General features: G+C 41.7%; 2 protein-coding genes across 3 annotated transcripts; one reads left to right on the top strand and one right to left on the bottom strand.

Annotated features, from left to right (window-relative positions):
• The first annotated feature begins 1,680 nt into the window (after window positions 1–1,680).
• Window positions 1,681–79,175, top strand: commd10 (COMM domain containing 10). Its single transcript, XM_049579680.1, has 7 exons — window positions 1,681–1,803; window positions 3,412–3,502; window positions 4,239–4,349; window positions 5,977–6,132; window positions 12,097–12,207; window positions 78,173–78,232; window positions 78,604–79,175. The coding sequence occupies exons 1-7, from the start codon at window positions 1,775–1,777 to the stop codon at window positions 78,640–78,642; spliced, it is 597 nt and encodes a 198-aa protein (XP_049435637.1). The 5' UTR covers window positions 1,681–1,774; the 3' UTR covers window positions 78,643–79,175.
• A 69,527-nt stretch (window positions 79,176–148,702) lies between these two features.
• Window positions 148,703–280,622, bottom strand: sema6a (sema domain, transmembrane domain (TM), and cytoplasmic domain, (semaphorin) 6A). 2 transcript variants are annotated; one of them, XM_049578184.1, is made up of 19 exons: window positions 280,251–280,622; window positions 223,812–223,977; window positions 222,772–222,889; window positions 206,623–206,683; window positions 205,219–205,281; window positions 204,474–204,575; window positions 195,970–196,060; window positions 193,688–193,807; window positions 193,088–193,176; window positions 189,280–189,497; window positions 185,851–185,982; window positions 183,898–184,053; window positions 180,542–180,715; window positions 178,720–178,860; window positions 178,511–178,588; window positions 171,785–171,843; window positions 170,926–170,946; window positions 166,742–166,903; window positions 148,703–150,950 (listed from the first exon to the last, which is right to left on the bottom strand). In XM_049578184.1, the coding sequence occupies exons 2-19, from the start codon at window positions 223,909–223,911 to the stop codon at window positions 149,791–149,793; spliced, it is 3,045 nt and encodes a 1,014-aa protein (XP_049434141.1). In that variant the 5' UTR covers window positions 223,912–223,977; window positions 280,251–280,622; the 3' UTR covers window positions 148,703–149,790. The 2 variants fall into 2 exon arrangements, with proteins under 2 accessions (XP_049434141.1, XP_049434142.1); XM_049578185.1 differs by lacking the exon at window positions 166,742–166,903.
• Window positions 280,623–288,358: the final 7,736 nt, after the last annotated feature.

Raw genomic sequence — 288,358 nt, 5'->3', positions numbered from 1 at the left:
TTCTAAGATGTAACTGATGAATGTATTAATGTTTAATAAGTCATTCACTAATGCTTTATAGATCAGTTATAAGCAGTTAACATGAACACATTTTGGGTTGTGAAAACTCCTTGCAAGTTGTCTCACCATCTGCACATATTTCCAGAAAAGGTATGTAGATAATCCGTTTGTTAACACCCAGTGTGGAGGAAACTACCTTGACAGCATAGCTTTGCAAGCTATCACTGAGAGAAGATGAGCAACAGCAAAGCCACCTTAGGGAGAAATGTAGTTTTAATCAAAGCTACCTAGAAAAAGTAGTTCAAACTTGTTTTGCAAAAGATGATCAAATTTACAATGTACTTTTTTTGTACTATAATAACAAAATGTACAAAAAGTCACATGCAAGCAACAGAATAAATAGATTAATTAAAAAAATCTATTGTGTTCACTACAAAAATCGGCTACTTTTTTTGCTGATCATACATAAGCCAAAAAATAAAATACTCGACTATTTGTGGGAAAAATACAGGAAATGTCAGGGGTGGGTTTGTGTACAACGTACAGTGTCTTTTGTGTCTGGTGACCTGGCACAACCACCCCTGGTGGACAATAAAGATCTATTCTAGTATAGTCTGGTCTAGTCTAGTTTAGTCATCAGTAAGACATCTGCCATCCAGAAAGAGTCCAGGAGGGAGGAATGCACTAGGCAGGGTTACTCAGTTAGTCAGGTAACTTCTAAAATAACATGCAGAAATTTAATAAATATTCATTCATTCATTCATCTTCTAACCGCTTCATCCTCTTGAGGGTCGCGGGGGGGCTGGAGCCTATCCCAGCTACATCGGGCGAGAGGCAGGGTACACCCTGGACAGGTCGCCAGACTACCGCAGGGCTGACACATAGAGACAAACAACCATTCACACTTAATAAATATTAATGTTAATAAAAAGTATAAACCGATTCTTAGAACTAATTCTGGTCCAAGGGGGTTCAATGACAGTAAATAAGCACTGATATAACATAAATACAAAATGAATTCCTTTACATTTATACCCTCACATTGTTTGTGCTTTCAGTTATATACAGAAAAAGAGTTTAAAAAAAGTAACTATAAAAGTATAAATGTATTTGAACTACCAGCAAACCAATGCAAAATGCAGTTGAACTAGTAGTTGAATTACATGTAGACCGAGTTCACACTGTTAACACTTTATAAACACTTTATTAATGACTGCAGGTGGCTTATTGATCACTTATTAGAAAATGAGAAACTAATGAGCCTTTAGTATTACATTACTAACACATATAACTCAATTATCACCATGAAAGAAAGCAGGAACACTTGACAAATGGGATTTTAATAACCTGGCAGATTATCCAACTGAATACCTTTCAAATCATGCAGAACAGTAATTATGCTTCTTCTGTTGCGCATTTCTTGCCAGCTCTGTTTGTCCAACGCGTATTCCGTAGTGACGCTTGTAACAGACACTTTCGTTATGCGCAGCTTTTACGCACGTTACGCTGTAACGAATCCAGTTGTTGCTGATACAAAAATATTTTCGACACTGTTGGGTTACAATGCAACCGTGACACACGTTTATGCTTTTATTTTCAATTCTTTGAGTGAGAAATATTTCTGTAGCCTCTTCTTCACTGCGTATTATTGCGCAGCTTTGACTGTCACGTGAGTCGTCTCGTGACATCAGGAAGTAGGAATGACAACAGAGTGAGGATGCTGCAGTTGCTTTGACACTCTTCATTTTTCATTTGCAGAAAGCAGCAGATAACAATGACTTCTTTTATAAAAGAAACACAGAGGTGGGCAGCTTTTATTTATTAAATTCAGAGGCAAATAAATCCTTCCGATAGATAACGTTCAGCTACCTGTAGCCAAAATCCGAGACACGAAGTTATCGATATTGTGATTTGGTGCATAAATTTACATCAGCAGAGACAGTACACTAGCTTAGGGATGACTCATCTTACTGCTATCGCCATAATCTTTATTTTTGTCAGATTTTCGTGATGTTTGAGGGGTAAATATTTATGTACAGTAGCTGCCTAATTTACATTTCCTCTAATACATCCATTCACAATGTATTATATGTTAGCTAGCATTATGGTAGATAGCAGTGAAGTAGCTATACTGAAGTAATGTCAAACTTTGAAATATAGGCAGTCAAATTGAGCATTGTCTTCTCGAAAGACTTTGTGCAATAGGCTACATTTCAGAAGGAAATCAAGCTGAAGTCAAGTCTCAAATAGTTTAATTACAAGTTATTTTGAGAGACTGTTTTATACTTGTGTTCCCAGTTCATTGTGACTGTGATGTATTGTTTTAGGTTTAAAGTAGGCAGCAGAATTTGGCAACCACACCCCCTATAATATAATAATACACATGCAATGTGATTATAACTTTGTATATGTGATTGTAAAGGTGTCAAATGTACAAACAGGAATCACAAACTGGGGTTAAAGGTCACAATTATTCTGCATGAGAGCTTTTGTGGACGTAGCAGTTTTTATGCTTGATTAAAGCAAATAATATTATAAGGAAATTAGTCAAGAGTGTATGGCATTGCAAGAAAAGGTAAGATAGGGAAATTATGTATATATTGAGAAACAAATGTCTAAATTGTTAAACCAGTATCATTATATACGATGCACAAACTGGGCTCAAAATCCCCCATCCTTGAGAACTGGTTGACATACATCAGTGTTTGTAGCTCCAACTGGACTTTTGTAAAATTTCAAATGCTCCTTTTTGATTGTGTATATAAGCTCTGAGATATCACTACTGTAGTTTTTAATGCACATGATTACAGCTAGTGAAATAGCTGTGTATACACTATATTTACTCTGCAGTAGCTAATATGTCTGCACATGCAAAATACCCTTACACTCACATTTATCAATCAATCAATCAAACTTTATTTATATAGCGCCTTTCATACATCAAAAATGCAACCCCAAAGCGTTTTACAAACTAAAAACATACAAAAAAAAAAAAAATACTACAAATATTGAAAACCCACCCCTCCCACCCCCACATAACAGAACAGGGGAGGAACTGTGGGTCGCCACACGAGCAGCGCCCCGTTTATGTACACAAAACCTTATTTTAGGCCGTTGTGGACTTTTCACACTTGCACTCATGCTCTTATTTACCATCTGGATATTGCAATAGATGCAAAACATTATTGTCTGCTGATGGTGTGTGTTGTCACTGCTACGTGTTTATAGTCTATGTGTGTTTATTGTTAATGTATAGAGGTACCTCTGAAATTCGCTGACAGCCAGTGTGACATGCCTTTCATGTATGACATCATACTTGCGCAGCAAACTCTGATTCTGTGTCTTAACTAAAAGATCTGAGTGCTTTCTACACTGCTGTCATTAACGCTCACATCTGTTCCTCCCAAACAGCATAAAAGAAGCGGTGACTTTCATCAATGCGATTGATGTGAACAAGTTCTCCAGGCTGATCTCACGCATCATACAAAAGCTTCATCTGAAGGTACAGAGACTGCACAGTGTTATCCGTGCCAAAGACAAGAGGCTTTCGAGGCTTTTGCTGTAAAGCTGTAGTGCCAGAGAGAGCAGTGCATGCATAATGACTTACTGGAGCATCAGTCACACTCGGCTGTAATGAATGCACACACATGCCTGGCCCTGTTGATCATGCTGGTTTTTCACAAGACTTAGCAGGCTGTCAGAGGGTGTCAGTCATTTCTTCAGAGAACAATTTGTCTGCTTAGTTCAGTCTTTTTATTTGCTAAGAGAAAGTAATACCATACACATTAGTTTAATAATAATATACAATGTAATAGACATTTTGACATCTCATAGCATGAGAAGCACAGGTGTAACTAATAACATTAATAATGAATCCCTGCATGATTGCTCTCTAACAGGGTTTCCTAATACAGTTAATTATAATGGATCCATTGTGAATGCCATTAGTTTAATCTGTGCTTTTGCTGCTCTGACAAGCCAAAATGTCTGCTGTCACTCACACCAGGTAAAACCATATCTCTACTGTCGTTGTCCAAATGTCAGATTAAATTCAATTTGAATGGTTGCACATACGTTTGCTGGCCTCTGACACCCACATTATATATTATGAAGCTGTTTCACACTTTTAATTTGAGAAGTTGTTGGTTCTCAAGCAGAAAGCACCTTTTCATTTATGTTTCAGTTTTTAAAAATGATTACTTGAGGATCTTTTCAGCAAATTATGTTTTTACACACAGGGAGAGCGGACATTCAGTGAAGAGGAAGAAGAAAAACTTCAGGCTGCTCTTTCACTGGATAAACAGGCTCTCAGTCTAGTACTGGAAACGGCTGCCTTCATACTAGAGCAGGTGAGGGGTGGTCATCTGACAGTTGTTGAATTATTGTAGGGATTTTACCTGACATGTCTTTCTCAAGTGCTGACACATACGCAGCTGTGCAGATATGTCTACCTACCCAAGACTACCTGATGTGAAACATGGTGTGAAACTCTTTGTTCTTTTAGTATATTCAATATTTTTAAGCTGTCAGCATTACTGGTGTTCCTAACAACTAATTTTCCTCACATTTAAAAGGAAGTTTAAACTTAGACTAGCCAACTAGTCTAGAAATAAGAAAACACTCTGAAAACAGTCACAATTTAGCACATTCTAATCCATAAGTTTAAACATGGTCATGAAAAATATTGCGTATTCTGTAAGAGCCATTCGAATTAATTAATTAATCATCAATCACATTTTTCAATGACGAAAATTGTAATTTAAATACAGCTGAAATGTGTGGTGCTTTGCACTGTGCATTATAAGCAACTCAATAAAGAAAAATAAAATAACATTTATTGAAAACATTTTTTGGGGGAAATTCTTTAGGAAACAGTATTTTCACTGGGTGAATGCAAGTGCATAAAGTAATAATAATTGAAGTAATAAGTATTTATGGTACCAAGAGTAATGTTTAATTGGATAGTCGACTAATCATGCACATCCCAAGTCAACACTAGGTATTATTAGATGTGATGGAGGAGGCCAAGTAAATGGTAAATGGACCTGCACTTGTATAGCACCTTTCTAGTCATCCGACCACTCAAAGCGCTTTTTACACCACAAGTCACATTCACACATGCATTCATACACTGGTGGCCGAGGCTACCATACAAGGTGCCACCTGCTACTCAGTTTTTAACACAGTCACACACCAATTGAACAGCCATCGGGAGCAATTTGGGGTTCAGTATCTTGCTCAAGGATACTTAACATGCAAGCTGGAGGTGCCGAGGATCGAACTGCTGATCTTTCGATTGGTTTACCTTTACCTCTGAGCCACAGCCGGTATGAAGATTTCCATTGCTTTGGATATAAGAAAGAAGAAACATGATGACTCTCACCTGCTAAAATATTTAATTTTGGTGCAGACAGAGACATTTCCATCCATTTTATATTTACCTCCTGGGGTTTGTTTACATTATACAGAAGCATTTACAGAAAAATGACTTGAAAAACAAAAACAAAATAGAGACAAAAAATGAAAATGTAGCAGATGATCCAGCAAAGTGACTATTACTATGTATAGTGAATGTGCAGGTGCTTCCAAGAGACCATTTATATGTGCATTGCTTATGAAAAGAGACAGATTACCACAGTTGATCATATCTCTGGTTGAAATTGTATACTTTGTTCAAGCGCATATATTCAGTAAGTCAATATGTGGAGAAATCTGATGAGAGCTTCACTATATAGATGGGAAGGAAGATAGAAATGGTCATACTGTCTGTAGTGTTTGTGTTAGTGTGGATCACATTGTAATTCCATTTCTCCACCAGGGGTCACTGTTGTATTGTGAATTATTGTGTTTTAGCAATATTGAGTGTTTGGGGTACATGGGGCTGTATATAGTGATCAGTTTCACCTGTAAAACATGGTTAATGGTAGCATTTATTATACAGTTACTTCCCTAACACGCATCTTCTCTTCTCTGTAGGCAGTGTATCATAATGTAAAGCCGGCCTCTCTGCAGCAGCAGCTGGAGGCAGTCAATGTAAACCCAGACAAGGCTGAGGTGTTCTCACAAACCTGGGCAACAGCTGGACCTGAGCTGGTGGAGAAACTAAAGCACAGTACCTTTGCCCCAAAGAAGGTAAGGCTAATAAAATAAAGGGCTAACAATGAATAAAGCAGATTTTTTGGTTCTGTTTTGCAGCTCTAACTCTGAACATTGCCTAAACCTAAAGCTGATCATGTTTCCAAAGTGTAAGATTAATCCTCTCCCAGACACTGTGTAATTATAGCCTACTTTTTTCACCGCTTCATCCCTTTGAACTGAGCACTGTTTAGTGAGACATTATAGTCTCTTGATACTAAATTGAGAATCAACATCCGACTATCCATATTAAGACTGACCTGCTTTCGTGTGAATTCATTCCAGCTGTTTGGATTATAAAGGGTTCGTTTGCAGCTCACGCAAGTTGTCACATAGATTTTAAAAACTTGTTCCTCTCTATAACTTGATTAAGCGCTGACACTTCAAACAGCATCCCTCACAAAGTCAAGGGAATTAAGATCTAACAGAGTAAATAAGCAGCATGTACGCATCAGTCACATTATGCTGCTGCCGAACATGAAGACATCTCACCTGCCTGGGTCTCATGAGTCATCTGTCTCTCCCCCATGAATTTGTTGCAGCCAGCAGGAAGCTGCGACAGCCATTGATCTTTCAAGACGACCTCTGTTACAGCTTTGACTTTCTACCTTTTGTGTATATGTTTTCTCACCCGCTTTTCCTATTGAACAGAATGCAGGGTGTTGTGTTTACTCACTTCTGAGACTTTGAGTTAGATGTTTCTGTCTTTTATAGGATTCGTCATTAAAGTAAACGCGCTAATTGGCACCTCATCGTTCTTTCCTCATAATAGCTGAGTATGACATGTCGTAAAATTCTCACCTGCTGTCGCAATAGTAACACTATCAATTAAAAACTGGTCAAACTAGGGGTGAACTGTGGTTTCATAATGCACACATAAAAGCAAGATTTACAAAAGTGTATTACACTTTGTGGGTAATTTATGGTCTTTATAAATGTATTTGCCAATCCACAAATAAACACCAAGCATTCTGAATAAATGCAAAGCAATTTTTCAGTTAAATACGCTTCATTGTGATTGCACAGAATACAAGTACTGAGATAACAAGATGCAGATTAACGTCTAAACAGAAGCGCAAAAAGTAAAGACTGCAGAGTAATGCACATATGCATGGTAGTAATATAACAATAATAATAATACACTTTATCTGTATAGCACCTTTCATACAAGGAATACAGAACAAAGTGCTTTACAAAAGGGAATTACATGCACCAAGTGCTTCTCATGAAATATATATATAAAAACATAAAACAGGCCAACAAGGCAGTTCACTATAAAAGGACGTTTAAATACACTTAGATACAAAAAAGATGGAAAAAGAAGTACATAGAAAGGAATCATAGCTTAATATCAGCAATATCTTATAATCTTAAAACCATTAATCATAAGTAAAAGTAAAATAAATAACATTTTAATAGAATTGCAGCAGTTAGAAAGCGTTTCAGGCCTGTTGAAGGAAAGTCAGAGCCAGTTAAAGGCTACAGTGGAGTATGTCTTTAGCTTTCCTATTAAAATATGTAAGTAGCTGTCTTCCCTGATATCTATAGTGTTCCATAGCTTTGGGGCTGCATCCGCAGTTTTCTTTCAGATGTTGTTGGAAACCTTCAGTAAACCAGCAGCAGATGATCGCAGTGTTCTAGAAGGGAAATAGTTAACAAGGGAGTTAGCAATGTAGCTTGGTCCGAGCCCACTGAGGGCTTTGTATACAAGGAGGAGGACCTTGAGAAATAAAACAAAAAAAAAATAAACACTAACAGTATGAACAGTTTGTAATGAATAAGCTAAGAGCAAATGTCAATACTCTGCTTATCAATTTCCAAATTCAAGTTCATCACTCTAATAACGATTCCTTTTGAAACTAAATGTATAGAAATATTTAAAGGTTTCCTTTAGTGCATGGATCACCTGACACGTATGGATAAGTTACATTTATGTGTGGCGTTTGAGACTCTTCACAGTCTCTGATCCACACATGCATGTTGTGTTAGAGTTCTGGTGGCAGACGTGGATGTCCGTCTTCGATGCACACGGATGTGTCATCAGCACTGAGACTAACTTCTCCCCACAGGAGCACTGCTCATTTGAATTTCTGTATTTGACTGGAATTAACAGGATGTCCCAGTTAGTCTTCATGTGTGTGATTGCCAGTTGTCTGATTGATTAGCCCAGTCACTGTTTTAATCAACGCTGCTGTTTACAGAGATTTGTCTTTGTTTGCAGTGATGATTCCTTTGATTGCCTGCTTTTCCTTTTAAAATGAGCAAATTCCTATTTGGATTGTGCCACAAAACACATCTACGAAGTACAATTAAAAAGACAGTTTATCCTCAAATCAAAACCTAAACTGTTTTCTTCTTACCTGTAGTGCTATTTATCAATCTAGATTGTTTTTGATGTGAGTTGCTGAGTGTTGATATCTCCATTCTCTCTTTTATAATGGAACTCGATGGCACTCGGGTTGTGGTGCTCAAAGCGTCAAAAAAAACCCAGTGGAAAATTTCAACAGTAGTGTCTCTTTCTGTTGAACTATACTTGCCAGCTGTATCACTGCATCTGCGTCTTCTCATTGGTGCTAGGTGAGCTAGCAGCAGATGCACGCTTCCTTCTGCCCGGGTGTAGTTCAGCAGAAAGAAAATGGTTCCTACATGAAACTGCTCACAGCAAGGTCTGTGGATTATCCTCAGTAACTAGGTCATGATTTCTGGAAAGAGACATTGCTGCTGAGTTTTGTAAATGTACTTTTGCAGCGCTTTGAGCACCACCAGCCGAGTGCCATCTAGTTCCGTTGTGTTAAAGAGGAGGCAGACATATCTACGGCTGATATCTCCAACACTCTGCAACTAACACCAAAACAATCCAGACTGAGAAATAGCACAAAAGCTAAGAGGAAAAATATGCTTATTTGATTTGTGGTGAACTGCTCCTTTAACATATGTAAGCATACTATTCGTTTTTATGAGTAGTTATTTATGTAGGCATTTATGTATTACATGATATTAACATACAGTATATGTATTTATTTTAATGAATTCATTTTGATTCATTTCCTTAAACTGATTTGTTTGCGTACACCAAATGTAAAATAAGTACAACATTACAGAGTTGTGGTGTTTATTCATGCTAATGAGGACGCCGTTCCAGTGGTGAATAATGAGGCCCAGCCCTTCCCCACCTCACACCTGTCGTCTGATGTCGCGGAAGCATCCAGACCCAATAAGTCACACATGGTTTATTATTATGGCCTCTCTCTGCATCATAAAACACTTAACTGCCCTGCCTTGACTCAGTGCTGCTAATCCATCACGCTGCTACAGCTGACTGAGACCGAGTGTTACTCTGACAACCTGCAGCTCAGAAACAAGGCAACTTAAACTTTGAGGAGATTAAGCAAACTTCTGCGGATGTAAATCTTAATGTCTGTGATAATTACCATATTCATGAGTGTGATAATACAATGGCTTTTTTAATGATGTTGGCTGTGGGTCATCTGGTCAGTACATGGTCAGCAAACAGGCCATAAATAACTTGTGCACACTCTATTTCAAACTAAAGAATCTCTTTACTTTTCTTGAGTGGGTTTGCAGTCTCATCTCCATAAAATAGGGACATAAAAGTAAGAAAGTCTCAACTTTTTACAAATGAGCAACAATGTCTGCTATCTGATTAATCAGTTAGTCCATCGAAAGAAAAATAATCCGCAACTATTACAATAATGGATTTATTGTTTCAACACTATCAAACATTTTATTCCAGGTTGTCCAATGTGAGAATTTTCTGCTTTTCTTCATCTTATATAACAGTGAATTGAGCATTTTTGGGTTTCTGACAGTTGATGACATCAAGGATGATGTGATGTTTTACAGACTAGCTGACAGTTATTTTCATAATCAAGTAATCTGCTGATTGTTTTCACAATTAATAGATAAATCATCCATCCATCCATCCATCCATTTTCTAACCGCTTATCCTCTTGAGGGTCATGGGGGGGCTGGAGCCTATCCCAGCTGACATTGGGTGAGAGGCGGGGTACACTCTGGACAGGTTGCCAGACTATCACAGGGCTGACACATAGAGACAGACAACCATTCACACCTACGGACAATTTCGAGTCATCAATTAACCTGCAAGTCTTTGGACTGTGGGAGGAAGCTGGGGTACCCGGAGAAAACCCACACTGATACGGGGAGAACATGCAAACTCCACACAGAAGGGCCTCCCCCACCCTGGGATTGAACCAGGAACCCTCTTGCTGTGAGGCAACAGTGCTAACCACCACACAACCATGCCGCCCAGATAAATCATTTATTCTATAAAATGTCAAATAATTCTGAAAAATGCTCATCACAACTTCCCAGAATCCCAAAATGACATCTTAAATTGGCTTCTTTTGTCCAGCCAGTCGCCCAAAACCCAAAGACTCTTTATCTACTATCATAACTGTCAAAGAAAAGCAGCATTCTCACATTTAAGAAGCTCAAACCAGCAAATGTTTTTGCTTAAAAAATGATGAAAGAATGATTATTTGATTATTAAAATAGTGGCGATTAATTTTATTTCAATTGACTAATTGATTAATTGACTATTCATTGCAATTCTGTCATAGACCAAACAATCGATTAATCGCAAAAATGATCAGTGGATTATATGATAGTGAAACTATAGGTAAGATGCAGCCAAAGAATAAAAACAATATAGTGTCACTAGCTTATGGAAGAAAAGGACATAAAGTTAAAATTATGTTTAACAGTTAGATTGGGAGTGTTTTGTATTTGCACATTTTAATTTATGATAGTTACACTATGATTAACTTGATTAATATAGCACAAATTGATGTCAAATAGTAAGAACATAGTGAGGAAAAGGGACTAATAAAATATAATCAGTATACTCATAGATATACACTGCGAAAATTCGGCTTCCACTGTTATTTTTCTCAGGAAAGTGCCACCTTAAAGTTTTTTGTGAAGTCTTTAAAAATGTGTCTAAGGCATTTATTAAATGGAAGCTCCGAGGCTTTATTACAACTACATCAATATAATTATAATAATACTAATCTTTATTATCCACACACAGGTTGGTTATAGCACAGCATAGTAGAATCCCATTACGTTCAGTAATTAACACACCATGCACAGCACAAGCAGCAGTAAATTTAGCGAATTTAGTGAAGCATTGGCATTTGGTATGAAAACAGTTTTTGTAAATGTTCTCGCCTGCTGCAGCGGCGGCTCTATAACATCTTCCTGAGGGCAGGTTTATAAATTCTTTAAAAACCTGATAAACAGGATCAGACATAATTTGTCTGGCCTTTTGTTTCACCTGCGCTTTGTGTAAACATCCCAGTAGTTTCTGCTCTGTCGTAATAATTTTACTGGCAATGTTTGTAATTCTGGACAGTTTTTATTTTGTTCTTAGCCCCCAGGTGCCCACGCTATGTACACATATTAAAAGTTAAAACACTGTCAACAAGATGTCTTTGAACAGTCTCTAAAATGTTCTTTCTTATATCGTATCAATGCAGTTTCCTGATTCGACACATTACTTTTTCAAAATGTATTCTGTGTTGGCCGTAAAAGTACAATCAAAAAAGTTCAACAGGCTGATAATCAGTCAAAACAGGTGGAAAATAATGACGTGCATTGTGGTGACTCACAATAACCAGCTCATATTAAAGGTATATGGTACAGGATTGTTGATTCCAGCTGCTTATGGTCTGGCACCTGGTTGCTACCTTTTTATAAAGCCCCGACCTCACCTGAGCACTGTGAGGATACACACCCATAAACATCCTGAGCACAGAAAATAAGAAACTACAGGCAGAGGGCAGAGTCTCTGCAGATAAACACTCTGCCACACACTGAGAGTGGGTCGTAAGACTGAGAGGGGTTATTTCTATATGAGTCTATACATTCCTGCATAGTATATTCTAAAGAAAGACTGTCTCTGTTTGTATGTTGCAGCTGGAGTATGTTGGCTGGCAGTTAAACCTGCAGATGGCCCAGTCCAGCCAAGCCAGACTGAAGTCCCCCAGTGCTGTCCTCCAACTGGGACTTCACAATGAAGGCTCTGAGGTGTGAAAACACACACACACACACACCTACACACACATATACAGTGTATGCACATACAGTGTACTCGCCTGTCATTATTGTTCTTGCTCTGCTTTTCTTACCATTCACACAAACTACTTAAAAACCCTTCTTATCCACCCTAATCAGAGACCCGTTCTGTGTTTATGCCAAATGAGAAGCATCTCCAATCTGTCCCTCTTTCTTCGCTAATAGATGGTAATCCCACTGGTGTGTGTCCTGACCCAGAGGTAGACGTACATCTGGCTCCAGAGTAACTGTAGTGTAAAGACCAGAGATCAGGGAGCTTGTTATCTGAAACCTCCAGGGTGTCTTTGTTCTCTTGAGAGACTTTCTTTGTAGCTGGAATTGGACAGTGTGTGCATTTATTGAAGGGCTGCATTATAACTGAACTGTATCCATTTGTGCACAGTATCCAGGCTTGTTTACCATATGTGTGAGATGTCTGCCTTATTGAGGTCATTAGGGATGATTATGTTTTCCTTATTTATATTCTTGATACTTAATCTATGCATATATATTAGTGTCAGTTTAAAACAAAGCATTGCATTAAGGAATGTGGTGCTGCATCCTAATGTGGCCTTGCCCTAAATATTTGCATGTATAAAGGAAAACACTGAGGAACATGATACAAATAAGGTTCTGACTTTAGATTTTCCTCTGTAGTGCTTCCCTGTTCCCATTCATTTGTATTCAGTAGAGATTGTTTGGATCCCAATTAGCTAATGCTATGTAGTTACTCTAATAGCCAAGACCTCATGAGCCTCCCTCCCTCATTTCTTTCTTTCCCTCTGAGAGAAGGATCGCTCTGTTGCGGTAGCAAAAGCAGTGAAAACTCAATAGACTGTTTCTTTTTCACATTAAATGATTTCCAGCCTTTGAAGTTTGCGATTTGATGGAAATCTTTTATCTCGACTTAATGTTTTGATTCTTCTAACAGCCTCACATATGCCCACATACTCGGTGCGATAAGATTAATCAAGTGCTGTTGATGCTCTGACAAGCATTTGGAATATATTTTGTTGATGCTGCTCAGATGGGACTGCTGTTTGATGGCACGGATACTGGAAATCTTAGTTATGACTGGTTTCTTTTAGAGCAGATTTGGTCTCAAAATGGTGGGACTGATTATCCCCCCAGCCTGGATAGTGTTGTTCCAGCTGACTAGTCAAGTGTCTTTCTTGCACGCTGCTTTGTATTCAGTCCCTAGAGAATGCCGGCTCAGCCTAAACGTGGAATTAGGCATGACATATTCAAATTGCTGCAGTCTTAAACGAGGGCCTATAGGCGTGAGCTAGAAAAAATATATGTTCTTCTTTATCTTTGTGAATGCGACAGCAGTTTGAATTTTTTTTGTTTTGGACTATTTTCTGCTGTGTTTTCCCTAGGCTAGCAGAAGCATTAATTTATTTAAATCCACTTACACAATTCCCCTTGTGGGAGGAGATAGCTGGGGGGCTGAAAGAAGGCTGGTTAAAAGTGTAGACGGATCAACTTCACTGAATGTTACTGTGGTGCACGTCCTCCTGTGAGCTGCAGGGGGCACTGTTGCCTCACAGGTTGGACCACGTCCCTCAGGGGCAGTAAAGTATCTGAGAGATGGAAAGGATACCTCGTTTAACTTTGTATTAAGGCAGTTTGAGTGTGCACAATATTTTTATTTTTATTTTTTTTTTTTTTTAGATTTCCATCAGTGTTTTCAGATTAGAGTTTCCTGACAGTAAGTTTGTTTTCTTCCAAACTCTCTGAGAATTGCACAGTGCAACTTCTGGAATGTCAAAACACTGCGATGACTGAGAAGTAAATTAGTTGCGAATAAAAGTGAAATGCAGCTGCAAGTGTCACACTAATTACAAGGCAGTTTTATAACATCCACGCTGCTAACTGCAAAAGAGAGGGGAAGACGAAACCAAATGCAAACAGGAGAAATTAGAGGATTAAAGGTGACCGGGGTCAGGGGAGGGGAGGAGGGGTGATATAGGCAAGAGAGAGAGGAGGCGAAAACGCATACAAACGCACATACAGTAGGGAGTAAAATAATGAAGATAAAATAGATAAAGGAAAGAAAATGAAAGAGAAGGAGAGAAAGGCGAGGGTGGCCGTCTGTATATTATTGATTGCCTGGAACCCAAGTGGAGAGTCAGAGACTCTCCCATCTGACTAGCCTCCTGCTTCATTAACACTCTCCCCGAGGAGGAGGAGGAGGAGGAGGAGGAGGAGGATGACTGCCAGAGAGCTTCACATCTCCGTCACCCAACAATATGTGACATACAGTATATCTACAGTACAGTGGAGGAGATGTTAGATGACATGTTTGGACTTCTTTTTAGGATATTTATTCACTGAAATATTTACTGTCTGGGGGATTTCTTTCATAACATCCCCTCCCTCTGCCTCCACAGTGTGTGGACCAACAGCGTATATTGAAATTATAAATCACTGTTGCTGCTGTTGTGCGGCAGTCAGTGTAGCACATCACCCAGGGGAGCTGCCGTTTCCCTTAACTGAATTTGTATCGGCTTCAGTGGAAAGTTACCTATATGAAAACCGTACTGAAGAAGCATTTCAGTGCACAGGCAAATTCTCACACCTACCCTTCAATCTTGCAAAACTCATAGTATATCCTGGAAAGGATGGATGGAAATGGCCTCTTTCATTGTCGGTATGATGTGGGACCTGTTGCATAGCTTGTTTGTTATCCCAAAGGAGAAGCAGCTGAGACAGAAAAGGACTTAAGTGATCTGCTGTCAGAAGGGGGAAAAAAAGTTAGAAAAGAAACAGGATCAGAGCGCGGGATAGAAGGAAGAAGACGAGGATGCAGGGGAAGGTGACAGGAAGGACGATGAGTAGAGGAAAGAGGATGAGGAAAACAAGAGGATGACAGTGGGAGAGGATGAAGGGAAGGATTGCGAGGCGACAGCAGAGATGAAACATGAAGCAAAGTTGTGTAAATTTCCTTCGCGATTCATTGTGCTCATGTGAAGTGTGGATTAAGGGCTGTATAGCGGTGGTAATAATAGTAGTGTATATGGGATGTCTCTTTACCTCAGGCAGCTACAGCTGTTGTTATTAATGGTGTGCAGATTTCCCCATTCATCAACCCACATCAAAAAACCCCCAGCAAGAATCTGTGTTTTAAAAAGGTTTCTGCTAAGCACGCTATCCAAACTGTAGATAACCAGATTTAGTTTTTTTCCAACTGCGCGGACCAAGAAAACAGAAGTACAAAATCTGCCCATTTTAATTCTGAGTGTGTTCTCTGCAGAGGTTTGGTCTTTGTGGGATAAAGCTGTGCTTGAACAGAAGCAGGTAAAAACACCAGTGGCTTTCTGCCTGCTACCTGGTACTTGTGAGCCGTCCTCTCTCAGCTGCCGGAGTGTGTCACACATACACACCTCCTTTAGACAAAATTTGAAGTTGTTGTGTAGTTAATCCCTCACTTTATATCTGTGCTGCTGCTTATGCTCTCTGGCTGAGGTAAAAGAGACCTCAGAATATGACGCAGGAGGATTACGCAAGAGATAAAAACTGAGGCAAAATTATCGGTTTTGTAGGTTCAGATGTTTTCTGCTGCGGTAAAAATCGCCAAGAAACACATACACCACAATTCCCTGCAGTGGGATTGAACCAACCTGAGTGGTGAAAGTTTAAGTCGTCCCAACTCTTACATATTTCTGATTAAGCTACACAGTGAGCAAGGCAACATTCTGGGATGAATAAGCAATGCAGTGAATGTGCATTTAAGACACTCATTATGTTTTTATGATCAGCTTTTTATTGAACGTTATAAAATACAGAAGATATGGAGAACAAGTAGGCAAATAGTAGCTAAAATAATAAAAGGGACATTTTGAATGAAACATTAAATATATGATCGAGCTAAGCATAAGCACCATTAGTCATATCTCAAAAAAATTGGCCACAGAATCAGCAGCGAAGCATTAATAATACATTCAGTTGCACCATTAATGTGTGCAAGCTCCAGGTATAGTGTATGACAGGCAGAAAAGAACAAATTTAATGTCTGATGGAGAGAGCACGAGGAGGCTTTTAATAAGTGAATATCATATTCTTAGTCGTACTTGAAGCAGCTAGCACAGTCTGGCATTGTTGTTTTAAATTGCTGCGTAGCATTGGCAAATCAAGACAGAGATACGGATGTGGGTGCTGTCATGAAGAGCTACTTTGTTCTAGAAATATGCAACAGACGGGTATCTTGTATCACGTAGAGGAAGGTACCGGGGGCTATATTTTGATACGCTGCAAAAGGAGTCATCAACCTGTTTTGTTTGTAAATGACACGTAGAAGCATACCTATAACCAGGTTTTTTTTTAGTGCTTGTCGGGTGTAGTCTCGGATTTGGAGCCCATTATTATGAGCATGTATGTTGGTCTGCAATTTATATATGATAAGAAGAATTGTCACAAGCTGTTAGTATGTCCTTGTCTAATATCAGACAAAATTGTCAACTCATTAGGTACACTCCGTTTCCATCTTCAGTTTGACATTGCCTCCACTGTAATTGATTTCCAAGAGGGAGGGGGATTCGATTTTTACTAACTAATCACTAGGGAGGTTAAATGATCTATGTTGTTGGGTAATATTGAGAAGATGTCAATATGGAGCAGCCTCGATAGCAGCATTTATCTCGTCTACAGTGCTCGCAATTGTTGTTATTATGCCTCATTGGTTTCGGCGCACAGCTTGACCAATGCTTGACAACAGTTTGACAACAGAGTTAGTTTGGCCTGTGGCTCAGATAGGCTTTGTTAGCCTATTCTAACCAGGTCTTGCAAGGTCTAGACCCAGGCAAATTATGTCACAAAAACTGCAATAAATAGGACCTTATTCATCTAAAAAAACAGGTTTACAAACATGGATGAAGCAAATGAAACTTTTTGGAAAATGTTGTTGTTTTTTGGTATTATAGTATAAGCATGAAGGGGAGAGAAGGGATGACATACAGCAAAGGGCCAGAGGCTGAAATTGAACCCATGGACACTGCGGCAAGGACATTGCCTTTGTATATATGGGATGCCTACTCTACCCACTAAGCCACCAGGTGCCCCAAAATGTTTCTTTATCAACAAGTACCAATACAAACAGTACAGCAGTATAATAGGATCCTTAAAAATGAATGCCTTAAAGTATCTTGAAGGACACATGCTGCAGCACTATGCTGTCCATCTCAGCCAAGAACAGAGAAGTGTCTGGCTGAGTCCTTCCCAAGTCATGTTGAGCTGTGAGTACCTTAATCAAAGTGATTAATGTGAGGAGCTTTTGGAGGCTTGAAGAGGCAGAGCTATGAAGTATTTAAAAAAAAGCAAACATGCCCCAAAAAATAAGGTGCAGAAAAACGTTTCTGTTCTTCTCTTTTAACTTGTTGACTATCTGGAACCCTTCACGTTCTGTAGCATATGCTGTATATAAAAGGCCGATGAGCTGGAGGCACCCGGAGCGTATGGTGAACCAGAGCTTCTCTGTTTTTTCCTTTTGTGTTCCTCTGTCATTTTAGTCCTCTATTTTCCACAGTATCCATCTTCTTTTTTATTTATAAACATGCAAGTAGACACTGATGCCTATTTGATGAGCCTGAGAGTTGAAACCCGTTGCCAGTCATAGTGTCTCTCTCTCCTCTCAGTGTCTCTGTCCTGTGGCATTAGAATAAACCACTGCTCCCTCGACCAGCAGGGTAGAGTAGGGTGACATTTATAATACAGAACATCCACTTGCAAGGCAGCCGTCGCCGATTTCAATATTTATTGTGGACACGCTAGGCCGCAAAGGCATGGGGTAGGAGCTAGTGAGCTAATGTAGCTTCCACATGCTGGCTCAGACTTCAAAGGATATGTTCAGCTGGTATCTTCAGACAGACTTGATGAGAATTGATAAAGCAAAGCTCTTTTGAGTTCCAAACCGCAAAAGGGAAAAATGAACTAAATGCAGCTTCAAGACAAAATCCCAAACAGATTTTTCTTGGCCCTCGAACATTCAATCAAAATTTGTGAGCAAGGACAGCTTTCTCCCTGAGCGTGAGTCCCCAATTTACTTGATAGGACGCAAAAGTTGATAGCTGATAATGAACTTGGGAATGACTTTGTAGACTTTTTTGGCATTTTGATTAAAATAATAACACCCAAAAAGTTGTTTCATTTCCAGTCGTCTAGTACTTGTACTCATCCCAAATGTGAGGATTCACTGTTTCTGCCTGTTGTGTATCCTTTCAAATTGAATATGTTGGGTTTTAAGCCAGGCCTACGTGTATGATTTGAGCCTGTTTTAGGAATGTTGTTTAATTTGAACTCCCACTGTATGAGTAAATTGTCTGCGATGTAAAACCAAAGCTCATAATTTATCTGCTCACACTGTAGGGTCCGATTATCAAACCACGACCTGAGTGATCAGACTGCATGTCTAAAATAGATAGTAAAACAGTCCGTCAGCCCCTGCAGACCTTTCTGGCTATTGACAATTGTCAATAAAGATTAATTTGAAAACTCTGGGGAAAATAGAAGTTTGTTGTCTAGTGAATGTACGCTTCACAATAATGTAGAGACAGAGGTCCTGAAAAGAGCTTAAAAGTCTATTCCTCAGTCAGTCAGTCAGTCCAACTTTAAATTCCCCCTTTCTTGGTCTTTCTCTTTAGTGCTCGCTCTGTCACACACACACAAATTAGCAAGTTAGCAGCACCAATATACTAGCTGGGTCAACATTCTTTGATTAATTGAATGAGAAAAAAGGCACTGACCTTGGGGAATCAACCTGTGGCTCTGCTTCAAGTGTGTGAGAACCTGACGATGGCCGATGCAAATATATGACATGTTACAAAAATTATCCAAATGTCCAACGGCCAGTCCCAAACAGCTGATTGGGCCATGATCGGGCCACTGTATAGTGCATGGCAAACGACGGTCAATGAAGCTGAAATTTGGCCAATTTTGCCAATTTAAAATGAGTTTTGAGGCTCAAAAATCGATCAGAAGCAGGCTCAAATTGTCGCTTTAGTCTGTCAGCTAGACAAAAATGCAATTTAAAGACCTTATTTTGGGCATATTACACAGTTTCTCACATTTTGTGGGCTAATTGATTTATTTATTGTTAAAAAAATTGTCAAAAGGTTAGTTGCAGCCTTTTGGCCGAGATAAATAGGACCCGTCTGCTGAAGCATGCCACAGCAGAGCGCATCTACTGCCACACTGACCACAGAAGCAACACTTGCACTGCTCAACATTATTTTTACATGACTGGTCTATTTAATTTTTCTCCATGCACAGTTCCGCGGCCACACGATAAAAACTACACGCAACTATGTAAAAAAATTAGCACAGTCAGTTTCAAAATGATAAGGATGAATACCTCATTGTATCAGAGGCAATGCAAAGCAGCAGAGCAACCCTGTGTGTGTTTTTACATTTCATATTAAAATAAATCAGTCAAATCAGTGTATCCTGTTGTTAAAATGATTGGGTTAATTCATTAAGTACAAGTTAATTTAGCACACACTTCCAAACCGTGCATAAACAATTGCATTATCACTTGGCAAAACTCAATACACATAAAGTGAAGCTGGCAGCAACCAGACGCTATAAAGACGGAGTCTGTGTAGCAGGTAAAAAGCCCCACTCTGCTTATGCAAGGCCTTGCACCTGTGCCCCGTGTATTTTGGCTAATGCAACCCTTTACATGGAGGTCAGAGGTCAAGGTCAGCTTCAGCACCTCTGAGCTCATAAAGATGCAGTGTTTGGTCCACTTTCAGGCAATGATTTTTGACTCTGAGACTTCCGGTCAATGTCTGGTCTGCCTTTTTCACCGTATCTACTTTTTCAATAAAAATGAAATTAAAAAGTAAACTTTCCTGCATCCTTACTGCGCACAGTTCTTTGTTAAATGCCACATTGTACAAACAAATCAATATATTGAAACACAAAACTGTAGTTTGTCAACTATCCGTTTCTTGTAGCCTCCTGAAAGAAGAGAGTGTTTTATTCTCCCGCTGTTCTTGATGGATATGATGCCAAAGCAGTAACTCAGAATGCTTTGAGTCAAATGTGGGACTTGAATAATAGCTCCAGCTGTATCTATCTGTTTCAGATTTCTCATAGGAGCAGTGTCTGTAAGCATCACAGAAACCCTGCTGTTAATTGTGCTCATTCATACACAAGCGCTTCGAATTGTCAGAAAGATCATATTTCTGCCAGATCAGAGTCTATCGGCTCCTCTGACTCTTATACATTATTCTACCTCAACGCGGCTTCTTTCGCAGCATCTTCCTTTCCTATTGATCCCAAAAATAAATGTCATATCATAACGCAACTCTTCCTTTCTTTCCTTTTATTTGTGACTTATTCATGAGTGAATCTTCCGTTCGTTGTTTGAAATTTTTGTGTCAAGTTGTCCCCAGCTAGCTCCAAATTATAAGCCAACTTATTCTAGTTTGTGGGAACCTGCTTGTTTTTGTTATCAAAGCATCAGACATGAAAGACTTTTCTTCTTGTGATTCTAATTTATTTTTCTCTGTTCTGGCTTACAGCACCAGTGCTGTAATCACGGAGGAACGGAAGCTCTTTGTTTGAGAGCGCACACACTTGTATGGAAACACACAGGCATGTACACACTCGCGCACACAGATTGAGCCCTCCCAGTGAAGGCTGTGACTTTATTTATTAACACTGTGTGATGAGGAATGCAATTAAACATCCTATTTTGACTTCTGCGGGGAGGTGCTGTGATCAGAGGCTCCCCGAACATCCCTCTCTGCCTCACGTGTCTTCGTCAAACTGGCATTGCGAGCAGAAGGCCAAACTTTGAACACAACTCAAAGCTCCCCTGACGTAAAGCCCGGTTCCTGCCTCCCACGTGCTCGTCATGTCAACCCAACAAACAACAAACCCGGAGTTGATCCAACCTTTTCATTGATCATCCGAGGGATTACATGGCCCAATCAATATATTGGAGAGCTCTCATGTAAATGCTACCACGTTCAAATCCTTCGCACCAAGCCACCCACCAGCCAGGAGGGACAAAGGCAGCTTTGTCTCAATCTCTACTTGCCTTGCTCTACATGTCCCCAGATGCTTTGTTGCTTTGTGTGCACATCTTTTTAAGGGTCTCCCTTTCTCTTTCCATCTCCCTCTGTCTCTTTCTCCATCTCTCTCCCTCGCCCTCCCCCTTTCCCACTGGTGATTTGTTTTTCTCCTGTGGGATTTGGGATCCCATTCATTGAGAGCGCATTGTTCGGCTCTTATCCATTCCAGAGGATGGGCCCCGAGAGGCAGAATGGGTGACTGTGGGTGCTCTCCCTGCTCCCTCTCTCCCCCCCTACTCCTCGCCACTGGGCTCCTTGCTCCTTGCCATACGATGATGTCATGGCTTTTATTTTCTCCGGGGGTACCCATTGATTCTCTCTCCCTATTACACACTCTCTATATCTCCCTCTTCCAACCCCCTTCCCCACAACTCCCCTAACCTCCACTCCTGTTTTCCTCAGCCAGTCCCTTTCTCAGATTCTTTTGCCTGTCTAAAGGCGCCTGGGGGATTTGGGGATGTTTGGATGTTGTTTAGCACACCCACGGTACATGCTTGACACCCAGATAGGGAAGCCATCAACCCCGCAAATCCAACTGCAACTCCCATTTAAATCTCATTGATTTAACATCCCTCTTTTATTCTCACATCTCCCACTCCTGTGATCAGCTTTTATTTCTCTCTGGTTATTCAGCCTGTTTTGTTTCGTACCCCGTTTGTGAAGTAATCATTAATCCCCTGATAATGCGGTGCAATTTTGCCATAGCCGTAAGCGATGTTAAAAGAGTGCTTAAGACTGAGATTTTTAGATGTGCATGCATGTGTGTTTTCTTCTTTCTTTCTTTCTTCATTTTGGTTTTTTGTTGGAGTTTATTTTAGAGAGGCTGCTCTGCCTCTTGGCTGAACTATGCTGGGGTGAGAAATCTATTTCAGTTTAAACAAGACGCACTGATTGCAGAAGCACAGAGCCAAATCACATCCATTCATTTCAGTGAAAGTTGGCTGATAGGCATACACAGGGTAAAAATGCAGTTTTTCTTTTGAATTGAAATGCCAAATATTTGTAATAATGCTGAATGTTATTACATCAGGAACAGGTATCTATTCATGTGGTTTCGATTATTATAGCATTCTTTTGTTTTCTGAATTGTGCTGCATTTCATGTTGACAACAGTTGTCTTTGTGTGCTCTCATCGCGCTGTGACAGGATATAATGGCAATGAAAGGATATGAGCTTTAGGCTTCTTCCCTTCCTTGAAATAATGATTATAATGAGTGGGTTGGTGCCTGGCACTGTTGTCATCCGCCATGCAATGATAGGGCACAGAGTGCTTCCTCCGCCTGCATCAACAAATTGTCACCAGTGTCTTACTGAACACCCTACCTCTTTGATGTTACGCTGGTGTTTGACTGTTTACTGAGAGGAAAAGTACTGCTTTAGAAAAATAGTCTTGAGGTTCAGAGTGGCATGTGTTTGGTGCACTGGCCACATGGTTGTAGGGCTGGGCATCACTTCAAAGCTTTCAATAGTAATGCGGACACCTGAGTTTAAGCACTAATACCTTTCAATATGTTACAGTGTCTTCTAATATCTTATGGCAGTTTCAGTCCTCAGTGAACAGGAAGCATTCAGGCACAGAACTGAGTATCGGGCACCTGAGTTTGGCAGCACTCGTAGGGCTAGGTGATATGGAGAATGTCAAATATAACAATATTTTTGATAAAATACCTCAATGTCATTATTGTGAATTGTTGTAAATAATCATCATTAATGTGGATATAATGACTATGTGGGTGAAGGCAAAACTACAACAATCTGGTAAGTTCAGATAATTACATCACTTTACTGTAATGCAGCCTGTAACACACAACAACGCAACACTTAGGCCCGTGTCCACCAAAGCTTTTTTTCTAAGCTGAAAACTTAGGAAATGCCCAGTGGGGAGCATTTGCGAGCGCTTTGAAGGCACAGGGTTTTTCAGCTGAGACGCTTTGGCTGCATCTGGTTGCTATGATATGGAATATCCGCGGAGGTAAATATGTTGGCACAAGGTAGAGTGCTTGCTCTGGATGAGAGAGAGCTGAAGCACATTTGGAGAGAGGATGGACCTGCTGGTGTATTTGGGTTCATGAGAGGAAACTTACACAAGTACATGTACAGTATATTAACACATTTGTCCTCCTTGGTTTTGTTGTTCAGCACTAGGGCTGCCACGATTAGTTGACTAATCGATGACTAATCGACTATTAAAATAATCGGTGACTATTTTAGTAGTTGACTAATCGGTTTGAGTCATTTTTCATAGAAAAGTACTATAAAAGTACCCCAAAATACTCTTACTACAGCTTCTTACGTTCAGATATTGGCAGCTTTACACACTCTCCTGTAACAGTGAACTAAAACCCTTTGGCGTGAGTATGAAACAAGACATTAGATGATGTAATTTTGATGTTTGGGCGAGACAGACCGGTATTTTTCAACATTTTAACACATTTTTCGATGAAATGATTAGTCGACTAATCGAAGAAATAATCGACAGATTAGTCGACAATGAAAATAATCATTAGTGGCAGCCCTATTCAGCACTTGTGCATTCAAGTTGTGACAGCTTGTCCCGTCCTTCCTCCATTGTTCTGAATGGCTAGGTAAAAAGTGATAGTGATGAGCACAGCGCTTTACCCAAAGTCGCTGTGCTCAGAAAACAAATTCCAAATGGGAGTGCTTAGCGCAGAACAGACGCTCGGCACCTCATCACACTGCTGCCATTTGTAGCGAAGCTTAAATATATGGCGCTTCTATTGCAAAGAATGGCCTCAGGTAAAAAAAAAAAATAAACGCTTTGGTGGACACTGCCACTGCCACACTAATATGACAATATCCAAAATTTAAGACGCTGGGAATTAGAGTTAGAATTAGATCTTAGAACGTAAAGCTATATATAGTCACATATCACAGTATTAATACAGTATAGATATATTGCTCAGCCCTAAGTGATACTGAGACCTTTCAATATGTTTGTTACACATGTGAAAGTGAAGAAAAAAGTCTCGAAGCTTAAAAATACAATTCTGGTTGCAGCTATGAGTGTAAAATGAGACTTAGCCGCCAAATATTGTACTTGTGTGTACACAGCTGAAATGTGTGTTGAGATTTGTGAGGAATATAAACATAACTTTTAACAAACCACTTTTTTTTAATTTAATGAAAGGAATCAAACTTAAGACGAGCAGCTGTACAAGAACCTTAAGTCTTGAAAATGTGTAAAGTTATGATTCAAATCAATATCTGATAAAAGTAAATGAGATGACAAATTAGACCAGATGACTTCATCTCAGTTTTCCAACCACACTGCTCAGTAAACTGACTTTTTATTTTGGCGTGAAGAGAAAAGCACAGCAAAGAAATGGAAAACATCATTGTCTGTTATCATAACTACAGTGTTTGTTGATGACACCATATTTATGTCTGGCTTTGTGTTTTCAGTTAGCGATGAAATGTTTTCGCTTTATTGGAGGGGCAGCTGACGTCTCCTGAGAGCCGTACTGTAAACTCTCCCAACTCTCCCTCTTTATCTCTCTTTCTCACACACACATTTTAGTCCTCCCCCCCTCTCTCCTTGTGTATGGGAGCGACAGTGTCTACATACCATGGGGGCACAGGCTGGCTGCCTTGGCAATCTCCAAGCTCTGCCACATAGCGGATAAAAACAGGCCTTACAGTTGTGAATAGCAACCGTTACTCGTCTTGTGCGAGCACTCCTGCTCTCTTTTACACACACGCACATAGATACAAACCCACACACAGCTCGGTTGCCCATGACCCCCACTCCAACCTTGTGCCAGCCTAATACATTAAAATGCATACTGTTTCAAAATGGAGCCCTGGGCTGAAGGGGTTGAGTGCCACTTATCCTAGAACCTGGCACACTGGTGGTTAGTCGAGGCTCACACTAAAAGATGTTGGCTAGCTGCGGTTCTTATTTAAGCCACCCCACACACATTTAGAAGATTAAGGTTTGACACAGCTCTTTTTTTCAAAGGCTTCCACGTCGTAGTAAGCAGATTCAGAGGTAAATGTGACGTTTGAGGAAGAAAGTTGAGCTTTGATTTGTAAAACTTGTTCATCACTAATATAGGCCAGAATGCGAAATAGGCGTCTCCAGTATTAGTTCACATCATGCAACGCTGAGTTTAATACTACGCCAATACAGCTCTCCTGTGGCGGCTGTTCTTCAGTTAGAACATCATTTCCCAGCTCTGTTGGATAATAGACAGAGTTTATGAGCTTGGCACCAGAGGCTTGTACATGACATGGCACCTTTCCTCTTTCTCCATATCAGGCGACGGTAACTAGCTGCCACCACCATAATCATCTTGTTATGGCTCACACACGGCTTGTGTTCCTTGGCTTGTTTATCTTGGCGCTGGAGCTGTTGAGTGTCTCCGTTCTCTCTGGCTCTGCAGCGTCAAGCTTCCTGATTTAGAGGCTCTTAAACATGAAGATTTATTTTGGGTTCATAAGAGACCCGGGGATGAATTTTAGAAAATGTTTGATAATGTTAGATCAGTAAATAGGTGAAAATGGGGCTAGTTTTTCACTGCAGCGCACTGCAGCTCTTTTTGATTGATAAAAGGTGATAAACTGGTAAAACAAAACACTTACTGGCGACTCATAAGTGTGGCTATTCATCTTTGTCTCTCCAGGGCGGATAAATGGGATAAGACTGGCCTCATTTTAACTGAATTTGTCAACTTAACCTTCTGTTACCTATGCCTCTTTCTTTAATAATTCATTCAGGGTGTCTGCAGGTCCTTAAAAAGTCTTAAAGGGATTGTTCAGATCTGTTGAAGTGGGGTTGTATGGGGTACTTATTCACAGACAGTGCATTACATACAGCAGTCGGCACGCCCCCAGTTTGGAGAAGCAGGCTGGAGTCTGACATGGAAGCCAAGTAATCCACTGCTATGAAGGGGTCAGCAACAAAACGTATTTTAGCCACCTAAAAAAGGTCCCTCCCAAAAAAATCAATACCAGTGTACACTATATTTAGAATATTTTCACTACTTTACCGTAATGTCAGACAGTGATTTATAACTGGAAGATGTAGCGGTTATGTCAGTCTCTCAAAGCCAGACTCCATTAAGAAAACCAGTGATTTAACATTGCTGAACACAGGAGCTGCTGGTCTATCGCTGCCTCCAACGGTTGGTTCGGATTCACCGCAAGTCACACAATAACACAAACAAACTTACACAAGACCTACACCTACCAAGACCTACTATGACCTACAAATCAGACTTCAGTTACAACATACTCATGTCACATCCAGAAATGTTCCGATGACACGGCCATTGTTGTGTGTGGAGGGTGGACATGATGAGGAGTACAGGGGCCTGATCGACAGCTTTGTTCGGTGGAATAAGGAAAACAAGCTGCAGCTCAGTGTGGCTTAAACAAAGGAGATGGTGGTGGACTATAGGAGGAATAAGTCCCCATCTTCTCCAGTCCACATAAATGGGAGCGACATGGAGATTGTGGACAGATACAAGTATCTGGGTGTTGTACTGGACAGCAGATTGGAGTGGTCAGCAAACACAGAGGCTGTCTACAAAAAGGGCCTGAGCCGGCTGTACCTCTTGAGGAGGCTGAGGTCTTCTCATGTAGGCAGTAAAATGCTCAACGTTTTAACAATCGGTTGTGGCTAGCACTCTGTTCTTTGCTGGAGTGTGTTGGGGGTACAGGTTTAAAGAAGAAAGATGGAAATAGACTGAATAAAATAATAAAGAAGGCCCAGTCTGTTGTTGGTCTGAATCTGTGCACTGTGGAGGAGGTGGTGTCTGACAGAGTACTGTCAAAATTTCACAAGATTATGGACAATGCCACCCATCCCCTCCATAAAACACTGGACTCATACAAAAGCACATTCAGCAGCAGATTCATTCTGTCCCGCTGCTCAAAGGACTGCTACAAAAAATCTTTTTTACTTTACTATTTTAATCGTACTGATGTTGATTTTTTTTTTTTTTGGTGGGATTTTTTTAAGTTGGTTAAAATACGTTTTGTTGCTAATCTCCATCCACAGCAGTACATTGCTTAGCTTAGACAAAGATGAAAAGGTTAGTCATATTTATGAGTTAGCAGTTTATTACCTTTTATCAGCTATAAAGAGCTGATACCACCTTACTTAAAAAATCCGAACTCTCTTTAAAATGTCTTATTACCAGCTCAGTGGCCTAGTAAGAGTGTTCGCCCCGTGGATTCGATCCCCGGCCGGGTCATACCAAAGACTATAAAAATGGGACCCATTGCCTCCCTGCTTGGCACTCAGCATCAGGGGCTGGAACTGGGGGGTTAGATCACCACATGATTCCCGAGCGCGGCACCACTGTTGCTCACCGCTCCCTCGGGGGATGGGTCAGAACAAATTTCACACACTCAAGTGTGTGACAGTCAGTGGAACTTTAATCTTTAATCTTTAAATTCAGTTTTATAAATATTAGGTCTGAGAAGTCATTAGTCTTAGATTTTAATTTTTAAGGTCTTCATTGCCACAAACATATTTTCATTTATCCATCTTAATTTCTTCTTGTCAGAATGACTCAAGCTCTTCCGCGTTCAGATTTCTGATGTTACAAATCTTTAAACCTTAAACTGTCTTTTTACTTTATACTTGCACTTACCCGTTTGCAAAATGTAGCTGAAACTAACTCATTCTTATAACCATATTTCTACATAAAACCTACCTCTGCAGGAGACCACTTATATAACACTTACATTTTTACTTGTCTGCAATGCTTGAATAAGATAAAGATGATTTTTCCCCAAATCACTCTTAAATTTAGTTAAAAATATCTTGAAAATGTCATAAAAAGCATAATATTTCAGCATCTTATACCTGTAGATGACATGTTATTAGATTATTATTATTATATATCTACTCAAGTACATGTGCTGATGGCAGAGGAACATTTTTAAGATATTAAACATTTTTTAATGTTTCAGTGAAGACAGCAAGCTTTTAGAAAACGACTAGAATACGTTAGCCAGTATGCCAAAAACCTGCTTTACATGTTTAGAGAATTTTCAGATGTATCCTCATGGTGTGGGCATGGCCTAAATTCAAGAGTTAAAAGGCTTGAGGGTTGAGCTGAAAGTCTTGTAAACAGTAAGCCTTGGATAAATAGTCCGCAGAGGCAGAGCTCCCTCTGCCCACGGATAAACTGCCAGCTCGAGTCATTCCAATTCAGGGTTCGGCAGTTTTTAGGTGCTTAATACGATTTGTCTCCTTTCAGTGTTTGCACCCTCCATCTAGGAAGTGTGGGAGGTGTGAACAAACAATGTGAAAGCACCGGGCTATTTCCAGGCACTTTTTTTTCCTTAGTCAGGTGCCATTTAAATAGAATATACTGTACACGTCGCTTTTAAACCTCTATTTTCCTCTGCCTCTCCCTCTGTAATTCAGTGATTTTCTTGTTCTTCCTGTGCCTTCTTTATGTCTTTGCTGAGGAGATTCTCTCTTGGACTGTGGCTCTCTTTATACTTCATCTCCTGTCTAATGTCTCTGATTCTGACTTTCCTCACTGCTTCCAACAGCTTGATTATTGTTGAGTATCTAGATATCCCTGTAGTGAGCCATCCTGGCGGCCCAGTGGCTCTCTGGATTCATATCGTGTAACCACAACAACAACCCCAGTTTGGGTCTGGCAGGAGACCGTTGTCACATGTTGCCATAGGCGCTGAGGACACTGCAAGCCTTTATTGTTATGTGACTGTATATACTGTATATATATATATAGAGAGAGAGAGAAGCACAAACAGAAGTAGTTGTGTTTACATTCTGAGAAACAGAAAGCGTTCTTGTAAACAGAACAGCAACAATGGCAGCAGATATTGATTCAGCACTGTAAATAGCTTTCTGTATGAGGAACAACAGCTTAAACATTTCTCTATTGTCATTGCAAAAAAACATGATGGTGGTGGTTGGTGGGGGAGGATGTCTGAGACCACATAGCAGGTTGGCAAATGGGCAAATCATGGTTTACAGTCATTGCAGATACAGCACAATACATTTATTGTACATGTAAGCTGTCGGGCCTCTATTGTGAAGATACAGCCATGGCTATGGTTTGATGCTGAATCATTTGCAAGATTAAAGGGTCACTTTGCTTTTTTCCACATGGTCCCACCTGGACCTTTTTTCCCATGTTTTGTGTCCAAGCAACTAATGGGAACAACAGTTCTTGAAATTGCTCCAGTTTTGAGCGAGAGGGCTGCAGCTGCGAAACAGACAGACAGTCACTTGGGGCATTTGACATTTTACGTCCACCAAAAGTGCTTGTTTTTGCCACTGACAGGCTGAGATTTTTATTATAAGGGGTCTGACAACATCATGGAAAGGATCCTTATGGAGATAGACCTTTTTGTTAAAGAATAAGATCTTTTTTGTTTAACAAGAAACAGCCCCGAATTCACTACAGACACCCACTAGGCTTCACTTAGATGAACTAATCTTTTCATCGATAAACAAATTTCATTCAGAGTCGACAGAAACAAAACTCACAAAAGCCATCTTGGTTTGTCTTTTAAATGCTCCAACAGTCACCGGTCTGGTTTCTTTGAAATAAACCCTTAATTCATGTAGTTAAATGTGAAAGTATTCCAGCTATATACACACTTAAATTGAGTCTTATGGGGCTGTTTCTGGTTAAACAAAATGATCTCACATTTTAACATAAAGGTCAAACACTTATAATAATAATCTGAGCCTGTCAGTGGTAAAAACAAGAACTTCTAGTGGAAGTAAATTGACAGTGCACAAATGCCCCTAGTGGTTTCAGGCTGCAGTGGTTCCCCTTTAATTCTCTTTCTACTGAACACATTGACATGTCATCACCTGTGCACTATAACACTCCCAACTTTTCCCATACTCCCCTGCCTTCTGCTGCATGTCCTCTGATTGTTGCTCAGCGTTTGGGTTGAAAGGACTGAATGAGAGGAGGAACACACTGTGTGTGCAGTTAGTTAGGTAGGAAAGCTATTTTTGGCTGCCGTAAAGGATGAGTCACAGTGACATATGAATAGATAAGAAATGATCCTTCCATCACTTACAAAAGGCCACTTTTCCCACTCCATCATTGCCACATCCATACCATTTCTTTGTGTCATTATCTTGCCATCTCTGCAATTGCTCATCTTTCTTTTTTTTCCAAAATGCAACATACCTCTTTTCACTGTCTCTCTCCAATCTTTTTTTTTTTTTTTTTTTATACACCTTAATGAACACCTCCTCCTCACCCCCCATCTGCCTGGCTCATTTGTCTTTGTGATAATTGGAGCAAGCATCACATTGATAGCTAAAGCCCATGACAATTTTTGTGTTTATCGCACCACATATGTCACCTACTATTAACAGTATGTAGCGTTTTAATTACAGCACATGCAGGTTCCATCGGTAATAGAGGTACTGAAACTGAGGCTCACAGGAGCAGATGTAAGGTGGTCCCCTGTGGAACCATCATAACATCTCAATGCACTGAATAAATACTGTAGAAGCAACAGCGCGTCCCCTTGGCGTTATCAAGTATATGATATGTGATAGTCTGTCAAATGCTGCTGAAACTGACACATGATGTCGACATTAAGAGCAGCAGCTGTATTCTGAAGAAAATGTGAGAATTAGGGGTGCATTTTTTTTCAAAGTGCACTGGTATTTTTTTCTAGCGAAGACCTGTGTGTCGTGGTGATAATTACCTGGGAATATTCGAAGCTTCGACAGGACCCAGGGAGGTAATAAATCACATTCAGATATATACACTAATCAACCACCTGAATCCTACCTGGCTTTGGTAGGACTTAGCACCGTCGCATGTGTGTGAGACAAAGAGATGAAGAGGGTGAAGAGGAGGTGGACTATTACACACAATGTTTCTGTAAGTTATTTATAACCATCCTCAATTCATCTCACCTGCACAGCCAATTTAATTGCTTGAAGTGAAGGTTGATTACTGCCCTGAGAGCACTGGCCTCGTTCGTATCTGACACTTGCCACCTCCTATCAGTGTCCTCCACAAGTTTACTGGTGAATGAAATAAAGCATTGGGATACTGACGTTGATTACCAGGGCAATGATTGTAGCTTTGAAGCTTCAGTTTAATTAATTGATTGGTTTTTCAATGAACTGACTACATTTTTATTGCATAAAATGTCTGAAAGGAGTGAAAATACCATCACGTTTTTTTTAGAGCCAAAGATGACTTCAAAGTTGTCAAACTGATTTTTTTGTCAGTCCAAAAGTGCCCAAAAATATTAAATTTACATTGATATTAAATGGAGAAAAGCAGTGAATCTTCACATTTGTGATAAGAAATGAAATTACTTAAGCCAAAAACTATTCAAACCGTCACAAACAGTCTTTCTAGTGGGTCGGGAGGGATGAATGCCAACTAGCAAGGTTTATTGCTACACCAAAGTAACATTATGCATTGTCTAAAACAGTGTACAGCCCACTTACCTGGGCTGCAACCCAAATCAGTCAGACTGCTCCTTAATTCAGCAGTATGCAGTGCATTTTGTTCTCCTGTGCTAAACTTAGGACAAAGAGCAGCCCTGAGGGTTGGGGGACATTTTCCTACTTTTGGTCCTTTGCCAATCACATGCCTGAATATTGCATGATTGTCATCCTAGTGAGTGTGGGGTGATTACAGGTGTCTATCACAACAAAAGAAAATGAAAATGGGACGGTGTTGAAAGAGCCTTTGTTTCAGCTCAGACAGCACACTGAGTCATATTCGAACCTGTTTACATGTCTGCCTGTCTGTTTCCTGATAATGTGGGTCAGAGAAAATCCAACAGGGCGGAGAGAAAAAAGAGACAGAGAGAAAATAGTATCCCTTATTCCACGTGTGGCTGTCAGCCTGCCAGCCTGTCAGTCTGTGTGCTCTCTCCTACTATCACAGTCTGTAATATCTCTTATTAGCTCCAGGTCCTAGCTATCCAGCTATATTTTGTTTGCAGCTTTAGCAACCGTGTCGGTTCCCCTGTAGCCTGTCTGATGGGAGCTGAACACTCTGGTCTTTGTTTAGAGCCCATGCTATGAATTATAGATATAGGAAGGAGCTCCGATATGTCACTTTCTTAGGCTTGGCAGAACACACACACTAGAGAATGCTAGACACAATGCAGACAAAACACACACACACACACACACACACAAACTTGCATACAGGAAAGTATATATTTTGATGTAAACTGAGCCAAATCACGTACGTGGAAGCAGACAAATACACCGAAACACGCACACACACATCAGGTGGCATCCTGGGGAACTATTCTTTTTTATTTGAGGGCTTTTCAGAGTCGCCCACAGCGCTCCAAATACATGCACACCTGGATATGTACTCTGGCTTTGGTTGCCTTTACTGCAGCTGTCAGATTCAAATTCACTATAAGGACACCTACACCCACACCCACACACACACTCGGCTGTTACTGACTCACCTGCAGACTCAGAACAAGAACAGACACACTTGCAGTATAATAATCATATTGTCACATCAGCCTATAGGGATGAGCATGTGCTATCTTGTTTTCCAGTGTTCCTCATCTTTCTTTTTTTTTCATCTTCACAATAGAGAGAGCTCAAACACATCCTCAGCAGTCGATTTTCACACATATTCTCACAAACTGGGATAGGGCCCATGGTAAGCTTTGGTGTCTGCTGAGATGTTAATTGGTCACTGTTCATTCTGTTTCTCTGCTGCTGTACTACTTCACTGCCTTGACTTGTGTGTGGGTGTCTACCTGTGTGTGTGTGTGTGTGTGTGTGTGTGTGAGTTGCTTTGGAGTTATACAGTGCATATTTTTGTAGTTTTGCCCAACATTGCTCTCACCAAGTTAATTACTGAGATCTGGGAATGTGGCAACATCACTAAGATAAATTAGACAAGGCAAGAAGAATGAGCCATCACATAATCAGACGTTTTGAACAACCCCCAGGGTAGCTGACCATATTTGCATGAGACAAGAAAACTAATTGTTTTGCAGCTAACAGTTATTTATTTTCTTCAGTAATTTGTCTGTTAATATCAATTTCCAACCATCAGAATAAATGTTGGCATTGGATAAATAAAATCTGTTCATTGTTATATAGCAGATATGCTGAAACTTTGTGTTTTAACAATGCTGTGGTTAACGTGTGGTTATGGTTATGGTTTGGAAATGATCATCTTTTGGCTAAAATGTTGGTGACACAGTTGCAACTGGAAATGCCACAGTGATTCGCTAAAGAGCAACTGGTCTTGTTGTTGTTTGGTCTTGCACAGTGATCTGCACTTAGGCCGCCATCTTGCCTTTTGGTTTGTTCTCACTCTGCCTGATCGACTAACTGCTCGTATTTCTTTGCTCCACCAGACTGTATTGAAGCAACGTCTCTGTGTTCTCAGCGTGCACAGTGTTATCATAACTGGCCAAATCTACAAAAATAAGATCCATGTTGTAATAAAGTGGAATTTCCCTTTAAGAAGGATCGTCATTCAGTTCATTCCTGCACGTCAGACCTTGCGTTAAACAGTCTATATTTGGGAACAAGAGGAACACACTCCTCCAAAGCCTGAACTGGGTGAACTTAGACTCAACTTCATGATGTCACCAGGTGTCTAATCTGGAGCTTCTCCAAAGATAATAATTTAGGGGAGGAAGATAAATGTGTCTGGAAAAGCACCCTAGGGCATTTTCTGGGAGTACATGTTTTAGTTGAAACTGCCAAAACCACTAGGTATGAAATCTCAAACAAAGCAGCTGTGAGTCCATAATAGGAAGCTCAATCCTGAGAGCCACCCCGGGCCTCCACAGCTCTGACAAGTCCAACTCTTTCTTAATCTCTCTTCTTAATTTGGCATCTGGCTGTTGTGCATGATCACAAATATTTATTGGAGCATGGTAGAGCAACGGAATAACAGATACATTCTTAGATTTAATGATGTTCTCTTTAATGTCCGCACAAATTGAGTAATGGTAAGTGTTGCTTACTGTGGCAGCGGTAATATTCTAAGGCCATTAGCCGGCCGTGATCTGCTGCTGCACTGCGACTGTTTTCTAAATGATATAGGAGGAGCGTGGGGAGAACGGAGGAGTAAGCACTTTTGTTATCATCTCCTTGTCAGATCCTCACAACCACAGCCCTCTATTACACTGCTAATAATAGAGGCAGGCTTTATCGCTCAGAGCACTATCACAGTAGTAAAGAGAGGGAGAATGAAAGAGAGGCTGCCGTGCGATATTGACAAAACTCATATTGTGATTCTTTTTTTTTTTTCTGTCCTCTGGAATATTGTGAAGAAGAAAGGAAACAGACAGGCAGGTAGAGAAAGATGTTGTTGTTGAAAGTCCAAAAGCAAGTTGTTATGAATGTTTGATTGGCACCCTAAAGAGGAAACATAGCCGGGGATAAAAGAGAGTGTGTGTCTTGAGTTTGTGTGTGTACAGTCTTTGTAGTGTGTAGCTGAACATGTGTGGGTGGAGCCAGATTCTCTCCTGGTTTGAGCTGCATCCAGTAGTGTCAGTGTGGTAGAGATGGAGTCCCATCAAACAAGGAAAAAAAAAAGAGTTCAGATTGGAGCAGATAGCTTTGCTGCATCAAGCCCCCCCCCGTATCAAAGCCAGACTCGATATCTGGTGTAGCCTTGATGGCAAGGCATGGCAGATAGGCAGAGATTAGCTGGGTGGCGATGAAAAAATGTGTTTGGTCAAAACAAAGCTTGGGGGATGAGAGATGGCTGCAGATGCATGCATGGAAGGAAGGAAAAGCTCCATGTTTGTTGTGGTTTCAGTTCTTTTCTTCAGACGTTAGCTGACATCTTGATGTGAAAGAGGCTGAGCAGGAGGCTGTTTGTTTAGCTATGTCAGGAGTTCTTGAAGTTTGGCCTATTTGTGGAGCTGGAAAAGTCATTTTGAGGCGACTGAGAGCTCAGTAACATATTTCCTTTTTGTTTTGTTTTAGGCTTTGTGTCAAACGTTTGCGTGATTTAAATTTAACATTTAAGCTTCCAAGTCCATTATGTGTTTGACATTTATTTTTTCATGCACAACAAAGTTTAACAAGAATTTATGAGCCTATTTTTAATGGTTAGGATTATGCAGTGATGTTTCCTTGGGTTATTCTACAACTTTGATCACTAGCATGAGCCTTTTTCTGTATTGTTTGGAGCAAAAACTCCCACAGAAGTTGTATCAGTGTTTGTACTTCTGCACTGTCAGAACTGTTCTGCAGAGTCTGTGCAGAGGCAAGATATGAAGTCTTTGAACATGCACACACACACACACACACACACACACAGACACACTCAGGCTCGCACATAAAATCTGTCTGTCTCTTTCTGAAACACATACACATGCAATCACACACTGTCCATCTCCTTTTTCCTTTCCCAGACACACACACACTGATGCAGGCCCTTTTGGTCATATATTCTCTTTGCAGTGTCAGTGTGTGTGCGCTGGCTGACTTGTGTTTGAATGCACTTGAATACACTGTGTATGTATGAGTGTGTGTGTGTGGCTGCGGGAAAAGCATAAGTGTGCATACATGATCACCTAAAAGTGCTCCTCTACAGAATATGTCTTTGCATACATGTCTGGGTTCTCGTCCGTGTGTTTCAGAAAGTTTTGCTTGTCAGCTATAAATAATAAAGAGAGCTGAATCCGAAATTGAAATCAATCAAACTGTCAGTCGCCTTTTTGATAGTTTGGTTTTTTAAAACACTGAAAACCAATTAGGTGGGTCAGAGGCCTGGGGAGCACGACAGAAAAGAACCCAGTGCCACCGTTCTGTCATCAGCAGCTTCAATCAACACTCAGGGACGGCAAACACGCTCTTTATTTCTCAAACGCACGCCTTCGCACATGAAAGAGATTTAGGCACACATTCAGGACTTCCAGCGGCATTGAACAGTTTAGTTATCAGGGTGGGTATCTGTAGCTGTGTTTTCATTTGGCTGTCAAGTGAATTGTATGGAAGTGTTTGAAATGTCACAAAAAGAAAAATGTAAATTGGATTTCAATCAGCCTGGTTTAGTCATTTAAGTAAATGTCCCAGTGGAACTTGGTGTGGCTGTGCATGAAAAAAAAAACCCATTCAAAAATGTTTGATATAGTGCTGCTTTGTTTACTTGTGTCTGCTGCTGAAAACAAAGAAATACATGCATTCGATACACTAATGCACAATTGATTTCACGATGGGCGCTCGTACCACCACCACAGCTGAGATTTCTTTCATGTAGTCGGATATTGTATTTTTCTGGGCCACCCTTTGCTGCAATATGTCAGGATATCAAGAGCTGATTTCGACGTTCATGCAGTGACGCTGAGCTGTTTATGAAGCCTATCATGTCACATCATTGTGTGACAGTAAGACATAATCTTATTCAACAAATTGTATGAAAACACTTTGGTAAAGCTGATTGTGTGTCTGAGTGCATTCACTCAGTGCCACAAAAAGTGATTGTGACAAAGAATCTTGGACAACAGACAACAGATTTATGGAGAAATCTTATTTGCTTTAACAAGGAAATGATTCCCACACTTGTAATTCTGCAGTTACTTCAATCAGATTTTAGCTATTGTATTGTAGAGCTGCAACAATTTATCTATTAGTTGTCAGCTATTAAATTAATTGCCAACTAATTTAATAATTGATTAATTGGTTTGAGTAATTTTGAAGAAAAAAAAATCTGATTCCAGATTGTTTATTGATTTATTATATATTTTTTTCAAACTATGTTAAACCTCCCTCTGTCTTACCAGTGCCCAGATCTCCCTGCTCATCTCTCAGCTCAAATCCACCAGATTACATGTTTCACGTAATTGAGCGGGCTCAAGTGCTACTGCTCGAACTAAAGAGTGTACATCTGCATTTACGTTTGCCCGCCACCATGGAAACAAAGAGTACAGAAGCGGATCAAGAGAGACCTCCCCCCTCTTATACTCAGACCAAACTCAGATCAAATGGTAAAACTAGGCAGCGTTGATCAAATATAAACTAAGATTCTGTTACTGTATTGCCTTTTCCCTGCCTAAAATGTCTTCAGAAACATATTTTAGTGCACTGTTTGTCTGCGATGCAAGGGTTTGTGAACAGGAAGTGAGCACCATAGTTTCCTGTATTGTATGAATATCTTTGGGTTGTGAACAAAACAAGACGTCAACTTAGACATATTTTTTTTCCATTTTCTGACATTTTATAGACCAAACAGATAATTGATTGATCGAGAAAATAACTGACAGATTAATCCACAATGAAAATAATAAGTTGCAGCCGCACTGTACAGCCACAGAGTAGTTGTAGTGAGGTGATTATAAGAGATGAAGAGTCATCTGCCTGAAGCTTTTCCTACACTGGACCCTGAACTCCTGCGAGAAACGTGAGCTCACATTTTGCATTCAAAATAACAAAATCTTTCATCTTTGCATGTGATAAGTGACTACCATGAGGACAGGTGTTGGAATCTTGATGTTAAAACCTGCACTGTGTTAACTTCTGTCACATAAGTCATCTTTGAGGTGCGTGGGGTGAAAGCCCAGCAGGTTGCATGATAAGCACCATCTTCCAGACAAAACCGTCGAACCAGCTACGCTCTGAGCTGCTGAGATAGCAGTGGCCTTTCTCCTCTTTCCTCAAGCTTTGTCAGTTTGACCATTCAGCCAGCCAAATGTGCCAACCTCATCAAGGTGCTCAGCTTTGCCCTTTTCAATAATTCATCCCCAAATTTGCAGGGAGGAGTCGAGGTTTGTCTAACAGCTTGCCGTACAAGGGAGTGCTTCTTCTAATTGGAGTGACATGCAGTCCCTATCGGTCAGCGCTAAATGTCATTAGAGTAGCGGCCAAATACCATGTGCTGTTTGAGACTAAGTCACAGATTGGAAGTGGCGGTAAACTGTGACCAACCTGACAGGGATGAATATGATTACAAGTGCAGCACTCACGTACACTCACTGCCAGACACACTTTATAAACATGAGCCATTCACTCGTGCTCATTCATACAAATATAGTGTAAGCCTGTGAGCATGCATTTCTAAATGTTCTCTCTCTCTTTTTTATTTTTTACCCATTTTCTCTCTTTCTCTCACATATTACTTTTGTGAGTTTGTTTATTCACACACACACACACACACACACACGAAACCACACAAATCCAAATGAACCGGAGCATTTTGAGCCCTCTGCTGCCTTCTTTATCCCCAGCTCTAACTAATGCAACACTTTAATAGCCACTGGTATTCTCTTGGAGCTAATTAGAGATTATACAGACGTGCACACCCATAGACACGTGCACAAAATGCACACGTACATACATGCAAACTGCACCCATGGTGCCGTGGAGAGGTATAATTACAAAGTCTAATTCCTGTATCGTTTTACATTATTTATGAAGTACTGTTGCGAGTGTCACACTGACCTTCCTCTAATGATGCTTCGCACACACATACAGGCACTCACACGCACTCCCGTGTCGTACACGCGTCAGGTGCATGCATGCAATCACACGAATACACAAGCACGCAGCTGTAGTCCCGTCATCCCCCCCCCAGTGATCTGAATTTATTCCCACGTTTTAAAACCAACTTTAAAAACCTTCCAAGTTGCTCCCAGCTGTGACTTGGTGGCGGTTCAACAGCTTGAAGGTTGCATTCATTTTCAGTTTGAATAATGTGATGTCGAGAGCCAAGTAAAACTGACACTGTCACATTAAAGACAACCAACTTATTGTTTTCGGAAGGATGGTCGCCGGTGGCACTGCTCATTAGCATTAGCATTGTACGTTTGATGTGAATGGTAAAGGACCTTCATTTAAGATTTCTGACAGTGCTGACGAGGCATTCAGCTCTATGTTTGATTTACCACCAGTGTAGGTAGATTCAATACAAATGGCTGCATCCTGACTGTTCAAGATTGCCAATGGCGGAGATTATGCACTACAGTGTGACATTTTTTCTTAAATCTATCTATTCTCCTACACAAACGGTTTTGTTCGCACCATTTGTTACTATGCAATAGCACAGAGGGAACAATGCTGAAGATGACAGCTTGTCAGATAGGCCAGAACATGCCAGTGGTGGTGGGTGTAGAGAAATAATCCTCATTGTTCCAAGTCTAGTACAAGTGTCGGAACCCACTTGTTTATGTAGGCGTCCTCTGCCGCGATGTTTCAGAGGCTTTGGCCCCATCATACACATATCTAAGTGTGTGTCCACAACAAAGTAGCAACACAAACTCTTTCTTGAACACATACATACGTGACATCAGTGCACACCTTTTCACACAAACATCCTCCTGGACTATTGTAAGCAAACGCATCCTGCAGGTGATTTCCTTCCCATCCTGTCGCGTATGTCATGACAGCTGGACTCAGTGTAAAACAGCTGGGATTTAACTTTGCCCACAGCTGTGAGGGAAAATCCACAGAAAACAAAGGTTAACAGAGGTAAATGTCACACACTCCAACTCACCGCGGCAATATTTTTCTCATTTTGGGTACAGTGGGTATTTCTTCATTTCTGTCTGAGGAGTAATCCCAAAGATATAAAGTCTGTGCTATTTCATATTACCAGTTTGAACATGATATGTATGGTGTAAAATAAGCATGTGGAGAAGACTCATGAGGTGGTGGATCATGCAGGATGGATGAAGAGCAAAAGCAAGACAAATAGAGATGGAAAAGTGTGAAAGCCTTTTTAAATTTTCACCCTGTATGTTCTTTTGCACAACATTTTTTGGAACCGATCTTTTTTCCTCTTGCATTTGCATTAATTTTCTTTGGGTGCGCTATTTTTAGGGCTGCTCCCTCAAAGTCGAAGATTCGATTTATCAGTCGACTGAGAATCCTTCAAGTTGAGCTGTCTTTTTTTTCTAGTCTGTATGCAGCGTACCTTTGGAGATAATTTGGTTCCAAGATTTAGCTGTAGAGTGAATGCTCCTCTCTTTCACACTGCTCTGCTCTCCAGTAAAGGCAGCTGCGGACCCAGACCCGGGGTGAGTCTGAGAGAGACGGAGGCAGCTACACGGAGGAGAGAGGCTTTGCCCAGTCAGGCTCTGCGATGACGTTATTTTCTGCCTTCTGCTTAGAAGTGATGAATTTACAGCACACAGCAACTTAACATGATATAGTCTCTGGCTTTTGTTTGATACCAAGTATTGTCAAAAAATGTAGTTGCATATTTGTAATCCGTCATTAGCTTAGTTAGTATTCATTAGCTTGGAGGGCTAACTTGGCTTGTGTACTTCAGCCCTGAGCGTTAACCAAACCCGGTTCAAATACTTTAATATTTGTATGGAACAGCAAAATCCAATTTGATTGACATAACTCTGAGTTGGGTACAGCTCTAGCTATTTTCCTCCTGTCCTAAGATGATAGATTTCGAGAATACTCCTGCTGTTGCCCTTGACCAAGGAAGTGAGGCTGGTCACTTGTTGCTGCGCTGCAAGTGCCTGCTGCTTCTAATCAGTCGGGATGGGTCAAATGAAGAAGACGAATTTCCCCAAGGGAAAGTGGAATATATCTAAACATCACTTAAAGCCTTACGGAGTCTCTAATGATCTCACACATCTTACAAATGTTAACTTGGATTAAAACCCTCGTATATTAAGAGATATTAGTGACAAACTCTCTCAGCCAGGAATCTTTCACGTCAGTAAGATATGAATCGATGACTCTGGCTGATCTTTCTGGCATGCATGTACATTTTTAGATGCCTTCTGCTAAACGAGGCTCATTTGGTGTAATTTTAATATGCGGTAATGTGTTTCTCCGTCATGCTACAGCACACACACCTTTTCCTCCTTCCAACTTACACGCCCTCCACAGACACACAAACACAAACAAACTTCTATACAGTTTTGCAAGGATATTTTCTCCTCAAAGCACGTCTGAAGTTATTTCAGTGTTTGTATGTGTGCATGTGACTCCTGGGTTGCCAATTAAAACAGTAGGGGATGATTCAGATTTTTTGTCTGCTAATCACACCTGCAACGCTTGAGAGAACAATGGACAAAGGCTTAAGCAGCCTGCATGTCTTTTCATGTCGCGTCTGTCTTGATTTGTCTCTCCCTCTCCCAATCCTGTCACACACCTTACATAAATTTGATTTGCAGGAATGTCTTTCCGACATATTTTTCTCTTGCCTCGTGACGTGACTTATTGCACATTCTAGGTTAACCGCTCTACAACAATAAACACGGTCTCAATTTGTCAATGAGTAGTCTTGTCTAAGAGCGATAAACATGACAGTTGGCCGAGAAGTGACAGGAGCGAAGCGTGGGAAACGAATAGCTGATTGATGCTTCTGAAACAGTTGGTGATAGAGAGAAATATTATGATTGTTTCTGTGACCGTGAAAAACAAAAGCACATTTAGCGAGATTGTTTTTGTTTTTTTTAAAAAGAGAATAGCGGAAAGCCAACCTTAACGCTATCATCATTTATGCCTTAAATTCACTTTGGCAATAATGCACTTCATATGCATTGCCTCTCACTGACTGGATAGGATTTAGATGTGTTCAGCATCTTATTTGAATAAGCTGTCAGCTTGTTGTAAGCTTCACCCAGCCTCTATTTACTGGTCTGGTTCCTCTTGACAGTTTTCATAAAGCATTTTTACAATTATGTCCATTAAGCACAATTTTTCTTTGCGCCGAAGCCCCGTAGGAAAATGACTCTGGTCTAAACCAGACTGTTGTTTGGGGTTGATAAACCTGTGTGTGTGTGCGTGTATGTGTGTGCATTTATTTCCATTTGTATATGTGTGAATGTGCTTGCTTGAGTATGCATGTCAGCCTCATTGTGACTGCCACAGGGCTGATAGCAGAGAGTGGGGTTGACAGTAGCTTCTCCTCAGCCTTGCCTGTAGACCTGGGAAGCCTCGATAAGACACCCAGGCTCTGAAGCCTCTAAAAAGACACATCGGTGTGGAGAGCAGAATGAAGAGATAGGGTAGTGAGAAGCAGGACGAAGAAGGCAAGAAGAAGAACGGAGGAATGTGGGGTAGGGATGGTGAGGATGTGAAAAAAATCCTCCTCTGCCTTTTGGCAGTGGCTCCCAATGAAGTTTTCTCTCTCTGCCATTACGTCAAAAATCCCCACAATCCTTTTAGTCACAGCAGGGATGGGAGAAGCCCTCAAAGGGAGACAGTTACCCGCATACACACATACACACACCACCTTTTTTAAGGTCTCATCTTTGTCACCAATGGTTTGAAACTTCGTTAATTCTATCTGAAGGAATATTTCAGTCTTGCCGGTGGCTGTGTTGCTCATACAGTTTTAAAACTCTCAAAGTTATCTTGAATATCCCAAATTAGGTGTCTGTAGCTGTTGGGCTGAGGCACTGGTTCACATACCTGTAACATGGGCTGGAGTTTATTATTAACACAGGCACTACCATGTGTATTAAAGTTAGATGGCGCCTCACCTTGCCCCCACAGGTAAATGGCGAAGTTCAGCTTGGAATTGCATTTTCAGTGAGGCACTTAAGTCGACAGAAGTCATCCATTTTTGAGAGAAACAGCACGCAACCTCGATTTGAAACATCGGAAAACCTTTCACAGCCCTTTCCAAAGTTTGCGGGATGATGAGCTTCCTTCAGCAGAAAGCATTTTGACCCGAGATAGTGAAAGAGTGGCTTAAAAACAACTCCACTGTTTCAGGAGGCTCAGCAGAGGCTACGCTTCTACTGTCTCTCACATCTCGGAGGCTATCACGACTTGAGTGTGGAGACAGGAAGGGTCAAAGGTGGCGATGATGTGTGCCTGTTGGTGGGTGTGTTAGTATGAGTATGTGCATGTGTGAGCATGCAGGTGTGTGTAGCGCTTGTGCGAAGTGAGTGTGGATGTAGCATGAGATGGATGGGCGAGCAGTGGTGTGTTTTGTATGTCAGTGTATGTGTGCTTTCAGGTTAGAAAAACATGGGTTGATGGATGGATGAAGCAGCTGGGGCAGGGGGAGAGGCAGTAAAGGGGTTGACAATGAAGACGAGAGACAGTGGGTATGTTTTGATTTGGTCATGAAAGACTACAGGATAGCTGTGGAATCTGGATGACACCTGAAGCTTCTTTTCCACCTTTTTTTTCTCTCTTTGCTTGGGCTTCGTTTACTTTTTCACACTTCAAGGATAAAGTACAATCAAAGCTTTCATATCAGTTTTTTTCCCCCTCTGAGATGTTGAAAGAGAGAGAAAAAGAATCTAGGCTACTGCATTGGGATGAGTTGGGTCTGTGATGTTATTTTGCAGGGGTTGGATTTTATTTCAGGAATGCTTTATAGCATCCAGATATTATGTCTGTTGCTGTGAGAAAAATGTGACTTCTGTTCTTAATGTGAGCCAGACTGAATTATGAATTAATGTTTACTCTAAAACTCATGAAGATGGTTGAATTCATTAACACATCATCTAATAAGAATATTATGTTTCCAGTATTGATTTATATCAATATCTTGAGCTAGGAAACAGAAGTTGACAAAACAATCTCATCACAAGATGGATTTCTGCTCTGGAACTTTCAGTTCAATCGCATGATCTTCCTCAGCGAATGTCTTGAAAGAGATTTAAAGTTCAGCTCTGAGCCCTTGAAGGACTTCTCGTCCATGTTGGTTAAAAGTTAAAAGTGATTTCTTTAAATTCCACAATAACTGCATTAAATTCATCTACGGAGGAGGATTTTGTGATACAATCGAAAAAAACAAATACAGCTACTTAGTGGTCCCTGTAGTGAGAGTGTTTTGTCCATCACGTCGATATTTAATGTGGTTCCACTGCGATGCATTACATCAGACAAAACTTTAGACATTTAAAACAAAAACTTCAATATTTCCATTACTTTTAAATTATGTCTGCTCACAAACAATCATTAGGACAACTGAATTATGATTGCATAATAATGCTATTTGACTGAAAGTCAATCAATTCTGATTCTGACTGGAATTGTCTCCCAGCCTTAAATTACTTTCTTGCCAAGAGTTAGAAGAAGAGATTGATACCACTAATGTGTCTTTATGTTAATTATAAAGCAAGAGCTGGAAGGCAAATTAGCTTAGCCTTGCCTAAAAACTTGCAGATGAGACAGTTTGTCTGGCTCAGTCAAGAGTAAAAGAAAAACCTGCTTCTCAGCAGCTCTAAAGATCACCAATTGACATTTTATATCTCGTTTGTTTGATTCATATACAAACAGGAGGGTAAAAATGACAGTTTGTGCTTTTATGTGGTGTTATGTGCTATAGCTCAAATCACAATGTTTATTTACATAACTTTCGAGTGGGAAAATCCTTGTGTCACGTACATTAAAATCTAACGGCACTGAGCAGATGCTGCCTCTATTAGTTTTTAACCACCTAAAAAAACAGTATCAGTTTAAGTGTACACTATATTTAGAATATTTTCACCACCTAACTTTCTGTCAGATAATCAGGCCCCCTAGTGTAGTGGTTAGAACATTTGTCTACCATGCGGAGGGTCCAATCCTGCTGGGGTCGACGTCAGCATAGGCATATGGTCACAAGAGGTTCCCACTGCCAAATCAAACGGGATCAGATTCCTTAAGGAGGCTTCAAGATAAGAGAGTAACTCCGGAATCTGAGCCAAGTCCTCAACAAGGGCGTTGTAGACGGGAGCTTCTAGACATAAAGAGCGAGGAGACTGTCCGTCAGATAATCCTTTCTGATGAATAACTAAAGCTGTTACACTGAAGCCACCAGACTCCACTGACAAAAACGGTCATTTTACGAAGCAGAACACTGAGTTGCTGGTCCACTGCAGTGTCAGTTGTTTAGTGTGTGAGGTAAAGCAGAGCAAATGTTAAAATGTAGCGTACATTTACACTGATATTGATGTTTTTAAGTGGCTAAAATATGTTTTTGCTGCAGCTCTGTCCACAGCAGCACACCGTTTACCTTCCGTGGCGGTAGATTTTCATCTGCAAGCACGATGAAGCTCTTGAGTTTTTGATTTTTCACATGTGTTTGAGTACCCTTTCTTGCGAACTGCAGGTGAACTCATTGTGTAATGTTATGTTATTATTAAAGTAGCTAAACACTAACATCAGCATGCTAACAAGCAGATGTTTTACAGGCATGTTATGTGTGTACCAAATGTCATGGCACGCCATCCAAATAATTTTTGAGATATTTCTGACCGACATCTTTGGAGTCACGCCACAAACATGGCTAACAAAAAGCCCAAATCCATATGTACCTGTAACAAAGCTCAATGATATTGTCATATGTCACCCATCTGTTATGGTGCCTCTAACACCATACGTCATATAATGTTTCCCAAGTCGCACAACAGGCAGCAGACTCATGACAAAAGTTATTCACCTCTGGAGAAGTATTTATGACTTAGTGACACTTAAGGTCTGCCTTGGTCGCTGTCTGCTGTTATCTTGTCATCACAACCACATTGCATTGTGGGATATTTATGCTGCTGTAGTGTCCAGTGTTTGTATACTGTAACATAGACATACTAAAAAATCTCACATACTGTGTTAGCATACTAAATATCATGTTATTGTTCAATTTTGTTCACATTTGTATTTCCCCAAATGTTTAACTGTTCCTTTAATATGACTCAACTAGGTTACAAGTCAGTGTGATTCCTTTCTTTCACTTCAGTTTACAGCTTGGTGGCTGACTCTGACACCTGAGATATACCACAGGCTAATAAGAGGTGATTGTTTAACATGTGACTGAGCCTCACAGCACAGGTTGAGCTCATTATGTTGTAATTCAGTGTTCCCATTTCCAGCAATGCTCCTGTCTGTACGGTTCATGTATTATTTAATCCTATCTGCAGCCATACTGACACACTGCACAGGTATTTAAGGGAGAAGAAAGCAGCACTATACAAGAGCAGTATTTAATTAATTCAGTCCAAGTGTGAGTAGAAAATGTTACACATAGTGAAAGGCTTATCAGTGTCAAGTCAGCACACTCGTCTAGTTGGTTGTAGTTGGAAAGTTTAGTATGTTGCACATCAATCACAGGGTGTAACACAGTGTTTATGTGTCAGTTTTGGTGTCTGAGTAGTCATTTAATTTAAGTGAACTCAGAAATCTGGTTAAACAAACAATTCTCTCCACAAATCTAATTGAAATGTTACCAAATCATTCAGAATACTAAATGAGAAGACTGTGAGTGATTTTTGTTTTTAGTACCAAAACCAACATTTGAAATTTCAGCCCAGTTGCTAGAAGAAAATGTGGCATTATACATTTCTGCAAACCATGTAAATGTTAAATTTGTATGTTTCATAGGTATCATATCAACATTTAAAAAGTGACTTAATTCTGATTGCATGTATATGAGCTGATATCATCTGGACGACACCTAGTCGGGACAGCTGCTAAGCTGCAGACCACTGCATGGTGTCTCCAGCCATGACTGTGCCACCAAAAACAGATGTTGTAAGCCAAAACATGATCTTTTCCGAACTTTAACCGAGTAGTTTTGTGCCAAAACATAACCACATATTGACCAATGTGTTGTTGAAACGTAAGAGATGTACAAATGTTACATATCTGTGGTTTGCAGAAATGCACAGTGCCAGCCTTTTTTTCTAGGAATTCATTTCAACATTGAAAAATAGGAGGAAATTGCATTGATAATAACCCTGAGGAGCATATAGTTTGATCTCCAGCAGAGAACAGAACAATTTTATCATTTTATACTTCAAAATACTGGAAGTAACCTGTTACATTAGTGGGTTAGATCTTTGATAGTCATTGAACATGGTGCAGTTCCCAAGGCTAGTTATAAGGCCCACTTGGAGGAAACTTGATAGTGACAAGGTGTGTTGTAGCCTGTAGACGTTCAGCGAGAAGAGAGGACTCTAGCACAGATCTCAGGCCAGTTAAGCTGTAAACGCACCTCTCCGCTTTTATCTCATGTTTGACCTTTCCTCTTCGTTTAGGCTGAAGTAAAACCCGTGTCGAGGGATACATTTCTGCAGGAAAAAACTGCAGTATAGTGACTCCAAAGATGTTCTGGTGTAAAATGACTCTCCTGTAAGGTTAATGTAGCTTCAGTCAGCTTGAGTTCACAGAGGTTTGACACATATTCTTTTCTTTATAGAATGAAGCACAGCTCATTAGCCTAGAGCTCATTGTTCAGTCTGAGTGCCTCCTGGCCAAAGTCAGCTCAGAGTGTGTCGGTAATAATAACCCCGCCAACCTTTAGATAATCAGCTTTCCCCCAAGAGTCCAGGAAAGAGAAAGACAAGGTGTCAGTAGCATACCGAAGGAAAAAGGGACACTGGATTGGATGACTAGGTGGGAACCTATATTATTTAGTGCCAGCAGGGGAGCACAGATGAGACAAAGGAAGTGAATATGTAGGTTTCCCACGGTTTCAGTGGCCAGCTGTTTTAATAATTAGATCCAAGCAAAGGTCAGTGGTTAATTTTTTTTTGTTACAGTTTGCATCATTCAGGATACAGGTATAAGTAGAAGAGTTAAACCCCCCTAATATTAATGGGACAGAGCAAGATGGCAGGTCTCTCCCCAATTAAACATCTCAGAAAGGTTAAAATATTTAGTTAAGTGAGGGTCAGACACATTTAGACAGAGGTGTGTAAAAGTCACAAGACAAAGTTAGAGGTTAGAAAAGTTCACTTCTCCCTTATGCTGGTGTCCTATTGCAGGTAGCTTTCCTAATTAGACACTTCTTCAAGTTAAGTTTTGCTTTTTCCAGTGAGAGTCTGAATATTTCTGCCGTCTTATGACAGGTAGTTTCACTAATTAGGCCCAGTAAATCTAAAGGTTAAAACACTTAAGTGGAATTTCTGACTTAAAGATTAGGACATGCAGAGGTGAAGGGCAGGCTGACTGTACAGGAATTTGTTGCACACAGTGTCCACAGGCATTTGGAGAATTAGCTCGAGAATCCCTAATCGCAGTGTTTCCTCAGAGGCTTTGTTTGACCACTTTGGGCTTTTTTTTTTCCTTCTTTTTTTTTTAACTCATTCGCTGCTGTCAGAAGGACTAATTAATCTCCTCTGCAGAACTTGCTTCTTGATCTTTGACTTTTAAATCTGAACGGATGGAGAGGGGCTGCAGCTACCACAGTATAGCAAGCATGTTTTTCCAAGTTAAATTAACAAATCACCATCTAAAGTGCATTTTTAGTGTAGTTAAAGGAGCTTATTATAAATAAACTTTTGGATTTGTAGCTTGACCTGCTCTGCCAGCAGGTTGACTTCTTTAGAAGCCAGTTCATCGTTCGTCACACTGTCCAACTGGGTCTCCTTACCCTTTAGCATCAGGCTAATTAGGAGGAGGGAAGTCTGGCTTTGTTGATGCGGGTGGCACAGGGACTTATGGTATTAGTAAAAAAAAAAAAAAAAAGGACCAATAAAGGCGGGGCGACAACTCTCATTCTCTTTTAACTAATATAATGAAGCCCAGTCAGACGCCTCTCTGAGAAGCAAGGGGCAGTGGGAATGTAGGAGAGTGACAGAGGTGGTGAAAGCAGAGAGAATGAAAGAGAGATTGACAAAGATTTAAAGAAATATAGACAGACGGAGAGGTAACGAGACGCTGTCTAACACATTCATGGTCAGAGTTGTTCAGGATGCCTTAATAGCAAATTTTATACCGTACATCGATTTTTATCTTTCCCCAAATTGAGTCCATCTTTTCCCCACCACTTATCTTTAACTCTGGTCTTTGCCTGCCTTTTAGACTGTGAAATGGAGAGTGGTAATTTCCCCCGCTTCTCTCTGTATGTTAATGAAGCGCTAATCTGTTCCTGAGCGAGTGCCTTAATGAGGGCGACGTGGCCCTCGCTCAGCCGGCTAGCTCCCGTTAAGCTACCATTATGGAAATAGCTTGGTACCGCGTGTCGTCCTGGGACCGGACTGAAATGTATGCCTTATTTCCACTTTTAAAGCTTTCTTCTCCCTCCTTAACAAGGCTGGGTGTTCCTCTGAGGGAGCGAGCAGTAGATAAACAAACATGGTAATGACGAGCACGGGGAGAGGCTTCACACACTTTGAGGTCTGGTCGTTTTCAGATGCTGGATGTTGGTCGGGCTAAATAGGCCACACAGGACAGATTGTTGGAGATAGAGAGCTAAGGATCAAACCTCTGCTCTCTCTCAGATATACACCCAAGTCAGCTGCTTCATTATTTATCAACATGATTGTGTTCATATTGTATTTTGCTCTCAGGTGCTGCTTTATGCATCTCTAAGTCTCCGACTGAGTTAAATATGTACACTGAGAAATTGAATTAGCAGGGATTATTGGCATTCCTTTACACCAAATGAGTGCATTCCATTGATCATGTCACATCCTCCTATCCATAACGCCTGCTGATGACGATAACACTGGGCTGGAATCAGAGAAACACCCTAACCAGATTAAAAGTAGGAACAGATGCTGCTCGGAGCTGAACACGTTTTCAAAGACTTGTATCAAAGGATATTATGGCTTTATTCATTTTGCATGTATCTAGGCCAGCCCAGCCCCTGCCACTCCCACAGACCACATATGAAGGGTTGGTGTGGTGGGTGACTATGAAATGGATTAACTTCTCTCGCTTGCTTCACTCTCAAAATTGCTCATCTCTAGGCTTCTCTCTTTGTCCCCCCTCTCCCTCAATTTGTTCTCTTGTTTCTTTCCCCGTCCTCCTCCTCGCTCCCTCTTTGTCTTGTTTTCCAGGATTTAATGTTGTGTGCTATATTCATAAACTCTAGTTTGTCATTTGTGAGTCACTTTGTTGAGTAAATGTGGAAAACAGGGGGTCAGGTGTAGGGCTGTCGCGGTGATGGAATTTCCCCTGCAGTGATTAAAGGTGGCTCAGCAGTGCAATGTGGAGTAGTGCCGTCAATTTTTGTCGGTTTTGCAAATTACTTCATTTATCCTGATTTTAGTGCTTTGGAAATAAGCTTTATTATTAGGCTATTAGTAAGTGTGTTGCTTTTTAACATCATACATCAGTGTGCTGTCCAGATGGAAGGCAGGTAACTGGAAGCAAAGACTACCAACAGCTGTTCTAATCGATCAAACTGGGAAAAAACAAAGGCCACTTTATATCCCGAAAATAGTGGGATGTAAAGGGGAAAAGTAAAATGAATGCACAAATAAAACTCTCGGAGAAATAGCCACAGATGTGGATCAAAAAACTCTGTCTCCAGTCTGGAGAAGTGGAGTCAACTTAAAGCACTGTGTGAAACATGCCTCGAGTTGGATGCCGTTACAATGTGCTGTGACAACTTCTTGTTCTCAGCCACAACCCACATTTTTAACGCCGTTTCACCAGACCTCTGGGAGCAGTTAACAAAGTAGATCGAGAATAGTAGTTAAAGTTAGCTAACATTAGCGAGTAGCATTAGCCTGACAGCGGTGCATGCATGTACAGAGTTGAAGTATAACAGTTACTCACTTGTCCAAAAACAAGATAGCAGCCATTTCAGTCATGGACCCAACTGCACACTAAATAGTTATTGTCCACCAGACTCTTGTGTGCTTTTATCAGCTTGCCATTTAATGTTAGTGACATTAGGAGGTGTGAAGTGCAAGGACATTTGTAACGACTATCGTGTCCACACCCTGCAAAACGGTCAAGTTGTGGGAAAAATCGCTTTTCTTCTCCAATCCAACATGAGTTTCAGTTTCATTCAATACTAGCTGTCTGCAGGGTTATCCAACCTTTTATGTGTTTACTTTGTACAATATTCTTTATCACTTCCTGCCGCCCATCTGAGTTTGCGCATCTTAATAGTCACGTTATTGCAAACAAGCTATGAGGGGCAAGACTTTTTTCCAGCTGAGACACTTTGGATGTGTCTGTTTACTGTAATACGAAATATCTGCGGAAGTAAAAATGTCGGCACAAGGTAGAACACCTACTTGCGCTAGATGAAGGGAAGATTGATGCACGTAGGGAGAAAGGATGGATCTGCCAGTCTGTGTGGGTTCGGTATTAATTTCACCTCCATTGTTGTTGTTGTTGTTCAGCGATGTGACATTTGGACTCTGTAGCATTCTCCTCTGTGAGTGGGTAAAAAGTGACACTGATGAGCTGCTGCAGCTTTTCGATCAATGTTGAACATTTTCGAACTCTTGGGGACCAGAAAAAGTGACAAATGTGTAGCACTCAGCGCAGAATAGATGCTCAGCACCTTGTAACACTGCTTGCATATACTGTATATATATATAGTGCATAGTGTAGATATGCAGCGCTCCCATGAAAAAACAAACAAACAGACAAAATCAAAACATGGATGTAGTGGTTGTGGTGATTGCTTGCCATCTCCTGCTTTTGGCTTTTCAGTAGCGCGGTATTGCAATATTGCAGTTATCGCAACAGCCCTAGTCAGATCCTGACAAGCTCTTCTACAGTTGTCTTCCTTACCTTCCACAGACACTACCTGATGCTGAAAGATGAGATTATGCTCATGTTAAGCTGGCATTGAGCTGACTTTCTTATCTATAGCAACTTCCCATCAACGTACAGCTTTCTTTGAATCCTGTAGTCATAAGCACCACAGTAATAAAACAGCATGAATGAGTGAAACACACTTTGCAGGAGCTTAAAAAGTGCAAGTTTTTTTTTTTTTTTTTTTGGAAGAAACAAGTGAGAGTGAAGTGAAAATGTGTGAGTGGGAGGTTTGGAGGGAAGTTGGAGAGAGGTGTATGAAGAAAAAGAAAAAAAATCTTGCACTTTGCTGCTCATATTACATAAATTCACCACAGGGGCTGAAACCTTAGGATTCCTCTTAAGATGATGAAAAGATGTCTGAGCCTTGTCTCAGATGAGTCTTTAAGGGTGTGCTCGGATTTAAAGACTCTCTGGAGGCTTTTGTTACAAGTTTTCAAGTTCATACATCAATGAAATAGTCATGAACCACACCAGTTTTTCAGATTAAGATTGTCAAGCTTAGGTGGTCGGGGGACTGGTTTGATGTAGGCAAAGCTTAATGGCTCACACGGCTTCCTTACTCCTGCCTCATGTGGAGAAGTATAATCACAAATCCAAAAAGCCCCCCTGCATCTATTTCCTTTTATTATGAGTAGTTATCAGTCATGCATCATGCACTGAGCTTCAAAAGGTGAATTTTGTTTCAGTATATTATATGTGTCAGGAACAAAATGTGCTGCAGCAGAAACTGCTGAATGAAGATGTATTATATATACAGTGGTTTGGGACGTTTTTGATGTCAAACATCAATAAGTATTTCTGAGTCCTCTAAGACATGAAGAAAGTGCCCCAGATTCACTTATTAAAAATTTACAAACTGTTTTGTACATGGCATGGTGTGTGTCAGTCTCTTCCTGCTGCCGTTGGCTCAGCTTTGGGCAGTGCTGGCTGGATATGTAATGTAACCTGGCTGATACACTGAGCTGGATATAAGAACAGTTATTAGCTGAGAAAATGACCGAGGAAACACTCTGCCAACCTAAACTGACATAGTGTTGTTTTTGAAAGGTAAAATGCTCATGACAGGAAGCTTGAATGATTGATTTCTGTCATAATACTCAGGCACCATAAGTACTGTATTGACATGAAGCCATGGCAATGCATCACATCAACCAGAGAAGCACTTATTCCTCTTATATTGGTTTAGGCTTATAGACTGTAAGGCCACGAAGAAACCAGCAACCACAGCATATGGCAGATGACGCATTGCAGACGTGCCGAGTCGACTGGAGGGCTGATCAGAACCAGACTCTGTTTCTATTTGACACTGACCACAGTAGGGAGAGAGGAGGATAGAGGGGTTGAGGAGCTGTCATATTTCCCCCGGGAAGAGAGGGAGAGATTCCCATGTGGTTGAATAATAATGTGGTTCTACCTCACTGGAGAGAAGTTCGAGGGAGCGCGGCGCAGAGAGGGAGGAGAAGAATTGGTCATAGAACATTTGTCATAGAAGTTCACAAGTGTCACTGGCACCACAAAAAGCACTCCAGTGCCTTTAACCCCATAAAATATGGTGGTGTGCGTGCATGCATGTTTTTGTGCTCCATGCTTTCATGAAAGTGTTTTTCATTAAAGTTCGGGCTGCTAAGCAGCGAGAGGCTAGCATGAAGGATGTGGCGATGGTGCGGTAGTCCCAGTCATCGTCAGTTAGCTCACAGAGGCCACTGACAAGCACAGATGTTACCATGCTGCCTCTGAAGCACCACAGATGCATGCACCCAGCAAGATGTGAACCATATTCATCCCAAATTGCAGCTTGACACTCACCCTGAAAAACAGTATATTTAAAAGTGTGGAAGCAACAAGAATGAGTTTTCTACTGACTGTGGTGGTTTGTTTAGTCTGCCTTTATATGAAGACCAGTGGAAACCCATAGTCTTGTCACAAGCTAACAAATGTCTCTTTAAGCTTGTATTTATCTTGGTGTCAAATCCACATACCCACAAGCTACAGCTTAGACGCATTTAAGGAAATGCTAAGTCAATTTAGTGGTAGCTTTTCTTTCAGTTGAAGTCAGTACACAAAAGTCTGCAAGATTCAGTGATTATCTGCCTTGATAAGATTTCTCACAGGAGCCAGTGTTATAGATGGCAGCTTCTGTGTTTAAATAATGATTAATCTAGTTTACTTCTTTATGTTAGAAGTGTTTAATCACCCAAACAATTTGAACCTTAAAACGTACGCATTTGTGGGGCGTTTATTCATTCAGGAATTGTCTTTAATTAGGTATGATGAGTATTATCATTGGGCTAGTAACAGGGAAGAATCCAAGGCTATGTAGCTCCACAGGTTTGGTGGGACGTTCATGACGATTGTGACGTTCACATAATGTAGTAAACGAGCTAAGTTAGCCCTCTGAGCTATTTCGTGCTAACTATGCTAATGACACATCAGAAATGTGCAACTTTTTCTTGCTGATAATAGATATCAAATTATATAAATTAGAAATCATTTTGAGTAGCTGTGAGCTGTACAGTTAAATCACCAATTTTAGGCAAAAGGCAGAAGATAACGTTATCTAGGAGCCTGATTGGGTCTGTCTTCCTCGGGGCAGCTGCTTCCATCTCATTCAGATGGAGTCTGGGTCTGCAGCTGCCTATAGTGAAGAGCAACATGAATGTGAGGAGCACTCACTGTGCAGCTGAATCTGGGAACTGAAACATCCCCAGAAGTACACCACACACAGACTGACAAGTAGAAATAAATAAATACATAAGTAACTGACTGCTAGACTTGCAGTCGTCTCAGGGGTCTCTGACTGATGAAACGTATCTTCAACTTTCAGGGGCCTAATTTGAGTAGTAAGTCTTTATTTTTGTGAATAGTTTTCTCGTCATGAATTCTCTTTGGCGCTTTATTTCTTGTAACTCTCGTTCTTTCTGATTTGTAATCACAAATCACTGAATGTGTTCTCCATTACTGTTTTCACAGTATGACTTTGCTTCCAGTAACAACTTCAAAGGCCAACTGCTGTTTTCAACTTTTACTGGAAGTGTGTGTAGTTTGCAGCAAAGCTGTGCGCTCAATACATAGTGAGGGCAGAGGAGAACATACTTGACAAAGGCTATGTGTTTTAAGACTAAACTACTGCCGTTGGCTGACAGAGGATTTGAAAGAGAAAAGAGAAAGACGGGGAGAGAATAAAAAAGACAGAGACCTTGGATGTACTTGGGTTAAAAATAAGACAAAAGAAGAACGTCTACAACATCCTGCGCAAATCAAACAAACTATTAAAAGTGTAGTGTGTGCACATATTTAAAGGAATTATAGCACATAACACTCAAAACTAAATTAGAATACCTAATGACTAACTGTAGCTCAGAAGCCTCTCTGGGATATTTACTCATTGTCTATGTTCTTTCAGCACAGAGCTATCAATGCATGTTTAAGAATGAAAGAAAGAAAGCCAAGCTGGATAAAATAAGCAGCACAGAATATTTTATTCAGAGAACAGCAAGTGGAATTCAAATGTTTATTTCTGTAAAGTCCCCGAGTGGTGGCCTTGGCTATTATTTATGAATTAGCTGCTAAAAATGTCCAAAAATCCCATTTTGATGCTGTAGGAGGGCTGTCGAAGTGGAACAGCTGAACTTGCATTAAAGTGCATTTAATTTAGAAAAAACTGCGGAGTGATAAAAGTGATAGTTTTACAGTAATGCGTCTGATTGCAACCAAGTTTGCTCAACTGGCAGCAAAATGCATCAAGTTAAATGATTACAACCCAGAGAAGTCTTACATGTCTCAGCTTACAGAAGAGTGGGTATGTGAGTTATTAAGTCTCAGTAATTTAGTTTTTTGGTTAAGTAAGTTAGGAAGTGAGTTAATCAGATAGTTAGATGTAGGCCTCTGCTTCTCATAAATAAGGCTGCAAATGCAGTGTGTGTATGTGTGTGTGTGTGTGTGTGCATGTGTTTGTGTGCAGGCATGTCTGTAGTGAGACTGGATTTGTATCTGCATCCGTGCTTCAGTGTGCTTCTGTCATTCTAGTTCAGTGAGTGGCCCACTGGGTGCAGACAATCCCAGGCTTTGTGTTTATGTCCTGCTGCCATGCTGCGTACTGTACTGAATGGGCTCTGGGGAGCGAGGCGTGTGAAAATCCCACCCTTGCCCACCTAGAGACTGTCAACTCAGTGTGTGTATGTGAGTGTGTTTGAGAAAGACAGTCACACAGAGAGAAAAAGAGTGCTTGTATGTGTGTGTTGTGGTGTATTCATGTGTGGAGGGTGGGAAGTGGTGGGTGAAAGAGGACACTCCACACAGAAACAACCGCTCTCTGTGTTGGACAGTACAGAAGATTCTTTATTATTCTATTATTTCATTAACCAGGGAACCTAATGACCTGACGAATGACCCCCAGCAGAGGTCACTTTGTTCTCTCACACTCAGCACCCCTGTCGCTGAATGTCTGTCGACCTCCTCCTCTTTCATGCTTTATGATCTGTAAATGCCTTGAGACCATTTTAACAACAGACACTGTGACATGTTTAGGTGTATAACATCAATGACGGCTGCATTATAGGTTTATCAGTGTAGGGCTGCTTTAATGGACTGGAGCCATTATTTGTGATCAGTGTTTTGCTATAACAAGTCGAAATATGTGAAAGAGGTCTGTTTTAAATACATTTTTCTAATTTGTATTAATTATATATGTTTTAATTTTTGTAGTATTTACTTCTTTAAAATATCATTTCTATCTCTGTTATTTTGTATATTGTTTTTTAAGACATTTGTATTGATTGCTATCGATTATCTGAATGAAACCTTTATTGCACATGCACGAACATTACCAGTAAGTACATTAACAGTTATTTTCACATATTTATACCAGGTTGAAGTCGAGTGGAAGTCTACAAAGTTATTACAGAGACGGTTCAGAAACAAGTCAGCGCACTCAGGAGTAATTTCCTGTATCTGTGTAACTTGGCTTTAACCACTGCCCTGCCTCTTTACGAGACCTTTGGCAGTTCGTGATGATATCACTCCAATAGGAGAAGTCATCATTAGCACAGATTATGATTCACTGAACTAAATATTGGACCCATTTTTCAAAAGCCACATATCTCCCGAACATTCTGACACTGGAATGATATTGTTCAGACGGACAAATCAGGTGAATTTAACTTTGTTCAAGACCCGTCTCTGTCTTAGCAACACACTCTCTCTAGATCTGGCAAAACAAGTGCTATGATCTTCACTCGGATAATATCATAACTAGCAGATGAACAGGCGTGTCAAAATAAGGAACAAACATTAACATTTGTACTGTATTAAGTGTTGTATTGTTTTGAATCTGCTTTCATCTATCCACACGATGTTTGCAACACTTGAAACCAAGGATTGGGGAAGCTTGGGAGAGATGACCACACCCACTTAAGAGACAGGAAGTCTATACCATTTCATACCATATGTGCAGCTTGTAGTACATTATCTTTTGTTACAGTGAATCTTTGCCTATATCAGTGGTAACTGAGTAAAATGTCCTGCCCTAACAGTTGCAACATCACTAACAGCAGCATGAGGAGGCTATCAATCAAGCTCAAGATTACAACACTCATGTATTATGTGGCATGCAAACTAGTCGTGAGAGTCTGTGAAGTGCTGTGCATTGATCATGGAAACATTTTCGAACCTTAAGATGTGACTCTGAGGGGAGACTTTTGCAAGGCACATTACCAAAGTTACCTCTGTAAAAATTGCCCAGGTGCTGATATTAGAGAAGTCCTTCCCTGTTTCGGGTAAGAAAACATGACAGTTGAGCGTCATGTTTTCTTAAACAGTCTCTCGCCTTGTCTTGCGTGCCAGATGCCACAAACATTGCAGCTCTGTTAATAACAGTTCTGTCTTAAGTCAACATGGAATTTTTCCAGAGTGCCGGCTTATGTATGAAAGGCAAAAATTAATTCTCCCTGTCTTCCTGTCTCCTCCCAGTGATTAATAACTGAATGGATCCCACACATGTGGAGCATCAGCGTCAATATGTGTCACTTGTGTTGTACTGAGTTTTGCTGCATAGCATGTGATGACTCAAGAGGCGGATGTGGGAGCAGTTCGCTCTGGTGGAAGCCTAGTTATGTTCCCATTGTCTCCAACCACAACACAGGATGTGGTGGATTCTAATTGCGGAGGTGGATGGACAATACGCGCACACAAACAAATAATGAACGAGCACAAACACTCAAACTCCACAGACAGGACACAGGTGACTTCATCCATGAGAGAAAAAACCAACAGGCAAAATAGCCATTGTCCTATTTAGCCCACCGCCGAGAATGTTATTTGTTTAGCCCTGGTAGCTACCTGCTGCTGCTCATAAATGTCAAGCCTCATCATTTGTTGAATGAGAGTTTGCAGCACAATTTGACTGTGCAGGGTGTCCCAGTGTGTTTAATGCCTTGAATAAAGGTGCTGTGTGTTTATTAAGCAAGTTTGTTATGTCTCTGTTATTCACAACACGCTTATTGTCTTCTGCCTTTGTCACAGCACCTATTTAGCACAGTGGGTAGCGTTCCCATTTCAGCGAAAGTTTACTGTTAATTTAAAAATGTTCCTCAACAGAGCTTTTTTTAAGTAGCTCAACTATTAGGGAGATATATTTAAACCCTCTCTTCTCTCTCCCTCTGTCTCCCTCTCTTCCTCCATCCATCCCTCCATCTGTCTACCGTATCTGTTTAGGTGTTTGTTTGTGTTTGTGGCCTATCCTCTCCGAGCATGTAGACATATGCCCTGTTCCTCCTCTAATTGGTTCTCTGTATTCATGTGGGGATGCTGAGAGAGGCAGGGAAACTGCAGGCAAAGCTGACTCTTAATAAATGTCAGTCCACAGCCGGGCTACGGATGGACAGCTCACTGATGGGCTGTTTATAACAAGGCGTCACTTAATGCAAGGGGAGACAGGAGCTGAGGCGAAGTTACAGAGATAAAGAAAAGGAATAAATCAAGAGAGGTTGATGCCTCTTGCCAACAAGAGATGGAGATGAGATGAGAGGGGGACAGGGAAAGACATAGACACGCTGATTGTGACATAGCACTGTGTGTGTGACAGAAGGGAGGTCATAGGCAGGCAGCAATTAATATCTGTGTGTGTGTGTGTGTGTGTGTGTGTGTGTGTGTGTACGTGTCTGTGTCTAGATAGCAATAAATTCACAATAATAGGCTGTCCATCATCTGAGTCACTTGTATCAGAATAACATCACGTTGCAATTGAGAGTACATAAAAACTAGTTAGCAAGGAACAGTGCAGAGGGTAAAATAGTTAGCTAACAGTGATGGATAAACAGTGTCAATCATGGACATATAAGGAGACCTGGATACAACATTGGTGGTGAGGTAACATTCATTTCTATGAAAGTTGCTCTGTGACACAAGAAACCAAAATGGTCAAACTGCTGCCTGTAAAATTACCCGCATGACCGGCACTGCTTCCACACTGTGCGGCCCATTGAGCAGGCACACTGGAGACTTAAGCCGGCCAAGCTGGTTACTTCTGTTTTAGTGCTTTGTTATCTTGAATGGGGATAAAATGGCTGAATCCTGTGGCTCTTTTAGACTTTCCAAATGTTATCAGACCAAGTAGATTAAATCCTGATCGTAAAAGGAGTAATTTCACAGGAATGGGATACTCAAATAATGTTATCCACTGATTTAAAGTTACAATGTGTAATTTACGTGGTTGTTTATTAGCAAATATCAACTATTGCTTTCATAAATATATATTTACTAAAGTGTAATGCAATTCACATACAAATGGAAGCTTTCTCATAGGCTTAGAATGATTTCTCTATATATACACAGGCAGGGCGCAGTGTGCTGGAGGCTGCCTTCTTGCATCGCCGTATTTGAATACAGTGGCTGAAAGGGATATACGCGCTTCGCCTTTCGCGTTTACCTACAACTGGAAATGGTTAAGGTGAAGATCAATCCGGGGCGCTTCTGCGTGAACCTGCTTTGTACTTTTATGATTCTGTCGCACTTTAAATGGAGGACCACACATATGTTTTGCCCCGTAAGAGGGAAACCACGCCACCAAATAAAAGAAAAAGATCAGATAAGCGAGGACGGGACAAAACGCGAGGGAATATCGGCGTTGCTTATTCCAGATGGAAAGAACTCCTGAAGGAGAATGATTTCACAAGGGATGTGGAGGTTGCCTACTTTCTGCTAGACAGGTAATTCAGTCTGATATTTTAACCACTTTTCCCTCTCGTCTAAGTTCGAGTGGCGGCTGCGTTTACTTGCTAACATTATCCTAGCCTTGGCTAACGTTATCCCAGAGCTACAGCTAAATGGTTAGCCTAGCCTACAGCCTAATCTGTTGATTCCTCTCGCTCTGCTGCGAAGGCTGCCGCCCTCTCCTCCTCCTCTTCCCTATGGGTAGCTGAGACACACCTCTTTGCCTGGCCGTTCCTGCACCGCCTCTAACATTACCCCCTTGCCCCCTTCCTCTCCCTGGTCTTCCTCCTCTCCCTCTCCCTCCTCTCCCTGTGTCCTGTGGAAGAACACTCTGGAAACGCATATATTATAATCGTACCAACCTATATTTGCCGCACTGTGCCGTGACTACCACATAAAACGTGTTATTTTAGCATTACTGTGCTAATGTTTGCTTGTGTTACCAAAACAATTAGAAATAAAACACTCCTAACATATATCTCACAGATAACCTATATCTCACTGGTAAGCTATAACATATCGTAACATGGTATAGATTCCTAAATAAATATTCACCTCGTCGCTAGATAGGCTTCTCCTGAAAAACTCGAAAAAGTCTGCTGTCTGCGCAAGGCTTTTTGTTCTACAAAGCCACCGTCACTTACCCGAGAGGAGGGGTGAGTGAGTGAGCGCGAGTGAGCGCTGCAATCTAGAATTGGCTGCTGATGTCACTGTTACTCACCATGTTTACACACTGAGGCTTTAAAGATAAAAGTAAGTCAATGGGAAAATCTTTTGGGGCTGCAGGGCATCACGTGACATATCCAGCAGTTGTAATTCCACTGGTTGCAAAGCCCACTTGCAAAGTGCCGTTCTGCAACGTTCTAAAAACCTGCCGGTTCACACCAATGCAGCTAGATGAGACAGTGTATCATTTCTATGCAACAACTATCTGTACTTCCGTTTTGATTTCCAGATTTTCAGGCTTGTTTTGTGGCTGAATATAATTTGTAACCTCCTAAAATATGAATGAGAAAAGTGATAGTGAGATACTGGCTACAGTTGCATTTGTAGTAGTGATGAAATGGCGAGAGACATAAACAAAACAAGCATCAGATGGACTGTATTTATAATAAATACGCCAAAATAATATGACTAACCAGCTCCAATTAATCAGTCAATGAGAATGTGTGTGTGGGAACATACACCGAGCAGCAGCTGCGACTCACTGTCTGACACCGGCACACCATGAGGACGGAAACAGAGGGCTTGGCGGGCATGATTGGCTGTTGAAACAGGTGATGTGCTTTACGTTCTAACACCAGCCGCCGGCAATTTGAGCAGCTGAGTTGCAGGTGACACCATCAGCCTGGGGTCGAGCTCAGACGGCCAGTTCACTGCTGCAACTTTTCTCTGCAACGTTCTAACATGATTTTGTCTCGTCGAGAATCTTTGGTCTGAACTGGACTCAAATGTGTATGCACACACAACACCTACAGATGTGTGTGTGTGTGATTATTGTTTGTGTTGTTGGTTGTGTGAGCCTTTGTTGCATGCTTGTGCATACACATGCCGATGATTGTACAGTACATATGCAGCGTTTTGTGTGTGTCCCGGTGTGTTTTCAGGAACTCATCCTGTCAGGCCTGGAACCTGCTGCCTCCTCTCACCCCCTGTCTCCACACTTAACAAAGCAAAAGCCCGGTTTGTTTATTGTTTTGCCTGCCTTGTTTTTCTTTTGATTGTTGTCAAAGTTCCCACTCTCTCCCTTTGGGTAGCAGCATACACTCCACTCCTCTATGCTATTATTTACTCCCTGTGGTTTTCAGAGTTTAGATAGAATGAGAGCGTTATCAAACGGCACAAACAAAGTTAAGAGGGATAAAATATTTAGACTGATGGAAAGTACGAGGCCTGTTTATCCCCAAGTGTTTTCTCCAAAACATAGAAATTAGGAAGACTGAGTGACATGTTGGCCCTTTCACATGTATTTTGCAGGCCCCTGACTGTACAGGAAGGGTTTTCCATCATGTCATGTCTTGACAGAGGTTTGGAAAATAACTTCACTTCTTCTCTTCTCTTCTCTTCTCTTCTCTTCTCTTCTCTTCTCTTCTCTTCTCTTCTCTTCTCTTCTCTTCTCTTCTCTCTTCGTCATATATTTGGGAGAATGGGGATGTGTCTGTGTGTGTTTGTGTGGGCCTGCATGTGTGCGTGCATATCTGCTTGTGCTCATTTCTGTTATAAATACCAGAGGTGATTGACAGTTTCCAGTGTTTGGGTTTGACAGCTCTTATTTGTTGTAGTCGACAGGCTTTTTAGTGAATGGCTGACGTTTTGAGGTTCCGTGTCTGTCACTGTGCGATGGCTACAGGGCACTGCTGTGGATGTGGATACCAGTTCACGGTGCCTCCCTTTCAGCATCAATGCACAGTGCATATGTGGCTTCTACAGGCTGTGTTTTTCTCAACAGCTCCGGGCTGAAGGGTCATGGGAAGATTAAACATGGTTGTTTTCTGAACTATTGATTTTTTTGTCGTTGTTGTTGACTGGCACATTACAGTTTTGTGTAAAGCTGCTGGCTGCTGAATAATTCCAAGAAACTGACACATAAAAGGAACTGATATATTGTGGACTGGTATAGTTGATTGAAAGAATATCTAAAGCCTTGTTCACTGAGCTTAGGGCGCATGTTATTGTTCAGTGGTACATTTTATCATCCAAATGTTACACGCCTAAAACATCAATTGTAAACACTGGCTCTCTGAACAAAAATCAAGGGTTTGAGACTCTCCATAATGCTAATCATATCTGGGATAACCACCATGAAGGAGGCAGAGGAAAGTAGTTTCTTCGCTGCCTGGAGCTTCCACAGTCAACAAAGAGTCCCATTTTGGAGTAAGAGTCACTCTCTCTTGATTGGAAATCTCTGGCTGCTGCTACTTCTCTCTCCACCTTCACTTACAGTTTAATGCTGCAAGTTGAGTCCTGTTTTCTGGAGGGTTGCAAAGCAGTCTGGGAATTGACAAAACAGTCTCACCCTAAGCCCCATTTAGTTTTTATATTGCTTTTTATTGGATCTTTTTAGTTTGCTAGGTAGGTTGTCATGTAAATGTAGATTTTCATTTTTCCAATTTCATTTCTTCTACAGTATGATTGGGTTGATTGGACCTTCATGTAAGATTGTTTGGTCACTTGTACCAAATTGTAGGAAATCACAAGTAATATAGATGAAATCAAGAAATAATTTTCCTTTATTTCTGTGCTTAAGGGTGCTTTCAGACCTAGAGTTGTCTTGCTTTGGTCCTAATCAGGGATTAATTTTGTCACAAAGTTGTATAATTGCCTAGAGTTGGTTCGTGTTCTCATGGCAGCATTTACAAGAGGACCAGATCAAATACCTTGTGTGAGAAAGCTGCTCTTGATTGGTCAGAATTTCCATGCGGGAAAAATCCAGGAAGTAAACAAAACGTTGAAGAAGAGTACACTTGCAAGATAAATGTGACACTTTCTAATGTCACAATGGAGGGACAACTACGCAGGTTGATTTAAGCGCTGCTCATTGTGGACTATATTGCTGTCATTGTTCATTTTAGTCAAACCATACAGTTTGAAAACGAGGCGCAGCTCCGACTAGAAAACAATGTTTTGATGCATTGGATGTGCTGAATGTGCATATTAAGGCAGTACAGGAGGAGGTGCACATTAATAATCCTCCAGGACTGTAACATGCTCATGTTTAACCCAAACAATGTGTCATGTGACTGCAGTTGGTTCAGATTGAGGTCGGAACACGTTCTCACCACAAACAAACCACACCAGAGTTTATTTGTAACTAGACTGAGACCACCTCTACAAGAAGGTCTCACTCCGGTTGTTTTGGTGCGCACCTGAGTGTGATTGCTGTGTTCACACCTGCCCAAACGAACTGCACATAGGGGGCAAACGACCTTGAGTTCAATTTAATCGAACCAAACAGGGCCGGTGTGAAATCAGCCGTCTCAGTTTGCTCAGTGGCATACAGAAGTTTATACATACTCATTTTTTTCACCAAGATAATCTTCACAAATGAATACCACTTTTATGATTTTTTTAAGCATAAATGCAATTGCCAGAAGTTAAAAACTAACCTTACACCATGGTCACGTGACTTCATTATCACCACCTCAATGAATTTTATGATGTATTTCATGTTATAGAACAGTGTAACAGCCAGTGAACCAGGTGAGAGTGGACTCAGTCGCACAACTCTGGAAACAGTTCAGGTAAAATAACAGTCTTCGCTGGTCAAAATGTAGGTTCTGTACACAGAAGGTCTATCAGTGAAGGCAAACAAATCAAATAGGGATGAGGCAGAGGCAATTAACAGGCTAAATAAAAAACAAAACAAAGAGAAGGACACAGGGAAACAAAAGGCTGGAACACTGGACACACAAGGAGCTCAGGCAAACTGGCACTGAGAGAAAACAAGACACACTAAATACTCTGGTGAGGGGAAGGATAAGGATACACAGGTGAGGCTAATCAGGGCGGGACAGACAATCAGACACAGGTGAAGTCATCAAAAGGGAGAGAAAACACACAGGGGCAGGAAATGGCGTGAACTGAAACGAGAGGAGATGTGAGTTTCAAATTAAAACAGGAAACAACATGTATGAATGAAATAAAAAAAAAAACATAGCCTAAGAAACTTGAGCCGTGACAGAACAAAATGTGAAAGTCTCCAAATTTGTGTAAACCACAGACCTTATTTCAGACCTTTAACCAAAAAGCTATCAAAAAACCCACTGTGCAAAAATGCAGATTGTTACTGAGTTGTAGGACTCATTCCTGAAGCACTCTGCAGCAAACCGTAAGTGCACATTCACTGGAAGCGCTGGTTTTAAGAATGAGGCTCCTTTAATAACTGCATTTACTTAACTATTATAAAAAAAAATTGTTATAATCAGCAGTAAAAGTGTACAACTTTGGGGGATGTTGCGTGAATAACTGTGAAAGTAAGCTATGTTTTGTAAGATAAACCTCCTCCAGTAGTTTTGCTGTGTTCAGAGTGAAAGTTTTAAAAGAAATACAAAGCTTACATGCATGCAAATTAATCACAGTTTATACTAAAGTCCAGTCCAAATGCTAATAATCTGTACTGTGTATATGTACACACTTATAACAGCTAACTGGCTAAGGGAAAACTCAGCAGCATGCCTGAGTTTGAGAAATGCTGCTTCTAATAGATTATGTCATTTTGAGTGTTTTGGGGGTCAATAGTCACCAAACTATAATTGCCTTGTTATGCCACCCTCTTCTTGTTTGTAAAACGTAGGTGGAGAACATATTAGATGTATGCTATATTGCATTTAATTTGATTAGTGTGCCATAATGTGTAGAAAGCTATTAATTAAACCCAACACAATGCCTAGCCCAATTTAGTTTCTGTTATTCTCCTCAGATAACCCTTTAAACTGTCTCCAGTTCCCCCTCTGTGTTCCTCCTCCTCCTCCTCCACCACAGTGACTCAGGTGGCTACACACTAGACAAACCCCCAGCAGTGTTGACGAGGTACAGACAGATGGACAGAAACACTCACAACATAAAAGAGGAGGCAGCGCACCTGTAGCGCTGACGCAAACTCCAAAAATCTTTATTGAGACATTAAAAGACTGTGTTTTGACAGCACAGCTGCCTTCTTCAGACTATCCGATTTTACCGACAGACAGCTATGCAGCTGAACAAATGACAAATGCATGCATCCTCGAGCATACCAAACATACTCTTAATATACAAGAGAAGTGTGCTCACATTTCCTTAATGTCTCAGGTAGTTCTTTTTACAGCAAAGCTACAGATGTGTGGTTTCTCATCGTTGTTTGCTCAAAGGGACAGTTTACCCCAGGATCATAAATTCATATTTTTCCTCTTGCCTGTAGTTTAATATATCAGTCTAGATTGTCTTGGTGTGAGCTGCCAAATGTTGGCGATGTTGGCCATAGAGATGTCTGCCTTCTCTCTAATATAAGGGTAGTACATGTGCTGTAACGGACTGTTTTGTTCAGGGGAATGAAAATATGGAATGGCTTGCATTACACATGGAAGAGGTAAAATTGTTTTTTAAAGCCCCTCTCCAAACAGGACATGTTTTGTTACATCATATCTGAGTATATGATCATTAATGAGAAACTGTCTTGGTCATTTTATGTTTTTCAGTCTCTGTATGTGCTGTTTTTAGTAGTACTGCACTTTTTTAAAGCTCTATCAAATATTTTACTGACTTTTTAGATGCAGTGTGGGTAGTTTTACTGTTGATTTCTTGTTTGCCTGTTTTCTTTGTGTTTTTGCTCCCTTTTGCCTTGAATTTTAATTACGTATTTGTTTTATATAATGATGTAATGTTTACTTGTGTGGACCCCAGGAAGAGTAGTTGCTACCTTTGTTGTTACTAATGAGGATCCAAATAACAGAAGAAAATATGGCGCTCGGCATATGGTACTAAAAGCACACAAAAAAAATACATTTAAAAAGCTCACAGCAGTGTCTCTTTCCAGAAATCATGGCCCGATTACTCAGGATAATCCACGAGCCTCCCGTCCGTCTGTGCGGTGATGTAGTTGGCGGGTGTAGTTTGGTGGAAACAAAATAGTTCCTATATGAAACTGCTCAACAACAAACAAACAAGCTCTGTGGATCATCTTGAGTAACCAGGGCATGATTTCTGGAAAGAGACATTGCCGTTGAGTTTTCAAATGTAATTTTTTGGTGCTTTGAGCACCACAAGCCGAGTGCCATCTGGTTTCATTATACTGGAGAGAAGGCAGACATCTCTACGGACAATATCTCCAACACTCTGCAACTCACACCAAAACAATCTAGATTGATGAATAGCACAGGTAAAAGGAAAATATATATTATTGATTCTGGGGTGAACTGTTTCTTTAACTTGCCTCCACAAAACAAAGCAGTTATGCTGTGAAAACATTTTCATCTCACTTCATTTCTTTTCTAAAAAAAAAAAAAAAAAAATGTTAGTGATGATGAGATGGCACTTTATTCCAGATAGCGGTAATTATCTGTTTGTTGAATATATTACCAGATGTCTCCATGCCACTGTTTTATTTGTGCTGTCACCTGCGTGCACGCCCAGTGACAGACAACACTCCTCATGTCTTCATAAAATAACCCCCGCTGATCATCCTTCAGCAAGATGGCAGAATGCAGCTCAGACAGCCAGAGAAGCTTGTGAATGTGGGCTGGCACAAAGACAGAGAGGAGAACATGCAGACAGGTTGGCAGACATGCATGTATTGTAAGCTAACTGACAAACAGTAATGACACATAGATTGTGGTTGCTGTGAGCTAACAGAGAGACAGAGAAGCAGTCAAGCATGCGGACAAGTTGATAGACCAGATAGGAAGATGGACCAGCAGTCACTCAGCCATCAGGTTTTTGTAAAGATATGTGTACCCATGGCAACATGAGTGTAACAGGAAGGATTGTACTTTTTTTTTTTTTTGGATCAACGATGGTCGTAATATGTGATGAAGCCAAAAAAGCAAGTGTGCTTGTGTGTGTAAATTACAGTAGAGCATCCAGGAAGAGGAGTGCATTTGTTATGAGTGTGTTGAGGGATAAAGGGTTGCCAAAATCCGACAGCTCGGCCTCCTGTGCATGGCGCCTCTCTTTCTGCCTCTTTGTCTTTCACTGTCAAGATTTCTCCCTGTCAGGCAAAAGTCATCGACCAAGCAGCGGTGGAGAGGCTCCAATTGGACAAACTGTCAAAGAGCTCATAGTCACAGAAGACACATAATGTAGCAAAGTCACAGAGGACACATAATGTAACACATCCTCTTTCTGCAGTGTGCTTGAGCTGGCAAGATTACAGTAACCTTTTCTTTTGATGCGCATTTAATGCTGTGTCTGTGTCATATTGAAATCAGAAAAGCACAATGACACGTTTTTATTCTAAACTCACACTCAAACTTGTTCATATTTATTCATTTTTGTCGAGCAGGGATGAAGTGGAGCACATTTTATGCCTTTTCGGATGAAGTGCTTATTGTGGTAGAATAAATATTTTAATTTCAAATGCTGCCAAAATCTGTGGATTTAATGCATGTGTTGAAACATTTATGCCATTTGTGATGCCAAGTGGGATATATCAAAGCTTAAAAGAATGAACACACTTCACAAATTTTGTGTAATTACCATTAGGACATGGAGCTGTTCTGTTTTTGGGGTTTTTTTTCACAGACATAATGTTTATTTTCTGCTAATTAAGACCTGGTGTGAATGAGGCATAATTTCTAGATAAGGTGACAAGCTCTTCATTGTCCACATAAGCACTTAGGTAGCACAGAGTAAAAACACTTGTCCACCACTGAAGTGACCTGGTTCAATTTCCCATCTGTTATGTTTCTGACATGGCCGGGTGCTCCAGCAAACAGTCACCAGTGTTGTCAGGGCAGGAATTTGATGAAAGTAATCCTGTCTTAGTCACTGCACCAGTGAGCCGTTAATCAGCAGGCGTCCGGACACAGAGACACAACAGTGCAGGTACATCTGACACAAAAAAGGTGAAGTTCAAAATTTACTACAACACACTAGCAATGCTTTCCATCGGCCAATCAAGTACTTGCAAAAGCACATACTTGGAGGATTACTTTGTAATATGAGCAGCACATTTCTCTGTTTATAGAGTTGTAAATGTATGTCTTGTAGTATTGTAAATCACTGCCCAGTGCTTCGATGCCTGATAAATATACAAACTTATTGATGTATCACTCAAACAGGTTTCCTGGACCCCATCTTATCTCCTGAATGCCTCCTTTAGGGTGCTTTCAGACCTAGAGTTCACTTACTTTGGTCCGAATCAGGGATTTATTTTGTTACAAAGTTGTATAATTGCCTAGAGTTGGTTCGTGTTCTCACGGCAGCATTTGCAAGTAGACCAGATAAACTGCCTTGCGCGAGAAAGTTGCTCTTGATTGGTCAAAATTTCCATGCAGGAAAAATCCAGGAAGTAAACAAAACGTTGAAGAAGAGTACACTTACAAGATAAATGTGACACTTTCTAATGTCACAATGGAGGGACAGCTACGCAGGCTGATTTTAGAGCTGCTCATCGTGGACTATATTGCTGTCATTGTTCATTTTAGTCAAACCATACAGTTTGAAAACGAGGCGCGGCTCCAACTAGAAAACAATGTTTTGATGCATTGGATGTGCTGAATGTGCATATTAAGGCAGTACAGGAGGAGGTGCACATTAATAATCCTCCAGGACTGTAACATGCTCATGTTCAACCCAAACAATGTGTCATGTGACTGCAGTTGGTCCAGATCGAGGTTGGAACACGTTCTCACCACAAACAAACTGCACCAGAGTTCATTTGTCGCAGGACCAAGACCACCTCTCCAAGAAGTGTCATTGCTATGTTCACACCTGCCCAAATGAACCACACTTAGGGGGCAAACAGACTTCAGTTCAATTTAACCGAACCAAATAGGGCCGGTGTGAAAGCATCCTTAAAGCAACACACCAACACAATGCATTTTATTAATGCAGGGCTATTAACAATCTAAAAGAGGGAGTTTGCATCATCCAGTAAAAATTATAATCTGCTACATGCGTACAAACAAGTAAGCAAACCTTATTTATATGGGACTTTTCAGTGCAGAAGTAAGAATGTGCTTTAGAAGGAAAAAAAGACAAGAGGAAGACAAAAGAGGCGGTAAAGACAATATATAAAAACAAAATTATAAAAGCAGAATTAAATTTAAAAAAAGGTGAAGAATTAAGAGAGAGAAAGAAATCAACAATGATGTTAATTAATGATGGTATAATAAGAAATAAATCATGTTATTGTGCCTTGTTCTGTGGAGCAGAGTCTTCAAATGATATGAGATATAAGACTTCTATAAGAGCATACATCAGAACAGTTTTTGAATTCCCAGTGCACACAGGGTGCTTTTCATTATGCTAACTTATGCTTCCTTGCGTCCTCTCTTCTCTCTCAACCTGGGAATTGCTCCCCCTCCGCCATCATGGAGGATCTTTCAATCCCTTAAGTGTACCTCAAGGACACGAGGAGCAAGGAAGCTTCTGGAGGAGCTTAGAGTGAGGAAACGCAGGTGTATCCTACCCATCTCCTACTACTAAAATGTGAGGAAGAGACACGAGTGAGGGAAGCGAGTAGACATATTAGCATAAAAACACCCGTACAGTACAACTCAGAAACTTCTCCACCTTTCTCCAAGACACACAAAAACTTTCACCCTTGTACACATGACATCTGACTGTACCGCAGAAGATTGATTGACACTTGTTGTCGACACTTGAGCCTGATTTGCTTCACCTCGAGTCTGTCTGGTATGGACTTAGCCATGCATATTTTAAGACTGCTTCACCCGACAGACAGTTTCACACTGACAGAGAGTGTTGTCCCATTTTTCTCTCCCTTTCTCTCTCTGTGAATTTATAGATGGCTTTGTTGTTATATTAAGTTTGAAGTTAAATTTCTGAGTATAAGACAAATTCTTTCTGTCAGTGAATTCTTTATAGTTTGATGTTTGAGATGGTTTTGGTTGTTTGTTACAATGAAAGCTCCCTTGGGTTATCACAATTGCTCATTCTTTTACTTAAGCTCTCATTCTCTGTCATGGTGTGTCTTCACTTTCTCCTTTTCTCTGCCTTTCACTTTGCCGCTCATTTCTCTCATATCTATTTCTCCCCTCCCCTCTTTGTTTTTGTCAATCTCCTTTCCTTGTCATCTTTTACTCCCTTTCCCTTCCCTTATTCCCTCCCCGCCTTTCTTTGAATTCCTTCCTTGATAAAAGCAGTTTCTATAAAGCACTCAGCAAAAAAAAAAAAAAAAAACTCACTGCTTTGACAAGTATTTCATATCCAAGCTGTTCTTCATTGCACTGAGGCAAATAATTGATGAAGAGTGCCTTTTTGCGTCCATCCAGCCCAATTCACACAGACTCCTTGTGGTATGAAAACACCACTGCTCGATGCCATACACATGTGGTCTTATATAAACTGACATTACTGACACCAGTAACCACTTGATGGGATAAAAGCACCGCTTGTTGAAGGTGTCATTTTTTTATCAATTGAGATACATTCTTGGTTCACTCTGGCAATCTCTTAAAGCCTAAAATCATAAAATTGTTCTCCTCTTAACATCAGTGCAGCAGTTACAGGTTGCTGATAGATGACAGACACCAGATGAGTTTCTTTCTGAGCTTTAGGCAGAGTAGGCTGTTTTAGTTTTGCACCTATATTTTTAAAGGGATATTCCTGTTTATCCTCATGGGACCTTGTCCACTTTTGTGTCGCAGTCAGCTGCAGATGGACTTAGCAGAGATGGCTGCCATCTTGTTTTTACATGGATTAGTGTATTGTGCTCTTACTAGTACTAGATGGCACAAAAAATGTCCACAAATGAGGACAACAGGTCTGAGTTGTCTTGAATGAAGTATAAGGTCAAGTAAACCCAAAATGTGATGTCATCATGTGAGGACACAGGGTCTCAGGGGGATATTTATTATACTGCAACCTGTATTTTGTTTTGGTAGTGTTGGCCATTATTTCAGTTTCCCGTATCAGTGTGTTCAACTTTTTATATCTGGAAACAAATTAAAAAAACAGCCAATGGTGGTGCAGAGGGAAAGGAGGAAAGGTTAGGGCATTATTTAAGGTATACGTAAATGTTTGTAAACAATATCACCAGCGAAAATGAAAGTGAAAGTCAACCCCAGATTCACTCTCCTTTACTTTATTTGCATTTTTTTTGGTGCTTTGTTTGTAATTTTTGTACCTTCTTCTTTGATGCATGCTGTCATAGGTCTGGCACCTGCTTGCCACCTGACTTCACCTGCACACTGTGCCCAGGAATGTCCCAAAAATAGCAAAATGAAAAGAAAATACAGGCATAATGCAGGATGTCTGCAGATAAATACACTGCCACACACTTCCAGTGGGTCAGCAGTGTTGCTTAAGGGGGATTACTTTTGTATGAGTCTATACATTGCTCTTGTTTTTCGTTCTGTTAGCTGTGTTGTCACCATGAAATGTATTTAAGATGGATGATGCCTTTCTGCTTCCTCCCACTATACAAAAATAAAGCCAAAATATCCTGGAAATGGGCAGTGCCATCCTGCATCGCTGACATCATTTGGAACCAGAGTCTACGCAGTAGCAATCGGGAAGGGGAGCCATTGTATTGAGGTTCCGCCTATACACCCATCTAACTCAGTTGAGAGCACCACCATTGATTGCGAGTGCAATGATTGGCAGACACAGCTGTCAATCATGACGCCACATCCCCGTTTTATAGCACCATATAGCTAATTAAAACCAAACTTGTTATAAAAATGAACACTTGAACATACATCAGCTTGAGGAGAATTACCTAAAACGACAGAAACAGTCTTTGGGAAAAATTTATTTGACATGTACTTTGATTTTATAGTTTTGACCATGTCCCATCCGCTAAGATGGAGGAGGTGGGCTCATGACCTATACTGCAGCCAACCACCAGGGGTGATCAAGATGTTTTGGCTTCACTTTTCGCCCATCTTTTTTATACAGTCATCGGTTGTCACAGAAATGAACTTGATAAGTCCAATGTTATTATTATCGATAAAAATGAAGGCTCTGAAAATAATACTCAGGTTGCAATAAACCAAAATTTCCTTAGCATTGTGGTATCCCCAGTTTGAGTCTGAGGACTTATGCTGTAATCCATATAGCGCTTCATTCACCAGTATCCCTCCCTGACTTTGTTGGCTCATCTGGGGAATTGTACAAGTAACCTTGTTGAAAGCTATTAGACTTGTACCGAGAGCTGCAACAGATTATTCAGTTCCATCATTTCAGCAGTTATTGAAGGATTCGTTTGGAGAAATTTCCTTGATTCCTTTTGTCAGTTTATTTTCCATCTGTTAGTTTATTCTCTCTGCGTTGGCGCTCCCTTAGTGTGTAGCCTATATTGTAATAACATGCTTCCAACATGCAGTGCATATGGAACACCAGATGCAAGTGAATTTATGATTATCTTCATGGGTTAATCCTGTTTTCTGTACCCTGACACACAGGATTTTGGCACTGAGACAGATAAGATGTCTCTGTATATGTGTGTGTGTGTGTGTGTGTGTGTGTGTGTGCGTACTGGTAGTATAGTGCTGCGATGATGAGGATGATGCATCCTATCCCCATTAGTGTTAGCCTAGATCTGTCAGAGTCTTGTTGGGTAACTGCCTGGCAAAATCTCAACCCTGAGGAACAATGGGAAGGGCCAAACACACACACACACACACAGAGACACAGACACAGACACATACGCCCTTGTGCATATGTTCCCAAGACAAAAACTGATTCTCTGTTTCATACGCACATACCCGACAGTACCTGGAAATTCTCGTCAGAACACACACTGTCAATCTCACATCCACATAAGCACAAACACACTTTCATCCTCAACCCCTGTGTAACAGACAGGAAGAGTTACAGTCTAGTTTGTTGTCTTTATTGTACCTTAGTTTTGATCGACATCATATTTCACACACTCAAACTGCATTTTTTGGTTGCCCCTCGTCTCACCTCTGTCAGACAATAACAGAGACAGCTCAGTTAGCTGACGACTGTTTATTTCTTTTTCCAGCAGCTGACGTTGTTAGTGTGACCCAAACACACTAAAGACCATCAACTCAAATAGCTGATTATGCAGCGCTGGTTTCTCCTCATTATAATATTGTTTGCCACAGTCGAGATCAATGGAGTGACTGAGTGGAAACTCAGATCAGTGCTGTTGGAAGCGCAGGGTGTGTTCATCATTCAACTGATTCGACTGCGTGCCCAATTTGTATTTTAAATCAAATCATTTCCTAACAACATCCTTGTTTACTCTGAGATATTGTTTATCACCTCGTAGAACTACTTTGATGTGCATCTTCTTTACATTGTATCTTGCTCAGTAACAACACTTTAATAAGTTGTTTTATTACCTGTCGTGCAGAGGCTGTCCTTGCAGCGCTCCCCCTGCCGAAGCTAAACTCAAGACTGTCCTACATTCTCCTTGTGCCGTGGAGCTGCTGTGGTGTGGTGGCTTTGACGAGAGATAACAATTTCCCTCTGTGCTCTCCTTTATGGACTTTTAACGTTGCTTCGAATTAATATCTCTGTTATTAATTTGCAGTGACACTTGGCTTCCCTCCACCCACCCAACCAACCAGCCAGCCAGTTAGATTCAAGCCCCAAAGCCCTATTTAGTCTCTAAGCACCAAACAGCAGAGTGGGAGAACTGTGGATTCACTGTACAATCGGACAACTCATGTGTTGTGTCTTTCGGCACAGATTTCTGTCTTTTTGGTTCTTTTTTTGTGTCTTTCTATCGGCCTCTTTTTTTTTTTTTCCTTCTTCTCCCGCCCTCCTAGTAGGTGCCAGGAGTTTGGTGCTATTATCAACATTCAGCGTGACGGCACTGAGTGCACTTTAGGTGGCTACAAGACTGCTGTTCTCCCTCTGTTTTATCCAGAAAGCATTTCACATATTACAGCTATTTTCTCAATGATGGGTGTTGATAAAGTGTCTCGCCATTACGCCCACTCATGGCGGTTGATTATTGTTCAGCTTTCGTTGGTGATGGGGTGATGATAATGATGATAGCAGCAGTCCAGTGATGGTTGCCCTCGCTTTCTTACGTTTTTCTGAGAAACCTCACTTCCCTCGATAGTTTGTAAAGCCAACAATCTTTCAGAGAGGAGAGAAAAACAGCAAAAGGCTCCCAGGTGAACGTCAGAGTGAGCACATAATGATACATTATGTGTATTGTCTTACACCAAATACTTATTCAAGAAGTGACTCAGCATGAAAACAGATCAGAATCAGAGTCAGATTTAACGGCCAAGCGAGTGTATACGTACAAGGAATTTGACTCTGTTTTTTGTGCTCTCAATGTATTTGGGATTTTTAGTGTAACATGTTGCTTTATATACACGAAGTAGGTTGATATGACAGTGTATACGATGTGTACAGCATGCTTATATATTATTAAGGATGATATTAGAATGTTAAATAAGCATTAACAGAAGAAATAAGGAGAGTATTTAGACTATGAAATATATAATTTACTGGTAAAGTGGATGCTTGGTGTTATAGGGTTATTGAGGCCTGGTGTTATGGGTTCATCAAAGGGGAAGAAACTGTTTTATATCTGATTTAGAGATGTCAGTTTTGGTTTGGTTGCTGTTTATAGCCTGATACCCATTACTGATAACTAACCGATGAACTTTTAAGAAAATAATAGAGCTAAAAATGAAAAATGATGTGAAATACAAGAGGCCTTTCATTTTTGTCCAGTGCACCATTGACTCAGTGAGCTTTAGCACCACAATTCAAAGTGCTATCTATTTAGAGGTGGTGAAATTTGAATGTTTTGTGATACAAATGTTTTGCCTTTCTTTTGATTTTTTTTTACTGACTTTGCTGACACACAGCCGGCTAGCTGCATAAGCATGGTGAAACATAGTGCCCACTGCCTACCCTCCATTCTCCACTGCTACGCCAAAGTAAGCCTTGGCCTCTCTGCACTGCACACCACCCGGGTCTGGTGGGAGCTTATGTTGGCTAGCAGCGTAGCTCATTCCGGGATTACCGCGAGTAACCCTTTACAGGTGGCGGGATGGTGTTGCTGTGGAAACATGGTGGCCAACTTCTAGTCTTCCCCCAGCTGTTCCCAAGCGTAAGTGGTTGCTGCAAAACACCTTTAGCATTGTTGAACAATGTCAGCACCACTAGCCATGCAAACACTGCTAATGGTGCTAACAGTAGATGCCATTGCTAAATGGGGTTTGCAGTTCAAAATTGGGCCACTCAGGCTACTCACTAAGGCTATCTGGGAGAAGACTGGAGGGTTTCAAAGCAACACTGTTGTGTCGGGACAGCATTACAAGTGGTAATCGCCAAATAAGCCGTGCCACTAGCTGACATTAGCTCCCACCAGACCTGGTTGGTGCACACTGCTGTCAGCCAAAGAGTAGTAAAATTAATCCATAGCCCAACATGCATTACCAGTCAAAAATATACAGTTAAAAGAGGATTAACAGTTCACCGTTGACATTCCTAGTCTGGTTGTTTTTGCGTACGGTGTCCTGTAGCACCTGCCAGAAGGGAAAAGTTTTCACAGGTTGTGTTCAGGGTGAGAAGAGTCTGCAGTGATGTTACCTGCTTGTTTCTTGACTCTGGAGATGTTATGTCCTGTCTGGAAGAAAGGCTGGCACGAATGTTTTTTTTCTGCAGTTCTGACTGTCCTTTGTTGTCTGTTCCTGTCCTGTTTGGTGGCTGATCCAAACCACAGTGATTGATGTGGAGAGAACAGACGGGATTATTGTGGAGGAGAACTGAATCAGCTGCTCCTGAGGCAGGTTAAACTTCCTGAGCTGGCGCAGGATGTACTTCCTCTGCTGAGCCTTATTTCAGATTTAACAAACTAAAAAAATACTGAATTATAAAATACTGAGAGTATTGAAGCAGTCTTCACAAATCTTAATTACGTATCCCAGCTTTACAAGACTCAAGCTTCCTTATCCAATATAGCGGGGAAAAAAATTGTATTAATATGGATTTAATTCCTGACTTTAAAATGGGCTCTATTTTCTCTTGTCTCTTTTCACTCTGTTGAAATACATCTTGCCATAAAGTTATATAATAACAGCAGATATATGGGGTTTTAAAATGCTGTAGTTCCGTTTTCAAGGAAAGGGGAAAAGAAACAAAAGAAGAAAAGAAGGAACAACAAAAAGAACAGCTCATGTTTTTGCTCGATATCACGTAAAAAAAAATCTAAACACTTACAAATTATGGACATAATATTTTAAACTTTATTTTCAGTACTTCTTATTTCCCCTCAATTATTCTAACTCAGAGTCGATGGAAAAATCCACATGAGGCACTTGTTAGCTTATCTTTCTCCTTATATGCTAAATCTGTGGTTCTCAAGCAGGGGTCCATGGACCCCTGGGGTTCTTTGAGGAAAATGTTTTCATTTTTAATTTTTTTTTATTTAGTACAGAAGTGAGCCTGATGTGAGTAAAGGCTCGTTTATGCTCAATGTTAGATAAGGAGATGGAGACGGATGGAGCCTTCTGTACGTAGGCTGCATATTTGTGAATGTTTTCAGACAGCTTGCGGATACAGACGAAACAGAGCAGATCATGGAGGCAGTGTAGCGTAGTTCAAGAAAGATACAACCAAAGGAGACAATGAAGAATCTTGAATAATGGTGGGAACCAATCGATGATATAGTGGAAAGAGTTCTCTGTCCACATGACAGGGTGTATATAATGGCTGCCGAGACCATCGCCATCTACAATGCTTCCTCTGTTTAAAAGTACAGTACGGAATTAAGACCTCTTCAATCATTGCCTCGTTTGTTGGTGTGGGAAACTTTTGACTCTATCCTCATGACAGAGTCCTCCTCCTGACGTTTACAGTGTTTGACATGAACATATCTATCTATCCTCATATATAAAGGGCGTATAAAGGAGCCTTAAGAGCCATGTTGACTATTCTGATCACAGGTTTTACTTCCTCCATGGTTATCTCCTCAACTGTAGCTGACAACTAAAGAATTGTGCTCTTAATCGTATCTAGCAACCAAAATCTTTTTAATGGAGGTCTCTGGAGCCAGATCTTATCAAATGGGGGTCAAATGTGTATCAGTGTTGTGGACTTGAAAAAGGTTGAAACCATGAAAGGAACCACTGTGCTACATAAATCAGCCTGCTTTATCAGATGAACTAGACTGCGTGTGTTTAAAATATGTCATGATTAAGCGCAGGATAGTTTCCATCATTTTCCTAGTAGTGGGCCTAATTGTCTATATTACATCTGCATGCTTCGCAGTATGTCTGCATGTGTTCACTGCGATGTCAGCGATGGGAATTTATCATCATGCTGCATATAATACAGCCAATGTCTTTTTTAAAAATTAATCCAAACAGAATGGAGAGAGAGTGATGTGAGTTTGTGGACAGTGACTTTGCCTTCGGTGTATTTTTAAACACTCTGATGGATATGACTTAGAGGGTAGTACATACTGGCCAGAGAGCAGTAATAATTAATGAAGGTTTTTATAGAAAGCGCAAGAAAGCCGACTGAAGAAGTCTTGGTCATTATTCTTGTGCATATGCTCTTATTGCTGGTCTTTTATCCTCTGCTGTGTTGTTCTTGTTCTCCTCTGAACTTATTTTTCTTATTTGTTAGGCTGTGTCCTCCCCCTCACTCGTATGCCTCTCTAACCCTACCTCTCTATCTCTCTCTGCAGGTTCAGGAAAATGTCTTTGCCGAGTTTAACCACAAGCAGCTGCTTGACTTCTACAACAAGGTCTGTTATTTGTGTGTGTGGGAGTGTGTGTGTGTGTGTGTGTGTGTGTGTGTGTGTGTGTGTGTGTGTGTAAGTGCATGTTCGTGTCCACTTTCATGTCACGGTGCATGTATACGTCTTTGTGTTTCAGCGCCCATCTTCTGTGATGCATTTTATCTTGATTGACAGACATTGCCTGACGAAATCCATCTGCCTGCCTGTCTCCCTCATACTTTGATACATTTTATGGCCTCTTTCTCTTTTTTCTTTCTCCTTCTGACTTTCTCTACCTTTTCATGTGTGTGTGTGTGTGTGTGTGTGTTTGTGTCTGTGTACCTCTTTTGTGTACTTCTTTTTCCAAACACTCAACCTTTTCTTCTTTTTTCTTCCAGCTTGAAGTCGTGCAAGGCCAGTTGGATTCCCTGACTTGATGCCTGGTGCTCTTTGTACATCCACAAACAACACACAAACACACACACATGCACAGTGTTTTTGCTGACAGCTATGCCAGCTGTTGGAGGCCTAGCAATTCCATTCTTACTCTGATTTATTAGAGAAAAATGTCAGACTTTGAAAGAAGGATTTTCATTCCCCTTTGAGCTCCTTTTACGCAGGTTTATGCTCATAACTTGGAGAGGCCGGTGTGATAAATCTGATTGTACTTTGAATTTTTATGTCTTCATTAAGGAGATGGTGGGGAAAATTACCTTTGTCGACATAAAACGCACTGAAACACATTTCTTAGTCACATTTTCTTCGTCCAGCAGTGAGCAACTTAATGTTTGATTGCCCTGTGAATTAGCTGTAATAAGATGTCAAAATGTGCCAATACTCCGTGATCTTTAAAGTTCATTTGTACTGAAATTAAATGTTATTTTGAGTTGAAACAAAAGGATTTTGTAACTTGGAGAAGGAAGTAGTGTCCATGCCATTCTAATAAAATCTGAAGTGGAGGTGAAATTCATCCAAGCTGTTGTTATTTAGTGAAGGCTCATTATTTCTCATTAAGACCAACCTGGACTGCTGGTTCAACAGATGGGAGTTCTGGGAGGCACAGCGGACCTTCAGTGTGTGTGTGTGTGTGTGTGTGTGTGTGTGTGTGTAAATGGGTGCATGAATATGTCCTTGTTCATGCATCTGTCCTTACTTGTGTCTGTGTGTGTGTTTGTGTATTTTCTCTCTTCCACTCGTGGAGCCAATCTTGCGACGTTCCCAGGCTCCCAGGTGTTGTTCTCCCATGCAGATTAGTAAACCCACCCCTGTCAGATTTACCCAGCGGCTCTGCACTCCATTTACTGATTAGTTGTGGTATGTTAAGCTTTTTATCAAAATAAAGAATTTACTTGTAAAAATGCAACACTTTGTCATGACACCATCAGATTTTAACACCCAGAAAACCAGTTATTCCCCAGTCTGCTTACTTTCTACTGTGTAAGTTTAATTACCTATTCACTCTATGTTAACATAGATTAAAAGAAAAGACAAAAGATGAAAGGGTTAATGCAGTGGCCAATTCATTGCTGACTAGTAACAGTGTACCCAAACTTTACCTACTTAATTATCTTTATACATTTATGGTGTGCTGCCTTTTTACTGGGAAGTTGGAATTTCTGAGTTCCAGTTAGAAATTTTAGCTGAAACGTCACCTGAAGTTGGATTTCTGACTCGGAAATTCAGAGGAACCTCACCATCCCCTACCTCAAAATCCAATATGGCTCCTTGGCGCATCAACAGCAGTAAAAGCTGCAGTAATGCACTGTTTATAAGCCTTATTTATGTCTCAGTAAAACAGTCGTACACACAGTACTGCCCGACTTCTATCTGTGGACATGTTGCTACAGTATATGTATGTGCAAAATACAGCCTAATGTGTTGTTATCCACTGGTATTGCTAACAAAGGCTAACCTGACTTGAACTGGTGTTGCTAACAACATGTTAGCATGCAATAAAAAGTGCAAGATTTTACTTAGTCAGAATTCTATTTGTAATTTTTTACAGACAGAATCTTTAGGTGGAAGAAAATGAAATGAGCATAAGCACTTCAAAGTCTGAAGCTTTGGTTTTCTGCAGAAAAATGGTGGGTCACATGCTTTGGCTTCGTCCCGAGTAGCTGCTCCAAGAAAGTATGTTTCTCAAGGTGTTGTTCATTAGTGAGGGTAACATCAACAGGTGGTCGGTTTGTTAGCAGCTGCGGCGACGTCGTGACGGCTGGTATTGCTTTCACCTTGTGAGTCTGTGTGTGTGTGTAGTCGTGGCAAAAATTGGTCCTGGAAAAACCTAATGTAGCGGGAACCACAGAAGCTGTTTTGAATATTTTGCCAGGTGTTTATGTCTGCCTGTGAACAGATTTTGTCACCATGATAGGGTCACAACTGTGCAAGATGCAGTCCCGAAACTTTAGAAGTGTGTAGTTGAGATAGAGATGAAGGCGTAGTTCATTGAGTGGGGGTGGTGTGAGCAAGGGCGCTGTAACTGGGGGGTAGGAAATAGAGAAGAGGCCTGTAACCCCCCTACTTTACGTTAAGTATGTCATGGTTGGAGTGATCCCATTGTAAGATGGTCTTTAGCTGTTTTACCATCTTGTCGTGGTGAGAAGGAAGCTGAACCTTAGTTTACCTGTCAGTTGACCTACGTTCCAAACGGTCACAGTTAATAATACGGAGAATTAGATCACAGACAAAAATGGTCAAAATGAGTTTTCTTAGTTGTGTGTCTGATCTCACTTTTTGGCAGAACGTGAGGAGCCCAAACATTTGGAAGGAGGCAGCCGTGATGGTGTGTGGATCTGATCAGGATGCTCCCTGGATGTCTTACCTTGGAGGTATTCTTGACACGTCCAGAAGTAGAACACACTAGAGAGATTATTATAACACCTGGGATGAGCTTGAGGTCTTGGAGAAGGACATTCAGGTTACTTTTCTTAGCCCTCTGCCACTGCTTCACTGTCCCCGATAAGCGGCAGAGGATGGATGGATGGATAGATCAAAGAAAATATGAGATTATACAGATTTAGTCTCCTGTATAATTTAAGTTCTTCCTTATCTCTTTGCTTTGTCGAGAAGTGTTCACAGACTATGCTTTCATTTCAAAAACTTGTCCCTCAGTCAGCAGAGTCATTGCAGACAACTTTCCCATGCGGTTTTGTTGCTTTTAGTGTCTAACCTTAGCAGGTGGCAAGCTGTCTTAATAGGATAATTGGCATGTAGAGAGGATATAAAAACTCGAATACAGACTCAGCCAAACAACAAAAATCACTCCCACTTCCACATCGCCTTGTAAAATGGATGAACTCACCACTCACTTTACTATGGGAACACTACTTACAGCTGCCACCCTCAGAGACACTAAAATATCCAAAGGTAGGGTAATACACTGAGAAAAGAGACAACCAACAATTTTCTCCTATATTATGGCAGACTCAGAGTAAACACTGAATAATTCTGAATGATATATGAGTATGCATACATATGGCAGTACATAAAAAACACTCATTTGGACAGAACATACTGACACACACACACACACACACACACACACACACACACACACAGTGGATTTATGAAACAAAAGTGGAAAATGACTCATCGGGTGACTTAACTGTCCCAAAAAACAGTCTACGCCACGTCCTGAACCACTTCTGTCCTGAGTGCTTTTTTAAATTTTTTTTTTTTTTTTTTTACTCCAATTGACAATTTTTGCCACCATGTGAAAACGCCTGCAGCCAGAGGGAGCGCCGTGTTCCACAGCATGGAGAACAGATGGCAAGGCCGAGCAGAGATGGCCGCCTGGAAAAAATAGAAGAGGGAAAAAAAAAGAGACTCACACACTGAGACTCACACAGAGATCCGGCAGAACACAGCACACGGAGTCCCAACGAGCGCGATAGGGGGAGTGTGTGTCTGAGTGTGTGCATTTACGTCTGTAGAGTTGTGTCTCTGCTTGTACTTGTCAAAGCTGTTTGCATGCTCTGGTGTGTGTGATGAGGCACACTAAGTTCAGCTGGACACCACACAAACACACTCGCTGGTTTTTGCTGAGCGACTGGTCGGGGGTTGCTGTGCTTTTCCAGCTTTAATAAGTGTCTAATGGACTTACCTCAGTGTGTGACTGTGGTCCTACAGGGCTGCCAGAGCTTGGCCGCAGATGACAGACACTGAGAGCTGACTTCTAGGGTGCACAAAGGCAAGCAAACAATTGAACCCAGTGTTGACTGCCCACAATGTTTCAGATACATTATAAAACATCTTTTCTTTCTGGCCTAGTATGTGACGCAGGTGTTTTCCACCATTGAAAATTAATTTCCTGAAACCCTCCTGCTGGGTCTCGTGATGTTTTGTGGATGGAAAAGCTTTTTAAACGTAAGCTGTATCCATGATAACACCTGTTGTTAAGCCAAACACAAACCCAAATCGAGTAAACATAGGGAGAGTCACAGGCAACATAACATGGTTTTACCCTGTTAAGTGCTCGGTCACACCAGAAAATGGAAAATTCGAAGCTTAGTGTTGCAGTGACTTGGGGGTTGTGCAGGGGCCACCATTGGATGTGGCCAGTTTCGTTTGAGGCAAAATGGATACGAATGAGAAACTGACGGAGCTCCCTATTCAGCAGGACAGGGTTACATAAAATAGGAAGCTGTCTCAATTTTAAACTCTGCGGTCCGCTTAGACTGTCACGGCTGTTTGCAAGTGGTCACCAGTGCTGATTTGCATTTTACCTAAGCTGAACTCCGTGTGAAAGCACCACACAAATTTACCTGAGCTCCACGAGAAAATGCACCGGCAATTCCATCAAAATGATTGATTTATGAAAATGTAGCTGTGCATGTTTCTTAAAATAGTGTTTCTATCCAAAGATTATAAAGATAAACAATGTTGAATTTTCCTAAAAAAGGGTTTAAAAAGCGAGAAGTAATCCCTGCAGTCATCACTTATGACCCACTAGAAGTGTGAAGGGGTGTATTTTCCAGCAGACACTCCGCCTTCTGCCTGTATTTTCAATTTTTTTTTCCTTATTTTGCTGTGTTTGGGACAGTTATGGGCGTGTGTAGAGCGCTCAGGTGAGGAACTTGTTAAAAGTTAGCAACCAGGTGCCAGGCGGAAACCAGCAGGCATCCATGAGACACAGCGCTGAAAAAATGCTAATATAGGGAGGTGAAACGCCAAACAAGAGTGAATTTGGGGTCAGTATTTACCTTTACTTTTGCTGGCAAGCCTGTGTACAAACCGTTATTGACAACCCTGCATGGTTTACCTTTAAGCTAAGTGGTCACATTACAGTTTAAAGGGACTTCAGTGGAACAGCAAGTGAACATTTCACCTTTCTTTGGCACTTTGTAGGACGTTCAGTCTGTTTCTGCTCCAAGCTGTCAAACTCAGCTTCGTGCAAAACTAACTTATACAAACCTTGCACATAGGGTTAATAGCTCAGCTGCCTCTTATTTATAACTGACTTGTCAGATGATGATGGTTTCTGTGCCGTTTGTGGTCTTTTTTTAATATGCTTTTAATGAGTAAGGAACATGTATCACAGGCCAAGTTAACAACAGGAAGCTCCACTACTACTAAAATGGGGTTATTTCTCTGTTCCCAGGGCCCCATGTTCCCCAGCTCTATATTCTTTAACACATTATGTGAAACTTTAAAAGATGTTCCCCAGCTCTATATTCTGTAACACATTATGTGAAACTTTAAAAGATGTTCCCCAGCTCTGTAAAGGTTTGACATAACATAGGTTAGGTAAGAGGACTGTTATTATGCCACTGAGAGTCATGAAAGGTCTTAGTCTAGATAACTATTACTGTTTTTGTATGGTAAACAACTCTCAGACATAATTAAGCCCTGAATTTAAAACAATAAGAATTAGTCATCCGAATAATTAACCACTTGAAAGAGAGGGCTTCAAAAACAAAATACAAAAAAAGGAGAAAAATAATTATTAAACATTTTAGAGTTGGGAAATGAAAAGCGGTTGAATATTTCTTTCTCCAAACAGTTTAAGATTAGGAAAGAGGTCTAGAATCAGGTAAGAGTGAGAGAGCTCCACCAACCAACTACTGCCATCTCCAAAGGTCAGGGTTAAAGGGAAACTTATTTTCAACCTCTACCCTATTTCCCATGTTTGGGTGTCTAAGTGACTAATGAAGACAACCGTTTTTGAAATTGGTCCTGTATTGAGAGAGCCACAGCAGAGGAACAGGCTGCAATGTAATCCCTATGGGCAGTTAACCGCTGTCAATTTACGTCCATTAAAAATGTTTGTAGTTGACACTGACAGTCTTAGATTGTTACTATGAGTGTCTTAAAACATTACAAAATGTTTTTCTCTATGTTTTGCTGGTCTGTTTGTCTCATTCAAGGAGAAGTCTCGTTCTGAAAACTCGCCACATGTGCCTTGTTACAGGAAAAACAATGTTGAAAACTTTAGTGAGACTTGGAGAAAGAGGGGCTGGAAAGAGTTTGTTGTATTGGAGTACAGAAAGTGAAGCTTAGTGTTATCTTAAAGATTTTCAGTGTCATGGAAAAGTCTGTTAGATTCCAGAACAAGACTTCTCCGTGAGTGAAACTTGGTTAAACACACTAACAAACCAACCCGATCAGTGAAAGGTAAAGAAAAATGGTTTCATTTCTCTGTGGGCTCCTTTCCTTTTCTGAACCTGTCAGTGGCAAAAACAAGCACGTTTAATGGACGTATATTGATGGTGCACAATTGCTCATAGGGATTACATTGCAGCCAGTTTGTCACTGCTGTCCTCTCATTACTGTTCCAATTTCATTAACACTGTAGGCGTCCCCATTCGTCACTTGTGCACAAAAAATATGCAAAAATAGGATCCAGACTGAAAAATACAAAGGGTTCCCTTTAACTGGATAACATTTATGAAATATTTTCACTTGAAATTTGTCAAATTTAACCTGAACACAACAGTAAGGTTGATGTGTGTTGACAGAATATTGAACTGGAGAAGATAGACCCCCAGGAGCATCGGTATGCCTGCAATAAATGTGGTCAGTGACTATGGAGAATTTGTTGTGAAAGACTCATTCACACATGCACTAGACACCTGTATCAAGAGTGTTTTGGTGTTTCATTTAAATGTAGCCACATTAGTGTAGTCATGGTCTCCTACCACTGACGAAATGCTTAAGTGTGTATTTGCGAACACATTCATTAGTGCCTGGGAGGACGTTCTGTGTGTGGACTCTAGACAAAGTGCTGCATGCTTGTGTTTGTGTACACAGAATTCTCCATCTGCGCAGCTCCGCTTGTCTCGTGCCAGTTTGACAACCACTACTTTCCAAAGACAAAGGAGACACGATCATGAGAGTCTTCTGTAAAAGATGAACAACAGCTAAGAGTCACAACAATAGTGTTAAGCTGCACAGATAGCACCAGTCTGCAGTTATGAGCAACAGCCCTTCACAATGGACGAGCAAGCAAAGAGCAGCTAATAAAAAGTGAACAATAGCGGAGCGGTAGTCACGATAAATCTGTGTTGCCATTGTCTCTTACGTGCGCCTGGTTATTAAAAAATTTATCACTGTGCTCTGTAGCAGCAAGTGGCGCTATAATAGGACTCTAACTGAATGAAAATGTGACCGACCTGCTAAACTCTCCTCGGTATTTCCCACATTTCTAAAACTGTCAGGCAGTTTGTGAATAACCAGATAAAGGTAATAGTTCAGTTAAAACATTTTCATGCTTCAGAGGAGCCCAATTTCCCCAGTATTCCCAGTTAATATGAACGACTGACAGCTGAGTTAATATCCAGAATGATGTATGGTAGCCTACAGGGAGATAGTGCTGTGCATCTAGAAATCAGTAAAGGTGTAGCGTGTGCTTGCCACTGTAACTCAAAATACTGACATGAAACCAAGCTTGTTTAACAGGTTGCACTGACTCTATTTTAAATGTGACTAAAATATCTGTGTTATAACTCCTGTAATACAGAATCTGTGTCTAATACTTCTTTTAAATTGGATGACTAAATTATTGACATGTGCTTTGGCACCCAACCAGCCCTGTCCACGGAGGTTTGGAAATAAGTTGGCCCTGCAGTAATTGGAGTTAGAAATGGGGGTACTACTACCCTTGATATACATTAGTCATAAAGTGGATGAAGGTGCCTCTTTTAATCCTGAACCTCTGCAGCATATTTTTGACATATTTGAGGCATTTTGTGGATCTAATCCAAGAGCCTGCTGCCAGCTCCGAACATTAGAAAAACATGTATTAACATGCAAACTGATCCCAGCCCAACTGGCACAGATCAAAATGTGGTCAATCTAAGAGGGGGCCTACGCCCATTTTAAAAATTCATATTATTCCTATGATCTAAGGCAGTACAGAAGTAATACTAAACATGAACAGCACTCTCCCAAATCAAAAACTTAAACTAAAAACCAACATTGTGATGTCATTAAGTATAAAGTCTGGAGCTGCTCCATAGACGATGATTTAGGAGAGATGTTATAGATGACACTGAAAGCACTCTGGGAATGTTCTCAATATCTGAGAACATTTTCTGCGTCAGAACTGAAAACACGACAATAGAATAAAACAACAATCTGTGTGTTCTCAAGATCAGGCTCCCATTCGTTGTCTATGGAGCAGCTCCACAGTTGATGACATCACAAGTTTGAGACTTACTTCTCTGGTTTCTGGCTTTGACGGAGAGGAGCTCATATTCATCAATATTAATTGAACTTTCCTAGGCCAACATATTTGAATTCTTAATTCAGGTGGTTTTGCCCTTTTAAAAGGTTCTGTATGCAACATTCAGAACATTAATACAGCAGCAAACCAGTTATGTGGAGTTATGGTGACCTGGGGAGAGAATGATGTCATACTAAATCTGTGTGCAAGGGCGTAGGCTTCATTTCAAAACTGGGGGGGACATATATGGAACGGAGTGTTTGGGTCTTCCCCCAGGAAATTTTGAGGATCAAAAACTTAATTTCCTGCGTTCTGGTGAATGTTTATTCATCAATTTGTGCATTTTTTCATCAATTTATGGTGAAATTTCTTTAAATACATCGAGAGAAAAAAAAGACTTCTGCTACTGTCATGTTTTTATTAAATATCATTTAAATTAAATATATTTAATATTATTACATTTTTATCAGAAATATTATTTGAAATATTGATTAAATTAATCAAATATTAATTAAGTTAATTTATTAAATATTCTTAGATTTTATTATTTTATTAAACATATCTAAATATTGAGAGGGATGCGTCCCCTGCGTCCCCCCTGAAATCTACACCTATGTCTCTGTGTGTTGTAATCTCAGCTTCTCTGTGGTTTGTTGTGGTAAGCAGGTCCTGCCATGCGTGCAGTAAGTGCATGTGTGTATCCCACTAGCTAGCTCATCGCTACCACTTTGCACTGCGCTCCCACAGTGGTTACCGCTGATATTGGGACGGCGTCATCTCAGAAGCATAGCACCTTCCCTCAAGTACCTGGTTGCCTACTTCAGGTCTGTCAGCAGTGTTGCCGTTGTTAAGCGCTGTTTTTGGAGTTAGCACCATTCCCTGCTAGATTCCCTCCATGTTGAGAACCCTGTCCAGACGACTCATACGCTCTGAATTTCACATAGAGCCCCTTTGATATACAGCCTACATTTAACCCTGAAGATTAACATAAGACTAGAGACAAACATGAAACCCCAGATGGATCATTTCTACACAACAGCCTTTAAAAAACAGCTTGCATTTGACTTTTTACCAGTTATATAAGTCATGTCATCAGGGCAGCGTTGCCCTGCTTTGTCAAGGCTTGACTTAAAAGAAACACCCACTCTCTTATTTTTAAGATACAGGTAGTTTTTCATGAAATCTTTTCATATATCCTTTGAACATTGAACTTCAGTCACTTGTGTTGCTCTGTTAACTCTGCAGTTGTTAACTCAGGCTCCTCTGTGACACTCCCTCTCCCTTTGATTCCCTGTCATACACACTTCTTATTGTACACTCTGTGTCTGAAGCGTCAGCCGTACAATCCACACTGCACGCAAAAGCGTGCTCGCACACTTACAGTAGATTTCTCTGTTTTGATAGTGGCTATAGTGGTCACATATCATTCCTCTGGCTTTCATCTTTCTGCACTGTTGTTTATTTCCAGCAGAATAACGGCATCAAATATTCAGTGCTGCTCGCTATTTGTTTTCCTGCCAAAATGACCATTCTGCTTTCAGCCCCAATAACCCACCTGTGGCCAGTCCACACACACAAATGTTTCGCAAATTATCAGTTTCCCCTCTCTGTTCTAAACTTGTATCCTTTTCAACTATGTGTGTCTGCCTTTTTTTTTTTTTACACTGTTATTATCCTTGTAGAGCTGCATCTTGCTGCAGGGCACAGACAGAAAAAGTTATAACCCCAGTGTCTTCCCTGCATGTTTATACAAAGGTTGCTGACTTGAATGGAATTTTGTTTCATTTTCTTGAAATGAACAGGGACACCTTGCTTCTCCCGGAAACTTGTCTTCTTTTCTCACAGCTCTGTGATCCTACCGACACTCTCCCACAACTTTCCAACTTCACTATCTACTCTACCCAGCCACGAGCCCCTCTTGACCCAGCAGCCTCCACTTCCTGTACAGATAAAGACATTTTACCCCCAGCACTTAAAGCTTCTTTTCTCCTCTGTATCTTCAGGTCCAAAGTGTTCCTCTGGACGGGGGGTTATTATAACACTTTCTGCCTCTGTCCTCTTCAGCCACACTGTCCACTCTTCATTACTGACCCTCAACTTTCTTAACTGTAGTCCTTAAAAATCATTCAACTCTAAACTGCTCTGACATATAAAGTTTTTGTAGTTAGTTCTCTTCATCAACCCGAGACATGACTAGATGAGACATCTGCCGTTATTACAAATCTATTTCACTAAATTACAAAACATGTCACCAGCATCAGTCGTCATCTCATTAAGCACAAGCCTGCGTCTAATTTTCGTTGGCGTTTTGCTTTGTGCTGCAGCATGTCTAAAATTAGCCCATGTCTTTGTTTCCCCCGCCCCAGGAGCTGCTTGTCCATCTACAGATCTGCTGCAGTTATGGTTTTTGAGTTTAAGCTTATGCCGAAGCGTGACGAATACATGGTGGTAAAACTGAAAGTAATAAATTGATATTACTGTAACAGTAATCTGCAACATTTTGCAAGAGTTCAGCATGCTAAAGGGGTTGTCTCTCTCCAGTGGAATGCATGAAATGACTGTTCTAGCCCGTTAACTACAAATCATGTATACTTAATGTTACTGCCAACCACTTTCCACAACATGAGTTTGTTGACTTGTTTTCTACCTCGCAGGTAGCTATTTATTTTATTCATGATAGTGCAATATGAAAATGAACTTACAGAGGCTTGAAACTGGCATGAGATCCATTACACTTGGCAATGAGTCACCTTTATTTTCTTGCCAAAGATACATTTAAGTCCTGTGGTGCTTTCAAGGAAGATCTGACTTCTTACATTTTAGAGACAGCAGCCAATAAGTGCTGCATTCATTAGGAGTAGTTTCAATAAATCAAACTCAGGAGACATAAATGAGCGGTGGACATCATAAATAAAGTATGATGTGGATCTGGGACATACTTTTATTAAAAACACTCCAAACTCAGAGCTTGCATGAGTTTAACAACAAGCACCACCAGCAGCTGGATTCAGTTGAACATTCTGATGCGAGTAGCAAACACCACTCCATCGAGAGACAAGGTCCCTCCTCTTGCTGTGTCCTCAATGGTATCCTGTGTCAAATAAAATATGCAAGGTAGTCAACAGCAAAATACAAATAATTCTTTGATCCTGTTTGAATTATGCCATGAATTACACACATGTTGTTTGTCAGTTTAAAAGATAATTTTGCAAGCCAAAAAAGTTGCTATTTGTAGTAGTACCATTTAGTTTTGTGTGAAACCGCTCAGTGACCTACTCGTCTTGCACAATATGCACAAGTGTAGCCTAATCTTAGCTTGCCTGAGCGACTCCTGATCACTGGATGAAAGACGTGAGGATCAGACATACTTTCTGCATTGAACAGTGGAAAGCTTTGGTCACCTGGAGGTGCACATGGTTCTATCCATAGTACAACTGACAGTCTACTTCAGCCCCCAGCAGTAGACATGAGGGCTAGGAGGTGAGCTTACCGTCCTCCTATTACCGAAATCGGGTGAAAATGAAATTGAGATGATGTTGCTGGGTCTGGGGTGAATGTCAAATATCCAACTTAAATCTAACCTCACCGCGGTGAGGTGGCTACAGCTAGCTGGAGAGCAGTGTTTTGGACTGGGCTGAAGTGTGGAGCAAGAGATTGGACCTGTGCAAACATTGGTGGATGATGACATTTACATTACACAACCCACAGCAAAAACCTCGGAAACTATGAACTGGCCTTCAGTGGGTAAAGACAAATAATAGTCTATAATAATAATAGCAGTCTGGGAAGCTCAGAAAATGACATCACTTTACTCTACTGACGCCTTTAAAACTAGGAAAAGACAACACATAGAATATTACAATATCCAAAGACAGTATATGCCCCTGTATCACAGTATCAATATAATATCAATATATTGCTCAGCCCTGTTCGACAGTTTGTGAATTCACCTTCCTTGTTACTCTACTAATGAATCTTTGCAGTATCATTGGTCTCACTCTTGTTCATGGTATCTGTCCTTTTTCTAATTTGTGATCCCTGCTATTGAAGTTGTTCGATTACACAGTTGCTTCAAGTTTCAAAGCCCAACTCCTGACTTTACCCTTTGTTGGTAGTGTGTTTCGCTAGCTGCATAGCTGTGCACATACACACATACTGAAGGCAGAATACCAGCTAAATACTTAAACAAACTATTTTTGTTTTGTTTTATTTTACGGTACTGACATGAACTAACAATGTTGAAAGTATTGTGTGCTTCTAAGAGAGATTGACAGTAATGTAAAGCTTATGGGGCTGACGCATGCATCTGTATTGTGCCTTAAGTTTTCAAGGTTTTTTTAACTACGGTAAGAAGCTCAGGCAGCAGCAGCAGCAGCACACAGGCTCTGTCATTCAGAGGTCATTCCACTGCTGCTGTCCCCATTGTTCGAAGCAGATACATCATTATCTCTCTCAGACCAACTTCCCGTCCTCCTCTCCATTCCTGCTTTCATTTTTTTTCAAAGCCTTTGCTCTTCCAAACCCTTCCAGCCATGACCATGATGTCTTCCTAAAACTCTCATCTTTCTCTGTCTCTCTCTCTGTTTCTGCTTCCATGCCTAGCTGGCTGCACAGTTGGCAAAATGAATAGGCATACTCATTCAACTAGCGCCTCTCTGTTGGTCCACTGCCCTAGGTGGCAGCGCTGGGCACCCAGCCTAGTCTGGCTCAGTCTGGTCTGGTTTCCACTGCGGAGCCAATCGGGACCTGCCAGGCCTTACTCATGATTCACATCGTTTGCTTTCCCCTCGTTCCCCAACATTATTTCTTTGAGTCATCTTTTCATCCTGCTGCCAGCCGAGATGCTCGGCCAGATGGGCAGATTTTCCAATAAACAAGTTGCGGTTTTGATCTTGCGTTATGATATTATGGAATCGACCTTGGCGCAGTAAAAGTGCACCTGGCCCAAATGAACTAAGTTTGCTACTGTGCCATAAAAAGATGTTTGTGTTTTTTTACAGCTTTCTCTCTGATGTATTATATATACACTGTTCAGTCTGACATACTTTGGTGTGCATTAGTCAGTGGTAATATAGAAGCCTTGATACTGCATGTGTCCTCAGATTTAGTGAAGATTTGTCTTTATTACCACAGTCTGTGCGTGCACTGAGGTTGTGTTGTTGCAGCGCTGCATTTCCCACATATTCCTTATGCTTAATGACCCTGACACCAGAAAACGATCCATGTAGAAGACATCAATATAAAGATGTGGCTTTGTTCTTGTGTTGTAGAGCTATGATTTGGCTCAAAAAAACAGCCCTAACCTAACATGAACCTGCATAGTTGCTGTCCAAGTCCTGCCCAAGCCAGAACCACAGCAGCAGTTTTGGGCCTGAGCCCAATTAAAAACTTGAATTTCCACTGTCACTGAGAAAAAAAAAGAAAAGAAAGAAAAAATGAAACATTTATCACAAGCTAAAGTCAGCTGCAGTCTTTTCAGTGCAGTAAGAAAACATTCGTGACACGATCTCTGACATGTGCTTTCTCCTATCAAATGTTCAGCTCAGCCCGAAACTGTCATATGCCATTTATATTTTAATAGAGGTTGCATAACATTTCTCTTTATTAATGAGAGGCACGAGTCTGCATGGGTTGATATCAACGCAGCCCATTCTTAATTCATGAAATTTAACAGACTAAACGTTGTGCATCTGAAAGAAACAGACAAAACAAATACAGGGAAATTGGAGCAAACCCGACCCAAACCCAGTGGGCTGGGTTGGACCCAGTCAGGTCCAAGCAGGCAGAGAATCAAAGCTCTATTGTAGAGCTTGTAGGATAGAGTCTGTGAGTCCATAGGACAGTAATGTAAGACAAAAAATAATATCAGACATGTATTTTTGGTTTTGATCAGTTGGTAAAAAAGACACAGCCCTTAAAAATGTTGACACACAGATATATTGCTCGTGCTACAGCGCCTTGCACACCATTTCAATCACTGTTTGGTCAACACATTCTGACGCTTGATACATGCATTGTGTCTTTTTAAGAGAAGCTTGTACAGTTTCCGCTTGTTAAACGCATACAGTCTTTTTTAAACTAAACTTAATGTTATGTGGTGTGGAGAAGGTGGACCCAAACGCAGGAGACAGCAGACCACAAGAGCGCAAAAAGATCAGTCTTTATTCCAGGAAACAGCAACTGAACATCACACAACCAAATCATGGATCCAACAAACACTGAACTGAAAACCAGGACTTAATTACAAACTAGTCTGACGAGGGGATGAAGTGCAGGTGCAGAAAAAGGGTGTGGAAGCTCAGGTGAGAGGAATAAAATGATGAGGCAGAGGGACAGGCAGGGAGCTGATTGACTGGGAGAAACTGATTTTTACCAGCACAGCAAGGTGCAGGGAAGGACCTAATGAGGCTAACGCAGGGCAGGTGTGTAGCTGGGTAAATGAGGGAAAGGCACTGATTGGCGGAGTAAGAGCAGAGGAGTGAAACTAATCAGGGCAGGACTGACAAACTGCGCGTTCCAATTCCCATACTACCATACAATACAGTATGCCAGAAAAAGATTTAATATGTACCAATACATAGTGTGTCAAATGCAGTGTTCCAAAAATACCAGCATGTTCTACTACATGCGGTCAGATTTTGCAGTGTGCAAGCCAGCATGCTTTACTGGCTATTCTGACCCACAATCCTCTGCGCAGCGAATGATATGTCACATGACTGAGCTGCAGACAGATGACAGCTTGACAGCTCAGTGAAATCTGTCGGTGGTTGCAAGTATTATGCATATAATAGGAATATTAATTGTTTAATTGAACAAAGTCATCGTAAATATAATCAACTACTAAAGGGCATAGACTAAGTATTTCAGGGTTTATCTCCATCTCAGGTGAGCTCGCGAATGGTGTTTTGCTCTATCTCCAAGGTAACAGATATACGAGCAAGAAGGTCAGTTCAGGGTGTTATTATTATTATGAAGAAGTAGTATGTCCCGAGTGCATGCAGCATTCAATAGTACATACTTTTTAAGGACAGGCGCAGTATGCAAGTATGCGATTCGAAACACACCCAAAGATTAAGGCAGGAAAAGACACAAAGACGTGACATGAAACAAAATCCTAGAGATGAGGCTACAAACAAATAAACCCTGGTTCATGACTCTTAAGAATGTTAGTAAACAATTTAGTTGTTAGGTTTACTTTCTTTGGCTGTTACTGATATAATGTATCATCATGTGACATACATCACTAGCGCAGTATGCCACATATACTAGCACATTGCGTTGTTATTAAAATAACACAGTTGACTTTTGGTTTCACAAAAGACTCAAACAGAGATCTTGCAGGTGAAGGTCTGAGTTAGTTTGACCCATCTACCTCTGCTCCCTTCTGCCCTATGGACATTATCCCTCGTTACAGTACAGTAGTTACCCAGAGTGTCTCATACCACCACTAAAAGGATGCCTAAGTGAGCCAGTATCTGACGCCACGGGCCACTGACCTTGTGTCAGTATTTAATGAGTTGGGAGTGAGACCGGCTTGGTTTGGGGGAGGGGTTTAGGAAAAGGTCAGTTAATGATAATTTTATATTTCTAAAGAGCATTTGGGAAATCTATGGCTTAATCTTTCACCACCACGGTCACCACCTCCTCTCTCTGGACATTTGCTCCGTTCTGGTTCCACACAAAGAAGTCGCGTTCTGAGCATCCGGTGTCTGTTGAAGACATCTCTGGAGTCTAGCTGGCACCGCCAAGACACGACAGCACTGTCACCATGCACTAAACACCCCCTGTCTCCCCGGTCATTCTGTTGTGGCCTTCATTTCCCCCACTTGCTCTGCCTCTTTCTCTCACTCCTGTTATCCTCCCTCCTCACAAATCTCATCATGTCTTGCGTTCTCCGTCAATATGTGTGACATCACTTCTGTTGTTTGTTCTCTGTGTCTTGTCCTTTCTTGCCTCTCTTTGTTCTCAGCGTGTAGCAGTGGCAGACACCGTGGTGGCTGTGTCGTGGTTCATTGTTTGCCGTTCTGATAAATTTAAATTTGTTATGATTAGTGTTTGCATGTGATTCTGGGCCTCCTGACAGGAAACAGTCAATGGCTGTCATTGCTGTTTAGGGTCGTGTTGTGTTGCAGGGTAACGAGCGGTGGCACTAACATGCTGCCATGTTTCTTTTCATTTTTATTCCTCTATTCTGTGCTGTTTGATTTTTGTTGGCTCTGCTGTTACTGCTGATGCGTGTAATCAAAGTTTGCATGTTATTCATAAATGTGAAACTTCATAATTGTCGTGTTTGGTGTCAGACGTGTGGCCTGGCCCAACCCTGACTCTGTTTTGTTTTTGCTGTTATTTTCGTCGCTGTTTTCATTTCTGCAACCAAGTGAAGCATGCCACCGCCCTGCCCTGTGATGTCCTATGCAAGGTGGTACGGGGTGTGTATCTGCAGGGTGTCTGCAGCAGTGGTGTGTTGCGTAAACAGTCTCAACACAGATGGTGCAGCATGCCTCCACACATGGCAGGTTCACAGCCCGGGGAGCTCACCATCCTCCGTTCCTCCCTCTCTCTCTCTCTCTCCTTCCCTCCGTCTCCTGTGTACGTCAATGTCTGTCACTCTCTGTGTTTCTCTCTGTCTGCTGTACCTGCAGCACCCGTCTCTATTGGTCTGCTTCGTTGTCTGTCTCTGTGTCTGCCTGTCTGTCTGCGTCTCTGTCTGTTTATGTCTCTTTCTATTTGTGTGTGCTGCTCTGATGCATATCACCCGTCCTGCAGCTGAAGTGCCGACACAGTTTATTATAACTTTGATCTGACTCTCATAGTTTTGGGCACTATTTCTACTTGCTATGATAACAATGTACGCACCAAAGTAAATGCTGAGATCAGGACACACAGGAACATTGCTACCACTTTGGTTACAGCTAAAAGCAATCGTAAGTGCACCAAAATTGGAGGTGCTGTAATAACCTTTCAGCGCATTGGAAAACTGTTTGCATCCAAATCACTGACAGTCAATCCCGCTGTGTCCTATAAATTACATTTATATATCACAGTTTGGTTTATCAGTTTTGAAGGAAAACATTATTAATGCCTGAATTATGTTCACTGCCAATGTTTATTCAGTGAGGTAAGTGCACATCTGTACGCAAGTCATAGGGAGGCAGTCAAGGTGGATGAATGAGTGTGCAGAGAGCAGGACTTTGACAATGGAGACTGGGGGTTTGCATCATGTCCTGTGGTTAGGGTTAGGAAACAAAAGTACTTTGGTTAGGGTATGGTTTCATTTACACGTTTAAAAAGTAATCACATTGCGTACGTAGCCCCAAGGGGGCCATGGGGTAGAAAAACAAGACTAAGGCAAAACCTATTATATGGCTGGAACGTATGAAATGCGAGAGGACTATTAACTTGAAATGAGGGCTTTTAATTTGAAACAGGAAGTGGCTGGCAGTCATCCAGTCAAGGATTTTTACTTGCCTTGACTTCAGCTCACAGCGCTGGTCCTGTTGAAATAATAATTTACCAGTAACTCAATAATGCTGAATCTATTACAACTTAAGTAATAATAATTAAAAGAAAGCTGAAAAAAAATTAGATGTTTCCCTCATAAAACAGCAGAATATCAAGTCATAACCGACCAGTCTAATGTGTGTTGAGGTCTGTGTGGTTATACTGCAGCAGCCTGGTGTTATTTTCAGGCTAGTGATGAAGGCAAACAGTGAAACGTGGGTAGCAGCCGTGTATCAGTCAGAGCAGCATCCTCAAACACCTGTCCCCCGACAGTATCTTATTTGTATATGAATTATTTAACTCCTAATATCCTTTTGGATTTGTGAGCATCTAAATACTTGCTGCAGACGTGCTGTAACAATGGATTCATGCTTAAAATATTAATAATTTATTTCAAAAGTGACATTCAATGTAGTTAAAGCAGGAAAGTCTGTTAATCAGTCTGTTTTGATCTGTCAATGAATGTGTTTTATTCAGTATGTCCACAGCTGCCTCATAGACAAGTTTCTCCTTCACTTCATAACATATCTAGATTGAAATGAAATGCAGTCATGAACAAGTTGAAATCTACAATATGTGTAGTCACCAGTTTTACACCTTGCAGGCTTGTACAAAACTCCCACCACCGTTATTGGCTTTCCTGCATTTCTTTTTGCTTTGGTCAGCTCAGTGATAGAGAAAGGAGATGAGGAAATGGAAAAAGTGGGAGCTTGTTTGCTTTTACAGCATGTTCAACCTGAGATCTATTAGTTTTTTGGGGGGGCTGTCTTTTGCCGATGTTTACATTTCATTTCATTTTGCATATTCAAATACTCACATATGAAACTCAGAAATCTTACGGCTAGCTAAATAAATGTCTCTCCTATCTAAGGTAAACTATAATTTACGATATCCAATGATCCAGGCCCGCCAGAACAGCTTTCAATCTCCTGCTGAATTTTCTCAGATACATCCTGAAAGTGGTGTTTTCGTTTTTATCGATAGCACTTTAAAGCAATCAGACCAGTGCTGCTTTTTCCTCCCTGTGATGGAGGAGTGAAATGGAGGGATGGAGTTAGAGGGTGGGAAGATATGAGAGGAGGAGGAGGATGAAAAGAGGGAAAGTAGGACAGAGAGATGAGTGACTGTTGCAGCCCTCTGGGTAGTTTGTAGCCGGAGCTCGTCTTGTGTCGGACCTGATGGGGAAGTTCTGCTCCCCAGTTCAGTGAACACGGTGTGTTACAAACCAATTCAGCCAATTCAGCACAGATGTCCTGCAGTTACGCAGAGGGAATTAAGTTTTCTGTCATGTGATGAATTCTCTTCCAGCACAACTTGCCAAGTCTGATTAGATGGTGTCAGGACGGACCTTTTATTTTGTTGTTGACTCTTCAATTACGACAATGGAAGAGATCCACAGAACTCCTCTGTGTGTGTATTATAGGCCAGGTTTTCACTGCCAGGCCAGCACAGAAACCACAGCACACATCATGTTCACATTTGACCTTCTTTGCTCTACCGAAGGGAATACAGAGTAAGACAACTTGGTGGTTATTTATAAGCAGGGAATATATCAACTCAACAACCAAAGCACTGAATCATGTGATGAATCATTCTGTTTACGGTCTGTTTTGAATTAGCAGCCTAGTTTTGAACAATATATCTCCAGCCCAGACATGAGGAATTGAACCATCCTTTAACTAATCAACAAAAGAGCCGCTGACAACATAATTGATTGCTTCTATGTGTCATTTATAGGCAAAAATGTGAACCAGTTTTTGATTCTAACCCATCAAATGTGAGCGTTTTCTCATTTTCTCTGTATTATATAATGTTCATTGAATATATTGGCTTTTGGACTAACAAAGATAAGTAATTTGAAGAGTTCACCTTCGGGCCCTCTGACTGGAATTGGACAATTATAACTGATTAATTAATTTAACTGATGATAAAAATAATCATTAGTTGCAGTTTCTTTAATTTTATACAGCTGTCATGTCACCAAACGTAGCCTCAGCATAATACATAATTAGTTTGATGCCTTTGCAATATATCATTGATGTTACTACATGTTGCCTCATTTTCTATGTGGTGGAATATTATTTTAAGTTTATATTTAATAAAATACACAACTTTGCCTTTCTTGAAAGCACCCAACTTTAGGAACTACTGCTATAGTGTGTTCACAGTAATATGAGACAGGATGAAACTTTATTTATCCCGAGGGGAAATTGCTGGGCAGTAGCTGCAATATAAAAGTGGAAGAAGTGCTAATATAAAGGGTGTATAAAGATAACAATAACAATAATGCAAACACAAAAATGTCTACTAAGAGAATAAGGTCCTTAAGAAGCCACAGGGTCAATAAAATTAAAGTATAATTTTAAAAAATGCACTTAAAGGAGCTGTGTTTAGGATTTAGGAGAAATCGTTGGCAGAAATGTAATGTAATATTCATAATTATGTTTTTATTAGTGTATAAGCACTCAACATTAAGAATTGTTGTGTTTGTTAGCTTCGGATAAGCACTTCATATCTACACAGGGAGCAGGCCCCCTTAAGAGAGTCCGCTATGTCGTACTGGGGGTCGTTCATATGTTCCCAGGACCCTGTGTTCCCCAGATTTACATGGCACATAATGGGAACATGACAAAGGGTCTTATGTTCCTTGAGTCCTATGTTTCTGAGCTCTGTAGAACAATCCCAGCTCTGGATTTGCTTGATATAACATGCTAGGGTTTGGTAAGGGGACTATAATCATGACTCGTAGGGGTATAACTCCTTAATGGTATGTACTCTACTCAGTGAGTTCAGCCCTGAATATGAAATAACAAGAATTTGTCAACCATTCTGTTCTAGCAAACACCTCTTGGTGCAACTTAGACACATCATCAGTGACGTATCCTGGGGTCAATGGTGTTTCGGGTCTTTCAACATCATACAGCATCACCCAGGCGACCCAGGCCCTGGCTTGTGTCTAAGTGGCTTTAGTTGTCCATGGATCTCCCTGCTTGATCTACAGCCATCTTGACACCTTTTCTGCGGCATCAGTGATGTTCTTGATGGCTGTCCTTGTGTGCAGTCCCTTCACTCCCAGCATCTTGAGATGACCAATGACTGAAGCAATTAAAAGAGAGGGAAAAAAAGATGAAAAAAGGTGAAAAAATAATGTTTAAACATTTCAGGGTTAGGAAATGGCACATGCCATCTCCACATGCTCATGTGCCAACCATGCATGCAGCCTATTGCAGTTGCTCCTGCTCATTTTCCTAAACTATACCGAATGCAATTTTCTTTCTTTCACAGGCTACTTCTTATTGTTTTTCTATTTTCGTATAATTAAATATATATATAAAAAGCTCGGAGTAGAGCCTCTTTTCCTTTGCATCGAACGGGTCAGTTGAGGTGATTCATCTGATCTGATCAGGACGCCTCCTGGGCGCCTCCTGTTAGAGGTGTTCCAGGCACGTCCTACTGGTAGGAGGACCCGGGGCAGACCCAGAACACACTGGAGGGATTACATATCTCATCTGACCTGGGAACGCCTTGGGGTCCCCCAGGAGAAGCTGGAAAGCATTGCTAGAGAGAAGGACGTCTTTGCTTTGCTTGGCCTGCTGCCCCATGACCTGGCCCTGTATAAGCGCATGAAAATGGAAATGGAAATGACATGTTATATTTCCCAATTTTAACCCAAGAATCATAAAAGAGTTCGGGTTAAAATTAAGAAAGAGGTTTAGGGGCAGTTTAGTTTATTTGTGAAATAATTTCACTTTGAAACATCAAACTCGACCAAAATACAATATTTGATGTGCGTAAACAGAATATTGAACTTGGGAACATAGATTCATTCCTGTTGCGCTGCTATGTTTCTGCAGTCGCCCAGAACAGACAAACTGAACTCTGGCTCTAGAAAGGGCCTTTAACGTTTTTAAGTTACCTGAAGGCCACCATAGATTCTCTGACACACTTGGGAAGAGAGGAGTGAGCAGAAAGGTATTCAGTTGGCTGCAATCTGCAACCTCCCTGCTCAATGCCACTAAATCCTTCACACTGGTCCTTTAAAAACATGTAAAACATGTAGAAAAATGATTTTGCTACTGAGAAGAGAGAGTTGAACTGGATGTGATCTGGAACAGGAGCAGGCTCGTCCAAGCAACATGCTGTAGATATGAGATGACAGATCAGAGGTCAGGGCTGTGAGCAAAAAGGAAGAACTATTCACTTCCTAACCTGTCACTCCAGATCTGTGTTCAGCAGGGCGGTGGTGGTGCAGCAGCCCTGCAATACTTCAGCTCCCAAATTCTACTGTCTGGAAAAATGCTCTGTGTTTCTTCGGCAGTGACATTAAATGAAGCGCAGATGAGGACAGAGGTAGAGTGGATCCAGGGACAGCCATGTTATTATTGTGAACACCACAGTAATACAAACTGACGTGCCTTTATTTATTCCTGGTTTTATTTTTCTTGTCTCTGTATTTGTTTTTCTGCAGGTATCTTAAGGTGAAAATGTAGTAATATTAAATTCTGTCTTCACGACTTCTCTAACTTTAATATATTTTGTTCAAAGCAGAACAATAGTAAACAGAAATATGAAAAGAGAGGCAGAGAGTAAGTTGATTTTCTAAGATTAAGATTCTTCTACAACACTGCACTCCACTACTGGGCTGTTTTCAGTGGAGGAAGATGTAGTCAAGTAAATGTAGTAACATGCAAAGGTCAAACCATGTCACAGCCCAACCTTGAATTAGTGCTCTCAGTTCTTTGGTTCAGCGTCCAGTGTAGATTAAAATAATTAAATAAGCCAGTGTGTAGTCTGGAAGAATTATCTGGACTGAAAATGTGTTACAGAAAGTCTCCTCTTTGACGATAAAGGTCAGCCACCATGGAGGTTTTTAGTAAAACTGTCACAGTCTCAAATTGGTAGAGCAGGAAACCATTTACACCCTGTAATTGTTTGATTATTTTTAATTAAAATGTAATCAGACACTCGCCAGTTATCTTTAGTGTCACTGGCTGTGCAATGGACATGTGTCACTATGAAATATCAACACTCCCAACTTGTCAAAGAAGGCAGCTAGGTCAGTGACCCAGTCTAGCACCCTTCTGGTGTCACTTTTGGATGTTCAGGGATGGCATGTCAATGCCTGTCCGTTACATGATACAGTGTCCTTTCAAAATAAACTTTTGTGTTCAAAGGAAGAGTAGATCTTGTCATCAAAAATACTTTAGTTTTAGGCAATAAAACTAACGAGTTGTATGTCACGTGATGTTAACTGTTTTAGGGCCTGTGTTCAAATAGTGTTTTTTCTGAGTGCTAGCATCTTTTCTTAAGTTCTTCCCAATGAGGAGAGAGCATATGCAACTGTGTGTGGCCAACTAGAGAAAAAGCACTGCAACCGGTGTCTTTTTCAAAGTGCTTTGACCGGTCGGAGTACTTCGAGTTGAACATCTCTGAACTTTCAGAAAGGCGCAAGTCTCATCACTGCCACTTCTTCAGCTACTGTCTATCTTTAGCTGAATAATATGTCAGTGACAAAGTATCACAACAAAGACTGCAAAGCCCATTTATGCGAGCAGATTGGCCAGTTGGTCACTGAGGGTTGCTGGTGAGTCTTGTGCCTTTATCGCTGTACCCGTTATAACCTTGTTGTTAACTGTGTGCTCCATCCTCTGTTGATGAGCATTACTTTAGCTACCTAGCAAAAAACGTAGTTACGTAGTTTGAAAAAAAAAACATTAACTTTAGATTTCACATTTCACATCGGACACAAACAGCAGTCTCCTGAGGGAAAGTTATGTTTGTTTGAACCATCCACCACACCTCCTTACCACGTTACGTAAACTTTCTTGCTCTCTATACTACCTTATTGCCACAGATGGGTTTGCGTTGGGCTTTTTTTGCAAAGTTGCATAACAGCCTAGAGTTGGTTCGTGTTCTCACGGCAGCATTTAGAAGCGGACCAGATAAAATGCCTTGCACAAGAAAGCTGCCCTTCATTGGTCAGAATTTCGACGTTGGAAAAATCCAGGAAGTAAACCAAACGTTGAAGAAGAGTACACTTGCAAGATAAATGTGACACTTTCTAATGTCACAATGGAGGGACAACTACGCAGGTTGATTTTAGTGCTGCTCATCGTGGACTATATTGCTGCGGATCGAGGTCGGAACATGTTCTCACCACAAACAAACCGCACCAGAGGTAATTTCTAAACAGACTGAGACCTCTTCAAGAAGGTCTGGGTCCTGTTGTTTTGGTGCACACCTGAGTGTGACTGCTGTGTTCACACCTGCCCAAACAAACCACACTGAGGGGGCAAGTTTGATTGAACTGAACCAAACAGGGCAGGTGTGAAAGCACCCATACAGACACTACAAGTGTGCCTTGTGTGTCTGTATCACACCCAGGGCCACCAGGCAGACCACCATGTTTGACGCCCTGAGATGAGATCAGGCTGAAATATATATGTTCAGTTATTAAATTAATGTATTCAAAGTGTCCAGTGCTCCTGAGTGTCTTGAGTGTGGTGAAAGTGGTACTTATCTGTGAAGGATCCAATCTTCCTTAATGTCTCTAATTAACTTTAGATGCACTTAAAGTAAAAAATGGAACAGTGTGTGGACGGTGTATTGCTTCCATAAGTTAACTTATTTCTAGTCAAATGAGATCAGATGCCACTGAGATCATAAACATGGAACCTTCAACTCAATTTCAACTTCAAGTCTGAGAGTCCTAAAAGAGCCTCTCCACTGATTTAGCATTGCACTCCTGTAATATTGTCGATGGAGGGTTATGCTAGTAGTGGTGAATGTAGCTTTGAGCCACTGGCCTTGAGCAGCGGTGAGGAGCATGCTACAGAGATCTGGCAACCTCATGTCTTTCTCATTCTGCACCACCAGATTTTTTGTTTTCATGCTTAAACTTACAGTCTTCAGCCCTGGCTGCTGTTTTTCACACTTTATCAACAATTTATCAGACTTCACGCAACTCCCTCTGGAGCCACAGACGGCTCTATAAAACGTGTTTCACATATGCAGTAATACTCCCCAAGACCTGTAACCAGACCTTGATGTGTAAAATCTCTGGAGTTAACCTTTCAAACAGGGGGATTTGTAGCCTAAAACCAGACACTTATACAGCTACACACATCAAATGTCCGTCCCTGATAGGAAGCTGTGAAGAAGCAACAGTTGCTACAGAACAATCGCAGTTATAAAGAAGCTGATGCAACAGGGACGGCAGCAGGAATAACAACAGATGTGGTGATAATAGAGTATGACAGGACTGGCTGTGCCGAAGTTTTCTTTTTAATTTCAGGCTTTTATTGCCTCTCTTTAAACCCCACTGAGCAGGATTTTGAGCCTCAGGTAGCTTTGCTGGTGAAGAAACAGGATTTTGATGAAAAGAATCCGGTTCTCTTTATCATCCTGTCTGTGGCGGTTGCAGCCTTTGAGGAACTTAGAGGCTGTAAGGCTTTGTGTTAGTGTTAGTAACACCAGGCTGGATGGCTCAGATGTCGTCCATAAATGTTGTTGCCATGTTGCTTGAGGTTGCAGGTCGCTGAATGATGAATATAGAAATATACTCTGAGGAATTAAAATGAAACAATTATCATTCTGTACTGGGACTGTCATCGAGTTTGTCAAAATTTTATGTTAGCATGATAATTAATTTGTTCAGTTAAGGGTCATGAGGGGGCTGGAGCCTATCCCAGCTGTCATTGGGTGAGAGGCGGCATACACCCTGGACAGGTCACCAGACTATCACAGGGCTGACACATAGAGACAGACAACCATTCATGCTCACATTCACACCTATGGACAATTTAGAGACACCAACTACCCTCACCTGCATGTCTTTGGACTGTGGAAGGAAGCCAGAGACCTCAGAGAAAACCGACATGGGGAGAACATGCAAACTCCACAAAGAAAGTCCCCAGCCAGTCAGTGGATTCGAATTTCAAACCCTCTTGCTGTGAGGCGACAGTGCTAACCATCTCACCACCGTGCCGCCCTGGAATAATAATCAGAAAGACAAATTACTGATGAACAGTGTTGTAGTACTCCCAACCACTCTTGGTCTTAAGACCACTTTTTAAAGTATTCACCTTGGACTCACCATTGTTGCTCGGCCTTGTCTTGGTCTCAGACAAAGAGGACTTAAGATTATATTTCAAGACAGGTCATGAACACAACTGCAGGGATATCTCAAAGTTACCTGTGCAAAAAGTCAATAAAGATGGTTACACTGATTTCAGCTTCTCAGTATTTATATTTGTTGGCACAAAGAAACAAAGGAAAATTCACACACATAAATTCCATGTGTAATGCATTCTGATTATTTTATCAAGACATTTCTCATGGTACACGTTAACATAGAAGCACATGCACAGTATGCCAATAAAAGAGGTGAATGAGGAGGAATCTTCATGTGTTTTCTGCCAGTGTTTTTATGGGACTCTGTATTTCTCAGATCAGTTTGATGAGTGCCAATGGTTTGCATGTTCCACATTTTTAAGTGTTTCATGCAGTGTGAAAGCCAGACTGCTCTTGTCTCAGTCTCAAAGTCTTGGTTTTCCCTCTTTCTTGATGCGCTCTGGTTTTTGGTTATAACTTCAGGGTGGCTGCAGGTCCTTTAATGTCTGAAAAAATGTCTTAAATTCAGATTGGATGGGATTTAAATGTTTTTTAGTCATGTCATCACGAGAGTTTCCAGTGTTGGCGCTATTGGAAAAATTATTTAAAAAGGGAATCACTACTAAATGCAGGAAACAGACTTTGACACCTGTATGAGTGCAATGCCCCTGTTTTCGCCCCCTCTACGCATTTAGATTGTGCAATGAATTTGCATCTTTAAACTAAAGTCGTGCTAGCCAGCCTGCTCATTAGTTTGTTTTGTCTGTGCAGAGAGAATCATCAGAGTCATTTCACCTTACTGTTCATTTTGAACTGTCATCGATGTGTTTACTTAGAAAGCGTATATTTTCACTTTTATTATGTATTTCCATTGCAAGTTTGGTCATTTAATTTAAAGTAGTTCAGACACTCTGAACTTGGTCTCAGTTTCGGTGGTCTTGACAACAACACTGCTGATGACTAAGACTTTGATTGGATTTTTATGAAAAAAGAAATGATGTACAGTACAGGCCAAAAGTTTGGACACACCTTCTCATTCAATGCGTTTTCTTTATTTTCATGACTATTTACATTGTAGATTCTCACTGAAGGCATCAAAACTATGAATGAACACATGTGGAGTTATGTACTTAACAGAAAAAGGTGAAATAACTGAAAACATGTTTTATATTCTAGTTTCTTCAAAATAGCCACCCTTTGCTCTGATTACTGCTTTGCACACTCTTGGCATTCTCTCCATGAGCTTCAAGAGGTAGTCACCTGAAATGGTTTCCACTTCACAGGTGTGCCTTATCAGGGTTAATTAGTGGAATTTCTTGCTTTATCAATGGGGTTGGGACCATCAGTTGTGTTGTGCAGAAGTCAGGTTAATACACAGCCGACAGCCCTATTGGACAACTGTTAAAATTCATATTATGGCAAAAACCAATCAGCTAACTAAAGAAAAACGAGTGGCCATCATTACTTTAAGAAATGAAGGTCAGTCAGTCCGGAAAATTGCAAAAACTTTAAATGTGTCCCCAAGTGGAGTCGCAAAAACCATCAAGCGCTACAACGAAACTGGCACACATGAGGACCGACCCAGGAAAGGAAGACCAAGAGTCACCTCTGCTTCTGAGGATAAGTTCATCCGAGTCACCAGCCTCAGAAATGGCAAGTTAACAGCAGCTCAGATCAGAGACCAGACAAATGCCACACAGAGTTCTAGCAGCAGACCCATCTCTAGAACAACTGTTAAGAGGAGACTGCGCGAATCAGGCCTTCATGGTCAAATAGCTGCTAGGAAACCACTGCTAAGGAGAGGCAACAAGCAGAAAAGATTTGTTTGGGCCAAGAAACACAAGGAATGGACATTAGACCAGTGGAAATCTGTGCTTTGGTCTGATGAGTCCAAATTTGAGATCTTTGGTTCCAACCGCCGTGTCTTTGTGAGACGCAGAAAAGGTGAACGGATGGATTCCACATGCCTGGTTCCCACTGTGAAGCATGGAGGAGGAGGTGTGATGGTGTGGGGTGTTTTGCTGGTGACACTGTTGGGGATTTATTCAAAATTGAAGGCACACTGAACCAGCATGGCTACCACAGCATCCTGCAGCGACATGCCATCCCATCCGGTTTGCGTTTAGTTGGGCGATCATTTATTTTTCAACAGGACAATGACCCCAAACACACCTCCAGGCTGTGTAAGGGCTATTTGACCAAGAAGGAGAGTGATGGAGTGCTGCGGCAGATGACCTGGCCTCCACAGTCACCGGACCTGAACCCAATCGAGATGGTTTGGGGTGAGCTGGACCGCAGAGTGAAGGCAAAGGGGCCAACAAGTGCTAAACACCTCTGGGAACTCCTTCAAGACTGTTGGAAAACCATTTCAGGTGACTACCTCTTGAAGCTCATGGAGAGAATGCCAAGAGTGTGCAAAGCAGTAATCAGAGCAAAGGGTGGCTATTTTGAAGAAACTAGAATATAAAACATGTTTTCAGTTATTTCACCTTTTTCTGTTAAGTACATAACTCCACATGTGTTCATTCATAGTTTTGATGCCTTCAGTGAGAATGTACAATGTAAATAGTCATGAAAATAAAGAAAACGCATTGAATGAGAAGGTGTGTCCAAACTTTTGGCCTGTACTGTATGTTTTGAGGGCATTTCAACAATTGTTTCTTGCATTTCTTTTTAGAATGCGTCAGCTGGCAAAGTTATTTTTCATTTCATTGTAAACTAAACAATAGTGATTATACAAGTCGGAGGAGGCTTAGTCATCTTCTCCTGAGGACTCTGCCTGTTTGTGACATTGTGTGTATTTGTTTGTGTGTTTGTGTCAGTGTGTGTGTGTGTGAATGCCAGGGAGTGAGCGAGGTCCCACACCTGCTGAACCGACCAACCTCATTCATGTTTCATTACAACCCTCAGTCCTAAAAAAAATCTAATCTTTAAACTCAGAGAGAAAGAGAGGAGAACATCTTATTCTTGGGACCTTCCTAATCCCTTTGACTGCTCCCGTCAACCCCCCACTCCACACACACTCATATAGACACACACACGCACACACACCACATGGGCTGACTCTTCTGAGCACGATGCCCCCCATCACATCCACATTATTACACAGCAGCTAATCCTGTTTCCCAAATCCCAGTACCTTGGACTCCACTGAGAAAATCCTATTGGTGCTGCGCATTTCTCCATACGCTTTAGCATACAGGAATCCACTGTCCTCCAGACTGCCTTTGTCTCCTTCAAGCCTGCCTTCCCGATGTTTTCTCCTGTAAATCACCCCCTAAATCCCTGCACCCCATCCATAATCAACAATGTCTCAAGATTATTATAGCACGCATTGTTGTGCAGAATATCTCAGACAGACACAAAAACACACAGACAAAGGGGACATTTGCCGTCTTTCTCGGCCTGCCTGCCTGCCAGCCTGTTGTTTTGCTGTAACTAACTTAGTGGTTTATTTATTGCTCTTTTTGTTTATTGATAGAGTTATAGTTAACAATTCATGAGGCTGTATTCTTTGCAGCGAAACTCGAGTGTTTGTTACTCAGAGAGAAGAGAGGATGAGCTGTCGGATCACCTCCATTCAATCTGTATGGCTCACTTTATAATTAATTGTGTGACGTGTGTGCCTGCAAGAGCTTGCGTATGTGACTATGTGCTGTGTGAGTGTGTGTGTGTGGAAGTGTAGGGTAGTACGTTGTCCAAATGTGTGATAACTGACAGGCTTTTCTCAGCAGCCAGATGATGCCTACTTCATCGTGTGTAGCAAGGCAGCTGCTCCAAGACTCCTTTGCCAACAGCATGGATTAAGTTGTCCGTGTGTGTGTGTGTGTGTGTGTTGCAGAGTGTGTGACGAATATTCCGTGCTCTATGCTCAACTGAATACCTGTAAGTGCTTTAGTGGCATCGTGGGATTTCAGTAAGGTTGCATGTTTAGTCGTGTGCTTGCAATTAACCATCTGTCTCTCAGTGTATGTCTGCCTGTAGCTGTTGAGGTATTCATATTTGTGAGTGTGTGTGTGTGTATGGGAGAGAGGCTCTTATGGACAGAGGGGCAGATTAGAGAGGTGTGTGTTTGTCATGTGGTAGGAAAGCATGTCTGCTCTAATGAGATTTACAACAAGACGAGGTAGGACCACTGCTGCTGCACGCTGAGCTAGCTAACATGGCACACACAAGAACGTAGGCTTGAGTTTTTGAGGTGGGGGCACAGTGAAGTCAGAGATTCTTACATAGGTAGTGTTGGGGAGTAACAATTACATTTACGTACTACTGAAATTGTTGGTGATAACAAAGGGGTTACATGTGAAGATACATAAGCGTAATATTCATTCTGTTGCTTTGCATTTTCTCACCTTGCAGAAATGCCTATCTCTTGGCATATTTCCAGACAACACTGGTCAGCAAAGCTGTTTGGACAAATTTAAGTGTGACACCATCAAGGTTAAGATGGCTTACAGCTGTCTCTACATCCAGACAGGATCCATTTATATGGCAGTATCAGCCCGTTCTCATATTCAGCTTGTCAAATACCACCGCTTTGCCGGTGATCTCAGTATCAGATACTGACGCACAGAGACACCTTTCTCAGTGCTAGTGTTGATGCAGCGTGCAACAACTAAACTTGTCAAATACCACTGCTTTGTCAGTGGATGTCCATGTCGGATACCAATGCACAAAGGCACCTTTTGCAGTGTTTATTTTCTGCAGTTTCGAACTCCGCCGTCAATTACTGTAGTTTAAAGACCCTATAGGGATGGCAGTGGGGGAGGGGGTTGGGTCAAACACACTTAGGACATTCACACAGGAGCTCGCTGTCCATTTCCTATGTGAAACCAACAGTCAGTGAAGTTTTAATAACAACTTGGTGCGATGGTATGTGTAGCATGACGTTACATGACATTGATAACAACCCTACTTATTTTAAGCCAAGTCATGATGTTTTTTTTATCTTAACCTAACCATGTGCTTTTGTTGTCTGGAAAAATAAAGGTAAAAACAGGTAGCAGGTACAAACCAGATATTTTAACTATGTTGTGAGTTTATTTTACAAAAGCCTGGGTAATGAGCTGAAACTGTACATTTCCTGTGACTGATTGGGTCTCTTGTTTGAATTCGCACTGCTTCCCGTTTTTCCAGTCAAATCAATTTGTCGTGCTCAAAGCAACCCAACTCTTCCATATCTGCAACCTGCCTACTACACCAAAGTGAGTGGACATGTTGCCTTACAAGAATGCCTTGCACTGCTGGACATGAGATTAATATTTTCCTTCTGAAATAAAAAAAAAAGCTCTAACATTGCTCTACAGTGTGAAGCTTGATTACCAGCAGTAACCACGTGTAACCGCAGTCAGTCACATTAGAAAAGTAATCGAAAAGGAGTCAAATATAATCTGTCACAATACTTTGATGAAGAAATTAAAATAGTTACATTACTTATTACATTTTAAAAGTAACCTTCCCAACACTATATATAAGTGTATACAAGTAATATAAATGTTATTTTCTTAAGTTATATAAATGTACATTATCTAGCAAATAATAAATTATGATTAAATTGGTTGTTATGCTTTCCATGATAATGTTAGTGTATAAATAACACTAAAAATATCAAAGAATGTCTGACAGGAAAATCTATCTGGCATTTTCAATGTTAAGAAAGAAACTTTTAACTTAGTGATGTTTCATTTCTGTCTTTACTTCAAAGAGTCTTTTATTTCTTTGATAGATGGTCAATTCTAGTGTCTTATTTGGAGAAAAATCAGTGAATAAAATTAGCTAAATTTTCATCTTTTCCCAAAATTGCAGAGGAGTTGGGGGAGTTGAGTAGTGTCTGCTGTTGGGCAGCTTGTGTTTTGCCTGAGAGGCAAAAATGTCTGCAAATCACTCGCCTTCTGCTTGTTAAGCCAAAATGCTGTGAGCACAAAGTAATAACTGAAAGCCACTCAGATTAGCATTTTAACATTCTGATCAACTCAGAGCTTCTCCCATCTGGATTTTGGCAGTTGGATGGTCAGAGGGCGCAGTGTAGTGCTCTTTTAGTGATTGAAAGTGAAACTTTAAAGGTCAGAGGGATGAAAAAAAAGGATTTGAAATGTGAGGGGGACGTGTTTGCCACCATCTGCAGTAGAAATTGTGCTCAGGGACACACACACACAGATACACACCGAGACACGTTCACTCCTCCTTCATTAACCTGCCTGATCCCTCTTAACCTGTTTTCACTCAGAGGTCTCAGATAAAAACAAGAACAACAGTTTTCATCTCAGTAAAACCCTGCAGGTACAGCTGATTCTCAAACAGTGACTTTAGCACACTAACTTGTTGAAGCTAAAACATTTCATCGACCTCTGCAAAATTAATTAATTGGGTTCATGGCAGCTGCGATGGAGGTACAAAAGCCTCACTGATAACCGGTGGTAAATTGAGGAAGATAAATGGCCGTTTGAACTAAATTATATCAAGCCAACTTTGCCTCTCTATCATTGGATCAAAGCAACACTAGCTGGTGTCAGCTATAATCAAGTTATCACTTCCTTTGCATTTGGTTGTTAGAGATTTATCACACGTGAAAGGACCATGTAGTGGTTAGAGAGGCTGTGTTTGTGTGTGTGTGTGTGTGTGTGTGTGTGTGTGTGTGTGTGTTTGTCTTAATCAAATAGAAAGAAGGATTCTCTGAGCTTCACCCCATCCATCAGTGCTACCGTGCTGTGGTCCTCTTCACACACTTGTCACAATATTTACATGATCATGAACTATGTGAGAGATGGTAAAAGCTGCTTTGCACTTGTTGTAAATGAGCTTGTCTCTGAGGAGTAAACATAACTGAGTCTCGCTCCGAGCCTGTGTATGTGTGTGTGTGTGTGTGTGTGTGTGTGTGTGTGTGTGTGTGTGTCGGCTAGTGTGCATGTCTGATCAAATATTTCAGACGTAGCTATTTGTTCTCTCAGGCTTAGCAGATGCGTGGCGTGCAAGTAATACAGGGTTCATCATGATGAAAAACACTTTGCAACATGCATGATTACCACCCATTCAACCGGTATGAACAACTGTAATCGTGTGATCCATCGACTAATGTGCAGCATGTGTGGGAGCCATGTGTTTAAACCCAGAGGGAACGCATGCTGATGTGCCGGTGTATGTTTGCAATATGTTTAAGGCTCTGCTGTCAGCTGTTTATGTTGCTGAGGAGCTTCAAGGTGTCAGTCTGCAAGGTGAATCTGTTCACAGAGACATGCTTAAACTAGGGATGTCAACAGTGAACCGTTAATCTGTTAACTAACAGTTTTGATGGGTTACACATGACGGCCTGAAGCCTGGGTCTTTAACAGGGGGTGCTTCAGGGATGTTTTTCTGTAGGCTGACGTGGAAGCCAACTGGATTTTTTCATTGGATTTTTGATGATTGCAGACAATAAGCTCTGTGGCAAAGAAATGTTTATGATACGTACATGTTTTGTTCAGCAAGATAATCTTGACAAATGAACACCACTTAAATGATTGCTGGAGCTTAAATGCATCACCAGATGTAAAAAGCTAACGTTAGGCTATAAAGGAACCACACTGGGTTGCATAATTTAACATTGCCACCACAACAAGGCTGTAAAGCAATGATCGGGGTGAAGAAGAACAAGAACAAGAACAAGAAGAAGTATTTTATTAATCCCCGAATGGAAATTCAATTTGTCATATACACGCAAGCCTGAAATACACACACAGGACCCATACATGTATTAAATGGAGAGATGTCAGAGCGGTGCCTTTAAGGACACCTCAGCAGTGCCCAGGATGCAAACTGGCACCTCTCCAGCGACCAGTCCAAAATCCATATTCGGTCTGGATGGGGACTTAAACTGGCCACCCTCCGGTTCCCTATGGACTGAGCTACTGCCACCCCCAATGATGATCTGTTGTCTCAATCAGCCATGTTTTAACAATCACCTTGTGTTAGGACACATAAAAGCTTCAAAATTAAAAAGTGGAGTATTTAATGATGTATTTCGTGCAGGCATCTAACCAAAAACCCATTCACTTCGAGACAAGGGAGCCAGGAGTGGTAACATGCTAACTCATTTCTGGATATTTCATTTTTAACAGAAATGATCCATAACAATTACTTAAATTTAGTTTAGTTTATTTCGGTCATTTTCCAACGTATAAAACAATGTACTAGTAGATAGACAATAAATAAACATTAAATTAATGCTTTTTTTTTAGCATCATAAAACAAAACAAAACAAGACAGGACTGAAAAGGTGCAGGCTGAAGCCTTAGCTCATTTCACCCACCCTTTTAACATTCTTTGTTTTTATCAGCTTATTTTCTTGTTACATGAAAGTGAAACTTTGTCAGTCTCCACAATACATTCAAGTCGGTTGTACTTGTAATTTTCAGATTCAATCTCCTGAACAGGTCATTGCTAATAGCATCAGATATTCTGTTGACTGTTTCTCAGACTGGGATGCTTATTTGCTCAAGAAGCACCCTGGAGGCAAAGTTAATTTGTTTTCCTGGCCTTCATTTAGATGACTAAGAAACTTGTTTGAATGAGTTGTTGCAGTGAATTACTTTATTGTTTGCATGAGTTTCTGCAGTCTGTTTTCATGAGAGATAAACTTAAACCTTTCCTCTCTTTTGAGGTTGGTGCTATGTGCTGTTAACTAGATTGAACCACTTTAAAAGCCTCTGTCGCAGCTTTTAGAGACCTGAAAACACCTGCCCTTTGACTCTGACTCTTCCTGAGGCATTTTCTGCACTTAGATGTTAGTTCTGTATGCGACATTCAGAGCATTAATCCAGCAGCAAACTTGCTATGTAAAAATATAATGGAGCAATGTCGTTCTAAGCAGGGAACTGAAGTGATGTGACCTCTGTGTGTGTTGTGATGTTCTCTGCTGTTTTTGTTGTAGTAAGCTAGTCTAGCCGTGTGTGCATGATAGTGTATGTATTCCACTGGCTATCTGCTGCTTTGCACTGCACTCGTGGCAGTTACTGCTGATATCAGGATGTCGTTGTTGTGAAAGTGTAGCACCTATAATCTCCGGTTCCCCCTGGTTAACACCACAAGCTCTGTCAACACTTGCAGCTGTTAGTGCTGTTTATGGAACGAGCACAGTTAGCTTCTAGCAGCTGTCTCAGCTACCTCCATGTTGAGAACGGTGTCCAGACAACTCATATGCTCAGAATTTCATAGAGCCCTTTAAAGAAGGATGTCTGTAAAAGAAATAAGTCTGTGAGACTGTACTGAACACAGTAGTACAAAATACTTACATCACATGCTAATGCTGCGTTCATGTGCCCCTCGGATAGTCCCATTTACAGAGTTGGGAGGTCATTTTTCTGAGTTTGGTATGTTCATGAACTTTAAGCCGTAATGTGGAAACAACATGGACGCCACAAAGAAGATGTGTTGTATTTCATTGCATTTAAACAACATGTCAGTAACAGTTTGGAGCTTTATAAAGTGATTTTATCCCAGACTTGTGGCTGCACCAGTACATCACCTAAGACCACTATATTGCTTTACTAACGCTCAGAAATAACTGTTTGAACTAATCTAGGTCACTCTACGTGGACAGCAACTAAAGCTTACAACCTAATACCATATTACAAATCACAGGTGAGCAAAAAAATGGATATGCAATATGTGTATTATAACTTCAACCAAACATTCAAACATTTACCTGCCATATTTCTGCATATATGACGTCAACCTTTGTCCCACCAACTCTTGGGGGCGTTCATGTGAAATTTTTCCAGTTGAGAACTCATTTTTCTTATTATTCACTACATGAATGCAGGGTTACTTCACTAAGAACCATGAATGTATAAAGAGAACTGGATATGGCGTTGGAGCCGGGCCCCGTTCATTCTATGGAAGTTGCCTCAGTGGCGCATAAAGCCAAAAAGCTTGATTTCCATGGTATGACATTACCTGGATCCTCCCCATTATGGGAACCATAAAGCAAGCACAGAGACTTCCGTCACCTGAGCGGCTAACTTTCGGTTTAGCCTTATGCTTGAATGGAGATAAAATGATTTGATTGTGAAGCTCTTCGAGACTTGCGGAATGTCATCCGACTGAGAAGATCAAATCCTGATAGTGAAATGAGTTGTTTCGCGGGGATGTGACAGACATCTCTTTTACAATGTTTATCTATGGGAAAAGGTCTCTTTGGGCCACATGGCGTCATGTGACAGTCCCGGAAGTTGTATGTCTATGTTTGGCCACTGTGTAAAATCAGCTTCGAAACACCAAATGTAAACCTGCTGGTGATGCTACAGGAGAAGTCAGAGGATAATTAATAGTCCTCAGGTAGCAAACCTCTGTGGACCAACAATATCTGCACAAAATTTAATCCATCCTGTAGTTGCTGAGATATTTCAGTCTGGACCAAAGCGGTCCATGGAGGCATCAATAAAGCCTCGCTGCTAGCATGACAAAAAATTTCAAGACTTGTTTATATATCTTGTAGTTTGATTCAGTCTTCATTATACTTCTCAAAACCACATCCAAAAGCACTTTTGTTTGTATCAATGATGGGTATGATGGTTGTGAAACGGGCACAGCTGAACACCATTTGCAAGACCAAATTACCCATGAACACAGCCAGAATAGCTGGAGGATAGGTCTAATCAAAAAAACTTAAGAAGGAAGAGAGAATGGAAACACTGTGTTGCATTTCTGAAAACAGCCCTGTTCATATGAGCATCTGAAAGCTATCACATTACTTTACCCCCACCCCTCTCACATTCTTTACTGTATGTCTTATCAATATTATTGGCCTAAGATGTGCTCCATCTGGCATTCATGTTTTTATTGTTATGACAAAACAGCTCACGTTAATTCCCATGATTCTATAAAATCCATGACACACTGAGTAAAGACGTCGCTAACTTTCCAAAGGCTAAAGTAAACTCTTCCTGTTCACCACCGTGATTTTTTCCTGTTTCAACACAGCAGACGTCATGTTTTCTGTGTACAATGTAAGGACGTATACTCCTGGGTGCTGCAGGTTTGATTCCAGCACACAGACTTTGTTTCATGTCTCCCTCTGCCCATCTTCCCTGTCACTCTCCCCCATGTTGTCTAGTATATAAACGGAGATGTCTCAAAATAGTCTATCTCTCTTGCCACACAGCATCAGCTCAGTATATCCGCTGCATGTAAATCCATCCAGTTTCTCCTTTATCTGTAGGCCGTGATTCATGTGTCAAAGAGCTTGTGCTTTTTTTCTTTTCAAATACAAAAAAATGTCAAAATGGAGGAGTCAAATAGGAGTCACAGCTCTATGTTTTATTCATTGTAGTCTCTCTATACGGCCGTGTTTTCACTTATATAGCTGTTGTTTTCTGAGAACATTTTAGAGAGCAAGTCTATGCCAATCAGTCCTGAGTCCTTCGCCATCTGCCGGTTTAATGATCGGAGGATGGTCAGATGTTCTCAAGGGAGCAGGGGCCCTCTCTGGGCTCCAGGCCTGCCTGCAAGGCACCCTAACCAGACAGAGGCACCAGACAGCCTCCTCAGGCTACAGCGTGACCCATGAAAGACTCCCTGGTCCAATCAGGCAGCATCTTCTACAAGAGTAACCCTCTGCAGTGTTTGGACACCTTAGAGTTTGCTTATTATACTAAACTTTACCAATCATGCTTTTTATATTCAGAAACCTTAAAAATCATTTCATAAAACCCATGATAGCATGATTTTAATCGCTCTGGTCCCCTGAAAATTGATCAGTTTAATTTTGAATTTGATGCTAATACATCTCCCAAAACTTGTTTCACGTCTCACACAGATTTGCATTTATCAGGACATTTTGATTAGCGTCTGTGCAAGGGCTGTAAAACAAAATATTTTTTCAATATAGCAGAGACTATTAAAGACCTGCTCTTTCATAGGACAGTTGGAGTGATTTTATGAAGTGTTTTTTTTTTTCTACTTGAGCAATAAAACACGTTCCATCTCAGTAACCTCGATAATAAATCCACTAAAAATGAATTTAATGCAACATAAAGTCACACTGTGCGACAATTACATAGAACCAGTGTCATGTTTGATAAATGGAGACATGCTGTATGTAAATTCATTATGTGAGGTGAGATATATTGCCCGAACTGTATATTAAAATATAAGATTACCAAAGGGTGACCAGCGAGGTCTGAGCCCTTAGTGTGTGGAAATGTGTGCGTGTGACTTATCCATTAAGAGGTTCTGATGTTCTCACAGTAATTCAGCTTTACCCTCACCATGGTACATCTCTATCTAGTGAGTGTGTCTCTTTGTGTGTGTGTGTGTGTGCCTTCTCCTTACTATCTCCACCAGCCAGGAAGACACTTAACATCTGGAGAGGGACCCAGGTACGTTGTGATAAAAGCCTCCGAGGAGATAGAGCAAGAGAGAGAGACAGTACACAAGGTGTGTTAGTCTGTGTGCACAAATTGCAAAGTGAGGCTTCTGTGTGTGTGCGTGTGGGTGTGGGGGAGGGTGGGTTTGTAGTGAGATACGGATATAGATACAGATACACACAAGAGGAGGGCAAACGTAGAGGTGGTGCAAAAGAAAGGCATCTTGCTATGAGTGCTTTGCTGGAACCGAGCTGGTAACCCTCAGCGCCGTCAGCACATTAAATGGATGAGGGCCAGCAGGCATGTAAATGGGTGGACAAGATGAAAGGCCGGGGATGGAGGGGTGAAATGAAAGATGAAGAAGAGGAGGAAGAAGAAGGAGGAGGAGAGGAGAAGGTGAGCAGGAGACAGCCAAGAACAGCTGGGGAAAATGGGAGGGATGAAGAGAGAGGAGATGACCCCTGGGGAGCCTCATCTCCCACATCAATTATGGAAGAAGTGTGTGTGTGTGTGTGTGTGTGTGTGTGTAGGAGAGAAAGCAAAAAAATACTCCTAAAGCTGGAAAAACAGCTCAACGAATAGTCATCTTCATCCAACCCTCTTCATACAGACACAAACACACTACTCAACCTTATCAAACTCATTCTTTGGAAAACACTTATTAAATAATAGCATAAAGACACAATAGATAATACAGTTATTGTAGAAATGTCCTATTGTATGCACTGGGGAAGAAGTACTGTAATGCCAAATGAGAAAAATACTCCATTACAAGTAAATATCCTGAATTCATTTTTTTATTAAAGTGAAAGTATGTATTATCTGTAAAATGTACACAGAGTATCACAAATAAAGTACTCATAATGCAGAATGGCCAATCTAGTACAATCTTGAGACACTTTATTCATACTCGAATTTTACGCTGCTTTATACTTCTTCTCCACTTCATTGTAGACAACCCTGTCTCCTAGAAATTACGCCTGTATCTTATTAAACTGCTTCTTTTATTATGTTGTTGAAGCCGTAAAATCGCTGCCTGGATTATGTTCAGAGACAACGTGTCTTTCAGGTAGTGAAATGTTATATTCGTGTACTGTGGAAGGAGGTAACTGGGGAGGATCTTGGGCATACAAATTGCAGAACCTCATTCAGACTCCTGCCTTGTGTTTCAGCAACAATTAAACTCTGGTTAAGGTTAGGGAAAAGTCATGAGCTAGTTTAAATGTTTATTAAAAAAGGTAATAAGAAAATAATGCTGTAGTTACTAGGAGTGGATGGTGTATAACAAGATTGCCTGTTCTCACTGAAAGCAATTGAAATACATCGTCAGTGAACATTTTACTGATATGTTCTGCTTTCCAGGTGTCTTAATTATTAAAACATGTTAACTGTCATTCATTTTCCATAACTGCTTTTCCTATTAGGGGTTGCGAGGGTGCTGGAGCCTATCCCAGCTGACATCAGGTGGGGGTACACCTTGGACAGGTCGCCAGACGATCACAGGGCTGACACATATAGACAGCAATTCATGCTCAGATTCACACCTCCTGTCACTTTAGAGTCACCAATTAACCTGCATGTCTTTAGACTGTGGGAGGAAGTTGGAGTAACTGGAGAAAACCCACACTGACACAGGGAGAACATGCAAACTCCCCATAGGTTTGAACCCCCCACCCCGGGCTCAAATCAGCAACAACGCTAACCACTACACTGCCATGCTGCCTGTTCAAATGTAGTTATTTTTTTGGGGGACAGTTCTGTTTTAGGGTGATATATTATACTTCTTACTCCACTATATATTTCCAGCAGTAGTAGGTAGCCTAATTTTTAGATTCAGATTTTACATACAAGACCTATATTGAGCTTAGTAGAAGTATAACGTACATTTACATTAACACAAATACAGTTTACATCATTGATAAATGTTTTAAAGAAGAGCTTCCCAAATCTAAAATTGTCACCCTTCTTGTCAGCATTCTGAGAAATAGAAACTCATCATTCAGCCGTCAAAAAAATAAATAGAAATGTAAAGTACAGGTCAAATGTGGTGAATTGAAATCCATTACATGGCATGGCGCCACATTATGGTTTTCATTTGCGGCAGCTTTTTGCATAAATACCAGCCATTGATGTCATCACTCATGTGACTCCACTTTCACAGCCCTGACCTGTCATTGGCAGCGGGGCTGTTAGCAGAGCAATGAACAAGCCTTAATGGTAGTCCCCATTCACAAGCAATGCTCAAAGCCAGCAATCACTGCCTGAAATAAAAAGCTTTTTAAACGTGTGTGTGGGATGGGGGAAGCGTGGGGTGAAATTGGAACGGGTGTGTGCATGTATATGTGTGTGTGTTTCCACGTGACATGCCTCCCTGCTCGTGTTTCTGTGCGTTTCCATTCGTTGCACCTTTGCTGATGAACTGTCAGCGCCCTCTCAGCTTCCACTCCCTGCAGAGGTCAATGCAAAATGTCAAGTGTGACGGATGCTCCCTTCACGAGATGTGCGACCCTTGACCCCTCGTGTAACAGGGCCAGGCCCAAATAGCATTAAAAGTCCATCCAGTGTGGGCGTAAATGCTTCTCATTATAGAACAATTGGTTTCTTGGTCCAATAATCGCAAATGGAGATCAGTACACAGATTTGGGCTATTCATCAAGTCTCCTCCTCTCATGCATATTAAGGAAGAATCAGATGGAGGCTATCACTCCATTCATATTCATGCGGTAAGATTGAGAAATACTGGGGAGGTGGTCATTTGAATTTCAATAACATGTCAGGCGTTTTAAATTTGAGAATTAAAATTCCAGATGAAACCTTTTCCTATAACCTCATTTGACAGTTCATCCAGATCCCAGAGAATACATTTCCAGCCGTTCACTGAAACCATCAGTGACCTGTCAAAAACACAGCCTGATCCCTCACCTTTTAACTGCTAACTTTGAAATCATTCATCAGTTTGAGGATGATTAGTCTCTGTGTGTGTGTGTGTGTGTCTGTGTGTGTGTGTGAGAGAGATAGATAGATAGAGAAAGAGGGGGGTACAGTACAGTATGAATTTCCATCTGGACCGACAGGAAATCAATGTGGAAGTGCAGCAGATTGTGCTCCAAACCTGGATGCGGCTGAAGTATAATCACCTCACCACTGACCTTCAGGGCTTTTGAGAACACACACACACACACACACACACACACACACACACACACAGGCTCATACAGCACAGCATATGCACAGCAGCAGGCACATGTACCGTACAGCCATGATGGTTGGGCTTACTAGTATGCAGTACACACACCCATAAACACACACACATTATTGAGGTTCCCTCACACACACACACACACACACACACACACACACACACACACATACATACAGACAGACACATATTGTTGGTTTAAGTCTCCTTTGGGGGCACTGCATTGACCTATAAATTAATTCCCTGTAGACCTAACCATCGCATACATACACAACACTAGTGAAGGAAAGGAGAAAAAAAAAAAAACACTTGACAGGTCCATAGCTGTCAGAGACTTCCCCCACACTGTGCTTCTTAGAAGATGACACATTTATTACAAATTTATTGCACAAAAGCCTACTTCCTTATTTTCTTTATTCATAGGCCTATATAACATCAAAAAAGCATCACATATATTTTTCAGTGCTACTTGTACGAGAAAGGGGTCGCTCTTAGCAATGAAACCGCAGAGGATTATCAGCTAAATCTGCTCTATGAAACATTTCAGCATCTCTCAGTTCATTTACTGTTTTAGTTACTCTCACTGCTCTGATAGTGTCGTTTTCTGCTGCTGCAGCAGGCAGGCATTTTTTTTATAGCAAAAAAAAAAAAAAAAACACTGTACACTACCTGCTCAGCACCAGATATCAGACATACACAGTTAGCGACTAGCTCGTAAACATACTGACGCATTTAGGAGCTATAGAGACAGATATTTTCCTCAGGAGCTAGTGGAGAACTAAAGAACTAAATTAGAGACTCAGTACTGAACTTGCATTCATCAGGTGGCCACAAACATGACTCGCAATGAGTGATAACTTTGCTCCGTAACTGCTGGATCTGTAAATAAGTAACTGTTTCAACTTAAAAGGGGATCATTTTTCAGTGACACATGCTTGCAGATATTTCTGCTGCTACCAAATGGCCAAATAAATCAGTTGATTTAGGTTTGAATTTAACAACCTGGTCTCACTCTGAAGTTGTGGAAATTCAGGGCTTGGGCAGTGACTTGCAGCGTCATAAACCAACGAAAAAAGCCGTCCTTTAACGTTGTCAGAATTTTAGCTGTTCGCCCTTTTAGTTTAACAACACCGGGTGGCGGCAGGGGGAGACGTGAGCAAAAATAAGGTGGCAAAAGTTTGAGTGGGGTGAGTGGGACGTGTGGTGGATAGGTTCAACAAACAACAACTTTCACCTGGGGGAGCGGTGTTGGCGTCCAAACCCAACCACGTATTTTTGTTGACTGACTGTATAGAAATTTTCTGTGAATACGGAAGCATAATTAGGAAGAAGACAATGCATGTAACAGGCAGAACTTTAAACTGTGTCCCAGAACGTGAACAACTAATGCTCGCAGGGTGCCTTTTACATCGTATCAGGACATAGAAAAGTCCATGACAAAACATTGATATGCGACAAGGTCAGAGTAAGAATATGTTGGATTTAATATTTGGGGTGATACATTGTACCTGCATCCTAGCAAGTTACACCCTTATCCCAGCAAAATTAGAGTGTCCATGTGGGTTTTTTAAACACAGGTAAACCCCTTCCCCATTCCCAGTAGTCCCTGAGTTTGTACTTGGCTCTGCTGTAGACAAGCATGCCTGTTTATTTCTGGTGTGTCACGTTTAATGTCACGGACAGGCCGGAAAACAGTTGAGTACAGTGGAAAGCAACATGGAGGCCAGTGAAAATGTTAGTGGTTACTCATCTTTTAAATATCTCTTCTGTTTTTCTTTTTATATTGTACAATAAAGTGATTACAGAAGAAGAACAGACAAATACAGGAGCAATTAGTCAGCCAAAAAATTATGTAAAATAAAAACAAGACAAACAATAAAAAAAGGAGGAGACAAACTTTAGATGAAGTTTGAGTGCTGCTTGCATGAACATGGATGGTATGTTGTGGCAGCACGTCATTGCATAGCGCCAGCAAAGGTGCTAAAATTAGCTCTTCCACCTATGTGTCATATTGCCATCACTGCTGACTGAAGCCAATTGGAGCTGGAGTTGATACAGTAAATACAAATAACTACTTATTTGTGATCAACTCAGCTGTATCGTGGTGTTTATGATAATATGCACCTGAAGGCAGCATCATTAAGTCATTGTAATATCAACCATTTTGGCCAGACAGTTTTTCAGTCTGCTCACTGTACAGTATAACAAGCAAAATGTAGCTACACAAGTTTGACAGGGGGCAAGGTCATGAGATGTGGCCAGCTTATTACCTGCCACACACACTTTATTGAGTCAGCCCGGCGGTCTGATGTGGGATCAAACATCAGCGCACATTGTTATAACACCATTTTGTTCAGCTGCTTCTAAACTCGCTGCTGTCCCACAGGTCCAAGCTGTTTAAGCTCACATTGAATGCAGCTGCAGTGAAAACAAATAGAGGGCACCAGTTTTGTCCCTAATTAGACAAGCCGTCCCCAATCAACTGGTTTAAATTCCAAATTTGTCCCCAAATGTTTGAAAATTCGGAAACACACAGACGGTAGGAACTCATCCCCCCGGAGGCCTGACTGATCTCTGCAGCCCTCAGAGAAGAGAGGGCCAGACCAGCAGCTGAGACCCCACTGATTATAGTCCAGAGAGGCAGCAGGGGACAATCACATGTGTGTGGCTGTGTTTGTGTGTATGTATGCATAGAGGTTACAGATATCCTGCAGCTGTGTCCCATAGCTCTGAGGTTTAAGTGACAGGTTGGCGGCTGGGCTGATAGGCAGGAGGAGGAGAGAGATGCAGGGTTGTGATAGTGGGGTGCAGGGGCGTGGAAGAGGAGAGAAGATGTGAGATGATGCAACGCTGGTGGGGGAAGGTGAGGAGGGAGGAGGAAACAAAGGATCTAGATACTGTTAGAGGGTGAAGGGCAAGAAAAAGGAACCTTGAAGGACATATACAGGCTGTGAATATGTCTGCTGTCTCAGTCCACGACTGTTTATATGTTACTATATGCTTAATGTGCAGTGTAGTTCGAGTTAGAAAGAAAACACCAATTATTTTAGCCGTAAAGGGACAGTTCACCCTAAAATCATGTACACATTTTTCCTCTTACCTGGTGTGAGCTGCAGAGTGTTGGAGATATCGACCACAGAGCTATATGTCTTCTCTTCAATATAATGGAATTAGATGGCACTCAGCTCTGGGATTGGTATCGTTATATTTTATTGACACTGCTACAGTTATCGATGCTCCTTATTGGTTTGGTACTTTATCGATACTCTTTTCAGTTCATTTTCATTACTAAATAATTACTGTTTAGAAAATATATTAATTCAAAAAAGAATAAATTCAGGAGTAGACTTTGACATTTTAAATATAACTAAATGTGAGCAGCAACAGTAATATTTACAACAGCAAAGGTACTATATAAATAACATTCCTGACATCACAATACTGAGTGAAGTGTAGTTCATCAGTCACTATCAGCCATTCATCCTCTCCTCCATCTTCCTCGCTCTGCTGATGTGATTCACTGTCTGCAGGTAGAGGGAGGAGGGTCTATTCATCCCAGCCAGCACATAAGTTTACAGAATCTACCAAATTTTAAGATAACTGGCAAACTAAGCTAAACAATTAGACTACATACAGACAGCTTCAATTTTAGCTTGTTTGTAACAATTTGCCATTAGCTGAGCTAGTGCGCTGTGGTTGTGTGAGATATAACAGCAGTGGATGAGAGACTGCGCACAGAGCAGATTGAAATATCACTTTCTACATGTTTCTGCTTGTTGAACAGGTGTATTGATAAAGTGTTGGCTTATAAATTCCGTTTTTTCATTGCACTTACAGTAATGAGTGAAGTTGTCGTCAGCCCAAATAATTTTTGAGTTATCTTCACTTCCTCTTCCCTGTGGCTGCTCTGCTTTGATGTTCACTGACTTCACTCTGTGTCGTATGTGTGTGTTTCTGTGGAGGTCCGGTTCAGAGAGCAGAGGAGAGGCTGCAGCATGAAAATAAATTGCACTAATGTTAAAGTACCAATAAAAGAACTGATAATGTTAGAGCTTATCAATACTATGGTCTTTAATAATTTAGACCACGGGCCTGTTTTAGACCAGGTTTTGGTACCCATCCCTAACTTGACTTGTACACCCACCAACCGTATCAATTTGCAGAAAGAAGCCTGCATCTACTTATGGATGAGAGGCTCGTGCTTGTGCTAGTGTGAGATGTAAAAAATAATTGTGTATTGTTAGCTAGCAGTGGTGCTAGCTGACCTAGCAATAGATGCACACTTCCTTCTGTGCAGTGATGCAGTTGGTGAGCAGAGGTCATTTAATTCAATTTAATTAATTTAATTTAATTTAATTTTTATTTAACTTTTATTTCATTTATTAACTCCAGCTACAAGCTCAAGCCATGAGGATGGACATCTCTCTGGCCAGTATCTCCAACACTCAACACCATAAAAATTTTTAGATTTATAAATAGCACTACTAACAGGTAAGAGGAAAAATATGTATCATTGATTTTGGGCTGAACTGTCCCTTTAAATCTGAGATTGTCCATACAGTATGCAGGGTTTTTTTTCAAAATCTTTCAATTTGACTATGTAATGCTAAATATTTACATGTCTAAAAAGAAAATGAAATAAAATAAATAAATAAATAGTATTATACAGTTTATTTACAGGATATATAGCTGAAATCAGGACATATTAGCTCCTCAATTTGAGATTTTACTGCATGACATCAAATGAACAGCAGTCAGTGTTTGATATAATTAAAAAATGTCAACATCAGCCTAATTTATTGGCATGCTGTTTGTGTTTAAAGTGTATTTACAGGTTAATTTACAGGTTAATATGGGTTGAATGAGGACATCTCTGTTCCTACTTATTGTCAAGGTATACTTTCCTTTTTTGACAGTGTGTGAATCTGTGTGTGCGTTGCCTGCTGGCTCCTTTACATACAATATGTGCGTGTGTGTGTGTGTGTGCTCAGCCGCACCCAGGCACACCAGATGGCCAGTGCTTTACCTTCTCCTCGTCACACATCATGTGATTATGGCTCCAGGTAATCTGCGCAATTATTATCAACACAGAGTTGTGTGGTCTGAATTAAATATAGAGACGCAGCATCATGGCAACAACAGCAGGGTGTGTGTGCCCCACCAAGGACCACACAACGTCAGCACGGGCAGGAATAAAGGTGAACCTGCGTGTGTGAGGGAGAACAGAGATAGTTTTATTTTTAGAACATGCCTCATTGGGTGTTAAAATCTCAAAATGGAGTTTGAACTGCTCTCACATTCCAGGTGTTCACAGAAGCAACTAAATAACATAAGTGGGAACTATTTTAGTGCTAGAATCGAACTTGCCATCTGTTTTTCCTGTGAAACAGATGATTATACCAGCTCAGAAGTATCAGACCCAATTAAATCAGTTGTACATTCAAAGTTTACGGAAGTTCAAGCGCAATTCATGTTGTGTTGTTTCATCCCTTTTTCTTTAAAAAAAAAAAAAGTTTTTTCAGCTTTTGAAGCTGTTAAGTTGAAAATTTCACCCATGAATCTTGAAAAAGGGCTAAATTTGTGTTGGAAAATGTGATGCTGGTCTCCAGAGAGGAGGTCTACAGCTCAACTATCGCGCAGCAAGGAACTTTTGGGGTTTATTTTATATCAGTGTTTGTGAATACGTCACTTCCCCACTATTTGACCGGCCTGTTAAAAAAATCTCTCCAGATGGCCAGTACTCCTCTGGCTCCATGTTTGGCTTCCCTCGCTGCAGAGGGCTCTGATGGCTCTGACGGAGGGAGCAGCAATTAGCCAACCTCTCCACAAAGCCTCAGCTGCGAAAGGTAAATTAATTGGACGGACATTATGACAAGCAATCAATTTGTTCAGACTGGGGGCATCTTCAGACTGGGTTCAGCCATTTCTCTGTTTTTATGCAATGGGAATACAGGCTCTGATCGAATATTAGCCAGTTTCACATGAGATTGCTTGATCTTCAGTGGCCTCTTGAAAGGTGATTGCGTCCTCCAACTCCAGAAAAAGACGACACAGTAAACACACTCATAACCACACAAAAAGTGTGCAGCTGTTTGCTTCAAAGTAGGACACTTCATCTACTTCTACTTTTTATGCTCTGTTAGACAACATATGGTGGTGAATGTGAGCACACACGGGAAACAGAGAAATAAGGGAATCATTAACCACATTTGAACCCATGACCTTTAATGATACTGGTGCATATATCAAGTTGCCAACAGGACATCCCAGTGGTGATTTGCTTCAACTCAAATACACATGACTTAGTTTCTCTGTAACTGAATAAAAGGAACTAGTTTTGACATGTGTGTTCTGTTTTGCCTTGTCAGGATTCAGTGATGCGCAGTTACAGCACAGACATGCTGCATGTGTCATGAGGATGTATAGGCAAGGACTGTGTGTGTGTGTGTATGTGTGTGTGTGTGTGTGTGTGTGTGTGTGTGTTTGTCAGGCGACCTTGACCAACCACCAGGCTGTAAGTCACAGCTGTGAGCTGATGGATTGTACACAGCTCTTCATCCCAGCTGATATGAGAGCAGAGGACACTGAGCCAGCTCAGTCATGGTGACACCACACACACACACACACACACACACACACACACACACACACACACACACACACACACTCAACCAATCAGTAACAATGCCACTGATCCAAAATTGCGTGATAGTGAGGATGCTACTTCAACCTCCTCTACTCTGGTGAGGAGTGGCGCCCTTGGTCAACATAACTGTCTTTCAGAGCCTATAGGGAGCTGAGTTTTAAAGCGAGAGTGAAGATATTGCTATTATATCAAAGCAGAAGACCTAAGGAACTCATTGCAAAACAAAAATGCAATTCTGACAGAAATCTCCAAATGTCAAAAGTTCCTGAAAACAAATCACAGCACTGATTTTTCTACAGCGTTCCTCAAGGTCTTGGTGTCTTAATGTGGTATTTTAGAGGTTTTTTGACCATTTTTTTTGTCAGTTCTCAAGTGATAAAAAGCTTAAATGTAGCCCTAAATCTGTGCAACAAAAGGTATCAACCTAAAAATTGTTGCAACAACTCATGAGGCATAACTGAGCATGGGAATGGCGGTCATATACTTCCATCATAATCATCTCAGTCCTTATACACTCTAAACTTTGAATAGGAACCTAACCAAAACACAATGCAGCTACCATATTTATGACTAGAAAAGCTTGGGCTGCATCCAATTAATCATCAGGTTCCCAGCTTTCAGATAATGTATACTACTTCTATGTGGAAAACACTGACTTGCTATCTCCCTATAAAGATCGTGTGTCCCCATACAAAAGACAGAAATGGTTCCATGGTAGGGAGTGGTGATATGGAAGTAATAACTACCTAACTATGATAACAATTAGTATATATATTTATCACTGGAAATGTGCTATTCATATATACAGTGTACCTCAAAAGTTTTTTGTCAATACATGTGGACAGTGTAATAGAGGGAGTCAAGTTCATAACAATATAAGACTGGAATAAGACTCCGTACTTCATATCCACCAAAGACCCTGAACCTTAAGTATTCAAATGTTCTGTTGTATATCTCTTACAGTCCTCTATCTGTGATGCTAATTACAGAGAGAAAAATGAACTCTGCATAATCTCTTGTTTAAATAAACAGCCAAGAGGACCCAGGAGTGCTGTGTATGAACAACATGTATAACCACATGTTAAACAATTCAAACACAGTACACGGACAACGACTACAATAAAATAATACATCAAAATACATCCTTATCCTCTGACATCAAACATTACATTAGCATATAAAGTCTACATACAGTACACATGTTCTGAGCAGTGGTCTAAAAGATCTTAAAGTTGTTTGTATGACATTAAAAGCTTTGAGCGCGATGTGCTATTTTACACACAGCTCAGGCCAGTTGCATCATCAGCCTGTTTATGAACTGATTTTTTAATGCTTAGTTGTATAGGGAAAGTATTTATTGTATATCTTACATTTTTATACAGAGGAAATAAACATTTATGACAACCACCCCCATCTAAAAATAAACACAAACAGTTAAAACCCTAACCCAATAAAGACATAAAGTGAGGTATAATCATATAATCTTACACTCTAGTACATCACAGTTCCAAATAGGACAAATAATCCAGAAAATGAGATGGAGCCTTTATGTGATTTGTTCAGGAGCAGCCAGGAAACTGAACCCTCAACAAGTCTAAAGAATGGGCCCCACATCGTAGTGAATTTATTTCTTGACCCCTGACTGTATGTCTTCTAGAGTTTGATGTGGCAAGAATATGAACAGTCTGAAGGCTGTGAAAAGGGCACACAGAAGATTTCCATTTCAGCAGGATTAAGTGTCTGAGGGACAAGTATATAGCACAAACTTAAGCCACATACCACAGCATTTATAGCCTAAAGTATTTTGTGATGCCTGTCCCTATTAGGCATGGACAAATGACTGCAAACTGCAATTTGAAATTAAAGCAACTGAGCATCAGCTTTCACCTCAGCTGTTAAACCTGGACCTACTAATGATGATGTTTTTAGAGTAAAATCGGAAGCTTGTAAACAGCAATATTTCCATCCTTTTGTGGTGTAACTCCACGCTTTTACTACCATAGCATCCATTCTTCAGCCCATTGCACATGTGTTGATAATTGTGGTGCTGCTGTCCCTTTTAGTCACCATCTAATCCTTTTATCTGAAGCACTTAAGTCCGCATCTTTTCAGGAAAGCTGCGATAAAAATAAAGTCATTATTAATGTTTATCATATAATGGGCAGCTCAGTAATTTGTTGCTAAATGGGTCCCTCTATAACCCCTCTATATCCTCTCTACACCTGCTATCAACTGCTTAGCCAGCTTCTTCTCACATTTCTTAGTGCTGCAGTACTTCTGCAGGCTTTTCTAAAAACTATTCCTCTGGGGAGCACAGAGACTGCTTTCAGTGGCCACATCTGTGGCTCAGTAAGATATCCCCCTTTTTTCATATCAGAACTGCAGTTTAGGACGACAGCCACCACTACACACAGCTACGCCTGCATACACTCACAGTGAATGCTGGGCTGATACCACAGAGAGGCTGTAATGTGTGAAGATATGGGAGGAGGCTCATCTGGCAGTGGGGAAGTGCTTACACAGGCCTGTGGTTCAAGAAAACTGTTGACTGACACAAACTAAAACTGTCCCATATGCACATATACTTAAAAGGGATATAAAATTATGAGCGTCTCATCTTTTAAGGCATCCATAATTCTGAATGTGGAGACAATCATCTTGTATTCTAACACATCATTTTTTCATATGTGCTATAAATCAGGGCAATGAAATTCTCCTTTTATGTGCTTACAGTACTCGCTGGTAATGGCAGCAAACTGAAACTGCATCACATCACAATATTGTTGATGCACTTTTATAGCTGTCACTTTATACCCACAATATCTCTGTGCATTACCTGTGATAATACCACATCCATGTACTTGAGTTCACCCGTCTTTTGCAGATGCTCACCTCGAGATTCTACAAGCAAAATAACATCCGGCGCCCTCTCCGCTCCTCTCCGTACATTAAAGTAAATGCAGCCTTGTGGGCGTGTTTCAACGCAACCTAGGTCCTCAGTCCGAGGCCGACTCCGCTCGACTGTGTCAGAGCCAAAGATGTTACACAAGCATCCGTTCTTCCCACGTACTGTAATCTTTTTTTCCTCACTCCTGTTGCTGTTTTAATACACAAAGCTGGGGATGCTTGTCTTTTCCATTAGCTGTAATTCCATTCAAATATGAGCTGCTGAGGACACATTAAAAAGAATTCAACCATCTGGGTCCATTCTTCCACAGAGCCATAGATAATACTATTGTAAAGATGTTTTACTTTGCACCTAGTCTGACATCTGGCTTCATTACAAGCACACCAGATGATATACAAAGTGTTTAAAAAACCTCCTCCACCTTCCTTTGCTGTAGATTCAGATAAACTTTCAACAGCAGCTATCTATCCGTCTTTGTGTCAAGGCTGTCCTTTTCGAGCTGCATCTTGGATATGAAAGTGAAAGGTTTGGTGAGAGAAATGATTATCACACCAAGCCTTTTCTCTTTTCCATCTGATACAGACACAAACATTGATGTCTGAATCAGGCAAACTAGACAATCTCTCCGACAACAGTTGCCAGGTGTTACAAGGTCAGACAGTTTTGTCTTTGAGCTTGTACACCATCTGAAGTGATATAAAGACAGTTGGAGACTCTTCATCAAACCAATGTGATGAAAAGGTTTAAGGAAACATGTTTATCTCAGCGGTGATGTGACCAATAGATATAAAAACATAGATATCTCATTGACTGATGGATTGTGCGTCAGCGTGGCTGCCATATTGGAGAGAGCAAGACGTGCCTGTGGGCCTCAACAAGTGCAAGTAAACAGAGGAGCTGCGGTTTTTCTGAGATAAAAGCACTGTAACATTTCCATTTCTCAACCGATTGCAATCAGTCCTTTTTATATTCAAGGGTTTGTAATCTACTTGTAGTAGCACACAAGAACACATTTTGTTGTGGTTGCCTTTCTGAAATGAGCAGTGGTGAAAGGTACTATATTCTGTTATGATCAAAGAGTTAATGATAAGCAGAAAGTGTTGGCTTGCATGTCAGCTGGGTAAAAGGTTGTTTACTTCCACATTAAATTATATTTTATAGGGACATTTCCACAAGTATTAACCAAGGAAAAAAAGTCAAATCGATGCTTGACAGATGTGAGTTCTTACAGTTCCTTCCTACAGTTGATGATTAATTATTTCCCACCATGTAACCTTAAGTAGTTTAGTTCACGTGGGTGTAACAGTCTAGCACTGATTAGAGCCTATAGCCTATAACACTTTTTTCCTTCTACATGTAGATCATAAACTCATGAATATAAAAACGACTCAATGAAATCAGTTGAGAAATATAAAGTGCTTTTTCATCCAGATAAAATGCAGCTCCCCTGGTTATTTGCATCTTGTTCCCTCCAACATGGTGACAATGTTGGCAAAATCGCTGCAACGAGCTTACACAGTCAATGCCGCGTCTGTATGTCTATGATCTGACCCGCTCAGCTAGTGTTGGGGGCAGCTGATGCGTGGTGAAACATGCTCACAAGTCCCTCTGTGATCTCTGTTAGATGTTCTTATTTTCGGGGTATGGTTGCTGAAAGAGACGTGTGATTGCACTCACCAGCCAACATGTCTGTCCTTACTTTTGTGTCTGACAAGCCCAAACAATCTCCCACGACAACAGTTATCAGCAGCCATCAGGCGCCACGTCTTCGCAGTTGAAGTCCTGGTTGAATGACCATCCTGTGAGGTGGATGGATGATGGCTATCTTTGGGAAGCTGTCATGTTTTCATTTTCAAATGCGGGTCCATTTTTCATTATCACAAGTGCAGTTCATACCAGCATTGATGCCTCTGTCTCTACTTTCTATTACTGGCACTTTTTTTCGGTGGTCATTCCACAGCAGAAAAAAAAAATTGTTTTGGACACAGCGGCATGGCTCTAGGGATTGCAACGCCGCTCTATCCGTCCACCACTTTTGTCCAGAAATATTTCTGCTATCTCTAGTGGTACAAATTGTTGTGCAGACATTCATGTCTCTGGAGGACAAAAACTAATGAGTTTGGTGAGCCCCCTTTTCCTTCAGTGCCACTGACGGCACTTCTCATTTGTGGTTTCTTGCAAAATATTTCTACAAGGATGAATTGCCTCGAAACTATGTGTTTTGTAGATGATATATGGAGATTTAAGTATTAACATCATCATGTAAGTATTGTCATTGTGAGCATGTTAGCATGCTGACATTCATGTTTAGCTCAAAGCAACTCTGTGCCAAACGACAGCTTCACAGAGCTGCCAGCGTGGCTGTGGACTCTTCCCTGTTACTGACATTTATACACACACAGTCTCAAGTTAGGTGTATATTTATAATCATTTTCACAGTATATGACTATTTGTACGCCTGTTGGGAGAATCTATTTGTCCATTTAAAATGTCTGTCCTTAAGTGGTCTTAAGTGAAGACAATGAATGTCTTGCAGAAACCACTTCATCAGGCAGCTATTATGAAAAGATCCCTTTGCTTTCATCCTTTACCTAAATTTCCATTTCATCCATTCGTTAATGTCTCGTCTCCTGGATGACCAGCACTTAGGGAGAGGTGTAAAAAGTAAACATTCATGAATCTCTATTGCCGATGACACGCTCATTAATTTTGCATGCTTGTGTTAATCTGAAGGCTTAAAAAAAAAAAAACTCTGATGCAACAGCAAGGGCAAGAGCTGAACAAAATAAGTACACAATGAAAGATTATATAAAATAAAGAGGAAGGACGGGACGAAAATAAACCCTGTCGAAGCATAAAAAAGCAGCTCTGTTCTTAAGTGAACTGAGATGTTACATTGGAGTGGAAAGGCAAAATAAAGTCTATTCTCTCATTCAGGGTAAATAGATAAAACCCTGTCAGTGAATGAACAACTATATGGAGACTTTCACACGTGTGTGTTTTCACTCCTGTGCCCTGTCACAGTGGCCTGAGAGAGTGGGAGGGAGGTGAGACTTTTAACACGCTACTCTTTTGACCTCCTCCTCCTCTCACATTTTTAATGACTGCAGGGACACTGAAACAAGTTCTGGGTCAAGGACCATAGCGGAAGTTCTTCAAATAAGGATGTCTTCAGTGATATGATCCATCGATGAGGTTACATGGGCGTAATCTATATGCTTGTGATGCTTTGGCTTGAATGAGCGAACAGCCTTATTTTTTATGTTTGACAATCAAATACTTTAAATGAGTTTTGAAAAAATCTTGCTGTGGAATAAAAATAGATTTTGGAAAAAGAACAAACTATACTGGGGCGGCACGGTGGTGTGGTGGTTAGCACTCTCGCCTCACAGCAAGATGGTTGCCGGTTCAATCCCGGGCGTGGGAGCCCTTCTGTGTGGAGTTTGCATGTTCTCCCCGTGTCAGCGTGGGTTCTCTCCGGGCACTCCGGCTTCCTCCCACAGTCCAAAGACATGCAGATTGGGGACTAGGTTAATTGATAACTGTAAATTGTCCGTAGGTGTGAATGTGAGCATGAATGGTTGTTTGTCTCTATGTGTCAGCCCTGCGATAGTCTGGCGACCTGTCCAGGGTGTACCCTGCCTCTCGCCCGATGTCAGCTGGGATGGGCTCCAGCCCCCCCACGACCCTCAAGAGGAAGAAGCGGTTAGAAGATGAATGAATGAATGAACAAACTATACTAAAAGCTGCTGATGCTCCTGAAATAAAAGTGAGTTGGGGTAAACTCTATTTGTGAAAAGAAACAGGATGAAATAAAGTTTTAATTATTTATTGGATCATAATGTTTTATTTACTTATTTAAAATTTAACATTTTGGGTCACAGAGAATACCCAAGCTTAATAATGCATTCTGATTACTCTTGGCCGCTGACAGTAACCACCTGTTCTGATGGTAAAAATGTCCATAACTGTTCTGACGGGCCACATCTGAGGACGAAAAACCTGCTGGAAATGAGACAGGATAATTATTTAAATGGTGATAACGACCAACACTTTTGGAGAATCTTTCTTCAAAGGCATCCATGTTGCACACATGAAAAGTGACAGAGGAAAGACTGATGGAGAAAACTGAACTGCTGCATGAGCGGGTATGAATGTTGGATTGTTGAATTCAGCCAGTGACTGTATGGAGATGGACGACATGACAGCTCTCCTAGTTGAAGCCAGAACGTCTTGATCACCCCTGGTGGCTGGCTGCAGTATAGGTTATAAGCCCCACCTCCTCCATGTTAGAAGATGGAACATGGGCCAAACTAAAATTTGCGTCAAATAAAATCTTCCAACAGGTGCTTACTGTCGTATTAGATAGTTCTTATCATGCTGATGTTCAAGAGTTTGGTTTTGGTCATTTGCTATTAAAAAAAAGGGGTTTTCATGTCATGACTGAAAGCTGTGTGCCAATCAGTGTGAGTCAGTGTGGCAGTATGATACACACCAAGCAGCAGCTATTTCTGACGTCGCTGGCCACAACTGAACATGTCAAATACCACTGCTGCATCAGTGGATGGCAGTGTCAGCCATTGGCGCACAGCCACTATCGTCACAGTGGTATGAAATGCACTGGCTGCTGCTATTTCTGATGCCGCCAGCAATAACTGTGATATAAAGAGTAAGGGGAGGGTAGGCAGGAGGGATGGGTCAAACACACACCAGACTTTCACCTGAGAGCCTACTGTTTGTTTGCCATGTGAAACCAAAGGTCAGCTGAGATATTAAAAGAACAATGTCGTGTGATAGTGTGTGTAGCATGCTACACCACTATGACGTGTATGACGTGACATTAGTTAATAAGAACCATACTTCTAAACCTAACTAGATGCTGAGATGTTGTCCGTAAATGTTCAAAACCAACACAGAAGGTTATCTAGCACATCATATTTTGACATTAAGATCCCGTAACAAAGCAGGCATATATGACAAGGCGGAATGAGAATGGGTGGTGTGCTCATGATCAATGGCGCTGTTCGCAATTGGTCGCACAGATGGGGTTGCTACTTCCCAGACTCTGGCTCCAAATGATGAAGACAGCAGCACTTGTATTCAGGACATTTTGGCTTCATTTCTGGCAAAGTGGCAGGAAGTGGAGACGCATTGTATACCTTTACATACAGCCTACAGTTTCGGCAAAGATACAAAACTTGGTGGCTGCAGCTCCCCTTATTCTGAGGACAGACAGATCCTCAGGGGAGGTTTTAAACACTGTTCATCCACTTCACATCTACTTCAGTTGAAGCACTTTGATGCCTTTAGAGTACTTCACCATTTTAAAGGTTAAATATACTGTATATATCAACAGAAAAAGATATAGATTTCTCAGTAGTAAGTGAGAACTTGAGGGGATGTATAGGTTTGCACACAAGCTCAAATGTTCTTTTGTGCTCCCTCTTATTGGAAGATAGAAAGCCAGGCTAAAGCTCTTGAAATAGCTTTCAAATTGATATTTTTACAGCAACTGTCATTGCCACAAAATCAGTTCTGCATTCACTTTTATTCAAGAAGGCCACAGCGATAGAAAGCAGTGGAGCTGCTCGGGTTTACAGCTTTGGGAGGGAGTTGTTTATATGCAAACGCACTGATTAGTCTGTCCTGTGCAAAATTAACAACATATGCGCAATCATAAATCTGATGGCATTTACCATTTATATCTTTGTCACCCTAGTTGTGACTCTGGGCTCCTCATGGGATGACACCATTACTGGGAGCTGCACTCCCATAAATTCTGACTTTTTGGTTCTCCGTAAATTATCACCACATTTTCCTGCTACTCGCTGCACCTACGCTGTTGGAGGAAGACTACATCACACCGAAGCCTTTTGCAAATACAACTCACACTATTTGTTCCAGACTATATATACCAATACGGTGTTCTGATCGGGCCAATCGTAGCTCTGAACTGTGACTATGAAAATAGCAGGCATGTTTATGGAAAATGTTGAAATGCCCTGAAACGAAGGTAATTGGATGTAGCTGTGTTGTTGTGATTCTTGCTCCTCAAAGAGGCTGACAGCATTGAGAAACCAGGTCACAGATTATTGTGGTGTAAAGTTGATTGGCATCTTCTCTCAACTTTTTAGGGGTGTTTTCTCCTGGCCACTGAAACTAAGTTTCTCCACACAAACACACTTTTCACAGGATTATCCTTGCACTCCTGGCAATATCAGCCAGTTAGAGCCTCATGCTGTGTGTGCATGTATGTGTGCATGAATGCATGTGAGTTTGACTTTTCTCTCTTGGTGGTGAGTCCTTTTTTTTGGGTTATCTCTCCTTCTCTTATGGTCATTATGCTCTTAGAGTTCTTGAATACGTGTGTGAGCGTGTGCACGTCCAAATGTGCATGTGACCGGCAGATGAGGAGCAAACTTCCATCCCAGGTCCCCGAGCTCCCCTCCAACATCACCCGTGGGCTTTGTTTTGATCTCCTCGCCAGTCATTCTCCTCAGCCACCTCTTAAGCCCCGTGCATGCTGCACTGTATGTGTGCACGCGGGGCCACAGGGATGCATGCACAGTGCCCCCTTAAGCCTTTTGTGCTCCAAATTTACACCGTCTTGCCCTTATTCCCACTGCCAATTTCTCCCCTGCTCGTTCGTCTATATATGCAGCGCAGGGCTTATAACGGCAGAACAAGGCTTGGCTCTTTTTCCTACTCACTCTGCCATCAGAAGTCTCAGAGGTATACTCCTCTTGCTGCTTCTTCACAGCCCAAGGCTTTTTTTCAAAGCATGAGAGACAGTTGCTCTCGCCCTCGTTCCCGTGAATCCTCGCTGAGAATCTTCTGCTGGATTCTTCTCGGTTTCTGAGAAGTTTGAGCTGAATGATGCATGCTTCAGTGCACTGGAAATCATACAAGGGTAGGCTGTTATCACCACAACAGTATTCAGTGTGCAATGCATCCCCTCAGTGAGCCATCATATCATAACTGTTCAAGGAAATTTTAATGGATTTCTGGTTAAAGTTCATGAAACAAATGCAGATTTCATTGCTAATGGAGTACTCGAAACAACATTTTGAATTTTGTATGAATGTGGGCATTATAGTTCTCAGAAATATGCATTAAGATACACTTACATAACCATACATACACAATGATTGTATTGTAGTTTGTGTAATCTGCTCAGTTTCACTGAGTATATGTGGATAATATCATAATTTAAGCCCCTCTATCTGTTTTAATCTCTGAATTTTACAACTGCACTCTGTGGCTGTCAGGCTTCATGACTCAATAGCAGCAGCAGCAGCAGCAGCAGCAGCAAAATGAAGGCCTATTTCATTGTTTACACCTTCACAGGTCTCTCCATTTCACAACAAGGCCACCTAAATGCCTTAAAGGTACATTTAGTGCAGCTTAAGTGCTTGGGTTGTGTTAATGTGCTTCCTACAAGGATAAAATGTCTCCAGTGTGCCTTTATGTATTCGACAAGGCAATAATGTCTGCTCTGCACTGAATTTTGGCCAACGTCCAGATTACTGCAAGACCTAATCAGCTTAATATGAAGTGGAGCAGATATTGTTGAGTGGACAAGACACAAGGTGCAGTGTGAATGATTGTTGCTGGCTGTTAAACTACAAAGATCCTCAGCAAAGCAAAGATTACCACTGTGATGCTTTATGAGCACTGACTTTAAAAAATCATTATTTAATAGCAACATGCCACAAAGGTTTGGCTTTGTATACCATCATAATACTTAACAAAAGTGCAGATACAATAACGCTGGCTAAATTCAATCCTGTTATTTTTTTTTTATTACATTCTGGTTCATTGTGAAGAGCAGTCTGTCGGGGTGGGTTTAGAGCAACAATGAGCAATGCATCTCCCCTGGAAGCTTGTTTTTCCTCAGAGTCAAGGATTAACGGCATTCATAGAGAGAACCGGTGAACACACACACACCCACCGACACACAGCATAACACACTGCTGTAGGGGAAACCTGGCAGACATACAGACAGACACACTGTCAGGGTCATAGTCAGGATTTTACAAATACTGAGGTCACAAATCCAAGTTCCCCAGTCGACACTTAACAAAGCCCAGCCCCCTTTAGTTACTGTTGCTATGCCTGTCAAGCTTTCTATTTCAGTACTGTGTACTATATATGCAGTTTACAATGTAAAGAGTGACAGAATTAGGCTACCACCATATATATATTTTTATTTCAGACAGAGGTAGACAAAAACAGCCTCTTATTTTATAGTCAGGGACTGCAGACTGAAGTACCACTGTTGCTGACATATTTCAAAAGCCGTAGCCAGCTAGCTAATTAGGCTAACTTTAGCTACATGAATTGAAAATGCTGCCTACAGCTGATTTAACAGTTTCTAGCTGACAAATCTCCATAAACAGATATCTGCATACATATGTTGAATATGTAGGCAATGGTACAAGATTTTGGTTGCCTTTCAGAAGTGTTTTGGTTTTCATTTGTAGTCCATTTGTAGTCTAATTAGTATTGACCAATCATGTTTGGATAGCAGCTAAACAGTCTGTGTGGAGAGCAAAAGAGGTGGAACACGTTGGCCGAAATGCAATCTTCGGCACCACTTCAGCATACTCAATTGGCCAAAAAGCCGCAGACAAGGGCCAACAAGGGTCAACGGTGTGGGACAATCTGCAAATATTGGGCCACAAATGACCACTGATGGCCCGACATTGGCTGATGACTACCATTGCTTTGGTGTGTCAGGGCCTTAATGTTACCCATAATTATGATAGCATTCAGGAGTGGATGTCCTAGGCACAAAGTGGTCTGAGTTCAAATATTATCCGAGGTTATTTTGAATAATTTCTCCAAATTGTACCTCCCTAAATGAAGGTCTAAATGTGGCCTTCTCCACTTCGCCAGGAATAAACTGAAAGAGAAATATTGAATCCTTTTTGTTAATTTATCAGCCTAAAAGTAATCAAATTTTAACCGTCCAAAAGTACTGATATCATCTTAAAAAATATCCACCGTGAGTGAATCTTTGATTTTAAAATGTGAACTCCTGCTTGGTACTTTCAGTTATGGCCCTGTGCTGTGTACAGACTGAACAACAGCCAGACAAACACACACACACACACACACACACACACACACACACACAACAACAACCACGACACACAGACTCCACTATGAAGCTCACATGTACTTAAATGCTGACACATTAACGACAAACCAACCAACATGGTGAACGGCCATTAAGGGGCCTATTGACCTCCATTAATGACTCATAGAGAGCCATAATAATTCTCAGTGGACACATTACTCAGGAGTGTGTTATGTGTGTGTGCTGCATCTTCCTGTATTTTGACTTTATTTGAATCTGTGCAGGCTGTTTTGACAAGGCAAATAATTATCTCTTTCCATTTGTTTATCTGTCTATCCTTTGTGCTTTTGTGTCTCTTTCTTTTGTGGCTGTGTCGTTGTGGCTGCAGCAAGCGATATTTGGCAGACAAATGCATAAAAATACTCTAGGATGTGTGCCATTAAGAGCAGCGGCAGTATCAGTATCAATGCGGGGATAATGATGGGACGGTGAGGATTAGCGCATGGCTAAGCTTGTTGTGACCACAGATTGCAGGGCACTCGAAATGAGCACTGCCGGGCCGCGGCCAGAGTGGATTAGAGTTGCGCTGGACTGGTGGGGGCAGGGGCTGCATGAATGACTACATGGTTTACTTAAAGGCTGGCTGGAGGGTTTTAATGCCTGGATGACTGGTCAGCTGGTTAGCTGGCTGGGTGGCTGCTGGGATTGTTGTAAGTCTGGCAGGCTGCCCTCTGTAGCTGTTGCTGGCAGGAGAAAGAGCTCTTGGATCGACAGGTCGTAATGTCAGGTCATGAGCCAGAGTGACTGCTACTGATTTACACTGGAAAGATTTGCAGCACACAGTGTTTCTACAGCAACTGCTAATCAAAGAGCAACTCATACTTACTTCTAGATTACCACATGTATTAAGGTATTAGTGTATGAAGCTGCAAAAGCACAGCAACACTGCAGCTGCCTCCTCAGGATTCTGCACTGGTAGAGCATGCAGTGACCTCACGTAATTCTTTATTGACAGGTTTCTCTCCCTGGCACTCTCAGTTGCATCTCTGACTGAGACACTGCCCAAATAATATACAATCAGTTGCCAAAATCAGTAGGTAAGCTCAGGGGTGGATTATCAGACAATGGACCCTTGGCCATAGATATACAAAAGTCCCCCCCACCTCTCCTTCACTGGTGCAAAAAGCACACACACTTATGAGTTGTTTAGCCTCTTGTTATGTCATTGTTTTGCATCTCTTTGTAGTCATAATGCCTCTTTTTGTGTCTCTCTGTGGTTTTGTGTCTCTTTGTAGTGGTTTTGTGTCTCCTTGAGATAATTTGTGTCTGTTTTAAGTAATGCTGTGTCTTTTTTGGTCGTTTTTATGTCTCTTTGAGGTTGTTTTGCCCCTTTTTGTAGTGATTTTATGTCTCTCTGCAGTTCTGTTACATCTATGGACATTTTAAATCACTTCCTGGTCGGTATTTGTTAATTTGAGTGACATTTCGCAGGCCCCTCTTACATTTCGGGCCCCTGGGCCTATGGCCAGTAGGCATGTTCAATAATCCCTCCATGGGTATAATGCTAATACTAATGAGGTCCAGACAGCCCTGCAATAAATCCAAATTTGTTCAAGGTTGTGTCGTCCAGTTTTTTGTGCAGAGGTAGTGATTATTCTTCCTGATCATACTGTAGGATGTAGTTTGAGCTGTCAAATTTTATTGCATTATACTGAGAGGGGTTTCTATTATATACGCTGTAAATAGAGTGGACAAAAAAAATGAACATCTTTCCACTGGTAGACTCAGGGGGGTCAGGGGAGTGACTTCCAGTGGAGAAAGCGATGCAGTGCACCATTGAGGGGCCTAAAAATGGAGAAAACAGCCCAACATGCTACAAAACTTTCTATGTGTTGCTGTCCAGCGCATGCAACCGGTGCCTTGTTTAGTTTTTGGCCCCTGCCACTCAGACAGACCACCCCCACCACTGCACTTCTTACATAAGCACTCCTAATAAACTTGCAAATGAGTGTTTATTATTTTAATGATACCCCAAAATCATGCAAAACAATGTAATTGTTGTTGTTGCACTGAAAAGAGAGCTTGTGTAGTGGAATTAAAGTATGCATGGACAACTTTGAACACGGGAGGTCAGCTAAGGAGATTTATTAGATTAAATAAATGAATATATTGTGATTAACTCTTGTTGCAGGGAAAAAAGGACTGGATCACACAGACTGAGTTGCAGCCTTTAGTAGTACATGTTTTCACAGTACTTTATCTTCCTCAGAGTCAAGCAAACACAAACACATCGTCAACCCAAATGTAGCGCGGCAGTTTTTATTTAGTACTTGCTGTCTTTTCCCTTCTCCCAATACATTTTAGCTGAACATCACAATCCCCTGAGTTGATTGTAGGGTTATTCAAATCACCTGTTGACTCCTCAGTAAGAATTGACAGCAGCTTGGTGCAGTTCCCCTCTGGGCCAATCAGGGTGTGCCGACACCCTTTCTTGTGGGCATAAGAGAGGAGGGAAATGCACACCCAGGACACTCTGATCCTTCCTCAACTTAGTACAGACTTCATGTTGGCAGATTCTGTCAGCCAGACACTGTGGTCTCCAGGCCTTTTTGAGACAACTCTTCTGTCTTTTCCTGTTCTGTCTGAGGGGGCTTTTGTGAATTGTGAAACCTGGGTGGACTGAATATTAAAGAATACCTTTCCACTAGGTCACCTATACCTGGGCAGTTCTTAGTGTTTCTGTGCAAGAGTTTTCACTTGCCAAATGATAATGCCTGCAGGCTTTATTTTGTGATTTTGTTAACTGATTTATTTTCATTAAAGCACAGTATAACTCCTACCCAGAGGTGGGTAGTAACTAGTTACATTTACTCAGTTACCGTACATCTACTTGAGTAACTTTTTGGATAAATTGTACTTGTCAGAGTAGTTTTAATGCAAAATACTTTTTACTTTTACTTGAGTCATATTGTTTTAAAGCAACAATACTGTTACTTGAGTACAATATTTGGCTACTCTACCCACCTCTGAGTACATAATTACATATGTATATATATACATATATATAGGAATATATTTGTATTTCTTGTGCCTTGATTTATGTTATGTTTGTAAAGATTTAATTTATTTTTGTTTTAGTTGAAGGGGTATCGTTTAAAATACATGAATTTGCAGATTATTATTTTTGATTGACTGATTACGTTCATGTCCTTATTTTACAAATAAATCTGACGTTACTCAACAGTTACTCAGTACTTGAGTAGTTTTTTCACCAAATACTCTTTTACTCTTACTCAAGTAATTATTTGGATGACTACTTTTTACTTTTACTTAAGTAATATTGTTCTAAAGTATCAGTACTCTTACTTGAGTACAATATTTGGCTACTCTACCCACTTCTGCTCATCACCCAGCGGTGGTCTACGAGGCCACAAAATCCATTGCGACATTTGGACAGTGAATTCTTGTCACTGTATTACCAATTCATTCCATTTTGCCATTTTTAAAAATGTCTTCTTCTAATCCAACATTCATATCTCGCTTGAACTACGATACACTGCCTCCACAATCTCCAGTGGTACTGCTCCATTTCATCCGTGTCAGTTAGCTTTCAAAAACCATGAAAACATACAGACAAGATAAAAGCAGATTCCTCTCAACACGCAGAAGCAACTCAGATCTTGATCAGACGTTATCTGGAATTATATAAACAGAAACATTTCCCATTATGCCATAAATTTAATTTTAATATAATGACAGCAACATGCTTGTTTTTATGTTTTACTTGTACTGTTTTCCATCCACACATCAAGTTTGTTGAGCACTCTAAGCAAAAATAAGGGAACTTGTAAATATCTTTAACACTCCATACACTAACACTATAATATTACATGGACACCAATATAAAGACAAATGAGGAACATAATATCTATTCTCTAACTAACGTGTGCAGAAATAATAAAACCACTTAATCACTCTGGGATTGTGGTTCATATAACATTAGTGTTGAGGATTAGGTTGCATGCACTGGATGCCTCCTGACTGTCCTGACAATGACACTTCTTTATCTCTGGGTCTATCAAATCTCTGCACACACAAAGGATTCACCTGTTTTGACCCCTTACACACTGACCTTTGAGGTCATGAAGCCACACACTGACTAACTCTGTGATAAAACCAGCTCACACTAGATACTATTGTGCCCTTGTCATGTTGGGAAAGATTTAGGGGTGAATATCTGAATCTTGATCTCTGAGCTGTACAACAACACATGTTGCCTGAATGGAGACTGCACAATGCGCCATTGTGGAGGCAGCGACAGGCCTCATTAGCTGCACCACATCCTGGTTATCTGATCTCCAAGCCGACTTGTACCAACGCTTGTAACTTATGACTCAACCCGTGGATCAAAGACACGAGTTGTCAAGCTACCTGCCAAAGCCACATTTACTGAGAGAATGAGACCACGTATGTGCTAATGTATGAAACTGGAGATCTTTATGTGATAATAAGAGCTGTTCTGGTTAGTGTAAGTCAGCACTGATGCTCTGAGGGGGATTAGATTTGTTTTTAAGATCTGTGCCAACCTGGAGACATCCAGTCATGGCGTTATGATGCGGGACAGACAAAGGCGCTTTTACGTGGTATTATCACCTTTTATCTTTAACCAGGTTTCTCCTCTGCATTCGGTAGTTTATTTTCATCCTCTGCCAAATCCTACATGTATTCTCCACACAATTTACATAACATGCCATCAACTTTGACATTTAGTCACAACCTTCTCCAGCTCAGTGCAGACGGGACAAGTTTAATTTGCAAAGTATCTTCAGAACTTGAAAATGAGGTGACTGTTAAAATGAGGTGGCTCTTATTATATTTTCAAAATTTAAACTGACATTAACAGCAGAAACAAGGTGCTAACACAACACTGACTTATTATCACCTTATAAGGTGGCAATCTTGTTAGCAAGCTGTTAAAGGGTGACTTCAGTGTCATTCAGCCTGGACCCTGTTTCTCCATGTTTTTGTGTCTAAGTGACTAATGGCAGCAACAGTTTTTTTTTTTAAATTGGTCCAGTATTGGCAAGAGGGCTGCAGCCACAAACAGGCTGCAATGCTGTTTGTGTATCATCAATCTACGTCCACTATAAGTGCTTGTTTTTGTCACTGACAGGCTTGAGTTGTTATTATAACTGTCTGATAACATTATGGAAAATATCCCTACAGAGGTAGACCTTTTTGTTTAAGACGATCGTGTTTGTTTACCCAGAAACACCACGGCCAAACCCACCAGACTCCATTTAAATAATCAGTATTTATAGCGTATAGAGCTAACAACTGGGTGAACTAAGGGTTTATATCCACCAAACCAGAGATGGTAATTGCTGGAGCAGTGGAAAGACAAACCAAGAGGGACTTTGAACACTTTGAATGAAGAGGTTTCACAATAATAAAATAAGTATTTATCTATATTAAGTCTGGTGGGTTTGGTGGTAGCAATTTCGGGGTTGTTCCTGTGAAACAAAAAGTATCTTACTCTTGAACAAAAAGGTCTATTTTTGTAGGGATCCTTTCCATACTGTTATCAGATCATTGTAATAACAAGCTGAGCTTTCCAGTGGCAAAAACAAGTACTTTTAAGCCCTGTTTCCACCAACCACTTTCAGTATGATACCTTTGAACCAAAAGTAACCCTTCAGACATGGTACCTAGACCCTAGCGTTTCCACTGCAAACAGTACTCTTAAATGTGGGCGGGGTTGTTGTCACTCACTGCTCCGTCCAGCACTCACTGTATTTCCTCATTACCAGTGACACAGATGGAAGTCTGCACCTCGTTTATCGTCCACAGAACAAGGCTGCACGCTGACATTTTCAGAACAAAATAAAACAGGCTGCAGTGAGAGTCTCTCTCCATGGGGTATTTAAAAATAGCAGGTTTGTGCATTTATTCCTTTTCAGGCAAGCTCAGGGGTTTAGTGTTGAAGTAGCCCACAGGAACAATGCGCTGTGCCACATTTTTTTTTTCCTCCGAGTGAGGATTAGAGTATATGTCGTTAAAATAACTTGGCTGAAATTAATACATATAAACGCTTGAAGATCCACTCATTACTAAAAGTGTATGTCATATAAAAACTATAGCAATGCTCAGAGTTGTCATATGGAATATTTAAGGTGTCTTGATGGATTCACGTCTTCAGCTCATGCATTGAGTAACATTACAAGTTAACGTTCCACCTTAAAAGTCGTCTGCAGTCGGACCAGTGACTTAATCAATTCTCTGACTACAGCTGCTGCAAGAGGTAGCAAAACTTCCTTTCATTTTATAGTTACAGTTTACTAATACAACTCTCCACGGTATGAACAGTGGTTACATAAGCATCATACCAGCCAAAAATTCAGCCCTGAGCAAGAGTGACCGTCCGCCACTGACCAATCATTGGACTGCAGTGTTCACAGTTGCAATTGCTGGTGTGCTTTTCCCCCAATTGGTTACACTGCAGCCTGTTTGGGAGCTGCCAGCTGCAGCCCTCTCACTTAACACTGGACCAGTTTCAAAAATTGGAGTTCCCATTAGTCATTTAGACACATAAACATGGGACAATAGGGTCCAAGTTGAAGAAAACCGAGGTTACCCTTTAAGTTTAAAATTGAACCGAAAGAAAATAAACTATCACCCACTTTTTGGAATCCCTCCTTTGTCTTGCAATTAACTTCAGAATAGTTTATTGATTTCCTATATGGGATTAAATGGATTACCCCGAACCTTCACTACACTTCTGCTAATGCCTCTGTGGACAATTATGTATTGTAGTTTTAAAGGTGATTTAGAGTGCCTCCTGTACTAGTCTGCCAACAGAGAGCTGCCCCCAATCTCCATCACATTGTATGCTTCATTTAACCGACAGGATCAATAGTACAATGGAGGCCTCATACCCTCATAACCTAGACTTATTTTCACTTATTAGATATTAAGTTAAAAAAATCATTTTCACTTCACTTTAAAGTACTTTCATCCACACAGACGTGCTATGTATCTGAAGGAGAATCTTATTCTGAGAAAAGTTTCTTAGATCTCGAGGGGTTGATGGAGGTTTTACAAGCAAAGAAGAATAGTGCACTTGAGGTCACGAAAGTACAATATTTTCCTAAAATGGTTTCTCAATTGAAAGAACCCTAAAATCCTTTGCAAAGCTCTGGTTTGGTTTTCCCTAAACAGCATTGCACACAATTCAACAACTGAAGCTGTTCCTTGTATAAAGATATGTATTACCACCTCAGGCAGAGAAACGAGTAGAAAAAGTCAAGGACATATCACAGTCTTCATGACAAGAATTTTATTTTCTTTTTTTTTTTTTTAATTACATTTTGCATTAAATTAAAGAGTTTTTTTCTTTACAACATACATTAAGCTGTGAATCAGATGTTAAGGAAGTGGAGAGAGTAGGGCAAAAAACTTTGTGACGTCACAATATTTTACAAGCTTACAAAGTTCAAAAGGTTGAGAAGTTGAGAAGAGAGTTGATTTGCATCTAATAGCAGTGTATTATAACAAGGGTGAAAGACAAAAAAGGCACACACCAAAGAACCTCACTGTCCACAGCAGCCTTCACAGTCAAACCCAGTCCAGTCATTAAAAATGTTCAAACCCCACTGACATCAAACGCTCGATGTTACAGAATCTCAAATGCACCCACAGCTAAATTTACTCATCTACACAGGATGTGGACATTTAACCTTTTGACCTAGACAGACCTGGATTTTCGTGTTCACATTCTGTGTAAGTAATTCTCCGAGGTGAGCTGCCACAACTGAACATTTCAAGACAAGAGATATTTAGTCGTAGATCAGCATTATTCCAGGCCTGGGAAAGTTGCTGGGTCATGCACTCCTCGTAATATGTGAGGGTGTTAAATAGGGCCCTGTAGAGCGCAATAACCAATCTACAATGCAGTGGTGCTCTGGAGTAAACGCACCCCTTCTTACTAATAGTGGGTCAATTGCACTTTGAAGATCATATCGCCTTAAAGGAGCAGTGTGTAGGATTTATAGTGGCTACTAGCGGTGAGAACTGCAGACTGCAAACAGTTGAAACTTCTCCCATGTGCCAAACGTGAACTCCTGCTTAGGATTCCTTAAGAGGTTATTATCCAGAAGATTTTTATCGGGAGCTGAATTATCCGCAGAGGTCTCTTCCTCTCCTCTCCAAATCTGTTTCATGTTAAAAATCTGTGTTTTTCTGATGGTGTTAGGTTCATCACGGAGGTGCTGATAGCTACAGTAGCCGATGCGAACCCACAAATGGCTCTACATAGAGCCAAGGTTTAGCTTGTCCATTCTGCACCACTGTAGAAACATGACGGACACCGTGGATAAGGGCGCGCTCCTAATGTTGCTCTAAATGGCTTATTTCAAGGTGACAAACACATGCCGATTCTTATTTCCAGGTAATTACACACCAAAGAAAAGATACTTACTATATTATATTCCATTTCTGCCAGTATATCCCCCCTAAACCCTACACACTTCTCCTTCACTGAGATAACTGTCTCAGCTGACCCCAGAACCTGTTTCTGAAGGGGCAGCCTCCTCCCGGCTCCTGCTTCGACCTAATCTGTTGCACCTGACCCCGTCATTTGCAACCTTACCCTGCAAGCATCTATGTACACACGTTAGTCAGGTCACAGATCCTACACGGTCCTTCTCACGTCAGCTGTGGATTGAGACAAAGTTGGCTTTTCTCCATTGAGAAACAAAATTGCTTGATATCAAGAAACTTTTACCTATCTACACATACAACACTAAGGGAGTGCTCCGTTGATTTAAGTGTCGGGGGAGGGTGGGGGGTGATCAATAAAAATCCTCAAGTAAAAAGGGAGTAAAAGCGGATAAAAGGTCAGATTAGTCGAACTCTCAGCCGTTCATAAGGCTTTGATAAGGAGAGTTAGTGAAGCAAAAATAAAAACTAAACTTTCTCGAACTGTTTTCTCTTACAAAAAGGGGGTTAAATAAGGTACTTTTTTTTTAATATTGATGTTTTTAAAATGTCAGCTTTCTTCACAGGAACCAGCCTGTTTATGCAACCGCCTAACAACTGAGTGTTACGATGCACACAAGCAGTCTAGAGCTGTGTTAGTACACCTCTGGGTGCTTATGTGTATCCCTGCACTATGTGTTTGCTAGTGTTGCATTATTATTGCAGTGCACCAGAAAGATACCCATACACTGGCCTTCTCAACTAACAAATGTTAATTGTTCAGTTAATCAATCAACCATCACTCCAAACCAACAGACAGCAAAAAAAAAGTAAAAACAAATACCAGGACTTTAAAATTGTATAAAATATAAAATCAAAAACACTCACAACGTCTTCATCGACACTGCCAGCACAACATAAAGGGTTGCTTTAATTAAGCGCATTAATGGCACAATCAGAAATGAACCACAAAGATGAGTGTGTATGCGTGTGTGTGTGTGTGTGTGCATGTGTATGTGTGTGACAGAGAGAGTGAAAAAAAGAAAGGGAAATCCTCCTTTCCTCTCCTCCCTCCGGACTGTAAGTGTGTTATGTCTAGGGACCAGAATTACAACAATAACACCTACATTCTTTAATTGCATTTTTATCAAACCAGGGAAATATCATGACGTAAGAAAAATAAAAAAATACTACAAGGAGACAAAGTTAACAGCTATTAAAGAAAACATTGTCACTACTTTAGGGTGTAAGGCACAAATTTACATGTGGAAAAAGAAGCAGGCAATACAGATGATTTTGTAGTTTTCTTTTTCACCTGCTCATCTGCGCGGCGCCGCTAGAAAACGTTCCCAGATGGAGACATAGCGCTCCGTTAGCTTGCAGCGTCACTTACAGCTTCTTTTTAATGTGTGTGTGTGTGTGTGTGTGTATGCAGATTCCCGTACTGTTGCTGCAGCTGCTTCTCATATATTTTGCAACATGCAACAGTGAGCTTTGATGGCACCGGTAAGCCAGCAACCAATCAGGACAAATGTTACTGACTCACACAAAACCACAGTGCTGATTGGGGTGGGGGGGGGAGGATGCTCATTGGAGGAGTGAAAGGGTAAGATTCAGGAAGTCTTTTTTTATGATTGGTCTAAAACAATGGAAAGTCTGGTCCATGAAGGTAAAAGTCCCTGTCTGGCACAGTTTAAATAAATATCTCCTCCTCTTCACAGAGGTCACATATATCTCAAGCTGCAGGTCCCACTGAGCGCACAGTAAGACCTAATGGACCTTCAGTCATCAAGAAAGTTCTACGGGCTCCAGTTTAATGACTTTAAATACGTTTTTTTTCTCACACTTGATTAATTAATATTAAAAGATCTCTTCTCTGTCCTCCCTCTCTCTCTCCGAGCCTAGAAAGTCAGTCTTTTTTTTTTCAAAAGCACTTAATAAAAATAAATACAACAAGCTATTAGTATTAACAGTCATGTGTTATTCAGTAACCAGTACAGTAGAAGATTCCTCTGGCCAAGGCTTTCGGTCATACCCAGGCAGGACTTGATTGCTGTAACACTGAGAGGCTTTTTCACAGTTTCTGACAGAACTCAGATCAGCCGTCTGTCCTTTCAGTCCGAGCTCAGTCTCTCTGAGTGCTCGCTCGCTCAGATTTCCCAGTCCTCAAGGTACTGTACAACGATTATTCTCCGAACCCCCTCGCACTGTCTTCTTGTGTGCTTTTTTTACCAGCGTGATAAAGTATCAAGTCAAGTCCCGGTGGCCAAAGACACCACAGACAAGAGAGCCGACGTCTTGGATGCTACAGGGCGCCGTTGGATGAAATATTCAGGACAAGCATCATCTTCTTCTGTTTCAGTAGCACATGTTCCCATGTGTGTTTACAGAGGAACTGGGAGCCAGCCAGAGCGTGAGCTCAATGACGGCAACAAATGACGACAACCATTTGTAGAATATTTACATATTTATATAAAAAGAAAGTGTTTTCTTAAAAAAACGGTGTTGCATTTTTCACTGTACTGTACACCAAAAACAAACAAACAAAAAAACACTAAAAGGAGATGCAAGTTGTACAGTATTCCCTGTTTTTTCTCCCTTTCAGAAAAAACCTTTCACTACTGTCCGTTCACATTGGACTGACTGGCTAACTAGCTGACTATGTGCAGGAGTCACTGGACTTGACTTTTGTTGAGAGTGAGACTACGGAGGGTTTGGGGGGGACATCAGGTTTGAGATATTTGATGCCCGTTCGAGGCAGTGAACCGTAGGAGCTCATTCCAGGCTGCCGTGACAGAGATATGCCCTGTGCTGTCATTTGTATGGAGTCCACCCTCTGAGGTGCAGGGGGTGGCGTCTCCACTCGGAAGCTGTGATGTCTCGCCAAATGGGAGGAGTTAGATGAGTTGGTGTTGTGTTTCTTGAGGACGGAGGATCCGGAAGCGCCGGATGCTGATCCTTTCCGGAGCCCGTAGACTGATGAGTGGACCTCCAAGCGTTTGCCCATCTGTGGGACGGCTGGAGGGACAGTGAGAGAGGCCTCTCGCTGGGGCACACGTGGTGGCAGCACACCATCTGGATCCACCATGGTGAGGTTGTGACAAGGGCTCTTGACTGTCTTGTACTCCAGGGTGGCCCCCTGGTCGTCCATGACACCGTGGCCCATGCCATGGTCACTATGGTGGGGCTGCTCCACGTACTCGTGCTGGTAGGACTGCTGGTGCTGCTGCAGATGAGGCTGGAGCTGGTGCTGATGCTGCGGCAGTGGCAGGACTACCACGCTGGGAATGTGCCCCGGCGAGGCCCTCAGGGGCAGGTCTGTAGAGATCACAGGGGAGCCCATTGGTGGCATGTCCTTGGTGCAAGCATTGATGAGGTTCTGGTTCCTCTCCCACTCCCGGCTGCCTCGGCTGGGCTTACGACGTGGCTGCATGGGGGTGGACTCAGGCGTTGGCAGAGCAGCGAGATCCAGGTGGTGCTGGTCTGCTTTTATCAGCATCTTACCATTCGGCGTCAGTCTCCCGTTGTGCATCAGAGGGGTGAGGATTGCCTCGGGGCGTCCGTCTTTGGCCTGTGTCTCAAACAGGCCCGTCAGCTTGGTCACACTATTCATGGACCCCCGGCGGGAGTGGAGGTGGTGGCTGTCCTTTTCCTTGCGGCCTGTCAGGTCCATGTCTCGCCGCCGGTGGTCACAGACACAGTAGACAATGATGCCAGAGAAGATGGCGCCCATGGCAAAGGCAAGGATGACAGCGATGGCCAGCAAGGTCACGGGAACTAGCTGATCACGACCCTTCTGGTAGCTCTCACGGATCACACCTGCAGAGAGACATGGAGATGACATTCAGACTGGCAGACTAAAAGAAGGACAGATCATCCTGCTGCTGCCGCTGCTGCTGCTGTGCACTGTGGGAACTTGGGAAAGATGCTTATTATTAGACGAACCAAAAAATAGAAAATGATATTGGATTACAATAATCAAAAGACATTTTCTGGGTAAAAAGATTTAAATCATTTCATGAAAAACATGCAAATGAAGCTGGGTTTATCCCATCATGAGGAACACCTTTTCAAAACAAGCACAAATGGAAGCTCGAAGTAGCAACATTCAATATTTCCCGAAAATCCAATCTTAGACTGAAAATGTGTTTTGGAGGGGTGATTATGATTCACATTTTAAATCCTAGATAAAACCCTCTGCTGAAATGAAAAAAGATATGAGCGCAGATAAAGGAGCTGAAATACCCAAACCCTTTCTTCTCATAGATGCAAATGGGAGACTTTTCATAAATCTTGGATCCAATCTCATGAATCACAGAGAATACATTAAAAAGCTTCTGATTAGGCGCTAAATCCAATGAGCTGTGTCATCAGTGTCTTATGAAAGCGCCACTTTCAAAGACTGGCAAAGAAGCGCTGCGATACGGCCAAATAAAAGATAATTCAATAAAAGCAGCTATGAAGTACTCTAGCGGTGGGAGAGTGGGAGCAGCAGGTTGTGTGTAATAAAATGGGGTCAACAACAATCTGCGCACGCATACACACAAGTGTGGACATGTGCACCTCCCACACACACACACACAGACATGCTCACACAGACATGCTCACAGATGATAACCTCCAGCCTGTTGATGAATGTAGACATCTAATGCAGCACACTGTTCCTTGGGTTAAACACACCAGTCCACAGCAGAGAGATTTATAATGCGTTCACACATGACCTGTGGCCAACACAGATCAGTTACCACAGACAGGGATTAGGCAGGTGGACTCTATCACGTAAAAAGCTCCCACAGTGCACCTCTGGTCTTGATAACGTGACTCGGTTACACGTGTGTAGTCTTATCATGGTATATATTATTCACCGTACAGCACATACAGTACATGTGGAAGATTCTTTTAATTCTCTGAGGTCATAAAATCCTGCAAAGCTGCAAAGTGCAAAGAAATGGGAGCTTTCAGTCACTCTGGGGGATATAACTTAGAGGAATAACCTGATATTTATATGTATGAATGGAATTCAACTTCACATAACCCATTATGCTATTATGTGTGTGTCTCCTCTACAGAGGAGGTGTGTTTACAGTGAATCTATGTTCTAAAATAAGCACCATGTGGGTGATATGATTTGTATAACAGCTTTCAGAAATCATTTTCATTTACTAGGAATTTACATAAAAGGTGGCGAGAATGGATGAAAATAACTATGACTGTATCATTTTTTAGTTTCACTTCCTGAAGACGCGTTCCAGTGAAAATCAAGTTTTTAACCTTGTTAACACGTCCATATGGTGTTTTCAAGCTACAAGACTTTTCATGAGCAAAATATGCAGTCAGCGCCATGTCTGAGCGTTTCCGCCTTGGAAGTGCACCAATGACAATCTCAAAAACACAGATTCAAACAGTGTGGATTTCATATGTCTCCTATCTAAGGAGCCAGGATTCAGGGTTGGAGTCAGAGGGAGCCAGGAGGAGTCTGTTGAGCTCCCATGAAAGCAGCAAAATCATACATCTGTGGGGTCGCTGATACATTATAAACAACATTTATTTTAGTCCCAAAACATTAGGGCTGTTAAGGTTCATGTAATTGTGCCAAACCAGACATGATATGTAGATTGATGCACATACATAATATTGAACAAAAGTCCACAAGCGTGAGCTCCACCCGAAACATTTGGCTGTAGCATACGTCACCAGCACTATGGTCAGCACAACAGGTGGACTGGCCTGAGTTATCCCGCTATGGCGAGTGCAAATTAAACACTGGAGCTTGAAGACTAGCTGTAGCAGAAGCTGGATGGTAAATGTTTGTATGAGTGTTAATTGTTCATTTTTCTGTCTTTCTGTCACAACAGAAAACCTAAGCGTAACTGTATTATTTATTTATTTAGTTATCTCTGCCCTTGAGGTTAGTTATTTTAGTTATTTTAGAGACCCCCACAATGCTCAGATCATAACTCCAACCTGGGGAAAGAATGCGAGAACAAGGAGCATCAGAGGAGATGCCAGGCGTAGCTATGTATCATTTTTTTGAAGCTAAATTTCACTTTCAAAGGGTCATGTTATCTTTTACTGTTAAGTTTCTAACATTGTAGAAAGCGATGAGCAAAATCGAAGGTGAGCAGGTAAGCTCCAGCAGCAGGCAAGCAGCAGGTGGGGAAAGAGGCGGGACTCGTTTGCATATACATAGATTAGAACATACTAAATAAGGGAAAGATGTAGAGCTACATCTCAGCCATTTTAAGACATTAATGGATTCTTTTTTTTTTTTTCATTTAAAAAATACTTAATATGTAATGCTGATGAACAGAGATGAGTTTTAGGTCTTTAACAAATGTCAGGAGAGGAACTTTAAAGCTACACTGTGTAGGATTTAGTGGCATTTAGCAGCGAAGATGCAGAACTGCAAAGTATCCTGTGTGCCAAGCGTGCAGAAAAACTGTAGCCGAAATGCAAATGGTCCTATCTAGAAAGAGTGTTTGGTTTGTCCATTCTGGGCTACTGTAGATCAACATGGTGGACTCTGTGGGAGAGGACCCGCTCTGTATGTAGATATAAATGGCTTATTCTAAAGTAACAAAAACACAAATCTTAGTTTCAGGTGATTTAAAGTCATGAAAACATTGTTATGAATATCATTTACCATTTCTGCTAATAGATGCCCCTAAATCCTACACACTGGACCTTTAAAGATTGTTTTTATTGACTTGCATTTATAACATGCTGTTTTTATGACTCTACCTTGTTTATGTCTGATTTTCTCAACTACAAAGTCACTTTTAAGAACTAAACGTATTATGAAAAAGTGACCTAATGTACTGCATATAAAAATAATATTACAGATATGTAAATACTAAACAGCTTCTTGAACATGACATTTAACGTGTCTGTTTTGTTTGTCCACAGGAAACTGACAAAACAAAACATGAAATTACCTCAGTATGAGCTGCAAAAATCAAGGTTTACAGCGACACAGTCTTCCAAACAATTGTCAACAAAGAGATCATTGCAATCTTGTCTTACATGCTTTGTTTTTATGAGTCACTTCACTTTTCTTGCCGATCATCATAGAAGGATTTCAGTTTGCTGTGTAATTTTCCAAAAGAAGATGCCACAAAATGAAGTGTTAGTTGCAATAATTCTGTAAAATCCTGAAGGGGCTGGGTAATCGTGTTTAGGCTTTTCAGCTCGTCTGTGTCACCGAGGATGCATTCGGAGAATATCTTCTTTCTGTGTCTCCTCAGCGAGACATAACACAGACACAGAGACAACATGGTAATCTGTTCTCATGGAACTGAAATCCAGACTCTCTTAAACTAACATCCATAATCCTCGCTCGCTGCAGTCATACTTCATTAGTCCAGAGACATGACTTAAATCACGTTTTTCTAGCTGAAATAAAGCACTGAGCAGCGCCTGAGTGTCTGCTTTGACTTTCAATCTCAACCTGGATTAAAAAAAGAGCAGTTACTTTTGCTCAGATCATTCCTCATTGATTGTAAAAACAGAACTTCACCTTTCTCTTTAATAGAGTGCTGACAACACGCAGCTCAGCCGTAACTCATTTAATGTTAAACAAAAGGTTTAAAAACGTCTCTCCTGGCCAAAATCGTTTCTTATCAAGGACGTGCCCTGCTGTGTAGATAGAGTGAGAAGTGATGAGTGCTATCTGCAGCGAAGCATTAACGGCTGACATGTGTTATGCTGTGGACTCGTGTGACCAAATGGCCGGCCTGTCTGACGAAACATCTGCTTCTCATCCCGTACAGTAACTTCTGAGAACGAAAGAGATACGTTTCCTCGCTGCTATCTTTCATTTTGTCCTCACTTAGATCTTTTTTTCCCCACCTTTTGCTACTTCCCTCCTTTACAGAAACAATGAATCACATTTCTGACTTTCTTCTTGTTTCTTTCACACTGCTCAGCCTCCATATGGTAAGTGTCCTATTCAGTGGGAACTGGGAAGACTGCAATTATAACCTTGTGGTCTTTGTGAGTTATCATCCTTTGGCAGAGACGACAATGGTGACAGGTGGCATTTGAGAGCCGCCGGGTTAAACGGCTCTACAAACAAAGCGGAGGAGGAATACAGCTTCACTTGAGGTGAGAAGCCTTGACAATCTCCAAAAACCATTTACGTAAGAAAATGAAAGTGCAAGCATAAACAAATACTTTGGCAAATCTCTCTTTTTTCCATAATCCTTGTTAAATGTAAATACATTCATCTATCTCTGTCTACAGTGCTTACATGCTGAGAGAGCGAGTCAAAACTGTTATGAATTTTCATGACAGTGAATTTATCGCAGCTAAAGGTTAACCTCCTTCGACCAGGGATTTGGATTTCACATTGAATAACAAAGACGGAGGGGCGCAGAGCCAAACGGGTGTCCATTCTGGTGAAGGAGGCGAACTGTGGGGCGAGATCTTTGTCTTCTATTCTGGGTCCGAGAGCCGAGGTTAAAGCCCTATTTAACCTGCACGGCATGGTTCTTCCTGTCTGCTTCTTTTTTTAAAAAAAGGAACCTTTCATTATTTTTCTCACTTTTTCTCCCCTTCCATCCGTCACTCATGTCTCACACACTTACACACACTTCCGGAGGGTACTTAGCCCAAGGCCTCGAGTAAAACACAAAAGAGAGAAAAAGAGGAAACTTTGAAGACTTCCATCTTTCATGTGAGGAATTGTTTCTCATCCTAACATCAAAGAGAATGTAAGTAGCCACAGAGGACACGGGAGCTGCCTCTGTCGAATCACAGGACTTGAGGGTTTTGAATCAAGGTGGCTACGCCGCTCATTTTTCCGAGGCCCGTTTATGATCTTGGCAAAACTTTTCAAAACTTTCACGGCGTGACCTTGAAAACTATCAAAGTGTTGCTAAAACCCACGGATTTTCTGCTTTAGTCTCATCTTGTTGAGGTTCTGACTGTACAGTGACTTATAATCATCTGGTTTCAACTCCTGCCTCGCCCCCAGAATGCATCGCAAGGCATCCTGCAGTTCGACACTTCTCTCAGCGGTTGAATTGATTTGAATTTCACACCGCCTCGGGCCTCAACATTCAGATATTAAACACATATCTCAGATATTTCTCGCTGTCAAAACAGCCTGGGTCGGCAACACTTACTTGTAAATCAGAAACATTGTAATCTGCTGTGACTGGAACTCGTGAATGCTCTCTCTCAGTCTGTCTGACACACATAGGCACCCTTACACTCGTTTAATCTCTTCACAAGCACCAACTGACTTAAGCCCACAGAGCTCGTCTTTGTGTTGGTGTTGGGGAAACTTCAAAGGTAGTTAAACATCACAGAGGGGTTACTGAGAGGGCCATAACCTCTGACTACGAGACACTGTTTGCAAAATGATAAAAATCTTAATCAGACTTAACTGCACTCACTGATGTGTCACTTGTTGAAAGGCAGAACAGCGGACTTTGACAACTAATGAAGTAGAAGAAAAGATGAAGGAGAGGAGCAGAAAATGTTTACTGCCTCACATTCACTCTGCCTCTGCTGCTGCAGCGAGAGCTTTAGAAACTTCTTATTAGCTTTCAGGGACTTGCTTGTTGTCATCTTTTTAAAAAGGACATTGCTGTTTAGATGATGACAGCAATTCATTAAGTTCTATTTAATCCGCAGTTAGGATATTATCCCATTAAGGCTTGTGTATGTTTACGTTCGAGAGGCACTCGCATTAATGGTGTTATTCAATATTAAAGCATTCATCAGACAATCGAGAGTCGGTGCACGGCATACTGATGAGCCAGTTAAGATATAATTAAAGCCCTAATTATATCATTCTGCTCCTCAGGTATTAACACCGATGTACTAACCTATCCACCTCCCTGCATACAAACTGTAGTATTTAATACTCAGAGGAAATCAACCTGAATTACACGTCCCCAGGAACATTTTTCATCAGCTGTTTGATGCCTTAAATTGACACCAGCACTGTTTGTATTAATGCGGGATAGACTTGTTAAAAGTGCTGCCCAGCATGAATTAAACAACTAAAACAATCACTCCAATTATTTCTGAATTTCACTGCTCTCACATGTTGGCATATTGAAGACAGCAGCTTCCTGACACCAAAGGTTTACTGTCTGTTGAGGTCTTAAATCATAATTTATAAGAACTGTGGATTTTTCTATGGAGAAAATCTGTCGTCTGCTTTTTTTTTGTACTGTTAAAGCAACACTTTGCCAATTTTCAGCCAGCTTTGTATGATGACAATGTGGGCAGTATGTGTAAATGAACTGTGGTAAACTTTCCTCCATCTTACCTGCGCCCAGTACTCTCATCCCCCAGATCTGCTCATCTTGTCTGATAAGTGATCAAACAGTGAAACTAAGCAGTACTGATAAAATGTGAACCAAGATTTTGTTACTGCGTCGCCTACTTCTCACCTTAAATATTTACAGACACATGTTTTAGCCAACCATTCAACCGTAATTCAAAACCATTTCGACCACCTGGCCACCATATTGTTTCCAGCATCACAACGGACAAGTTTGCATTACATCACCCACCAGCAAAAGGATTTATTGATCCTGTGCAGCACAGTACATTCTGGTAGTTGTATGAAAAGAACCATCTTTCCAGTGGTGAAATACTTCTTTAACTCCTGCATTCAATCTTGATAAGTCACTTTTATATAGACCGTGACCCACTCACATGTATTTGATCATGCTATGACGGCTGAAAATATGCGGCAAGCTTCTGACTTCTGTGGACGACTCAAGTGACGTGATTTGTAATTCATCCACCTTTAAATGCAGGCATAATTATTCAGATATGTTTTAGTATAAACCGGGTCCCACGTCGTCCCTCCACAGAACAAAGACTCAGCTTGTATCTACTTGATGAGTGGCTCACTCATGGACATGGTGAACGTGACCATTTAAAATCAGTTCAAAGCAGAATAATGACAGCTGAATGTGGGTTAGACGAGCTTCACAAGCACAAAAGGATGAGCTGCAATGATATGAGATTCAGTCTCACGTGGCCAAAAAGACAAAGCAAAGCTTTTGTATGAACCAGCAAAGGCAAGAGGTCTTGCTGAAAAGCATAACCAAAGCATTAAAATGGAAAAGTGAGCAGCAAATGTGTGTAGAAAATAAAAGTGGCTGAGAGAACAATAAGCTAATCAGTGAAGGAAATTATGGCTTATAGCTTGACGTCAGTAAGGGAAGTGCGTAACGTCGGGAAAACATCCAGGCCACTGTTTCTATTATGATTCACAATGAGCCACAGTGAATTCATCTGCTTCACAAAGGCCTATCACAATCTTTGGCCAGCAAGAAACAGAATCCTGCTGTTAATACACTAATGAAGGTGTTATAATGACAGGAATATGACTCGTAGGATTACATGACTAAACAATTACTTTATTTTTTTCCTCTTTGCTACAGTGCTCAGGCTTCCTGTCTTAAAGGACCACCTCACCAACTTTTAACCTAAATCCTATCATCCTTTTTTTATAGGATTAACCTAAATCCTATCACTCTACTGCAAGGACATATGAAACTACGAACATTAAATTACCCAATGCGCTCGCCCTCGCAGGCTCCTGGAAAAACTTCACCAGCCAAATGCATCATCTGACAGTGAGCAGAGTTCATGTTAAACTAAAGCGTCTAATCTTGTCGGCTCACTTCCAAGGACGGCAAATTTGAAAGGAGACAAGTCTCCATAATCAGACAACCAAGAAATCCTTCTCCTGGCTTTTTTTTTTTTTTTTTCGCTCAGTTGAGGTAGAAGAAATAAAGCTGGAGTGTAATATGTGATAGTTATATACTGACTGTGTTTAAGAGAAATAGCTACTAAATGCTCTCTTGTTCCAGCTGGCACTAGTTGTTTGTTTTGGTTAAGGTTGCAGAGCTAAAAATGGGGAAAAATCAGTGGTTAAACGGACCTTTTCCAAACTACACAAGTTGACTTTTTGGGGTTTTTGGTCTTTTCAACAGTACAGACACTGTAGGAAGGTTTTTTCTACATAGGCTGCACCAAAAGACGCCTGAGAGATCGTCTAGCTGAGCATAAATATGCCATTGAGCACATTAAACCTATGGTTAGGGGTGGTGACAGAATACAGAGACTTAACCAAAGGGAAGCTTTTTGGATTCATCAATTGAATGCATTAAAATATCCTGGTCTTAATGAAGATATAGACCTTACATGTTTCCTTTAATGTTTCTGTGATGTTTAATATGTTTATCATATCTTGAACATATGTTGAATACTGGTTCATGGGTATATTATTAAGTTTGACTGATGTTTCTTTTGGTTATGTTTTGTGTGTTTTTCTTGTTTTCTCATTCTCTACGATTTATTATCATGGTTCATTGGCTTCACCTGTCATGTCATTAACTGTGTCATGTGATAGTTTCTTATTGGCTGCTGCTGCTATATAGATGAAACCACACCTTGGTGCATCTGTTTCTCCAGCCCTGATGAAGACCAACAGTGGTCGAAACATGTTGGCTTTTTAATGAGTTGGCCATTATATTAAAGGCTTTTTAATCTAATCTTTCCTTCCTCATTCTCATTTTTGTTTGGAGTGCCTGGATTCTTTTCCTGTTTGCAGTACAGACACTGTGTTTGCAAATTCGCCAGTAAAGCTAAATTCAAACCCACATTTCAGCTCTTCTATGAGCATGTAGTCGAAGCAGTAGAGGCTGAATTCATTGTATGCGTTATGTTCATGCTGTACATTGTACGGAAGTTTGAAACCAGAATTTCACTGCACAAAAAATGCTATTTTCTCTGCTGGTATTGGACGTATTTGACAGGTCCCCCCTCCCATAACTACAGGTAACATTCAGGATTGACACGGCATCCCCCAATAATGATGGTGAAATCTTCCCCCAATTGCCTTCCGGAAAGTGAGGTGAAGTGAAATGCTCAAGCTATCAAGACTTTTTGGCAGGGGAAAAAAAAAAGCGCAGCCTCCCTGTGTGAGCTGGGGTCATACTCTCGCTCCATAATACCAGCCTCACCTTGGCACACAGGTGTCAGAGAACTGCCTGCAGCTGAAAATAACCCTTGCAGAGCAGCTGTCAAACAGCTGGTATCACCATGAAATCCATGAAGGGGATTCATACCTCTCAATAAACCACAGAAGCTCTCTTCTAATGGCAAATATCATTGAAATGTTTTGGAAACATGATGGTGGAAAAAAAATATTGTGGTTCCTAAGATTTTAATTCACAAATCAAGTTTCTGTTTATCAAGATGTAAAGGCAGCATCATCTTCAGTCAATTGACACTTGTAAACACTCCTCCTGCAAATCATAATGAGTGTGAGAATGCACAACCATCTCTGCAGACGGCCATGTCTCCTAGAAATTACATTTGTGTAATACTAATTTGCTCTCTCAATTACAGCGCAGTGAGAAACATAATTGCTGGATTATTACTGCAGGCAACATCTTTATCAAATGTGCGACATACAGTATGTATATACGTATGTAGGTATACAGTATTTACCACATGCAAGTCACTGGGGGTGTTCAAGGTGGATTACGGGCCTACAAAGTGCTGGGACTTGACACCAGAGAGCTGGGTTCACATCTTGGGTGACAAAAAGTGTTTGGGTTTAAGATAGGGGCAGATTGTGGTTTTGGTTAATTAAATATTAAAGAAGTATTCACTGCTGGAAAGATGGTCTTTTTATATAACTGGTCTGTCTATGCAGTAGAAAGATGCAGATAGTTTTGACATTTATGCTACATGTCCAGAGAAAAAGGACTGTGGCTTCATTTTTGTTCAAAACTACAACTACAAGAATGCACTGTGTCCAACAAATGAGCCCGGTCTCACTGCAAAATGTGAAATATGGTGCTTGGGCAGTGACTTGTGGCATTAGAAACCAACAAAAAAAGGCATCCTTTCACTTTGGCATGATAAGCAGCTGGTTGCTGTGATAGTTTAACAGTGCCCGGCGGCGGCAGGGGAAATGCAGCAGGACAACAACAAAAGTTGAGGTGGCGAAAGTCCGACTCAGGCTGGTGAATGGGTCCAACAAACACCAAGTTTCACCCGAGAGAGCGGTGTTTGCATCCTGTACAATTCTAAAGCCAAACCCTGTTCTTTTTCCAAAATCTAAACCTTTTTGCTGCCTAAACCCAACCATGTGTGGTCAAATTACAGTGTTGTACCAACCTAGTGCTTTTATTTTGAAAGAGAAAGTGTATCTTAAAGAAGACAATGCATTTCACAGGCGGAACTTGACATGATGTCCCAGAATGTCAACAACCAACGCGCCCAGGGTACCTTGCACGTTGTATGTGGACATGGAAAGTCCATGAGCAAACGTCGATACGTGACGAAGTTGAGAGGTGAGAATGTGTTGAATAAACCCTCCCGCTGCTGGATGACGTAATGCGAGCTTGTCCATTTTTTGACAGGAAACGATATGGCAGCCGACTGATAAACAATCTCAAATAATAGTGAAACACTAAGCGAAAATATGTTTGACAGAAATAGACAACGCAGTAACAGAATTTTAGTTTCACTGTTTGATCCAGTTTTTTCAGCCTCCACTTTTATAATACAGCAAACAATATGGTGCCCACTTCCTGTTCTCATATTACAGGAAAAAAGTGCATTAAAATATGTTTCTGGAGACATTTTAAGCGAGACATAGACAATACAGCAATATCTTTATATGATCAACACTGTCTGGTTTTACTTTTTGTTTTGAGTTTGAGAAAAAGAGAAAGAAAGAGACGGGTGGTCTCTCTCTCTCTATCTGCTTCTATAACCTTCATGTCCATTGTGGCAGGCATACGAACAGGAGGAAATATAATCTGTAGTCGAGTAACAGCTCGAGAGCCAGCGAAAATCCACAAGATGACGCATTTTGAGCTGGGAGAAGAGCAGGGAGATGTGGGTGCGGGTAAGATGGAGGGGAATATTCCATGGTACATTTATTTACCCATGCTACCCACATTGTTATGTTACAAAGCTGGTGGAAAATCAGCTAAGTATCCCTTTAAAAAAAGTAAACATATCCTGTCTGATGACTATTTCAGTATCTAACAATGGCCCTCATTTTTTCCTAACCTTAACTAAGTGTTCTGAAGGGCCTTAACACGACCCTAAACAACATCAGCACTGCTGATATGATCAGTATCAACATTTCCTGATGATTTGTCATCAAGTTAAAACAATCCCAGTGTTTCCTCCTAAATCTATTTGCTGTTGCAAGTACAAAGTAGATATATATCCTGATTAAATCTTTTTTATTTTAGGAGACAGGGTTGCACCAGACAGTTTCAGCTGAGATTAGTCGAGTTAGCTGGGTAAACATAAAATACAGAGCTCAGACAGTTCAGGGGTAAAAAATCGTGGCTCAGTATGACAACAGATGACTGAGAGGGACAGAGAGAAGCACTGTTGTTCACTCGGCTCAGCTACAATATCTCACTCCATCTTATATCCTCCCTTATTCCCCTTTCTTCCATCTCGTTTGTTCAGTTCTGTCTTTCGGCCAGTTTGTCTACCTCCTATCTCTGTGCTCTCTCCCTTATAACCTTCGCTGCTACATTATTGTCCTGTTATGTTTAATAAATCTTTATCACGTGTGCTCCTTTTTTCTCCGTCTCTCTTGCCTTCTCCCCTCCCTCATTTCCCATGTCTCTTCCCCTGTTGCCTCTCTCCATCCCTCTTTTCTTCCACCTCTCCCCTTCCCTTCTACCCTGGATAGCTGCTGTAATGAACCCATAAATTGGAGCAACACAGCGGTGGCTACAGGTCGGGTTGGGGGAGGGTGGATGTAAGGAGGGGAAGGGAGGAGTTGAGCCTGACAGAGAGAGAGAGAGAGAGAGGTAGAAAGAGGAGAGAAAGAGAGCAAGGGGGGGGGGGGGGGTAGCAGGGCAAGGATTCATTCCTGCAGACAGGGGAAGAGATATGACTCCAGTTGGAGAAGAGACAGACTACAAGGGGAGAGACGGAGGAGGAGGAGGAGGTGCTGGAATGGAGGAGGAAGAGAGACAGAGAAAGGCAGGGGGGAGGGGCGTTGGGGGAGGAGGCTCCATAAATTGGTTTCAGGAATTAATTTGCACTAGGTAAGGTATAGCCTTGGAACATGCCATCCCAGTCAGATGAGAGGTCCTGTGGAAGGGAGACTGATCACAATGGCAGCAGATGGTGGAAAATGGCGGGGCTGGAGGGGGGGGGCAGGGTGAGCGATGGGAGGCGTGGGGGGAGAGGTGTATGGTAGGTTGACAGGGGTGGAAGAAAATATAACAGAGACAGATGAGGCCTGGACAGACAGACAGACAAACACCAAGCTCAAATGTACTGTGAAACACAAGCGGCCACCTGGCAACTGCGATGGTCCCACTGGAATGCCGGATAATGATGCTGTTGGGTGCTAAATACCATCAGTGTGTGAATACTCATCACTTTGCAGCATTTCTAATTACTCTGGTGGTGTCAGGCTAATACATATTGGCAGCACTGTAATATTCATTAGCAGATAAGATTCCACAATGTCTCAACTGCAAATGAAAAAGTTGGGGAGTAATTGTAATTTCTTTTAAATCACAAACAAGCTCGCAAACGACTTTGGATATGAGCTGATGCATTTTCACTCAAGCATAAACTTTTTTTTTTTTTTTTTTTACTTAATTTGAGAGATTGATGGTATGGTTGAATGTTTATCCCATATTTCTTCTGTAAAATCGGCTGCATGTATTTATCTCTATGGCATTAAAATGGGGGAAAAAACGAGTCATTTTCTAAGTTTCTGACTCCATAATCATTTCTCATATATTGATTCCCATTTCACTTTCATATGCGCAGTTTGCTAAGTTTTCACAGTACAGTTGACACCTGAAGCCAATAATTCTGAGGGCGACAGGAAGGAAGAGGAGGCAGGATGGGTGGAGCGGGAAATGAATACTGTTGACTGTGGTGCTCAATTTGCCATGCTGAAAAGCATTAAGCTGCATGGAGGCAAAACTGTGCTTAATACCATCAAAGCAATCAAAGGCAGGAAAAAGGCAAATATATAAATAGCAAACTAAAAAAGAAAAAAACACGGTCACAGACCAAGCCATGCAAAATATCAAGAACTGCTCACAAGAAACCAACACAAGAAAATCAAACAAATCTCATCAGAGCTGACTCGTATAGAAAAAAGGAAAAAGAAAAGACTGTTGAGCTGGAATTGAAATAGAACTGATAAATACTGAAACAAGCCGCAAAGGTGTCTTATTAAAATCATAATAATAATGATCATACAGAAAAAACACCAGGAAGCATTGTTTTGAAATGTGAAGCCCTGTTGCCGTTACCTGAGCTTGGGACCCCCTCACCCCCCAACCCCCCCCAAAATAAGGAAAGGATTCCTGGATCTTTTATGATCGCAGCAGCATTCAGCTTTTGTTATGTATGATTCTCAAAGCATAGCATTCCTCACCATTCCCCGTGAGGCTTGAGTTATATTACACCTGCTCAGGTAAAGGCAACAAGGGGAGCGACAGCATGTTGTGATGCTGGCTGTAGGCATGCTGTCTGAAGTCTCTGCCACCATTGTGCTTGGATCTACCCACTGGTGCCTTACTGCTTCCAGCTGACATTCACTGCAGTCACTGCTTCTGTTTACTTCACAGACAGGTGATACTGGAGTATGTACTGTGACAGACTAAACCACCTTCTTTTTGCGTTTGTAATTATGAGAAACGGTATGTTTTTAGCTAGCTCCAGATTGTGCGAGTCACATCACTGTGTATCTGATGTAATACATATGTATACCTTTTGACACAACTGCTCTGAGGGTATTTCCAGCATCCTCAAAGACTCTTTTTATTTTGTCAGCAGGAGGTGGAGGGGATGGTAGATGGAGTGGCACATAGGTTAGACCACTGCAAACTACTGTTCAAGACCAACAAACAACAAAACCAGTTTTGTTTCAGCAAGTCATTGCTGTTTCCAGCATTTTTGTTGCATCATAATGTTTGTTACGGTGCAACAAACATTTTTAAATTCAGATTGTTGGAAGGACAAATCCTGGAAAAACCTTCAGACAACCCAGTCGCCAGGAAAAATGTTGGCATTATATGTTTAAACCACAGATATGTTACATTTGGACCTTATTTGGTGATTCGTTGAAACTTTACATTTTTTTTTTTTTTTTTTTTTTTACTGGAAATACCCAGTTTTGGGGCACAATCTCTGCCGGAAGAGCAGCAATGCCACGATAAGAAACAGACGCTTTTTGTGCCACTATCCCTGGCAATGGATCCCTAACAAAAACCCACATTTGGGGGCTGAAAAACTGCTGAAACACAGCAATGACTCACTGAAACACGGCCTGTTTTGTTGTTTGTTAGTCTTGAACAGTGGTTTGCAGCTTGGTGGGTGTCTCACCTATTGTCACGCCATTCACCATCCCCTTCACCTCCTGCTGACAGTCAGCTCATATACCATGTCATTTTAAAAATATTGGTTTGATAGGTTTGCAGAAATGTACAATGCCAACATTTTCCACTGGTGACTGGGCTGCTTCAGAACCGCGGTACGTGATGCCAAATTACCCTCTAGCTTTGCCAAAGATCACTGGGTGTATGTTTTTGGGCAAATTGGTGCTGTGACTTGAATGTAATGTTAATACATGAAAGGCACAAACTGAGGCTGGTTTACAGCTTGAAAAGACACACTGCAGCACATTCATTTTTATTGACAAAAATCTCCCAGTCTTAGCTCATTAGCTACTCTGTTTTTCTCTCTGTCTCTTTCTCTATTTACAGTGTGTCTATAGAAAGTCCCTACCTTGCTAGCACTCATGATGAATCACCATTATTAATAATCAATATCTCCTCAAGGCCATGGTGGTGCTGCCTTTAATAGCATGGACCATGATGTAGCAGGGACATGTTGCATGTTGTTTTATTGGGATCTGTAATAGGTCTATCAGTTTTATTAAGGGACAAACATGTATCAGCTGCGCTGCAGTGACCTTTTTTTTTTTTTTTTTTTTTTTACTTCCCCTCTCTGATGTGTGTCGTCCTAATCGTCTCCTTCCCTTCTCTCCTTTCCTCTCTGTCTCATTTATCCAGCGAGCCAACCTTGAGGCGCTACAGCATTAGGCAGGTTGTTAACACAGGAGAAAAGGGCGTTCAATGTCATGTCACTGTGTCGCAAAGCATGACAGAGCCGGCGCCCGGGCCATCTTCTCCAGGAAATAAATACATCGCCATTTTCCTTTTCAGAGTGTAATGGTCTGGATATTACATCTCCAGTGGGACATTACGGTCCATGGATAATAAATCCATCCTACAGAGTGTGTACAAGTGTTTGCGTGTGTGCACATGTGTCTTAATGAGCCCAGACTGTGTATGTGTCTGCATATGTATGCACCGCGTAGGTGTGTTTGCGTATGTTTCTGTGGGGGGGTTACGTGCACAGTGTGAGGCAATTTGTCCCCCAGAGAGAAAGTGATCCACTATCTCTACACCTCGTCAGCTGGAAGCAGCCAGGCAGCCGTAAATCTCAATTACACAGACCCCTCCCTTACCCTCCCTCCCCTCCTCTCCCTCCCTCCCTTGCCACAGGTGACAATGGACCAAATTGACTGCTCACTGTTGTGTTCCAAGGCTTACCATTGGCTTCGGGCTGAGTCTGAGAGGGCACAGCTACGTAGGGGTCCTCCCCTTTGTCTGAGCTCATGGGGGGGTCCTTCCGCCCCAACGGGCCCTCGGCGGCCTCGGGTAGGGCCGAGGTGGGGAGTGAGAGGGTGTGGTGATGATGGCGGTGATGGTGGCCTGCCGGACACAACACAGGTTAACCAACGCTCGAGGCAGACAGGGACAGGCTGAGCACAGGCCAGCAGGGGCACACACACACATACACATTTATTTCTCCTTTGAAGCATACACACAGACACAGATACACTCACACACACACACACACGAGAACAGCTGCTGGGCTGTGTGAGGCAACAAAGTGTTTCTCCCTTGTGACCCTGGGCAACTCATTAGCAAATGTGTGTGTGTGTTTCTCAGGATAGACGTGTCCTTTCTTTTTTTTTCTGTCATTCTCTGCCTCTCCCTCTCACTCTCTCCCCTCCTGTTCTGACTGACATGTCAAAGCTCCGTCGGGCCTGTCAGCGCGGAGCACAGTACAATCGCATTGCTCCACGATCACCATAGGGTGCCTACTTTTGATATGAAGGACAAGAGACAAACTTTCTTTCCATAGCTCCTGTTGAGAAGTCTGCCTGTAACTTTTCTTCAACTGTAAAGCGCCTCTATCTTACTTCATGCTCGTCACCGCTTCCTTTCTCAAGTTTTCTGTTACTTTAAATCTAACTTTTCAATCAATTTATGCACAATGTTCAGTTTGATTTGACGTACACTGCTAGCTGTAATTCATAAAGTTAGTTTGAAAGCTGAAATAAATAAAATAAATATACTATTTCATAATTGATCAATCATTTTAGTCGAGCCAAAATGTCACATTTTCTCTAGTTTCAGCTTCTCAACCGTTAACTGTCGTCTTGTGTGACATTTATCTGAATATCTCTGTTTTGAACTCCATCTTGGGCTCTGGGAAAATGTGCTTATGATAAATTATGATTTCTGTGACATTTTATGGACTAAATAAATCAATTTATTGTGAAAATACTTCGTGGATTAATCCGAAAACAATCATTAGTCGCAGCCTAAAGGCCCAGACACACCAAACAGACATCAAAGAATTAATGGTGACGAAGGCCAACTGTTGCAACGCCTCGCGTTGCATGTCTCGGCCCAAGGTTGCACCTGAAAAACAATGCAAAGACTACAGCTAACAGCCAACGAGCATGTACCTTCTGCACCTGTGTGAGAGGAAATAACTCTCCGTACCAACAGGCAGCAGTCATCCGTATTAAAAAAGGAAACCTCAAGATTGACAGGATGGATTTAGGACGCTAGTTAGCCAGTTAGCACCTAAAATAACAAGTTTGTTTCAAACTCACACCCTCTTGACTTAAGTTGTTTGATTGCTATCCTCACTTATATTTCTCTTGCTGAATGGCCAGTTAGAGAGATTTAATTCACTGATGGGCTCCATCGCATCAGACACTGATTCAACATGCCGAACCGTCCAACAAACAGCCGACAAAGTCCGACAAGTCCACACAAACCAGAGCTACAGACACCCACCGACGGCCTGCCATTGATGGCGTGACCGGGCCCTTAATTTATTTCTTCTGTCCTCTCCTGTCATCCCTCCTTTTCTATTCTTTGTTGTCTACTTTCTTGTCTCCTCAAACCTTTCCTCTCTTGCTTCCTCTCTACTACCCCGCACAGTCGCTAAGCTTTATTTAGCAAAAGCCCTCAGCAACATGGCGAGATCAATCATCAGAAATATGTCATTAACAGTTAATGAATTTTCTCTGATTTGACTCCTCCCTGTAATTAAATCCCTTAATGGCTAAATGAACTGCTAGCCAACAGTTGAAGAGGGTGTCATAACACAGCCAGAAAGTTACACTGGAGATGAGACTATAACAAGAATAGCTCACGCAGGATGTCTCTCTGTGGAAATGTGAGTGCTCTAACACCTTAAAGTGACAATTGCAACAAAGTACTCTTTCATCTGTGGATGATGGATCATACTTATCTCCTCCCCGTCTATCACCGCACGTCTCTCAAACAATGTGTTTTCCTGCATCCGCCTGCCCCCCCCTTTTAAAAAAAAATCATTTCCTTTCATAAGCAGAGTTTGTGCATAAGCTTTGTCTGACTGTTTATTTTTGAACCATGCTAATCACATTACCATCCCACATGCTATCACTTAAGCCACCCTACACAATTTTGCACAAGCTACGTACAGTATTTAACATAATGTATTTAAGCCACACGTTTAAGAAAAAAATCCACCCTAGATGAAGAGTGACAACACTTTTATCAACAGCCTCTGTGGAGCTCAACCCCCCAATTCCCATTTTGACACGCTCTCTCCACGGAGGTGGTGACAGCAGTGTGTGTGTGTGTGTGTGTGTGTGTGTGTGTGTGTGTGTGTTTTGCAGATGTGCGAGTGCCTTTTCAATATATGTTTATGCTTGTGTTTGAAGAGGGGAAAGGCATTTCAGGGGGCTAACGTTGATGCTGCTGGTAGACTACACACAACAGACACCCACACACAACACCACCACCCAGAGCCTCCTCCTCCTCCGTGTGGCGTGGCAATCATTAAAATGATTTATTTAACTATTGGCCCAAGGCTGAGAGATTAGTGTGACAGGCCTATTTTATAATTCATTCCCCCACCGCCAGGGGAAGTGCAATTCAGGCAGATGACACACATAGAGAGAGAGCTCGGAGCCTCAGAGCTCCTCCACGGATCAGGAAAAAAAAAAAAAAGCCCTAAACTGCCGACGGATGCACATCCCTCTCTTTCTACAGATTAAAAGAGAGGCGAGGATGTCTAGTCTGGAGTAGAGGAGAGGAGAATGAAGAGGGGGCATTTATTTATCTTCAAATCCATATCAACCACTGACAGATAGACAGAGGGGCTGGGGCAATGGCTGAGACTTTGTTTGGGGGGTTGTAAACTGGGTGTTGTCTGTGTGTGTGTTTATGTGTATGCGCCTGGAAACACACAGCCAAGCTTGTGGGAGCATATTCAGCACTATAGGGGTGTACACCAACACAGATGCCTTTTTCTGACCCCGCATCTCCAAAAGGAGGGAGGGATCACAGTGGGGGTACAGCCACAGGGGGGTGAGGAGGGAGAGAGCTGGGCTTTCTGGAAAGACTTCAAAATATCTATTCTTGTCATTCTGTATGGATCTGACTGTTTTGATCTGGCAGCTGCGAGGTATAGGTGCATGTGAGAGAGAGAGAGAGAGAGAGAGAGAGAGAGAGAGAGAGAGAGAGAGAGAGAGGGAGTCACTGAAAACCAAACTAATGCACACTCCCATTAGATAAAAATAAGGTGGATATGTGGGTGCGATGGATAAGAGTGACTTTGCTGCGGGCTAATCACATCTATCATTCTATAAAAAGACCTGAGTGATGAAAATGTTATCAGTTTGTGATATGATTAGGAGAGTATTTGCGGGCAGAGGCCAGCACTTAAAATGTATGTGCGTCTGTGCATGTTTACATTAGCCTTTTTGTATTATCGTCGAGCTTGCAGAGAGTTGGTGCCAGCTCCACATGCTTGGTGGTAGTTGGCAGAAACATATCTGATCTTTCCTGACTCCAAACAGGCTAGTTTAATCTCTCGCTCCCTCTCCCTCTGTTCACACATGTCCTGCTTAATGTGCACACTGAGGCATTTCTTCACCATCAAGGCTTTAAACCACCAACAACCAGATCCATCCAATTAGCAAAGCAAAGGTCAGGGCTAATCGATGATATTGCACGGGGGATAAAAAGGAGTGGGCAGCGGGAACAAGGAGGGAGAGGAGGTCTAATAGAATTAATAGCATTAAAGATTTTTAATTCTAAAATTCTGATTTGTAATTCTACGTTCTGTATTCTAAACACCAAAAGGGGCAGGCTGAGGGGGGACACTATGAGAAGTGAAATTGACCGACCATGCTTTAATGTGTCATTACCTTCGTAACTGGAGGGAACGTCTATCAAAGAGAAAGGAACCAAATGAATTCAGTTAAAACCATGAGTCATTAATAACCTGCCCTTACACATGTGGGAGGAGTTTTCATTTCCTTGAGAGCAGATGATTGATTGACTAGATGAAGAGGTGTGTCTGAAGTTAAAGAGTCAGGGGAGATGAAATGCGGCTCCTATCTTTTATTTGATTGCCTCTACAGTATATGTGGGATACTTACCGTTCAGCGCCACAAAGGTGTCTGGAAGGAGAAGAAAAGAAATGAGGGGAAACTTGTTATTGCTTGCAGTAAAGAGAGCTTACGCTTTAACATGATCAAAAGCCATGACTTTTAGAGTAATTCAGAATCGACAGGCTGCTCGATGTTCTCCAAACTTTAAATCAGAGGTGATCTATGGCTTCTGCAGCTAATGAAGGTTCAACGCTATGGCTTCCCTTGACTAAACAGACTGATGAAATTGAAGGGAAAATGTGCTGCCTTCATTTTCTCTGAGTAAACAGTTGAAATTGAGATGAAATGGACTAAGATGAATGATCTGAGGTCAAATTGTTTTGAAGTTTCTCTTGCAAAACGAGCGGCTCAGTGTAACATCAACACAGTGTCACATTTGACAAATTCAAACAGTTGTTCTGGACATGAAAAGATCAAATATACATTGTAGAGTAAAAGAGGCCTTTCAAGACTTTTAAGGCTGACTTGTTCTGTGTTTCAACATGAGCCCTGTGACGGCTCACAAGTGAATTCCCTTCCCTGTGTGTCGCTGAATGTTTGTGTTGTGCTTTCGTAGCAAGAAGGAACCCAGTCTTCGCCCAAGTGGACACAACACTCTATTGACCGGGGGACCAGAGGAACAGCGGGAGAAGGACAGAAGAGGATGAGAGCCGAAAGGGACAGATGGATGGAAGAGGCTGAAAGAGAGGATTGTGAGCGGGGAACAGACGGGGAGAAAAAGGTGACAGCAGCAAAGAAGGAAACGGAGGGCCGAGAGAAGAGGGAGACTGACTTAACAGAGAAGAGAGGAATGGTAGGGGGGTATAGAATAGAGGAGGAAAGATAAGAGTGAAGAGGGCCTGCTTACTTTGGCAGTCTCCCAGGCCATCTGTGTTACCATGCTCCACGTCCTGCTCAAAGGCTGATCTGCGGGGAACAGAGACATCATGGTCAGCGGTGGAAAACAGGCCAGGCCATGCAGGCTCACCACACCTAACAAAGTAGCAAAGCTATAGGAAAGCTTACTACAAAAACACCCCCAAACACAGTGTACCCTATGCTTGCACACAATGTAGGCTTCAGAAAGCCCTATACTGGAACAAAATCAAAGAACACCTAGCAGGTGCCCTGGAGGCCTAAAATCAGTGGTTATGAGAGATGCTGGCAGGCTAGTAAATCCATAGTTGGCACAGGACTCAATGCCAGAAGTGTTGATATAAATAGATTCATGTTTTATTTGACTGTAATACAAATTGTTATCTTATGTTGTATAGCCACAAAGGAAGGGTTCATCATTTTGGGAAATATGTTTATTGGCATTCTTGCTGAGAGTTAGATGAGAGTGATAAAATATTCAGGTGGGTACGACAACAACACTCTCTCATATCTAACTGACAAAATAGGCGATTTCCACTGCCTTGAAAATGACTTTCATATTTGCCCAGAAATTGATGTATACTACAGTTCTAATAGTCTCAGTTTTAAACACATCCTTAACGTCGTAAAATGGTTGCAGTTCCACTTCAAAACTACCTGGTTAGTTTAAGAGAAACATTATGGTTTGGTATGAAATAAGTACTTTTGTCACAAACATAAAATGACATATGTCACATGACACACAGAACAGTCAACACATGTCTCTAGCATAGCATGCTACATGTACTAGCATACTAGGCTATGTAGTTATTAAAAGAAGTCAAGGCTGACTTCAGGATGCGGCCTCCTGGGTGAAGGTCCTGTGTTTGTTTGACCCATTGTCTACCTTATGTGGACTTCTTCAATATTTGTACAGCATTACATTTTTTGATGCTTTTTATGTCATGACACATCATCTCCTCCTTTCTCTAAAGGTGCCGCTAGGTGGGTTTTGTTATTGGACAGAGTCAGGCTAGCCATTTCCTCCTGTTTACAGTCTTTATGCTATGCTAACCTAACCTGCTGCTGGCTCCAGCTTCATATTCACTGTACATGAAAGTGGTATTGATCTTGGCAAGAGAGTCACTAAAAATATTATCCAAGTGTTGAAATCTTACTTTAAAAAATATGGATGAAATGTACAAAAAGTGAAACTGCTTTTATGAGAGCTTCACTTTGTTCAAGTCTTTCTCCTATTTCACAGTATTTGACATCATAGTTCAGCGAAGATATGAGGCTGTAGTCCCAATCACATGGGCGAAGACCAGGGCAGTGAGGGGTAACCATGCTTGAGGGCCATCATATGACACAGAGGGAGAAAGAGCGGGTGTAGAGAGTTTCGGAGATGTTATTTTCTGATGCAATCTGCACGGAGACCTGTTTTCTTCCTGAAAGACCACCAAGCAGGCAGTAAGGAGATCTGTGAAACAGAGCGGACCAACTGTCAACCAGGATCACAGTCACGCATGACAGCTTTTCACAGTCCTCCTCAGCTCCCCCCATCTCACTAGTCCTCCTCCTCCTGCCTGTCCACCCGCCTCTCATCTTCCTCACCCTCCACTGGTCACAATTATAGCATGAAGAAGAATGATTTTCCAAAACAGCATCATCCACCCCGTATCCCCTGATCAGAGTCGAAAGCGTGAACCCGACAACAAGGACAGGAGAGCTTCAGGAGGAAAATACAATTGAATTTTGGCTTTTCCTTTCTCAGATCAGAAACAAAGTCAAAGTCACTCCTTCATGTATATTTATATGTTGGAGATTATTGAAAAATGTAATGTATTCATTTATTTACTATTCATCTTTCCCTCTAGTTTCACAGAACCTTAATTGGGACGGAGATGGTAAATTTTGCCCTCTTGATAACTAATTTCCCTTCAAAAGCAACCACAATAACAGCCACACAAACAACAACAACCGCATCCTCTTTTCATATCTGGGGGTTCATTTAATCTGCTTATCTGATTTGCTTATCATACAAAGTCATAATCACAAAGCAGACGCAGAGTTGCACAATTAAACCTGTCTGAGCACAAATGCCTCCCAAGCACTCTTGGTATCTGCCGGATTTTCCTCACAGACTTCGCCACCTTGCACCACCCTGCTATGAAATGTTGTTTGGCCTCTACAACACCAAAACACTGGCAACCTTGTGGTCATGGTTTCCATGGTTGATAATAACATTACAGACTATGGTGAGACTGTGTTGAGATGAAGATTACAAGGTTTAAATCCCATTGGTCTCGAGATGAATTAACAATGAGTAGTCACACTACAGATGCAGCGTCTGGGCCGTACTTGGCACATATGAAAGCGATTGAACTATAGTATGAACCCTCAGTTAAAGGGTTCAGGTCCACAGTGGCTGCATTATAGCAACAGAATTGCAATGTGTTCCAGTGTGACACTACAGACGGTTCAGCTCAGGGTTAAGATCCCACTGCAACCGCATGATGCATATTTAAATCAGACTCAAACTGCACTGTTCATAACTGGAGGCAGCATTTTATATTATCTTGCATCAGATGTGATTATTATGTGAGATGTGTGGTTGTACTAAAGGGGACTTGGTTGCTGAAATGCAGGTCAGGCATAATAGCATTAATAATTCATATCAAGAGTGAATGTGCGACCAGGGACCTAATACACTGTACATACAGTGTAAAGTAAGTATGCACAATGCTTCCTCAAAGTCTCCCATTCATTTTGATTCATTGCTTTGATTTAAGAAGGAATACCTGCAGTAAACTTGGGCTTTAATTAACGAGGGTTTCACAAGGTAATAAGTCAGTATATGTGTGCATATTTAATCAGTGTCTGACCCCAACCCCTGACCCAAAGATGAGTCAGGTCTGGTGGCTCTGAAAATGGCTTAAAGGAGCTCTATACGATATTAAGAGCATGAATATACTAGCAAACAGTAGTGGAGTAATAGCATCCTAAGCAGAGACTGAAGTCCCACTGTGTTTGCGTGTGTTATAATCCGAGCTTCTCTGTTAAGACCCTGACACTTCAAACTGACATCAAAGAACTAGTGGCAATGAAGGCCGACTGTTGAATTGCCTCACGCTGCCTGTTTCTTTGCCAAAAAGTTGTGCTTGAACACAACACAAAGACAACAGCCAGCTGACAACTAGCAGGTATGTTCTGTGCCTATGTGAGGAAATAACTATCTGTGCTAGCAAGCCGGAAACCAGAGGATCAACAGGACCGATTCAAGATGCTAGTCAGCCAGTTAGCACATTAACCCACAAGCAGAAGTTGAATGAACAAATGATATTTATTGTGCGCTAGTGAACATAACACATAATACTGAGAAACATTTGTGCTTAAGAGCTCAGTGACTAAAAAAGAAAATGGTTTCCTCATTTCTGTTTCTCTTTCTCATGCTCTGATCTGAACTGCCAATCACAGTGATTTCACTTACTAACGAGCTTCGACGAGCTCCACCAGCTCCGACGCTGATTCAGAATGCTGCATCGGCCATAAAAACAGCCAGTAAGGGCTGACTATTGCCGCAACCGCAAACCGCAACAACTAAGGCAACAGATGCTCACAGGCAGCTGGATATCGACTGATGGTCGACCGTTTGCTTGGTGTGTCAGGGAAACTGGTTGTTGTGGTGGGCGGTGAGAATGTGCATGGGAGTCCCTGCGCTGGCTGATTAATCTCTGCCACTCTGCATTGTGCTTGTATAGGGTAACCGCTGACAACAGGACAGAGGTGGCACAGAAGCTTAGCGGCCACCCCCTCGATTAACACTGTTAGCTCTGTCAGCACTGTTGCTGTTATTAGTGCTGTTCACACCATTAGCACCATTAGCTGCTAACCGCCAGCTCAGCCACCTCCACCTTGGGAACTGTGTGCAGACAACCTCTGAATCATCCTTAGGCTATACTCTGAATGTCATATTGAGCTCCTGTAGATAATTAACTAATAATTATTAATATGCCGATCTGTTGTCAGTGAAACACACTCATGTACATAATTTACATAATGACAAACATATAAAATCACAAGAGATAATATGCATGAACAGGGGGTGACTGGGGACCATATTGCAGGAGACCAGAGTGCATGCTGTATATGGGCAGTAGGTATGAGAGGCATAACTTCACATGGGAAAGCTGGCACGCTCGCACTGAGGCCAGATGGAAGAAGAAAGGAGGGGAAGCATGCAAGAGAGAAAGAATATGTCAGAGGAAAGATAGAAAAAGAAAGGTGGATAAAAATAGACACAGACAGGGATGGGCAGGTAAGAAGATAGATAGGTTGCTGGCTCGGTTTACAAATGGACAAGGAAACAGGAAGAGGTGCTGCAGCAGGGGCATTTATCTTAATGAGGACAAGAAAAAGTAACCGGTGTTAAGAAAGAGAAGTCCCTTCTCTGCAGGGACCTGTTTGTATGAGCAAACCTTGTTATTTAACACCAAAATGCCTCTGACTCTCCCCTCCCTCGTTTCATTCCTCCTTCTGTCCAGCCTGGCAAATGCTTTGAATAGCTCACCACGGACCCATAGATCCTACCGGCCCTAATCCACCCCCCTCTCTCACTTAGAAATATTGTACAGTAAAGAAGGGAGGTCATCTGCCCTTTTAATGCCTCTGTGTCGGCCTCAGCTCCAAAGTGGAAACTCAATCAGAGCAGTCCACTGCAGCTTTACGGAATAATAATAGGATAGTTCTCCATGTGTGTTTTTCGAGGACAAGTTTTGTGTGCTTGTGGGTACGTGTGGGTACGTGTGCCTTTGGTGCATTGGCGTGCCAGACCAATCATTTTGCAGCAGGGGGGATCAAATTCATTCAACGTCAAATAGCCACTGGAGCACTGGTCCTTTTGTTATGACTTCATCTGTAAAATGTTTTTCCCACCACAAAACTCCATATGCTGTTTGTTCAGAAAGCATAATCTGGTTCTGTGTCATAACTACAGCCACAAATTATAGTTACCGCGACCATCAAGCTTTCCCCAGCCCTGCGTACCCAACCCCGAGCCTGGGGCAAACAACACTTTCCTTCCATTCATCCTTCCAATAGCCCTTTCAGCTGGAGGAAATTGCACTTACACACCATAAAATTAGAAAGATCACAGACACGACAAATCGAGAGAGGAATGCCACCAGGCATGACAGAGACGGTGGAATACCGTTTTATAAAAGTTGCTCGGAAAACACATGTGCGTCTCGGGATTTTTAAAGTGACAGGCATCATTAATTACTTCTCTCACTATACAACACAATGTATGACTGTGTTGTAACTGCAATGAAAGGTCTTTCACAATTAATTCAGGCTTTGGGGGACAAACATTGACTTTAGAAGTCCCATAATGTAAAATTGATTCAATTCCACAGATTTCAAAGTAATTACAGGCTATACGCAATTGCAAAATCAGAGGAGCTGCTGGTTCTTGAAGTCTTTCTCTGTAAATTCCCATTTTAAACTTTTCTTTTGATAAGATCCTAAATGTTCCTAAACATACACATTAAAGGCACATAAAGTGCTACTTAGGAAACTACAGTAATATCTCTATTGTAGTGTAACTCTGCGCCTCATGTGCAGAGACATGGTCGAGGGAGATTAGCCGGCATAGTGCTGTGTAGCTCAGTCTGAGCCACTTTGTTTGTTTCCCATTTACAGAGCCAGGGCTGTGTATGATCACCAGATTTTTTTTCAGTGCACACACACAACGAACAGCTGGCGGTCCATGAGGAGATATTCACTGAATTTGACAAAAAAATGTATTGGATTAGAATCAGAGACTGCACCTTTTTTGTTACAGCCAGCAGTTTAAAGGGACGGTTAACCCCCAAATCAAAAACACATATTTTGCTCTTACATATAGTGCTATTTATCACTCTAAATTGTTTTGGTGTGAGTTGCAGATTGTTGGAAATATCCGCTGTGGTGATGTCTGCCTTCTGTCCACTAAAATGGAACTAGATGGCGCTCGGCTTGTGGTGCTCCAAGATAATCCACAGACCTTGTTGTGAGCAGTTTCATGTAAGAACTATTCTCTATCTACCAAACCACACCCGCCAACTGTATCACCAAGCAGAAAGAAGTGTGCATCTGCTCATAGATGAAAGGCTCGTGCTTGTGACAATGCAAGATAATGGCATCCTCCTTGGCTAAACTGAAACATTAGCTAACTTAGTGGCGCTACATGAGTGCTAGCAGTATGCACGCTTCCTTCTGTGCAGTGATACAGTTGGTGGGCATAGTTTGGCAGAAAGAAAATAGTTCCTACATGAAACTGCTCAGAACAAGGTCTTTAGTAACAAGGTCATGATTTCTGGAAAGAGACACTGCTGCTGAGTTTCTCAAATGTATATTTCAGTGCTTTAAGCACCACAAGCTGAGTGCCATCTAGTTCCATTTTGTTTGAGAAAAGGCAGACATCTCTGCGGTCGATATTTCAAACACTCACAACTTAGACCAAAGCAACCTAGATTGATAAATAGCACTACAGGTAAGAGGGAAAATATGAATTTGATTTGGGGGTGAACTGTCATTTTAAATTACAGCAAATTTGTTTTGGAGAACCAATCATGCAGCTAAATGGATGCACCCATCACTCAATTTACTTTTTACGCCTGTGCTTCTTATATTGTGACAAAATGTCTCTTTCTGTGAAAAAAATCTATATACTGATCGTCTTAGTTAACATGTTACTTACTTGGGGTTGCCAACCGCTTGTTTGCAGGCGCCATCTGACACCCATCCACAGTACGGGTCTCTGGAGGCTATACAAGACCTGGGTATAACACACATACAATCAGCCCCTCGTCATGTTGTAAAGTGGAATAGTGTTTTTCCCTATCAGAGGAAATCAAAACCATTTTGCTGTTTGTCAATGACAATTTCATGTGCAACGATCAAACTCACTTCTTGCATCTTCCATGTCTTTCACAGCGAGACAGTGGCACTTTAACCACACAGGAGGTGAAAGCGACCCACAAAGCGTGACTCTTGCTGTCTATCTGCATCCCGATGATGCGCTTGTCCTCCACACCATCTATACTGCACCTGGTGGAGAGAGAAGAGGATAAAACATGGATTATCATGACTTTCCATCAACTACCTGGTTATTTAGGGACAAAGTCCTAAAAAAAGTTGGTGAGGAGAGATGTAAGAGGCCATAAAATAAGATTTAACAGTTCATTTAAAGCGATAAAAAGAGGAAGATTAAGATGTGGCAGCAGAGAGACAAACTGTGAGGTCAGGGAGAACAGAGATAAAGCCGGACCTGAGAACATGGGGTCAGAAACAGAGTGGGAGATAAAGAGAGATAAAGAAAGGGTGATATAGATACAACAGATAAACAGACAGATGGGCACTGTGAGCAGTCAGCAATAACACTGCACTTAACTGTAAAACCCACTAACACTAACCCATTCCTCCCCCCTCTACTCCACCATTCTTCCATTCCTCCATCCCCGCTAGTCTTCTTTGTCTACTCTGCCTCCTAGGAGCACACACTCTAATCCCTCTGGGCGTGTCAAGCTTTCTATCCCTTCTCTCCATCCATTCCTCTCTCCATCCCGCCATCCAGCTCCTGGGATTTAATCTCCCCTTTCGCAGTGCTCTGGTCCCGCATTAACGCTCTCAATTAGGGCTTAGAGTCCATCTACACTGGGTAATGCACGACAATCGGGCCAGGCAGGCAGGCAGGGAAGCAGGCGGGCAAAGTCACTTACTGTATATGCGACTAAAGCCAGATGGCTGGCAGCCGACGAATGCTCGGCCCAAGCCATAGAGGCAGCGAAGAGGAGATACAGAAAGGAGGCAAGAAGGAGACACAGCAACGAGAGAGGAGAGAAGGCAGGGGCCTGCCCTTTATCCCCTCCATGCGGCTCGTCACATGGCCGAAGCATGTTGGATAATAAACAGTGGTAACCTTGAAAGCCCTCCTGTCATGCCATCGCTATCCTTCCCTTCTTCTCGGCTGTCTAACACAATAACGTATTCTTCGCCGTGCTTCTTTCCATCTCTCCTCTCTGGGCCTCTCTCCTCTGTTCATTCTCCCTCCTCTGTTTGTGCTGCCATTCGTTCCCCCTCATCCATTACCTCTCAACTAAATATTTGCTTTGGCAGGGTCATACTGTGGCTGATTTTTCCTTATTCACTTCTACTCCAAATACACAACAATGCTTAACTCGCTCACCCCGCTGTACCCAGTGAGCGCACTCACATCCATACATGCACCGAACAGCCGTGTAATGTATTAGCGAGGGATCCCGGGCTGGCTCTGAAGACAAACACAGACCTCGGTGTGCGAGTGTGTGTGTGTGTGTGTGTTTCCTTTAATCAGCCAGCGTTTTGGAGGAGCTGGGCTCCGCTGAGGTTGGGAACCACAGCGCTACGTTATCCAGAGCCTTAGGGTCTACGTCTTTAATTTAGTAGCTGCGGTTGGGCAGAGTGTAACCTGATAAAACTCTTTTAAATGATAGAGTAGCCATCTGGCTGGCTGGCTTCACTACATAGCTTGGGTCGGGGGAACTGACTGGTACTGATGGAGCTGGTGGGTTGGCGGGTTGGCCGAGTCTGGAGATGGTTGGAAACAAAACCACACACACGCTCTCTCTATAACACACACATATGCAATAACTGACCTCCCTTTGTTTTTAGCAACTGTATCCATGTGTTGCTCTATTTCTATTCATCCCTCTCACACATCCACACGGACACCAAGACCGACAGTACGTACTTGTCCGGGTTGTAGACGTTGAGTTCCTCCAAAAACAGGCTATCATTGAGGAAGCCACTGTTCATGTTGGCCAGGAACTTGAGGATGATGCCTTTCTCGGATCCCAGGAAGACCACTGTGTGGTTCTTATGGGGGCCGGCCTCATTGTCCACCACGATGCGCGTCAGACGGTACCTGGAAAAAGGAATACCAAGTAAAACTAATTAACCAATCAATCAGTCAATTAATTAGTCAGGTGCCTGCCATCGGAGGAGCAACAGATGGTGATGGAGAACACCAGCAGGGATTGAATGTAAATGATTTGAACTCTATCCCAGCACAGTGCTCTCTCTACTGGACCACATTTATAAAAGGGGTGAGATTAAAGGGGCCTTATTTCCATATTACAATGTTGGATTTTCATATTAAAGGTGGCTAAAGTTTCAAATAATGATACTTTCTACTTTTGAGACAAGCTGACATCAGCTCATGACAGATTTCTTTATATGGTCATCTGCTCCAGGCACACTACTGTAAGAGGTCCATCACATAGCCTGCACTGCTACATGAAGCTGCATGCTAACGTCAGGAAAACATATAATTTTGGTAGGCGATGCTGGTAATTTCTTCCCAATTTCATACCATTTTCCTGCTGGAACATGTCCGGCTGTGAGCTTTTATTGGTGATTTTTCACAGTAAGAGGTGCCACTATTCTCTGTTATAGTCATTCCCTGGGCTGCAATGATGGTGAAGAGACGCCAAGATATGGAAAAGCTGGAAACGCACAGACCAATTATAGCAAGCTGGGCTTTTCTGGGAGGGGGGCTTAAAGAGAGAGGTGCTAAAATGGAGCGTGTTTTTGGAACAATTAAGCATGCGAACTTGTTCTAGTAGAAACCTAAAATGCATTTATAAACCTGAAAAAGCATCATAGGTCCTCTTTAAATTTGTGTCTTGCAACTAAAAAAAAAAGTTGAATTTAATTCCCCAAATAATAATTATATTATCAATCAATCAATGGATGTGGCCTCCATCATTCACGTCAGGTATCTCAAACAGGATAAGGCACAGCAGGGGAGATTACGTGGTTTTAATAATCTCATTAATTGATTGTTATTTCATTAGAAATTCAATCAGATTGCCATAGGGCATGTCAGGTCATCCCTGAAAGAAACACACTACAAAAACAGCAGACAACAATTGTGAGCTCTACTTTCTTTTCTAACTGACAGCTGCTGATCACACAGTTTCAGCACCAGGTGGATGAAACTCAATTTTCATTTCATTATTTAAAAAAGAATAAAAAAATCCCCACACCAAGAAGATTCAACTTAGCAAATCAGACACCTGCCTGTCAGTGTGTTTTGGATCGTTGCCCTGTTGTGCTTGCGGGTGTTATTTGTGATCAACTAACAAGAACAGGTTTTAAGAAATAGCTCTTGAGGCTATTTACTTTTACCATCTGATTTCATTGCATCACAGATGCCAGTATCCATCTTTCAATTAGTTTCGGGGCCAAAAACCTCTTAAAGTTATCAGAAAGGTACATATCTGCACATCAGTGTGTATTATGCAAATGCTTGTTTTCATGATTTTTTAATTGAAGGAGATGGGATTTAAAGATTAAACATGAAAGCTTATCAGGAAATCTAGGAAGCCCACTTTTACCCTCATTAATGGTTTTACTGATGGTTCTCTTTGCGAAAATGGGTGAAAAAAGGACCAGGATTTATTTTGGATGCGATAAATATAAATTCAGCTTCACAATAGAGAACAGTTTAGACCATGAGCCCATTAAAACAACAAGGACGCATCCTGTTATCCCATCTCCCCTTCTGTTTCCTTTAAATATCTCTTAAAATGCTCCATGTCGCCAGCTTTATCCAATCAAAAATAACAACAATCTGAAGGTCTATTGTGGTTTTGATCTATTCAACCATAACAGCAGCTCCAAGGACTGTGTCAATGGGATTTGATCTCGGAAAAATAATACAATCTCAAGGACCAAGACATTCACTGTCTTTCCTATTCAGGATGATAAAAATCTCAAGAGGGGGTTCTTCTGAGTGTCCCCCCCCCCCTCTCCATTTGATTCATTGTGCCCAGCCAGCTGAGGTCTCTGCCACAGCACAAGTCTCAGGACAGAAAAGCTTTTCAAATTTGCAGCAAAAGCTCTTGCTGGATATTGGGGTGTCCTCTCCAGGGTGTAACAAGGATCAAACCCTATTACTGATTTTCTTTCCAGTTGACTTCAGCTCGAGGATGGTATTACAGTACGTCAAAACTGTGACAGATATCATAAAAGGCCTCACTCCTCTTCCACCCCGTATGGCTTCATGATGCTTACATAATGCTTTTAACTACCTCTGACTTGCGTGCAAGGCTCTGTTCACTGCGGTGTCATTTCAAATCAAATGAAATGGTCTGATTGCTTATTATGTAAAGACGGAAACAATGTGTTATTCATAATATGGCTGTATGATATGGAGCACTAATGAACAGAGGGAATTGTAGGGATAACCTTGATGAAAGCTGTTCGTATTCTGACTAAGCCAGTGCGGTATGTAGGTCAGACCTCAGCAAAGTAGCAGCAAGATGTGATACGATGCAAAGCATTTGTCAGAACCTATGAAGAATTCTTAATGTAGCTCATCTTTAAAGTGATGTTACCACCACTGAGGCCTGTCAAGGGTCTGGAAAGCAGTCCTAACCTTAAATCTTGAGCAGCTGCAATTCAGAAGCAGGTCCAAATTAAAAGCTAGATTTTTACTTTTTACCAAATGCTTTGTCAGCTAGTTTAGCCTTGCCGATGGGATGGCAGTGTGCTGTCGTATTCCCCCAGAGGCTGGCTGAAATGTCTCAGCCTAGTGTAGCTAAAAGCCAGACAGACCTTTATGATCAAACGGCATCAGCCACAGTGCACTGGCTTTTGGGAAATGGGCTCAACTCCAGGAACTCAAGAGAAAAGCCAGCATCAGTACAAAAAAAAAAACAACTTTTCACCAGCATCCTCTCTTTGAAATATCCTCAGAGGGTCCAAACAGGCAATTTGCAACAAAGGCTGAACATAGCTGAATTCTTAATAAGGGCTTATAAGTGTAAATATGAAATGGCTAACACATAAAGAGAAACTGAGAAACTGTTTACTCTGTCTTCATCACGTCACTATGCGGTCACTCTGGGAGAGAGATAGTAAAGTGTAGATCAGTGTTTCCTCTATTACAGCGAAAATAGGTCAGCGGCTGGTTGGTGGTGGAGTACCACTGTGTTTTAATGAGCCTGACTCTCAAAGCAGCACTTCACGTAATTATTGTCCTGGGCTGAAGAGGCTCATAGACCTCTCATGACAACAGTCTTTGGAGTGTGTAATACTTACCGGACCATGGTCTTGAGGAACCAGGGCCTGTTGGCAATGGAGGGGACGGCCTCGTCCATCAGAGGATGCATCTTGATGAAGTTGAGTGTGTCGTCGGGGAACTCATTGGATACCTTGTACCTCTCCATGGATGGAGTGCCAGCACAGTTGCCAGGCCTGCAAATGGAGAGGAGGAAGAGGAAGGCGGTGAGGAGGAGGGATGATGGGGGAGGAAAAAGTAGTGAGAAGAAGGAGGAAAAAGCACAAAAGGAAAAACTGCTGCATTGACTCTGGGGGGAATGAGCAATTCTTCACGGACAGAGTTCCTATAGACGAAAGAAAATTCTACTTCCCTAAAATCAATGAGAGTGCAGCCTTAAATTACTAAACTCTCATGCCAGGAGGCTTTGGTCAGAGCAGAGGACACAAGATGTCTTCTTTTCCCTGGACTTGGGGTAAAGCACTGAGACATTCTATCTATCTGATCCTTTTACAGGGAGTTGGTGAGCTGCTTGTAAAAGAGAAGCTGCTTTTGATAGCATATCCCCTTTGCAGGCATCTCACCTCTGAGAGCTTGTAAAATCCCTTTACTGCGTGGTCTTTGATACCCTGCCACACCACATAATCCACACCAGGTCCTAGAAATATTAGCCAGCTGGCCACTGAATGTCTGACACTGTCAACATGTAAGGACCGAACTCTAAAAAATATATACGTGTGTGCTCAAGAGATGCATATTCATCTTTTTTCAAGTGGTGTTGTGTAGGCATGAGTAGAAAGGGAATCCTTCAGCCATTCTGTGCATTCCTACATCCATGTGTACCATGTCTTTACAGAGAGCTTTAACTATTCACCATGCACTTTCTACAAAAAATTCTTTTGACAAATGAGTTCAAGTCAGTTGCTGCTAATGTTTAATTGACCTCCAGATTTATGGTTAAATTAAGGGCCAACATTTGTAGAACCATTTGTCATTGTAAAAAAAAAGGGCAGCAACAGCAAGTGCTATAACATTTGCTTTTCCATAGCTACATTTATGTCAGTGGACATATGGAGAGCAGAACGGAAACAGACATCTCTTAAATACAAAAAATCTGTAAATGATTCAGTATGAGAGTCTAACACATGGAAGAACAGTCTGCTTCGGGGCCAGACCTAGGTGGCATTGTTACAACTCTCCGTCTGTTTGCCTGCAGATAAAAGGTCTGAACGCAGCAGTGGATGAGAAATGAAATCAATCACATCAATCGCTTCAGAAACAATCGGATATTCGCAACGCCTGACCTTGTGGAACACAAACAGGTAATTACATGCTAATTGAGCAAACTCTCACATATACGCTAATGAATGCAAAGAGAGTACAGGACAGGCTCTGTTCTGGTGAGGAACCGCCTTCTCAGCCATATGGGAACACACACACACACAGGGTACCAACAATTATCGTGGCCCAGATCTTTGTAGTAAATCTGCTTTTTTTTCTGGAGGATAGGAGAGCAGCTCTTAGCGCGCTAATTAGCAAGCAATAGATGGGAGATTGATCAGGCTGGTGCATTTGTGGAATTAGCCAGCCATCTGTAAAATGATCTCATGCTTCATTTGTTGATACTGAATCCTTCTTTGATGCAGCTGCGTGTGGGGGAGAGGTGAGGTAATGGGTTGGGGGGCGCAACTGTGGAAAGAGGTAATATCTGTGCATACAGTATGTGGGTGTGACGCAACGTGACGTAAGATAAAAGCAGGGATCTATGGAAAACTGACGTAACGTGTGATTGAAGTGTGGTGATATTAACACATCGTAATTCAACAAGTTGCACACATTGATTAGGGGGCCATATATCTTGTGTGTGTGTGAGCCAGGAGCGAGAAGAAAGAGAGGAGGAGAGAATGTGTGAGTGACTATACTGAACGTGTGTGCGACTGTGTTAAATCCCATGTGTGTGTGAGTGTGCTGTGGTTAATTAACTGCTGTTGTACCTTGGCTTGGGAACCTTCTCTTCAGGAAAAGGCGTCCAGGTGGAGTCTGGGGATTTCTGCTCTTTGAAACGCCCTGTGAACGTGTTGGCCACCTCCGCCATGTCATAGGCACACACCGCTGAGCCTGGAATACTGCCATGACACACACACACACAAAAAAACCTCATACAAACAATCCTCTCAACTAAACATATCAAAGAAACACCTTGCCAAGTCTGGACTATCACCAAGAGACAGAAACATGGACTTACAATCCCCTTTCAGAAGGGTTAAATCCCTCGAGAATGGCTCATTTAAGCTGTTGCATGCTCACACTGGGTGATACAGTCAAGTTTTCCATGCTGTCGAGGTTTTTGCCAGATAACGAAAATAAGAGGTGTCAAGTTCTTTATCCACACTTATTTAACAAAGACTTTGCAGTTTCCTCCATTTCTCTAAATAGCGCTAATTAATTGTTCTAATTCCAAGTCCATATACCAGAGGTATATGGTCACAAGCAAGTCTTAAGTCTTAACCATAGTCTGGACGTAGCTACCATTACATCACCCATTGGTTTGTGCCATTTTGAACCCTCGAGTGCAGCATTTTGACAGTCCATGTCTTGGCTTTCTGAAGCCAGAAGTGACCATATTTGGACAGTAGGGAGGAGCTGTGGACGAGCGAGGGGTGGATCTAACTCTTACGCCCTCTTGACACAGAGATCGCTCTATAGGACTACTATAAATTCGCTTCTTTTCGTCTTTGCATTTTTACAGAGAACCAAATTGACGGCAGCATCATACCACTCCAGTGTGTGATTTCAGATAGGTGTGCTTGAAGGTAAAGAAGTTCCTGGACCTTATTTTTTTTACCAGGTGTCCGCTTTTCTTCTTTCTTTAAGTTAGCTGCTAACTGCTATCAGCTGCTTTTTAAATCTCCCGCAGTGGGTCACACTCGTAATTCATCAGCAAAATGTCACACCTGTGCCACCCATAATCCAATTCGTATTTTCCGTTTATGCGAGGTTGTTTTGGTGATGTTAATTCTTTCGATACCACCTTAAAGGCGAGACAACTCTGTCCTCCCATTCCGCAATTGTGCCTTTTATACAGAACAGCGAGGCGACATTACGGCATGAAAATTCCACCTTTAAGAGGTAGTGTAAAAGTGGTAACTTTAGGGCCTTAATAAAATGTAAATGGGTGAGTTTAAAAAAAAATCCATCCCCCATAGTTTTCAGAATGTTGAAATTATCTGTAGAGACCACAGTCTTTTTGTAAATGGCTGTAAACATACTTATTTCTGCTGTAAAGGCATTTCAACATAGGAGTCTGTGGGGATTTATTCTGTTTTGGAGCCAGACTCCAATGGACATTCGATAAGCTGCAGTTATTGCCTCTTCTGCATTGGCTTCATTTGTCAACCTGGGAGGTTGCTGCTTGGTCTTAACCTTCAAGTCTCAAGGAAGTCCCAAGTTACTGTGGTGAGATTCAAGCCAGTCAATTCGAAGCCCTGCTATAAGTCAAGCCAGATGAGTCAGATCATTGCTTAGGTCAAGCAAGCTGTAAGTCAGATATGAAAGTCTGATGATCTGGTCATACATTAGCTTTCTATATAACATTTCACCATACAACAAATGAATAAGATAGTAGTGATGAATCAAGTTGGATATTGTGGTTGTCGTGTCGCTAATTTCTGTCCTACAAACAGTACATACAATTGTTCTCTTCTTACCCCCTTCATTGACAACATAACCCTTGAATCCAAATTTTGTTATTATAGGACTAACCCCCTCTATGAAAGCTGCCTCGTACGGTGGCCTCTGCTGGTCTGCTGTGTGCTATAGGTTGCCAGGTATGGGCGCATTGCACTAGAAATTACTCAATGATGTCGCAAAAACAAAATGTAACTTCTCACTATCTAGAAATGCAGACAATCAAGAAAGGTCAAATCCTTTCATGTTTGGTCTCAAATCTAACTCAAGTCTCAAGTCGAGTCTTTTATCATTGTTATCCAAGCAGGTCTCAAGTCCTTAAATTTGCAACTCAAGTCTGACTTGAGTCCCCCACCTCTGGCAATGTTATTGCATTGAATAGTCTATGAGCTATAGTGTCTGGGCCTGTTGAGCCTCATGAGGACACACATTCCCTAACCTTTCCCTCCAACACTGGGTTTCCCCAGAGGCCTCAAGGCATCAAAGTTCATCACAAGTCCACTGTTGAGCAAGAAATACAGACAACAGATTATCTTATTGCCAGTCATTTAAGGGGAAAAACACCCGTCTTGTGATAGCAGCGGACCCACTGGCCTCTTTCCGTCTGTGAGGAATCAATGCATAGCAAATTGCTGAGTCACTTCTCCATTTTTCAAGCATCTGCGCTCATAAATTCGATTTCAAACTAGGAATTGTTTATCCTTTTAAAAGAGAAATGTCTCTAGGCTGGCTGGATTTTCTAGCTGTTGCATCATGGGTTAAACTCATGGAGACATCGGGGAGACAGAATACACAAGGGCGGTATTATAGAGCGCAAGGTCAGGGAGTTGTTAATTCTTGGCTTAGCTGCTAAATTACAGTAATTGCCCACTGTATTGGATATGTACAGAAAGTCAGACAGTCATATGCTTGTTTATATCAGGCTGCTAACAAGGCAGATAGATGGTGAGCGAGCCAGCCAGTTAGCGAGCGACTGGGCCAGGTAACAACCCAACCAGACAGACAGACAATTAAACGGCACAAACCCTGAGTGCTAGTGCCTACAGTCTGAATGTGCTCCCTCTAATTTCACCCCCTGACTATGAAATGGAAAATTAATGCCAGGATCAAAACCAGCGCTTATAGAAATTTTCAGAGGCACTGCTTCATTGGGTTTTAATGTCCATTAACCATGCTCAATTGCATTGTCACAAGCAATTGTCTTATCTGCTAAAAAGCAGCCATAAAATGGAAAATTACAATATGTGCGAGCTATCAGCCAAGCTCTATGGCTTTGTGGTAATTTTCAATTTAGATAACAACTCCCCCTGCCTATGAATATGAAAGCAGCTCGGAATATGAATTGTAAAAAGGGGAAAATATGATTAAACACCTGCATGTCAAAAGGGCAGCACAACTGTTTTGACAGAGGATGTAAATGTTGACCCAGTAGTCTCTGGAATTACATGTTGCCAAGAGGCACAGCGGGGGCACACGCTAATAACATTAACAAAGGTCAGACTGTCATAATGTTGATGAATTGAGGGCATTTTTAAAAGCATCAAACCGAGAAAGATGATCGGGTTAATAAATGGAAAGTGCAAAACAGTTGTTGACACACGTGAACTCATTTGAGACGAAGGAAAAGAAGATAGCTGATTAAAATAACCTCAAATCACTTCCATCTGTTGCTGCCCTCAAACCTCTTAAGGTGCTGATTTCTCAAAGCTTTATTTAATACTCCATTCCTTAGTTACCTGTTGTACGGTGTGGAGAAGGTTGCCATCACCACGTCTCTTCCATTGATGTGGATGACATCTGTCACGGCCTGCAGGATGTTGAAGTAGAAGTGGGAGTCACCGGGGATGGAGCAGTTTAGGCGAGACTTGAGAAATGAGGTCCACTGCTTCTCCAGGACACGGGGTGAGCCGCCGCGGTCGTTCTTACAAACCCTGGCCACCCGAGGAAACACCACCTGACGGGACACATAGTTGAGACGTTACATTGAGATGAGTAGCTCTGAGATTTACATAAACAGTTATCTGTGTCATGTCTGCAGTCTCTCATTGCACTCCTATAACAGTGTCAGACTCAAGATGGACTGCTTAAAAGACAATGATCAAAACTGGTGCAGCAGAACATCTTCTTCGACAAAACCTGGCACCTACATTACCCACAATGTAACTCGCCTGCCAACAGTTCAGTCGGAGATTCAAGTGGGCTCGTAAGGCTGCTAACCTTCAGCAAAGATGAGGAGCAGAGTACAGAGTTCTGGAAAGCTCACTGCTGTCTAACTCCACCACTAGAAGTTTTTCATTTTCAACCAGTGTTTCCTCAAGCGACATCACTTGAGGTAATTTCTTAATTTTTTTGTGTACCAAGGCTTTACACAACTTATTTTCACATGTGCAGTAGTGCTCCCCAAGACCTGTAAACAGACTTTGATGTCAGCTCCCCTTTAGGGTCAGGCGTTGGTTTAACAAAACTGCGACCAAAGCACTTTGTTTCACACTTTGTCATCTTTTGGATATGAAATAGTTCCATTTATGCATCTGAAGAGCCTCTTCGAGTTTTATGTTAAAGGTTGTAAGCATAATAGGGCCATGATTTCCTATATAAAACATGTTTTTATACCCAGCAAACTCTACACCTTTAATTTCTCACTGGGCATTTTAATGAGGATATTACATTGAGAAACAGTCTCACCCCAATTTAGTACCTGTTCTGGACCTTTTGACAACACTGTATCATCCATGCTACTTTAAAGCTTTTACACCAGCATGGGTGAGAGGTCTGTCAAGGTTAAGTGGGTAATCTGTTATATATGCTGAAACTGCTGCTTTATCTTCACAGTAGTACACCTGACAGAAAACAACCAATCAAAGCCAGGAGGAGTCTCTAATGCAGTGTCAATAATTGAACAATTGCTCGCCAACCATGTGTCTAAACTGTATACAGAGTCATTTTCATACTAAAGAATGATTAAAAAACCCCATTCATTGTCTATGTAAGCAGCCATGCAATGCATTCTGGTACTGGCTGGGCTATATTATGCAAATCAGGGGTGATAAGTGCACTGGAAACTCCCAGAAAACTTTTATATTAATCAGTGCCAATCTAAAAGGACGGCAGATTCAAAGTCAGCAGCTGCATGGCTTATTTCTCGCCTGTTTTTAGAAACACATTTTGGTGAACTTCTTAATATTTGAGAATGTTTTCATACGAGCCGCTATGTTGGTCCGGTTTGAATTCCAGGAGCAGACAGCCCACGGAGAAGTGATGCAACAAAAATTTTAAAAAAAAAGACACGTACCATCGCTCAGTCAAGCTCAGTATCTTCAGTGCACGGCTTTAGGAGCTTTGCAAACACAATGGCTGAGAAACAACCACAAGCAACACAAAAACTGCCCATCCTTGTTTTGCCAAAAACTGCGTACACTGCAAAGACAACCAAACAAAAGAAGACAGAGGATGAAAAGCAAGCATAAAAGAAAGAGTTAGAGCATACTCAAGCCGGCATTGGTTTTGAATTCTTTCAGGTCATGCAGCTCTCTCCACCTGAGCTACTCCAATGTTTATCTCATTTTAGCTCTGGCTTTCTTTTATGCCTGCTTTTCATTGTTGGTCTTCTTTTGTTTATTTGTCTTTGCAATGTACGCTGCTGTTGTCGGTGCAGCGTGTGGACGAGCAGCAATATGTCTCGTGTACTACTGTCAGAATATAGTGACAGATTAAGCAAATATGACGAAAGTTATTTTTTCATTTTAAGGCTGAACATTTCCATGACAACTGGACAAACTCCCACTTAAAATGAAGATCATTTGAATTGACTGAAAGTGCCTTCACAGCTACTAAATGGACCTGATAGTGAAATTGTTTCCTCAACTGCTGTTTCCAAAATCATGGAAACATACACAACAGTGTTTTAATCCAACATTTCATCACTTTATAGCAAATTAAAGACACAGAAGAGTAAATTGGTGTGTTTGATATGCTGTTAAAGAGTCAGCACCTGGCAACAGAAAATTTAAAGTATACAGCTTCAAATAGGAGCCGGCGCTGTAATTACATCCCAGCCGTAAGATCACACAGTGAGTATTGTAATTAGTCGTTGTCACACTATACTTACCAGCAATAAATCTAACCCTGACCTGAAACCGTGCCTCAGAGTAAACAGTGCGAATGGGAGCGAACATGCATTTAAACCAGAGCTCAGCACACACACACGCGACTGCAGACAACCACACATAAACACACCCTCACCCATGCATACATCACAGCCGATGCAAAAATGCATGCGGGAAACACACATGCTCATTCACTCACACTGTCAAACACACCCACCAACATGGGCCTGCTCCCTGTGGGATTATAGAGCATTGAGATTACAGAAAAAGTCTTACACAGAACAGGTGAGAATGTCAAACTGAATGTGGAAATACGTCTGCTTTACATGTAGCAGTTCAGTTTCTCACATTTCTACTTGTTAAAGATAGCCGAACACTGGCTTATCTGTGTTTTACCTGCACACACACTCACATAAACAAAGCACAAATACACAGATCACTCACACCGAGCAAACACCTCACCCAAGGCTTGTTAATTGACTTGTGTAATGAAATATTTATCATTCTGCATTTTCCAGATAACAATGTAACAATCCAACATTAAAACCAAAGCAAACACAAACCTGCCACAGCAGATTGATCAATTTGCCATAAAGCACAAATGACTGCTTACATTGTCAGGGAAGGCCAATCTACTTTATAATAATGAAGAGATATCATTCACTAAATGTTAAATTGCTCTCTGCACCATCAGTTCCACCACCACACGCATAATTATACTGACATTGCTTTCAAAACACCCAGCAGATTGAGAGGCCTGATCTGTATTCATGCTCGTATAACACATGCCTGTCACTTCTGGCAGAGAATCCATTATTTCTGTGTTTCTCGTTACCTCCGCTCTGTTCTTGTCCCCTCTCTTTCTCACCCTCTCTTGTGTGTTTCCTTTAATTTATTCAGAAGAATACATATTGAGCGATTCATTTCCATAACGGATTTTCTCCTACCTGGTATCCAATTAAACCCTTTCAGAGTCCGAAACTGAATTGAGAAGATTAATAGAAAAATGCCCGTTACTGTAACACCTGAGGAGAGCCTGTTTCTCCTTCAACCTTTTCTCTTCCACTCCGTCTCATTTCTTCAGAGACACTCAGGTGGAATTCCTCCTGGGAAACATTCAGACGATAGGTCAAATGGGAGCATTGCCGGACGGATGCGGACGTGCAATTCAAGCGGTATATTTATATTTCAAAATGGGATCTCCAGACATCCACAGATTTTTCTTTTTGGATCTATTTTAGGTCCTGCATCCTGCCCAATGTTTATCTGTTACTGGAAAATGTTTGGCCACTTTACAGCTCCTGAAAGCCTTCTTCCAGTTATGTGATACACCCATATCCTGTTAGTTTCCTCAGGCGTTTCCCGATTCTCCCGGTAAATAGGAAGTCACCTCTGATTATGGTTCAAACAATAGCAGGAGAATAGGGCCTGTACTTACCTTCCCCATTGTGTTGTACTCCATAGCAATTTCCCGAAAGAAGAAGTAGATGAAGTCTCCGTAATCGACTGCCTGAACAAAGTAGGGCTCTGCAGGAGGGAAAAAATAAAACAAAATATGAGTCAAAGTGACGTTTTTAACGTGACAAAACAGTTCTGACACCATATTTCACAGTAAACAGCCGGAATTTCTGTCATATTATGCAGAAAAGCGCCGACTGTGAGCCTTGAGTGCCTCAATCTATCATCCATCATATCAGCGAAACACTTTGCATGCAAGGAGAGAGGGATCTCTCTATTGAGTTTTGACAGGCTGGACTTGTGCTTGTTTCTCCCCAGGGCAGAGCAATTTCCTGGCTACATCAACTCTACCAGGGCAGGTTGGCAAAACGACTGTGTCAAACAGAGCGTGCAACATTAGCATAAGTGCTCCTGCTCTTCATACCTATATTCATACACAGCAGCACATATACACAAATCATAAATCACAAACACATGGTCAAGCAAGCATGTCAAAACACAAGTTTGTTTTCTAACTTGTCAGTCAGCTTGGCGCTTTCCAACCACGGAGACTTTGTGTTTGTGTGTCCCCACCACTCACCTTTCAGCCATTTGGAGTCGTGTTTGACAGTGCGCAGAGTCGGGCTGTCTCCTAGGCTACGATAGATGACCGCATCAATCGCTAGAAAGTCTGTTACGGTGGCCGAGTACAGCTTGCCATCTGGAGAGGGAACACAGAGACGGAAAGAGCAATAAGAGGGGAAGACAGAGATGGAGAGGGCAGAAGAATGAGGAGAGAATGAAAGAGAGAGTGATAAAGGATGAGAAAAAGGTGAAGAGAGGAAAGTTCAGTCAAAAGAAAAATGCAAAAAGCCACTCAGAGATTCCTGCTCTCTGTGGCTGGATACACAAAAATGTTTCAGATGGCTCAGACCTGGAAAATGAATGAATCACACACACTGAAGAGACTCTCTGATGGACAACAAACAAGGCTCTACACACACTTAAACATGTTGCACATTTGTAATTGCTCACTCTCGCAAACACACTTCAAAAGCACAAACAAACAGTGACGCCCTACATGCATACGCACAGTCTTAAAGCCCCACAGAAACCCGCAGTCACACACATGCCTGCACATATGTACACACACACATGCTCCACAAACACAATCCACCACCAGCATGACCTCAGCCTGCCTTGGCTATAACCACAGTGGAAACTCAAACTACATAATTGAAAGGATAGCAGTCAGAGGAACCCTCTTGATTACTCAGTGCTTCCAGCTCCTTCCAAGCAGCTCTGCTACACATTAACTGGTCAAGCAAGGCGTTTACTCTCCTCCTCAGCTTTAAACAGGCAGGGACAGCTCATCAATACTGCCATAAATCGCTTCACAGCAAATATGAATGGGGACTGAATGTCTTTAGCAGTGTGCGGGTCCGTTGCATCAGAAGTATCTCACTCCGCCAACGGAAAGCTGACTCATTCTGATCCCATCAGTTTGTGACTTATTTAAATCTTGTGCATTTCGAAAGAAAGTGAACGAGAGATAAAGAGGACGACAGAAAAGTGCAATAAAAGCGAGAGAAAGATGATTCTGCTTTTGCCGTTACCACAATACCATTGATGTGTTTCCAAAGGGCTCTGAAAAGCAGCGAATTCCTGACACAGAGCAAATGTGGCCTCGAGTTCAACGAATTGCTCTAGCGCATGTAACACAGACCCAGCTTTCATTCTTGACATGTTGTCGGAGTATTGCCATCAGAATAAACCGCAGGGTATTAAGAACAATATTAAATACAACCACAACTAATCCCCTCGCTCAAATAGACTCAACTTTCCCATCTAGCTCAAACGTGTTCCAATGTTTAATACATGCAGATAGGAGAAAATTAGGATGAATGTTTTTGCCTCATGGCAGTCAGTGAGTGGTAGTACTATCACACATACTTCATCTATTTTCACCTCATGGAAACTTGAGTTTCTGTCATGTTAAGCTGCAGGAGAGGACTTGAAAATCACAGTGATGACATCAAGTATCAAGTACTTCAAATACAGACAAGCAAACTGATCATTTGACATATACAGATGGCCAAGGGATGTCAAAGGTTAAAATTTTTGACCAGTTATGCATGTCGGTCAGTCTATAGGTTAATTTTGCAACTGTTTGGTGTAGGATCTACGTCATTTGGCAATTCTCCCTGACCCAGCAGCATTGCTGTGGAAGTATTGTGTACACCCTCTAGTCTCCCTCGGTCGACCCAGTAAGTAAGTAACTCAATTTTGATTTACCTGTTTGTTAACTATGTTAGCTCTGTTAGCACTGTTAGGAGTGTCATCACAGTTAGTAGTGCTAACATAGTTAACAATGCTAAAGCGGTTTTGTGGCCCAAAATGTAGGCGCTTATTCATCGGGGGGACCTGGGAGAGGACCTAAGGGTGGCCTTCATATATCCACGATAACGGCATCCCGCCACCAGGACGGCATTACCATTGTAATCAACATATGCAGTCCGGAGTGGCTAAGGCTAACTACTGGAAACCAGAGGGTGGGCAGTGGGCACTCTGTTTCCGTATGTTAATGCAGCTAGCTAACTGTGTGTCAGCAAAGCCAGTACAAAGTAAAAGAAAAGGCAGAACATTTACATCACAAAACTTTAAAATTTCACCAACTCTAAATGCATAGTGTTAAGAAATTTGGTGTTATCTCACTGATTCAATGGAGCGTTGGGGGAAAGGAAAGGCCTCTTGTATTTCATGTCATTTTTTTTTTCTTTAAAATAAATTGTTAATTGGTGATTAGTTACTGACTAATTGGTGTCGGGCTATCGAAGCAAAATTAAACAACACTGACATTAGTGAAGATGCATTTGATCTTACCAGCAAAGAGGGCAACATTGGCATGCTTGGCATCATATGGACAGCGTGCCATCCCACTGATTTCCTCTCCCAGAGCCTCCAGGGTGTCCATCTAGGGTCACAAACGAGGTGAAAGGTCAACAGAGGGGTCAAGACAATCTAGTGTTGTCAAACAAAACAATGGTCTTGAAATACAACTCAGACAGGAAATATTGTCTCACAGTTGGAGGAAAATGAGAAATGAGCTCAAATGTCAAAACAATGACACTCTGAAAGCACTGCTAAAAAAAAATACTGTGTTGAAGTGTAGAAATGTGGTGTGAGTCACAATAAAATTGTCACAAAAAAGCTGTGGTACCCAGCCCAGGAGTGTGTCCATCTGACTCCGACCTGAACTAATATCCCGTGGATGCCACTCTGGTGTTGTTCGGAGAGCTGTCAAAGCAGCCCATCTGGGAGTATCTGGGAAACTGTCATGGAGGGAGATTACCAAAAACTGACATTTTCCACATCAACATGTTCCACAGCATGGGTGGATGTGGTTTGCTTCCTCCTGCCATGCTTTATCCTTCAACTACAGTGGTGTTAAAGAAGAGTTTTAACAACCCTCAAGACGGATCTTTAACCCATGTTCTGCTGTGCTTTCCCACCCTGATTCTTTAAGTTTGTGCTTTTGCTGTGAAGACGAAATAAATGGGCAGAGTAAAAGTGGGTGAGCACATGGCCTTGAGCGGGGAACGTGAGAATTTTTTACTTAACCACAGATGTTTTTAAATAGTATATCATACAGTAGTCATTATTTTATACTCTGTCTTGTGCTGAGCTTTTCCTTGGGCAAGACTTGTTCCCTGATACATTTCAGGAGAAATTCTAGTTTTAATTCTGCACCTAGACAATGGAAAATATGGCTTTTCTTAGCACTGGGTGTGTAGTTTATCCAAACTTACTGCTAATTTTGTCATTCACTCACTCACAAGTCCCATTTCCATGTGCTATTTAAGGCCTCGTCCATTGTTTAAGAAGCACCACCGGTGTAGTTTAGAGCTTAGTGGGATGATCTCTGTGAACTGGAATTTAGACAAGATTTTCTTGTTTTGCGCCCAGTTTGGTTGCAGTGCAATTGACAGGGCATGGCAGAGGATCAGATGTGGGTGAAAGGTCAGTAACATCCCACCATGGGATGGCTTGTCTACCCCAGCATGCCTAAGGACACTCTCACCCCAGATAAACACCAGCGATGCACACTTACACACACACACACACACACACACACACTCAAGAGAGGAGGGAAGAAAAGCCATGCTGCACTGGCCAGAGGCCGAGGTCAGGGAAGATTACTGAACACACTGTTTTCCTAGTTTACAATACATAGTCATTTTTCTTCTCTATCTCTGTTTCTATCTCTACTCTACTTCCTCGCTTCCTCACTTTCTCCCTCCCTCTCTCTTGACAAAGAAGAGCGTAGCTTGCCAAGGCTGCAAACTGCTTACGCCGCCCTTTCTGGTCTCTAAACAGGTCATTTTGTTTTCTATTCCTGTCTCGGCGGAAACGGTTATCATCTGCCCACTAAAAAGGTCACACACACTCCGGCGCAATGCTGGAAAAGCCTGCCAGAGAAATTGTTGAGGCTGATTTGGCAGGGAAAATTACAAGTGACCTTTTACAACAAACACAGAACCAGCAGCAGCAGCACCAGTGCATTTCTCGATTTCTCGTTCCTTCTGTTCCTTCAGAAATTATAGCATGATAATATATGGAGGCGTGCCGGTTTGAAGATATATATTGTTATTAGACAGGAGAGACTGTAATTATAGATTGGGTTGAGTTAATCATAAGGGATGCGAGTGGTTGAAGGTCAGGTGCGTCCACTGAATCAGAGCGTCTGGGTGCACAGAGCGACGGGGTAACTCAGCTAAGCTTGAAACGTCAGCAGCTTCTGTGTCAGCCACCTAACACAAACAGTCCCTCCTTCTCTGACACATCACAAACACACACTCGCATATCTCTCACGCCACAGCAGCTACCCCCACCCCTCTGTCTCCTCAGTTGATTTCACCGAGGCAGTGACCTCTGTCTACTGGGCTTGGCTGGCTGTCACTGATCTATTCCTGCCTTTTGAACAGAGGAAGACACTCCCAGCCCGGCCACTGATACACGTACAACTCCAGTCTCCTGTCAGGTTGGCATGAGTGGAGAAACAACAGCCGGGTGTGCTCACTTGCATGCTCTAAGCCTTGTCCAAAGCAATATCCAATATTTTAGAAACGGGCTATAGCAATCCATAAAACTGCCACGCGCAACCACAACATTTTTAAACATTACCATAAAGAAATTTGATGTTTAAACAGCCAGATGGATTTTTTTTTTTTTTTACCTTGTTTACCAGGCAAACCTTATTACGCTGTCAACTCCACTCACTGCAAAAAAGAAAGAAGTGCTTCAGCTTTGTAGGAGCACAATTCAAAGTAATGGGAAAGGCACCACAGCGCTGTCACACTTCGTCAGCACTGCCTTAACAACACACTGTTGGGATTTACTGTAACTTAACAAATGTACAGTAACCTTGGCTCAGGGTGCAGTGTATCTATGAATTAATTACTACAACAGCTCAACGGTGCTTTCCATAGGCTATACGCTAATTAATTCGACAAACACAATGTAGATCCAAAACATGCCCATCAGGAGCGTTATAATTGGTTCAGCATTGGCTTCAGCACTCAGGGTGAGGGACACGTTCTGCTTCTGTGTCTCTGTTGTTTGGATGAAGACTCTTTTATGGGCTTTATTTATCATTGCTGAGGGATTCATGAAGTCTGACTGAGGACAAACTCAGGGTAAACTGAGCCACTGTCCCATTTACTGACTGTTGGCTTGAATTTGTTCTTGCTTGTATCATAGGAAAGAAATCTAATTTTCCGTGACAACAGCGATTTTAAAATAATCTTGGTGGTTTACCTAGATTGTATGTACACCCAAGAAAAATAATGCACAAGAAGTCCTATATAAACTGCAATCCAGGAACCATTGCACTGACTGGAGTAAAGAAAGAAGTTGTATATAAAGCATAATGTGAGTGTATGGAGGATGGTGTGGGTGGTAGATGGGTCAAAGTAACACAAGACCTTCCCCCAGGACACCAGTGTTCGAGTGAACCGAGTGAACTCAGAGTTATTTTAAAGCACGTCGTCACTTTTTGACTCCCTACTGTGTTTCTTTTCCTATACCTAACCTACATAGCTTTACTTTCTCAAACCTAACTTACGTAATGTTAAATTAAGTACGAGTATGATGATACCCAACCATTATTGTTTTCCTGTACCTAACCTATCTAACTTTACATTAAGTACATGGGGAGGAATTTTGTTGAGTTGCAGCCTTTAGCCTCGGTCATTAAAAGGACATGGATGACAGGTATGCTCAAGGTAACGGGTCAGCAGAAGGCCTAAAGAGGCCTCGAGGCCAGGCTACTTTACCTTTGTTACAAACGCACTCCATCTATCCTCTCCCAGTTGTGGCGGAGGGAGTACAACTACCCAGATAAGGGTGCCTAGTCGGCTTTGTTGCCATAGCTCCCAAGGTTAAGTGGTGAGAGATTGCCCTGTGCTCTAGGCTCAACAGACAAGAGTTTTGTAAGAAACAGTCGAGATGATTTGGCGCCAACCAATAGAAACTTCACATAGCCATAGATCGGAACAGAATAACCTTATTTGGTAACGTGGAGTAACTCGCAAGGGAATACTGTTTGGGTTAAATGCAAGAACTGGGCAAGGACACCCTCAGAATCTCTGGACGGCATACACAGTGTTACACTTGTGATTCTCTTCTATTAAATCATCAGCTCTGAAATTTCTTCAACAGTATGTAACGTTACAACCAACCATGACTGTCTTCCAACATCTACATAACTTTACTTTACTTTAAGTATGTAACATGACAGTGCCATTCATAGGTTAGTAATTAGTTAGATATCATACAAACCACTGTCAGTGCATTTTGATTCAACATCATCAGAATCATTTTATAGGATATCGGATACAGGATATCATACAAGCGGTTGTATGAGGATACACTGACCTGGTTAATGGTTTTGTCCTGATTGTTGGTGTCAGAAAATGTAGTCACAGACAGATTAATCATAATAAACAAAAAAAATAAAATCCCGGCATGTTTATACACTTTCAGTTTGGTATCCCACAGTTTGCAGCTGAATTTAATCCCCACACATTTCTTTGTATGCAAACCATATTTCCACCTGCACAACCTTCTTCATCTATAAAGGTCAAGTGCATGAGTTCACACCTGGGCCAGGAGCGGTTGTGTAAACCAAACAAGGACACATCTCCCTGGGAGATTAATAGTCATGGCCCATTTCTCTGCAACCTGTTTCTAAGCCCTGGGAGGATGAACCCATTCCCTGACCACCTTTTACAGGAGAGCACGGAACTGGAGTCGTTGCAGCTGTTGAAAGAATTGTGTTTTTCCAACCAACTGTGGAAGAACCTCATTTATCTGGCGCTTCAGCTCCTACAATGATTGATCTTTTAGAACAAGAATGCCGAACAAACATTAGACTAAATGACAATAAATGGATCAAATAACTAATTACCTTTTACGCTGTATGCTATTGTCTTTCTTTGTAATGGATGTTATGTAAATCCTCTAGAAAAGCTGTTGTATAAAAAAGGAATGTGTGGGTGTATTTTCACCCTGTTGATTACAATAAATTCCTCTGTGTGCTTTAATCATAATTCAAACGCAAAGACTCGGCACAGATGAAATTTCCCAGTGCACCTCAGTCCACCAGTATCAAGTCGAGGACGCATCACCTGGGACCCACTGCCTCCAAGCCTCCCCACTGATTCCCCCGGCATCGCCCGGCAACAGGCGATGAAACTGACTCCAGTCATATATCAGCCCAGCTGGATGGGGTGTTTATTATTACAACACAGCAAGGGAGTGACAGAGGGAGAAAGCAACAGAGGGAAAGATGGCGGAGTGGTGGGAGCAATGGAGGGGGAGAGGAATTAAGGCTGGCAGGAGAGGAGGAGGAGGAGGGAGGGAGGATGAATAGAAGAAGGGAGTAGGGTGTTGTGTGGTGCCCAGGGAGAGGACTGTGCCATGGCTGCCAAGGTGTCTGTCTGTGTTTTTTCTGTAAGCATGCATGCGTGTGTAAGTGTTTGTGTTGACAGTACCAACAAGGTGAGGGGCGGATAACGAGATGAAGCTAATGAAGAGAGAAAACTGGTAGGTTTGTAAAAAAAAAGAGGGAATCAAACAGAGGTAAAAATATAAAGAGGTAAGCAGCCAGGGAAGGTGTAAGAACAGAAGACAGCATAGGGTGTTGCTGGTTTGGGCAGGAGCCCTTGCTGCCCCCTCTACCCTCAACACCCCCCCACCCTGCTGTCTCCCTCCACCTCTGCTCCCCCTCCATCCCTCCCGCTCGCCCTTGCAGTGTTGTTGATTAATGTGGGATGAGGCTGGCCCCGAAACAGAAGCTCTTTTCAGCGCTGTCACACTGGGGAGATGGAGAGGCAAACTGTGGCCAAGGTGGATTTAACCACAAACACACACACACAAACACACACACATGTACACACACTTTTGACCAAGCAGAGTGGATGAGCCCAGCACGCCATCAAAGGCCTGGTATCTGCCCGGTGAGGCTGCCAGCCTGCCTGCAGTACACTGTGCCTGTGTGTGTCTGATGATTTTGTAAAATGTGTGTGTTTGCCTGTTTGCACAGTTGTCACTGTTTGCATGGGGGCATACACAGTTCTGTTTTTCCCCTACACATGTGCCCAGGCATTTGTACGTGCATTTGCATGTTTGCGTGGAGTGATCAGAGGTGATTTGACAGTGCAAAATTTTAAATGCCATCAAATGATATCTCTTTCCTACAGCCTTTACATTTAATCTGAATTTAGTCATGGCATATTGATTCAATTATTTCCAGACTGAAATGGCTATTTAATTCAACTAAAATAATTACAGAGCATTCGGTGGACAAAATTTTTAAAGAACAGAGCAGTTGCAAGCACATTAAACCGACTCACTAAAATATGCAAGGGCTGATTGGGCTGAGCAAATCTGAAACATGGAAAAATGTTTTAAAGAACACTTGAATAAATCCGTTTTTAACACATTGTTATGGACAGATGTGCTACCTTTCACAATATGACTAAATTGTTTTCTTAACCGACATATATTCTGAGATTACATTAACATCGCCCATCATGTGCAGTGATTTATGCACAACATGCATTGATTTTTATGTTTGCACAGACAAGTGTGCACGTGTGTGTATGCATGCCCATTTCACCAAGCCTCACGGTGTTTTACAACACGTCCCTTTAACTCCACCAGACTAGCTGCAATATCAGTGCAGTAACAGCTAAAACACAAACCTTGAAACCATAACCGGAGGGGCTATAAAAGCTAACCACGCCTGATAAATGCAGAGACATAAATTCCACTTTCCCTGCAGGCGAAGTCAGTGAATTGAAGGATGTCCACTCTGTGTGCTTAGCATGCCGAACCACAAATGCAATGGAGCGGCGGTGTCTTGTTTCTCTGGTAAACAGATCTAGTGAACCAAGACAGGAGAGTTTTCCCCACAGGCCACCTAGATAACATCTCCGTGTGCTGTGACCATCACATCACATCCTCACAAACCAAACAATAACATCCTTCAGGACTGAGTCGTTCTGTTTGTCTTCCTGAACGCCTGCATGATGATGTTTATATCTGATTCCTGTGGATGGCAGCTCATAGCTACTCTGCAATATCACTCCTCCAGATATTTGAATGAAATGACAATAATGCTGAAACCCAGTTTCCTGGGCATTTTCAGGCATACTGTGTGCCTTAAAGTTTGCGATAGGGCTGTCCTGAATACCAGTTTTTGGGCATTGAAGCGTCAGTGAGGAAATATTTGCAATTAGCTGAAGCTTGGATAAGCGTCAGGGGGTAAATGAGAGGCAAGGAGATCAGTCAGTGCACCTAAAATAATAATGTGACAACTAGCCACTCTGTTAGCATGCAGGTCACATATTAGCCATAACAGCTACAAAAAGGAATACTTTACAAGACACCTGAGCTGTTACTTACAGTTTTCAGGGGATTTGCAAAGCTTGTTGTAGAATTGTAACATACAGTACCAGTTTTTCTTTGGCATATCTTGCACTGGACTTTTGGGATCATCTTCACAAATTTTGAAACTATTCCACTCACTTGACATTTTCAACATCTTGCTGGTGTATCTGTAAGTTGGTCACATGCGGTCAAACTGTCTCAGTAGTGCTGGACGGCTAGTGACTGGCATGAGATAGGAGAAAGGTGGAGTCACAAACTATCACTAAGTTTGTCCATGTCCTTTTCTGAGAATGACTAAAATATTTAATGTTGATGCATAATGAATAATGCTGGATAGCCTCTTTTTTTAATTCATGGGCTATTTGACAATTTTTTGGGTAAGTCCAAAATACATTTTTAAAAAACAACGCATCTGAATACTGATTTTGACATCAATAATCAAAGTTTCGAAGCTCCAAAGCATTTGGGTCAGCCATAGTTTGCTACAAGTTTGACAATTGCCAGTTACACTCAGCTATTTCTTTCCAGTTTCATGTTTTGCTATCAGGTCAGCCCAGCTGCTGTAGTCTTGTGAATGAAGATTTACTCAATGTACAGTAAAGGAAGCACTGTTCACTTTTCACTCTAAGGCATCAAAAACATAAGACTTATGTCACTAGGGAAGGAAAAAATGGGACATTTTCAGCAGCAATTTGAACGCAGTCTGTCTGTCTGTTTTTTAAGTCTGTCTGCTTGTACAAACAAAAATCAAGTTCATTTGTTGGTTTTTCCGTTTTATTTGTCCATCTAATTCCCTGTGCAGGTCTTCCTTTTTCTCTCTATGTCTGCCTTTTCTTGACATCTCTATTTGCGCCCATCAAATCAATCTTGACGTCTACCTGCTCTCTTTCTCAACTCAAGATCATTTAAACGCATCTTCACAAGGTGGTTTTGCTTTTCCTGAAGGAATCTTGAAACGATTCCAGACATGCCTGCATGAATACGGCGAGGCCGGCGTCTGTTTACAAGGGAAGGCTGAATCGGATTTCAGGAGTGCGCCTTCAGTGTGTGTGTGTGAGTAAGTGTGTATGCAAGAAGGTATAGTTAGGTTTCTCTGCTTCTTAATCGAGCGTGTCAAGGTACACCTGGAGATAAAGACATAGGTGGAGGGCCTGCTGAGTTGTGAAAGTCATCCGTCTATGTCCGCCGCTTCATAGCTCAGCCATCCTCCCCTTAACTCCTGTAAGGTTGGGGTTGCATGTAAAAAATATCCCTGAGTGTGTGTATGAGTGCATAAAGAGGAAAAAATAAAAAGAGTTTTAAGAGACCATATGTGCACAGTATGTATGACGAACGCTGTCACTGCGGTCAAAAAAGGGCAAAGAGCACCAAAGAGCTGTTTTTCTGTGAGTGTATGTGTGTGTGTGTGTGTGTGTGTGTGTGTGAGTCTCTACCTTGTAGGTTCGACAGGAGGGGTTGAAAGCATTTGTTCCACAGACAAACAAGGTGTCATCATTTTGCTGCAGGAGGACTTTGATGAAATTGTGACACTCATCCTTCGGGGAGCGCGGGCCGGGAGAGGCAGAAAGAAAGAAGAAAGCAGGTTCATGGTGATATTAGTGTCTTTTATATTAGACTCTTTCACACTGAAAGCCACATGTGGTTTTTAAAACAAGACGCTCTTTCTTTTCTTTCTTTTGAAGTACAGCATGCAATGCTTTACAGACAAGTGAGAAGCATGTGTGCCAAATATCAAGCATATAATCATTTAATGAAGCAGCACATTAAGACATATTAATGCACCTTTGAAGAACAATAATTAAATTATTACTCATTTTTTCACTTTTTTTTTTGGAGCGCACATTAAATCAAGATAATTATATACTGCTTTTTGATATGAAGTTTCTCACTCATATAAACTGTGATAGCAGAATATTATATGACGTGCAGGGAGGGTGTTATTGCACCTGCAAGTTCTCTATGTCTGTTAATGTGCTTGTGCACGTGTGTGTATGTGAGGGAGAAAAAAACAACAGAGAAACTGTGAGAAATTACATCTGGTGCAGCTTGTCTGCGTCATATACTGTGTGATCCGCTAAGTGTTCTCAGAAGAATGGGGTGATATTTGTTCTATAAATGAAGCTAGGGTGAAAGCACAGAGGTTGCAGGGTTGTGCGTTTTAGTGTGTGTTTTCTCTACCTTATGTTTCCCTTTCATTCTGCAAGTGTCCACATCCGCCTGTCTGGACTTCCATGTCATTTTCTGGGAAAAAAAGATGGAGGTAAAGGAGTGAGTGAGAGAAGGAGCAGGAGAGAGCCAGAGAGTAAACAAGAAGAAAAAAACAGAAGGCACTACAGAGCTCAATAATCGATCTATACTGAGATCAATAATCATCATCTGAGATTCTCCGCAATTGATTCCCCTAATGAGGCACCTGCTCCGAGGTGAACTTTATTCTAAGCACTGATTGGAGATCAGTTTACCTCCTTGAACTTCTAATTCTCTGCCAGGGAGGAGGAAATACGATACTGACCCCGGATCAGAACAGAGTCTGTACAAGGACAGATCCCGCCTCAGAGCTGAGAGCTCATTTTGGTGGATTGATAGGCTGGCAATCCTTGTGCACACACACATACACACTCATACACACTCACACCGCCTTGGCCTGTAGGTCAGCGCAAGCCAATACCTGCCAGTCAACTGCAAACACACAAACGTACACAGCCTCTTTCACTGTCACACACACTTATCAGTCAATGCTAAGTTATATCTGGTATCCAGCCACACACATAAACACACATTCAACACTTTTCACCACCACCCCCACCCCACCCTTGTGTGGCCTAAGGGTCAGCGCTGAGCCGCTGGTTCAGACCGCCACATACCCGCCACTGTTGTACAACATGTTTGGAGCTCGGCCACTGATTAAAGACCCTCAGTCATCAATCAATCTGCGCGTCTCCCATCGGCCTTTCATCTGCAGCCTGCTCTCATTAAGACCCACTCGGCGGGCTTTGACATTGAAGTGGATGAGGTGGAGGGATGGCTGGTTGTTGTATACACGAGAATGGCCTTGTTTGAATTCTGTTTGAATGCATTATGTTAAGGGCAAATGATGCCAGCGAGGAGTGGCTGGGATGGAATGGAGAGTGGGTTATTACAGCCCAGGGCCTGTGTAAATATGAGGCGAATAATCTAAAAATACACAGTGGGATCTTCTTCCCTTCTGCATCCATCTTGTGTTTCTCGCCCTTCTGCAATTCATCTCATCTTACCCTCTTTTTCTGTCCTGTCTTCCCTCACTTCCTCTACTGTCCTCTCAGCTTCCGTTACACACCCATCAGTCCTTCCACTGTCCCACTGATGAGCATGGATGACGCAAGCGGTTTGCTAGCTGATTGATTGGATAATCTTCTTAACGGGGTCAGCACGGCGAGCACGGCAGGCTCACACCGGTGAGCGGGTGAGTAAGACTGCTGGCAGGCACACGCATACACCCACGTGCGCTCACAAACACACTCAGAGCCGGGTTATTAGGGTTACGTTGTCAATCACAGCACGCTGAGAACAACACGTCCTCAAAGAGACAGACGTCTCACTCACCTTACTGAAAAAGATCTCGTCACTGTTGGCAGTGTCTGTGTCCACCGTGTATATGTGATCCCTGTGAGCGGGTGAGGGAGGGCGAGAGGGATGGGGAGAAAGGGGAGAGAGAGATGAGAAGATAAGAGTCAGACAGCAGCAGACAGTCAAAAATTCAACAAACAATAAACCCATTTCTTTTCTTCCCCCTGCAGGCAGCAAACAACGTCAGAAAATGGGGCTTTGTATAAACTTTGTTCAAACTTCAAAAAATGACAATAAACAAAAGGAGGCCAGAGCTATTTGCTCTGTCAGACAGAAACAGTCAACAAAGGTTTAGAGCGCTGTGGCGCAGGCCCGGGGACAAAAGCCTCTTTGTCCCAGAGAAAGGTCTTGAGGGGGGGTGAGGGAGGAGGGGAAGGTTGAGACGGGAGGTGCCAAGTCACTCAGAGCTGTTCAGGTCAATTAAGCCTAGTGTTTGAGCCACAGGAAATCTATACTAACACTCATTATAGCTCAGACAAGAAGACTTGTGTGTGTTGGCCTGGAAATATACAGACTTCCCCTGTATTACACAGTCCGGCCATATAGGCCCCAGCAGGGCATATGGAAGACATAAAATCCACAAGGGTTAACTACATCTCAGACAGACGGACCGGCTGGTGGACTATGCTACACCTACTTACCGTGGAGAATTAGGGTGCAGACAGGGAGAGGGTGGCTGCGGTTGTTGGGGGGGTGTGGGTGGGGAGAAGGTGTGAGCGGAAGAGACAGAAAGAAAAGGGGAGAGCCAAAGGTGACCGTGCCAAAAGATGTAACTGCTTTAATTTGTTAGAGATTAGCTGTTGAACGTGTTTTTAATCAAAGTGTGTAACAGTGGCATCGTCAGACTCACAGCTTAATTACGTTCCAGCTCCCCAACCTGCGCTCAGCCAGTCAGCCTGCCTTGCTCTCTCATTAACTAAATCTAATAAAGTCTTTGGAGGAACAGGCATCTTGAAATGAATCCACTTATATCGCTTTCCTGGGGGCCACCGCCATCTCCTCGAGGATAAAACACAGTCTACTGTACATTATCAGCCACGACGCTTAAATTGAATAATTAATCTTTGAGAGCAGTTGAAATTAAGAAAACAGCGCTGCGTTCGTGGTGGGAGAGGGGACACATTTCCGGTGAGGCCACGGGCGAATTCTCTGCCTGTTAAAATTTTTTCTGTGTTTTCTGTCATTTCCTTCCAAGTCTACACTGGAATTCAAATCTGTCAAAGTTATTGCACATCACACAACTCCTCTTAAGTACACCATGTTTTATTCAGTTAAGGTTTTCAGCTATCTTGTCTCAATCAGGGTGGTGTGTCATATAACTTATAATGACTATATGTAGATACTAAGAATTAAGGCTATCACGATACTGGAATTTCTAACCATGATAAAGTACCTTGAAAAATGTTGACTTTGGTAACCATTTCCAATACCCCAGGGAAAAATTGAGATTAAGGTCATCAAAAGAAAAATATAACGTGGCTTGTTTTTTTCTTGGTTAGTAGCAGAGAACAGCAGAATGACGGTAAACATTAGCAACAAGAGAGAGCTAGAAAACCATCTTGAGTAACCAGGTCATGATTTTTGGAAAGAGACATTGCTGTTTTTTGGCGCTTTGATCATAAGTTGAGTGCAATCCAGTTCCATTATATTAGAGAGAAGACAGACATCTGTGGTCGATATCTCCAACACTCTGCAACTCACACCAACACAATCAAGACTAATAAACAACACAAAGCATCTGTCCTTGTAATCTATTAAAGACTTAAAGTTTGAACATCTATTTCTAAACACAAAGCATCATGTTTGTTCTCATTTTTAAAAAACATTTTCATGTATTATTCAGCCATGAAGGGAGAAAAGGGAAAGTAGGAGGTCAACGGCAGGTCACTGCGATGCATGCCATGCCCTTGCTTGATTCAAGTTCACTTGCATGAGCAGATGCCAGATGCTGACTGTCACTGTGCAGTCTGCCGTGACTAAAAATCCAGAGTTTCAGGCTTAAACCTCAAACTGTGCTGCAAAATGTTTTTCATTAAGTCTCTCTGGTCGCACTGCCATTTCACTACTCTGGCTAATTGATCTGGATTGAATTTCCAGGGTTCCTGAACGGCCCTTCTGTGTTCCAGGGTTTCTTTCACCTTGCTGCCAGGGTAACAGGATACATATCATGCGGCTACAGTAAATTTGATTATTAAAATGGCAACTTTAATTTGTCAAAGATAAAAACAGTCACGCTGGAGAGAGAGGACAGACAGAGATGAAGAAGCATTTAAATGGAAACAGAGAGATAAAAAGGTGATAACAGTGATGGATGATATCAGTATAGTGCTCAGCTCCTAAAGTTCCCCGACTTGTTAATTGAACTTCATTTATATCTTTATATTAAAATTCAAACTTTATATTAAAAAGACAAAACTAAATCAAAAGCTATTAAACCAGAGGATTACTTGGCGGATTTAGTGTAATCCCATGGGTTATTTTACTGCCTGCAATTTTAAAACAGCTCATGAGTAATCTGTAATTGACTGCTCCATAATTTTCGACAGTAACCGTCCCAGCTATGCTCCCTGTCTTGTGCCTCTCTTGTCCTGGTGCTGACAGCGTCCTCGAGGGACCGAGGCCTTCCAGCCGCAGGGTTGTCGGTTCCAGCTGAGATTAGAGGGAGCCAAGCGATGAGGCGTCCCTCAAACATCCTGGCTTGAGATGGAGAAGGACAATGGAGCGGCTGTGTCTGTGTCAACACCAGCTCTCTAAACACACACATGTGCAAGAAGACCCCCCTCCTTTTACCCCAACATGCTCGCACAAACACACATGCACCCTTTCCCCTCTTCAATGCTGTACCTGAACTCATATTACAACATATTCACTGCCCTCTGGTGTGTGAGTCACATCTATATAACTTCCTGGTGAGGACGGAGAGCAAAGGCAGGGTCTTAAAGGCACTACACTGGTGGCATTGTATGTTGTAGACCATTAACTACAAATGGAATATAGTTAACATTATTGCGGACCATTTTCCAAAGCAAACCTGAAGTCTTAAAATTGGCTTCCTACCTTCCAGGCAGCGTGTGGTTTCCTTTTATTTAATAACCTATGAAAATCAACTTGCGGAGAGTTGAGACCTACTTGAAATACATAATCCATCACAGCTGACACCTCACTGCCTTTATTTTCTGGGCGAAGTCATGAGGTATGATCTGACGTGCGACATCCTTTACCGAAAAGCTTCTCATTCACACACTATTATTTTTTATTTTGGAGTTATTGGATAGTGAAACTATGCCTGCAACTAACATTTATTTTCTTTACTTTTTTATTGCCCTTATCAATCAAATAATCCACTAGCTACAGCAAAAAACAACCTAAAGATATTCAATTTACAAATAAGGAGAGCAGAGCAGCAGATCCTCACAGTGGAGAAGCTGCAACAGAAGAATATTTGGCATGTTGGCTTTAAAAATACCTGAAACGATTCATTAGTTAATAAAACAGTTGCATTCATTTTCTGCCAGTTACCTAATTTGGTTTATTTTACTTTCATTTATTTTAGTAATTTTCCAGCTCAAAAAACTCTAATGCACACAAGAAAATAAATGAATAAATAACAGTAATTAGTCATTATTTCTGAAGCAGTGACAAACCAAAGCAGGTTTGTAGGCTAAAGCCTTTGCTCATTGCACCTACGTCTTTTACATTAATGTTTTTTTACGGTGCTCTTTAGATTTATGCAATGAAAATGAAATAAACAAGCAAAACAGAATACATGCATAGCGTATACCCGAAAGTCCAGGAAACACAAGGACATAACATACTGTAACGTCCAGTAGATTATGTAAAAAGTGAGATTAGCGATTAGTTTCTTGCTCTAACTGCCCACTCTAACGTCTTGAAGGCCAGAGCACTAATGTGGAGCCTATATATAACTTACAAAGTGTGGTCCTACAAAGTATAACCCACTTTCAACTTAGTGGTTGGAAATATCAGCATTTCATCTTTTTGGCTTTTTCAAATATTTCCTTGTTTTGAGTCTTCAAATCCCATCCCACTGACCAAGCAGACGAAAGCCGAGGTCAGATTTCAAGACAGATCTTACCCGCTGAGAATAGTTCAGACTAAACAACTGGCCTGAGGAAAAGCTGCCATCCTGTTAGGGCAAAACCGTGGCAAAGAGTAATGATACGACCTAATTCTATTAGGCAGCAGCCTGCTTCCATTTGCACCGAGCAGTTCGGTGTAAATAAGAAAATAGTGTTCTATTGTTTATTGTTTCCTGAAGTAGAATCAATTTACATTACAGATTTACACGTTTATATTTCACTTGTAAAATGATTTATGAGGGTATAAAATGCTGTATGAGTTCTTCTACTTAATTTGCGTGCGAGGGGAACTAACTCAAGGATTTTAGATCAGGTGAATTCTTTTTTAATAAAGTCGTGTAATAACTCATACAACAACTCAAATGCAGAACAAGATGAGTTGGGAATCTTTTACAATGTTTTCTCTGCAGTGTGTAAATAAAAATACTTGTACATGCCAGTCCGTTTATTCTTTTCCTCTTCACCAACTCCCTCTAACTGCTGCCTCAGTTAGTCACAATCCCTCCGAATACCTGCGTATCCAACTCAATAGTTCACTCTCCTTTCAAACACACATAATACGCTGCTCTCCAAAGTCAGAGCAAGAATTGGTTTGCCGTACTGTACTGTAATGAAGCATCTTTCACCCACTCTGCAAAGCACACCTTGGTTATTCTGAAGGGTTACCTCACCTAAATTCACCTAAAATGCCCATGTGAGGCATACCCAAATTTACCTATTGACCAAAATTCACCTAAAACGCTTATCCAAGGCATATCCGAAGTATTTTGACAGCTGTTCTTGTTCCATTTTGGTACATGTACATGCATGGTCTCATTTGAAGGATAAACCTCTAAAGGTTTTGCCCGACAGTCGGATTCACTATAAGTCCTTCTGTCATTGAGTTATATAAGCTTCAACACACTGAAATAAAGTTTTTTTTATCTTTGCCTGAATATTGTCTTCAAAAAGATGCCACAGATGACTAGGACTGGGAGGTATTAGCTGGAGAACACAATGGGACAATGGCACAAAGCCTCACTCAGTCTAAGTCAAAGTAGGTAACAATATCACAGAAAATAAACATTCTACACATGCCTTTCTAAGGCTTTGTCCAGGCGCGTTTCCAACAAAAAGAGGGTATAACAATGTACAGAATGGGTGAATGTGAGTGAAAAACAAGTCAACAAAGACAGAAATATCTTTTAAGAAAACCTGAATTGATAAGACAACAGAGAAGCAATTTGCTTATCATTTATATGTACATTTATAACAGTCTATGGTGGCTGTAGAGAGTTCAAAGCTCCTCTTGAGGTGAGAAGTGTTATTGACACATAAGCAACTGTGCTCATCGCTGGCTATAGATTGGCTATGAGGCCTTACAAAGTAAGGTAGGGCCTTTGTTTCAACACACATTAACCATGAATGTAATAATATTTTTGGACTAAATATCTTACTGGATTTAGATCATCTGGACCTTTGGGAGTGTATGAAGACTGCATGAGCAGCATTTTTGTTGGCATAATATCGATCCGTGGATAACAGTAACGCTTCATAGGTGAATTATTAGTTTGTTTGTTTTAAACTGGACATCATCAGTTATATTGCCATTCACTTTGTCACTAGTGCCCCTTCAACACTCATCACTGCAACCTGTATTCTTCAGTTAACTGGCCATCACACCATACCAGGTGGCAGATCCACTGGTATCAGTTCATTTATAAAACTATTACTAGCAGAACCCCTTCATATCTACAATCACTACACAATATCTCCAACAATAGCCACAGTTTACACTCTAGCAAAGTCATTAGTATGGTCAGTGCTTAAGTCTGCATCTCCTTTGGCTGCCACTCATTCCACATTGCTGTTCCTAGTGATGATGATGTATCCATGTTTTAATGTCTTGTATCAGCTTGCCTCCTGTCAGTGCCTCTTTGCCAAGTTGTCAAGGTAAAATAAATAGAAAAATACATTTATATAAATTTCATGGTGAATCTTAAACCATTCACATGCCATGTTTCAGATTGGGTCCGTCAAAATTATCGGGAAAATTATCTTCTATTTATTTGAACTACATCACAATTAATCTGTACCAGGAGTTTTTAAAGTCTGACACTATGCCCATGCCTGAGGGCTACAACGTCAGCCCCGTTTTTTAAGCCTTTATTTGTTTATATCTTGGCAAACTGACACCATATGCCAAATTAGCTGGTGGCAGTTTATAATGTTCCCACGAATGTTCAAAAAACTATCACCGGATTACTTTGATGGAAGAAGACTAAAAGATATAAGATTCTCAGACAAGCTCTTGAGTTATAAGGAACGTCTTTTTATTACTTTTAAGCAGATTTATGGACGTTAATTTGCAGAGGACATTGGATCTCTCTCTCTCCGCCCTCCCTACAACTCTCCAGCACTCCCCTGGGAAGCCTCACAGTTTGAAAACCTCTGATCTATGCCAACCACTGGACTGGACCCAAATCTAATTGGTTTAAATAAGTCTCAGACTCAAATTTACAGTCAGAGTTTGTGTGGTGTGACCAGGCCTTCACTTGGACACTGTTCATTTCATTTACTGAAATCCAACAAAAGATGTTTTGCTGCCCGTCATTATTCTGTTTCCCATCATCTCTCAACTGTAAACCATGAGGATGGCGCAGCGCTTTTACACAAAACATGAGGGTCTATTTTTTGTGGCTGTGCTATGAAATTGGAAACACGGTGAGATTATGAGGAAAACAAAATAACAAAAGCCTTTTACAGCCAATGAGTGCAGAACATTGGTTGTCAATGTGAATCACTTGGCGTGGGTTCAGCATTTCCCGAAATTCTGCGACAAAAAATGTGTGAGTAGAGTGGAAGGTATGTAAATATCCTCTTAGACACAAATATGGCTGTAAAAGGATGGATACAGACGGAGAGAAAGGGCTGAATGATCAAGGCAAGACAGTAGACCAACTGAGCGCGGGCAAGAGTGTGAGATTGAGTGACATAGAGGGTCTCCAGCGGACATGTAGCCATGCATAGCCATGAGAACACAGGGGCTTTGTGTGGAAGAATGTCGTTTTCATAACAGCGCATTTCTTCTGGGGTGACGACGGGCCAGCTTGGTCCATCTGCTGGGCCTTTGTCAAACTATCTCGCACCCTTTTAGCAGAAAAGAGAGGAACCCGATTAGCATGCACCCCGCACCTTTTGCCACCACCCCTCTTTCCACAAACTAAATGCCTGCACGTCCACCCTCCTCTCTACCTCCCACCCCTTTTCTCTCTCATCACCCTCTTCACCCATATTCCTCTCTCTTCATAACTGGATCATGGGTGGTAGAGGAGGGTCCATTGTACATTGTTTTGGCTTTCCCTGGTTCAAATCCTCTTCACAAAGTGGATGGGAGGGAACCGAGGAAGCCAGCAGGCACCTTTGGGCTGTGAAGGGAGTTGTTCAGGTCCTGAATGGGCTCAGGGCACCGAGAGGCCCTCGCTGATGTGGTGGCATGAAATACAACAAGCCAGGGTTCACTCACCCCCAAGCCGAGGCAGGTTGTTCTTTTCGAAGGTTGAAGTTCTCATTACGGTTTCTCACATGCGCTCCACATCTCCTTTTGTGTGTGTGTGTGCATATGAGTGTATGTGTGTTTTTGTGTGGCTGGGTCAGTTGGGTGAGGGGCACATATTGAGCTTGCACACTTAGCACCATTAGACAGGCATGCATATTAACTGCATAAAAGACGTGGTTTATTTTACATTTATTGACTGAAATGTATCCATTAGTCTTAAAATATTTTTCACATCTCCAGGTTTTTCAATAGAGGGCCAAGTAAGTAAGGGAATTAGTTATTCATGCTCTTGAGGTAGAAATATGTGCTTTTAAAGACCCCTCTCGCTGAAATTTTTAACGTTGTTCACATCATCGTGAGGTGTCTTTTATATGTAACAAGAAATATCATGAGTGAAATAATGCCATGGCTGAGCATTTCCTTTTTTGGCCAGCAGCATACTAATGACACTCTCCAGGACGTGGACTCAAACTACCTGGGTTGTTACGTCACAACTCTAATGCTGTGTTCACACTACGAGTGACAATGCAACAGTGGGACCAGCTACATTATCGTCTGGTCACGGTTGAGGTGCTGCTCAAGTGCTCGTCAATGTAGTTACATCGTCATAATCTTGTGTGTCTTCTACTTGCCACAAAGCAACGCTAAACATCACTAAAGGTTGTGGGCCTATTTGATAAAGAAAAACAACAGCTATGCTTTTGATCAATGTCTGAGCCCCACTTTAACATCACATTTCACTGCCCCATTGCATCCCTGTGTGCAACGCAATGCACAAAAAGCTAGCATAGTGTCATCTTACTAAGCTAAGTACGACACTTAGAAACAAAAGCATATGATTGGCTGACCCGTAACTGCATCTTTGGAGCGCTGAAAAAGTGCAGACCAGCTCAAGTTTGATTTGTAGTGTGCAGCGACAAGTGTCAGGCATCAGTTTGTAGCTTCATGTCCCCGGCTTCAAACAAAAATGACTTGTAGCCTGTTGCTGTGTCACTCGCAGTGTGAACACAGCATAAGGAACCAATCCTGTAAGTCGGAGCTTTATACTGGCAAAATGAGGGGTATCAGAGGAGTCGGAGAAGTCAGGTGTAAACTATGTGTTATCATTTCACAAGTCAAGTTTCACTTAAACTTGTCAGAGGTGCAACAAGGTTTATCTAACATCAGCAACACATTGCTATTTGATAACATTGTCAAACTGAAGGTTCACGTTATCTATTACTGTTCACAGGCAGAGGTTTGGGTGTTAGATGAGCAGAGATGAGGGTCAGCAGGTAAACTTGAGCTGCAGGTGAGTGGCTTCATATTCATAGGTCTGCACATACTAAATAAGGCAAAGGTTTGACTATGACACATTTTAAAGGAGCTTCAAACTGCATCCAGAGCAATGATTTAGAGTCTGATTCAACTCGTCTGTACATGGTTCTCAACAGCGTGAACAGCTATGTTAACCTGGAGGGAAATTGGAGGGTGGGTGCTATGCATTCACAAAAACACCTTGGATCAGGACACCATTAACAGCGGTAACTGCTGTATGAGCACAGCGCAGAGCATTGGGGATTTGCTAACCAGTGGTATATACTTACAGGTGCCACTAGACTGTCTAACAGCAAACAGAGAAGCTCAGATTACAGCACACACAGTGTGAGTGTGACTTCATTTTCTGCTCAGGACACCATTACTCCACTATATCTTGACATAGCAAATAGTGGTTTGCTGCTATATTCATGCTCTTAAGGACGTATACAGCTCCTTTAAGGCAGGAAGAGATGTTTTTCATTTTAAAAAACTCTAAATAGGGCCGATGTAATTTTTATGAACAAAGAAGAATTTTTTAGGGTTCAATCGATGCCTGGAGAGGGAGTTTAAATAACATAATTTTTGCTAATGAATTAATTATGTGCAACTAACTGAACATACCCTTGAGCAATATTCCTTACATTTTATTATATATTAAAGGGGTGTCATTGATTACACCACATTGTTTTTCAATGCACAATACCCTCTGTATATGTGCACCTGATAGCAGCCAATCTAAGCCAGTAATGCTGAAACAAAATACACTGCAGCACCACAGCTGTATAAAAACAAGGAAGAAGTATTTGTATGGGAACCTCAGTATCAAAACACAACGTCTAAAATGCCACAAACACTCCAGCTGCTCCTCCCTAACTAACCTGAGCCACATCAACCTGTAAATTCAGCTCCTGCTGTTACAATAACTTGACACTAATTTGAGAGCATGAATATATGAAGTATATTTTTCCAGGATGGACTGCTAAAATTGTCAAAGCCTTCAGAGAAAGAAAGTGTTTTACATAAAATATGTTTTGAATGGAAACTTCTTCCAACTTTTAATACAGGTGATTACAACTACTGGAGCTGAGAGCTTTGTTTCACAGTGTGGACGTGGCTGGATGTCGCTGGTGCTGCGAGGAGAGGGAGAGGAGGCAACCGTGTAATCCCAGTCATTAGTGGGTTTTAACAGGATTTGGTGCAGCTACAATAATGGAGACTCTAGTGGCCTCCACTGCGAGACCCAAAGAGACCCGACAGGGAAGAACTACGGCCACAGAGGCTCGACTGTTCCAGAGGACTCAACTGAGAGAAGGTAATCTGGATTTTTGAGTGTGCATGTGCCTTTGTGTGATGTTTGTGTCTCTGTGTGAGTGCTAACGGCAACCACAAATTTCGGTTTCTCTACTCTCACACTGATCTTTCTCCCTCTCTCTCTCTCTCTCTCTCTCCCTCTCTCTCCCACACACACACACACACACACACACACACACGTATACACATTCTCTCTCTGGTTCCCATGCTTCCCAGCTTCATAGAGGGGTGTAAACAGAGTGTGGTTGGTGTTACCATGGTGAAAGCCGACTGAGGGCCAGGAATGGCGACTATGCCCTGCATGTGGAGAGACCTGGGGCATGCTCGCTAGGCAGGCTATACAGTAACACATTCACAGACACACATGCACAATTATGTAGGAGTGTCTGTCTCCGTCTCTGCTTGTTTCGTTCTCCTCGTTCTTCTCAAATCTGATCTCAAATGGAAATTCTACTTTTATACTACCTGATTTTTCATTATTTCTATTCGTAACATTTGCTGAGATCTTGGAACGTGGTGACATTGGGTGAGAAGAGGTCAAACAAGACAAGAAAGACAAGCAGTCAGACATTGACATTTGGCTCTTTTAAAGATTAAGCCATTAAGCCTCCTCATTTATATATTTTGGAGTGCCTAGATTGCCTTTCTCTGTATTCCATTTTCCACGAGCACTCAACCTTATGTTTTTAATCTACTTTTGAATATACAGAGCCACCAGTCATCTCTTTTTCCTCTGTCAGATAACTCAGCCCATTTCTGTGCGGGTGCCTCATTCCCTGATATATAAGTGCATCTATGAGTGGTTGTCTGTTATAATTTCTTATTCAACTGTTCTTTGTAATGTGTTATGAGGACTCTGATGAAGGCCACAAACCAAAATACGTTGTTCTCACAATGGAGTTGTTGTTTATATAAGTGTTGCTGAAGTTTGATCTCTTCAGTTGATGGAATTCTTGCAACAAAGAAAGTCCACACTCTAAGAGACTAAAACCTAAAGTAGTTCTCACAAACACACACACACACACACACACACACACACACACACACATACACAGTCTGTTTGACTGTTACATAGCAAGTGGCTTCAATCAAACCCATTGATTGAAGCCACACGCACAAACATGTTGGCATGATGGCATTGTACGTCTCTACATATCACTGACATGTTACATTTTCATATTATCATATAGTGGATATAAGGTGTGGTTAGGTTTATGCACAAAAACACTTTGTTATAGTTAGGAAAGGATCATATTTTTGCTAAAAAATACTCAGATTTGGGGGCACAATCCCTGCTGGAAGAGCGGCGATGTCTCTGTAAAATACAAACATTTTACGTGCCAGTATCCCTGCTGGGAAAAAAAATACCTACATTTGGTGCCTAAAAAGCTGCTGGAAAAGCAGCAATGTCTCGGTAAAAAACAGGCTTTTTGTGCCACTGTCCCTGCTGAAGAAAGAGACATGGGTCGCTAAAAATAGCTACATTTGGTGCCTGAAAAGCTGCTGGAAACACAAAAGAAACTTGCAAACATCAACCAGTTTTATTGTTGGTTGGCGAAGGTGTCACGCCATCCCCTCCGCCTCGCCAAAAAAAAGGCAGCTCTTATATTATGTCACTTTAGAAAAGTTGATATGATATGTATGAAATGTGCAAATGTAACATTTGTAATTTGCAGAAATTAACAATGCCATCATTTTCCTCTGATGTGTGGGCTGCACACACACATCGAAGAGGGACATGGCATGGCTTACCTTGGCTGTACACACACACACCTACACACCCATATTCATTGCATACACTCTCTCTCACACACACACACACACACACACACAGATATTTTCCAGAGATCAGAATGATAAATCTCCCGTTGCCCTGTGATGAATTCCCTCTGAATGCTGTACATAGTGTATCCTGACCATGAAATATGGACTGCTGGGATAGGAATGCTCCTGCGTCCATCTCTCACTGCATCAGAAACAGTTTATTGCTTTTATGGGACGTGACTCTGCTGCTAAACACCTAAAGCACGCATGACGGCAGACACACATAAAGCACCGAGCTAGTACATGAAAAAGTTTTTATGTTTGTTACACGTACTTTAATACACATCATGTCTCAGTTTATAATGAATAATGTACAGCTGATTGCTACCATAAAAATGTATGAAACAGCAGCTGCACAGAAGCCGACTTGCTAACAAGGTTGAATCTAATGTTCATCAGCATCTTCACAAACAAACAGCTCTTGCTATGATTCATAACTATTTTCTCTGTGAGCGGCTGCATCTGTGATATAAAGAGAAACTTGTTATGAATCCCTCTTTTTATAAGAGCAGATATTTCATGAAGAGCGAGAGAAAGCAGTACCAGACTGAGCAGTCCAATGCCTGTCTTGTTAAAACTGAACAAACAAAAGGCTTTTTGATTGCCTGCATATGAAAAGACATCTGTCTGAGTTCTTATCAGGCCGCACTGTCCCTCCGGATAATACACCTGATGGAAACTGAGTCATGGAATGAGAATCAGAATATTAAGAGTCTAAACTAGTCATGTACTGAATTCATAATCAACGTTCAATATATATGAATCTAAGAAGGCTAATGATATTTTGCACTTATTGGAAAAGCCACGACCTCATCAGCGGAGGCCATTTTCCTCCATAACTGCCCACATATAATGGTTGAACACAAGACTGCAAAAAGAGTGCCTGATTCCAACAAATCAATACATTTCATTCAAGGCTCAAACCCGTGGATGAATTATCAATCAGTGCATCTGTTGCTGAGTTCCTTCGTTGCCAAAGACTTGCCTCTTTCCCTCTATGGATTAAGCCACTTTTGTCTATTTACAATTTCATCAGTTGCTATGTTTGTATGCATCTCACAGCTTAAAAATCTTGTGATTTTATTGCCAGCGCCAAAACAGGAGCCAAAGGGATTTAATACACTGAGCAGCCATTCAAAAAACAGCCTGAAACAGTGTTGAGCTTTGGACTGTGTTCACAGTGGCCATCTGCAAGCTGCTGCGCACCAAGAACTGAGCCTCGCTGGTCTAGAGGCATGATGGCAAAGCTGTGTGATGCTGGCCCCAGAATAAACAAGTCATTTGACTGGACAACCATCATAAAAGCAACTACTGATGTTGCCTAGTTTTTTTTTTCCTGCAGCATTGTTCGTTGTTTCATAGCTCTGGACTTGCTGGGTTGACTGCTGGCTCGCTTTCACATTGATTTCTGAAGTGGTGATTGTCTCCGCTGTTTGCCTTAAACTGTTTGTCATTCAACTTTTACATGTCTTCATCGATATCCTGTTAGCAACGATGGATCTTCGTGCACTGGCCATCATTTGTGGGTCCATGTTATTGACTCCAACATTCTTCTCTGTGTCAGGATCAATGGCGGTCGTCCGGCTCGGTCTAATCCAAGGCAGCCATTCCAGTTATTCAGGGGTCACATACCTCAGGCCATGTGTCAGAATTCCGGTCTGCTTTAAGCAAGTATGCAAGTGTGGCACCGACGCACCAGGTGACCTCGCACATGCACGCACAAACACAAACCATTGCAGGCACGATCACAGGCTGCCGTACCCAACGGCAACAGGCACACCGACACATGTTTGCCATCGCAAAAGTACCTCCATATGCACATGTACAGCTACATATCACACTCAAGAAATCACTTTCAAATCCATGCGACAACTGGTCGGCATTTTCTGGCCAACACACACCCTCTCTGTCTTTCACACACACTCTCACGAACACACCCCTCCAATAAACCCTCTGTCTCATTTCCCTCTTCTACCCCTCAGGCCCCTGACACCCCATGGAGCAGGTGGGCGACAGGCAGACCAAAGTCTCCGGCACCCCACCACACACACATACACAGATACACACACACAAACAGGCTCTCTCATTCGCTCTGTTTCCTTTTCCTCTCTCCACACACCTCCTCTTAATGACCACAGATATGTTAAAAAGCTCCCCCACTTAAAGCAGCAGCCTCCCTCGGCCACTTAATTTGACATGCTTGGGAGGAAAACAAAGAAAGACCCCTATTGTGGCTTTTAACAGTATCCAATCAACCCTGCCACTCAATTAGCCATGGACGGCGCAGAACAAACGGAAAAGGATCCATTTTATTAAGGCTGTTTAAATGCTGCTGTAACATTACACTGTACAGTCTCTGAAGGTAAACCTGCCTGTTTGTGCTGCAGACGCGGACCTGATTCTTTTTACAGTTCCCTCACTTTGCCGTGAGGTGAAGTAACATGAACATTTCTAAAATAATGATGACAAGAGAGAAGACAAAATCAATATCGGTTTTCGCCATGTCTCCAGATGGTGTAATTGAGCTATATTATCTCTGAAAGATGAGTCACTGAAAATTAAAGGCACGCAGGTGAAAAACACATTGATGGATAGACATGAAGCAATAAAGGCAGGTGACAGACGAGAGGGGAAAAAAACACAGCCAGACAGAGAATCAAAGAGTTTTTTAGAATCGATTCACGAGGGCAACTAGGCTGCCAACAAATAGAGTCAAAACTTCTATATTAGTGCGGTATTACTGTTTATTGACAGCACACAATGTGCATCAAGGCTGTCTGGATGGTGCATTTAAAACCCAATATGTGGATTATGTCAAGTAGTCTTCTCTTTGAGATTAGTATTTAAGTCATCTGTATAATTGCATGTGTGGGGGTATGTTTGTGACTGTACGTCTGCCTGGGTGTTAAATGAAAACAGGCCACTAGTCTTCAGAGACATCATGCAAGGTTAAGGGGGTTTTAGTAGATGGCGAACCCAAAATAGAAAACAACAAAGAGGTAATGGGAGAAAAAGTCCAGACTTAAAGTCTCAGCATTTTGCTCTGAATTAGTTCCCCCTGATCCCAAAAACTTTAAAAGAAAACAGCACAGCAGGGCTCCAAAGTTCAGCTCGATAGCAAAACTGCTGTGGAACACTCAGCCCTCAGCTATTATCAAGTTAAAAGGGGTTCACAATCCTCAACTGGCAACAATTGATGACAATCAGTCATAGCTGAAACTTCAATCAGCTACTGAAAAATGAGATGGGACCATGGATTCAATCGTTCTGGTGGAACGTCACTTGTGCGATTTAATTAATCCTAATCTACAGTGGCCAGCACTTTTATTCTACAAAAACAGACAGATGTAAATTCAAGAAGACGCTCCAAATAACCACAAGTTTTACTCCTGTCAGCCTCTGTCTGAAACTTTTGCTCCGCAGGTGCATGACTCTACCAAACAGTCAAGTTGCAGTTTACATCCATGCCTGTCCTGACTCATGTACAAATACACCTTCAAATACATATGTTGCTTCAAAGAAGTTACAGATTCTAAAACACTGAGGTTTCACACATCTTCCCTGCAGCAGCACAGATCTATACAATCACCAGTTTCAAGATGGACACCCAAGATTAGTGTCACCAATTCAGTATCTGACCAAATGCCTCCCCTTCTGTTCCTGAGTTATGATGCTGAATAATGGCCAAGAAAGTGTTTTTGCAGAACATTATGATGTCACAGTGAAGCTGACCTTTGACCTTTTGGATACAAAAATGTCATCACTGTATTATTATATCCAATTAGACATTTGTGTGAAATGTTGTCATAATTAGAGCGTGAATTCTTGAGTTATGGCCAGAAACGTGACTTGTGAGATTTCACTGACATTGACCTTTAACTACCAAATTCTAATCAGTTCATCCATAAGTCCAAGTCCGAGAAATTCTCTCATGGCATTCTTGAGATATTGTGCACACAAGAATGGGACAGACCCAAACACATAATGCCTCCGGCCATTGCTGTCGCAGGCACAGAGGCATAAAAATCTGAACACACAGCTATTATCACCCACCTGGCGGCGATGTATAACGTCCTGTTCATGATCATGATGAGCTGGATGTCCAGTTTGTGCCGCTGCGTGTTGTTCCTGCCAGGTTTGTGGCCTACAAATGCCGGGTACTGCTTTGTGTCTGTAAGGAGAGGACAAAAATGAATCCCTGCATGTGTTACATTTATAACTGCAGTAATTGTAGTAATATGAACATTCTGAGTTTGGGTTTTAGGTCAAATGTCAAACCATGTGTCTCAGCTGGATGAGAAAAACGTCACCACAGTTGCTGGCTGAACTCCTCCCGTGACCATAAATTGTAGGCTAAAACTGTGTTGCACTATGCCATGCAATCGTTCTATTGTTAGTGGCTTTGGATGAAAGCACTTGGTTTGAACAAATGCTCTGATAGAGGAGCAGGTCTATGTGAGGTTGGCTGGTTGGCTGGCTACTCTCTCAGTTCTCCTGGCTAGCAATGTTAGGTACAGCATCAGGCCCAGAGAGAGTCGGATGGGGCAGGACAGATGGAGAAACACACAGAGAAACAGAGGAAACAATGACCGTATCTTTGTAGCCTGCAACAGCGTTTACACTATCACACACAGCATTAGGAGCCCAACAGAAAAATAGCGGATTATCCTTTGATGTGGGGTGGGCTCCGTTTCAAATGCTGCTTTAAGTCCTTCATTTTAGTGTGTGTAGAGGGCCTATCCTTGGGCGCCAAATTACACTCCATGCCACCAAAATCCATTCAGTGTAGGGGGAGGTGGGGGTTGCAGAGGAAGCAAGGGTTGAGAGGGATGTGGAGGAGCAAAAGGATGGAACAAGAGAGAGAGATACCGAGGAGGAGGATTTGCGAAGTGGAAGACAAAGAGGAGAGGGAAAAGAGTGCAGGGAGAGAGCAAGGGAGGACTTGTAATGAGTGGAAGGACAGTGTGCAAGAAAGAAAGAAAGAAAGAAAGAAAGAAAGAAAGAAAGAAAGAAAGAAAAAGAACGAAAGAACAAAAGAGAATGAAAGAAAGAAAGAAAGAAAGAAAGAAAGAGTGAAAGAAAAACATACTTACAGTTGCCGTGTGAAATGCTAATAGGCTCGCTGTCTTCAGGGAAGCCCGCCCCGGCTATTTGCAGTAGCGTGAAGTAGAGTAACAAGGCCTCTGACCTCATGGTCGCACCAACACTGCTGCTGCTGCTGCTGCTGCTGCTGGTCCTCTGCTACAGATTTACCTCAGCCTGTACAAAGGGACACAGAAGTGGCAGACAAGGAGAAGATGGAGAGGGGTGAAGGGAAAGAGATGGGGGGGAAAGGAGACAGGGAAAAAAAAGCAAAGTTTGTCAAACAAATCTGTTTTCACCTGACTGCCTCCTCAATTACTTTCCCTCTGCGGTTTCTGCATTCTTTGTGTGAAACAAAGAAACACAGAAGCCTGGAGGAGGGGGAGAAAGCGAAGAGAGGCGGAAAAAGAAAGGAGTTAGTCAAACAAACTCAAGTCCACCTGAATTAGCTGTTTGTGCATTTTGCACAGCCCGTTGCAATCTGTCAGAGATATATTTATATATGCATTTTCGATGACTCAAGGGAGCTGCGTTGCAAGCGAAACAGAATTAATTGGATTATGTTGGTAATATGCGTCATAGATCGATGTCAGGCAGAGAAGATCTCTGTGCCTCTCTCTTCCGCTCTCTCTCTGTATGTGACAGGGTCTTAGTGAAGTGAGAGAGCTCTTGTTGAGATTAGCCTGCTGTAAAGTATCAGCAGTACCTGGAGATGGGGTGGGATGGCATGGCAAGTACCTAATTTCCCACTTGTCAGTCTCCTACAAGGGTAGCAATCCCACATCCTAACTCCTACAGGCAGATGACTACCGCAGGCTGATATGGTGCATCAGTTTGGCTATTAAACTCTCCAATTTATTACAGCACTGGTTTAAGAACCACCCGCAGGCTTGTGTTTCCCTTTCTTTCCTCTTCATCTCATTTCTTATTGCACTTGGATTCTACCTTAAAGGTTCAATGTGTAGCATTCAGGGGGATATACTGGCAGAAATGAAATCTAATATACTAAGTTTATTTTCTTTAGCGTATAATCACCTGAGAACAAGAGCCATTGTGTTTGCGTCACCTCGGACAGAGCCTTTAATATGAAGTGAGGATCAGCCACAGAGATCGTCATGTTGCACTGCCATGTTTCTACAGTAGCCCAGTAGTAGCATTTTTGCATCAGTCACCGTAGTTAGCAGCCCCTCAGCAATTTAAGTATTGGAAAAACACTGATTTTTTAAACATGAAACTGCTTTATTGAGTGTTTTCCCCACTTTTAATCACTGGTTTTGTTTGTTTTGGAGCGGAAGAGACCTCTGTGGATAATTCAGCCCCCTTAAAAACCTCCTGAACAGAGAACATTGAAAATCATAACCATGAGAAGTGTGAGCTGGTTGCAATCTGTAATCTTCACTGCTAGCTGCCATGTAATTCCCCTGAATCCAACACACTGTTCCGTTAAAGGTCCAGTGTGTTGGATTTAGGGGCATCTATTGGCAGATATGGTATATAATATTCCTAATTACTGTGTTTGCGTTGCCATAGAATGAACCGTTTGTATCTACATACAGAGCATGTACTCATCCATGGAGTCTGCCGTGTTTCTACAGTTGCCCTGAATGGACAAATCAAACACTGCCTCTAGACAGGGCCATTCTCGTTTTCCCCTTTCCATTTTGGCCACCGTAGTTCTCCTACACACTTGGCACATGGATGAAGTGTCAGTGCTGCAAACTCATCCCGAGATGCCACTAAATCCTGCACACTAGACCTTTAAATGCCAACTGTTGACTCTCTGTGCCCACCTGATAACCTTGAAGACTGCCTGTTTCCTGGAAAAGAAACACCTGGGTGTTTTTTCTTGATCATTTACCTTTTAATCTTATTAAACACAATGTCCTCAACAAGTTAATTTTCTAATGTAATCTATACGAGCCACGTGAAGTGGATTTTATAACAGATGTCCTAAATTGTGTTGATCTCATGTCTTCATTGCGCAAACCATGGCAACTGAGCCTTTTTCTACTGCAGTTTGTGGCAACAAATTACACCCATAAATCATCCTAGACAATTATTGCGTCTGTAATCTAATCAAGAATAAAGCATTTAATTTGCATAAAGCACGCTCTTCTTTTTTTTCCTCGGCTGAAGCTGCAGGGGTGAGATGTTGCCGGGTAGACAGAGTAAGGGATGCTTCAGGGATGAAGAATTGAATAAAATAGTCGATTTCATTTGCTTCAGTCTGATAAAAGTTGTTTATCCCACGCTGTATTTTCATTCGCTATTGTATGTCCGAGGGGGGGGAACGAACTGGGGGGAGGAAGAGAGGGAGAGAGAGAGGGGAGGGAATTACTTTCTCTTTTCTTTGTCATGTCTCTCTCCCTCTCTCCCTCTCCCTCTCTCCATGCTCCTGTGAATCTCATTCAGGAGAGGAATGAAAACACTATTCACTGGGAGAATCACTTTAACACTGAGGAGAATACCAATACTAAAGCCTGGATACGACCTTGATCTCACAAGCCGCTCCGCTCTCCTTCCTCCTTTCTCACTGCTTGGCCTACTCCTCTTATCCTTACACTGTTTTATTTTTTTTGCACTGCACTCTATATTTTATGAAGAGAAAAATACTAAAATGGATTTTCCCTCACCCTCACCTTTATCATACGGCGAAGGTTGACCGTGCTTCTCTTGCGCTGTGTGTTCCAACTTTCTACAAATTGTAAATAAAAATGGGCTTTCTCTTTCCTCTATAGAGTACAGTAAACACTTGTGGAGGTTGTGTTTGCCTTCTGAACTTTGACCCAAAGTCCTCTGGTAATTGACTGATTGATGAGCAGGAAGTGGCATGAGGCAGAGAGGCTCACCCTGAGGGAGCAGCAAATGACAAATGGGGGTTGCACTGAGCAAGAAAACAAGATGTGATCCGGCCTTTACTAGTCTAATAAAAGGAATTATTCTGTAATTATATTTCTAGATATGACTTAATTATGTCAGAATCAAATGTGACACTATAATAGCTGCTTCTACTGCAGCATGTGAATGTAGATGCTTTAGTGTCATTAAATGAATCTCATGGGATTGATCGTACTCCAGACATTTATCTTGCACGTGCTGAAAATCGTCCGCCGCTGAAGGCGAGACACATCCTCCATCTATATCAATGTGGTGTAATAGGATGCTAAAAACTGTTAGCCAATCCATCTCACACTGCCTCCTGTGATACACAAAATAAATTGAGCACAAAACGACTTAAGTGAAACTCCTAAGCCTTCCAGTGGCCCTTTCATTACCAGCTGCCACACATGGGTAACAGGAGGGAGCGAGACGCAGTCTGTCTTTACCGAATTACGCTCTTTTTGTGGAAGAGCAAATTGCCTCCTTGTGTGTGAGTGAGACTGTGTGTGTGTGTTAAATCCTGATCTAAACTGCTACTGTCTGTACAGCACTGTAGTCTGCATGTTTAAGCACACAAACTGAGAACATCAGGATCCGGGAATCAAGGCTTACATGTGCTCAAACTTCAATTATAAATTACCCACTAGCAAAAACCACACTTGCGCAGGTGGAAGTGTGTGGATTTCCTCTCTTGTAAAAGCTCTCCTTGAAAAGCAACCAAAGAGAAGACATAAAGCGCAACAGTGGAGCCCTGTGCCTCCTCCTCAGGCTTTTAATAGATAACATTTTGAGAACCTTAGCTGCTATTCCCTTACACCTCCCGCACACTCTCTGTGATAAAGTAGCTGGCAGTGCGTGTGTGTGTGTGAGTGTGTGTGGAAGCAGAGAGGGGAGAGTTAATCAAGCTGGATGCTGGCAGGAGGCCACCAGCAGGTAATAAAAACACAAGGACCCCCCAGAATCCCTCTACATACCCACGCCATCTTATGAATAACTTTACACACATGTGAATGCGCACACACACACATTCCTCAGTCACCTTGTGTCCTTGCAAGACCCAAACGTGCACAGCTACAACCAGAAAACTTGAAGAAAACACACAAACTCCATTAGCAATAAACAAATTCATGCAACTCAAAGCAGACACACACTCACTTAGCCACTTTCTCTCCCCAGACGGAGCAGCCCCATGGGGCCAATCGCCCCAAACTGCATTAGCTTTAACAATAAACACATTATCAGGCCTAATGATGTTATTACTGCTGTAGCCTCAACATGTTAGCTATGGGCACTGGGAGCTTAAATATACACTAACATAACACATTTATTAGAGCGAAAAGGTCAGCCACAGTGGACTTCAGGTGAGGAAAAGGAAGGAAATGTTGCCGACATTTAGTTTGTCTGTCTAGTTAAGTGTGCAAACAAACAGAAAACATGAGTCCAGACACACATAATCAAGCTTGGTTGGGCGTCACACACTCACACACACAACTAGTTCATCTTGAGAAGGTCCCGGCCATTACTTTCCTGAAGGCCCCCACTGTGCAAGCCATCAGACTGCGCAATGAAGTGAGAGGCTGCCATTTAATTACATCATAGCAGACCTGTTGACTGATGCCTCTGATTTAGAAACTGCCCTCAAGAGACAGCGTGAGTCGTTCAAGCAAATGCCTCAAAACAGTGTATGTTTACACTCAAGTGATTAAGCCTTCTACTGGCCTTGTCCATCAGGCTGGGGTGGAGGGATGCATCAACAACGAGTCAGACTTGAACATGGCAGGCAGCTGTTCTTTCTTAAACCCTACCCAAGACATTTTTTGGCCTGAACCTAACCAAACTTCAGCCACAGCGGTGGAGGATCACATGATGGTTTCATTATTTTTTTTTAAATGGGAATTTAATAGTTCTGTCAGATATGAACTACACCCAGTTTCAAAATTCATGAATGTTATTCCCATGTTCTAAGACAGGCCAAAAATATAAAACAACACAAACAACTTTTTCCCAAATCCAAAAACAAGAGTGATAACACTCAAATTTGTGATGTCATAGTGTATAAAGTAGGGATGCACCGAATATTTGGTAACCGAATATATTCGGCCGAATATTGCAAAAAACACACATTCGGTGGAATAAGTGAAAAGCAAGGCCGAATAACAGCGGTGTGTTTTGATAACGCAATCACTCGCACTCGCATTTACGACTAAAAATAGTTTTGTGCGGGCAAAATAAATCATTCAGCATGCTGTGTGAGTACAGATTTCAACCAGCAGCAGAAACGAAACGGCGAATCCCGCCGGTTGTGGGTTGAACGGGGGTCACAGACATGGACAGGAATATATATTCCTGTCAAATACGGTGGCGCATGATAACAGCTTACCGGCGATGGAGAAGTCCGGCTCCAGGTGAATAACTTGTTGTCATGACTGCCCAAAAGTACCTGTACAGCCGAGCCATGGCGGCACACAGGTATGTGACGTATCAGAGGAGAAATGAGCCATTCACATTTCTCTCTTTGTGGCAGGTAACGGTCCACAAACCTCACCGCACTTTAGGGACTGTTCTTTACTTATGAAGGGACTTGTCAGGGGAGGAGGGTGGCTGGTTAATTTTTATTTCATTTATTTATTTTATTTTGATCCCCCCTATGTTAATCACTTATTGATGCTGTTTTTGAAATATCATTGATGTATTATAGAAAAGTGATTTATCTTTTTATAAATGACAAAAGGCACATCTGCCTCATTTTTGCTGTGGTATCGTGATACTACTCAGAACCATGATACTTTCACTGGTATCGTAGTCGGGATTCGGCCAAACGTTTAATGTTATTCAGCTTCGGCCACAAACTTTCATTTCAGTGCATCCCTAGTATAAAGTCTGGGGATGCTCCGTAGAGAATGAATTAGGAGAGATGTTATAGATGACACTGAGAGCACCCATGGGAATGTTCAGAGTATATTGGTATGTTTGGGTGTGAAAAAGAAAACAAACACTCTGTGAGTCCACAAAATCAGGCTCCCATTCATTGTCTGTGGAGCAGCTCCAGACTTTATTTGATGACATCACAAGTTTGAGACTCACATCTCTGGTTTCTGGCTTTTTAAGAGCATCGCTCATGTTCTCAAATATTGATTGAACTCACCTGAGCGGTGGAAATAACATACTGGAATTCTTTATTTGGGTGGTGTTCCCCTTTAACTGATGTGGTCCTGTTGATGGGGTTATCAGATCAGAATATATGTGTCGTTCTGAATGAGGGGTTACAACTTGGAGGACTTCTTTTGTGCTGCTCACTGTTTGCTTCATGGCCATCAGTCTGTCCTTGAGTCATTGTCACATATTCTAAATAGCTGCTATGTATATAAGTGGATTTACATAGCACAGCTGTATGGAATACTTGACCTGTTGGTTAAGGACAAGCATTCACTCGTACTGTATGTTCTGTCTACAGAACGCACACATCCCACGTGATCATATCGTTTATACATGGACACGATGTTCTCAGAACATGTCACTGTCATTATTGAGAACAACAGAGATTTGTCTTTTTGTACTTGATTCTCGTCAGGTCTGGAAGGAAGTGTTCAATCTGAAGGTAGTAGCAGCTTCTTGTAAATGCTGTCTGACAGCTTTCATACGAGCGTGGCCTGCTTGTGTTTATATTTGGCAGTCTGGGTAATGTCCGCAGATTGGTGCTGAAGGGTTTACAGATGACAGGAATGCCAAAGAGAAGGGGTGGCTTACTGGCAATGTGCTGTTATGTGTCTGTAATTGTGGCCGGTGACCAAATGTGGAGGAGGTGCTGCTATTTGTATCTTTAATTGGAATTTTGTAATAGGTGACGCAGGCAGAGTACCATAAAGAGTGTTTGTATTTTTTCTTCAGTTGTATACTAATAAAAGAGTGGTTTGAACCAAATTACAAGGACACATATTTGTCTCTGTTACTCATGATGATCCACAGACATCACCTTTGACAGGGCAATTTAAAGTAGCTCGAAAGAAAACCATTCACAACATGTTCTGTGGACAATTCATGAGCAATATTTCTTCAGTCTCACTGAATTTATTTTAATAAGAGATCCTAACTGAATTGTTTCCATGAACACTCAATGAAGTGATCCAATAAGATTTGCATTAACATGTCCCAAAGCATTTAAACAGAATATAACTTAATCTGTGAAGCGTTTAATCTGTTGGATATATAACAGAAGAAGAAGAAGTAGAAGAAGAAGAGGATGGGGGGGATTCCCAACTGTACAGAGAAAATTCAATTCATGCAATACATGAAATATAAAAGGAGAAGAAGTGGGTACATCTGTTAATACAATTTAATTGTAAGTAACATAGGTGTAACCCAGGGTTATTTCTGTAGCTACAAATTACACATGTCCCCTAAATGCCTCGCATGCAGACTATCTACAGATGTTACAATTTACCAGTGTTCCCTAAACATCTCATATGAAGGTTACTGTAACCAGTAACGATACATGATGTCCTTGGACTCCATATTGCAGCCTGTGACAACAATGTTACATGAGGCCACTGCTTGAAAATGAGGGGGCACATAGCACGTAGAAATAGCTGTTGCAGCATGTCGTGTGTGACGCACGCACCCCGTACCTCAGCTAATGTTACCCACACGTGGGGCAAACAGACACAGAAATAACATATTTATTCCAACCAGAGAGAAACAATCGGATGAAGTGTTTACATGGTTACAAGGAACTAATATTTTCCCACTGAATGGATTATCAAAGATTTACACCACAGCTCTCATTGGGCTGAATTGCGCCGGTCTCTTCTGACTGATGTGGTTACATTAGGCATTTTCATTCTGATTGGGCAATTATTCTGACTTTTATTGGAATATCAGGATCCTCGTAACCGCACCTATTGTCTCTTGAGAGGTTTTAGAAGTAATTTTTGTAATCTTGTGAGCATTTCAAGTTACCTGCATTGTGTTTAAGGTATAGCTCAAAAGCTGGACAAATAAAATCCAACCCAACAGCACACTTCTATACCACTAGAGATAAAGTCATGCTTTGAACATGAATAAAAGTAGTAAAAAGCATGTCTGAGCGAAAAAAGCAGTTTGCCTGTGTGCTTCTCTTCATGACTGCTGGAACTGAATAAAAGAGAAAGTGGTTTTGCAGGTGGATGAATGACAGCAGGGGAATTTCAGCAACTCAGTTTCTGCTGTGTGACAATCGCACAGCGTTACAGAGCAGAAACAGACCCTACACGCGGGTGTGAACACAACACCCACAACGCCAGACCACACTAAAAGTGTACACTTTAACAACTCAGCCACATAAAGGCCACCATCCATAGAAACACCTGTTAGCAGGCAGGCTCTAGGAAATGGTGTTTTGGATGAGGTATAAAAGCAGAGGAGAAGAAGACTGTGCAGAGAAGGTTAGACAGACAGCCAGGTGAGAATAATGCATTGATCCACCATATGGGATAAAAAATGGAACACATCCAACCACCTAGGGCTCCCAAATGGGGAGGATCCTCTGGCAGGTGTTTACACTTGTCAGCCCCGGCCTGATAAATCAGAGAGAAAAGACAGGAGGAGCTGTCTGCCTGAACCCAGGAGGCCATGATAAGAGGAGAGAATGGAGAGGGAGCGAGAGGGAGGAACCTGCCTGTCTTTTTGAAAACAAGAGCCAAACTAGCATCCAATATAAGCACACAAATACACACACACACACACACACACACACACACCCAAAAGTAGCCCTTCAGCTATCAAAAAGCATACTGGTGGTTTCCCTTTTCCTCCCCCATTTTCCATCCCTTAGATGTTGCTTTTAAATGAATATCTGTATGGAGGTAATCCATCATGGTTTGATTATTAAAAGACAATGAAGTGGACATGAATGAGGCACCCTGTCGCTGCAGGCCCTTTATTGAAACAGAAGCCCAAATGCAAGAACGTCTCCCTTTAAAGAGGTGACGGATTGATTCTGGAAGTGGGCCAAAGACGACTCAAAAAGACGAGGGACAGAAGAACAGCGAGAGAACAGAGGCAAAGCGCCAACTTGGAAGAACGGCAACCTAACAAAGAGATTCAGTGACTGGAGATAAGCTGCTATCTTTATAACTCTGCCTCTGTGATCTAAAAGCCATTAGGCCTGGACATGCCTCTGTGCTTCTTAATCATTAAAAACAATTATCTGTCGCAAAGCAATGGATATCCTTTTTCAGGATGTATTGAGGACACTCTTTGCAGCAAATTACCATAGATTTAGAAATAAGGAGAATAAAAAGTAAAATGAAAGTGTGCGAGGAGAGGAGAATAGAGGAAATTAACAGAAAATAAGGCACAGGAAAGACCAGAGTAGAGAAGAGGACAAGAAAGGAAAAGATAGCTAAGCAGAGATGGGAAGAGGAGGGGAGTTATGGGTATTCTCTGTCTCAGAATGATCCAAAGTAAACTGACATCACACCAACCCCGCCACCAGCAGAAATCAACCGAGGAGAAAGATGAGAGGAGATAACCACCTACAACTCACTACATTGTTTTTAAAAGTAGGTCAAGAACTTGTTAGGCTGCAGGGGCAGTGATGAGCTCCCAAAATGACTGTGGAAAACCTCAAAGAGCTAAAAGGTTTAGCACTAGATAAAAATATGCTACACAGAGTTAGATTAGCCTGAAACATGACCAAGAATTATTCAACACATAAAACAAAGAATAAAGGGGCTTTTTTAAATGCATTTATACCTGCTGAATATTCCTGAAAATGGCCCTGTACTCTCTCAAAGCTTTTCTGCTAGACTCTGTGGGTTTCTCACCCTCACTTTTTTTTTTTCTTTTTAGCCATGCTAAGGCTGTGACTCTAGGAGAGGTGAGGTGGGTCAGTCAGTATAGTAGATCCACCATTTTGAACAAGACTGAAACACCTAAGTGACTTTTGGATACACTGATATGTAACTGTGTGCAGAGATTTACAGTCCACAGAGGATGAACCCTACTGGCTTTGGTAAACCCCTGACCATTTAACTTAGGGCTGGTTATCATTAAAAAACATTATGATACCAGTAGCAATACCAGCACCATTGACCAATACCAATAGAGGTCTTCATTCCTTACCTATAATGTGAATGGAGAGGCATGTAGTATAGCAATACTTGGAACATTTTGGTCGGCATGCTGAACTGCCAACTTCGTCAAAAACACTGTGCCTGACCTCACCACACCACTGAATTTATGGTATGGCTACTGCAGGAGTGTGAGCTCCATGCCAGGGATAGTTGTAGGAGTCCACCTGGCCTCACACACAGTGATAGGGCTAACTATTTGCATCACACGGCTGGTAATTAACAGGTTTAATGGTAGTCGAGCCATTAGGTGCCAGTTTGAGTTTGTCTTGGTGGATACTTGCTGCTGCTGCTGCTGCTGTGTTAGCTCTTGCTAAGCACGCAGACATTAAACTGAACGCTGAGGAAACCAGCTCCAGAGACAGCAGCAACAGAAAGCTTGTTGGGACCGTTAAATGGCTCGATGTTACTAGGTTATTTTTTCAAAACTTTGAAGGTATCAAGTACCAATACCAACGGAAGGATTACTGAACAAGACTACTGGGCACAGGCCCAGGGGCCCAAAGTGCAAGTGGGAGCCTCTGGCCCTCACTACAAAATGTCACTCAAATTAATTACGTATTGGCTAGGGAGAGATTGAAAATCTTCACAAAGAGATGCAAAGGAACTGCAAAGAGACACAAAATAACTACAAAAAGGAGCAAAACAACCACAAAGAGACACAAAACTATTACAAAGAGACACACAACCACAAAAAGATGCCTTATGACTACAAAGAGATCTAAAACAACAACACAAAAAGAGGCTAAACAACTATAAAAGAGATAGAGGAGATAAACTATGTAGGAGCGTTCAGGGGGGATTTGCATATCTGCACCCAGGGGCCTATTGTCCAATAATCTGCTCCTGCCAATACCCAGCCCTATCTCCAAAAGCACCAAAATAAGGTTCAGATTTTTGTTTTGTTGTACAATGTATGAACAACTGCTGAATAGACTGATATGACTTTGGTGCTGATATGTAATCATACTGGTAATCCCTTAACTTTCAATTTATTGCATGATCAGGTCAAACTTCAGCATGTTAGCGTGCTGACATTAGCATTTAGCTCAAAGCACTGCAGTACAGCCTCACAGAGCTGCTAGCTTAGCTGTAGACTCCTAGTCCTGTTTACTCTTTGTCTCTCAGGCCCACATAGCCATTTGTCCCCTTCACTACCTCTTGAAGACTTAATGAAAACATTCATTATGGTATCATCACCATCATTACTCCCATTCTCCACTCTAATCATCCTCCTAGTTCTGTTTTCACTTCTCTTCATTTCACTGAGAATGGCAGCAAAGACGAAAAAGTGCAGGCTGCTCCTTAGCTTTGTCTGGAAAAAGCATGAATCAAAACAAGCCCCCACTTGTGACACACATTCAAACACACACACAAAGCCCAGCTCACATCACACACACACACACACACACACACACACACACACACACACACACACACACACACACACACACACACACACAACAACAACTGGTGCTTAAGAGATTGACCCCAAAAAAAGAACGAGGTTGCATTTAAATATCAGAACCTTTTCCAGGCCTGTCAATCATCACTCGCGATGATACAAGCGGGGCAACTTAATCAATCTGGACGCAGCTGATACAGAGCTGTGTGGGCAAGGCAGAGAGAAAATTGCTGCTGATAAGGACATGCTTGGTAGCACATGGCCTTCTCTGTCTCTCTTTTGATCCAATTATCTCTTTGGTCTGATGCTACGGTACTCCGCCTGCCTCCCTTATTGTTTGACATCACCCTGTTTATTCTCTTTATATACCTCAGAACATCAGGCCACACTTGTGTCAGTCCATAAAGGAGCTGGTCATTTTGCATAAAGATCACTCATCTGGTGTAGAATTTGACCCTGGTCAAAAGAGCAGAGGGAGCTGGTGGATACAAACTGAGACTCAGTGTTTCTCCTGTGGTGCAGCAGAGAAGAAATAGCAGTTTTAAAAAAAAATGGCAGAATGTCACTGAGCTAAATGCCACATTAACTCCACAGAGAGAGAGATGGTGGAATGACTGAAGCTCAGCGCCCTGTGGAGCAGCGATGGGGGTGTTGAAACTGTCACACGGCATAATGCACATTTTACTTGGAAACTCACTTCACGAAGGCCGACTGCAGGGTGCCTTCAGGCGATGCTGTGCCATGCCATGCTATGCTTAGTCATGATACAGACCTGGGACTCCCAGCCAGTAAGGTTGGTGAGTCAAGTAATGCCTTAAATTAGGCTGCCTGGGGTTGAAAACATATGACAGTATGGTTAGAAATGTCCCGTACAGGAGGAACTAAATGCAGGGGCAGATAAGACTTCAAGGGGTTAAGCACATCCTCCTCAGGCTCTCGTCCTCAGTAAACATCAGCTAAGCCATCGGTTGAGAGAGGCATAACAGAGAAATCCATTTCTGTGGGTCTCTGGTTAAGTATTTCCAAATCCAAAATGCATGAGCCCTAAAATGATTTTTTATGTAATTTCTAGAAGGGAGAGAAGAAAAAAAAACTGGCTCGCTAACGGGAAGAGAGGAAAGCTTGATAGACTTGCAGCAATTCATGCATAAGTACTTTGAGTCATGGCAGAAATTAGATTGGGTATTTAGAGGAGTATGGGAGAAGTAGCTGAGGGACACTGTGTTCCTGGGGTAGTTTTCCCACAAATAAAAGAGGATGCGCAATCAATAAAACAATAGCTGTCTGGCTCAAGAGTTACTAATAGTTACAAACCCTTTTCCTCGACAGACCCAGACTGTAAATGAGAAAAGTCTCAAAGTCAATATTCAACAGCGGCTCACTAAGTGGTTTTTACTATGGATATAACAGGCTCAAGGAGATTTGGAGGGAAGAAATGGAATTTTTTATCCTTGCTGGACCTTGACTAAGTAGCCATAAAGTTATAATCAATACTGCATGTATGTATGAAGGCATGGAAATCATAAGCATCAGTATCTGCAACCGACATGACCTCTGTTCTTGGACCGAGGCAGAGAGACTTTGATGATAAAATAGCACTTGTGTTTAACCTTGTGCTGTGGTGGAATTCTGTGGCAGAGAGACAAGACATCTGGCAAAAAGTCTAAATGCTAACTACGGTGGCTGACGTGACTGGCCCTATCTAGAGCTGGTGTTTGGTTTATCTATTCTGGGTAACTGTAGAAACATGGTGGGGCAACATGGCGATCAAGACAGGGACTCACTCCCTGTGTGGATATAAACAGCTCATGTTAAGGTAATGAAAACACAACAATTCATATTTCCATGTGATTATGCACTAAAGAACACATACTTATTATATTCCAATACATCCCCTTAAATCCTACACAGTGGACCCTTAACAACCGACTTATGCAGCTGTTTTTTGTTGTGTTCTCTTCCTGTATGTGCAGCTAAACTGGAAAAGCAGACACAGGATATAAGCGGGTGGCCTGCAGGGACCGAATAAGAGGTGTGATGGTTTTCTGTCGTTGTATCCATCTGGTGCAGTTTTCACATCTCACAGCCTCCTGCTTCTTCATAATAGGTGTGCTTCAGAGTTTTACAAGGTGTGATACAATCTCTATGTGTGCCTCATTGTGTACCTAACCAAATCCTCTCTGTGTTGCTGTTCGTCAAGCTTGCAGCGTGTTGAACTGTGCCACTTTTTCTCCATCAGTCGTGCGTTTTTAGTAACGGCACGATTAGCTACGTAATGCTGCAAACAGTGAGGAGCACACCGGAGACATCAGTGAGCACATATCATCAGTTATATGTCCTTGTGACATGAAAGAAAGGAGCAAAAAGCCATAAAAATGCCACGTTACCTTGTGAATAACGCTGCCCCATATCACAAGATACCATGTGCGTCTGTTTCGGTCATAAAGTCTGTAAATGTAGCATGATTTCATTTGCTGTTTTACCATCACAGAAAATCATTTCAGCTCTGTTAATGGCATTTTTCTTGTTGAGCTCCCAGTTCATTTGATGCAGGTTCCATTATGCTAAGTGATTGAGTCTGTGTCCTCGCTGATAACTGGCTAGCTGGCCTTCAGTTCCACAGCAACGGGCCTATCAGATCTGACTGAGCATGATGCTAATCTCTATTAAGGTAATGTGCTGGCCACGGGTCAGGGGAGAGCAGAGCACACCACAGGCAGACACTTTCTAAGTCTCTCTCTCCTACTGTCTGTCTCTTGTTCCTTATTCACTTCTCTGTACATTACATTTTCTCTTATTCTTCCTTTCCCTCCTTCCCTCAGCTCCCCCTGCCCTCCCTGCAGCTAAACACCACATACATCTTCAGAATGGAATAAAACCTCATCCCACAGACTCCGTTTCTCTCCATTTCCCTCTATGACAGGAAATATATATATTTATAATGGAGGATGGAATAAACTAAACACAATTACATTCTGTGTTGGCCCTTGATGTTGTGATACTGATAACAGAGTATCTTGTTTTCTGTTAGTGCATCATATCCAATAGCATTATGAATCATCTCCGATAAACCAGGACATTCAATCCCGCTGCTGCACGAGGCCACAGTCACTGACTGACAACACATTGTACCACAGTAGCTGTTGTATTGCCAATGTACAGAATGAATCTGTCTGAATGTTGTTATCTCCCCGGACCATATTGTAGGAGTGATACAGCTCACATCCAGCTGTAAAACTAATGAACGAGATGACAATGCTCAGGCAGGCAGATCATCGAGACACCCCGCCAATGTGCAAAACAAAATGTATGAAAAGAAAATGTATTACACAGTGTTGTGTAGCCCGCTGCAAATAAATGTTGTCAGTCTGCAGCAGAGTGGTGATTGTCATTACCATTATGTCACCAGATGAGGTAACACAACACAAGAAGCAAAGTGATCAACATGGGAAATACTTTAGAAAGCTGGTTTAACTGCCACTAAATTACACTGCATGGGGAAAGATGCGGAGGAATGACAGGAAGGAAGAGATGGAAGTAAGCAGAGGGAAGAGATTTAAAAAAGATTCTCTCGAAGACACACAACAGAAGTGATATAAGCATGTAATCCCTCAGGAAACCAATGTCTCTGTCTCTAACCCTGATTAGAGCCAAGCCAATAAGTGCGATTAGAACAGTTGTGTCACTATACCCACAAAATGCTGCGTACAAGCATAGCTAACTAGCAGCAAGACACTGCTCACAGCAACAAGAATACAAAACTATGGCCGAGCCCACACTCACAACCTGTTTACACTTGGTTTAAAAATGCAATTCAGTGAATCAAACACAAGTGGACAGCCAAGACGCATCAGTGTTCACACATGTGCCTCTGATGCATCTTCAACTGACTACTTGTGTTCACATTTCGTTATGTCATAGGGCTCCCCGCACAGTTATTGTGTCCACACACTCACTAGTCATGTTAGCATTTGTGTCGATACAACAGATATTGTCATCAGCAGAATCAAAAACGTCTCCATGCAACACTTCAACCAACTTGTCACTAAATAAAAATGAAAGTTAAAGCTCTGGCACACTGTCACCACACCCTGATGATGTAGCCCTTATTGTGAATGAATCAGGATGCACTAGCACAAAAGACGTGGTGAAATACGTCCCAGACCACCTCAGCAAGCGGTTTGACTGAGCAGATCACAATATGTCTTGATGGTTGATTATGCTAGTATTTAGCGCTGTCAACTTTTGGTCTGATTGCCGAGCAAGCATTTCAAAACCAATGCTGTTTTCTCAGAATTTCGGACAGTGTCCAGAGAATCAGGCCCAGATATTGTCAAGAGTTTCTCTTTCACACATGTAGCGAGCAGCAGGAGGTTGCCTGTGTCAAGAAGCGTTCTCACCCACTAGAAATTTGGTTTAGGTGAGGGGCGGGCATGATGTGGATCACATCATGGTCATGTAGCTGGTTCATAATTTGGTCATAAACAACAGAGTCTCTTGCTGTTCCTTGAATGTGTCCATTTTGGCTTCGGTCCTAACCAACAGAACTTCCCGAGTATCATCATCTCTCCAATCCAGACACTGTCACCCACTCGCCCGCTGTGAATTCTCATGACAATGATATGCTCTATTCACATATGGGCTCAATCGGATATTAGGACTCAGCACTAGGGACCCCGCAGGACCAAGTCCATTTACTGTCCAGTCCAGCTGATTTGGACATTTGCGTTCACATTTTCAGGTCCTCTGAGTAATGTCTGCATCACTTCAGGTTTGCTGTGCACATGAGAGAGGGGATTAAGTGTAAACAGGGTCTCAGTCTGTAAAAGGCAGCAAAAACTGCAATTTTCTCATCAAAAGCGGTCCATCTATTGAAAGTAGGCAATTTATGACTTTATCATTGCTGTGATCTCCATTACAATCACACCAGGAGCAAGAACACAGCCATAAATAATAAACAAAATCTATATGCAAGATGCTGAACGCATTAACTACAAAGCCTACTTAGCAGCGTAGGCTAATTATCCATTAACAATTACTTACGAGCCTGCAAACAAAATCCCTTTAGGTTGTACGTACATGGGGCTGGATTATAAGTTAACCTCAGTTAACTCAAGATGTGTTTATGGCTGCTGTGCATGCAGCACTTTGAGTCCTGCTTGAGCTCATTTAACAACAATTAACATTGCAACAACAAGTTAAAAATAGAACACTATGTTTTTTTAAAGTCAGAAAAGTTTATTTGCATGACTGGCACTGGAGCCTAAGTTAATAAACACTGAATGCCAGGTTTATGTAATGAGCTGTATGAATAGCCTACTGGTGCCACAAGAGAGGTGCGTTCTCTATAATGAGACCACAAAATCAATACAGGGAAGCAGCTCTGCAGCACCACCAGTTCATTTATGCAGCAGTGTAAAAGACAGCCTCGGGATAAAAGTGAATCAAGTAAAAAATGTTATGTGATCAGCATAGAGGAAAGAAATACAATTCTCCCTATGTTCATCCTGTTGCTGCCTACTGTAAGCAATGTAATGCAAGTGCCCACAGCACTTTAGATGCTTGGGTGGTTGGGTAGCATGAGTGAAAAGTACACATGCTAATTGTAAATGTAACAGTTTGTGACAACTAAAAATACATGCTGTTTTCTTAAGGGAGGTCATTTTGGAACAGTTGGACTTTTGGGTTTTGAGTTGACAGAGAGAGAGGTTTTATAAGAGAAAATAAAATGAAGAAAGACAGATTTGAGAAAGTACAGTGTGGTGCTAAAACAAAGGGAATCTGACCTTGTGTTTGTTTAACAGCCGCTTGAGACTCACGTGTCTCATATGCACCATAATTATGCTGCAATTAGAGTGTACAGTTTCAATGAGCAGAGGTTGTACTTCAGAGGCTTCAAAATCACAAACAAACTGGCAGAGAACAGGATGAAATTACATCCAAATCACCTCCTTTGGATTTTATAAGTGTTAGAATATGTAGAACAAAATTGACATCTGTGTCGAAATTTATTTCAAGTGTCACGGGAGACTATTTTACAAGCTACAAGATCCCTCTCAGCATCTTGCTCCCTCAGCTCTGCCCTTCCACAGGAACGTGTAGTCTCTGTCTCTGCCTCCCGTCACAAATTTCAGCAAAGCGCAGATGACGGTTCTCCAATAAGTAATTTTCCATGCTGTGTCACAGCGTCTTTGTGATCGCTAACTTCTTATATCAGCTGTGTCATGCAATTTTTCTAATGGAAATGTTGCATTAATTCAGTGGCTACGGCTATACATCATGGCTGTAAATTTCCCTTGTGGGGTCTTAGAGCTAAGCTGAGCTGAGCTGGACCAGGCCAGGCCAAACCAGGTTAGCTTTCAAGGAAAAGGCACAAAATAAAAGGACTCGGTCTGGACTGTTTGATGTTTACTGCTTTCTTTGTATCCTAAGAGAACAAAAATATTTAAACATAGAAAATATAAACTGCCCACACACTGAAAAAACACTTCTTTTGTTGCTGTTTCTGGTGCTGGAAAACAAAAGACTGCTGCCAGCTCGTTTTTTAATTTCATATTCCAACTTCAATTAAAGGATTACTTGCTTGATTGAATAGATTTACGGAAAATCACAGTCATCAGATAAAATCTTTTTCACCAGTTACATTAAAATTCATTGTCATCATGATAAACAAGGTTTGTTTTCTCTTTGGATCGAGGCTAACACTTTGGAAATTTAAGAATTTCGCCCAACAACAGACACAAATGTGCGTGTGTTTAACAGTAAACGACAGATGCATTATAATCCATTCAAAATAATGAAACAAACACAATAGACTTTACAGAGTTAGTCTATTTTCCAGGGTGCAAATGAGCAGTGAACTGGAAGAAAACCTAGTTTTACAGTTTATGATAACTCTGCATAATTGCTGAAAACTTGCAATCTGGAAGGTGGGGACACAATTATTGTTTCTAATCTATTATCTCTTTTTCACACCATAACTCACTAAGTGTTGTTCCTCCAAAGTGATAAAAGCTTTAACAGCCTCCCATTTCACGCTTACAAATCCTGATTACTTTTTTTATTTTTGAACTTATTTCAGCCACTCACCAGCAGACAAAGAGTTTATAAGAATATACCACACCAACGCAGTAATAAGAATATATACTGGGGGGGGGACACTTGCACCTAAATACTCAATTATGCCCAGAAAGTCCCACACTATATTGATAAAAAATATAAATAAATAAAAAATGCTATTCTACAACAGGCAACCATGCACTGCTGTCCGAAATAATCAGCAAATGTAATCATAATCATAATTGGATTTACTGCTAGTCCTTGTATTATGGTGTACTGCAGTTCTGCCTGTGGTTTGTCCAAGTGGTGTTGCCGTACCCAACTGCTCACAACATATTCAACTATACGTTTTATTTCTCAGATAGCCCACGTTAAGTCTGACTAACGTGTCAATCATTTATGTTGCACAAAATGTGTAATTTATGTGGACAGCAGCAGCTTTCATATATTACATAGTTGTATGGTTGTACTTGGTTATGATATATGATATAATATAGCAGCAGGAAATGAGTCTTCAAACTTCACAGAGCCTTCTGCAGACTTGGTTCCCCCACCAAATGTCGACTCCATGGCTCCAGCCTTGTACCACACACATGGGCTTCTGCTAAAAACCTCAAGTCCTCTGGCTTTCATCTTTAACCTTGTAACCCTCTAATCTCTTCCGTTACCCCACTCGGGCAACATCTAAAGATCTGCATTTACGACTTCCTGTCAACATAAGGACGGAGGAGGTGGGGGAATAAAAAGCGAAGGGAGCCAGACGGAAGGTGGCGAGAGCTTCAGCCCTGACCTATTGTTCTCAGTCTGAGTGATAATGAAGGATGGAGTGTGAAGAGACTCAGGAGAGAGGCTGCAGCGATGGTTTGTTGCGCGATCCGGCATGTGGCTATGCGCTTGCCCTTGCAGGTGTTGTGTTACAGTCAGTTGGTCAGATGGTGGGCGTGTGCCTACCTGCAGCTCCCGAGCTTTACGAACACAGAGGGGAAACCAGAGCCTGTCAAGCCCACTCACCGTGATGTTAAGCTAATGCCAAGATTACTGCTTCCCTTCAATCAAAACCATGAAGAAAAAAAAAATCGAGCTATTTCCCTGTCTGCCCGCCTCTTTGTCTTTCTCTTTGTCTGTCTCCTGCTCTGTCTGCCTGACTGGCTGCCAGACAGCAAAACTACAGTACATCAGGTATAAAAACGGTTTAAACCAGCTTCTCTTAATTATACGCTCTCACAGTTCATGGAGAGATCTGAAGAAGAGTTTAAAGAGAAGTTGGGGAATGATTGCTCAAGTGTGCGAGAGAAGGGGCGGTATCGAGAGAGAGAGAAAAAAGCAAAATAAAAGTTGCCTTTTTTGGTTAAGCAGACACATCTATCATAACTGTTTATTCAGTGGATGAAGAGTTATCATGTCAGTCCACTTTTCAGGAGAGTTTGATGAATCATGTGGAGGGAGGCCCCCTTTTTTGTCTCAAACAATTTAGTTTTTGAAAGAGACAAAACAACAGCTACTCTTTCTCAAATCCAAATGACTGAGAGCCAGGAGATCTTGATATATTGCCGCAGCAGCAGCAGGCCTATACACCTTCATTTTGCTGTATATTCTTTCACAGATGACTGATGATTGCTTGTTTTGTTGAATGTTTGTAGCCAATGTCATGGCAATCCATCACATACAGTAGTTTTTGAGACATTTGTCCGGAAACTAGAAAAGTCCACCTCATTGTGGCACTACAGAGAAAGTCAGAGGATCAAAATCAGTTGGATCACTCCCCCTGGCATCATGAACGTACAACTTTAATGGAGATCCATCCAGTAGTTGTTGAGATATTTCAGTCTGAACCATCCAGCTGACCAACAGACTGCCATAGAGCTATTCCACCGGTGCGGCTAAGAAATAGGAGTTTGAAAACCCATTCATCTCCACAGTATTGATTGTTATTGAAACTGAAAGACTAACCCTAACATACAGACACATTCAACTTGTATGGCACTTGTATGGAACATACATAATGGTAGCAATCATTACCATAAACAAAATTAGCTCTAGCACAATAAACTTCACCCACAAAGTGACCATGTGTAAATCAATTAGTCACGTCGTGTTATCTTGAATTCCTAAAAAAAACTTTGTTTAGCATGCCTCCAAGGAGAGGCTTAGAGGCTTTAGATTTATTGATTGACTGGGGGCCACATTTAACAGCAGCGAAAACCATATCAAAACACCCGTTTACAAGCTCTCACACAACTCATGCAGTATAATCCAAGTCTCATTTATCCAGTCATATGCTAACATATGACTTCCTACTAAGAAAAACCTTAGTATTGGATTCTGGCATTTAAAAGAGCAAAAATAAGTTTCACTTTTACAACGGTTTTAAATTATGGTTTTAGAAAAGTTTGGGAGTTACTGAGCACATGACTTGATAAATGAGGCTTGACTGTACAAGTTGTGTGTGAGCTTGTAAACTGATGTTTTAACATAGTTTTGCTGTTGTTAAACGTAGTCCCAAATCAACCAATAAATGGATGTATTCACTGTTTCCGTGGAGGCATGTGAGAAAACTGAAGTTTTCCCTCACAAATTCAACGTAACACATCATGACTAATTGATTTACAAACAGTATTTTTGTGGAAGAAGTATTTCTTTGAGGTCTAAAAGACAACAAGACAGAATCTTCTGAATAAATTGACTAAGAAGTGCCTCTTTTTTTTTAATTTCCTTTCCTAGAGAGAGGAACAAGCCTGTGACTGTCCTGCCAGTAGTTTGAATCTTGGCTTGAATGAAGTTGGTGCCATTCTTGTGAACGTGTGTAGGTGCTTGTTGGTGAGCCTGGAACAGTATTTGGTGTTAATAATGTTAGCCGAGAAAGCTGACTCACAGCCGTAAGTCGATCCAAACATGGTCAAGGTGTGCCGTGCTACTTTGGTCAGACCAACAGTCTCATACACAGTCTGTAGCCACAGAGCAGCAGCAGGGTCAGTTACACCATGTTGTCATCTCTCTCACATCTCTGTTACACTATTGTTCTCTCTGGCGAACCGTCTATGCACGGTAAACAATCAATTTGATTGGCTCAATTGAGTGAAGCTATTGTCGTATTAACTGGATTAGCTGTGGCCGCGGTCTCTAGCTGCGACTGTTTGGGGAGGTGGGGCGGGGGTGGACAGAGCTCTGTGAAGATTATTTTCTATTCTAATTAATGTATCAGAATTTGGTCACGGGTCTGGATAAAGCCATCAGCCAACCCAGGTCCAGACCGTGCTCCCCCCATTTTAGAAGATGCAGCAAGTGTGGAAAAACATGTATCCATTATTTCTGACTCTGGGCTACTGCAAAACTACCATCATTAAAAAGAGATAAAATAAAAGCAAACAGAGTGCACAGAAGATCTGAGTGCCAAAAGTTTTCTATTGTTGTGTGACAGCGCATCCTGAGATTTGAAAATATGGATTTGTAGGCAAGGCCAGCAGCCCACGCAGCCTCTGGTACACTGTGTGAGTATCTCCTCTTAGTTCTGGAAGCAAACACTGTCCAGACATATACACACCTACTTTGTGCACAAAGGTCATCAGAGCAGTGGCATTTCATACATTTCATCCTTCACTGCGGCGATATATATATATATATATATATACATGAACAAACCACCAGCAAATATAACTTCCATTTCCTCAGTGATTTGTTGCATGATATCTGGGCGAGCATGTGTGCATCTGAGTGCGTCTTCCTCTGTGTGCGTGTGTGTTTGTGAGCTCTAACTAACCATCTCATTTCCCCATAGGAGGACTTAGTCTGGCTGTGACTGCATCCTCTGGCACACTTGCATTAACATTTCATCCTGATTGTCTCTGTCAAAGTAATTCATCATCATCGACTGAAAGACTGTGGCTGGAGCCTCCCCCGACTCCACATCTTTCTCCCTCTCTCTCTGTTAGTTTCTAGTTTCTTTGACTATTCCCATTTCTGCCCCCGTCTCTGGCTTCCCCTCTCCGCCTCTACCTCTCGCTTCCTCTCTCGGTATTTCTCTATCTCACTCATGTCCATCTGGCTCTTGAGATAAACACAAAGTCTGGCTCTCCTCACGCAGACAAAATATCTATAAAGATGAGGGTAATCACAGTGAACTGCGCTGGTTTGGCTGTTTAGTCCGAGCGACCCTCCAGCAGAACATAATCCATCTGTCTACCTCATTTTTCCTTACCTCAATCGTTTCTTTTCCCTTTTTTTTTTTTTACACTTCCCTCCCCTCACCCTCACCAGGCTTCAGATTGACAAGCAGATTATATCCAGGGGAAAATGTGATTAATGAGTTTGTCTGAATAATGTAAATCAACTTAATGGAATTGAAGACACAAAATGAAGGAGCGAGGAGGAGGAGGAGGGAGGGACAAAGAGAGAGAGAGGAGGAGAGGGTTGCTCAAGGTTCAAATATCCACTCAGCTAAAAGGCAGCAACAGTAAGCAGGCCTCAGCTGCTGTCACACTGGCCTTGGAGAGAAAAAGGGAGGATAGGCAATGTCCTCCTTTTTCCCTTTCTTCTTGTTTCCCTCATTCTGTCTCCTTTTGATGGGTCCCTCCCTGGGGTAACCTGCCCCTCCCTCCCATCCATCCCTCCAATCCTCCTTTCATCCATCCAAATATGATCCCATCCAAACCATTACCACCACCAGCACCAGCACCACCATCTCTAATCCAAGGACAGGGCCCGTAGCGTCGCACACGCACCTTCACGTGCACGCAATCACAGAGAAAGCCTGCAAGACGGCACTTTACAGTCTGCTAGCTGCAACAATGAAATCTGTGCTTTACTGACAGAGTTAGGGGTCCCTAAAGACATAAGAGGATCAAATTGCTCATCCGGTAACTTAAACCATTTAACTGTTTGTGCATTTAATTCCACCGACATGCAATTTTTAAACGGAAAACAATGCAAAGGAGCTATCTTGTCAGACAATGCTCAGGCTTAATACCCTGATCAAGCTGGCTTAACGGGAATACTCCTGCAGAATTTAGACGACTACTTTTGTGAAAGGGACTTTAACAAACCAAGCAATCATAAAGTTGCATTTTCTCTTTGTGTAATTTTTCACCATGTCAAGTTTTTTTAAGGACTTCAAAAGCTGCCTCTCTTCCTGGAAACCAAAACTCTGATGCAAACTTTTGTCTTTGTGTAATTGACTTATAAGCTGAAGCGCGGCAGTACGGATTCCTCCGCATCCATCCAGTCTCATTGTTTAAGGAGGATCTGCAGATTACCATCTTTACCTTAAACCTCTGTGGTAACTAAATCTGCAAAGGAAGGATAAAACAACAATAGGATAATTGGTAATACACCTAAGAGGTTTTTTGGATTTTGTCTTACACAGCATAATACAATACCTACTGTATCCTAATGCTAAATCCCACTGTTTTATTTTAATTAAAGATCTTAGAACATCCAAATTTTAGGATCTTTAGACTAAAAAATACCAGAAACAGAGTAAAATCAGCCAAATACATCGTGTGTAGCATGTTTGCTGTTGTAGAATATAACCCTCACTTCATTAAAATCTCCAATTTCCAGACACAATACTGAGGATATGGTTTTAATGGTAACAATACAACCACAAATCCTTTACCCAGTATTTCATGTATATCATCTCTAGCCCAAAATAACACCTGCACCAGTCCAGAGAACTTCAACACTTACAGACAGAATTCATTATCATGTGTAAAAAAAAACATTTAATATACTGTGTGTCTGATCATTAACTATCTTTGTTTCTTTCTCAGCCCGGGTTGTTAATCGGTATCAGTTCGGCAGCTTCTGAGGGAACAAATTTAGTGTTAACTTTCCAGAAGACTTCATTTTTCATTTTCATTTTTCTTCTGCAAAGATAAGCCATCTGTGAAATGATGCTGTAGAGATTCATTCTCTTGTGGCATATTAATGTGACGAATTAAAATCACGCACTGACAGGTTAGGAGACAATTACCGCGGACGGTTATGAGGTGATTTAGTGAAGGTATTCAGGTAGATTTGGCAGACGGGCTCCAACTTCAGACACTGCACTTCTAAATATTTTAAATTGGGAATGAATATTACTGTATTTTGTAGCTGGTTTTATGACAAATGTTATCTACAGCTGAGACTGACTGCTCTGTGGCCAGCTTCTTTCTAGGAAGGGTAACTTTTATACTTTTCCACCTGGACCCCATCTTCCCATGTTTTTGTGTCTGTGTGACTAACTAGCACGACAGTCTTTTAAAAAATGGTCCAGTATTGAGCAAGAGGGCTGCAGCTGGTAGTTGCAAAACAGGCTGCAATATATATGCACCCTCATACGTCCACTAAAAGTGCTTATTTTTGCCACTGACAGGCTCAAATTGTTATTAGAAGTGTCTGACAACATCATGGAAAGGATCCCTACAGATACATACCTTTTTGTTAAAGCATATTTTTGTTTAACCAGAAACAGCCCTTAAATCGCTATCAAACCCACCAGACACTCAAATAAATAGCAATTTCAGTATGTATAGACCCAGCATATTCTTACATCTAACTGGGTGACTTAAGGGTTTATTTTAACCAAACCAGAGCTGGTGAGTGTTTGAACAGTGAAAAGATGAACCAAGATGCTTTTATGAGTCTTATTTTGTTTCTGTCGACTTCAAACAAAGTGTGTTTTATGATGGTTAAATTACTGTTTATTTAAATGGAGTCTGGTGGCTTTGGCGACAGTGGTTTCTGGGCCGTTTCTGGTTAAACAAAAAGGATCTTACTCTTATCTCTGTAGGGAACCTTTCCATAATGTTGTTGGACACTTGTTATAACAATCTGAGCCTGTCAGTGGCAACAACAAGCACTTTCAGGCAACATAACGGTGCGAACACGCCCTGAGTGCGCACATTGCAGCCTGTTTTGTGGCTGCTGACTGCAACGCTCTCGCTAAATACTGGACCAGTTTCAAAAGTCGTCTCCATTAGTCACAAAAACATAGGAAAATGGGGTCCAGGTTGAAAAACACTGAAGTTACCCTTTAAAGCTTGGAGGGCAGAGCAACATAAAAATACACTGCATTTTTATGTAACACTGACTCTAAGACATGTCTTTAGAAACAGTCCAGGACACACAGGTATGCATCTGACATGTTTTTGGAGAGGCACACAGACATCTGCTTTGCCCTTTGACACCATTTCTACATCTGTCAAAAGACCGAAACTGACAGCTGAAGTGCTGTCAGAACTGTCCGTGTGAAGTAAAACGGCCCTTTAGGACTGCTCAACTACAAGTCCTCCGCTGCCTCCTCGGCGCCTGTTGACTTGCTTATGAAATCGGCTGGTGGACAAGACAACACCAACAGGCAGCAGCAGCTAATCCCCTCATGCCATAGCAGCAGAGCGTGCCACGAGGATACACAGCTGACTCACTGGAGGTGGGTCCAACGAGGAAAGAGGTCAAAGGTTACAGGTTTTAAAGACAAAGACTATGGACCTTTAGATAAATTAAATTTACATGGTTTCTATAGTTGGACAATTTAAAATTTCTTCTTCTAATGTTTTTTGTGTAAACATAATTTAATGTTAGCTACATTCATATATTGTTTATATATTCTATTTTGCTCTTTACGTTAAATTTGGAACTTTTTAATATTGCGCACCTTACATGCAGGTAATGAGAGTTAGGATTAAGTCTGGCAGAGTGGTATATTTAAGATGTGAGAGGCCACTATTGTTGTCAATTTTCAGTTGTCCAGCATTCTTTTTCAGTCATTAAAGTGGATCGAGTTACCTAGACGAGCTGTCCCCGTGCTCTTACTTCACCCACAGCCTTTGATAGTTACTTTAGTAACTAGTAAGTTTATAGGTAAGACAGGAGGGAGAAACCTGCCTTGCACTATTAATCTGCAAAAGCCAGACATACCGTGTCCATTTTCAATTAGCATAATGAGGAAACTTTGCCAATTAACATATCTCCCATTTGACAAAATGTCAGTACTGAACATATCAGCAAAATGTTCACTGACAATGACTTTCATTTGTTTCCCTGCTCTTGTGTAAATTACGCTCTTGCATACAATACCTACTTGCAGCAACACACCCTGACCACCTCTCTATCACTCTCTCTGTGCCAAAGGTAGCACTTGGGTTGCCAGGAAACATAATCCAGGCAGCAATTACGTCGCTGTAGAAAACATAATTGGAAAAATAAATTAGTAGTATATAAATGTAATTTCTAGCAGACAGGGTGAGATGAGGACCACTTGAGGTCAGACATTGTAGATTTGAACGACCCCTTCAGTGTATTTACATGTGACTCTGTTAGTGTGTGACCACATCATTAAAATGCATACAGTGCATCACATTAATTCAAATGGACAGGATAATCTAGAGGCAGTGCAAGATATAATCTCTTTCAAAAACACTGGATATGTCAGTACAGTTCATTTCATTATCTCCAATGATATTACGGTCGCTCAGATGACAGCACAAGCAGTCGAGTTTACTGCACACTGCTGTGGAACTACTGTAAGATGTGAATCAGAATTCAACCAACCACATCTGTCTTACATTTTTCAGATGGGTCAGGGTAAAATTACCCTCCCAGCCAGAGCCTGAATACAGTCTGAGGGAAATGACATAGAAATTGCAGCCAGAGAACATCACTGGGCGAGTACCCAAAGACTTTTATTTGCAACACTGAATACTATTTTTAAGAGAGCACTGGCGGCCGACTTCTGCATGAGATAGATCCACAGATTACAATAAAAATGTGATTTCAACTCTGTTTTCCTTGTTGCTTTTCACTCAAGTGTAACATGGAGCAAGAGGCACTGGAGCTGTGTGTGCTTCATTAAAAGTAATACCACAATATATGTTTCGCCAAAAGCTTTAACTTCCCCAGATTTATGTTTTCTTTTTACTCTGTGTATGAACACCGTCAGATTATCACCACCCTCCACTCACAGATAAGCATCTTACCCTTATATGCACTGCACTCCCAGTATATATAACTGCTGCATTTGTATCTAAAGCTGGTGCTTGCAGAGCTGAGGAGATGCAACAACAACACAAGCTAATCCGAGCAATGTGCCTCAGAGGGGTTTAGCTCATGGGAGGGACTTAGAAGAGAGGGAGAGAGGAGAGAGGAGAGGGACTTAAAGCAGTCATTGTCCCTCCAGGAGCAGATTAACTATTTTAAAAGCAAAGGTGACGTCTATTGCAGGCTCACTGTGCAGACTGGGCAACGCTCTCAAACTCTGTGTGATATGCCGTTTCTCTTTTCTAATTGTTTGTCCCTCTTTCTCTCACAGCCTTCCTAGAGCAAACATATCTTTTGCTCGGTCTTTATCTTCCTCAGCTCACTCTCCCTCCTCATGTGCTCGCTCTTTCTTTTCTTCTAATCAAGTAGGAGGCCGACATAAGCTCACTGAGAGCAGCTCCAGCAACAGTCAGAATCGCCTGTGCAGGGAGCAGAGCCAAGGCCATAATGAAACACTGGGAGCTCGGGGAGGACTAACGATTAAAAGTTATTATGCTGCCGCGATGGCACCAATGAGTGAATGGGAGACGTGGAGCTGTGGGGGCTCTATCCACGGGGAGCAGCACAAATGGGTGACGAGAAAGAGGGGAGTGTGCACATGGGATACAGGGGAGCGAGGGGGATGACACTACTTGAGAAAAGAGGGAGGAGAAAGTAGGGCACGAGGGAGCAGAGAACAGGGTGAAAATACGAGGGTTTCTTGTGAATGTGTGGGGGGGCTGAAGAAGGGTGAGGTGAGGAGGCGCCACAAAAAATCTACGCAAGGGAGTAATGAGATAAGTGCTAGACTAGAGGAGGAGGAGGAGGAGGAGGAGAGAGGGATAGTGAAGGTAGAGGGTGAAGAAAGAGAGGGCGCTACACACAGGATACACAGATGTTTACTTAAAGGAAAACAAAGACTGGCACGGAAAAGCATGGCGTGGAAATGCAAATAAAGCCCCCCTCGCAACCAAAGTGTTTTTATTAACTCTAAGAAGCAGCATGAAAGATGGAGGGACGCAAGGGAGAAGTGAAAAAAAAAAACACTCCAATCATCGTATCTCTCTTGCCTTTTCTTTCTGAATATGTAAGAATGTGTAAACAACATTGTGTGCTGTAATAATTCGCTATGGAGTCATACTTTCCTCTCCTCACACAGCAAACTAGTCCTCTTGTGCAATCTGCATAATGCATGAGCTCTGTGTATAGATTGTCAAGGGAAAGATTGTGCATGGCACCGACAATGAAAAGCAAGCGAACTTTATGTATATGTGCATAATATGTAGTCTTGATGAATTATTACGTAAGCCCTTCAGTGCTTTCCACGAAACTGTAGGAGCCCTCTTCCTTATGAAGACATCCTACAAGTGTTCACTGAGAAGAAACATCCTGTTGATACACTCCAGCACTCCAGCACATAGGAATACCCCGGGAGCAAGGCCACACACTCAGACACACACACACACACACACACACACTACATGAACATGCTGCACATGAACGCACATGAAGGCCTTTATGTCGTTGTATGGGTCATTCTCCCTCTCTTACCAACTACACAAACACACACATACAATTCAGCTTCATCATAATGAGGCCATCATGATGAGGGCAACACAGAGTTAACAGACAGCCATTCATACCGCAGAGCCGTGGAGTCTCTTTAAGTCTCTATCTGTGTGTGTGTGGCTGCCAGGCAGGGTGGGCCCCAGTGTAGAGGCCTACATGGCATGACCTCAGCGAGAGACTTCCCTCCTCCAGGCCCTGGCACACTCACACACACATACACACACTCAGTGTTCCCAGCGTTCCTGGCAGCGCCAGTCAAACCAAGCTGCTCATCCACATCTTTCAGTTACTGTTTCTGCTGGTTCCCTCTGCGCCTGCCCTCATCTGTCTTGCTGCTGTTACTTGTATCCATATTTATCCCACAGGTAGACATCATAAACAAACACAATGTCCAGTCATATCTCCCGAAGACGTTTTCGACACATCACAAAACATGTTTGATTTCCACTTTTATTCAACTCCTGTAAAAATGATTCAGAGGCAGAAAACACAAGCGATGCCAGTTTCATTGTTCATACCATTCATATCTCGCTAGGTCCATGAGAGAAGAGCGCTGGGCTTTTTCAAGGTTGCCATTGATGGGCTGCACAGTCGGTCGGGCGGTCAGCTTGAGCTTTATTGTTCTATGAAGGACCACGAGTAGCTGTGTTGTTATCTTTTGTCCTACAATGCAAACATTTTTCTGTCATCTCTGTGCCATTTGCCATGAATGCATGTAGTCTTTGTGTAATTTTCACAATCTTTAGTCTTCCACTTACATTTAAATCATTTCCTCTGAGCTCATGCTGAAGGCAGAATCCAAGATTTGCATAACTATGGCCAGAGACACATAGCACCACTCTGTACATCGCGGCTGCATAATTCATCTTCGTTACAAGGTATCATCCAAGGAAACTAAATATTAGAAGTCTGAAAACAAACTTACAGATTAAATTTGAATGAGGTGATTTCAGGCTGAACACCAGTGCAAAGTGGAAAATACAGATCATTGTTTAAGGACAAACAAACTTTCTTGTGTATATTTAATGAACAAGCCACTTTGTCGTAAGGACAAATTAAGTTCCAAGTTTAAGTTCCAAAAAAACATGCACCGGATTTTTGATTTCAAACTCTACGCACAACACCAGCACAACACTAGACCTGAATCAAGGTTGCATGAGGTGATTTTGCATGCAAACGAAGACACACACTACCAAGAATACTCAATTGGGAGAACTTTGTGCTCGGATGAGATGTTAGGTTGTCACGCTAACGAACAGAATGAATTATAGATAGCCTGCATCACCCCACCCAGCCTCTATCTCTCCCCCTTTCTCCGTCTTTGTCTGTCAAAATGTGATGAGCTAAGAAACTCAAGAAGCGGCTTTGGGTGTGAAACTGTATCCCTCTCTGGGGGTTTCAGCCATTTTGTTGAATTTGCATCTTAACAACCTTTCTGAGTAATTGAAAAAGTGGTGTCAGAGCCCAGAGTCTTGATCTCTGATATGGTAATTACCTTCCATTTATGCCAGAGACTTTCAGGGAGTCCTGAGATCCAGAGGCAGCAGCTGTCTTTGAGGAAAAAGCGTAATGGCCTGCATATGTCTCCCTCTTCTTGGGAGCTATCAAAATGCATTTGTCTGGGCATTTTCATCTGTGGTTGACATCTCTGATTATAAGATCCAGTAAAGTTGTCTAATCTTCTAACAGCAGCGGAGGGAAGCAGGCAAGGAGGGAAAAAAAAATGATGGAGGGATGGGGGTATGGGCGGAAGGATAGGGGCAGACCATTCATGTGGTTTTACCCCACTCTAAAATGGTTTCCAGAAGGGAGCGTGCTGCATACACAGCGCTTAAGTCTAAGCTTTTGATGACATGCTACTGGTTTTGTGTGTGTGCTGGAAGATGCACATGGAGAGTGTTCATCAATGGCAACCCATACACAGACACACTGGGTCAGAACCATGCAATCCTTTGTTTAGTGAAAGTAACAAAGCGAGCCAAGAATAAAACTGAAACTCTAACGAATCAACATAAAAACGTTACTGACACACACAAAAGCATGTAAATCAGTACTTGGCCATATATTCTTTAACGCTACAAACAATTAACTGCGACAAAGCCTTTGATACCAAACTCTATTCTAAAGATGCCACCTAACACTTCCACAAAGTCTTTGCTGTCCAACACGAACAAGCGTTTGATCTTCGCAGATATACCTAAAAACATGACGGCTGACATATATCAGCTGCCTGTGAGGAGCTTTTATCATTCCATTCAGCACCATCTTTCATCTGTGACTGTGGACACCGATGCTGCAAAACGTCAAAACAAATAGCTCGGAGGGACTACTTCAAGAAATGGAGATCTGACAGATAAAATTGTTTGCCTTGGGTAATGTAAACATCTAATTCAGTAAGTGTGGGCATGCATATGTGCACACATGTAATAGACGACTACTACCCTGTACTCTTACCGCTGCATACATTTTACAGAAGATACTCTGCAGGAGCAATATGTGTAAAAGCAAGTTCACATCTACATCTGAATATTTGCACAGCGGGGCCACTCCCTGTCCCCCCACCTCCACTGACCCCCTCTAGCAAAAATAATTGGAAGCCGCTATTGGTGTCTTTGAAAGGCTTCGTTGCACTCACTTTTAAGCTGGTGCAAAGGTAGTGCTATGTTGTGGAACTAGACAACCTAAGGCATCCATTGGATCCATTGGCACCATCCATGTTGGCAGAGTCTGTTGGTGAGGCTAAATAACACCTCAAAGTATACCAAAGTATATCAGTATTCAGTTCCTTAAGTCTCATATTGACATAGTTTTCAACAAGCCTATATACTTCAACAGCATCAGCTTATTCCTCATATTCACTTATGGCTTTTGGTTCTGGTGTGCCACCCCAAGATTTTCAGTGGCCCCATCTGGCCACCCCTATGAAAAACTTCTGGGGACGCCACCACATATGCACTTTGTAATTGTGTGCTTTAGCTGCTATGCTGCATATGAGGTAACACTTTTTCTCAGTAATAATCACCGCAATCACTTGATTAGCTAAAGTCATTTGTCAATTATATTGCTCTCTTTGAGAGCCGGGCCAGTCACTAATCACGGTCAAATGGAGAGGGAGAAACAGAGGAGGCGAGGAGAGAATGAGAACGCGTTAAATGATCTATGATACAGTCGTAGCTCCCATTCCTTGATTTATCCTCTTTATGCCTTTAAGATAAACTATCAGTATCAGCTTCATCAGCTGCTTTTAACCACAAAAAAATGCCTGAATTTAAATGGAATATTGGTGAGGGCGGACAGGCTAAAAGGCTCATAAAAATTGCCAAGAGAGGAATTATGAAATTAAGCTTTTACTTGTTACATCTTTCTGATTGGAACTGATGGTCTCCCCCTTTTACTCTGGGCCTTGTGTCCTGTGCAATGTCACTATCAGACCAGTGGTGCTAATTACATACAGGACATTATCCCATGGTATACATGTAAGTCTTCCACTAAGTCCCAATCAATACAGAGTTTGTTAAAGAGCCACTAATGTCCGTGGCTCCATGCTTCGCAGACACTAACGACCTCGCTCTGAATCCAGCTACGACAGCTGAAGACACCCAGCACACGCTGCAATCGATACTTTCTCATAGAGGCTCAGCCGTTTTGCTCGCTGTCTGTCTCACCATCTGTCTCACTCTTGGTATCTCTCATGCCTATCTTTCGCTGTCCCCTCACCTCTGTCATCCAAGTTTCTTATCTCTCCCCCCTCCGTAACCAAAGATGCAATCTCTCTCTGTCTGTTTTACCCCAAACACTTTCTATCTCTTCATCTGCAACCGTTCCCATCCTCTCTCAATTATTCACTCTGTCCATCTCAATCTCTTTCGCTCTCTTCTTCTTCCCCCCCTCCTTCCCTGTCTCTCTCTCTCTCTCACTCCACAGCCAACAGCCTTCATTGTCCTTGGGTCGGGGTGAACAATGTCAGCCCACATGGGGCCCCAGTGCGGTCCCAGCCGAGAAGGCAGGGAGCACCAGAGAACACCCATAACTCAATGTTTCAACTGGGCTGCAGGATAAAGGGAAGCCTCACACATGGCTGACTATGTGGGTCAGCCTTGGATCATTTGTAGAGGAGGAGGCCAGCAACTGGCACCAGAGTCCCCCACTGAGAGTGTGTATATGTGTGTGCGTGAATGAGTGAGTGAATGAGTGTGTCGTGTCCCCTTGCAACCCAGTGGCGAGGCCCCCCTCCAGTTCATCCCAGCCAACTATTCTATGGGAAACCTGCTCCTCTCTCCATCCTCGCTGCTGCCTCCCTCCACCCCCATCCTCTGTGCGACCGCACCCCGACGCCTTTGTGAGCACCGGGGACAAAACAGGGGGCTCTTTGGGGCCACCAATTAGTCCTCCCCCATGGGGTGACATGGCCGATGAATAGAGGGACCCCCGAACCGTCCACGCATATAATCTCAACCTTCCTTTTGGAGGCTGCACTGTCATAGCCACACAGATTCAACCTTGTTTTCAGAGAGCTCTGCCTCTTGATTTAAAGGCACGGCCCGCTGGTCCAAAAAAGCGAGCATCCGGAAGCCAGTGAGTCATTTTGTCGGGAGAATAGGATGGGACTTGTTCTTCTCGCTGTGTGTTCATCCTGGAAGGCATACAAGGATGGCTTTGGGTGGGGAGGGGGTTAAGAGAAGGTGAATTTTTCCCATCAATCACCAAGTGACATAAACAACAATAGCAACTTGGAATCCATTACCAAAACAAACAAAGACATAGCAGGAGAGTCTGCAGCCAGAGCCTCAGATGGGGGGACAGGCTATGTAAACTAAAGTGGTGATTGAGAAGGCGCGGGGGGGACATTTGAACGAACAGCCATGATTGCTGGTGAAGCAAAAAACATGTCACAGTGACGAGATGTCTCAATAGTTGCATTATCACATCAGCGAACCCCTCCCCCCTCTGCTTATTGGCGCTGGATTAGCTTTTAAGGGAAAAGAAAAGGTTTTTGAAAGCCATCTGATGATATTTATTTCAAGCATGTACTAAAAAGGCAAATTTCCCCCCATCTGTAGTATGGATAAACGCTTTCATGAGTCAAAATGATTCATTATGTCTCAACTCAGACTCAAGAGGATTTCATCTGAATGACTTAGCTTGCGTCTTTCAACTATTCTAACAGTCGAACATCCCTTAAGTCTCCTTGTCTCTTTGAAAAACAGTTAGATTCTATTGACTTTTTATATGAGAGATTAGGAGCGCGAGCTACATGCAGACAGTCTGGTACTAACCTTCACAAGGACATGAATACACATCAGACACACATACGCCAGAATATACTGTGCCACTTTCTCTTTTAACCTCCTTACAGGCTGACCATCAGCAGAGAGCTTAAAGAATTTAACGCAAGAGAAGAGTCCGCCAAAGACAGAGAGAGAGAGGAAGATGAATGTGGGATATATGTGGACCTTAATTTTCTGCAGCAATCCTTTCTCCTGCTGCTCCTCCCTCCTCCCCTAGTGTCACTGAGCTCAGTCCCAACAAGCCAGAACAGGTGACGCCTTGCAAAATGACCTCATACCTGGTCACATAAACATCACAAGTTATTGGAAACAAACCACTGTGAAATTTTATTGTGACATTTATGGAGAATTTTATGTGCATTTGCAATTAAAAAAAATCAGGGTGGAAATGCTGTAAATTTGAGGGGAGAAAATGTTTGTATGCTTGGCTGAGGTGGAAAAGTTGATGCATCAGTGAAAACAAAATGCAATAAAGTGAGATGAAAATGAAATTAGCGACATGAAACATGACTTATTTGTCACGAAAGTTTACTCTCCATTGAAGACGCTAAAAATAATGGTGTGTTATTATATATAGCGATGAGGAGACTGTAACAATCCTCAAATTAATACATGATACAAACATAAATGCCATAGTGGCTGATGTTTTCCTGATGCGTAGGAATCAGTGTCGGTGACTTGCGGCTGCACTCCAACAACATTACTTAGCCTACACAGCTGCTGATTTGGAGAGGAAGCCACTGGCAGGACACGACTCTGACATTACGACATGAGGTAAGAGGGCAACGGATGCCACGCACATGTGAAAGAAGATTTTATTGTTATTTCATAAATGTGTATGATTGAATTTGGGCACTTTGAAAGATGGTGTAATGAAGGGCTGAATGACTTTACATTAGTATCAGCATCATCATCAGCTACTGGCCAAGTCGTTATTTTAAATATTGGTATCTGAACCGGCTCAGAATGTCACAATCGGTCCTAACGCACATTTATTTGCATTTTGTTTTGCAGATTTCTGTAAATTCAGTTAAAATGTGCACTACACTTGGATAGGTACCGTACTATAGTGCCAAACTGTCCAAAATGTATGAGGAAAAGAGTATTTTCCACAAAAAGCGTTGCAGATCCCCAGCTCTGTAAAAGGATATCCAATACAGAAAATATACGCAGCCACTCTGCAGTTAAATGATCCACTCCAAAAAGTCGTTATATATATTTAAGAACAGCCAGAAGCTCCCCTCTGCAATACAGTAAACCAGAAACAGAAAAATATCTACTCCTCACAGAAAGGCTCATGTGCTCTTTGTTCCTCATCAGCAGCAGTAGTGCTCAGCCAGGCTATTTAATGCTTGGCTGGAGAGTCAGGCAGCATTTTATCTTTGTTTCACTTCACATACCTGAGGAATACTTTTCTATTCCCAAACACTGCACAGGGCAAAGGTCTCAGGGTCTATAATTTATGAACTACAATTCATAGCAAGCGCTAAGCAGAACCGTCATTCAAGAGGTCCGGGGTGTTGTGATGTGAGGCTGACGGTGTCACTTAAAGCATTTTCAAACTGATTTTCTTTCACACTGATATTTTGTTTCCTCACAGTATAGCTGGTATGCCATCTGAAGGTGAAAGCTGCAGGGTAAAGATGCTTTGTGGGTTCTCAGTGAAGGGAGGAGGGGCGGGGGGCGGGGGGGGGTGCGAGAGGGCTGCTAGGCAATAGATCAATGACTCCGTGTTCCCACTGAGAGATATAGGAAGTACAGGGCAAGCAGCAGCCGGCGCCTTAAAATAGCTCCGCCGATTGCAGCTCAGCTTTAACCCAAATAATGGGGAAGCTGACCAAGGTCTGTGGAGGTCTCTACATTTTTGATTAGCTCGTGACCTCGGGGTAGAGTGGAGACAGAAGAGAGATTTCATACTGAGGAGATGGAAACAGGACTGACTATCTGACTCTTTATGTCTGCGGCCTTGCAAGTCTTTTCTGAACTGTTTCCCTGAATGTCTGAGTTAAAGATCAGGGTGTAAAGTGGCAGTGCAGCCCACGCATAATACGTCTATGTGTGTGTGTGTGGAACTTCTGTGTCATCATCCATCACATCTGTCAGATTAGACCTACCTAGTAATGGCTTCAGGGGAATGTCAGACAGTCAAACACACACACACACACACACACACACACACACACAGAAACACACACAATATCTCTGTCCACTAACAACTTTGTGTTCTTTAGGAAAAGAAACAGCTTGACATTGAATATGAAAGCTTAGACAAATAAAGTATTATCAAAGCTTCCTCTTCCGAAGGGGACTGGTGCAGCCGAGACTGAGTACACACTAAGATTAAACTTTAATGATCTCAGCGGGTACAGCAGTCCCAGTAAGGGCCCTTTTATCACAAAACTGTGAATAATAGTTCAGTTAAGCTCAGCTACGTTACCAGGTTGGATGTTTTAAATCTGTTTTTTAGCCATGCTAGCAGAGCCGCTCTAGGGATGGCAATGCCAATCTGCCTGTTGGTCCACCGCTGAAATATCACAAAAACTTTTGGATGGATTGCCATTGTCCAAAAGCTTGGTTTGTGACCAAATACCTGCAAAACTAAAATCTAAATCTAAAATCTAAATCTCTATAGAAGAAACAGAATGAGAGTACCGGCATCAAACTGTGTGCCGCGGTCATTTCACTAGTTCAAAAGAAAATGATGCTGATAGTTGTTATGGTGACAGCACATGTCAACAGACTTGTAAGGTGCGTCACAGTCACTAGTTTGAGACACTAATGAATAGAACTCAATTACTTGCTAACAGAAATGTGAAGCAATTAAATCTAGCAATCCTCACTTTCTTCCTAGCAACAAGGAAGTAGTAATGGTGACAAAAAATGCCCCGCCGTGCTTCACACTAGCCTACTCCACTGCTCGTTAAACCGTTAATGCAAACCTTACTTCAGTGAGTTCGCAGTTGCCACAAGTCTGTTTGTTTCTACAGAAGTTTATGCAGAAGTTGCCCGGTTACAATGGTCGAAATTCTCTGCAATGGCAACGGTACACATAAAAATGTCCACCACTCTGACTATCCTGTTGTGTTGAGTTGAAGAGGAATGTCTGTTCTACCCTCATTCTGTTTCTTTGGAGATTCCCATCACCCTCAGCTGAACTGTGTCTTCAGTGCTATTTAGCAGATGCATGCTAACAAGCTAAACTAAGATGGTCCATCCAGTATCTGTAAATGTTTATGCCATTCTGGGTTGTGAAGGGGCTGGAGCCTATCCCAGGTGTCATTGGGTGAGAAGCGGGGTACACCCTGGAGAGGTCGCCAGACTATCACAAGGCTGACACATACTATTCACACTCATATTCACACCTACAGGCAATTTTGAGTCACCAGTTAACCTAATCTGCATGTCTTTGGATTATGGGAGGAAGCTGCAACAGTGCCGCCCTAAACTAAGATGATGATCGTGGTAAACATTATACCTGCTTAACTTCAGCATTTTAGCATGCTGACATTAGTATTGAGCTCAACTTACTGCTGTGCCTAAGTACAGCAAACATCTGTTCCCATGAAGAGAGGCTCCTCACATACTGTAAGTGCAGGTCCATGATCCCATAGGTGGAGAATTCTCCATTTTACCCAAACCTTTCAAAAATGTTTCCCTGCTGAGCCACAACATCTCTGTGACTGTTATCTTAATGGAGCTTAATGAGAAAAGACAAGACTCAGCTTTTCCCTGACCCAGAAAATAAAACAGCGGATCAGCATGCAATAAATAGAAAAAGCATAAATGGAACCATAAATAAAAATGAAGTAAATAATTAGAAAGATGATGATTCTGGACAAGTTGGCTCATTAGCAGAGGAGACTTCAGAGGAATCCATCTCATTGTGCTGTGTGTTCACCAATAAGACTTTTACTGTCGACTGAACAGATAAACAGATTCCAGCGGAGAGCTGCTTCTGCCATAATGAAGCGTCCGCTCTTTTCTTTCTTTCCGTCTGTCTCTCTCCATTTCTCCTTTCGCTTTTTGTCCCCCACTGCTCCATCCGTTTCTCTCATTCCCTCCCCCTTCCTCTGCCTCTTCTCCCACTCTCTTTCTGCACTAACCCTCCGTTCACCCTCCTCCTCCTCCTCCTCCTCCTTCACCCGCCTTCGCTCGCCTTTCTCAGGGTCAATTAAGCTACAGTAACTAAACAGCAGTGCACCCTGTCACATTCCATCCAGTCCCCCTCAATGAGTGACTACAACTTTCACTAAAACAAACGGGCTTTGAAGGAACCCGCTCCAGCAGCTATTACCATATGAACAACTCACTTCCTACCACACAATGAACTACCTTGACAGACCTTCTCTGGCCTCAGGCTGTCCTTCGTGGAACTGTGTTATTAATGGGGTATAAAGAAGGGTCTGTGTGCAGGTTGTCTGCCCTGTTTCGCCTCTGCTGCTCCGGCCTGGTCCGCCTGGGTCTGCTTTCCCAGCGCTGCAATATTTACTTCATGGGGGGTCGACAGAGCAGCAAAGACGCTCGCTCACGCACACCTAAGTACACACAAGCTCACAGCGGGGCGGGCATAAGCACAGAGAAAACACATGAAACAAAAACGTTTGATGTACACACACTCGCACACATGTTCGCACAAACACATGCACACACTTTCAACTACAAGAGCACCATACTGTGCACTTGAGAGGCCAACCTCCACCAAAGGCAGATCTATTTCTCTTCTCTCCTCATCCGCCTCCTCCTCACAGAAACACTTCAAATCTTACAGTATGTCAACAACCGAAATCTTTAAGAGGGAGGAGAACAGGTACTCCTTGCTCTTTTTTTTTTGTTGCTATTTTCAAGTCGTTGGCAGACATTCTCATGTAAATAAATGTTTGTTTTGCTACTGTTGGTGATCACAACAGAATTGTGATTCAGCTGCGCTCTGTTCATGAAAGCTTTTTCCATTTGCTTTTCTAAAGGCCCAGTGGAATTTGGACCTTTTCTTGGAAGCATCCTCTCGAGCACAGGAGAGGCTGCGGTTCTGACAACAGGTTTGTATAGAGTAAATAAAAAAGAACCGGGTAATTAGCATAAACCAAACAGACAAAAACAAGACCAATTTACATTTTTCGTTCAAATCCAGCACAGCATTAAGTACTTCTTACCGCCGACGTCACTAAATGTTCCTGTCTTGTCTTACCTGGTCAAAATATCTGCATGTGTGCAAGGGCAAACTGTAAATGTGAGTAATATTTCCTGTGGTGACAAATGTGGAATTCACACCCCGCAGGAAGGTAGATCCGCTTTTCTGGTGACTCGATACTTTCCTCTGCATCTCTCTGCCTTAAAGGCTGAGAGAAAAGGCCCGCTACATACAAAAGAACGGCCGTATCGACTGAAAGAGAGAAGGGGGAAATATTATGCAAGTTTGTTTTTCTTATCTATACATTTGATCTGTTTAGGGGAGGAAGTTTCTTGAATGGCTCTTTGTGATCGACCGCTATAGCTTATATCCTCGGCCTGCAGGGTGGGTGGGCAGAAACACAATCAGATAGGTTCGATTGAACACTCAAAGGAATCATGTTCTTCTCTTTTCTCAACATGAAAATATCAGATCCATAGTATGTTTCAGTGCAGGAAACACTGAATACACCCTGCAATCAGATCTTTCTACACTCACTGGGATACGTCTTTTCATCGCATCACAAAGGAAGGTGAAATGCCACATTCACCACATTGCCAAAATCTGTAATTGAGGAAATCGTCATGCTGTTACAAACCATGACTCAGTGTTCTTACTTTGGCCGCACTTTGATGTTCAAATTCCCGAACATATTGTAATTGAAAGAAATTGGGAACAACAGATGGTGTGACAAAGTGTTATATTATGCAGCAGCATTGTGTCATACCTTAGTGCTCCCAGCTGAGTTGTAGGGAGTGATGGTGCCAAAAACCATCAGCCAAAACAATCTTCTATTTGTGTTGAGTGTGTGAGGTTCAATATTCTCCCTGAGACTGAGGCATTAGATTGATTAGATTTTAGATACCAGTGCTGCACCACGAGCAGGCGATATGGATAAAACGTTCTATCTTGATAAATGTTATGTTACAAGATGATGATGATGATTAAACAAGGGTGTCAGTGTGTGTTGAAAAGTGGTGAGGACATAAGGGGTCAGAGGAAATAATACCCTTTAAACACTCTTCAACATCTGTACTTTCAGTCAGTGTAGGAGTGAATTGGTATGTGGTCAAAGTAGATTATTACAGTGAGTCAGGAAAAATCGATGCATCAAAAGGACATAACCTTGAAGGCTGCACATACAGTATGGGGGCTCCAAGGAAGTTCTGAGCATCAAACACTTCATTTCCTGCATTCTGGTGAATTTTTATGCCCCAATTTATAGTGGAAATGTCTTTATTTATGTGAAGAAAGCACCAAATTCAGGCCGCAGGTGATGATTCAAAATATAAATATATAACTAAACATAATGCAGTAAGGTTCTCAGGCAGTCTGTATTGTTTTCAAATATTTATTATCCGGTACATCGATCAACTTTTCTCATTTAATGAGTTGTCAACACATATATAGGCAGGATTTAGTCCTCAGTCCTTTCTGTGTTACAGGCACCACCTAAATTAATTTTCATTAAGTTAGAAACCCCTGGACTTTAATATCATACATGTGTTGTCATGTTTACAGAGGGAGAATGGGAACTTAGTCAGAAAAGAAACTATCAAGTTACTCATCAGCACATGCATGTTTTTAGGTCATTTTAAAATCAGTAGCCTATGGGCACTTTTTTATGTTACATTTTTGGAAAATGCACATTTGTTTCTTCTGTATTTAGGATGTATTGTATGTTTTCTTGTACAGAGAAAACTTTTTCAAAGCGTTCTCATTATGTTTTCAAAAAAGTGATGTGGAAAAAATAGTATCCACATATCACAAGTATCCAAGTATCCACAGTGTAAATGAGACCTGTGTGACTGCATGATGCATTAACTATGCTGTATTCATACTAGGGCTTCAAATAATGATTGTTTTCTAACCATTTAATCTGCCATTTATTTTCTCAATTAATCAATTTATCACTTAGTCTAGTAATAAAAGGCCTACTGATTAATAACTACTCAACTATCAGAATATTTCTCGATAAACTGATCCACTAATAGTTCCAGTCAATACATCCTGACTCACCTCCTTTCATCATTTAATTGTGTTCTCCAGCTGCATCTGACACCAACAAAACAAAGAAAACCTGAGTCAGAGAATCAGGCTTCTCACGGATCAGATCTTCATCTGACCACAGAGTCACCCGACTCCCAGCACATGTCCGACTCACCGACACCTGATACACAGAACCCAGCCCAAAACCCTGATAGTAGATACCACATACGCAACCCAGCCCATAGCATAGCTGTGTAGCTCTGAATGTATGTGTGACATTGAGAAGCTGTATCTATGATATACGATTGCTTCTGTGCACATACTTGCGTGCCAGAGTGTGAGTGTGTGCATGTATGCATGTATGTGTCCGTGAACATCATCTAGAGTTTCCAGCTAACCATCATAATGCCATAAAAGCTTATCTAAAGCCTGTTATCTCTCACACATATTTGTTCATCAAACTCCATCATAAAACCCCCTCAGAGGTGGATAAAGTTCCATCATCCACCAGGTAATGAAATACACTAATTGTCCTCTTATACAAATGACTGCAATACAGGTGCGCTCCTCTCTCCGTCCATTTGAGAGATAGCTATCAGTTAAAAGGGTAACCAAAGCCTCTTCACTTGTCAGGTTTCCCCCTTTTTTCTCCGCATTCAGCTCCTCATTACATCCTGCTGTGAATAATATCTCCTTTTAGCTTTGTTTACTTGAGGCATATGGCAGGCCTACTGTAGTCAGCAAGCTGTTCCTATGAGTAACCTTCCCGCAATGGTTTTGTTACTGCACTCTTATGACCATATCATATGATGACGATATCTCAGCACATTTGAGCCATGAGCTCAACTCATGATAGCAGTGGTTTGGTCTAAAAGGGGAAGGCAGTGGTCATTCGTGAGAAGAGGAAAGACAACAGTATTAATGCTTCTATTGATTACAATCTCACCATCAGCTCCTACACCCTCCTTAGATGTAACACAATGCATCCCAGGGAATGAATAACTATTGCTAATGGCTATAAAAAGCTCCAGAGAATCGGCTACCGTTCTAGCCACCAAAATCGATATCTCCCCCAACCACAATCTTTATTTAATCTCAATATAGTGGCACAAAGAATTAGGGATGAAAGGCGGATGAGAAATTGCTCGGCCAGAACAGAATGGGAGACTTTGCTCCTTTTGTGTTATCCTAAATTGACTGCCAGTACATCCTAGTACCTATTCGAAGTTTGCACTCTACAACAGTATGTTAACAGACTGATTCATCCATGCTAAAAATCCACTCTGTTGCTATCCGGTAAGGTGCTTTAGATAAAAATAGCGCCCCTCTTCCTCCGTTGTGTCAGACTGACTCCAATCATTCGCACAGGATTCCAAATAAAAATCAATTAATTAAATGCATCTCCCCCGTGCTCACCCTTCCCATTCAGTTGTTGCTGTAGTCACAGCCCAGGCAGTATTTACTATAGTAATTAGCCCAGTGTTACAAGCATGGAAATCACCGTGATGAAGGAATAACTATCTGACTGCCTCCAGGGTGGGACAGGCAATGAGAGCACTCAAATAGAAAGTCACGCCTTATTATGCAAGTGGTGGAGGTAAGGAATACAGCCTCCCAAGATAATTGAGGCCACGTAGGCTGCTTCGTACAGACAATCACCCTGAACAAGGCTGAGACGCTGGTGTAAAGTGGAAATGGAAATAGCTGAAACCCTGCAGTTTTCTGCCCTCCGCAATCAACACATCTCACGGCTCTGAATGAAATATGAACTATTCAAATGTTAAAAATTGGGGAATTACGAGTGGGATACAATGTAGGTGAGTGAATCGCCTCTATGAAATTTAAATAACATGCTTGTATGCGGTGCTAAATTGGCTCCCACGATATTCTTAAAAAGGCTTTTCTCAGTCTTTCTTGAGCGTAAAAGCAACACATATATTGTTCCAAGTTATGCTCAACATGTACCACCAGACACCTAGACAGCACATAAAACCATGGTCGCCATAATAAAAGTAGAATCCCAGCTATGTACTACATTCTAACATAAGACACATTCCAAACGTATCATTTAATTGCTCCGCTGCCACAGGTTTATCAGCTGTAGGCCATGTTTTCTTGAGTTCACATGCTCATGTTTGTTTTTGCAGGCTGGTGTGCATGTGTCTGCATGTGATGTCATGCAGGCATAGGTGGCTATTGAGACACAGGGCCTGTGGGCAAAGACACGTGAAAGGCCCCATCGCCTCTCCTACATGGGAACAAGACACAGACTATGTGCTGATATTTGGTGTTTTGTTACTCTTTGTGGTTGTTATGCATCTTTTTGTAGTTCTGTGTTTCTCAGAGGTCATTTTGTGTCTTTTTTTGGTTGTTCTGCTTGTTTATGAGGTTATTTTGTGTCTCTTTGCGGGCCCTTAACATTTCTTTGTGGTCTTTTTCTGTTTCTCTGTGGTCATTTTGAGTCTCGTACTGATTGGTAATTTTAGGTGACATTATGCAGATGAAGGCAAGAGGGCCCCTGAGTCCTGGCCCTTTGCCTGGTAGGCTCATTCAGTAATCCATCTATGCGTGCAGGTGTACCTAGGAACTGTGTGGATGTGTGCAGTGGTGGAATGTAACTAAGTACTGTACTTTTACTTGAGTGTTTTAATCTCATGCCACTTTCTGCTTCTACTCTACTACACTTCAGAGGGAAATATTGTACTTTTTAATCCTAGTAATCTTGGCACACAAACCATTTGAAAATATCCAGCTGAAACAATTAGTCACTGTTATTTTGATAATCCTTAAAGTCATTTTTTATGCAAAAACATTTAATAGTTCCAGCTTCTCAAATATGAGGACTTGCTGCTTTTCCTTTTATTTAGCATATTTTCATTATTTTGATTTATTAAATTGATTTAAAATTCTCTGTATTGAGTACTTCTGCTTTTAGTACTTAAATACATTTTCCTGATTGTACCTTCTACAGAGCATTTTCACAGTGTGGGTACTTCATCCCCAAAGTGGTCATTGGTCTGTCAGTTAGTCCTGCCATGTTACCTTGGATTCACGAAGAATACTTTGTTTTTCTTGAATGTCTCCACTGAAAACGGCGAATGTTTTGATTCATGATGGATTGGGCACCATGTTTTAACAGCAGCAAAACTTCATCAAAACATGGGTTTACAAACTCTCACACAACTCGTGCAAAATAATCCAAGTCTCAGTGATTTGTTCAGTGCCTCCTAAACACATGCATTTTGTTAAAAACCTTAGTATTGGAGTTTGGCAGATAAGTTCAGCTTTCAGTTTAGTTTTAAACAGTAAGGTTTAGGTGAAAACGTGTTGGGAAGTACTAAGCATATGACTGGATAAATGAGACTATACTGCACGAGTTGTGAGAGTTTGTAAATGGGTGTTTTGATATAGTTTAGCTGTTGGCTAAAAGTGGTCCTCAATCAATCCATAAATCAATATGTTTGCCATTATCTGTGGAGGCATGCGAGAAAAACGAAGTTTTCTTTGCAAATTCAAGGAAACGTGGAATGACTGATATACAAAGGGTCATTTTGTGGGTGAAGTGTTTAACTAAAGGATCTAAATACTTCTGTCACCACTGCCTGTGTGTGTGTGTGTGTGTCACTGATAATGTACATAAGTAGTCTAATTATTTCTAACTGCATACTCATTCTTCCCAGTGTTGTAGTGCCTACAAATGTCTTTGTCCAAGTAGTCTGTGCTATCTGTGACTGTTCATTTACCAAAGTCTGGGTCACCCAGAGTTAGACAGCCTCAGTAACACACACACACACACACACACACACACACACACACACACTTGCAAACACACACCAAGTCCTTCACCTGTTAATGTGTGATACAAATGAGTGCTGCAGCGGCGCCAGTGTGAACACACCGCTATGTCCCATCTTATCAGCTGGCTGCATGAAAACCTGTTTGTTCTAGATAGAGTCTGCAACAATCAGCCAGTCAGCTTGAGGGAATTCAGCTGGCCCTGGATGACTGCACCTCACAGGACTGAACAGAGACGCAAATCCACCGCACAGAGAGAAGGATGAAGATGAAAGTCAGGTACAGACTGAATGACAACAATAGGCCTACACCACAGGATCAACTCAACGCTCCAAACTCCACATCTTATCTAGGTCAGAGCTGCACCTCCAAAGACTCATCCCACCTCCTTTCATTGCCGTTTGATTTCTTTGTTGTCATGTGAGGTGATGTAACATACTGTAACTTTGCAGAGTAAACTCAAGATGGAGACACGGTAGTGGAACCATGTGATAAAAACAAGACAAAAGCAACGATACTCTCTCTAATAACTGAGTGGCTGAGGAGGAACTATAAAAAAATAATGCTCCAAAAGTTAGACGGACTGAGGTTTTCTAATTTCCATAGTAATTATACAAGTTTAAAACCTGGTTACAGTCTCCTGATATGGATATTAATTAAAACCAAGAGACAAAACATCACTTAAAAAAAGAAAATTACTTCGGCAAAGTTGTAAAAAAAAAACACAGCCATTCCTCATTAATAAGTCCCAACTATGCTGTAAATGATTAAGGGACAATGAGTCCAAGGCCTCGCCTGCTGTCCTGTCTTCCTATCTAGTTACCAGGCTAGCGTTACTAGACTAGCTAGCATTACTAGATCTCATGCACCCCGTGTTAGCTCACATGTACTCTGACACAAACACGCAGATGGAGAAGAAGAGGGGGTGTCTAATGAATTGTCTGTCTTCTGTTTTTCCTACCTGTCGTACAGCTGAGAGCAGCAGCTTAAAGCCTTTATGCAAACAGGTTCGAACACACACAGTCTAATAATCTCCTCTGAAAACAGGAATAATTCTCTTTGATGATGTCTGACCAGTTTTGACTCATCAAACTCTCTTCAGAGGAGCTGGGCGCGTAGCCATGCCTTCTTCCTGAGACTCCAAACCCAATTAAATAATCAAGGGTTCAATTGCTGTATAATACCACAATCAATAAAACTGAGGATTTTTCGGTTATTTGGATGAAATTAAACAGATCCCACAAGAAACAAACAGAGAACTTATCAGCAAATACAGATGAGACGGTCGCAGATTAGTTGAGGATGAGAGTAGATCAAAAGACACAGCGTTTCAGTATGCAGCTGCTGCACTGCCCAATCAAACCAAACTACTCAGAGACCAAAATAGGCCTCATTGCAGAATTCTCAGTCTCTACACATGCCTATTTATGCACCAAGACTGCATACATACACAAATAAGACACTAGCTCAAAAGCATGCACATAGCCTCACACACCTTCACAAAACCCAGAAGCAATCACCTCCTGAATAATCCAGTCAACGCACAAATCAAAACCTTAACAGGTTTAGAAAAGCAAAGAGGCTTTTTAACAAATAACGTAAAAAGGCCCCCAGTAGACTCTGATGAATGAATCAAGCCAAGCATGCTGTGAACATTATCAGAGTGGGGGATGAATGAATACATTATCATGCAAGGCACAACTTCTCTTTTCCTGCTTCACAGCTTGTCTGTCTTCCTGCCTATCAAACTGCTTGCCTGATTACCTGCCCACATACAGAGCACCTTTTGTCCAGATTAAAGGGGCTTGGATGGGGGCGAGGTGAAATATTATTTCTTTTCACGAGAATTCATTTTGAAAAGGAGATGTGTTGAGTTCCTTTGCTCTGTGTGCCTAAAAACCTCACCACCCGCCTCCCCTCGCTAACCGTCCAGCCTCTTTCTATTACTCTCTCTGACAGGCTGCCTTCCCTATACCTGTCTACTTAGATATCCCAGCTACCCCTGTGAGTCTGTGCTTTCCTCAACGCCCCCTAACCCCTGAGTATCTCCATCACTGTCTGTCTGTCTGTTTCTCCAGCCTGTCTCTTTCCGAAAAGGTTTCCTCCTGTCTCCTGAAAATTACATTCATATAAAACCACAATAATTTGCACTGACACATTTTAAGAAACATGCTGATATTTGGATTACATTTTCATATATAACGTATTGTGTGTATGTCCGATGCCAATGCAAAATGTTTATAAGAAACATAACTATATCATGATGCATGATGAAAGAAATAGTTTGACATTTTGGGAACTACACTCACTTGTTTTCTTGCCCGGAGGTAGACAAGAAGATCGTTACCACACATGTCTGTATGGCAGATATTAAACTACAGTCAGTAGCCGGTTAGCTTAGCACAAATACTGTTGACAGGGGAAACAGCAAGTCTGGCCTTGTCAAAAGTAACAAAATCAGCCTAGCAGCACCTCCAAAGGCTCACTTGTGTGTTTAACCTCTACAAAACCAAAGTGTAAAAATGACACCTTGGGGTTTAATGGGTGTTCTGTACTGGGGACAGCAGCTTCCTGAAGTCTCTGCTGCTGGAATCGACTCCTGCCAGCCAAAAATCAGTCTGACACCTATTCCCTGTGAAACCACAATATGTCGCTTTTACACCATGGATTTAACTTTTTTTTTTTTTTTTTTACAATCAGACTAAGCCAGGCTAGCTGTTATCCCCCTATTTCCAGTCTTTGTGTGAAGCTAAGCTAACCAGCTACTGGCTATAACTTCATATTCACCATACAGACGAAACAGTGGTAACAATCTTGTTATACAAAACTCTTAAGCTGCGCATACACTGTATGATTTGAGCTCAGAAATGTTGTTCAATTCAATTTGAACTCCCACTATACGAGTTAATCTTCTGCTATGTAAGGCCAAAGCTCACGATTTATGTGCTCACACTGCACATGTAAAATTGAAAATAAAAATGCCCACTGGCCCCTGCAGCCATTCAGTGTTCAATGAAGATTCTTTTGAAAGCTGCTAGTCAGGTACCAGTTTGTTTGCATTTGCATTTCATTTTCGTCACGATAGGAGGGGGAAGAAACATCAAAGAGTCACATATACCGTTTCCACAGCTTGACCAACCTGGCTTCCATAATTTCTGTCCACATTATGGCACTTTGCATTGTATGCCACTTCATGTGGGCACAGCAAGGCACTTATGTTGGGGAATCGACTCACGACTCTGCTGTGCAAGAGTCTGACAACAGCTGACCAAAATTCCTGACATGTTAGGAATTCATCTGAATGTCCAACAGCCAGTTGGGAGCAGTTGATCGGGCTGTGATTGGTTCTGATCCTCTCTGTACACTGCACGGCGAACGACGCCCAACGAAGCAGAAATTCGGTCTGACTCCAACATGAGTCATGCGGCTCAAATATCGGCTCACATCGTACAGTGTATGCTCAACTTTAGCGAGAAAGCAAATGAGCATTATTTCACAAAATGTCAAACTTTTCCTTTCACATTTTATGGTTATGTTGAGGCAAATCAAAAGACATGGTTGAGGTTAAAAGTGCACTTGTGGTTAAAAACTGAAAAGGTCAACGCTGACTTGAAGCATGAGGCATTGAGAGAGCGAGGCAGCGAGCCAGTGAGCCTTCACTTTACCGAAATCATTTTTCCTGGGTTTGAATACCAACCATTCACCTTGACCTCTTCTGTGACTTCGTATGAGGATGTTACACTTCCTGGATTGTAAAAACATTCCCAGTGAATATAATCAGGCAGCAGTTCCTCCATGAAATATTTGGCAAAGCAAATTAAAGTATTTCATTGGAGATAGGCTTGCCCTCCTACCTGTCTACCTGCCCGCTAGTCCCCATTTGCCTATCAGGCTCCCTTCCTCCCAGTGTCGGCTCAGGCTGCTGTCACACCATACATTTAATCAGTCCAGTGGCCCTGGCTGTATCGAGCAGCCTCCCAGTGCTGGCTGAATTGTGTGCATGTATGTGTGTGTGTGTGTGTGATGTGAGTGGGCCTTTTGTGAGGCCTCCACTCAGCAGAGTGATGATAAGTACTCCCAGCCCAGCGCTCCGCATGAGCTGATGGACAGACAGGCCAAGAACACTGGGGGCCTTGTGGTTGGGTGTGTGTGTGTGTGTGTGTGTGTGTGTGTTGTGGTGAAAAGAGGGAAAGGGGTAGACAGTGGCTGAAGGCTGGAGTGTGTGCGTGGAGTGTGAGCCTGCTTTTTTTTTTTTTTCTTTTTCAGCAACCACGCCACCAGGCCATGCCACATGGCTGCAATTTGTTCATTAGCTATGTAATAAATGTACACACACACACAGAGGTAATATTGTTCCGAGTTCTGCCTGATTGGATTCTGAAATAGAGGACCCTCGGGGGAATCACTTGTAGTCTGCCAGCCACTGTGACCAGGAGAAGACTGATTTCTTAACAAGGTTTGAGGAAAACTCTGAAGAAACACATGCAGTCTGTATTTTTCTATTTGCTGTAAGGAATACTGCGTATATAAATAATGTTAATAATGCTGGTTGTGTAAGGTTTCAGGTATTAGCGACTAACTTGAACACATCGTAATTGTTTTGATTGCTTTCGTATGGCAGATTGTGAAAGTCTTTCCTTATTACGTCTCATGTTTATGTGTCAGAATAACTACAGGTCATTGTAAAGATTTACCAATCACCTGGAAATAATTAATATTCACCCAGGGCCAATTACAAGCAATTTATCATCATCATCAGTGTGTCAGATGAGCTGGGGACGGTTGTTACAAATTACCTGCTGTCTAGGATATCAGTGAATGCTTGCTTGAGCTGAGCCCGTCCTGCCAGGTTTGGGGCCAGCTATTAAATGTTTGCATCACAAGATAGAAAGCAATATTAGATTATGTGAAACTTCATCCCCGCTGACAGATAATTTGAACAGAAATGTTGCAGTGGAGGAAATCCAGAAACATGGATAATAAACCAAATCTGTCTAGCCTTGTTTGGCCAGCGCATGGAAACCAGCAGCGGGTCTGTGGAAGAAGAAGCTGCTTGTTCCACATTCAGCGAGGCTTATAGCCTCTGGGAGAGTATGACTGCTGCTCTGCCATGAGCATACAGATCACCTTACACACCGGCTTTCCTCTGCTTTGATGACGGATGCACACACACAAATGCACGTCCACACACACACACACACAGAGTTATGCATGCCTGCTTCCACAGATACTCAAGAGCATTAACACGGCGGATTTGCACACACACACATACACACACACACACACACCCTTGCCTCATCCCCCACCTGGATTAATTCACCTGCTGCACCTGAGAATGCGACTGCTATGATGTCACCTGCAATCCCATCACTTCAAAGGCACAAAAGCACCCCGGTGCCATCAGCACAAAAAGCAAACGCACCCTATCACTTCCTCCTTTGTCCTTCTGTCCCCTAATGGTAATTCCCCTGCAGAAAGTCCATACATGGTGAAGGGAGAATTACACAGTGTACTCTACAATCAGGTACTCTTGGGTTTCTGCCCATTGGCACTCACTGTGCACCACTGCAACAATGACAAGCTTTCTTTTATTCCTCTGACATGAAAGAAACTGCCCCAGCGTGCGAATCCGTGTGCACTTACGTGTGTCTTTTGTGCGAGTATGAGTGAGTTTATGTGTAATTGTGTACACGCATTTGAGAGAAAGGAGGTTGTGTGTGCCCTGAGAATCCCATGATTACAGTGCTGCCGGTTGCCCACTCTCCGAAAGCTCCCATTGGAAATGCTCACAAGCAGGGTATGATGTGATGAGACAAGGCGATAATACAACCACCACATTAGTGCATGGTTAGCCATTAAAAGACCCAAATGAGATTATGAGGTCATATGGGAGGTACAAAGCCTACAGCCAAAACAAGAAGCCCTTCTCTGAAAGTAGCAGTGTGTGTTCAGTGTTTCGTCTGCACAGAGGAAAATCTAAATGTGGAGGAGAGGTGGAGAGAAAGAAAACAGGACAGGAAGAGAAAGGAAGGCAGGCAGATAAATACAGAGACAGAGATGGAGAGACAAGGCTTGATAGCAAGAGGTATTCCCCGCCTTGGAAATTTCCATTGTGGTTTATTTCCGTAGTGATCCATCATTGAATAACACATGAATCCAGCATGATTTACCATCAACACATCCAACTGAGCATGAAACAGGAGGCCCTGGCCCATCTTCCATCTCAGCTCAGTGGAAGGCTTTCCCATTGTAAAGCAAGGTGAAATAACAGCCGCTCAATGTACTGTGACACACTGGAGATGCACCAGCCCCACGAGCGTGCTATTCACAAGATGATGCCTACTGTGAATATATTCTTCTGCTCTCTTTAGGAAGGAGAGCACAGAGCGAGAAGGAGTTTATATATGTGCGTGTGCAAGGGAGAGAGACTGAAAAGATGCACGCACAGAAGGAGACAGAGGGTTCACTGCTGTGATAAAAATGGAATCCATTTTGGTTCTTGAAGCACACTCATGCACGGTGTGAGGACCTGCTCGGTGTGTTAGCCTGCCATTGCTCTTTCAATCACTTCCTCTCTTTCCTCCTCTGCTCTATTTCAATTGTACTGCCTTCCCCCTCGCTCCACTGTTTATATCCTCATTTCCTCCACAGTCACACCTCTTTCCTTTACTCTCCTTTCCTTTCCTCCTCCTCTTCCTCTCACTTCTCCTCTCTCCAAGCAGCCAGGCACCCCAACACTGTCTCAGGTCCTGAAACTATGGCAACGGAGTGAGAGAGCAAGCGCTCTCTATGATTAATAGATGAGAGATGCAGTGCCAATCGCTGGGGCCTGGGGAGGAGGGACAGATGCACTCGAACAACAGCACGCAAACATGCACGCTTAGTCACAGAGAGTCACACACACCTAGTACACACACTCAAAACCCCCCCACCATTAGCCACCCTGCGTGCTTTGCGGCATTACACACACAGAAAATGGCAAAGGGTCTGACTTAACACGAAGACACATGAGTTATCGGCAGAGTTAGGGCTAAGCGAGCAAAAGAAGAAGTAGCAGAGTTTAACATCCTCATGACACACACCTCCTTATTGACTTCCAACAAGCATCCTAACCACAGAAATAACCACAGCCTCAGCAGCGGATGCGGCCCTAATGAGTCTTAACAGACTGTGGCTCTCTCCATGACTCACAGCTGGCCGCTCTCACCTGTAAAAGCACAACAGCAGGACGGGAACTAGGACATCATATTTTAATGCTGTGTACTGCAATTTAAATCATCTGATTCGAAGTACAAGACTCGGCTCTTTTCAAGGCCAGTCATTCATCCATCTCCCAGGAAATCACACAAAGCCCCGCTGCTTTTGGATTATCCCTGCAAATGCATTTCCTTTCCGTTCCATTTGAGTAATGACAGGCTACCAAACTCAACTGTGACAAAGGTATTACTGCATGTTAATGTCACATGTACTAAGTATTTAAAATATCAAACTCCCTCAAAGAAAAACCTGATGTTAAAAGCTGATTTTGAATGTTTTCATTTGGCACGCACACGGTAAAACTTTGGCTCCTCAACAATCTCCTTGTAGATGGGCTGGCTATCACTTTCTAATTCACTTAATTTCTAACAACAAAGCTTTGCCAAGGACCCAACAGCCAAAACACCAACAGACCCTGCGCCAATTCTACCACTGACTTGCAGCGCCCGGCCCAAATAAGCCTTTGCGCCTGGTTCCTTCTGCCTCTGGCTTTCTTGGCACAGACAACATGCTCAATCAATTATGCTAATGTAACGAGTATGAAGAGTGTTTAACACATGGACGGTTAATTCAATGGATGCACCGTAGAGTCATTTATAGGGAGCCGCAAGGGTTAAGGCTAAGTGGAGGAAAGCAGCCAGTTAGAACAACACAATGAAACGCCATGCTTCCATGCATGTGTGTGTGTGTGTGTGTGTGTGTGTGTGTGTGTGTGTGTGTGAAAGACAGAGAGCATGAAACAACACGCTGAAGCAACTGATCAGCGAGTGATTACATTTTCAATGAGCCATGCTGTGAATAGAGCACACTGGACCATGCTGCACGGTGAGATATATTAGGCCTCTATAGTGCCCTGAATATAATTTATCATCTCCTATAAACAAGGGAGCGATATGTTCCAAGTTAACTTGAAAGGATGGTGGGTGGTGAGCAAATAAACGACTGGCTTAAATGCATAAACAAAGCAGATACATGGAAATCTAAAAGTAGGTCTGCCATCTCCTGTGATTCTGTATAATATCATTCAGTATGTTTTCCAAGATGAAATGAAATGCATTTATCAAATAATGGGTTCATCTTCAGAGGGTCAGGGAAATCGAGACCAAAAAAAGAGAGGAATGGAGCAGCAGAAGGTTAAGTAAAATGTTTATACAGAGAGGGAGTTGTGTAATTTGTTATAGCGTGTCAGAATCTCTTCCTGTTTCTTTTTTCACCTTCTGAATCACAACAGACTCCCACTGACTCCGCGAGGAGAGCCAACTTGAGCGCAGCTAAAACCAGCAAATGTGCCATGTAACATCTGTGATGGACAGCTCCATTAAAACACAAGCTTCTTTGATTACGCTGACCTGAAACAAAATGTGCTAAAACACATAAGCACACTCATGATTATTCCTCTTTTTTTTTTCATGTTCAACGAGAACTGGAGCGGGTTTGTCATTTAGCGTTAAAGGCAGTGTAATTGAAGCAGCTGCAATTTAGAAAGATGGTGGAATCTGGAAAATGGGTTAAGCATCAATAAATCACATCCAGATGAGTGAGAGGGGTTTGATGCTTTCTCGCACTCTAATTGTTTGGAGAAAAAAAAAACAAAAAAAAAAACAGCCAGCCCACACACCAAGGACGTGCATCAATAAAACATGGCTTTTATAAAATATGCATAAATACACACACTATTGAATGCTGGGTATTGACACTATCTGAATGAGGAGCAATGGTTAACAGCAGCTGACCGCTTTCATTGTTTATAATAGAGGGCCAATTCGGGAGCAAAGCCATTTATCAATTATTCAAAACTACTGTATTCAGACTGCATCTGTCTTTAACTGGCAAAGGTAAATACTAACTCTGCCTCTCTTTGCCTCTCTCTCACACACACATGCACACACATACAGTGTGACAAATCCACATCAGTCACACACAATGCCATCCCCATTGCCATTGTTAGGGGATCGGCGGATCAAATGCTCCACGGAGCATTGCTCCAAATACAAGCAACAACTCTGGTCGCTGTGCTCTACTCTGCCTCACCAGGAGGAGAACAGGCGGGCGGCTGTGACAAAGGTAATCATGCTGTAATTCATGTATCAGCAGCACCACAACATGTCAATGTATAATGTGTTAACAGCGGGATTAGCACTCTGGTTTGTGGTGTTGTACCCTTTATGAAACAGTGGGGTGGGATTTACAGCCCCTGCAACATCTCAAAAAATGCCTCCAGGACATTTGAATGCCTTGAGGCTGATCTTGTAGGATGAGCAGTGGTAAAACATTCTGCTATTTCACATTCAAGATCTATGTGTAACACCCAGCATAGTATGTATACTGACTGCAATAAAACATAAGGTCACAGATGAAAATATACGTACGGGAGCACCAAATATTTTTAGTGATTTCAGGAAAAAACAGATGAAATACAACAGCCTTTCCTCTCAGAGCTGGCATGAAATCTTTCTTTTTTCTTGTTTTTTTTGTAAGGCTAATACTAGAATCATGTTTCCAAAACACTATGAGCTGCTGCTGAAAATCAGCTGACAAGAGGTGCATTTTGCTGTGGGCATTCAATACTCCCCAGATTCACACATTTATATCATTACCCCTTGCACACTTGATAATCTATAACCTACATTTAGAGTTGCTGAATCCTTTTTCCAGCTTTTCCCCAGTGCCTCTGGGGGGGGGGGGGGGTCTTATACTGGGAGAGGAGAGGAGAGGAGAGGAGAGAGGGAAACCACTGGGAGTGACTGGGTGTTGGCAGTTAGTCTGCTGGATGTGGTTTGTGAGGCCTCTATCTCCTCTCCCAGCTTGTTAAAGAAATAATGTGCAGCAGCACTTCATTTAATGGCAAATCCACTTCTGAGACCAGTGCAATTTTGTCTCCTGGTTCAGAATTACAAACATTTGATTGATCTTTTGGACCACAGTAATGGTGACCACTCCGCCTCCTGGTAGCTTGAAATCCCTGAACACACCCTAACCAGTGTGTGTGTATGTGCGTGTGCATGTGTGTGTGGAAGCAGGGAGAGAAAAAGCCTCAGCTTGCAGAGTAACTCACTTAAGAATGATTAAAATCTGCATGTAAAATGACTAATTAATTCACAGCACATCTCTGTGATTCAGATTAGTTTTAGAGAAAGAATGAGAAACAGAAAAAAAGGACTGTAAACACCGGCTGCATCATTAGTCTACATGTAAATTGCTACTCTAATTCAGAATTTCCAATCATGTGAAAATTAATGGCAAATGAAAATCCCATCATGCACTGTAATAATGGAGCAAGCACTTCTGTGTTTAAGCATTTTCGCAGCAAATTAGGCATGAATATGTTAGTTGACTCATATGTAAATACTGCAATGTTTCATATTTATTTCCAACCTACAACTGTTTTTTTTCTTGTGGTTTTATTACATCTTTAGAGAGTCAGCAAGGTTGTTAAAAAAAAAGCACTTCAGACGGAGCACCAAGAGGACAACATTCGGTCCGGGCAAGTTCCCACAACCACATTTCTTATTTGCCGTGCATGTACCTGCTCCCCGGAATGATAGTGTTATTGTTTTGCTTGCGTTTACACCCAATGTGATCCGCTATATGTCCTGTGAGACTGACACTTCTTTATTCCATAAGGGTAAACAGCATTAGAGGGATTACGCACGAAATTGTGCTCTTTTTGTATCGGCAGAGTGTGGGGTTTTTTTCTTGTAGGAAAGCATCGCAGATCTCATTTGAACCGATAAATAGCCACTTTGTGATTATTTTATAACTTTAGCAATGCCATACAAATACGCGAAATCACCCTGAGTTGATAAAGTAACCCTGTGAAGCGTGTGCACTTGTCGCCCGGCAGCCTGGCTGTACAGAAAACAAGCCTCCGGGGCTGGAGAAAGACTGGTACAGGCGCTAAGCGCACCTAAAGTTTGAAATAAACAAAGAAATCTTACCTTCAGCTCATGAATGGATATGCCTCAGAGTGATTTTATAGCTCTGTCTTTTAGTAATCCATGAGGTATGGCTCTCAAAAGCAGTTCAGACGGTGCTCGCTTCAGAATAACAATACGAGCGCTACTTTTTCTCTCATGCGCTTCTTTTTGTTACATGCCGCGCTCAAATCACACCTCTTCAAATCGGAATATCCATCGGAAATCCACACTAGAGAGAAACAAGCGACGTTTTGGCTTTTAAACTCCCTTCAGGTGAACTGAACGAACCGGCTGTCCCAGAACTAGCTACGGAGCTGAATGCAGTCCCTTCCACAAAAGCCGACGGTCATCCTATTTGGAGATGAAGCTTCTTACCAGACTGGAGCGGAGCGCTGCGAGCCCAGCTGTCACCCACCCGCTACACACACACACTCTCTCACACATACATTGGGAGGAGCTACGGCCCTGGAACGGGAGGTATTGTGTCAATGGGTGCCAGTTATGGACAACTGTATTTCTATTTTTACGCAGCGGCATTTCATAAGAATGCGCGTTGGAGAAGGAGAAAGCCTGCGCGCTATTAATAGTTTCGAAACGGAATGGGGGAAAAAAAGAAAACGTTAAAGAGGTTAGTTGTAAATTTAAATAAGATTAACTGGTTTATTGGAGACATGCGCTGGCTCTGTGTCATGCAAACTGTCAACGGTGATTTTGAGGACACAATAAAGACACAGGCCGGTGTTTGTGCGCAGTGGATGCGAATCACAGTGTGATCAGGTTCAGAGCGTCTCTTGTCTGATCTCTCTGCTCTCTAGACTGCCCTTTCTTCCCTGGTGGTCCCAGACTGGCACGCGCGCACGCACACAGAAACATATGCTTTGTAGTTTTTAACAAATGGGCCCTTATTTCACTTGGCCCTGATCTGATCTGAGGGGCCATCATCAGGTGAAATCTGAAAACAACAGCAAAGTTCAAAAAGTTGCTGGGTCAATTTATGGTACATTTAGGCCACAATCTGATTTTAGGGATGCATGCTCCACATATTCTCTTTCTCCCACACACACACACACACACACACACACACACACACACACACACACACACACACTTTCCGAGCCTTAACCCAGCCAAAATCAACATCAATTTGTCAGACTGAAAACTGCAAGCCTGCCACAAAACACAAACACGCCTCCTTGCACATGCTTTCAGTTACATTACATTACAGTTTGCACACACCTGTGTAGACATCATAGGTGTAGATTTCTGGGGGGACACAGGGGACATGTCAACCTCAGTATTAGAACATGTGCATTAGTTACCCTCCAATAAAAACATTAAAATTAAAGGAGCAGTGTGATGGATTTGGTGGCATCTAGTGGTGAGGACTGCAGATTGCAACCAGCTGAAACTTCTCCCATGTGCCAAGCGGTTAGAATTCCTTCAGTGTTTATTGGTCTAGGAGGTTTTAACTGGGAGCCCAATTATCCACTGAGGTCTCTTCCTCTCCAAAACAAATGAAACCAGCAGATTAAAACCAGTAATAAAGCAGTTTCAAGTTACAAATCCATGTTTCTCCTACGTTGTTCAGCTCGTCGCAGACTGGCCGCTAGACCAGCACCTGCGAATGTGTGTGTGTGGGGGGCGAAGCTAATGTGTGTGAGGCTTTGGGTTTGTCATTATATAATAACAGGCCACCTGTGAAAGCAGCAGTGTGTGTGTAGGTGTGTGTGTGTGTGTATGTGTGTAATTGTGCTCCTGAGTAGTGGCCTGTCAGGCACTATTGCTGTCTTGTTACTGTAACAGCTCCGTACAGTGCTGCCTCCACAGGCCCGATGCCAAACACTATACCGTTGTTCTGTAATGTAAACTAATGCGCTCATGCCTGCCAGTCCTTTCCTCATCTGATATCATGTAATTTGTTTTAAAAGCAAAACTCATTTACCATCACGCACTTGAAGCAAATGGCAGGCAGGGTTGTGCACATGACGCCGGAAACATAATCACTCTGTTGTTTCTCTCGGGCAGATTTGGATTCTGTTTGCACGGTTTGTTAAAAACTTATCTTATCATAAACAGACGAGTTAAAATGTGGTCGAGGCATATGCAAATACAAGCACCTCTTTGGCAATTAAGTGCCTGCAGTGCATTCATATATCATACATCTCATTTTACAGTATAATGTACAGCAGGCTTCATTAAAATTCTGTGTGAGAGATGGGTTTGAGTGCAAGTTTGTTGTGTGCCGATGACACATGCAGGTGTATCATTATGGATACTATACACAAAACCAGATGAGCATTTTGATCTGCCAACATCAATGCAAATGCTGCGAGCCCCGAACCAAAACAAACTACATATAACCCTCCCTGCATCTCACACACACTAACTCTTTAATCTCTCCCTCTCTATCTCACTCACTCTCTCTCACGCTCTCTCACACACACACACACACACACACTTTGAAGTGGAAGTGTTGCTAAGTGTGGGAGGCGGGCAGGGTATAATTCGAGCTCAATAATGTCAAGATACACACCAGTTAGTTTGAACTGTGGAAATATGCTCGTGTCAGAGCTTATCTCGCTTATCTTGCTAAAGTTGTCCCAGGCGCATTAGGACTCTGTGTGTGTGGAGGATAGACGGTTGAAATAGAGCAACCATCACATCCCCGGCTGGGACAGACAGCAGGCACACACCAGCGATTCTGCAGGGACTCAGCTCAGCTCCATACCCAGGCTTTTTTTCCCCCGCTCCAATCTCCTCACTAGACTATACAGCAGCTCTTAAACCCGCCTGTCTCATCTCTAACCCCTGGAACTTGATCTAAACATTACCTTCCCAGTGTCACACACATCTGCTCATTTTACTGGCCTCCAGTAATTCCCTGTAACAAATTCACACCCCTGTGCTGCTCTGAGAAGATACTAAAAGAACTGCGCCCACCTGCCTCCAGACAGTGACAGTCTTTGTAGCAACATGCAGTAATTTCCTGCATCTCTGACACTTCACCTCTCTAGTAGAGGAAGTTCTCCCTGTACTTAAGTGATAGTACCAATACATTCATGTGAAAATACTTACAAGTAAAAGTCCTGCATTTAAAACCCTACTTCTGTAGAGGTATAATCAGCAAACTGTACTTGAAGTATCAAATGTTGTTGTTCTGCAGAAAAACTGAACTTTTCTGAACTGAACTGAACTTTTCTCTAGTCTTTGCTGTCTTGTGAAATGTGGGATGAGGCCCTAGAACACACACACACTGACAAGATGACATTGAGAACACAATCTGAGAAGTTTAGAGGGGAACTGTCTCTTTGATGGAGCTGCTAACAACTCATAAACATGTCAGTGTGAACAAGGGGCCTCAACTAGACACTTCTTTTTTATAGAAAGGCTTACAATCCAAAAAAGTTTACTATCCTAATGTTTAACAATGTATTGCATTCTATATAACATTTTATTAACAGTTTCTGTCATGCCTATGTCTATAATCTATTATAAACAAACTTCTAATGCATTATAGCACTGTAGAAGATCACTCATAAATATTTCTAATGCTTTATAACAATATTGTAACACATAATAAAGCATTTTATAATGACTTTTAAGATCAAGAATTCATAATTACTGGTCATTTTCTAACATTTTTTGCAAGCCCATGTCTATCATGCATCACAAACATACCTATAATGTGTTATAATCTGTGTACAGCACTGTATATTTATAATTATAAGCACAGTGATTACAAACTATTATGACATTTCAAGTCATTACAAATGTTTTGTAATATATTATGATTATAATAAAGCATTATGACTTTTTATAAAAGCTTAATGTGCTATAAACAGATCATAATGTATTATAAGTATGTTTATAATGCATTAAGACATGGAAGTGTTGCCAAAATGATAATCTGGGAAGTAACTACAGCTGTCAAATAAATGTAGTGGAGTTAAAAAGTAATGTTTACCCCTCTGAGTGGAAGTATTTAGTAACATAAAGTGGAAATATTCAAGTAATATATAAGTAGGCTACATTGAAAGAGCGCTCCAGTACAGTAATCAAGTAAATGTACTTAGTTACTTTCCACCACAATCAGTAGAGATCCACAAAGAGTATATTCAGACTTTTACACAAGTGAAAACACATTATGTTAAATATTGTCAGCTCGTTGTACTTAGTTAAAGTAGAGTACTCATTATACAGAGTGGTGCTTTTATTGTCTTATTAGCACTGATGGCTGCATCAAGTATTTACTTAATGTTGTAGCTGCTCATGGTGCTAATCTCAACAACTTCACAAACTGCTGGGTATTTTAATCTTTAAAATGCCTCATGTTTTATAAGATGTAAAACCAGAATCTGCAAAATATTTAGTTAGTAGTAACTTACCTACCGTAGAAGACCATAATAGAAATACTAATTAGGGATTCATTTTGTTTTACTGACTTTTTCTTCCATGTAAGCACCCACGGCCTTGACTAAGTGAATGTTTCTCAATTTGTGTAATGAACTCAATCAGCCGTAACTGTAAAATAACAGTGGAGTAAAAAAAAGTGCAATATTTCCTTAAAAAAAGCAGAAAAATGTGACAGAAGAAACTGTCATGAGGTCAGTGGAAGCGCTCACGGAGTTTTGGTTTCAGTTCTATTGGAGTCAATGGGGCAGGAACTGCAAATCACACTTTATCCCCTGATATCTTGGTGTTGTTTTGATTTTGACTGAGAAATCCTTTCACCAGATTAAAAAACACACATTACGTGATGTTGACCAATGTTTTTTATCCAAATATGCACGTTTGTTTTCTCTGTTATTGGTCTCCAAACAGATCATGGCTCTGTCTAACAGAGGCTGAGATGCAGCTGCAGGACAGACTAATAACAAGGAAAACAAACGTGCATATTTGGATAAAAACACCAGTCGACATAACGTAACGTGTTATTTAATCCAGTGGAAGGATTTTTAAGTCAAAGTTGAAACAACAAGGATATGATGGGTTAAAGTGTGACTTGCAGTGCTCGTCCCATTGATTCCAATAGAACTAACACCAAAGTCTGGCTCACTGAACGCTGTCACGGACCTCATGACCGTTCCATCTTTTACATTTTCCTTGAAAACAAGCAGTGAATGAGAAGTATGAGGTAAAGTGGAAATACTGAAGTGAAGTACCAACACCTCAAAATTCAAGGCCTACTTCAAAATCTTACTGGTAATGTACTTACATTCCACCACTGTGGCAGATATGCAAACACTGAATGTGTATTTATGTTTTAACTTAATGAGACGTAATTCAAATGCAAACACACCAACAGTGTCCAGTTCCCACACAAAACAAAACCTTAGAATCAGCTTGTTAAGCAATAACAAACCCACGGCCAGCCTGCAGTGTATCTGTTGGACTGTGTGACGTTCAGGGTCTGCTGGAGTCACAGGTGTTCTGCTGTGCTTTTATATCACAATATGATGTAGGTGATGGGATGTCTATTCGAGGCCTGCTGAGCTGTGTGTTTTACAGCTGGACCACTGGAGGAGCATCATTTGTTAAAACTGCCACCACTGCTGCTGCCAGAGTCCTAATGGCTGCTGCTCACCTGTGGATCATACAGACAGCTGAGAAAGGAACAGAGCCCATTTACAGTGGTAACTGCTATTGTACTGTTGCAGGCCAATCACTGAATCTGTCTGCTACCGCTCCTCTCAGTAGTAGTAATGGGCACCGCAGCCTGTTTATTTTCCCCAAAGGGTGTAAAGTGGAAAAGAGTAAACATGTAGTTACATCTAGAAATTGTGGCTAACATACTGCTGATTGCTAAACTTTTCCATATGTGACTTCTGGGAGCACGGCAGCTGTATTCACATTTATAGCATAGACTGTATTCTGCTGTTTCTGTCATCTCATAATTGATACTCACTTGTGGATCATGCTGAAAACAGACAGGAAAGTGGGGATTATAAGGATCCAGTCAAACACTGGTAAACAGCCACAGGCTTGGAAGTGATACCATGAGTTTCTGGAGACATTGTGCAGGTTCAGTCCAATGTATTGAGAGTGTGCAGAGACCCCAGGGCTATAAGAGGGACCAAAATATTATATTAAATTAGAAGCTCTGTTATTTTGCCAGGTGTTCATTATAGTACACACACAGTGAGGTAAAAGTTTGATTCAGCGGGGAGAAAAGCTAATTTAAAGTGCACTCATATTTTAAGATCCTCTCCTTTTTGCAAAAGAGAAATCTTTGATTTCTGATAGGACAAAAAAAACCTCTTCACTGTGAATGGCACCAGGCCAATTTATCAGCAAAAAGAGTCTGGGATGATATTAGACAGCTGTACAGTTGACAGACTCCATCTGCTGAGATTTAATATGTCACAAAGTAGACTATAGATGGAAATTAGTGAGTAGCAAAATCTGGTGCAATGCATCTCTTCTCCTTATGTGAGAGTCATGTTGTTGTATATGGTCCCAAATAAACACAATTAAAGACTGCTTTCGGGGGAAAACATATTTCGATAAAACAGCTGATATACAAAGAGCTATAACGTTCAAATTCAAACTGGATTTTCACAAGAAATGCCTAACCACTGCACAATCACAAATTAACAAGAACAATGGGAATTAATTGCTTCCATCGTAGATTAATGTTGAGGTATGAACTGATTTTTACCCCATGGGGGCTAATGAAGTGCATATCATGAATACTGTAAGTAAGAGATGGCTCCGCAGATGGCTGCCCGGATGCGTTTGTGCATTCTGTTTTGTTTGTTAATTCAGTGTTTTACTATAGTACCCGGAGCTCTTTCACAACAGACGAGCTCATGCTTTTTTTCCCACTTTCCTGTTTGTTATGCACATATACACAAAAGCAAAGTCCTTGTACGTGAAAATCCATTGGCAGTATAATGGATTCTGATACTTATTCCCTTCATAATGTGGAACTGTCATGAAAAACAAACAAAGCACTTTAGAGTTTTCTCAGGAACCAAATGTATTAATGGGCAGGCCTACTGGGCACAGGACCAGGGGGCTTGAGTTTCAGGACCCCCTGAACCTGACCCCTGAAATGTCACTCAAATGAACATGTGCCGACTAGGAAGATACTCAAAAAGACCACAAAGAGTCTCAAAATGACCACAAAGAGATACAAAAAGATCACAAAGAGATACAAAAAGATCACAAAGAGACCCAAAGTGACCACAAAGAGACGCACAGCTACTACAAAGAGACTCAAAATGACTACAAAGAGTTGCAAAGCTGCTACAAAGAGACTCAAAATGACCACAAAGAGACGCAAAGCTACTACAAAGAGACTCAAAATGACCACAAAGAGATGCAAAGCTACTACAAAGAAACTCAAAATGACCACAAAGAGACACAAAGCTACTACTAAGAGATTCAAAATAACCACAAATTGATGCAAAGCTACTACAAAGAGACTCAAAATGAACACAAAGAGATGCAAAGCTACAAGAGTGTCAAAATGACCACAATGAGATACAAAAACACCACAAAGAGACCCAAAGTGACCACAAAGAGATACACTACTACAAAGAGACTCAAAATGACTACAAAAAGACACAAAGCTATTAAAAGAGACTAATTAATTAACTAATTAATTAATTAAAAATGACCACAAAGAGATGCAAAGCTACTACGAAGAGACTCAAAATGACCACAAAGAGATGCAAAATAGCAAAAAGCAACATAAAAAAAGGCAAAGAGACACAAAACTGCCACAAAGAGACAAAACCAAACAGGTGCATTATGACAGAGATTTAATACAATAAGAAAAAGAGGCAAAACTACTTAAGAGTCTGTGCATCTAGTTCATATGTAGGAGAGGTGGTTGGACCTTCTGTATGTCTGTGCCCAGGGGCCCATTGTCTCATAATCCACCCATGCCCACATGTAATTTATATAAAAGTGTCCCATATTGTAGATTTGTTAGAGGAACTGTCATCTAAATATGCTGTTTGTCATGTATCCCCAAAGCTCCCCACATTAATGTGATGTACTATAGTAAAGTAAAATCAATAAATTTACAGTGTAAGCGTCACAGTTTTCCAGCAGAAGAAACATTTGTTTGTGCGGCCCATAAAATTTTAAATAAATCTTACAAACTGCACAGAGCGTCGGAG

Source organism: Epinephelus fuscoguttatus, linkage group LG6 (genome assembly GCF_011397635.1).
Source record: "Epinephelus fuscoguttatus linkage group LG6, E.fuscoguttatus.final_Chr_v1".
Classification (NCBI taxonomy): Eukaryota; Metazoa; Chordata; class Actinopteri; order Perciformes; family Serranidae; genus Epinephelus; species Epinephelus fuscoguttatus.
The sequence above is the reverse complement of the archived record's forward strand: the minus strand, read 5'-3'. Positions and strand labels throughout refer to the sequence as shown.

Coding starts and splice junctions, on each gene's coding strand:
- commd10 (XM_049579680.1), top strand. CDS start 1,775: ATGACTTCTTTTATAAAAGAAACACAGAG. Junction 3,503..4,238: donor TACAAAAGCTTCATCTGAAG/GTACAGAGACTG, acceptor TTTTACACACAG/GGAGAGCGGACATTCAGTGA. Junction 4,350..5,976: donor CTGCCTTCATACTAGAGCAG/GTGAGGGGTGGT, acceptor TCTTCTCTGTAG/GCAGTGTATCATAATGTAAA.
- sema6a (XM_049578184.1), bottom strand. CDS start 223,911: ATGAGGTCAGAGGCCTTGTTACTCTACTTCACGCTACTGCAAATAGCC. Junction 166,904..170,925: donor CACCTTTGTGGCGCTGAACG/GTAAGTATCCCA, acceptor TGTGTCCGGCAG/GCCACCATCACCGCCATCAT. Junction 150,951..166,741: donor GACTCAGCCCGAAGCCAATG/GTAAGCCTTGGA, acceptor GTCTCTCTGCAG/GTGTGATCCGTGAGAGCTAC.